Source organism: Harpia harpyja, chromosome 17 (genome assembly GCF_026419915.1).
Source record: "Harpia harpyja isolate bHarHar1 chromosome 17, bHarHar1 primary haplotype, whole genome shotgun sequence".
NCBI classification, from domain to species: Eukaryota; Metazoa; Chordata; class Aves; order Accipitriformes; family Accipitridae; genus Harpia; species Harpia harpyja.
Window position 1 is genome coordinate 11,028,836 of NC_068956.1, and position 277,089 is coordinate 11,305,924.

The 277,089-nt window shown below is 39.8% G+C and overlaps 1 protein-coding gene across 3 annotated transcripts; it reads right to left on the reverse strand.

Annotated features, from left to right (window-relative positions):
- Positions 1–86,934: 86,934 nt before the first annotated feature.
- On the reverse strand, positions 86,935–209,177 carry SLC36A4 (solute carrier family 36 member 4). 3 transcript variants are annotated; one of them, XM_052812786.1, is made up of 11 exons: positions 209,079–209,177; positions 192,769–192,892; positions 191,899–191,989; positions 190,641–190,729; positions 189,247–189,342; positions 187,545–187,629; positions 175,689–175,916; positions 174,341–174,439; positions 154,755–154,924; positions 147,485–147,654; positions 86,935–91,147 (listed from the first exon to the last, which is right to left on the reverse strand). In XM_052812786.1, exons 1-11 carry the CDS (start codon positions 209,104–209,106, stop codon positions 90,840–90,842), a joined length of 1,488 nt encoding a protein of 495 aa, XP_052668746.1. In that variant the 5' UTR covers positions 209,107–209,177; the 3' UTR covers positions 86,935–90,839. The 3 variants fall into 3 exon arrangements, with proteins under 3 accessions (XP_052668746.1, XP_052668747.1, XP_052668748.1); XM_052812787.1 differs by lacking the exon at positions 190,641–190,729 and having other exon boundaries at positions 209,079–209,147; XM_052812788.1 differs by lacking the exons at positions 192,769–192,892; positions 209,079–209,177 and having other exon boundaries at positions 190,670–190,729; positions 191,899–191,945.
- Between the last annotated feature and the right edge of the window lie 67,912 nt (positions 209,178–277,089).

Here is a 277,089-nt window from a genome sequence, read left to right on the forward strand (position 1 = left end):
GATGAGTAACTCTACAGGCCACTGACCAGTTAGTTCTGAGCATGGTCTCTACATCCTTCAAAACTAAGGGTCTGTTTGACATGGTGTTTTCAACTTTCTCCATATTCCTAAATCACCACTTTCCTTGGAGAAAGCAGTTCAGATAATGAGTAGTTTGTCAGCTTCATTTCACACAAACATCTTTAATACAAACACCTAGCAGTACAGCAACTACATTTAATAAGTGAATGACTTCAAGTGATTAAATAAATTAACATTAATTAGCAATAATAGTTATGTCTAATGTAATTTAAAGCATGTCAGTGGGTTTTCTGTCTTTTTCTTATGAAAGAACCTCAAACCACTAAAACTTTTTCCAACAAAATCATGGACCCCTACAAAACCGATTAAGATAACTGAGAACTGGCTTGCTTTTGCGGATCATTTAGAAGTCTGTAGTCTCCAGTGATGCAGTGACCTCAGGCTGAAAATTCACATCCAAAAGAGAAACAATTCCCAAGGTTGAGAAACACAACACAGGATAAAAACTTAATAAATTCAGCTCAAGTATCAGTGGTGGGTAGAGCTGATCTGTGGAGGACTTGACACATAATTCAGTAAAGTGTCAGCTCTCTAAGGAAGAAAAGAGAATGGTTCCCAAAATAACCAAGGGAAATACCTCCACTCTTATCAAGAAGGGAACTATTTTAAAGTTGGGCATGAGGTTTATATCGCTCATGTTCTCCCTTTAAACTACCTGTTAGGCTAGATTAAATCCCAACAACCACTCAGTCCTGACTTTTCAGTAATTTATAGCTCAAGGTTAATTTGAAACATTGCTGTGCATTCAATAGTAGGTTCTTTTCCCCAAAGACATATAACCTATATGCAAAATACCATAAGAATAGTGTCACACATCCTCTCTTTGGCTGACTGATGAAAATTTTTCTGTCCCTGGCCTATGTCCAACAGCTGGTCGTTGCTCTTCACATCCATTGGCATAACTGTCCATGTAATTGCTTTCTACCAGAATTAATTCAATGTAATTAGGACTGCAAGAGATCTACTTTAAACTGTTTAAGAGAAGGTAGATCATGTCTAATTAATTGGATTAGACAGCAGTTCCACAAGCACTTATACTGGTAGATCAAAGGTTCAGAGTCAGCATCAGCAGCTCAGTGAAGAATGGTGCAAGTGAAGCTCTACAAAGCTCCGGACACATCTGACCTCAGATGGCAGACAACATGGGAGAATCTTTCTGTGTATGCAGGTAACTAATGTGGTTTGAAATCACACAGGACAATCTGCTTTTAGTCTCCTTCTTCAGGAGTAAGAACTTGAAAAAGAATTGGAGTTTGGAATCACAGCAGGAAGAACCAACATCCTTCCAGGTGACTTCCAGGCAGACTGGAGTGCTTGGGCTTGGTGGCAACCTGTCCTCCAACCAGGCACCTCTGCCTGAAGGTAGGAAGTGCAGAAGCAGATGAACATAAAATATTATTACATGCTGTTGAAACACCTTCACAGTTTCCAAATGGACTGGCTCAGACTCAGCTTTGTGTAAAAGTATGAGTTCAATTTCCATTTTATTCCAAGGATTTGAGGAAAAGAAAGAAAAAAAAAATGTTAATGCAAGTTTAGAAAGCCTCAGCTTAGGGTTCAGCCCACAGGTCTGATTGCATTTATTCTTCTCAGGAATTTTTCTGCTGTCTACTTAGAAAAGCTAGGAGGGACCAGAATATGTCTTCAGACTATTGTTCTTCTTTACTTTTGAGACATCTAACCAAGAACAAGCTTTGCTAGTAAGCAGTAGGTAGTATGTGTTTTATAACAGAGTAAAGCTAAATCTTTCAACACTAAGTAGGTAGACCTCAGAAGTCTAATAGTAACAGATTCAAGAGACAAGAGTCCAGCCACAAGCTCAGGATTGAAAACGTGATGTTGCTACATCAAAGCCTGAGTACTGAAATGTGCACTCTTGTAGTTCAGTCTGTCTACTCAAAGAGGGAGAGTTCCTGCTATTTATCTGTCTGTCTTTCAAGAAGTTAGTGATTTCTGTATAAGTGCTTAGCTACAATTGTTAAATGCACACAGGGATTCTTGGGGGTGATCTTGCTAAATCACTGTCTCATTGATGTGTCTCAAATCAGAGCAATGCTGAAGAAGTGGTAAAAACCAACAGAAGCTCCCACAACATCATTTGTTAGAAAGAGATGTGAAACTGATAAACTCTGAGGAATGACCGGCCAGATCATCCCTTACACTCTTTGCAGGGAGCTAAGTTCCATCTAGCTGAAGACTTTACACTCAATCCACACAGACAAAAGCCACTTGTAATTTTTATATAGAGTCTGATGGAAATTAAAATCAAAGGAAGGACTGGGGCTGGAAGTAAATTGGATTCAGGCTAAGATGATTAAATGAGCTGATTGCTGGTGCTTGGTTTTTCAGGTCATTAGAGGGGGTAAGCAAACTTGGTCTGCTTCACAGGACAGAGACTTAGCTGAGTTGAAGCTGGAGAAGTGTTAAGTGTTCAAGTTTCAGGCTTTAGGTGACACTTGACACATTGCTTCTGATGCACAGAATAACAACCAAAACCACGTTGCTGTTCCTGGAGAAACAATGATGAGGAACATTCTGGCAAAAACAGGAGGCAATGGGGCAGATTAAAATTACCTCCAGCAACAGAGCTCAGATGTTGGTGTTCACTCAAGCAGCCAATACTGAAGGTAGAACATAGAAGGTGAGTAAGGAAGAAGGAATTCCAGTGGTGGCCCCATGGATTTATCACAATATTAAGAATGACACAGCAAATTCTCAGCTCACTTTGCGTCTTGCCTAGGTGGCTAACTGGAGCAGAAATGTGCTCTACTGGCTGTCACTTCTGTGTCCTCTTCACTGCTGGTCATGTGTTGGTGCAGCTGATTCCAACTGCTCCTGACTGTTAAGGGTTAGGTTCTGCAAGCTGAACTCCATCCCTTCACCGTGTGTGCAGCATTTTGTCAAACAAAATACTTGCCCAAAGCCACTGATGGGCATAATGAATGAAAGGATCTATATCGTGACACAGACAGGTCTGCATTAAGTACAGATTTCCAATCTGCTGTGATCTTCACCAGGCAAAATGATGGTTTATTAAGCTATTTATTTGTTTGAATGAAATTTTACACAGTTTAAATGGATTTTACTAATCATTCTTATTTTTTCTCATCTCTTTTTGAGGGAGATGATTCTCTCCCTCTACTCCACTCTCATGAGACCCCACCTGGAGTACTACATCCAGCTCTGGGGTCTTCAGCACAAGAAAAAACCTGGTCCTGTTAGAGTGGGTACAGAGGAGGGCAACAAAAATGGTCAGAGGGCTGGAACACCTTTCCTATGAAAAAAGGCTGGGAGAGTTGCGGTCGTTCAGTCTGGAGAAGGCTCCGGGAGATCTCATTGTGGCCTTTCAATATATAAAGGGGGCTTATAAGAAAGGCGGAGAGAGACCTTTTTACCAGGCCTGTAGTGATAGGTCAAGGGGTGGCAGTTTTAAACTAAAAGTGGGTAGATTTAGATTAGATATAAGGAAGAAATTATTTACAATGAGGGTGGTGAGACATTGGAACAGGTTGCCCAGAGAAGTTGTGATGCCCCATCCCTGGAAGTGTTCAAGGCCAGGTTGGATGGGGCTTTGAGCAACCTGGTCTAGTGGAAGATATCCCTGCCCATGGCATGGGTGTTGAACTAGGTGATCTTTAAAGGTCCCTTCCAACCCAAACCATTCTATGATTCTATGCTTCTTTTCCCTATTTAGGGATATATTTAGTAGCTGTTGACAACCTAGGAACACTGTATGTTAGACTCCAAAGTGACAATTCTGAGTTTAATTACTCTGGAGCAATTTCTTCTCATTGTCTGTCACCGTCAAACAGCTCTTGTCATCACAGCCAGTGTCTCACTGACTAATAGTGCTCTCACCCTACATAAGAGGACTGCAATAATTTTTTGAGGAATAACACCACAGCTTTGAAACCACATACATTTCCAAACAATGGAGACCTTCACATGGATACTACTTTCATAATCACTCAATTAATAGTTATGGGAGGGAGCTTGCAGACCACTTGTCAAACACCAGAGAATATGAGCACTACTTTTTTGCAGAGATTCAAAATGAAGCATGTCCCGTGAGTAACTTCTGGCGTTGTCATTCCCAGCTCAGAAGCCTTCACAGTACTGGACACTGGGCAAAACACTGTTGGATGGTTATCAGCCCCTTAGCCAAATTTATTATACCTTGCCTCTACTTTTTACTACTTGGCTAAAGCAAAATGAAAATAAAAGCTTGCCTTTATAAATAAACTGTAAGAAGGAATCATTACTCTCTTCAATTCACTTCTCTGTACGTGGAAAACAGCTATACCTATCTAAAACAACACAAAAATGTCACATGCCATCACATCCTAAAGCAGTCCAAATCTCCTTTTCTCTTGTGCTACACATGGGATCCAAATAAAACTTTCTCCAGACCAAGCTGCTTGCTAGGCCTTCCCAAGGGGAAACCCCACCTCTCAACAAAATTATTGTGGTACTTTTTATGTTCTTTAGATTATCAGAGATTTTATACATCAGCTCATCCAAAGGTGCCATTTTAGGTCATGTCTGTGAAAGGATGCAATTAGATATTAGGATGTGCACTAAAAAACCTGCTGTGGGATAAGAGACTGAAAATATAGAGTTGTATGACATCAGCTGCTGATTTAGAAACAGCGAATGGACCATCAGATAGTGGGAGAGGAAGGAAAAAAGGAAAGCTGTTATTTCAAGTGCTCTATACCAGAGCACATACAAGGCTTCTCTACATTTCAGGGACATTGGTCTCTTTAAAGAATCAGGCCCTCTGCCTTTCCCCAAAAAACTCTCCACCATAGTAGTGGATCAAACCATGTTCTTTATATAGCATTTCCCCCCCTTGACCATCTCACAAGTTTTTCATGGGAGGTGGGGGGGGGTTCATGTCTTTTTATAACATGAGCAATATCTTTTCTTGGTTTTCAGTCAGAAAACTTCTGGTATTGCAGTAAAATACAGTCAATTTCAATACACTACAAAAAGCTATTGAAATGCTGTCTAATGCTGCAGTTACTGAACTTTATTAAAGACAAATTTACTCCATGATGTATCTGATGCAATAAAAAGCTTGTTTGATGGAGTTCTGCTTGTGTACTTCTGTCCTGTCTTGTTTAGCTGCTAGATATTAAATATCAGCCAGACTTTCAAACTATCTTCCAGAATACAAAGTCTCATTTTGCCCTGACCATCTAGAGGTGCTCCCAGTAGGGAACTAACAGTTCACCAGCAGTGAAGCAAATGAGACCAAATCAAATTCTTACTTGCTGCTATTCACCGGTGAGAAAGCATGGGCTTAGGTCTTCCAGCTACACTGAATACTTCTCGTTTTCATTCTTCATCTTCATATGGGAGGGATTGGGCTGTAAATCATTATTGTTATAATTTGGTCCAGACCAGACTGTACACAAAGCTTCCAGAACATAGTAAGACAAGTCTTTACTCACAAATGAGCACACTGAATACAAAGGAGGTTTACAGACAAAAGGATGTAATCAAATTATGTACTTTCAGGCTGAAATGTCAGTGGTATAATTGAAAAGAAGAGAGCCACAACTCTTCTTTGCCTCTTTGGCACCAAGCTAAATAGAGAGCTCAGGTCTCAAACCAGGCTTCAAGAGTAAACGTATATTTGGTCTGAAGGTCAGCTCTGGCTGAGACACTAAGCTGCAAAGCTTCAACATGCCATGGCTCTGAACTTTGCAGCCTCTCAAGGACAGCACACGTGAGCTGGATACTCTTACTAAACAGAGGAACAGCAGAGAAGCTGCAGCCCTGTGGGGAACAATGACTGCTCTTCATTCACTGTTTTGACACAGAGGTGATAAGTGGCTGTGAGTTTTTATAGCAAAACAAAGCACAAAAACAAATGACATTTTTAGCCCTGCATTTACATCCTTCTGTTAATACCATCCTGACAAGCTTTGAAACTTGTCTTATTTTCATGACTGCTTGGCCTTTATGAGGTTTTGTTCTTCAGTTGTCATGGCATTCAAGGGGTCTAGTCACATCCAGAGAGAGTGAGGTGCTGTAGTACAAATGCACAGCAAAAATTGGGTCTTGTCCTACAGAGCTACCTGTTAAAATAATTACTGAGAAAAGGAGCTAACAATCACTTACTATAATTATATTTTTTCTTCTTTGGACTTTTACACTATTAAAACAGGGTAGTGGCTTTATTCATTTTAGTAACTTATCAGAAAAATGCATTAACCTGAAAGCCCATGACAATTGGTGGAAAAGCCTTCCACAAAGCAACAAAACCAATGCTGGAAGAGAATGCAGTGATTTGACTGGAACCAAGAGTCATTGAAAGGGCCGGAGATATAGCCAGGGCGCTGCAGCTTTCTATAGGTGGAAACATCAGAAACAGTCACATCATCTTGATAAACAACTCACTGTTTAATAAAGTGCCAGTTCAATTTTAGAAACCTAAGTCTCTCTCTTGTTATCACTCAGCATGAAACAAAAATTTTACTTCACTGTACATGGCATTATAAATTGCTTAGTGTTTTTATATTATGTCTCCAGTACTTGTTTACACCTCTGATTCAGAGCAGTTCCTTTATCTTACTTTTTATGTATGATCACATCCCTAGACTGCCAACAATGAATGCTGTTGCTAGTCACTATAAAAATAGTTGTGATCATCCAAAGAATGCTCTTTTCACTCCTAACTATTAAAAAAATGAAAACCATGATTGAAATTTGGAGAATAATAATTTTTATAAAATTTCCAGCAGCTTTGAGCAGGTTGAGTTGAACAGCTCCCTCTCTTTAAGTACTTCATAAGCACCTATACTGCTAAAACCAGTATTTTCCTACCCAGTCTGAATGATTCTGTTCAGGTGTTGAGAAAACGGGAGATTTTTCAGACTCCACCATTTAGCTGTCAGTACTTAAGGACAAAGGGAGTAAATGTTGTTCGTTATGTCTCATAACTGAGACATTTATTTAAGAGCCTAAATATGAAAGTAAAATTTAAATAACCAGACTAAACTGGTCAGTTGTACATCAGATTCTTAGAGGCTCGATTCTCAGTGACCTCTCAAAGGACTTAGGGAACACATGCCTGAAAGACATATGCCTGGACCACTGAATCCAGCCCCTCGTTATCCCACATGCCTTCTCATATGCCTTTCATAATGACATATGTGCTCTTAAAATAAGCTGGGAGTTTGTCCCTGTGACTCATATTTGAAGGCTTTTGTAGCACTGGTGGCGAGAAGCCCTCCTGTGCAGACCCTATGACACTCACTAGTTTCTAACCGTTTGTTGTGTTTGGTAGCATCGTTCAGTCAGCAGCAGAACTGGAAAAAGAGTCTTCAGATCATTTTGATTTTTGAAAATGCTGGTGGTTTAGTCTATTGTGGATTTGGATTAAGTCAGTGGAAAACTCCTCTTACTCCAGCTGAAGCAAGTTAGGGAAGTCTTTTTGAAAATTCCAGCTTTGAACTTTAGAAATCTGATTGTAAATGCATAGCAGGCTGAAAATCCTGAAGTGGTCAAATCATGTAGCAAACTATTAAGAAAAGTTAATAACCTTCACTCCCTTAGGTACATATATTAAAGATCTTTTCTGGTTGTATAAGCTCAGCTTCACTCTGTGATAGCTCTTTGCCTATTAGCTATGGAGCAAGAGTTGTTCTGCTCTACCTTGCACGCTTATTCCTCAGTAATGGCCTTGTGCTGAAAAGGCAAACTAGAAAAGACTATATCCACATTTAAAAACTAAGGCATTGGGAAGTAAGCAGTTTATGAAAGTCAGGTAGAAAAAAAGACTGGAACAGACAAGTCTTGATTCCTTTGTATAAGAGAAAGCATCCCCAGTGCTTTCAGATTAGCCAAGGCCACACTGCAAGTGTTGTACATTTACAGAACTGCACAGCCTTTCATTTTTAATTAACTCACAACTTGTGTTGCTCAGTGGCTAGTGACTGCAAGGGAGCTTGGAACCCCACTGTGCTCAGATGCTATACACACACAGCACTGTCCGACCTGCGAAACTCACGCCTAAAGGCTGACAGCAAGTGGAAGAAAAATAAGATTATAATCCCCCCTTCATAAACGGGAACCAGGGTTTGGGGAAGAGCAAGCATTTTGCTTGAAGCAGTGCAAAGTTCTTGCAAAACTAGGAAGTGAACATGGACTTCTGAATCTGTAGGCTACCATCTGAGAGCTGGTCGCACCCCCTCTTGTCAAGGGGAATCTAACCTTTGAAAAGCAAATCCCAGTCATTTAGATAGGTCCCTTGTTACTGAGTACTATGAAATAGCTCTGATACTTGATACAATGGTACAAACTGTACCCACCTTGAAATAGCAGATATCACGTACCGCAGCTTGGCATCATCAGAAATATGAAGGTTTTACTATTTTTCTTCAGAGACACATCTATACTTCAGTCAATGTATAGGCCGCATAACTCCTACATGGATAACAGAGACAGATTTGCACTAGGTCCTGCAGGCACTGGCATTTTAAAGCCCACATTTATTCTTAAACAAATCAAGAGTTTGATTAAAATAACAAAACAAACCAACAACAAAAAAACCCACAGCATACACTGAAACTGTGTAAATAGCAGTATGTTTTGAACTTTATGTTGCAAGCATTGTATGGCTACGACCACCTGAGACAGCTATTTCACAGCTAACGCAGGCATATATGTCTCCACAGATATACCTTTAGACTGCTCTGCATGCCAAAGCTATGCTAGTAAGGATATCTTATTCTTTCCTGTTTTTGCTGTTCCAGTTTGTATAAATGACCAAACCCTCAGCACAACAGACAAGGAAGTTCCCTTCATATAGTGGTTAAAGAAATCATCCATGATGTGAAAAACAGGTTCACCTCCTCGGGCCAACAGCTTCCTATTCCTTTTTTCCAAATCTAAAAAGAGCATCTGAAAGATCTGTCACCAGTACCCTGACAAGTGTAGAGGCACCAGGAAATCCCCTGTTGTGTGGATGGAGTTAACATATGGTAAGGTTTGCAGCTTGGTCACAAATTTCTTATATTTCATGTATGAGCTTCAGCTCAGTGACTAGATATTAAATTCACAAGGGAGCACTTAAATTCACAAGAGAGCAATCCAAAACAAAATCACTCATCAGACCACATCTAGTTTTTTTGGCCCCACTGATGCAAGAAGCGTATCAATTAGCTAGAGCAAGTTCAGCAGAGGGCCATGAAGATGATGAGGGCTGGAGCACTTGACCTGCAAGGGGAGGCTGGGGGGGCTGTGCTTGCTCAGCCTAGAGCAGAGACAGCTTCAGGTGGACCTCGCAGCAGCACTCCAGTATCTACAAGCTGTGTACTTGACTTGTCTCTCATCAAGATCAAGAGTGATAATTTTTCAACAAAATTAGGGGGACACTATGGTACTTGAGATGGCTAATTATTCTTCTATATTCTTTCTAGTCTCTGCCTAAAAGTGTGGGAGCAGCTCGGAACACCTGGCATTTGTTTTCAAGAGTGAACATTAGAATTTGTGGTGCTGCATGTTTGCCAAGCCTTTGAAGAACTAGTTTCACAAGGTCAGGTCAGAGGATGGCCTGGTGTACACCTGGGAAGATGTGGCTGAAGACAGTCACGAGTATGTGTATGGAATGTTTTTATCTTTAACTGTTCTGAGGACAGGCAAACATCCCAGCTGAGCCAGATGTGTGCTCCTGTGTTAGTAATATTGGCTGTATGCTGTTAGTTCTTTCCAGATCCTTGCTGAAACATATATAAGTTCGATTCTTTTGTGAAATAAATGGAATCTTGTACAGATAGCTTGAGCGCTTAATTCAGTCGCTGCAAAAAGTGTCCAGCAAGCAGAAATTTACTGCAGGATTATAAATACTAAAGACACAGAACTAAAAGACTGAGACTGAGCTCTGTTTGCTGTTCAGAAGGAAAGGTGGCACCAGACAGCCTCACAGTATAGGAATTACAACTCGAGCCACAAATCTCTATGCTTTGTTGGCTGCAGGTAAAACTGGTGTATGGTTTGGCTGAATACACAGTTACTTGGACTGAACTTATATAAAACCAGGCAAATTATGCAAGATGTGCCCCAGAATATCTAAGTCTTTTTGACCTGGCAGATGATGAGATTGGTTTGATATAAATGGAGACCACATTCAAGACAAAAGCAAATCAAGGAGGAAGGATGGGCACACCTTCCCTTTCCCCACTGCCTCTAGAAAAGATCTCAGCTATATCAGCATCTCCACTTGGCACCAAACATATCACAGAATCACAGCACGGCAGAAGTGGGAAAGGACCTCTCACAGTGCTCAGGACACCAAGTCAGGTTTTGAATATCTCCAAGGATGGACACTACCATAAATTTCAGTGCTTGCCACCACCTAGTCAGTCTATAGGCCTCAGGTGGGCTCACGGTGCTGGGATTCCTGAGGCAGCATTTTGCATGAGTGCCCCACTCATTTATTCTGTGGTGGAACCAAAATCCCCCGGTCCCTGAGGGACCAAGGATGGGACTCTGCCAGCCCAACTCAGCCAGCTGCAGCTTGCAAAGCCAGGGTCTACTCACTGTGAATAAGATTGTGAAGTTTTACAAGGAAAGCAAGCTAAAAAAAAAAAAAAAAATCTTTGCATTCTGCTCAGTTCTCCCTGTGGGCAAGTGTTAAATCAATATCTTCATTAGCTGTAATATGTCACTTGCTCTTACTTCCGTTCAAAACAAATTGCTTAATTTCCTTATCACAGGCAGTGAGGGAGGGGGGCTGGCAGAGCCAGCTCTTTGTGTAAGGGTGGGTAACTTATACTGTGAGTAAAGATAGTTCTTGATTACTTTGACCTTTCAGCATTATAACTTTGCTTAATATTGTAATTAGAATATGTGTTTCATTTAACCAAGAATGTGATAAAAAGTAATTCCTTCAGGGATATTTTTATACACCAGAGATGACTGAGAATTCAGTGAATGAGTGATTTTCCATTTTCTTTCCTGTATCCTCTTTTTTCAGCATATTTTAATTTCAACTCATGAGAACTACAAAGTTAGGCCAAACCTCAAATTATTGCATCCTTTTTCTTGGCAGATTAAAAGATATCACTGGGATCATTTAGCCTAACTTCCTGGGCTCATCATTTGGGACAGATAAGCCACTAACACTTAAAAAAGGTGTGAAGGAAGGGGACGAATCAGGACATGAAAAAAGTGCTCCACTGGTTGAGTAAGGGAGGCAAATCCAGTACAATAACTGAAGGAACCTGAGATATGCCAAGATAAATTTAGGAGTATCTTGGCCACTTGTTTAAAAATTGAAAATCGCTTTCTGGAATAATCATTTAACCAGTGCTGGAGATTTGCTTTTCAGTACATTCATCAGGGTAAAGATTTGGCTGAATATTCAGAAATTCTCTTGATTCCCCATCCAATGTATTACACTACTTCACACATGCAAAAAGCTAAAGTAAGGAACCCACTGTTAGCTGCTTGTCCCAAGACTTCTTTCCTAAACATATACTTCCACAAAATTGTCTAGGGATGTGGAAATGCAAATTGGAGACTTTCCTCTGTTCCTTTCTTGCATCCTTTTTTTCCCCCCAAAAACCATCATTTTTTGGCTTTGCAGGCAGCAAGTTCTACAAAGAAATGACCTTATCTGGTTTTTTTTACAGCAGATAAGCAGGAGCAGTAATCACTGTATGGAAATCATGTGAGTTGAGCATAAGATCAAGCACCTTTATTCTTCATCTAAACAGAGCTATACAATTTTTTTTGAGTTTACTTTAAAGTATCATGTAAGCATGGCCCCATAAAGGAAAACCCTGTTAAAGCAAGAGATTAAGAAATGGTAGTTTTATCTGAAATGACCAGACACAAACAGAAATAATTTATGTACCTATGTAGAGAGACATGAAATGGTAAATTACCCTGCTTGTGCCACCCTGGTCTTTTTATTTAGAATGTGGTGAGTTTAAGTGTCTCAATTTTAAAAGTGTTGTAAAGCAAAGGCACCACACGTAGGAGCTTGTGAAGTTTATCAGCAAAGCACAAAGCATTACCTAATCCCCAGAGAGAGCACATATGTCTTCTCTAATTATATTGCTTTAAATGCACAGAAGTCAAGTGTGTGCTTTGCTTTGCAAGAGGCATTTTCCTTGGCAGCAGACAGGAACCTCCACTCCTTTACACTACGGCCTTCCAACTAACTTTGCACTGCAAAACTCTGCTTGCTATTTCTAGTAAATCACTGCATTTTCATTCTCCTTTTCCAAAGCAGAGCAGTGTGAGTAAACCAGTACTTCTCACTACTAGAAGCACAATGTATTTTAACACTAAATATTAATCAAACATTAAACCCTGTGGAAAGAAGGTCCCTAAAGCAAATTGATTCTTAAAAATGAATCTGTTTATCTTAGTGGGACCAGAGAAAAATAGTTCAACCAGCAACACTCTGCGAGATGTTTGTCAAATATGAAGCCTCCTGATGTGTGGATTGTCCGGCTCATAGTTCACAAACGAGTTCCACCATGTCTAGTGCACACAGGCGACTCATGGGGGGTTACAAAAGTGACCCAGCCTTGGGTTGCCTTGAGGCCCTGTCTCTCTGCAGAGACGACTCACGGGGAGCTGTGTAGACAGCTGAACCTTGGGTTGTCTGATAAACCCTAAACTAAACAGGGCGGTGGCTGTGCCATTCAAAGAACCAAAACCTGAAGTGAGCCTTGAAATCCCTTAACAAATAGTATGCCCTGAGTCTCAATCCAACCACTATTCAGTTGCCTGAGGAAACAAGGTAAAAAAAAAAGAACTGGAGGGTTTCAGCTTCAGTTTCAAATGACAACCTTGTGTATTCAAACAATCACAGACCAGCAAAGGAAAGATAAGGGGAAACTCCACTCAGATATACATAATCCATTTAGGCATATATCATAATCCACTCAGACATAGGCATACACACCATTCCACAAGTCAGGGGATAAAAACTCTAAGATTCAGGTTGGAAATCTTGATCGGGATGCCGGTCAAGGTAACTTCCCTGGGATTGAGAGCCCTTACCTGGAGGGGTAAGTGAATATTGTTTATGCTTTAAGTTTGTAAACACGTGTGTGGTTGTCTGTGAATCGCTTGTGGCTGTAATAGTGTACTACTCTTGCCTTAAAAAATTGCAGTTGTGCATTCCTCCATTGTATCTGTAAAACCTGCAATAGTGGCGTGTTAAGTCTGTAAGTGAAGTTCAGATAAATCATTTGCTTGAACCTTGCAGTTAAGTCTGTGAGTGAAGTTCAAGTCATTTGCTTGAACCTTGAAGTTGTCTTTTTCCGCCACATTACCTGACAATACTCACCCTCATCAGTGTGAAATAAAGTTATTTTTAATGGCAATAAATTAATTTTTAATGGAAGAAAATGTAAAATAATAATTTCTTCAGACAACTTCAGTATAGTGCAAAGGTACTGGCCATGTAAGAGATTGCATGGAGTACAATGCAGACTACTATATTAAATCAGTCTCTTGCCAAGACAGGAAAGGAGTGACTGGTTATTTGTATTAGCCTCACTGCAAGGCTAGCAAGAAATCTCACCTGGACCCAGTTCATAAAGTGGGAAAAAGCATGTTATGCCATGGTCTGAGTTAGTTGTACACATTTTCCAAAATAATGTCAGACAGTCAAGCTAGTGCTTGCTTCAGAAATCCTGTGGAGTTGAATAAACATAAGACTGTCTGTGTCTAAGAGAGGAACTCTTTCCTGCAGAGCCTTGAACTAAGAGTGATGTCCCATAAGTAGCACAGTTTTTCTTGAAGATCAAACCATTTAGTAAGAAATTAGATGCCTGCAATAAAGGCAGACTCCAGACCCTACAGTGACAACTGCATGGTCTCAGGGTGTTCATAGGCTGCCTTGTAGGATGAGCGATACCTGAAGACCATCAGAGGACCATGCTGACCTATGCAGTGGTCCCAGGCCTCTTCTAGCACACAACAGCCACACAGAGGCCAAAGGATGGCCCTGAAGTCGATGGGTCAGTAAGAGTCATGCTCTTACAGAAATGGATATTGCCTATGGCAAGGGAGATGGGAAGTTTCTTCCTCTGGAAGGAACATTATTGTGATCCAAGGAGCATTAGTGGGAGCCAAGCCAATTTCCATATATCTGAAATGAAGGTGATTACTAGTTTACTTTGGAATTAGGAGGACTATCTATAGGTGCGTAACAGTACTGTGCAATGTGATTACGTAAGGGAATGTATCCAAGACCCTAGGATTTTGATCATACCTTGGTTTTCCTCAGTAGCTAAATCCAAAATCCCCTCTGGTTTTCTTGGGTTCTTTATTCAGTTGTTTTATTTATTTGTTCAAATTTATAGAAAAATAATAAAGCTTCCTTGTTGGTGCTGTAGGCATTTTGACTATATATTAAAAATAGAACACATGAATGCAGCAGACACAGCAACCTCCAAAAACATGGACTGATCACCCAAATCCTGATAACTATTCTCTTCCCAAAAGCCAGAAAAAGATACAGGTTTTTCATATGTCCTGTTGCAAATCAGGAGTTGAAGTGATTTGGTAAGTTTTCAGACCTAACTCAGAAAATGCAAGTCTACCAATGCAAGCCCAGAAGAAATCTGTAGAACATCAACTATAGAAAAAGAGCACAAAAGGTAAATTTTGAAGTGGGAAAGTAGGAGACCTTCACATTTTAGGCACTCTTATATTGTCATGTTATTTGAGACTTTCTGACCACCATGATTTCCCACAGAAAATTGTTTAGCAAAATATTTTTTTGTAGGAAAACATCTTTTTTTAATTTTGAAATTTATTACTGGAAAACATTGAAATGGCTTTTTGCATTTTTTTATTTAAATTGTTCTTTTCAAAATTGATAGTTTTATTTTTATTTATTTTTAATTTTTTTTTCTCTCTCATCTCCCCTTCCCCTCTTTTTTTCTTGCCAGTAAATCAAGGAATTTCAGGAAAACAGGGTTTAAGAAGCCACCTGGGTTTTACTCCTCTTCCAAAGAAAGAAATACCTAACCTAAATCCCACAGGATGCATGACTATGTAACCTGTTTTCAAAGGCCTCCACATTGATACGTTATGCCCAGGGTAAGCAGCATGTGCTCTCACTTTCCTGCTGTGAAAACACCAGCCTGGTGAGCTATACCACAGCCCTTGTGTTACTTCAGACACTTAGAATTGCAAAGGAAGATATCATACAAAATCATGACTATACCTTGGGCCACAGGGCATCAGAATTGACTGAGGACCAAGTGTTGTAAAGTGCAGACAGTGTCCATCTGTTCTAAACAAGGTTTGTCCTCAACAGTGAGGAAGCAAACCAGTGTGCATGCTTGTCCTCAGACCCAGAGATTGGTCCTTGTCTCCTCCTGTTTAGCAGAACAGGTATAACCTCTATGTTCCTTTATTCCTTTCCCGGCTAGCAAAGATGCCCCACTATCATAAGATTTATGGTTTGGTTGATTGTGCTTGTTTCTCACAGTCTCATCCACATTCTTCATTTGGTGGGCCACCCTTGGTTTGTATGTCTTTTTTTCAGCACGACTCACCTCCTACTACATTCGAGACCTCAGATCTAGCGTATGTCTTTGATATGCAAGGAACACTTCCTTCCTTTTCTCCATGAAGACGCTACAACCTTTTATATTGATATGCCAATTATGTGAATTTTCTCTCCAAGTCTGTTCTATAAATTAAATCACATTCTGATCATCTGCATGAATAATTTCAGGTTCACAGATGTATTCCCCGTGTTTTTTACCTTATATACAGAAACCTAAAATGTTTGACAGCCTATGCTATGATCCCCTTTGCTCCTCCTAAACGCTATAATGAGTGAATATCTCTTCTAGTTTCTTGGCCTTTGTCCAAGTCAGCAAGTCAGCATTGTTTATACTCATTTGTAGTCCACCGTCCCATACTAGTCTTGGTCCTGGATTAAAACTCTCCTCAATAGATTTGCAAAGCAATCTTTAAAGTTTCTCTTTCCGTTTTATGTGCTTTGGACTCTGTCAGGGAGATGAGTCAAGGCATGACTTATGAAATATTCTTGGATGAAGCAGTGAAAGCCCCCCTGACAACACCATCTGCTCAGCCATACATTTGTTTACCGGATACATTTTTATGTGGATGTGCTTTGTCCCTTCACTGGAGGGACAGACGGGAGTCCTCAGTCCTTCACTTTTCCTTCCAGTATCACACAGTCACTTTAGATCAGTGTAGGATCACTGGCAGGGCTCACATGGCTGAGCAGAAGCATGCCTTGGCCAGCGGTCTGGACGTGCCTCAGCAACTTGCAGTAATATTTCACCTCCCGGGTACTCTCTGGCACATCTCAAGGAGTCTGTGACTCTGAGCAGAGGCCTTCCCCTACCTTCCTCACAATGCTGACTTGCTTACTTGGACAAAAGCTTAGAAACTAGAAGAGATATTTGCTAGAAGAGATATTTACTGATTATAGACATTTACTCATACAGTCATTTAGGTCTCTGTCCCCTTGGCAGCATGGGCTACCCAACTGAGCTCACTTTCAACCTGCCCTGCAAGCTGTCCCTGAGTGTGAGATGGAACAGATGACATATAAACAGATATTTTCTCTTCTTCTTTACTTTACTACCATGTTATTTTTGAAATTTCTCAATTTTGGGGGGGGGGGGGGAGATTCTCACCAAAAAATAAAATTAAGCAGGATTTTGGCATTTTGTAACTTTGCAAAATCTGGGAAGTTTTGAAAGCTGAAAGTGGAACTAAAAACAAAGAAAGAAAATTAAACTTGCTTTATGTGATTTTTCTCCCTTTCTATACTTGTTTCCCCATCCTTTTTCTTTTTTTTTCTTTTTTTTTCCTGCTGCTGCTTTTCTTTTCCAAAATTGTCCACTTAAATGAACAATCTACCTTTTAAGAATAGAATAGAGCCAGACCATCACACTTCAACATCCACAAAATAGACATTAAAAAGAAATATGATCACTTTATGCTATGCCATCTTTTTTTCAGCTCTCATCAACACCTCCCTGACTTCTCAGCAACCAACATCAGCCACTGCAGTTCACAGCAATGTTGTGCGCTCCCAAGAAATTCCCTCAAACAAGGAGGCAATTGCAAAATGCACTGTCTCGCAAATGCTTGCAACATATCCCCCTCTGAGGGATTCAAGAGGTAGCTCTGTGTAAAGCACATTACAGTCACTAATCGAGGCAGAAAGTGCATGGATCTCAGCGACTGTGGTCAGAGACCTCCGTGGCGAGATGGAAATGAGAAAGTACCGTGCCTTTGTGTGAACCCTGGGGGTGCTTAGGGCAGCCAGAGGACTTTCGGCCATCTGCTCCCTGCAGGAAGAATACTTGTTACTGGGGGAAGCTGGGAGGAGCATCGCCCCGAAAGCAGGCATCTGGCAGTGGAAGCCCCACAACTCACGGCCACCGGGGAAGCGGTGCACTCCCAGTTCTCCTCTTTCACCCCAGTTCACCTTGCTTCCCAGCGTCATGGAAGAAAATGAAGACAAGCTTCATTGGCAAGGCATAATGTTTTTTAAATCATACTTACAAAGTCTGGAAACAATCACCTGGGAGAAGAAATCATAAAGCATGATTCTAATGTATATATTTATTGCAAACGTGATGCTTCCCTAATTCCTTCTGTGTCCTACCTTTTTGTTCACTCATGCCACACATCAGCTCAGATTAAGTAGTCTTGTTGTTGGAGCAAATCTGGCAGTAACAATTGGATTAAATAATACTGATTATTTTTCCTAAATTTGTTTCTCACCATTACAGGAACATTTTTACAAAAAGGGTTATAGGCAAATATTGGTGAATAGGTAGAGATAAGGATCTGGCACAATCTGTGGTATCCAAAATCTTTTGGTTTGGATACCACAATTCTCCAATTGGAAAGAACTTGCTTTAAGCATGGCTTTTATATGCTTTTCTGTTGTATTTTCATTTTCTAGGTTTTTCTTAATCTAATGGTTAGGCCTCAATTCTTATTGGTTAAATTAATAATTTTTATTTATATTAGCATTTATTACTGTTTTTCTGCAGCTTTATTATTAGTACCCTTAATCTTGCATTTTATTACTAACCAAAACAAAGTCTAGTAAAGAATGAAACCATGCTAACAAAAATAATCACTCTTATATTGTAACCAACAAATAAGAACTCTATAAACTTTCTAAGCAGTAAAATAATTACTGTGTCTCAGCACATCTGCCATGCAACTCCCTCATACAAAGCAATTTTCTTAGCCCTAATTTTTCCTGGTTTGCATTTCGAAAAAGCTAAAACCGTCAGTAAAAACACATTTTCCTTAAGTGACTGGTTGAAGTTCTCAATGAATTGTAACCTTTTTTCCCCTGAAAATACTAGACTTGGCTTCCTCCTTTTATCTGTTATGACTCTAATATAATTTCATGAAATCCACAGTCTTTACATGTTTTAACGGAGATCTCATATCAAATCTGTTGACATAGAATTTAAAGTGATCTCAGATGAGGAACTGGGCACTGCTGACAGCTTTAGTGGGTTGAGGGTCACCACAGGGCACTGGTTCATTGCTATCATAGGATTACCAGGCAAGAACTGAAAATCACACAGCTCTTGGGTTGTAAAGCCTAGTTAATCAAATGTAAGCACTTCTTTTGTATCTCCTCAATTTTATGAGTCTCTCGTCTCTCTTTATGAGACTGAACAACGGCCAGATAACCCATCATCCCTGGCAGACAATAACATTGAAGAGCTCCAGCTCTTCCCAATGAAGAAAAGCTGTCCTTTTTTTTTATTTTGGGCTTTTTCTATTTCTATTGCTTCCTGCATATGATTTTAATGGACTAGGAAGTATCTGTTAAGTAATAGTTACTTTGCCAACAGTTCCTCTAAATTATTACAGGATCCTGGGTCTACTAAACAGGAGGAGAGATACAAGTTAATATCCTTTTTATTTCCAAAATCAAACCTATTGCCTCCCATGCCAGTAGCAAAGAGTGAGAAAACAAAATGAGCTTCAGCTTGCACCCATGAGTACAGCCTTGCATATCTTCCTAAGGTACAATGTAGTAACACTGATCTGCTTCACCCTAGGGAAACTTCCAAAGGAAATCACTTTTGAAATGCCTTTTATAACTTATTTTATATACGCTATATTTTGACTTCCCAAGCTTTTTCCAAAACATATTTGTTGAACAATATATTTAAAGATTCTGGAGTACTAAATTCTCATAGAACAACCAAATAATTAACTTATACTTCACTGGCCAAATCTTTATCACTATAGTGTGCTAAGACCATGACTTTATTACTGTATTACCTTTGCTTCCTACTTTGTTGCTAGCCAAAAGCAATTCCAATTAACAATTCCAGCTCAATTTTCCTATGCAGTTAACATGCTCTGCCGCAGGAAGCTGCTACACTTCTGCAGGTAACATGCCAATTTCAGTGGGTCATGCCAAGAATTCAGTCATACCAAGAAACTACAGTCTTAATGAAAGGGATTTTTCAAAGTCTGCTTCTTTTCTGTCTGCATTCCTGTTAGTCTAAAAAAATCTTTGTGACTTTAATGCATTAAGCAACACATATCGAGAGCACCAGTCTGTCTGCAGTACAAAATTAAATTATCTCTTTTCCATTATTTGGAAACTTTAATCTCTATGCAATTAATCAGAAGTACAGGCATAATTTAAAGGTACATTCTTGTTGCTGTTAGGAAGCTTCTTATTTGTAACGTAACAGTCTTCATTCTTCACAGTAGATGGTAGAAGCCCACATGCAGCCTCGCCAGCAGGTGAGTCCTGGCTACTCTGAGTTCTTGCCCAAGAAGAGGCAATTTAATTACTGACAATGGACTGGTGAATTAACAGGGGTCACTCAGGACTTGACTACAGTTACACAAGGTGGTTTCTCCAGGATCTTCCCGTTAGCAAGGGAAGAACCAGCAGCCCATAACCTGTGATACAAAACTTGTAGTTTTATTCTTCTGTGTAGCAGAGACCAAATACACTCACTTGCCAATCCCTTGTGGCATTTTGGTGGTACCCACAAGTATCCATGAAAATCAAGGTTTTCATGGCCTCATAATATATATAATACTCTACCTCTCTCTTTCTGTCTGCAAAGTGTTTTCTTTTAAGCATCTGGCAAGCAAATAATTTCTTCAATGGTCTTCCAAACTCACTACTGGTGTAGCATCTTCTGGTTCCTCTTTAGCACCAAGTGTTTTCCACTTATCACTGTGGTGTAATTTTTTTTTTGCAACCCTGCCAAAACTCTGAGGTACCGCATTGTTAGTGACACTTCCAGGCTCACTGCCAGTACACGGTGTTACTTCCATTGCTTTCAGTAATTCCAGTGTTAGTGACACTTCCAGTAATTCCTGCAAAAGATGGAATTTGTCACAGAATGCTAGAAATATTTAAGTTGGAAGGGACGTCTGGAGCTCATCTGGACTCATGCCCAGCTCAGAGAAGGACTAGACTCAAAGTTGTCAGGGCCTTGTCAAGTTGAGTTTTGAATGTTTCCAAGGATGGAGGTCCCTCAGCCTCTCTGAGCACCCATGTCAGTGCTGCACAACCCTCATTGTGAGGATTTTTTTCCTTATACTGAATCAGAGTTTCCCTTGTTGCAACTCTCAACATTACCTCTTGTCCTTTCACTGCGCACCTCTGAGGAAATGCTGGCTGCATCTTCTCCACAATTCTCCTTAAGAGAGTGAACAACTGCAACTAAATCAGCCCTTAGCTTCCTTTTCTCCAGGCTAAACATATCCAGTTCCCATAAGTCATACCCACCTCCATGCTAGTGGTCCTCCACTGTGCTTTCTCCAGTTTGTTGATCTCTGTTGTGCACCAGGGACCCCAGAACTGGACAGTGTTGTCCAGATTCATCTGTCTTCTTCCCCAGCATGAACGTAAAACCTCAGAAGTTCAGTGTCTGGAATTGCAACTTGGTTTGGTATTGCATTTGTAGAGCACCCAACACCATGGGGCTGTGCACCTGTGTGGGTTTTGTCTAAAGAGGGGAGGGGTTCAGGATGAAAAGGTTATAGCTTCAAGCCTGGAAGTGTTTAACATCATGTATGAAAAGCATACAGACAAGTGCCTTCAGGACTAGACCATCGGACAAGCAAAACAGGACTGAGACTATTAGAAGAAGCTTTGATAAAAGAAGAAAATAGAAAGTCACGAGGATATCCAAATTGTGGAAGATTTGTAAAACATGAAAGCCATGTCCACATGCTGACACCTGTCAAGAGTACAGAGGCCATAAATTAAAACCTCTAAAATTAAACAAGCATGTCTTCTCTGTAGGGAGAAGACAGCTGATAAGTGACCCTGGCCTCCCTGCTGAACACCGGGCTCACCGCTGTGCACATTTACCTTCTGCTGAAAGATTCATGAGCCATTGCTCAGCCAGCCAGAGGAGACTCAATGCTCCATCTACAGGCGTGGGGGGACCAGGTGAGTGGTCCAGGCTGCAGCTGAGCCCTGCAGCCAAACTGGAGAATTTGGAAATGAATCAGAGCATCATGGTCAGCTCGGGGGCAGCAGGAGGTACCTAAGGATGGCAGCTCCAGCCCAGGAACCTCCTCACCCGGCTGAGGATCCGAGGAGGAGCTGGACTCCACCAAAGCATCTCCTTCTGCAGGCTGTCAACAGGGGCATATTTATAACTGCTGCCTAAAACTTGCCTTCACAGAATGGGTGTGCATGTAGGAATGACATCCTTTTCTTTTGTTCTGATCCAGTTATTTTACAAGAAGTCACACAAAAAGCAAATTTTAAAACATGTTTCTGTGGTACTATAATTTTCTTTTCTTTAATAATATGGTTCAACATCTCTTACCCTTAAAATCAACCCTTTTTTCTCCATAATACAAGTAGCTCACTACAAAAAAATGAAAATACAATTGCCAATGAAATAAGATGTTAGTCTAAACTGTCTGTGACTGACAGAATGTACTTTGGAAAGGTTCATTTTCTCCTACAGCATGAGGTGAAAAATAGTTGTCATCGCTCTCCTGCACGCCAGACACTATAATTTCTATTTCATAAGGATGCAATTATTATGAGATGTTAAGTCCCCTCTAAAAGATGCTTGAACTCACTGAAGGGCCATTAAAATTTATCAACCTCACATCACAAAGTTCTTGATGATTTTTCTGCCATTTGGTTTCAGCTAATATGACCTCAATGACCTCAAGTTTCATTTAAATGTCAGATTAAGATTAGAACTCCAGCATGGCTAAATTCTGACCACCCACTTTGATGTGAAACTACATGGCTAGGCTGATATGGCCTACACTCACAAGCATATTTTATCTTTTTAAGTACCCAGGGAAGTAGATAGTTTTGTCTAGAAAGACAAAAAGGGACAGTGATGGAAACCAATTTAGGACAGGAATCTTAGATGGCAGTCGTCCAGCTCAGAAAGGAGAGAAGATGCAGAGAACAGCGTCTTTGACAGAGTATTTCTTCTCCTGTGTTAGGGGATAAGACAGCATAATTTGACTTATTTTAACTCAGGATGCTTATATCAGTTTAGTTTGCAAGTCTTCACAGCTGTGCTGGTTTTGGCTGGGGTAGAGTTAATTTTCTTCACAGTATATAGTATAGGGCTATATTTTGGATTTGTGCTGAAAACAGTGCTGATAATGCCGAGGTGTTTTCATTCCTGCTGAGCAGTGCTTACCCAGAGCCAAGGCTTTTCAGCCTCTCACCCCACCCCACCAGCGAGGAGGCTGGGGGGGCACAAGGAGTTGGGAGGGGACACAGCTGGGACAGCTGACCCCAACTGACCCAAGGGATATCGAACACCATATGACTTCATGCTCAGCATATAGAGCTGGGGGAAGAAGAAGAAGGAAGGGGAAACGTTCAGAGTGATGGCGTTTGTCTTCCCAAGTAACAGTTACGCATGATGGAGCCCTGCTTTCCTGGAGATGGCTGAACACCTGCCTGCCCATGGGAAGTGGGGAATGAATTCCTGGTTTTGCTTTGCTTGTGTGCACAGCTTTTGCTTTAATTATTAAACTGTCTTTACCTCAGCCCACAAGTTTTCTCCCTTTTACCCTTCCAATTCTCTCCCCCATCCCACTGTGAGGGAGGTGAGTGAGCGGCTGCGCGGTACTTAGTTGCTGGCTGGGGTTAAACCATGACAACAAGTTGATCAAGCTACTGCCATGAAAATCTCCCAACAGACATCCCACAATCCAAGACAGAGTGTGTCATGTTATGATGACAATTTTTAAAAGTGAATAAAAACTTACATATCTGAGAGAGAAGAATAGATATTGCCTTTGTAGCAAATAGTAGCTTAGCAGCTCAGCGAGCACATGAGAAGTCCTGGCAGGTAGACCTTATGATCAAAGTGCCTTTCTCATCATACATGCTGATACATTCGACTTCCTAAGCTCATTTTAAAATTCAGCTCATCATTTCTAGTCTAGGTTTCAGATACTAGCAGTCAACAGCATGAACTGTCTGGCCAACCCTCATGTAAAAAAATCACAGCTGAGATCTCCCAGATACAGTTTTCAAAATCATGGGATTTAGAAGGTAACACTTGGAAGCCCCACTTATTTCTGCTAAGAGCCTTCTGTCTTTTAACCTTCAGGATCTATGCACTGAAGTTTATCACTGAAACAAAAAGGCTCTTTTCTGCCAGTTAGGATAGGTCTGTGTGCATTCACACAAAACGAGAGAGTTTCTCTTCTGATTTTCTCAAAAAAAAAAAATCCAATAGCCCCCAAATATCATATGAAGAAAAAAAAAGGCAACATAATGATTCCCATGGACCTTCAAAGTACTTTGTGTAACAGGATTATTAAGGAATACCTATGCTTCAGCTGCCAAAACATAGGGTCTCTGGAGCTGATTCAACTCCAGGAGCTGGCAGACTAGAAGTCTGCCACCAGAAATTATATTCAGCATCATCCTATTATTCTTTTTCCCGAGGACATGTAACCTAGATTCTTCAAAACAAAAATGTCATTTCACGTAGTTTTCTCTTATCATGCTTGACTGTATCCATAAGTGAAGTTATTGCCTTGCACATGATGTGTCTTCAAAGTAGACAATAAAATTGTGCCCTCCCTCCTGCAGTATAGCTGAGATGCTCAGATAACCTTGCACCTCATCTCTGTCAGTCCCAAATACTGCCATTAACGTTACTCACAAAAAGAAAAAAAATCAAACTGTCAGAAACTGCTGGTTTCTAGCTCTCTTTTCTTATTGCAGGCTGCTCTCTTTTTTTATACTCAGTGCCAAGGTAAATGTTTGTTATGGGATTTTCCCTCACTCACTGCAAGACCATGCTGATCATGTTCACTTCTAGCCTAGGAGTTTCTCAGCTGCGTGTCACAGCCCACTGCACAACAGCTACTTCTGTGACCAAACATGGGTAGGGAAAACTACTCAGCCTGGATTTTCCACTCATTCCTTACTAGGGGCAAAAGAGAAGGAGCATCCAGCACCATCAGGATCCAGGACTGGTGAGAGCTGCCAACTGTATAACATAAGTCAGTAAGGGCTCCGTGTCTTATGGGTTTGCATTACAAAATGTCACACCGACAGCCTCATCTTTCAGGCATTCAGAGGCATTAATCAGGACACTAAAGTGAGTGGAGCTTAGTGTTCCTAGCATTAAAATCTATTTCTTTTCTCATTTTGCCATATACTGTTCCTAGCTGGCTGGGACATAAGTTCCGCCTATTCTGATTAAACCTCACAATGTACTGAAGCAAATTATTACTGGTGTTCTTAATGGGAAGCTCCTTCCAAAAAACCCCACCTGTACACACAGATCTTACCAAGCACTCGATACCAAAATTAAATGGTCACAGTCACCCAACCCCATAAATTAACCCAAAATACAGTCTCATGCAAGTGTGCCCTCTTGCCCACCCCATCATACCATGCTCTTTTTCTTCCCCTTAACCACATATGCACTTAAATACACACATTTCAGTGACAGCTTCACTTTAAATTTGTTTATGTATGGATTTTTCCCATACCTCACACCATTTGGAATAGATGGGACTGTACTCTCACTTTGAGGAGTAACCCTTTGGACTGCAAGGCTCTAGAGCAGTGACAGTTTGTTATCTTGGGTTGATGTTATGTGTGTTTCCTAGTCCCAGCACCAGAACAATAATAGCAATCTCCAATTTGCCTTCTAAATTCTATTTCCTCATTTATCCCTCTCTTGAAAAAAACCCAAAACCCCCAAAAGCCAAAATGAAGACACAGGGTGACTGCTGGAAAATAGATTAGCCTCTGCCTTGCTGTCTGGGCTGTGGATATTTTTGTCTGCCATTTGCTTATGTGAGTCTTGAAGCTTGTCTTTGTTTACTACATTGAAGTAGAGCTGGAGCACATCACTTCTCATTGCTGTTCCTGTGGCAAATTCTTCTCCAGCTTTCAACTTCCCTTTGGTGCCCTTCATTTGGCGCCTAGCTCTGATTTCATCTTTTTTTCTTGTCAGCAAGTCTCAGACCATGACTACCCTACAACTCACAGACATCCAACTCTCATACTGCCAGGACGATCTCGTGTCATGGAGTCCACTTTGTGTATGGGTTGTCCGGTGCTCCCCAAGAGTCAATTCAATTTAACATCATCCTGCATTAATGGTTCACAATAATATGGATCAGATGCTTTCTCAATGCTGGACCTCAACAGGCTGGAGAAATGGGCTGACAGAAACCTCGTGAAGTTCACGTAGGAGAAGTGCAAAGTCCTGCACCTGGGGAGGAACAGCCCCAGGCACTAATATATGGGACCACTGAGCCAGAAAGCAGCTTGGCAGAAAAGGACCTAGGGGTCCTGGTGGACATCAGGTTGAATAAGAGTCAGCAATGGGCCCTTGCTGCAAAGACGGTGAATAGTATCCTCAGCTGCATTAAACAAAGTATTGCCAGTACGTCATGGGAGGTGATCCTCTTTTATTTAACACTGATGAGGCCACACCTGGAGCACTGTGTCTACTGCTGGGCTCCTCAGTACAGGAGTGACATGGACGTACTGGAGAGAGTCCAACGAAGGGGCAAAAGGATGATGAAGGGACTGGAGCACCTCTCCTATGAGTAAAGGCTGAGAGAGCTGGGGCTGTTTAGGGGGATCTTATCAATGTCCATAAACATCTGAAGGGAGGGTGCAAAGAGGATGGAGCCAGGCTCTTTCCAGTGCCAGGACCAGAGGTAATCAGCATAACCTGAAATGCAGGACGTTCCCTCTGAACATCAGGAAACACTTTTTTTTCCTGTGAGGGTGAACAAGCACTGGCACAGGTTGCCCAGGGAGGTTGTGGAGTCTCCCTCTTTAGAGATATTAAAAAAACATCTAGACAAGGTCCTGGGCAACTGGCTCTAGGTGGCCCTACTTCAGCAGGGCTATTGGACCAGATGACCTCCAGAGGTCGCTTCCAACCTCAACCATTCTGTGATTCTGTGATTCTGTCTGAAAAGGAATAATAGCTTATTCAACCAGCCTGAGTGACAGTGTCAAAATCAGGTCATCTTGTCACATTATTGGAAGGTGTAGGGGGAAGGGTGGGATCATTACATTGGGATATTGTGGGTGTTTTAGTGATTGGAAGTGCGTATCACGTGCAGTTGGGATGAGGAGGATCAGGATTGCCAGGTTTGATTGCTAGTTCCGCTGCTGCTTTGATGGATGAAATAGCTTAACCTCTCTGTGCCTTACTTAATCCACATGAATAATGCAAACACATTTTATTCCCTTACATAATTACCACCGAATGAGGTTTATCAATAAATGTCCTTAACAGGTTTTGAGATCATTATGTGAAAGGTACCATGTGTAGTACTAACATCAATTATTGAAGTGGGTATATTAACAAGAGACAGAGATTAGCAGGAGAGAAATAAAGACCAAAATAACATGTGGCTTTATGGGGCTGTACAACTGGTTGACACAAATATTGCTTATTAGTTAAATATAGCCTATAGAAATGTATGTGTTGCACGTATAGATATTAACAAATGCAGTGCCCATTTGAACAAGGCACAGGCTTGTCTCCAAACCTCAGAATAAGAAACTGAGACAAAGCATAATTAAGGGTGTAAGCTCAAAACTCAGTCATAAGTGTTAGTAGCCTTCATTAAAGCAGCCTTCCTCATGCAGTCACTCCAGCCACATATTCTTCTTTCCTCTGACCAAAAATCAGCAGCGCTGCTTTGAAATAAATATTTGAGCATTAAATCATTACTTAATGACTTTTCTTAACTGAATTATAATTTTTTGCCAGCAAGGCAATTAAAATCAAAATAGCTCAGCCAAGGACAAATTCAGGCTGTGGAAATGGAAAATAACTGTTCATGCTTGAAGAGAATGGGAACAAAGCAGCAACAGGTCTTTTGTCTTTGATGGCTTGTAGACAACCAGGCACCTTGGCTAGGCGGAGCATTTGCCACAAAAAGGACAAAACCAAGAAACAGCATGGAGGTGAAGACACCACATGAGGTAATGTCTGAAAGGGGAACTCAACATGGTTTTGAAGCTGTGTTTGAAATATTGCAGCTAGAACTTTTAGAAATGTTCTGTCATAAAGCCGGTTTCGATCACAGCTCTAAATAATTGACACTGAGTACTAAATTACTATCAGTGTAATTTTTACTTTTTGATATTTCATTCTGTAAGAATTTGGTGGTTGTTTTTACCGTTAGGAGAAATAGTTTGATGAAATTTGGAAGACTAAGCCTCAAAGAGAGGTAATGTGCAGTTAAGCATACTTGAAGGTGGAGCTATTGTCAAATGGGCAGTAAAAAAAGGAAGATATATGCAGATTTGGAAGACACTTCTAGTATCCTACCCTGCTGGTCTCTTTCAGAATAACTATCCCAACGCTGCTCTTTAAAGATGATTTTGGCTTTTCAGTTTAAAAAAAACCCAAATAATGATATCTAAATTGAATTTTTGAGACCCTGTCACAATCTTTCACATGCTTATTCCTCAATTCAGAATTCCTACCAGGATAGCAAATTCCCAAATGTTCAATTTTTCAATTCTTGGCAAAACTATTTGATATGTGACAGGAAATCAAGACTGATGAAGTTCCCTCCCACACAGAGAAGGCAACAGTCAGAGAGCAACTGAACCATAACAACTTCTAGAGTTTCTTGGCAATGCTCTTAGTGAAATGTTACGTAGCAGTTAAGATAGCAATGCTTTTATCTATTCCCCCTGTGATTACCTAAAAGGAGGACACAGCCCTGCAGCCAAAGCAGCATGCATAAGAGAGGAGACGTAAGGTTAGTATTTAAACTTTAGCTGAACACTTCCAAAATTTCACAAACTTCTTGTTCTAATTTCCTGACCTCCATACATTTACGTACTTTCTGTTATTGAGACTTGGGCTTTTCTATATTAATGATCTGTTGCATTAATATAACAGTCTTCCAGAGCAGCTATGACACCTGCCAATCTGGAAGTAGAGAAAAATAATGAAAAAGAAGGTTTTCAGTCTAAGTGGTGTACATCCAAGTAGTATAAGTGTTATTTTTCAAGGTCCATGTATAGGAGAATACTGACTATGCACAAATGTACTTTCTTCCACTTTCAGGTGATTCTCTTATGAAGCACTGAAGATTTAAGTTCTTTTAGTTAGTTATTTTTATTTTGTCTTAAATCTGTGATGAGAGCTTGATTCAAGAAGACTCTTGTATTGGAGACCAATCCCTCTGTGAAGAAAGGCCAACAGAATATATAATTTTTTGAGCAATATGGTGTCTAATGAAGTCATGGCAGTTACAGCTGTTGTAGGTTTAACTGAAGGGCGTAATGATGGGCAGGTATTGCTTAAACTGGACACTATTTATGGAGACACTGACCATGAAATTAATTTTATTTTGGGGGATTTAAGGAGAATCAGAGTTGCGAATCTTCTTAGGACAGTGTGCAGGAACTGCTTACAAGTTGCTAAAACATTATGCATAAAACCCATTAATTTAAATAATTCTATTAGGGTATATATATTTTTAAAATATTTCTTTATCTGAGTTCTGCTATAGAGGTGGAGCCTCATATGATTTAAGACAATTCTCTTTCCTGATCCATCCAGGGAAATCTCTTGGCAATCCCCAGTGTTTTGTCATGAGCTGGCATCGTACTCCATCTCACAACCTGCTGTCAACAGGATGATGCTGAATCATCACTGCTCACTGACCAATATGTGTTGTGGTCCTTCTGGCCTGACCCATGAAGGATAGGACGCATGCAAGCAGCCCTTTAGCTCAGCACATCACTAATTTATACTAGCAGCAGCCAAGGCCAGAGCTATCGTTTAGCTATGGTGCATCCAGAATGATTGCTGTCAGATGCTTTGTGTGCTGCTTTGGGCTGTCTGAGCAAGAAAGACCTATGGCCTTCCCAAGCCGTCCACAAAACATGCTGTCCCTTTTGCTTTTCTTAACCCTTATTGCTCCTACTTAGGCTATATAGGATGGGGAGACCTGGTGCTTCATTTCCTCATATTACAGACAAATTAGTTCTTAGTTGGCAGATATTTCTATCCTCTTCAATCCACTGCTTATTTTATGTTAAAACATTAGCTAATTAATGACTACTTTTGAACATCAGAGTTAGACTCATTAAGTTCATTTTAAATAAATCAATAACAGACAAAATTCCTGTTGGTTCAGGCAGGCTTTAAAAAAGGTAATTTAGAAAATTATTTTTCAAGGGTTCAATTCTAGCAATTGGCAAAAGCACAAAAAAAAAAGCACAGCTTCTGTCAAGGTCATAAATGCTTTTATAGACACACTGAAGTCAGATTTTCAAGGGAGCTCAGTACCCCAAATTCCCAGCCCTTCTGAAAATCTGCCTACTTCCTTGGTACTAAAATACCGGTTGAGCACTTACTTCAGTCACTAGCCTTTAGAGGCAAAAGCTCTGAGCTATCTACCACTAGCAGGAGGGGGTCGTTCACTACATCTGCATTACCAAAGAGAAAACAAACAATTTTCTGAAGCAAAAAGCCATTTTAAGGAATGATTTTGCATTTCCTCTTCTATCTATTAGGAAAAAAGGTGGAAGGCAGGTGGAAGAAAACTGCAAAGAGAGAAATAACTCTTTAGGGAAATGCTAATACCTAACATCTGCATTGATATTTTTTCAGCTGAAAGGGTGTTGTGTATGCTAAAAACTATAAATGAAAGATATAAAATCTTGATTACTTTCACGCCTAACTGCTAAAGTTCATTAGTGGGGAAAAAATATGTTTGACTACTTTTTCTAAGTTTAATCTCCTAACTCTTTTCATGCTTAATTTTCAAATTATATAGTAAAAGTCCATCACGGTCAAATGCAAGGATCCCCACTGATTCTGAGGAAGTGAGTCAGGCCACCGGTTGTCTATAAAAGATTCCCTAATAACTTACCATCAAGGAACAATTAACATTCAAAAATAATCAGGAGCCAGATTTTGACTACCTAGATACAAGCCAAAGCCCTGAAACTGGGAAGTATTCTTCTGTTCCCCCAAACAAGGCATGGGCTTTGGGTGCTAGCTTCCCAAAAGTTTGGAAAAGAGGCGAGACCATAGCCTCATTTCCTTCGATGGATTAATCTTTCACCAGTTACATCAGTAGAAGTTGTTCCAGTGGCTCTGCTAGAGTCATTTGTAGGGATTGTATCAGCAAGCAGAATGGAGAAACACGCATCACTGCAATGGCTGTTACATCTGTGTTCCCTAAAAAGACACCCTGCCTGAGCTGAAGTGTGACTCAAATATAGTCATGTTTCACTGAATGCCATAATCAGTGCTACTATAATTATCCACATAGTAGGCAATTCCGTTCAATCTAGCATTTTGTTCATGCAGTCTAGTCTAAAGCACATCTTTGCAAATGCTGTGTTTGATGCTATCCCACCATGCTGTTCAGCCAGCATTCAGAATTAAGCATGCTAATTGAAATAACAGGTGAAATTCCCAATTACTCTTAATGCCTCCTGATGATTTCTGTGGGGCACATTGTGGTTTCCTGCTGCAATTAATTGGCTGGTTGCAAGGAGATAGACACTTGAAATGACATAGTGCTTTCCACCTAATTGTTAGTACACTGGGTCATTACTATGACCTGAAAGCATTTAGATGTACAAGTAACAGCATATTGCTATCAAAACCCCAGCATAGTCACTGGCTAATGTGTAAGAACATATGAGCTTTCATATTTAGCATGTGGCAAAAATATCTGGTCACAGAATCCTACTATATATAATGTTCCCTGATTCTAACAGTTCATCCTGTCACTGACGTTTGTCAATATTCACTGGCATAGTTCAAAGAAAGCAGTAGGATTTGCTGTGATGAGAGCTCCCAATCATCACCTGAATCTCTTACTGATTATCAATAGATTTTATCCTGCTTGACAAACAGCTTGGTTCTGTAAATTGGAATTACTCTATACTATTAATTAAAGAATGATTTTATTATTCTCAGAGAGTCAGAAGTAACCAATTCCATGAATTTTTGCCCTTTTACCCCATATAGTCCTTCTTCACCTCATTCCAGAAGTATACATTTCCTTCTGAAACTTGCATTAAACCCTTAAAGTTCTACTGGGATCATCCACAAAATACCAAGCTAGTAAAGACAGCACAACCAGGCCTGGTATTTTTCTTCACTGTAGATGAAACCAAGATTACTGTTTAGTTTCTTTGATAACTTGCATACTAATAAAGTATCTGTTCTTGTGTTTCAGTCCCTGAGTGATTTTAACCACTCTCTTTATTCATGTTCCCTCCCATGCTTTTGAATTATCCAACCATAATAACGGTCCATGCTGGAATCCCTCCATTCTGGGGCTCTCTGGGACACACAAGCATTGGGAGATGCTTGCTCACAGGACATAGGCTGTTACCTCTTTCATGACTCCTTAGCCACTAGCTACATTTTGTCTCTTCCAACAACTTCTGTCTGCGAGGGAACTTCATTCATGTGCTTACCTCCATGGCCTGAAGCTTAAAGAACATTAACTCACTAATGTTGTTGGTGGGATACATACTGCTATTGCCTCTCAACCAGAAACAGTCCTAAGAAGAAAAAGCCACAGAGATTTGCAGAGAAGGAGGTAACAGACCTCCTCAGCATCAGGGCACGGTTTCACAGCACTTCCCTTGCACCAGTGTACAAGAGAAAGACGTTTGGGAGGGAAAGTGTCACTTTTCTGTTTGGGGTCTGTTCAGCTTATGGACAATCCTATGTATTTTTCTAAACCCTCTTTAAGAAAACACTCTTGAGTAAAGGTAGGATACAGTTATTTAGGTTAAAATGACAGTACTGAGCCACTGAGTTATTAAACATGAAATACTTCTGGACTTCTTCTTATCTTATATTTGGTCTTGAACTAGAGGTATATACAGGAAAAATGTTTGAATTTCTACAATAAATGTCCATGAAAGCACACAGAGGTGTGGATTTCAACATTTAGCTACTAGAACTGAAAACTCCTGTAGACTGTAGGATATTCATCTCAAAGACTACACCCTTATACCCAAATTTACCTGGAAAACTGAACTCTACAAGCCTAAGTCCTTCCTCTCCCTTGCCCCACAATTCCCCCACCCAAAATCATTGAATAAAAGCTAGGAGAAAAAGAGTGCGTTTGCTCCTTATTGCTCAGCTAAATCCCTTCAACTGTGGCACCCATCACACTGCTTTAATTCAGCAGCATTTTCCAGAAGATTAAGTATGACATTGTCAGCTAAGGTTGACATTTGAATTCTAATCCTACCTTTGCCACTGACTTTTTGTACAGCCGTTGCAACTTGCCTGTGACTGGACTTTTATGCTTTGCTTGACTAATTGGAGCATCTTGAACACGAGGGGCTGTGAGGCTCAGCCTGTGTTGATGGATCAGGAGCCTGCGTGTGAGAGTGGTGGGTGCAAATGAGGACAGGCGAGGCTGGCTTCCATAAGCCTTTTTCCTTCCATTTAAATCCAACTGCAATGTGACAAAAGAACGGGTGTCAGCTTGTTACTTTGGTTTGAGATAATGACTTGGCAGCTGGTCTTGAATGATTTTATCACCCAAAGATGCCCTCTGGAGAGCAGAAGGTGCAATTCTGCTGAAAGGACAGACTTCTTCCCCTTCTATCAGGAGACGAGCAGGCTGAGGGTTGGAAGCTTGCAAATGTAAAAATACGCAACTTCAAAGGCAAGATGACCACTGGAAAAAAAAGTGCTGCAGTGCTCCACTGCAACGCCCATCACCCACCAGTAACACGAGAGCTGTGTGGGTTCCAGACTTGGGGCTTTCTAAAAATTTTCTATGAAACATAATCACTAGAGTGACAACAGCAACAAACCCCAAAGCTCTTCCCCTGCTCCTGATGAATTTATTGGGAGTTTTGAAACCTGTGTAAACAGCTAGGATGGTGCTCTGTGAAATGCTTCTGTTACTTGAACCAAATCCCCTATTTCCAGAAGAGTGCGTTCATTTTCTTTCACACCAGGGATTGCACTGTGAGATCCCACAGCACCTGCATTGCATGAGATGAACCGTACCCTAAAAAAAGCCAACCCTTTCTCTCTCCATTAACGATAAAGAGAGCAATGAATGACTAGCTCAGCTGTAGATGTCTCAATTCAGCATAATTTTACAGTTGGACTCAATGGCCTTAATGGTCTTTTCCAACCTAAATGATTCTATGAAAATGATTCTATGATAATCAAAGTTATATTCACCAGGGGTAATCACAGAAAAACCACCAAATATTCTCAGGCCCTTTGTGAGCTGTGCTCCCCTTCATTGGCATTTTGTCTTCCTTCTTCTTTGGGTGGTTGTTTGTGATGGAGTGACTCACCACTGAACACCCTGGAAAATCTTCAGCAGACAGAAATAAGATTGTTGAAAACTAATTTAATTAAAAATGACAGGAACTGTGGCTTTACCTGTCTAATCTGATTTATTAGTGGTCCCCTGCCAAGTAATTTGGATGAGATTCCAGCCATATGAGCACCTCATGTGCTTGGTCTCTTACAGACATTTAAGAAGAAATGGTCCTTTCTCATGGAGTTTGCAATATGAGAAAAACCTAGTGAATTCAATTTCTTTCTTTCTTTTTGCCCAGTTGGTCCTTTAACCCACCACACAACAGATGGTGCACACAGTTAATTTGGGAGATCTGAAGAACAAAGAGAAAGGCAGGTTTAAGTGAACTTATCCCTGAAAAATTTTAATTTCTTCTTCTCTGGAATTACATCTAATATTAAGGGGGTTTTATATAGAAAATTCACAACAGTCCCATAAGTAGATACTAAAAGGATGGGCAGGATATGCCTTCAAACATCCCTAATTCAATGATTGGATGTTGCACAAGGGGAATGGACTGCAGAAAACAGGCAGGTTATTGCCATGTAAACCTGTAGTATAGTATTGTCATTGCCACGAAGAAGTCACAGGCTTTGTACTGAGCTTTTAAGGCCTCAGGAGAAGGCTGGTCAGGCTTGCTCCTTCTGAGGTTTCCTTGACCTGTACAAGCTGGACAAGCTGGAGCTAGACAAAACTGGCTTTAGGGGTAACAAATAGAACAAAGAACAAGTATTTCTAACACATGTAAAATGCACCTTATATAGTAAATTTGGATGTAATGTGGAGTTGCAGAGCAATGAAGAAAGAGTAAGGTGTAAAAGTGTGTTAGCAAACACATAAACATGACCCCACATGGATCCTGAAATGAGGGAGAGGAAACCACCACCATGAACATCCTACTCCTCCAGCAAATGACTCCAGATGCTGACAACTGGCCAAAATGCCCCCTTTGCCACCACTACCGAAATAAAAACCATCGACCTTAGGACGCAGAGGAGTAGAGGAAGGGTGAGGCAGAAAAGGTCAAGAAACTAAGCAGGGTGAGAATAATAATTTTAACTGTATTCCTATCATTATTAAATTATCATTGAAGCTTTTTCTGCACTGAAATATTCTTTCTTTTTTCTATAAAAATTAGATCTGGACTATTATTGATTCTTGGGTTAGACTGTTAAGATTTCAATCATACTAGCAATAAATTCTTGTTTTATATATGTTTCTTCTGAAATTCCCAATGTCCTATACACTCCCTATCCCTTCCTTATCCTTTGCTCCCCCAACTGCACCCTCCAGAGTGGTGGCCACAATGAAAATGAACCGATGTCAAATACAGTGTTACTTCCAGTGATTTGTTCTGGGTGGGTAGATGATAAACTTTACAAATGCATCAGAGCGAAGGGAAGATTACTACCTTCTTTATTAATGCTGGAACCCTACTCAGTTTTACTATCTGAGCATTATTAGCATTTCAAAACTATCTCATTCCAACAGAATGTAAATTGCAATAATAACTACTTGTGAAATTCCTATAGTTATGTCCTGACAGCAGTACAGCAGCAGCGGTTTTTTTCTACTCTTATTTATTCCTCCCTATTATACATATGCATTTGTTCCAATGCTCTTTTCCTGATTAACTATAAAACTAGCCACATTTCAGGAAACAAGAGTTGTAATGCTGTTTATATCTGGAGCAGGACAGTGATCAAAATAAAAACTGTATTTTCAATATAGCCTCTCTTAAAATTACCATTCTCTCTGTTTTCATACCTCAATGCTTATGGCAGCATGGGGAGTAAATACCACGTGTACAGAAACCTTGAATTAATCCTTTAATACTTTTTTCATTATCTAAAGCATATTTCTACAACATATCATACAAGATAATTCTAGCCCAATTTACTCATATACAACACTACCTTTCTTGATGTATGTGTACAGAAAGGAAGGCTGAAGGATGTAGGAAATCTAACAAGACAAAATAATTTATGAGGTGATTTGCAATAGGTTATTCTTTTAATCAGAAAAATTAAAAGACATGATGTCTGAAATACCTGTGTGGGGTAATTTTTAAAACATCCACCTCAAAATAAGGAAAGAATTTAAGGTGTGCAGGCTAAAGCTGTGTACTCCTTTGGGCAGAGATAAATCTTTTGTTCTTTGCTTATTCAACAATTATATAGAGGACCTAACTGATTAAAGTCTTCTTATAACCACAGTCACCATAGGACAGGCAAGTATTATATACTTCTTTCTCCTTTAGTACGGACTTATCCCGAGCTGTTGGTTTATTCTGGACTGCAGAAGGCTGCAGCCTTGCACATGATGCCAGGGATTATCCTAAAGTATACGGTCATGTTGAAGCTTCATGTCTCTGTAGCGTCCCAGTTCCAGCTGAGGCTACAGCCACCTGGATCCTATCACAGCGCAGACAAGTGCTACACACAGGCCAAGATATTTATGTCCTAGTTTCCAACATCTTAACGCTTGTAATCATTTCTTCCTTCAGTAACATTTCAAAAGGCTTGTCCTCAGTCTGGGATTAGAATTTCTGAAAAAAAACCCAAATGTTTTGGCTGCCCTTCTTAATAACTTATTTATTGTCAAAGCGCAGGGATTGGGCATGTAAAGCATCCCCTAGGGTACATATTGGATTTTCAGGAACAGGGCAAAAAACCCATTATTTGTCCAAGTCATATGTTTTTACAAATATATTTTGTTTCTGGCTATCCATGTTGGTTGTTAGATTTCCTATGGCTCACCAGCACTTGGCTGGTTCTGCGCACCCCAAGCTCCAGAAAGCTAGGGGTCAGGGTTAGTGCAGGGTCTTCATCTCACCCCAATTCAACCTTATAGTGAATTATCCAGGGCCCTGGAGCAAAAACCCAAACTGGTCATATCGTCATACGATTACTCACTTTTGCACCCTGAACTCTGCTCCCCCATATGTATGCTTTAAAAAAGAGCATCCCCCTCCACCCTGGGAACCACCTGAGCCCACCAAGGCAATTCATCTAGCCCCACCACTATGCCTCCTGGTTTTTGTAACCATGGGTCTCCCAAAGGTGAGTTATTCTGACAACAGCAGGCATTCCCTAAGCATCTACCCTGGCAGCAAGTGGGGACGTGGCCACAGGGTGGGCAAGGGGCTAAATGCATCTAGTGGTCAGGAGCAACTGCCTGGGGAACCCAACGCACCCCAGAAACATCAGGGCTGTGGAGCACATCCAGGTCACCTGAAGTGTCCAGGGCACAAGCCTTTCTCTGCCACAAGACAACGTGGTTTGTCACACCACAGCTTTACAACAAAGTTCCCAACCTTGATCTGGTTTTGCCCCTTTATTTTAAGAATAAGCATATTCTTACTTAGGAGCTGCTTCTGATAGTGTGGTAAAGGCCATAATAGAAAAGTCTGTATGAAATCACCTTCTCCAAACAAGAACTGAAATAATTCCTTTAAAGTGTTAAGTCAGGAACTGAATAGGTGTTTGTCATCTAATTTCTGCTCTCCCACACACACTTCCAGTGAAGTCAGTGAAAGTTTAGGCATCTAAAAGCTATTTTGGATTGACTTTAGTCTTCTAATCTGTCAGGAAGGATGAAATGGGAATTCTGTACTTCTCCAACATGAAGCAATCTCATTGTAATCCACTTATTTCTGCAATTACATGTAGTTCATTAGGAGTAAGTTATTTCGCTTAATTCTTATCTCTTACCAAGAAAATCCCATTAGGCAGCCTAAGGCAAAAGTCAGCAAACAAGCAGTCAAAATAAACTCTTGTTATAACAAACTGTTTGTTGTGTGCTGAGTTTTAACAGTTATTCATCTTCAGATTTTTCCAGTCAAGAGCCTTCACCCAAACTTGTATTCTCATCTGCTCAATCTTCTCCCAGCAAAATCTTTTGCAGAGCTGACACTCCAGAACTTGTTAATCTGCTCGTTGTGGCTGACTCTCAGCATAAGGTTATTAAAACTACAGTAACTTCTGTGCTGCTGCACAATTGTTGACGCACAAAGATTTGGGGTTCTGTGCTACCTGTTGATCACGGATCAGGAAAAGAGCAGTATCCTAAAATTAAAAATAGAAGGGAGGAAACAAATGGACAATGAAACAGAAGTGAAGACTGTTGCCACTCCCTGGCAGCAGTTACACCGATGCTGACAATCGCACAATTTCAGCTCCACACAACCTTCTCGCCTCTCGGTGACATGTCTGGGTGCATTGGTCTGTGAGGCACCTCGGCAGCCAGACTCAGACTCTCTGACGGGCATTTCCCATATGCCTCGCACAGCCTTCTGCCCCTTTTCCCCAGGGTCTTGCTTTGCACCCTTACTTTCTTCTCTTGCACAGCTTCACACCAGAGTCATCCTCTCCTCTCATCCTGCGGGAGGATGACAAAGCCTTCCTACTGTCTCAGCTTCAGGCTGTTATTTCACTAGCTAGCCTCTACCAGTCAATCCCTACTCCATTTTTTCCTGTCTAGATTTATATTATGCTTTCAAGAGATATGACAGCTAAATTAATGGCTTAAAAATCATGCCGTAGATCATCCTGAGAAGAGGCTTAATAGGTTTATTACAGCCTATTACCAAAGGCTTTCTTTCTGGATAAGGTCAGAAAAACTGAGCATTCAATAATTTACACTCTGTTCAGGGAGAGAAACATCACTAATTAGCATGTGAAGATCTCCATTAGCAGTTAGTTATTCAGGTCAGACTTCTCTAGCTGAGAACTTCAGGATAAAGCAACCCTTTATCATATTTGCCCTCTTGGCTAAATTCTGGTTACCTAAGGGGAAATTCATCTCCTCTAGCTTCAACCACAAAAGGCTGGAGCTGAGTCATCTTGTCTAAACTAGTTATCCACAGGCCCTCATTAGGCAAAAGAGATACACAAGAGCCCCCAGGTAAAGCAGAGTCATCCTGTCTTCATGTCTTGTCTGTCTTAGGATGGCTTGAGCCATTCTTTGGAGGTGCACAATATTCTTCCAATAACCTGAGCAGGAGTCCATCTTAGTCTGGATGCCTAACACTTGAAGGGCTCAAACTAGGTGAACTTAATTGTCCCTTAGTGTACTTGCATAACCTGATTAATGACATCACAATGACAACAGGATTCCTAAATTCTCCATCTCTCAACAGCATATTACATATATGGGCTTAGTGCCACCAGACAGCCCAGTGGACTTTGCTGGAGACCAGCTATCAAGATATATTCCTCCCCTTATGAATATTCCTGTTTGCAATGGCCCCTGAGAAACACTGCTATCACCATATTATGCCCTCTGCAACCCCAGCGCAACTCCACACTCGGCTGTGGCAGTTCCCTGAGTGATGGGCACAAGTTGATGAGTGGGCTGGTCATGCATGGGAAGGGAAGCAACCATCTTCCTCCCAGGCTTTGCAGGGCTAAGGGAAGAAACTGTAAATTTATTCTTCCCTTTGCTTCCCCACCTACCCCTGTCCCCTGCCCTGCCTCATCATCTGCAAAAAGGACCCTGAGCACATAGTGGGCAGAAATCTGCTACTACTTTTACACAGCCCCTTTTCAGCAAGCCCTGTGTTTTTAAAAGTATGGCCAGACTGTAGCAGCACTGTCATGGCTGTGATGTATGACTGCACAGCATCAAGGGTGGCTAACTAAAAGGTATGCCATTTACACCCAAAAGATGGTGTTGGTGGCAGCCAGTGCCAAAAACACCTTTTTTTTTTTTTTTTTCTCACCAGAGAGATGCATTAAAGAGATTTCATCTGACTGCTCTATGCTTTGTACTAAGAATGAAGCCACTGAAAAGCAGATTTATGGTTTTGTCTTTAAATTTTTTTAGCACACAGGGGATGAGGCTTTGTGCCCACCTGACTTCACACATCCCATCCTATCCTGTCTCCGTATTTTTTTTATGTCATTCAGGTGCAGTTTTAGAGAGGATGTGCATCTGCCTCTGGGGTGCTGGAATTCCTTCTCCTGGCCTTGAGAGCAGTTCAGGAGCATTTTGTTTGAAAAGGCTTTTGCCACAACCTGCCTATCAACAGCTGTTCCATGAATCTGGAAGTGTTTTACAGGATAAATCTTTGCTCCTCTTTTACACATGGGGAGGGGAAGTCATTTAGGTCCTACAGAAGCAGAACTTCGGTCCTCTGAATTCAGTGCTCTTCCCTTTTGTCCACACAAAGTCCTGATGTTAGATCAGCTTGATTTTTCTTAAGACAACAGAAAAAAATCCCTGAGGGACTGATGCAGAGCACAAAATCATATTTGCTAACATTAAGATGTATCTGAACCCAGCAGAATGTAAACCAGTAACATTTTATGGTTACTTAGTAAAAATGGCAATACAGGAATTTAATTTAGTATAACACCATTCAGGTGACTTATTGCCAAACATTATATTTACCACGTGACAGAGGGAACAGTAAGTTGCTAAATTCATTAAACCTGAGTTATCTACTAATCAAACACAAATAAAATTTGATAGGAAATATTAAGCTGTAAGGTATGTTTCCCATGTCACAAGTATTATGTATGTAAGCCTCAGCTAATATTTACTCTTAGAAAACATTTTTTTTTCCTGCTGCAATACAGTGATACATGTTAAGTGGTTCCATTTGAAAAGATTAAATTGTTGTAGTATTATTGACATTTACTGGATAGATGTGATTTCAAAATGACGTCAATTCTGAAGTTACCATTGATCCCGTATTTTGTTGTGGGTTTGGTTTTGTTGTTTTGGGTTTTTTTAATCAGAAAATGTTATAAAACACTAAGCACATGAAAAAAAGAAACTTTATGTTACTGCCACAGGAAATATGGTCCTGGATGAGTGCATCTGCAGGAGCGGTGAGTGGGACTCTGACGTTGACTGGGTCAGTATCTCTACTACAGCAATAAGGAGCTTGATCAGAGATTGGAGTTACAATGGCCAGGGCAGGTTTTCCACATTGGATTACATTGTGTAAACAGCATAGATAAAAGTATGTGCCTCCTTCTGAAAGTTTCCAATCTAAATGAATATTTTGAAAAGTGACAAATGTTCAACCCCTCTGCCTTCTCCTTTGAAAACCCTATGGAAAGTAACTAACTTGAAGAAAAAAACGTCAAAAAAATCTTCATAATACAGATTGAAGAAAAGTTCTTCCTTTCTTCACTGGGCCAGAAACTGAGAAATATCTGGCTTATTTCTTCATGCAGGACTTTCACTACATTTGAAAGCTTTTGCCACATGTACTACACTACAAAAATGGCAGCACAAAGACTGCAGCAAAGTCATTGTTGATGGAAAGCTGATGTTATTTTTACCAAAATGCTAACTAAAAGGTGAATATGAGAACAACCAAATTAGCATCCTACCTTGAATGCAAAAAAATTCTCATCACCACCTGGCACGTGAGGAGACAAAAGTCACAGGAGAGGGGAGAGGCAGTTTTCTGTCACAGTTTTTCCCAAGAATATGATGGTGGGAATTAATGCTGCATTGTCAAACACTGAAACAACACCCAGTCATGACAGACAGCTTCATTATCAAACTATTAGTGAATCAATTAACAACAACCCTTTTTTGCAAGCTATGAAGTCATGGAAAATTGTGCACAGAGGGCTGCAAGAAACAGCCCTCAAATGGATTTTATCATCTTCAAGGGACACTTTTACTATTTATGGCATGAAATAATGTTATTACTCCCTTCCGTAGGAGTAAGAAATATTTAAAATATTAGCAAAATATTTACTATGAACTCACCTAAGGAGAAGGCCACCCATTTCATCCAGGAGGTCATGCATGAGCTGATGCTGTATAATTCCTCAGCTCTCCTTAATCAGGAACAGATCACTATTTTACCCTCTGGTGGCTCAAATCCTTCATGGGTGTTGCTGAAATTTCATCTTAGTCATGCTACCAGAGAGCGAGGCTTGCTGCCTGCAGCCTCCCAAATCCAGCAGCTAAGGCTCTGCCCTCTTTCAGTCTTGCACCTGCGAGATCAAACTCCCGTCGGGACGTTACCTTCACTGCCTGCCCTTTCACTCCGGTGACCTCGGTGCTTTTGCACCCCTACCATCCTTGAAAATCTCTCCGGCACCCATCTGTGGATAATTCATTTTCCTCATGACATACACGTGGAAAAGCCACTATTATCTCAGTTTCATCTCTGCTTATCTTCTTTGTGCTCCAGTTGAATGAGCCACTGATTCATGAAACCCTCTGGCTGCTCAGCACTGCTGCAATCCTGGGGGATGTGGAGTATTCCGAGTAAGAAGAAACACCACTGAATTACTCACTCTTTCCCTCTTGTGCATGGGCTTTGAAGGTCTGGCACTCTGCAGTGATCATATTGCCAACCACCTTGAACAACATGAATCAGCCCCCCTTTCTCCCAAATCACGGACTGCAAAAAAAGCGGAGGGAGGGGGGAGTTAGCATTACAATAAATAAATACTGCTACTTTTGCTTAACATTTCATTTTCATTTTTCCTCTCTGCCCCTGAAATTAAGTTCTTACAATTATTTTGCCTTTGAGAGCAAACAATTGACTCAAATATGATTTTGTGATAAACATAAAGGAGAGTGAGCAGAAACATCACCAGCTTTAGAATCTGGTAACTTTACAAACACAATTATTTCTAACTGTCACAGTGATTTTCTAATTATTATCACAGGGAACTGGACTTTACTGCTTTTATGCACAAGCACAGCATAGTATTAGAATCCCTGAAAAAAGTGGTCACCAGTTTGTTCAGGTGTCCCATGATAGGAGCTCCAAAGGAAGAAAAATCCCTACAGTTTTATTACCAAATGTCCTCTTCCCCAGTCTCCTCAGGAAAGGCAATGATCTCAACCATATTTGATTCCAAGGGAGCTAATTTCAAAATCTGAGCTGGGCGACTGGGACTTTTTCAAATGTTCTGAAGAAAAAAAGAGAAAAGCAAAAACTGACTAAAAGGGAAGGAAACATTTTGTTGCCCCCCGCCCGAAAAATGTCTGCCTCAATAAGCAGTGATGGAAAACAAAGTATAGCCCACTGAATTAACCATTACTGCTCCAAACCTAATATAATGTCAGCAACTCGACATTTTTTAATAGAATCCAACCACTGTTTGTAAACGTGCAGTCATACAGAATCTGTCATCTAGAAGGACCCTCTGTTTTTTATTATATCATGTACTTTGTCCATTTTGAAATACAGTGAGAGAACAAAGGCAGAAAATGGGTCTTTCTTTTCAGAAAAGGATGGGATTTTAAAAAAATATCTGAATGGAAAGAATATTTTGGGTATCACGGACAGATGGCCACAGTAAGTATTCAAAGGTGTTTGTTAGTCCAGGGGTAGATCCCCACGCTTTTAGTGCTGAAAGCCAAGTATCTGCCTCCTGCAATGTGTATGGTCAGCATCTGTTACAGAGAGGAGTAAACCAAAGAAAGATCTGAACAGTTTAGGGAAATTCTGTCATTTCCACATTTGGCTTTATAAAAAACAATACAAAGCTGTCCTCTTTTTTTGTTTTTTTGACTGAATGAATTTTGAAATGTTGACTTTTTATTTTGATGTGCATAATCAAAATAACACATTTTGAAATCCACAATATTGACACATACTGTTTGTTTCATAGGACACATGTAAATCATTGTTAGAAGTCAATTTTAGTAACATTTTTTTTTTCAGCTATTGCGTTGTATAAGCTGTTCATCTGTCTTCATTGCCTCCCCTGACCATATTCCCTGGGCTACTATCAAAATATCCCCAGTGCCCTTGATAAATCTCATAGTTAGTCAGACAAAAATCAACACATTATCTATGAGTCTCCAGAGACCTATACCTAGAAGTAAACAAAACAGATCCCTGGTAACAGAGATCCCCAAAGGAAATATGCTACAGAGAAATGCACTCCATTGTCTGTAACTGACTCAAAAGTCAATGCTTCAGAACCATTGACTTTATTGATGTATTTAGCCATTAGAAGGACATCTTGGCTAAAAGCAATCTGAAAAGAAATGTTTCATTTTTATTTCCTTATGAAAAAATTATATAAAAATTTAAGTTTTCCTATGACAAACTTAAGGCAAAAAAAATCATACTGTGATCTGAATCTCTTGACTATTAATGTCAGAGTCCATGGATAACAAATGGACAATTCTGATTGTATCCTGTGGAGGGCAGGAAGATATGTGTTAGCAAATCCTTTATGAGGACAGTTACCTGAGTGCAAATGACCATAACTAATTAATTACACTTTCTTGCCCATCCTTGTCTTTCTCAGAAGTCAAATAATTTCCAGCAGAAGGACAGAAAAAAACCAAATTCAGGTGAAGACTGTGACACCTGAGACTTTTCTCAGGCTGAGGTTTTCTAAGGAAAAGGAAGGGTTTGGATCCAGCAACGTGTAACATGCAACTTGAAGTCAAGCATCTGAGATGGCATAGAGGTGGCAGCTGTGCTGAGTTCCCTCCTGGCACACACTATTTCAGACTTGACTTGCTGACAAGAACTCAAAGTGGGTGCAGGTCTCACTGTCAGAAAGCTCAGAATTTGAATTCAACATCAGCATAATAAATCAAGTTCCTTTCAATTATAATAATAGAGTTGTGGAAATTGATGGTTCTTCTACCACAATTTTCATCTTCTGTGGATGCGACAGTCATAGATCTATATACCAGAAGGATTTTGTTTGTTTGTTTTAATGACTTAAAGGGAGTGTCTGTATTTTTCTTGGGCAGATCAGTCTGACTCTCTGAGTTATCTTGGACCAGTCATTGTAGCCACTCCGTGCTTCCTAATCCACTATAAACAGCTACATCTCTTCCAAATCCTAAATTAACATAAAGCTTTTACACTCATTTAAACTGAGTTGATGAGACTCATTAAAGGCATAAATAGGCGGATCCCACTGATCTTTATGACTGTTTGTAGAACCTCGACTGAAAAATATAATCTTTAACTGCAAAATATCCCCTCATTGAGACTGAGTTTCCAAAATAAACTTTTCCCCCCCCAGGCAGCACTATCCATGCCAATTTTATGCTTTAAAAAATGCAGCAGCAAAATACTAATTGTATTGCTTTTGGCTGTCTGCTCCTTCTCTCATTCATACATCATTTAGCTTCCTTTTAGGAGGTGAAAACATCAGCTAATCTGTAGAAGGAGACAGCTGGTTTGAACCGATGGTTTCCTATAATACTCCTGTGTGCCATTGTGGTACATCAGTAATTTATATACCATTTAATTATGCAATAAAGCACAAGTGGGCATATTTTCTCTAGCTATTCCATGCACATCAACAAGACCTTGTTTCCTTTAAGGCCTTGAAACATGTATGGTAATGGACCTATAAAACTTTCCCTAGAGCGCCTTAGTGCTCTTGCTTCATTTTCTTTTAATTTATTTGGGGGGCTTTTTTTTTGAAAAGGGAATTTTCAGGCTAAACCTAGAAAATACTCTTATTGCTTTGGCTTCATCCTTTAATATGGTGAGTACATTAATAAATAACACAGTGCTGCCCTGCACTGAGTTGTTTTTCTAAAAATCTTACTCACACTTCACAGGAGTATACAGGAAGCAGAACGTGGGATCTCAGGGCAGAAAAATCAGAAGTCATTAGGTTTGTTCCTTGCTACTTTAGACAACACCTGTAGATGGTCCCATTCTTGGTATTCCCTTTGTTTTCAACAGGATTCTTGGAACGCATGAGGCTATCACACTCATGCTCTACATTACTCCAAATCTCAGGTTTTCCCTCCTGCAATAGGCAGTGTTTGCTGACTGAGAGGATTCATGTAATTCACCAGCAAGCATAACTACTTGCATTCTGTTTGTGTGTCAAGCAATTTTTTCTTCTCACAGCTATTCCTCCACATCTGTGAAAATAGGACAGATTCACAAAAATACCTTGAACTGAACTTACTTTTTTTTATTTACGAATGAATTTTTTTTGCAGAAAACATTTCCTTTGTGTTCACCAGAGGCTTCATTTCATTAAAGAACACGGTAACTGTTATGAAGCCAGTCAAAAATTTCCTATCAGTCTTCCCAACAGAAAATGCCTTCAGAAATGGAATTGCAATTCTGACAAAACATTTCTTCTCTTTAATGAAAAGCTAAAACTTTTCGAAGAAAACTGACAGTAAAGATTAATCTTCTCGGTATTTAAAATTAAAGCTTTCCTGGAAAAAATAAAAAAATCATTTCCCAGTCAAATCCATTTGTCGTCCAACTTCCAAATCCCTTGTCCCTGCCATAGACTAAGCAGTGGCCTCTTTTTGCCCATGGGTTGAGTTGTTTTCTCAAATATCATAGAAATTGCTCCATTTTCACACCAAAATAAACATTCATAGCACTAGAGCAATGCCTTTGCAACACACAAAGCATTACTGTGGCTGTTCAGTGCTGAATTTTCACACTTAGGACCTATTTCTCTGTTAAAAGAACTACAGATACCTTTTGCCCTGACTATTTAGAGCCTGTGCTAAATTCCTTTCAGGCAGAAGTGCTTCGTGGATATCATGAAGCATGGTCTTTTCAGGTCCACATACAACTCTCCATCCAGCGCCACTGACTGAACCCTCTGTGCCAGGACACTGCAATAGAATATGCCTTGGAGTGAAGTGTCCATATGTGGATGGTTGGTCTTCCTCAGTGAGCTGCCTTCAAGCTATTGCTTAGGAACCAAGCAACATCTCTATCAGGCAAGCCACTGGAAGTGTCCTCCAGGATAAGACTGCAGGAGAAATACTCACCTGGAAGGTAGTGACTCCATAGCCAACATCTCCGTCTTCAATAACTGTGGCGATATTGGCTTCCTTGGTTACACTATAGGCTATCTGGCTGGAGAATCTTAAAAACAAACAATGGATGTCTTAAATAAAATTTAAAGTTTTCTACCACAGAAGAAATTTGAAGTAAAAAAAAAAAATCAAGCATAATATAATGCAAGCCTGCACTGCTTTAGCAAATCCATTATTCTCCCATATATTTTAATAATTTCACACCCCATGTGCAAAATTTCTTTTAAAAAAAATTTATTCTAACGGCGTGGTACAATGGAAAGAGAAGAGGAAAAAAATGGGATTTAGGCATCTGGGCACAGGGAGGGCCAGCTGCTGCTGAAGGGAAGGGAAGCCAAGAGCTGAGGGTCACCCCATGCCCCCACTGACCAGGCGCCGTCCTGAGGGACCTGAACACGGCAGACAGCCAGGGACTGGTGACGGGGTCCCTTGACAGCCCCAGACGTGGCAAGCAATAAACCAGGGCTGGAGTCCGTCCAGGGAGCCAAGTCAGGAGCAAAATGGGATGGGGCCAGAGCCAGGGCTGGAGGCGGTGTGAGTCAAAGAGGTCCATCCAGAAGAGCAGCAGAGCTGCAGACCAGCAGACTTACAACGCAGCTCTAGCACCAACCGAGCGCCCCGGGCTGAGCTGCAATGGGGTCCCGCACCTGTGGGCAGGTGTGAGGGGAGCCCCGTGTCAGGCTGGTCAGGACCGGTGAGGCCCAGTGGTGCCCGCACGTTAGGCAAGGGCAAGGGCAATGCAATTTCCATTTCTGCCACTGATTTGAATGGTCTTGGAGTAATAAGTTAACCCTCTGTGTTTTACTCTATTTTGTAAAATAAGCATAATAGAAGCTTGCACTGACTACACAGAAGGGTACTGTGAGACTAATTAACGGTGTTTCTGAAGACCTGTTACATCCTCAGGCCAAACGTATGTTACCGGCAATGTTTATTAATCTTATAAGTGCCAATCTGAGCAATAGGCACCAAATTCTTTCCTTCCCTACAGCCACTGAAGACAGCAGACCAAGTTCTGCTCTCCTACCTGATCACACCACATTTTAACCCAAATCTCTTTGGGATTACTGTTAAAATTCAGACCTGTTTCAAACCTGCAAAATCTTTAAAAAAACCAAAACATTCAGTGACAGAAGTTGAGCTAGATTTACCTAAACATAGCATTATGCTTGGCCCAGTTTCAAGTAAACATCTTCTCCTGCACCTGTGACACATTTTCTATGTATAAAAGGGGCACAACTAGAGATAATAGATGAACACTTGTGATATTCAAGGAATTAAATCAGGAGGAGGCAGCCACAGCCAGTGGAGCAGAGCAGGAACCACAGCTTCTGGCAATTGTTTCCTGTGCTGGTACCATTGCTGCTGTATGACCTGTCACTTCATCTCTTCGCTCCACTTCATTATTTCTTTTTTTGTCCTTCCTATATTCTATTTACATGGTAAGATTTACAGAATTAGTACCACCTACTTATGTGGGTATAGTACTCTACATAGTTGCACCCAAGTGCTCTTGGTAATGCTTAGGATTATCATATAGCTTACTACAAATAAGTAATGAGTGTGGGAAGAAAGCAAGGGGTATGTTTACACTGTACATATAAAATCTGTATTCTGCACAGTGAAAGCTACCCAAACCTGGATTCAGAATGCCATAAATATGTGGAATAAGCACAGAATGACTAAAGAGACAGCAAAATCACCACAGAAAAGAGAAGTGAGTGCATCAGGGCTTTGGAATGCTTGGAAGGGAGGGAAGAAGAATGCAAGAAGTTTTTTTGCTTTATCGGAGATGTAGTTTTGTAAGAATAGGGAGAGTCAGGAATATTTAAGAAGGCTGCTGAGACAAAGTTTGGCCCATCACCCTGTGTACCAAGCTATGAACCCAGCCTTACCTATAAAGAGGAATTAGTGTAGAAGAGTTATCTGGTTTCCAGGTGCATAGCAATATAATGTTATGGAACTTTCATGCAGATTTTCCACAGCTGAGATTTGCACCAAAAATTCCAAACTTTTTGGAAGCAATGACGTACTTCCTAAGCCCTTGCAGAACACTGTGATGGCCTGGTTAGTAAATTGAATCCCTATTCTCCTGCTCACACTGGGGTGTGTGCCAATTTTCTTGTTACTTTTGTGTTCTCTCCAGTATTATTTAATTAGAAAGTTTTTGACATGATAACACATTTTGGGGAGACAGAAAAAAACCCCAAACCAAACCAAATACTTTCTGCAAAGGGAGCTCCACTGACTTTGGATTAACACTTAAGATTTTAGAACTTTCTGCAAGAAGTTTCCCATATTATCACTATATACAGGGCACATCCCAAGCAGATGGCATTTACAGCGCTCGTCAATATTTTAAGACTCTTATTTGTGGAGAGTAAATTAGAAACTACATTTTACTTTCTATTGAAATACACAATAGGAAACATTTCCAAATTACCTTTGGAAGATGCAGGTCCCTGTAAACACAGAGCCCTCTTTGGGACCGGCGTGTTCTAGGATGATTACTTGGCTTGTCCATCTTGTTCCTGTACTTGGCCAAACAATTAGTTTGGCAACATGCCATTGTTAAGCTTTTCTTTGGGAAACTTATTGTTGTCTAAATGAATGTGCAGTGAAGATATGTGATTATTTAAGCCGCAACAAGAAGGTAAGAGGGTTAAAGATTTTGTAAGTAAGTTGCCTTTTAAAAACACATCTCCTTGGCCTTGTTGTACAATGACATCCGCTAATTGACTAAGTTAGTGAGCAAGATTTTAAAGTAAAAAAGCCACAGAAATGTAAATAAAACCCCTGATGTTGATTCCAATGCTGGAGAGAATTTAGAGAGGAAAAGGACATATTAGGTTCATCAACCTCACATGACAAGACATTGTAGGACACACATTTTTGGCAATGTTATTAATGAGTGAAGTAAATATAAGTATCTTTCTAGAGAGAATGCAATTAAAAATGAAATTTATTTGCCTACTCATTTTTCCACTTTTATCACAACACTTGCAGTTGCCCAGTAACTGTAATGGAATGAGGGGATTAATACCCCGTTTTCAACGATGTCCTTTTCACTACGGGTATAGAGTTGACACTCAGCTCTTGCTAGAGCATCCCTGGGGATCCTCAGTACAGAACTATTAAGTCTCATTACAACTCATTTTTCTAATCACTGAATCATCTTCCCAATATCCTCTTTAAATATATACCAGATGTGTTGCATTTCTCACCATGATAAGCAGACAGGAGTGTTTTGTAATGTACATCCTTTGCCATGTCTACGGAGAGGTGGTATTTGAACCCAGATTTCTAGAAAGAAATGGTCAGTGGATTAGCCATTCATATTGCCTCTTCCCTAATGATACATGCATTTTGTATATGTATTATAGACAGTCACACATATACTCAACATGGCTAAAGACAATATTTATAGATGATCATCACTTTTAGTCTCCTGTGGGTCAGCAAGACAATGAGCCTAATTTAAATCTCAGTGATGATATTAGGAGGATTTCTATTCACATGTCACTTGGCTTTGGGTCAGGCACTCACTTATACCAGCAGAAAGCCATTCTTGTGATCTTTGTCCATACATCTGTCCATGGGCTAAGCCATCGTCAGCAGTTCACATGTCCCACTCTTGAGACACAGATGAGAGGAGTCCTCTGACAGGGAGAAGGAGAATTGAAACAGCCTCAAAACCTTCTGTTTGTGACTGAAAAAAAGTCTTTTAAAAAGGCATTGTCTAAGAAATTGGACTAGGCAAGAGAATCAAATGCCAGCCCCATCTTTCCAGCCAGGTCTTTTTTTTGTCAGAAATGCTTACATCTGGCTTGAGAAGTTTAGAGTGGAGGGTCACCTGAAACTGCAGGTGCCTGTATTTAAGCAGATCATCTTGGGATCCCTTTATAGCTGATGAATAGAGCTTTAAAACAGTAAAGAAGAATCTTGATTTAAAAACATCTTTTACTCATCACAGTTAAAAAGAGGGCCCAAGGTGACAGCTTAAGCATAGACATCTGCACTGCCCACAAGATAAACTAAATGAGATGCATTGCACCCTTCTGTGTGCTTGATTTTTTCTCTGTTTGCCCTGAAATCCCCTTTAAAATACTGGGAAGCAAATATGTTTTCCTATGTAATTTGCATTATACTATAGTTCAGGCTTACATGGCAAATCAATTCAATAAGGTGTAATTAAATTCTTACCTATATCATCATGTGTAATTATGTGTATGTTATGTAAGACAATAAAAAATTACTAGAGAGTCTTGAGGTTGCGACAGCTTGAGTGTCTCTTGGTAACTTCTGCAGGGGCAGCTGAATATGAGCCCTGCTGGAAAAAAAGGAGGCAGAGCAAAGAGGAAGCAGCAAAGTGGATAAAATACACAGCAAAAGTAGACTGCCAATGGAAGAATACAGTAGTCAGCATTGTGTGCACTAGCACCAAACTGCACATTGGTGAGTCCCACCTCACTGAAACCAGCGGGTTTCAGCATCTTGGGATGCCAGTGCAAGCTGGATTGGCAGCTACAGCCTTGGTTCTTCCATGGGTAAAACCTGCTATGTCAAATGTCCTACACAAAGGAGGTCTTGGGGGTTCAAAGAGTGAGTAGGAATGCACCTAACCACTTCTTGCAAGTCCTAATTCACAGTACACAACTACATCTTATTCCCACCTGTGTTTGTCCTCTACGAGTGAGCTCGGTCCCTGCCCCAAGGACAGCCTGAGGATGCTGAGGATGGTGCAGATTCTCTGGGACACTATTTCAGCTTATCACAGTGGAAGGACATAGGTGCAGCTCATTTGTACAAACTTCCATAAAGACAGTACTACAAGCTCCTCTCTGACAGTTGTCTCTCCCGTTCACTCCAGATATTTTTCTCAAAAGAGAAAAATCTCTGAGAATGCGTAAGTCAGATCTGAGATGTTTCAAGAGAGAGTGAAGCTCATATCATGACTCATGAACTATAAAACTAGCACAGTTAAATGGATAATTGCTTTTTTTCAATTCCCTTTTTAATGTTTCCTGGTTTTCAATCTTAGGCACAGCTAAATTAGTATTTATTGTGGATTAATTTATTTGAAAAATAAGAATAATTTATCAGAAGAAGATTTATGAGACTCTAACATAAGATGATCATAGCAGCAAGATTTCAGATCCAAAGACCAGTAAAAATATGATAATCACTTTGCCATGAATAGAGTGCCATTTGATCTGAAAGTGTGAATTGTCTAGGAGACATGACTGCAACTTGAAGACATCAATAAACTCTCAGAAATAAAATATAAGATACCAGAGGCCAATGAAATAATGATGTTCAAACTTTTCTTATTACTGACTGGAATGACAATGAAGGCTGTGCTAGACATCACAGAATGCCTTTACCAGAAAGAAAAGTCTGCACAACAAGAGCTAAAATTTTAGGGACAGTGAGTTTAAATTAGCACACTAACTTCACTAAATCACACCAATTCACATCATTTGAAAATCACACTTCAGGTTTATCTGACATCGTTAGATGAAATCAACATTAATTTTTACAGCAATGGTAATTTGAGGAAGAACAAAAAAAGGCTAAAGTCCAAAGATGCAGGGAGGTTTTTCTGGAGCTTGCACAATGCTTCACCTAGGGTGGAAAGGTGTGCAACGCTTTTTTTTTAAGCTAATGGTAGGCTGTGCAACACTAGCAAAGTCTTGACTAAAACCATTGGGTGGTAAGAATATTCTCCCTACCAGAAAAAGACAGTTTAAAAAATCATTACTAACTCTCAAGAAGCTGTTTTGTTCTGCCTGTGCTCAGCACACTGGCTATACAGATGATGCTATTCCTCTGAGTGTCTCATCTCTAGGTTGCAGCCATGCCTCACCTGATATTTTACCTATAAACCTTTTTCAGTCAGGGACAATCATTACATTGCTTGTCCCCACAGCACCAAGGGATGGCCAAAGCTGCCCGCCTTACCATCACTGACAGCCTTGATAGGGATGCTTAAGCAAGGGTGACCCACAGCAGAGCTACCTTCCCTGTCCCTGCGCACAGCTGCTGGCGAAGCACTCCCCAGCCCCTCCAACGAACATATGACCTAATACCAAAAGCCACCAGCTATGACGTGCTACAAAAAAAGCAAGCAAGATTGAAAGCACAGAGAGTGCAATCCATCCAATATCAGGGAGTAATTAGGTGATGTTAGTGAATGCTGGTGGGAAAGGGCAGCACATCCTGCACTACGAATAAAGGCAAAAACCACCCAGTGGTCCCTGTCAGCCTGACCTCAGAAAAGATACCTGCCAGACACCAAATATGGGGACTGGTTTACTCTACAGACGCTCTGAGAGATTTTAATGGCATTTGAACCACCAACATATCCTAACAGCATGGATTTAGCAGCAGCTAGAATCAGGGAGATTTTAACTCCCTCATCCCCATTCTGCCCATACCCACTCCAGGGCTGGAAACACAGACTCACGAGGAGCTAGAGGTGACCGGTGGCTTGGCTCCAGGACACATGCCACGGATGACTCTTATAAATGCATAAACCCTCACCAAACCACTCAGAGGCATTTTTGCCCATGCCCACAACATCTCCAACTGCTGCAAAAGTGACCACATGGGCTGGCCCATAGCAAGTCCCCATCAAACCCCCAGCACAGGCTGCAGCAATTCCCTGCCTCTGTCTCGGGTTGACTTAACCACACAGAAGCAAGAGCTCAGGGCTCCTGGGCTGCTGCTTGCTTTTTTTTTTCCAGAGTGTCTGATGCTTTTGGGGAAAGAAGGTGAAGTTTCTTTTCTTCCTGCTTTTCCTTTAAGACAAACTCTTCTTTTTCTTTCTAATCTTCATGACAAAGATGTCCTATATTTGTTTTCTATTCAGTTTTCCCCTTTCTCATGTTTTTCTTCTCTCAGCAAAATATGACATTTTGAAGTTTTCTGGGCTGGAGAAGTAAAACTGCTTTTTGCCAGTGAATCAATTTTATTCTCCATCAAAAGAAATTTCTCAGCTTTTTGACAGACCACAAAGTTACTGTGTACTACCCAGAATAAACCATATTCCACAATGAAGGTGAGCAAAAGCTATAAGATTAAATACTGTTTGGTATATTGCTTTTCTTGAGAAAGCTACCTATATGCTCACTGTGGCTTCCTGATGGACGCACAGGAGGGAGAAACACAGGCAGGGAGGCAGAGAGCAACTTTAAACTTAATATTCCATTAATATGAATGTGAGTTGTTCACCACCACAGTGCTCTCAGTGCAAGGGATTTTGCACTGTAAGGCACATTCCAAGTATGATTCTTTTTCTTCTCTTATGTACACTATATCTGGGATATTTGTGATGTATTATATGAGAGACATGGAAAAACTGAGAATGAAGACTTTCCCATTGAAGATAATAGGGGTTTTGCCAAAGACTTCAATTCTGCCCAGAGAATTTATAGGTAGGTATTTATCTAGGAGTCAGAAAATCTGAATTCAGCTCCTTAGTTTACTATTGATTTCTGGCTTGATGTTAATATGTCACTTAAAGCTTTATTTTAAAAAGTCAGTCAGTTCTCAACAGTTTTAAATAGCCCTGCCACTTCATTCAGGTCCCAAAGAGAGAATTTACAGCCTTCTGAAAATTCAACCATTAATCTCGGCCCTCTAGTGCTTCATCTTTCATAACTCTTCTGATTCTCACATTTTAAGTGACCCATCTCTTCATATTACAGGACTTTTGTTCCTTGCCTCTATTAGGAAGCAAAAACTATATTAAACATTTTTCCAGTGCCTCATTGTATCAGGCCCAAGCTTTGTGTCATTAGACTTAAGAGCAATACAAATAGAAAATAATGGTACAGGCTGTATTGAATTTTACTGAGGTCAGTGAATACAGCAGGTTTCATTTACTCAGAATAAGTGTAGAACTGAGTGTAACAACTGAAAATGAAGAAACAATACCCAAAATAGGGTCCTACAACAAAATCAAAGGTGAGTACAAAGATACAGTCCAAAGAACTTCCCCAGAGACTAATCAGACATGCACATATCTTTATCTGTGTAGGTGCATTGGGTTTACATGGCAAGGTTTTGCTAGCAGGGAGGCTACAGGAGTGGTTTCTGTGAGAAGATGCTAGAAACTTCCCCAATGTCCGATAGAGCCGATGCCAGCCAGCTCCAAGATGGACCTGCTGCTGGCCAAGCTGAGCAATGGTGGTGATAACATATTGAAGAAAGGTTAATAAACGCTGCACAATGGCCAGAGAAAGGAGCAAGAAGATGTGAGAGCACCAGCCCCGCAGACCCCCAGGTCAGTGCAGAAGGAGGGGAGGAGATGCTCCAGGCGCCGGAGCAGAGATTCCCCTGCAGCCCGTGGGGAAGACCATGGTGAGGCAGGCTGTCCCCCTGCAGCCCAGGGAGCTCCACGGGGGAGCAGATCTCCACCTGCAGCCCAGGGAGGACCCCACGCCGGAGCAGGGGGATGCCCGAAGGAGGCTGTGACCCTGTGGGAAGCCCACACTGGCGCAGGCTCCTGGCAGGACCTGTGGCCCCGTGGAGAGAGGAGCCCACGCTGGAGCAGGTTTGCTGGCAGGGCTTGTGACCCTGCAGGGGACCCACGCTGGAGCAGTCTGTGCCTGAAGGACTGCAGCCCGGGGAAGGGACCCACACTGGAGCAGTTCGTGAAGAACTGCAGCCCGTGGGAAGGACCCAGGTTGGAGAAGTTCATGGAGGGCTGTCTCCTGTGGGAGGCACCCCATGCTGGAGCAGGGGAAGAGTGAGGAGTCCTGCCCCTGAGGAGGAAGGAGCAGCAGAGACAACGTGTGATGAACTGACCCCAACCCCCATTCCCTGTGCCACTGGAGGGGAGGAGGTAGAGAAAATCAGGAGTGGAGTTGAGCCCAGGAAGAAGGGAGGGATGGGGTGAAGGTGTTTTAAGATTAGTTCTTTTTTCTCATTATCCTACTCTCTTACTAATTAGCAATAAATTAATTTCCCCAAGTCGAGTCGGTTTTGGCCATGACGGTAATTGCTGAGTGATCTCCCTGTCCTTATGCTGACCCATGAGCCTTGCATTATATTTTCTCCCCTGTGCAGTTGAGGGGGGGAGTGTTAGGGTGGCTTGATGGGCACCTGGCATCCAGCCAAGGTCAACCCACAACATTAGGGAAAAAACCCAACAAACTATATATGAATAGAAACGAAGAGACAAGACAGAAGAAAAAGACAAGGAGAAAGCAATCAGAACAAGTACAGTGAATGCAGACCTAAGAGAGAGAAAGCTCTTAGGGAAAAATCTAGTTGAAAAGACAGTTGGGACTTTAAGAAAAGAAAATGTTTCCTCTTGTTTGAATCTTGAATATTCTGGGAAACAGAGGTATGAACACTCTTGGCTAATAAATGAGTCTGAACTGATTAAATACTTCTTTTCAGTAACATTTCTACCTCCTGACTCTGAACAATGAGCAAAAAGGAGAAATAATGGCATGAAAAATACATCACTGGGTTTATGCATTTACCCCATGTTGTAACTCCAATGAGAAGGTTGTGGAAGTAAAGGTTTTCACATTTGTTTAAATGGTTTCCTGTCTGTTGCTAAATTTTTGCTTGGAGCTCTAGAAAAAAAATTATCTTTTTTTCATTCACATAGGGGAAAAAATTAATAAGTGTTCATCTCCAAGGAGCAAGGTTTGCAAATGATTTTTTATGAATACATCCATTAGAACAGCGACAAGGAAAGAGGATAGTGTCCAGCTCTGTGATTAAAACCCAGCCACTGTAAACACAAAGGAATGGAAGGACCCCGATAACCTAATCAGAGCAAATGGACCCCCTGACCCAGCTGCTCCCAGGGCTGTCTCAGGAGAGAGATCCTTCAGATTTGGCAACTTCTAACAAACAATATGACAAAAGAAAGTCTTAAAATTACAGAACATCATTACAGAAGACAAAGTCTGATGAATCTACAGGCAGCAAGGGCAGACCAGAGGTACTCAGATTTTCAGATAGCCAGTTATGGATTATTAATGTTGTGCCTGTAACAGTTAGTTGCTAAGGGTGCAAGTACCTGGCTTGCAACTTATAAATACTAGTAGGAATCTGGGTTCATGTCCTACATGAGATCTCATTCCCTTTCCCCTACTGGGATCACAGTCTGGCTCCAATCCTGCTTCTATCAGCTGTCCCTGCATTTCCTTTATGAATGGGGTGTCCTCACAATCCTCTGTTACAGTGTCCTTATGCTCTCTAGTCTATTTTCACTGTAAAGTATGGTCCAATATCTCAACAGCATCCTTACAGGTGGATCCACCATCCTGAGGCTGAACAGTAATTGTTACACTAAGGTCTGGAGCGCCTTCCAGTTTTTGGCTCCTTTATGCCAAAAGACTTTGACATACTGGACTGCGTCCAACTGAGGCCACCACAATGGTTAGGGGACTGGAGCACATGGCATCCAAGGAGACACTGAGAGCTGGGCTTACTCATCCTTAAAAAAAGAAAGCTAACCATGGGGGGAGGGTACTTCTGTCTTAACTACCTAACAGGAGATATAAAGAAGACAGATCCAGACTTTTTAGGAGGTGTGTAGTGATAGAACAAGAGGCAAACAGCAAGTTGGAACATGCAAAATTCCAGCTAGATAACAGGGAAAAAAGTCCTCATGAGGATGGTCAGACATTGGAACAGAGGCCTATACAGGTTGTGGAGTCTTTGTCCTTGGAGATACTTTTGGGTACCTGGCAAGGTAACCTGCCTGAAGACTGGCCCTGCTCTGAGGACTACACAACCTCCAAAGGCACCTTCCAGTTTATGTGACTCTATGAATGGACAGGATTTCAGAGGATGGGATCCAAGCATAGGACAGGGGTTGCAGGAACCCTTCAAGTACCCAACCATCTACTAAAATATTAGCACTGCTTTGGGAGCACTGATATGTTGTTCAACAATTTACACCTACATAACTATCGTGGGAGGGTCAAGGCTGGATGGACTATGACCAGGTAGTTCAGCTAATCATAATCATCCCTCCTACTCCATGTGCACCACTTTGCTTTCTTCTATCAACCTCTCAGCACTTGTCAGCCACTTAGCCATTCACATATTCACAGGGCCTGTCTAAAGGGGCCTTTTCTTTGACTACAGCCATTAAATGCTACTGCAGTATAAATGTCACCATTTTCAATGCTACCCACTACTAAGCCTCATGCTGCTTTTTTACTCTGTGGCTCTTTTCCTTTTTTCTGCTCTGCTTCTGGCTCTGGACCAATTCCTTCTTTAAAACTCCTTTTGAAAGGTTCAGCTTGAGAACACTATTCATTTAACTACCAATAGCAGGTTCATACCTTCAAAAGCACTGCTGCAGTGCACTGAAACTCAGTAACTTTCCTTGATGAAATGCCTCATAGTTTTTAAGATGACTCAAGGAAAAAACTGTCTTGGCTCTTTTTCTCCTCTCTCCCCAGTGATTCAGCCACATGAATATGTAGCTCAATGTGTGACAAGCCATTATGTAAACAAAATCATTTAAGCAAAATGAAACCTGTTGCTTTGGTTTTGTACAAGTCCTGTGTCAATCCTGTGGGACGGGTTGAATTTAACCCTGGCTAAAGCGTGAATGAAGATAACCCTTATTTGCTGTCTGAGATGCTGTCATGAGCTCTATGGAAGAATGGCACCCCTGAATGTACAACATGGGCTGACTGTGGTGGTGAAATTCCTCCCTCACTCCTGGGCTGCTCTGTGATCTCAGGAATTCCCATTAGGTCTTAGCATTTGTGTAATGAGTTGGGTGGTTAAGTGTCCCTTGACAATACCAGGAATTCTTGCCTGGCTAAGGCGGGGAGCAGCACTGACCCTACCAAGGACTGCTGTTGCCTGGTGGAGGCAGGGAACGGGAGCAGGAGTATTAGTCATCCAGTGACAGCCTTGGGGCATCCCTTATCTGGTTTTAATTATTCCCTGACAGCCTTGGAGCCTTCCTTATCTCATGCGAAAACGGTACCAGTGCTACTGGAGTTCCAGTAATTTGCTGATGACTAAATCCAGTCACCTCATGAACCTATAAAGAACGGTCCTAAGTGAGGCCCTTTGAGCTCTCCCAGACTGCAGCAGGCTGTGACCAGCATCTCCCTCTGAGGGGGATGCCTCAGAGCTTGCAAACTCTCTAGTTTGCAAAAATCGGAGGACTGTAGCTGAAAGCTGACAACGGGACCTGGGCTGGTATGCTTCACTCCTTGAGGCTCAACCCTTCGCCTGTTGAGAAAAATGCCAAGACATTTGACGTGAATATTTTCACTGAACTCGAGCGGAATTTTTAACAGATATACCTTTGCTTATATATATAAAACTCTTAGTCTCTGTGTGCATGTGTGTGTGAATTAACCTGGGTATCCTATAGCAAGTATAGTATAAATATTGTCTTTTCTAAATCCTATGATCCACCTCAAACTGTGAATGAACCTCAGACTGCTGTTACACACATAATTCCTTTAGACATAAACCGTTGACTAAGTCTGGGACTAGGAGTGGATCCACCCGCACCTAAGCTCCATCAGGAGTTTAGAAAGCAAGGGGGTCTTCCCTGAACCTCGTGACTCAATGGGAGGGTCTCCCCTAACATTTTACATCCTCAATCTCTGTGCAAATAATGAAAAATTAATTCTAACTCAATTTTCCTTTGTATGTTTCTCTTACCCTTTTGCCTCTTCAGTCTCTGTACAAATAATTCTAGTTTGATTCTAACTTGATTTTTCTTTGTACGTTTCATCCATGTATTAAGTAATAGAGTGAACCTTGCCATTGAACTTTGTGAAGTAGCGCTTTTTATAAATTCCTATTAAATATTTTTTGCTAATACTCTTGATGGTGATTCTTTAAGCAGTCCAAAGCACTCATTTCACGACAGTGGACGTGCAGCATGCATCACCAACAGAAAAGCTTTCAGAGAAAGACATACAGGAGCTGGAAGGACGCAATCATCTGTGCAAACTGTTCAAGGATTAAATTGATTGCCTCTAAATTAATTGGGCCAGAGAAAGGAGATAACAGGCTGGCAACTGAACACTGCTTGGAGGGATACAAATTTCACAGAAAGGTTGGAGTACAGTGCAAGGTAATTTATAACGGTGAGACAACTTATTCCACTGGGCTGCAAATTTGAAAGAGCTGAAGGAAGGTCTGAAAAGTTAAAGCAATGAGTTCTGGTAGCTCAGAAAGACTGATAATAAAACAAAGGATCCAGCATCTGTCTTAGTAAAAAAACCCAGATTCTTGTAACCTTCTTCACACTAAAAAAAAATCCTTATTCACAAATATTGCCACTATGGGGTCTAAGTCAGAGCTGTATGTGGAAGAGTGGGAAGGATTTTGGAAGCCTTTTTTGACATCTCTTTTTGGGGGATTATTGATTCATGTTTGGTGTCATATGCAGTATGACTCGGCTCTAGCTGAAATGAGCAAAAAAAATATTCTGTGATAATTTGCTTTAAGTTTTTCCTTCCCTTATCCCCTTACGAAGCAGCATAAAGTAACACAACCTAATAACAAAGCAAAGATACCACCTCCCTGCTGCAGAGTGTATATGGGCTGATCATTCCTGTTCCCCTCCAACAGAAGGATCTCTCCAGTGAATGGTTTCCCATCCCCATGTATCACCTGCCCAGGAAATAAAGTTTGGAACTGGCCCCAGCATCTGGCTGAGAGACTGCAACGGCATCTCCTCCAGGAGAAGGAGTTCCTCCTGGTGCAAAGGAGACTTAACCTAATGTGAGAAAGCAAATTTGGAATAATTGAAAGCTTCAGGAAAGGAGACAGTGGCTGTTTGTGGAGGCTGCTCCTCTCCTGACAGGTATATGAGTACCAGAATATTTGGCATGAATCAATGGCCTCTACACTGGGTGGCTAGAGAAGCTCATACTGCTGCCTGTTCATTAGCAGTGCAGAAGAGAAGGGCCCTTTCATCAGTGATTGCAGACTTTTTGCTAGAGGGAGAAACAGTTAATGCTCTTCAAAATTGCCTATTCCTGAAGTATTTCTCATTATAAAACACTGCAGAGGAAATTACAATTCCGTTAATTTTTTTTTTCACCATGTGAGTACAAAATGAAATTATTCCCTTAATGCATTAATGCAATACCTGCAAATAAATGTGAGATAAGCTCTGGGACAAAACCAATGCTGCCTAAAAATCTGTGAAACTCTGATGAGGAAATTGGGCAGACTAATACAAAAAAAGTAATTTTGTTCAGATACTAGAGCTAAACCAAAGTGATTTTTATTTCTTTTTCTTTTTCCTTCTTTCTCCCTCCAGGGAATAGTTTATTCATTATAAAATGGGGTTTTGCCAAGACCAGGTGTTATTAAGTAAAAATCCCTCATGTCTGGATAAGTGTTTTACTCACTAAGCTATTACATAAAAAGTTGGTAGTGCAAATACTGCCCTTACTTTCCTGAAAGGAAGGAAATGGTGTATTATCCATATTTAAAGGGATGATAGTTGCCTAGACCCAGAGATGTTACAGGATACATTCAGTCTCCCTGAGATACAATGATACATTCAAGAAACTAATACTTGGGGTATAAGTGGGATTGCAAGCACATTTTTCTCCTTTGCATTGCACCTCCCTCAGCTCTGTGAACTCATCCCAGGACCAGAGATGCTCAGTGGTGTGGGAACACCCCAGATCAGTCTCTGCAGGTCTGGCTTGGACAAGACACTCAAGGTCAGAGAGAAAGCCTGCAAAAAAAGCCAGACTCCTCATCCACAAGAAGCACTTCAGAAGTACCAAACCAGACTTGTTAAAACACTAAGAAGTAGGAGTCACTTGCAGCCTCTTTCAGGCCCACAACTATTTGAAAGGCAGCTCTTACATCTCCTTGTCCTCCTCTCTTTACCAGAGCCACACTAGGGATGTTTGAAGTGCTATACCCACAGGAATTAAAGATCCATTTAGCCTCTGTGCTATGAACCTAGTGCCTAAACTCTTTAACAGTCTAAGCTCTTCAATAGCATACATGCAAGAGAAGTCACCGACTTAGGTAGCAATTCCTTGGAGGGCAGGTTTCAAAGCTACTTTTCTACCAGGGTAGGGAGCAATTCAACATAGTAGAGCATGGGCTAAAATACTCTTCTTTTAGGGTAGTATAGGCCATTTTTGCTTTAAGTCTTGCCTCCTTTCTAGGTAAAAATGATGCTTCCCTTCTCTGCTTGGGCAAAGCCTGGCTCTCAGAATGACCCAGATTCCCCAGCCCCTGTAGAATTTAGCAACGGCTACTGGGGCACAGCTCTGGTTTCTGCCACGTTTCGAATTCAGTGTTAGGAGGTAACTGCAAATAGCAGCAGCATGCCTTCTGCTGGCTATACAAAAATCAATGACCATTAATACTATTGATCGCATAAGAAGGTAGTTTAAAGAAGTTTGCTAATTGCCCCCTTTTCCTAAAACTAATCACTGCTAGTCCCCTCACTGCTGCCACTGTGACAGCAGTCAGCAGCCTGTTAACCCAGACACAAGCTGCAGAAAAGGAGCTGAAAATACCACATACTTTTTAACAGCACAGTACTCCTTACCCAAATAAATACTTTTCATTTATATTTTCAACAGTTTCTGCTACCTGTCTGTAGTTTCTGTATTTGAAGTCAGGCAATAAATTATAAATGCAACTTCAGATACAAAAGGCATTGCCCACCCAATAAGATTTGACAGAGATTCGCTGGACATACTTTGATGGCTGCCTCCAGTTAAGCCTGAGGGTTTTGTCCACCGTCTGAAAAGCAAAGTGATACAGAAATAACTAACCTAGGGAAAACACAACCCAGCAAGTCCACAGACACACAATGCCTGAAAACCCAGAGCAAAGCAAGGCACAGATCAGATGAGAGTTAGCCCTGTACTGAAGTTAGCTAACTCTAGTTCTCAGCCACACAACACCAGCTTATCTGTCCCACGTGAGCTAAGTCAGGCTTTTAACACAGACTTCCCCACAATACCAGCTTCATGGTCAGCATGGACCAAGTGGAGGAGTCTGCTTGCAGCCTCTGCCTCGCTGACATGCTTTGGAAGTGGCCAAGGATCTTTCCAACCTACTGCCATCAGAGGTCCATCTCCCCCCAGAAGATCTATCTCCAGATTTACAAAAGAGAATGGGGAACAGAAGCCAACACCCTGATCTCAGAAAAGGATTGCAGAAAAGCAGAATGTGAGGAAGTCCCTCAACATTTGCTAAAGAAAATGGACTGTTTCTCACCTAAATGTTTCCCAAAGTCTCCTATGAAGTGCCAGCAGTCCTCTGAGCATAAGACAAGTCAGTGAAACTGATCTCTGCACTTAACGGAAAAGTCATTTTGACTGTACAAGTGTATTTCCATTAAAAAAATAAATCTATTACAGAAATTGATTACAGTCCTCATCCTCGGGCATATAAGTAGAAAGGAGATAAAGAATGCAAGCCATTCATCATTTGTTTAAAGATGCAGCCTCCCCAAAGGTCTAATTGTGCTTTAATGATAACAAATAAATATTCAGTAATGGCTCCTTTACACTAGCCCTCGCAGAAGGCAGCAGGGACTAACAACATTTTAACAAAATGTCACACACAGCTTTTCCTTCAAAACATGCCAGAGCCTGCCCGAGACAGGGCAGTGAAGTTTATCTTACCTAAATATAGATTTCCAGCCAGATATGTTAGGTTCTACTTATAATCTATGGAGAGAAACATCCTTTCAGATCATGATTTATCGAGCCTATTTCAGACATCTGCTTTAGTACAAGATGCATCACTCCAACAGGACCCATTCCTCCCTGTGGCATATAGAGGCAGTCTCATATGACCAGCCAGATGTGGATATCTATGCATGGTCAAATGAATTCCACTCTCCCAGTCTTTGCATTGACTTAGCAGGCTCTGGATGAAAGGTCAGCAATATGTTCTAGTAGGGTTAAACAGTTTTGGAGACTTCAGTCCTGAAAATACACATTGCATCGCGATATTTCACACTTGAAATAAGCAGTGTCCTTTAGCCAAGCCACAAGCCATTTTGCTGCAAGGCATTCTTTCCTTATTGCACTCCTTATAATAGTATCAAATTCACTGCTGGTTTTGACATGTTATATTTTTCCTGAACTTTCCATTTTCTTTTGTTTTTCTCATTTCACTTTGCCTGCTCATCCTCTTTCTCTATGTTTCCCTCTACCTTTTCCAGAGCCCTATCTTCATCGTCATCATGTTTTCTGTTTCCCTTTTCTTATTGTTTTTATTACTATCATTATTTATTGATTTTATCAACAATCCATCTTTTTAATACACTTCTTAAACTCACACCTTCCAAAAGCTTTGGAATAGAAAGTTAGATCTATTCTTGCTCTGCAAAAAACCTATTAAATGTGTTAATATATGTTATATTTCTAAACAGTATAATAGATAACACATACAGTTACAGCAGAAAATCCTTTACATTCAGACTATTTCCCATGTAAACATAAAACCTTTCTGAAAACTACACATCCCTAAGGGAAAATAAATTATTATCCCTTAACACTTCTATCACTTAACTTTTATTTCCTGGCTCATGTTCACACTTCCCTCAATTATTTTTGTAATACAGCTCAGCTCAGCCACTCAAAGCTCTTAGAAATTAAACCCACCTTCTGTAGTCTCACTCCTGTTTAAGGAACAGAGATTCAACTGAAGAATCAGCCTCAAAAATAGCTTTGCAATCTTCAGAATCTTGCACATCAGCCCTTACCACAACTAATAAAAGTCCATCTGGCATCCTAATTGTTCCTTACCTCTTATCTAATGCTTGCAAACCAGCTGCAAGACTTTGTAAAACATGGAAATACGTTTCATCTCCAGTGGGGTTAAAAACAATTACTAGTTTTCTGTATGCAGTACAGAATGCAGGACAAGGTTGCTCCTGGCTAATTAAAGCTGGGGACTTGGACACGGGGACTCTGGGGAGCTCTCCACACCATGCACTATAGAAGGCCCCCAAGCTAATTTCGGGAAGGTGCACAAACAAGTCAGCAGAGCTCTACTGCTTCTGGGATAAATGCATACACTGTGTTTTGCCATGAAGATACGGGAACTCACTCAGTGCCAGCTCAGCTCTCTCTAACCAGCAAGCTGCACTGTACGCTGTAAAACATCGCCTTAAGCTGCGGCCTTTGCGCTAATGTGGTGAGAGCAGAGAACCTCATATGTTTCCTGCAGCTGGATGTCTGTCAAATATGGGCTCAAATATTTTCTAAAATGTTAAAGCAATATGTAAAGAGTTCTTTCAGGTCATTGCTAATGAGGATCAAGGGCCTTATTATCATCTGTGCATTTACATACTTGGAGCCTGATATAGAAAAGCACTCAAGTGCCTGCCTCCAGCACTGAGCATCTGACAAAACCCTCTCTCAGCAACTGCCTTCCCCTGGTGCTGGCTACAGCCTCCTTCAGCTATTTTCAGTGTGTGGACATGCAAAACCCAAGATAAATACTGAGAACCCTCAGCTTGTATAAGCCCAAGCCCAGACAGGCCGTTTAGATGTCTTACCCAGGGCATCCTCTTCTTCTGGGCGTTCTCCAAGCACACCAACCCAACCAAGCCAACCTACCCTTATCCAAAACCCTCCAGGAGAATGCCCTTCATTTCATGCAACAGCCCAGAAACAGGGCAGGGAGCTGGCAAGAGGAAGGCTTGTTCATAAATCTCCCATCTGATTTTCAACACACTTCACCCTACTACCCATTTGAGCACCCATGCAATCCGGGCGAGAACACTTTGAGGTCAGACCCTGAGTGCTTGCTGCTCTTGCTAGTCTGCTTCACCTAAAACACCATCAGTTGGCCACGGCACTCAGCCCTGACAAACAGAACACAGCCTGCAAATCAACAGGTACCAGAACAGCAAGCTGTTTGCCACAGGTGTAAGAAATAGTGTGATTAGAGGAGAGAGAAGCAAGAAAAAACACTTTCATTGTGACCAGCATCTGCCTATTGCATTTATTTGTACAACACTGCCCAAGCTTTAACTGGAATCCTAGTGTTTCTGGACACTGGGTGTTTGAATAGTAAAATTCAGTCTCTGACCCAAAGCATTAAGACACTTCCTTTAAAACCCATGGTAAAATGTAGGTAGGCACCTAAACTGAAGGATGCAATCTTAAAAATCTGTATCAAATTTTAACCAGTGAATTTCTTTAGAACCTTTGAGTTCACACTGACAGCCTTGAATCCTGCACAAAGCATGACAGTATTGCAAAATACCTTTAATTCAAAAATATGACCAAGGAGCACCGCTGGAAACAGGACAAGTAGATTTCAGCCCTCTTTGGTGCCTGAAAAGGCTCAGAATGTCCTGTGCTACCTTCCAGTGGGATTCATAAGATTCTAGCCAAGTCTGCAGCTGCAGGCTTTTCTTCTCCTTGTAAAAGTGAGTCACTGCATCCTAGTCCAAGTATACTTAGGTGATTCCTGACATATTATCATCCAATGATTTTTTAAAATCTTTCAATAAAGTTTTTAAATGGTGCCAATTTAATGATTACAACATTTCTCCATATAACTTGTGCTGTTGTTTCAATCCCTTTACAGTTAGAAATCTTTTCCTAATATTTCACCTCAATTTATCCAACTGCATATTGAACCAGTTCTTTCTCACTCTGTCCCACAGTGGGCATGGTAAACAACCAAACATTGCCTTCCTTATAAAAAAACTTAATTGCCTGCGGTTGCCATGTCTTTTCTTTTCTGGAATAAGCAGGGCAAACTGCTCAGCCTTCACTTCTGCTTTCTACATCTGTTGTTATTGGTATCATTGTCCTACTGACATTGGTTATGTATATGTTTCTTTCTAAAAATGCACATCAGTATACATTAAAAACATGATGTCAAATGAGACCACACTGTCTGAGACCAAACCAACCTGCATAAAGATAAGAATAAGAAAAACAAAAGACTGATTAGTTGCAGACCATATATGTGATGTCCAAGGAGAGCACGTGCCTTCTCTGCAAAACTGTCACATCTGCTACTCACACCAACTTGTCTCATGCTGCCCCCAGATCCTTTTCTTCTGGCTTGGGGCTTCACTACTTTCCTAATTCTTTTCCATGCATATTATTTCCTATTTGTCCATGTACTTCCTGAACATTCTCTTGTTTTAATTTAATTTCATATCATCGATTTCAAACCGTTTTTCTAACGAAAAGACGTGGGAATTCTAACCCTGTTCCCAACAGTGCCTAACAGCCATTCCTGGGCAAAGGTCACCTGCAAATTCAAATCATCTCCTTATGCCATTGAAAAAAAGTGATTAAAATTATGAAAATATTTCAGTTTGTTGCTGGACTTCTTAATGCTAACAGCTGTCTAGCCACCCTATAATAACGTAAGTTAGGCCATATTGCCTTCTGCAACAGGAGAGCATCAAAATCCTTTCTGAAGCTAAAATATCTAATAATAATGGCTTCCTTTTTATCGACTAGGCCAATTACACTGAAGGAAAGGAAATTAGCTTGGCTTGACACAAATTGCTATTGACAAAACTGTGCTGGCTCTCTCTTATCTCCCTTCTCTCCTCAGAGATTTACAAATTTATTGTTTAATCATTTGTACCGGTGTCTTTCAGGATTTGAAATAAGGCTGACTGGGTCATTATTCCCCAGATCCTCTTTTTTCTTTCATTTTTTAAAGACAAAAGGTATGTTTGCCTTTCTCCAGTACTCATCTGTCCTCCATAACTTCTCAAAGGTAATCAGTAAATGTTCTAAGATTGTTTCAGCAATCAGCAAACAACAGATTTTACCAGATTAATTTGTCTAACATTTTACAGGTGAATTTAGTATGTTTAACCTGTCTCATTACCATTGGTCCTGCTCTTTTGCTAGTTTGGGCTCTGTTCTGAACTTCACTTTGTTGATGGTGTTAAGGATTTAGTTGCAATTCATTCTTTTCCTGAAAACTGAAGCAAATGAGCTCTTGAACATTTCAACCTCCATTGTGTTTTTTCACATTTTTGTCATCTATTTAAAGCTAGTGAGCCTCTGCAGCTCTCACCCCTGCTTTTGACCCCTCTTGTCAGTCTTATTTCTAATTTGCTTTATTTTCATTAAGGCTCTTAGGGAAAGTGATGACTGAATCAGAACCACAGCAGCATCAGCTATTTACTATAAGATGCCATTTGATATTCAATCTCTCATCGCCCATCAGGCACTCCATTTGTGTTTGGACCTTCACTGGAGCTAATGTCATTTGCCAACACCTCCATCCAGGGCAAGGTCTAAAGGTTAACTGCAGCTGCTTTACAACAGCTCTTTAAAGTATGGAGAGATGGATGGATGGATGGATGGATGCATGGATGCATGGAGAGATGGATTAAAAATCTATCTTTTGGTCTCTGAGTGAGTTCAGTATCCCAAAGGAGAAGACTGATTAATATTAAAATAATAGTTTCATATATTTTAGCATGTCACAATAAAATGTTGCAGTGTCACCAGTGCTAATATATCACTGACATGTTCAGATTCCCAAAAGATACACGTTATAAAAAGCTGAGACAAAAAGTAAAAGTAGTGCATACCTTTTTCAAGGAAAAAAATGGGCTGCTTTCTCTCAAGCAGGGGCAGTGGTTGCTCACAGTGAGAAATCATTGCTCATCAGAAATAAATAATTCAGAAATTCTCTCTATATATTACTTTTGTTAAGTTTATTTCTAAAGATTAGAAACATTGCCAGGAGATCAATAGCCTAGAATTAAGATAATATCAGAGAGAAGATAAAATATGTAGCAGAAGTAGCATTCTGGCACAGTGGTGATTTCAAACATCTCGTATTCAGTCTGCGAGCCACAGCCTGGGTTCTTCTGAAAACTATCCAGAGCAATAAATAAAAGTAATTTTGCTTGCAGCACCTGCTGCTGTACTTTGGAAGGAGAATCTGGATCTTCCAGCAGCAGATGGCCCTTCCACTGCTTCATAGTTTCTTGGTGAACCTTTGACCTTTCTGAAGTTGTTTCAATAACCCAGTTAAGTCTGAAGCAGAAAAAATCTAAGGCTCATGAAGAAGTTTAATCCTTCCTAATAACCCAACCTTAGGACATTTACAATCCTTCTGCTGTTTTTGTTTTCAATAACAAGGTAGTAATCTTTTGCCATCCAACTTCAGTTTTGCTTCCAAGGACTTTATAGGAGCAACATAACCATTACTCATTTGCTGAAAAGGACCTGAATTGCAAGTGTACTCTTCTTTCTCACCCATGCAATGTATGTCCTTGAGTGCTGATCTAACAACTGGTGCAATTCCACAAACCATTGTTGACTTTTCTTGAGGAGTGCCGCTTCCCCTGCTGGATAGTCCTCTTGTCCAGAGAGGAAATGTTGAGCTGTTTTTGAAGATAGTCACCTTCAAGTCAGTGAAAACAGTCTAAAACAGGAATGTAGCACTTCTTTCCCTCCCCTACTTGCCAAATAGAGAAAACAAATGGGGAAAGACTTTTGGAGGGTATCACCTTATATTCTAAGACATGGTGGGTAAGATGAATTCCTCATCTCTCATTCTTTCATTTTCCCTCACCATTGGCTGTAAAATGGGCCTGGGCATCTTGCTCAAACTTGATAGTTATTTTTAGATAGCCAAAGTTAGGTGGGGTGAATGCCAAACCTGCTATGGCAATCACCAGGGTCAATAGCAGTCTTTCTGTTGACTTCTGCTAACACCTGATTGGCCAAACCTTGCAAGAATTTGACACTTTCTGAAGAAAGTTTATGAGCAGTGTTAGGAACTGTGGCAGTAGTTAGGATAACTCATGTACCACAGGAGCTGTTCAGTATCTGGCAGGAATGGCTCAGTACAAGGGTGCAGCAATAACAGGGGATGGCAACTTTGACTTGCTCTTCTGACTTGACTGTTCTCCCACTTTGTTCTCTCAGTACAAAACTCTTGGAATCACAAATTTAGATGTATTTATGTCTTCATTTTTACATCAAGTAATTAAATGTTCTTTTCCAACTCATCATTGAAGGCCTTCAGTCTAAGGCATATACATGTGATCAAAATTATATCACTCTAGGCATTTGGCTATTGTGTAAAAACCTTTGCATTGTGAGCATGTATACTTCCCAGCTTTCCCTCTCTTCCATTGGCATTGGTTAAAAGAGAAAAGTCATGGGGATAGTGCTCCCCTCTGTGCTGCTGAAGCACACAAGTTCATTCAGTTAGTCCAGCAAAAGTATAGCATTTATATAAACTGGCTACCAGATTAGCTCTTCTGTCTGTCAGAACTGAAGGTCTAGAAATTCCCATAGACAGTTCTCAGTTTTGTACAGTGCAAAGTAGAATTGCTCTTGCTTAATTCTGTCCATACACTCACAGTGGTCTGCACTCTTCTTATACTGAATGGAGAGAAACAGGCACCTCCATAGGGTTGTCTTACCCATGGGTTACATGGTTTGCTTTCTGAGGTGCCTGTGTCTCTCCACTGACAACAAAGGGAGACTACTTATTTATTTTTAGATGGCTGCCACTAAACAAGGTGAAAATAACTCCTAAGTGGTTCCCCTGTTTCCTTTACCACAGCTACCACATTGCCAGACTTTTTGCTGAACATATATCAACTAACTTGTCGTTGTGACAATCCCAGGCTGCTGCACCTCCTTGTTCCATGGAACATCCCTTCCATGTCCCAAACTGTGGAGAAAGCTGGCAACGTATATGCTGTGTCAACTGGTGTGCCTTCTCACACTGCTTCTACTACATGGCTAACAATATCGCTGCAGAGCAGGAATGATATTTACCTTGAAAAGGGTATGCACATGGAATCTACTTTTACTAATGAAGGACTAAAGGAAAGGGCATATCTGAGATCTGGCTCAAGTTATGAGAAACTATAAATGTCTGATCTGTATCTTTTCCATTTTTTACAAATTGAACGTTACATTTCACAAGGGATAAATCAGGATGTGTTGATCAGAGAACTGTTAGCACCAGAGTCTTATTAATAGCAACTACAGTACAAAAGCAGCAGTTTCCAGCTTTTATACAGCATTACATTTTCTTGATGCAGATAAAGAGAAATTATTCACGAGACAATGGAAACAAAGATGTAGGAGGATGAATCACATTGGAAGAATAGGAAAAAATGAAAGTGGGGGCAAAGTATCTTGAGCATGCTGTGTCATCACCAATGAAAACTAATTTGCTCTATCAGTGGAATACTGTTAACTCCTGCTTGGTTAGACATAAAGCATGGTGGAGTAGGGAATATTTCAGTCAAACTGAATGACAGCAATTTTTGGAGAAAGAAAATGGCTCTCATTACCTTTTTTCTGAAAGGGAACTCATTGACGTCTTTACGTCTAATTCTGATTTGCAGCCAATTAGCGTGCCGTTGCACAACTAGAGCCAAACTCCTCTTCCTGTTAGCACTGCACAGCCCAATTGCCTAAGGCTGAAAATAAGTGAACACAGAGAGAGTCTAAGTTCTCTGGAGAACAGGATCACAAACTTTTAGTGAAGACATAGTTTATCTGTTAATATTGTAGTTAATTATAGGTATTTTTCTTTCTTCTCCCAAAGTCTTATGATTATATTATCCAGATTACGCTTGCTTTGAAACAGACTAGAGGTGTTTCAGTAAATGAAACCATACTTGCTTTCATGCAAGATACATCTTTTGGGAGCTGCACATTAATCTCAGAACAAAAGCTCTCTTCTTCATCCAATATTTGTGTAAGTAAGTACTTCAAAAGGTGGCTGGAGAGATGACCTGAGCTCAGGAGAAGCCTGGGAGCCTTCCCAGCCCCTTCCGAAGAGGACAGTTGTTTCCAGCCCATCAAGGAAAGGAGATGATAGGCACAGCTATAAGCTAAGTCAACTTTTTAGCTGCTAAAACACAGTTTAAAAAAACCAAAGGTGTAATTTTGTCTCTATAAAAAATGTTAATAATTATGCCACAGGGTTTACATCTATGACTTGATACTTTTTGCCATCAAGTCATTGTGTGGAATAGACCTTATTCCTACGTATCATTTGAAAAATAACCCTAATTCTCAGAAAACCAGTCAATTAACATGAAGACTGTTCCATAATGAGCTAATGATAAGCCTTTGAGACCTGCTGGTCTCTGGCCTTCCCATCAAGGGGAACATTTCAAAGGTGCTCCAGCACTTTGTGCTGCAAACATTACCACTCTTGTAGAAATGCTTTCTGGACTCTATATCAATCAGTAGAAGAAAGACAACCAATGCTCTGTTCTGCCCATGTGAAACTAGTGGCATAAACCAATTATTTTTACTTCACAGCTACAGTCCAGAGAATTCTCTGACAAATTTCTCCACATTTCTCTTCTGATTTTGTGGTAGTAAGATCAAAGCCCCACGTGAAGGGACATTATCAACACAAGTAGTCCTTTTATTTTTAAAACCAAGTTAAAAGTAACGCATTGCCATATACATCTGCCCAATATTCTTTTAGTAGTTTTTTGTTCTCTACAAATACGCTTTTCTATTTTATAGCCTGTCTGTTCCCTCTCTTTCCAGATGAAAGACTACAAGAGCAAACAGATTCTGGAGTGAGGCCCAAGAACAATAAAAACCACCAAGTAAATGAACTTAATCCACCTCATCCTACCAGTTATCACAGTTGGTATTGACTATGTAACCAGGTTCCTCCATGAAGAATAAATCTAATGAAGCTTAATATCACACAGATCTGTGTTTAATGATGCTTACAGCCTCTTGTTTCCTTCCCTCCTTCAGCAAAACTACCCATCCATCTCCTAGAAACTGAAGGGGCAACAGCTGATGCAAGCTGTGGTTGCTTGCAAGGTTTGGGAGCACGGTGGCTGGACCAGCACACTCCATGGGTGAGCGAGATAGTCAGAGCAGATGACAATCACACAGGGTTCATTTGAATGCCTTTCCCAGAGTCACAGGTTTGACAAAACTTTAAAGAGTCTCTCTCACAAAATTTTAAAGGTAGTAGCTATGCCCTCTGCCAGACTGGTGAATTGGCCAGAATGTGGCGAGGTCAGTCAAAGGTGATATAACAGGCAAAGATCCATGTATGCAACTATATAATTCATTGCCACCTGCCATTGGTGACCATTCCCACCCTTCTGGGAGCTGATTTTGTGCGCCAAAAAGGACTGTTGTGGTTAAAACCCAGCTAGCAATTAAACACCTGCTCGCTCACTCCCCCCATTGAGAAAACTCGTGGGTTGAGATAAAGACAGTTTAATAGGTAAAGCAAAAGCTGTGCACACAAGCAAGGCAAAACCAGGAATTCATTCACCGCTTCCCATGGGCAGGCAGGTGTTCAGCCATCTCCAGGAAAGCAGGGCTCCAGCACGCATAACCATTACTTGGGAAGACAAACGCCGTCACTCCAAATGTCCCCCCTTCCTTCTTCTTCCCCCAGCTTTATATGTTGAGCATGACGTCGTATGGTCTGGAATATCCCTTGGGTCAGTTGGGGTCAGCTGTCCCAGCTGTGTCCCCTCCCAAATCCTTGTTCCCCCCCAGCCTACTCACTGGTGGGGCAGTGTGAAAAGCAGAAAAAGCCTTGGCTCTGGGTAAGCACTGCTCAGGAGTAATGAAAACATCCCTGTGTTATCAGCACTGTTTTCAGCATAAATCCAAAACACAGCACTGTACCAGCTACTATGAAGAAAATTAACTCTATCCCAGCCAAAACCAGCACAGCATATCAGGCTACAAATCTCAAATTTTCCAGAAGAAAATGTCACCAGGGAGAAAATAGGGCAATTCATATGTAATCTACTTTGCAGAGAGAGAACAGAAACTTGACATATTTATCTATCAAAAAGAAAATTAAGCAATAATTCAGGTGTGATTATTTCACACCTCCCTGAGAAATGGATGCAAAGGATCCCCCCTGTAATAGATAAATGCCATAGCAAGGCACAAAGGTTATAGACTGAAGCTAGGACTATAAGGCTGGAAATAAAAAGCAGTTTTTAAGAAGTGAGGGACAACTTAAAAACAGCAATTGACGTGGCAATCAGAGTAGATGCAGTGCTGAGGAGGCAAAGTCTCTATCACAGCTTTAAAACAATAAGTACTATTACAAAGATACTTTATATTCCACCCCAAAGCCAGCTGCAGGAATTATTGGATATTTGAGACCTTCTATGTTATGCTAAAAGTTCATTTTGACTATCATAAGGTTATATTTTGGCCTTAGCTAGAAATACACAAACCAGAAAATTGATGTTCTCGCATAATGACCTGATGCCTTTTTGTTTAAGGGCTAAGGTTACTGGATGTCAGGTAACAGTCTGTAATGCACCGGGCTCAGGTTTGGTAATCTCCTGATCCTTTTTTTATATCCAGGCTCTAAGAATATGTCAATATTGTTGTCTTTACACTTTCACACCTGCTCCTTTTCTTGTTTCAGTCTCTAGCCAAATTGAGAAGGAATCCAACACTTTTTGCTGAGCCTTACTAAAAGCAGTCTATGCTTTATTAATACATACCCATTTCTGCTCCAGCAGTTGAATTATCCAGTAATGAGCAAAGGAAGAGGTCTTAGTCCCTTACTCGTACTCCTGGGCTATATACCTTTTCATATTTTTTGCAAATACCAGTTAAACTCTGTGAAGTATGAAGTGAAACCAGCAAAGTAGAAGTGTATTTTTTGTGTATTTATACAGCATTTTGCAAAATATATTCTGCAGGTTTTTTTCTTATATTGCCTGGCAGGCTTTTCAGCAGCATTTCATTATCCCAAACTGCATTATTTCTTGCAGATATTTCTTTCTATACGTATTAGAAGTCCAATAAAAACTGATTTAATAGAAAAGTTTTTAAAAAATGCTCAGATTTGTGAGCTGTAGGTAATACAGTTATTACAGGAAAGTTTGAATGCATTTACCTTTATCAGGCTCCAATTAAAGACACCGTTTAAAAGGCAGATGATAAAAGCAGTGTTCAGTGAGGCTGCAGGAGATTCACAAGAAGGGGCAAAGAAGTTTCAGCTCAAAAGAGAAATGTATTCCCAAAGAACAATTCAACTAGCCTTAATCAGGATCTGCTGACAGAAAGAGGTATTGGACTGGGTAAGAGCTTCCAAACTTCCAACTTCCAGATATTTACAACTAGACAGAGCAGGGATAAATATATTTTCAAGCAACAGTTAAGTGCTGGCAGGGATGAGCTAGATGCCTTATGTATCTTCTGTTTCTGCTTTCAAAATAGATTTGGATACACAACAATAAGCTCATCAAACTAGTCCTGAGCATGGACTTTCCATCCTAACCCTGAGCGATCCCACCAAAGGCAAGTGCTGGTGGAGCTGCTGCTGCAGGAGCAGGGAGGAAAACAGCACACCGTTCCCAGAAGAGCAGGGAGTGGGATGTGTGACAGAGGAGCACATCAATAGTCCAGCTGGTGAAAACCGGGAAAGAGAAGATCAGAGCAGGAGGGATGCCCATCATCTCAGGAGCAGAGCTGTGCAGATCTTGTTGGAGACACCTGATTGCATAGAGTCATAGGCCCATCTCCAGTATTCTCCACAGCTGGGGCAGGAAAAACTCCTCAAAATGCCCTCAAGTTTCTCCAAAGTGATATGCAGAGTCCAGAAAAATGACAAGGTAAACAGAAAAGATGTCTCCATAGCGAAGTAAAGAAAGGTGAGGTTTTGCCAAAAAAAAATTCACTGACATGCCATGCCCCGGAACAGCCTGTGTTCTTACTATGTAAGTATTGAGCCCTAAAAATAAGATTTAATCCATGTTTAGGCTTTGCATCAGACCTGAAACAGGAGGAAATTTTACCTAGATGGAGAAAACAGAAGAACTCAAGGCCTCTGGAAAGCAGATAGCACAGATGGAGGACAGCATACTAGTCACACCATCAGGCATCTGTACCCAAGCCCAATATTCACCTGCATGACCCATGCCCAGTGACTGTACTTCTTCGGTACCCTGTTTCTTCCTCCACCATTTCTTTGTCCTCTATTTGTTTTCTGGGCAGGAATTACTTCTTGCCAGGAACTTAAGGCAAAAGGGGCCTCAGTGTGTGATGGGAGCCACCTATCTGCTAAGGAATTTGTAACAGCCTATCTAGAGACTAAGCTGAAAACACTGCAGTTCTGAAGCAGCCATATCCTAAACAGTTACAGTAAAACATAAAGGTGTTTGTTTCTTGCCAGGAGCAGTCTCATGGAAAGCCAGCCTTTGAAAACCCAGTGAGTGCATTTACACAGCTATTACTCAAAGATAACTGGAATATAAATGAAAATTAAACTCACCCTTAGGTAATAAATTTACCTTTCTCAAAATTAATAGCTTAGGAGACCATAAATATTTATGAGAAAGGAGGAAAAAAAATAGAAAAAAAAGTCAGGTAAAACTCATAATTTGTTCCTTTGGAGTATTGGGTAATAGGCACTACAACTGACTGACTGTGAAATTTAGTCTTTTCTATCTTTAGATATTACCTTTCAGTTCCAGAGTCTTCTCTCCATGTGGCCCCAGAACAGAAAGCCCAAGAAACGAGAAATTAAAAAGTCTAGAAGATTTTTCAGTCTTCCAGCATTTGGCCAGTACTTCAGGATCTGGAATGTCCTGCAATGTGCTACAGGAGCTTAAAATGTTTTGAAACACATGTGATCTTAAGAAAGCACCTACTTACTCATGTACCCATAGCTAGAAAGAAGCAGATACCTTCTTCCATTACCTCCATTCACTGCAACAAAACAAGGATAAACATTCTGAGACGCCTAGCTGGGGTTATAAAAAGAAATAGAGCCAGTGGAAAGGGATGTTTGAGACAAGCAAACATTAGGTGATGGTTCCTCAAAACAATCTGGCAGAAAGATTTATTTCCTAATGCATGTATTTACATCTGCCATGTGTTCTATACAGCAGTGAGAAAGAAAGAGGAAAGGACAGACCAAGATCTGCAGGCGTTTGTCCAATACATGTTAATGGCTCTGCTCGGAGCCCCTTGTGTTGCATTGCACAGTTTTTGCAGCACAAAGTGAAGCATTCCTAGATATTTCAAAACTGTAGGTAAACCAGGAGCTCCTCACATGACTGCAGAGAGCAGTGATTATTCATGAAATAAGCAAATGAAGAGTGAAGCTACACTTGCAGATGAGATAGGCAAAGAAGCATGGAGGCTTTAGGTGTACATTATCCTTTGTTAGTTATAAATCCTCCAGACTGTTAATGGCAGTATGACCCCATATCACTAACAGTTTAGGAAAAATGTAGGAGAGTCTTACCAAAAGTTTCTATGATGTAGTAACTTTCTGTTAAGAAAAAAAAAGGGGGAAGATACAAATAAATGCTAGTGATGTATTTGGTATTTTCTAACACACAGCAATGACATTCGTTCCTTACATGGATGAAGCAAACAGAAAATTATGTTGCCTGACAAAGTTTGATGGAGGTAATTGAACATGAGACAACAATACCCACATAACTGCTCACGTACTATTTTACAGGGGAGGATGCGTTGTATAGGGAAGGCAGAAGCTAATAAATACTTGGAGCTTGCAGCAAACATTGCCTGAAGTGAGCCACCCATATCCACATTTATGTATGCAGAGCACTGAACATCTGCCATAATTATCTAATGGATGGTCCCTTCCTAATTATGACTGTGTTGATATGAGCCAAGATTTCCAAAAGTAACTAGCAGACCTGGGGATCTCCCTTGCATGCCTGACTTGAGGCAAAAAAGAGCCTGTATTTCAGACAGTTCTGGGTAATTGCCCCTCTAGTTTTGATCTTTTGATAGGAATACATTGTATTATTGCTCTTGAAGTGTCTTCCTTCAGTAGCAAGAAGGGAAAGAAGAAAGAAAGGTATCAGTTATTCTCACCTGCTTAATTGCCACAGTGAGCCAAATCCTCGCTGAAGCTGATACAAATCTGAATTATTTCCTCAAAGCATAGCACACTGGAAATCTATTTTTCAGACGTGCTTTCAAGACAATTCACAGCAAACTAGAGCTGTTTATGAGAACACTGAAGACCAGAGGAGGTACACTCTTGAGGGAAATGGATTTATTTGCTGTATTTGCCTATCGAGCCCAGCACCTTGTCTTCAGTGCTAGTAAGAGCTTTGCTTTACTTTGTTTGATTTCAGAATACCGTGATGGCTTAATATCTTTTTATCTTTTCATTCATATTTTTTTATGGAACATTACTACTTCTCTTGCCTTACCACTTCAGCTAACTCTAACATAACATGGAGAGGGACAGGTAAACCATACAGTCCCAACCGAAAAAAGAAATGATTTCTCTTACAAATACAGAGAGATATGACAGTAAAGACTGAAATATGGCAGTCAACAACCACTGCAAAACCAGAAGCTACACAGTTTGAAGGGAAAGTCTCTAGGCAAGCTGGAGTCTTGTTTGCTACCATATGGTAGTTCACCTCACTGCAGGAAAAACTGCACATTTCTTCATCTAAGACCCAAAAGAAATAAACTGCACTGGGAAAATACTGTTATGTCAACAGATTTTGCTGGCATTGCAATGTCTGTAAGGGATCATTTCTCTTTGAGTTGAACAACGTGACTGTGGTACAAAAATTGTGATGCCAGCCTGGCCTTCAGCAGTCCCAGGACCCATAGCCCTGTTCTGTATCAAAAATTAAGAACATTATTATTCAGGACATTGAGAAGGGTCATCCTGCTGTATTTTAATTAAGAAATGTAGCACACACTTACAATTTAATAAAGTTAATTTAACAAAGGAAAAAAGTTCTATACTATGAATTAAATGTGGAGGCCTGTAATTAAAATGTTTGACAAGCTGCTTACAAACTGTAGCATTGGCTCCAAAACAAGAAAATGCCAACATCTACAGGACAAAATCATAGAAGCTGTAAAGAGCAACTGGCACTGCATGTGACAGTGCAAGGTGAGGCATGTTACAGAAATAAAATGTAACATGGCAGAAATGCATTTGTAATGAGGAAAGATAATCAGCTGAGCTGGCTGAAACTGATGGAAACAGAAGCTGTGTGCTCAATAGAAGGGAGGGAAATCTCAGGAAGAACAAAAGCTTGACTGTCTGATGCAGATTTTTACAAATGAAGCAAGTTCCAGCAAACCTATGTAGTCTGAGGCTGCAAAAAATAGGTGGGAAAGATGAGGAGTCCAGAAACAGCCTGTAAAGGCCCTGCGGAAGAGCTGGGGCCACTGCTTGTTGCTGTGGGATTTTTCTCAACAGCAGACGGGTCTTGTGAGGTATGACCTCCATGGGTTGTCCCCATGCACGTGGGCTACATCCAGAAAGGCTTTTCACCTTCCAGCCTGGGTCTTCATCTCAGCTTTTTCAGCCGCGTTTCAGCTGAGACATGGCCTATGCTGTTCCTGCTCTCCTCCGACCTCCCCAGCCCACACGGTGGATTTTCCAGAAGAGCGCCATGGCCCACTCTGGCCAGGTCTTTGACCTGGGTGACTGGAGAATCACACCTCAGGGCACGTATAGATTTCTGAGAAGATACAGCCCAAGTGCCCCAGTGAACAACCTTTGGAGCTTACCTGAGGGAGCACAATGAAGCAAGCCTTTCCTTGAGCTGTCTGTGCTGCAGGCACAAGAGCACTGGTATTTTAAGGAGGTTTTATCAAGGGTGCACCTGAGAGGTTTCTTTCATGGAGTCCTCATCTGAAGAGCTCCAGGCTTTCTAAGCCAAACTTTCTATTAGTGTCTCAGGTTATTTCAGGGCATGCCAGAAGATCACCTTTTCTGTCCAGTGCCTTGGGCAATTTTGTAGGAATTGACAGGACATTTAGTGCCTGTCTTGTAGGCAAAAATAGCTTAAATTGTGAATGCTAAGAGGCAGCAGATAATCAGGTGTCTATGTGTGATGTGGGGTGAATGTCCAAAACTGAGCTTTTGAACTCTGAAGTAGAAGGCTGCTACTTGCTTGCTGCAACTGGTATGGGCTGGTTGTAAATCTTTATAACACCTGGATTAAACAAAACTGGAAAATCCTGAATCCTCCAATTAGTAAAGAAACCTGAGACAGAACCACAGGTCAGGAGGCTGATCATGTGTTTTGCTTCTGCACATAGACTATTCAGATGGGGAAAACTCGGGAGCAGTGGTGGAAAAGAAGGCTTCCTGAAAAGAAGTCATCTTGGAAAGAAGAGGACCAGGGAAGTTGTGGATGGCCCATCACTGGAAGTGTTCAAGGTCAAGTTGGATGGGGCTTTGAGCAACCTGATATAGAGAAAGATGTCTGTGCCCATGGCAGGGGGTTGGACTAGAGGATCTTTAAAGGTCCCTTCCAACTCAATCCGTTCCATGATTCTATGATTCTATGAGGAAGAAGGTGAAGAACCTGGCAGGAGGAAGGATCCTGGAAGTGGGGCAGATCCTGGAGATGGGGGAGATGCATGGACACAAACACTGGGGGTTGCCCAGGGACCTCAGCCAGTAGTGCCCAGGACCAGTAACTGCAGCACCGGCCAACAAAACTTTGTGCCCAACCTCCCTGCTGGGAGGGGAAGTCAGGACCCGGTGAACATAGCACTGGGGGGGGTAGTGAGAGAAGGAAGGTGAGATAACTGAGTAGGGTAAAAGCTCTGATCTTGTTGGTAAATAAAACCCGGTATCCCGATTCACTGCGGGTTGTCGCTTACAACCATTACGCTTGTGGGCAGCAGGCACATGGTCTCGTGGCTGGTTGGGGTCTATCAAGCCAGTAGGGACCTCACCAGGGATTTACTGTGCCTGGGACCATTATGCCTGTGTTCAGAAAGCACACAGGTCCACTGGCTGGCTGGGGGCTTTTGTGCCACTGTGGCACGTGATCTTTGCGACACTGTTGTTAGCGTGATCTTTGGCACCACTGTAACAGAAAGGGCACATGTGGCTCAGGAAGCCTTCCGAGGAATTTTCTTGCTTCACACCTTAAGTAACAACCACAACAACAATTGAACATACCTTGTTTCATTTCTTAGATAACTCAACTGAACACAGGCACGTTTTCTTATTGGCATCACTGCCAACTGAGTCCTTAAACTCCCTCCGATTCTCATCATTTAAAATCAGCTGTGCCAACTGTGTTCAACAAAACAAGCAGAAATTTGAGATTCTGGAATAAATTAGTTCAGATATGCATTTATGATATACAGGTGTTTTGAACGAACAAAGCAGAGCATAAATAACAGCCCGCAGCATGATGATAAGCAGCATGATTTAGTCTAAAATTAAGAGCCAGGGACAGAGCAAGCCTTGCACTCTGAGCCAGGAAAGATCACTGGACACAAGGCATAGCAGTGACTTGCAAGAAAATTGCTTAGACAGGAAAAGAATGGGTAATTTTAATAAAGATATATGAAATATTTATTTATATATAAAAAATAGGAAACTTTCACCCAAGCTGGACATGACTTCAGCAATTATTATAGTAATATAGAACTTTAAATGGCAGAGAATTCAAGCGAAAAATTATCAAAGTAAGGAATCCCTAAGTGACAGATAGGGTGAAGCATTAGGTTGGGAAGTCACAAAAGTATCCATGGACTCATCAGACTCAGGAGGAAGAGCATTCTGATGCAATAACTCTGCAGAGGTAGTGTATGCGCCGCGGGTTCTGACAGAAACTTCAGACAACAAAGAGCTGTCAAATGAGAGAGGAAAGCAAGGAGATGTATCTGATCCAACTCTCCACGCAAAAATTTGGAAAAGTCTGATCAAAGTTATGGAGATTAAAGCAAACTAGTACCTGTGCTGTAAAAGCTAACACATATGCAGGAAAACCAACATACTACTTACTCTTTCAAGGACAGCTTCTAAGACCAACAAGGTGAAAGAGGCCAAGTTCTCACTTGACAGACTTATTCCCTGTGTACAGCTGAGTCGTATTTAGTCACTTCAGTGATAATAAGTTTGCTGAGCCCTAGGCTGACACCCTTCAGAGCCTGCCCAGCTGTGGGAACAAATGGATCCTCTCACTTGTGTGCCAGGAGAATTACTCCAATACTTTACATCAGTATGAACCCATTAACAGCAATAGTGTCTTTGAAGGGCTTTGAAGAAGATGGTGTAGCACAAATGATGCTGAGAGAGTAACTAATCCTCACAACGATTTTATTAACCATGACGAAGTAGGAAAAAAAAGCACTGGGCTTGGTTTCCCAGGACTCTTTGGTTTCTCAGGGCTGGCAGTTGAAAACAACAACGACAAAAAGTTCTGTTCTGCAAAGCAATTGTATTAGATAAGAAAATGGTCAAAAATAATCAGTAAACTCTGAACTTTCCAATGGCATTTTTATGTTAACATTTAGAGGAATGGATATGTTAAAGATATGATTTTATTTGAATTTTGGGGTGTTTACAATACCATTTTGGAAAGCTGCTGAAAACTAAAATACAGAACAATCAATTCTGAAGTATCTGTGTGCAGTTAAAGATGGGAGTGCTCCCAAAATAAAACTTTGTTTCTGAGTGCATATATTAGAACAGAATTGAAAGGACTTCACTGGCTTCAGTAGTTTGAGTTCACTCATTCAAAGTCAAACAAATCCATAAGGCCAGGAGTCAAAGATTGTCTAGCATAATCTATCCACAGAAGTCATGAAAAACACTTCACAAAATTCCACATCCAAAAATTTAAAGAAACGATTCAGCTGTTGTATTGGGTTTGTGTGGAAAGGTTTTGGTAGCGGGGGGGGTTACGGGGGTGGTTTCTGTGAGAAGCTGCTGGAAGCTTCCCCCATGTCCAACAGAGCCAATGCCAGCCGGCTCTGAGACGGACCCGCTGCTGGGCAAGGCCGAGCCCATCAGTGATAGCGGTAGTGCCTCTGGGAGAACAGAGTTAAGAAGGGAAAGAAGTTGCAGTGGGCACAGAAACAGCAGCTGGAGAGAGGAGTGAGAACGTGTGAGAGCACCAGCCCTGCAGACCCCCAGGTCAGTGCAGAAGGAGGGGAGGAGATACTCCAGGCTCCGGAGCAGAGATTCCCCTGCAGCCCGTGGGGAAGACCATGGTGAGGCAGGCTGTCCCCCTGCAGCCCAGGGAGGTCCACGGGGGAGCAGATCTCCACCTGCAGCCCAGGGAGGACCCCACGCCGGAGCAGGGGGATGCCCAAAGGAGGCAGGACCTGTGGCCCCGTGGAGAGAGGAGCCCACGCTGGAGCAGGTTTGCTGGCAGGACTTGTGACCCCATGAGGGACCCACGCTGGAGCAGTCTGTGCCTGAAGGACTGCAGCCCAAGGAAGGGACCCACGCTGGAGCAGCTCATGAAGGACTGCAGCCCCTGGGAAGGGCTCACGTTGGAGAATTTTGTGGAGGACTGTCTCCCGTGGGAGGGACCCCACGCTGGAGCAGGGGAAGAGTGTGATGAGTCCTGCCCCTGAAGAGGATGAAGCGGCAGAGACAACGTGTGATGAACTGACCCCAACCCCCATTCCCCATCCCCCTGTGCCGCTGGGGGGGAGGGGGGGGGGGAGGTAGAGAATTCAGGAGTGAAACTGTTCCCTGGGAAGAAGGGAGGGGTGGGGGGAAGGTGTTTTGAGATTTGGTTTTGTTTCTCATTACCCTACCCTGGTTGATTGGCAATAAATTAAGTTAATTTTCCCCAAGTTGAGTCTGTTTTTCCCGTGATGGTAATTGGTGAGTGATCTCTCCTGTCCTTATCTCAACCCACAAGCTCTTTGTTATATTTTCTCTCCCCTGTCCAGCTGAGGCAAGGGGAGTGATAGAACAGCTTTGGTGGGCACCTGGTATATAGCCAGGGTCAACCTACCACAGCTGTTTAAAAAACACTAAAGAAGCCATTATCTAAAGAAAAGGTGTGCTGGGGGACACATGTACCTTCTACTGCAAAATCAGAGAAAGGCCAAAACTGAGCAGTATCAGGCAATGAGATCGAGCCCCAGGAGAATCTAGTTTTCTCAGGGAATATGAGTGGGGTCTGTTAGGAGCTGCCAAATCTGGTAGCAGAAAGGAGGTGAGGCTGCCATAGTTCCATGTCGCCAAGTCCAGCCCATAATAAGGCTGAGCACATATTCCCAATAAGCACAAGTACGTATGTGTACACACTCACACACACTACATATATATGCACACAGCCAGCAACAAAGATCAACACAGACAGAAAACACAGTGCTCTCACACTCACAAACAGCACCAATGGCCTGATCCTGTTCCCCTCTCTGGCTGATCAGGGTGAAAGGCTGTTGGTGAAAAAAATATAAATATATATGTACATGTACATATATACACATATACATATATAGAGACACAATATGGACCTCTCCAGCTTCTGGTTTCAGACATTCGGTCTCCAGTTGCTGACACTGAAGGAAACAGCTATAAATGGAGTTTAGTGAGAAGACAGGAGAGACTGCACTGGTCAGGCACAGGGCATGGACAGACAGACACCTGTACTGACCATCCTCTGCTCACATGTGACTGACTGGCCTCTTTTATCTGTACGTTCATAGAATCATAGAATTCCTCTATTTTTCCCAGAACACTTTGATCCCTCCCTTTTCCCACCTTTGGTTCCTACCCTAAATGCCCATAACAAGTCCTGTACAATCCCAAAATACACTTCCTACATGTCCCACAGGGTGTCCCCTACCCCTATAAGCAGTAACATCCTCGGTCTGTGGGGTGATCCTGGAGAGCCTCTCCAATTGACTCATTCTGATGGTTTTCACACCTGGACCACGGGCCAATTGCTGTCCTGTGACAGCCCTGGGAGCAGCTGGGTCAGGGGCTCCATCCCTCTGATCAGGTTACTGGGGTTCCCCCATTCCTTTCTGATTACAGAGATTAGTCTTTAGCCACACCACCAGCCCCGTTCCCTTTCCTTGTCATTGTTCCACTAGACGGGCTCCTCAATCATTTGGTGCAACCTGTGAAACTTGCTCTTTTGAGATAAACCCTTAATAAGGTCTTATCCTGTAGGAATGAAAAAAAAGGTAAATTTATCTAAAGTGGGGTTCCATCCACCCACGATCGTGCCTCTGTGCTCCTTCATATCTGTGGAGATGATCCCTTTGCCATATAACCTTGCAGATTCTCCTTCTGTAATTTCAGAGGCATCTCCTTTTGCGTGCCCTGAAATTTTTGCTGAACTCAAACTAAATGTCTATTTATATGCTGCTTTCTACACCCCAGCTATTATCTGCATGGAGTGATTCTACGGAATTGTAAATTGAGGTCAATTCTTATTTGTTAATAAAAACATTTTAGGAAAACCAAATTAAATTAAGAGTAAAAAAATTACCACTACCAGATGGTACTCACCCAAGTGTTCTAGGAGAACTCAAATATGAAACCACTCAGCTACTAACAGTGATTATAAACTAATATTTAAACCAGTCTTAGTACATATGTCCAGTGGTGTAGTCAGCTCACAGACCTATATTATACTAGTCAGTACCATACTGGAATCTAGAGGGTAACTTGGCTAACTCTGGGCAAGATTCAGACTTCTTATGCCATGTAAGATGGTCCAGGGTAACCAAAACATCTGCAGGAGGCCTGTAGATTATACACAAAAGGATGGAGAAGGTTATTCTCCCTTCCTGAAACCCTAACAAAATGTTGCATTGGTTTCTCCTGTAGACAGCATGTGAAAAATAAACTATAACAGATGTTAGCTGCATTGCTTAATTTTCTACCAGAGGATACTTTGACACTTGAGAAACCTACAAGGAGCAGAAATACAGATTATTTCATACAGAACAGAATAAATTAAAGCAGAAGAGTGGGAGGTCTGACAAGGCTCATAATACATTCCAGCAATTATAGAATGGTAGTGATGTACACAGCTTCTCCATATCATCTGGAAACATTTTAATATCAAATTCATAAAATAATCACTTTTCCATTATGTCCCTCTTACCTTTCACTCTACCTAAGATTGAGTGGAGTCCTTCAGGTTTTTCACCAGCTCATCTCATTCCTCAGTTCTAGCTTATAGTTTTCCAAGTGACACCTTCCCATCTCTGTCAACATGTTGAGACAGCACAAATCCTATTTCAATTCATCTTCGTTTAAATATATATTTTGAAAAGAAACAATATGTAAATGGTGGTGCAGTTCTGCAGAAGGCACAATGGAAGATTTTCAGAGAGCAATCCAGGGATGTCTTATGTTGGTTGGAAATGTTTTAAATTTATTACTTTAACATGGAATTAGGAAACATGCAACTACAGTATGTTCTGAGGTAAGCACATGGAAAATATTATAGCAAAATATTTAAAACAAATTATTCCATAGCTCTGCATGTCAAGGTCCTTATTCAGGTGTTCAGAGTTTACTACAGAGCAGGGTCATCCAGAATGTGGACATCATGATCTGGATTTTATTTTATACCTCTATCTTAGAAATCCACCCTCATCACCACCCCATGAAAGAGGGTTCCTGAAAACCAATTACAAAAAGGCAAATCTTTATTGCCATAAGCAATGACTGAAACAACTGGGAATGTATGAGAGCATCAAAACGTCCATGTGTGATTAGCAGATATGCAAAAGATCTGAGTCCTTCCTGATCAGCAGTAGGAGACAGGGCAAGATAGAGTGGTAAACCACCACTAGTATTTCAGAGTTACATACCCTTGTTGCCAATGCAAGCAGCATGACTTTTGGGGGTATTCAGATCTAGGTTAAATTTAGACAGCATAGTGCAGACACAGATGTCCATATGTGACCCGGGTGTCTAAGCTCCTATACTAGTCATTGAAGCCTAGGCTGCAAGTCAGCACACTTGAGATGCATAAAAATGGATCAAGTTCAAGCCTCAAGACAGGCATTTAGTGTCATTTGTAATGCCACCATATTTCTGGGACATTTGCATGGAGCTGCACAGATATCACCAAAGATATGACTTATGGGAAACCTGAGCAACACCTGAAGATGGCACAAGGTACTATGTTCAGACAAATTACACCCCCCCCGCCCCCCGAGTGGCTGGTCAGCTAAATTACTCTACGCTCCATCACTACCTATATGGTCCAAGGGCTCAGTCTAGCTGCCAAGCACAGGCATGCACTGCCCTCTGGGATGCCCTGGTGTATCTTGCCTTGTCTCCTACTGCTGCTAAGGAGAGCTCAGGTCTCTTGTCGTATCTACAAACTGGATGGAAGTCTAGATGCTCTTAGGCATCTCAAATAGCACCAAATGACTTTGAAATGAGATTTATGTTCAATGAAAAGTCAGCTCTTGAGCTTGTCTGACAGTCTCAAGTCACTTGCTTGCCATTCCCATACCATTGCATTGATAACTTCAAAGGTAAATTCTGTATTAAGACAGCTATTTCTTCTAGTGATGCAGTAGTGGTGACAGGCAGGATATCAGTGAGTTAGCAGGGTAATATTATTGTAGTCTTTATTGATACAGAAGATTTAAGTTACAGAACATTAGGCAAACCCACCCTCTTACTTGCCCAATATTTGAGGATGAACAGCTACAGACAAGAAAATGATCCCGTTACTTACAGTGCAGCTAATGATTAAATTACATTACAACCATTAACAATATTATATTGTAAAATATAAGTGCAGGTACAGTATATAAATACAATAGCTTTCTGTTCCTTGTCAGGAACATAAGCCAGTCACATACATTTTTCAGTTTAATTTAGCTTGTGCTAACGTACATTTCCATCTTAAATATATATTAATGTAAACCACACCTATTAAATCTCTCAGTTTCACTCCCTGCATCTTAACTTGCAACTTATATTACAGTACTTTAAAAGCTGAATGAACACTCTTATTATTCAGAAGAGGTTTCTGTCAGAATTTCCTATCTTTTAAATCTTTGGCAATGTTTCATAGGAACACTCTTATTATTCGGACTTAGTAGTTTTTTACTACGTGACATTTTAATCTTATCCAAAGCACAATACTCTGATTCCTGACTCTTTCTATTTGAAAGAGCAAGCCACAGAAATGCATTGTATGAGTGTTAAAATAACAAAAATCCTACACTGTAGGAGAAAATCAACATTGTGCAAAATATATTAATTAACATTTTAAAGATTCCAAAGATACAACATTGTTAGACACGGCAACACTGGCCCACTGCATAAACACATTACTTCATGCCTGGTCAGTCAGTGGCAATACACCAGTCTGAAAACCTGCTCCTTGACAGGCTGCTCCCCCGTCAGACATGGCAGTAAGACATGTAAGGGTTTGTATTTGGGCCAGGTTATCCAAAGTTTGATGGCTAAGATTAGTTTCCTCAAACCTATCAAGCTTCTAAACAAGTCATCTGACTTTCAAAAAGATACGAAGCATTAATCTGGGTCCCAAGGCCACCTACTTAGGTTCTAGGTACCCAGCTCAGCAAATCTTTATTGAAAGTTCCATGTCAGTATTCACTTGCACCGGCCAAAAATCGACACCAAAACCTGAACTGGTCAAGTCCTTCTGCACCATGGCAGAAGCTGGCAGAGCTGCTCACTAGGACGCAATTGATGCAGAACAGATGATATGAATGGACTTGACAGTCCTTTATTCTCCAAACACACATGGGTAGAAAGATGCAAAACTAACACAAAACATAACTTTCATTTAAATCCTAACAGGCCTACTAAAAATGTTCCATGTAGAAGTATTTTATGTCAAGTAAAATATGCTACACAGAAATATATTCTATCGGTGTGTAGCATATGATTTAGGTAAACAACAGATTGATTACAAAACAGATGGAAATACTTAGATTCAATGTCTTTTAAAACAGCCTAAAGACTAAAAAACCTTTAAGACAAAAAGCTGAAGTTATCTTTTGCCTCTCCGCTAACTACCTGTGTTTGCTCCTCTGTGGCACTTTTATATGAAAGGTTAATTCTATAGTATCATACCTGCAGGGACTCATGCCTTTAAAGTGCCTGCCAAGTATTTAACTTTGTCCACACTAAAAGGAAAATAAGAACATTACTTAGAACTGTTGCTTGAACTAATACATGCAGTTTGAACTACATGCTATAACAAATCCCTATCAGAAATGCCCTCATCAACATGGAGATGAAAGTGCTCAAATACAGTCACCATGTGGTAGATGACTAGGGAAATATTCTGAAAAGAAAATACAAATACAGATATATCTAGCAGTATATTACTCTAGCACTGTAATACCAAATGGTAGATTACCAAATGGTACATTTCTGAAGAATATACTGAAGGCAAGCAAAATATTACATATATTTCTATCTTAATTTGTATGAATACAGTAGAGAGGTTTGGCATACCATATTTCTTGAGGGAATATTATCATTAAAGATATTCCTTAGAAAAAGGAGTTTCTTCATAACAGGAATGAGTATGATAAATACAGTTCTATTATTGTACAAAATAGAGAGTGTTTTTAGAAAACAAGAACAAAAATAAAGCTTTATCATTTGGAGTGAAAGTCACCTATGAAGTGTGAGCCAGAAAGTCAAATACCAACCCTGAAAATCAGGATTCCGGCTGGGGACTCAATGCGCAGGCTTGCTGAACAAAACTAATTTCTACCCAATTACCAACTTATCAACTTGTTCTTTTTTTCTTCCAAAATAGACAAAAGCAGCAAAAATCAGTAAAGGGCATGTTAGATTCTACTTAAGGCAGAACATAAGAATGCAAAAGTAATTATTTTATGTTCCAATAGAAATATAGATAGGCAGTCTACAGACTTCTAGCAATAGGTAAAAAAAAATACAGTATTTCATACATTCGTACAGTTGAAATCAAGGATAAAGAAATGATGTAAAAAATGGGTCAGGACAGCAGTTACCAAAATGTACAAAAATAAACTGCTTATCATTTGTGGTGTTGAATGGTTTTGCATCATAAAAGTAATATTGCTCTGATAAACAACATCCTGTAACTTTTCATTCAAAATCCAAAAGGGATATATAATTACTTTCTAAAAAAATACTGTATTTTCACATGTATACCCTATGTCTCTCATAAACTGTACCTCTCTACAAAGTACCAGTAGTTGAAAGCAAGTCCTGAGTCACTTCTTTAGACAACCTGCAGGCAGGTGGTGCGCTGGAGGAAGAAAGGGCTTCAAAACAGACATCCTCAGTGCCCTCCCCAGCTCACAGTGCTGCGGAATCACAAGACCTGTCACAAATAACCCACAGCTTACACATGTGAAAGTATGGCACAAGCTCCATTCTAGAAAGTATTGTCTCATCCTTTCCTTTCTCACACAGAAATTAACGTCATGTGTCTTTAAGCTGCTCTGGACAGTCAGAGTTCTGTGGCTCTATTGAGCATCACAGTTGCCATTTCCCTGGAGCAGGGGTCTGGCCATGCTGAGCAGCTCATGGTACAGGAACATATAGTAACAGATCATGTAAGATGGCAAGAACACTCCTAACTGGTTGACTTTTGGTGTAATAAAAGATCCAGCCTATACCTCTAAAACTTACCTTACAGTCTTGTCCATTCTTCTCCTTAAATGTTAAGATGGTCAGCATGAAAAAATGCCTTTATACTTACTGTTGTAACCCACCACCAGCAGTGGTCTGCTATACTAACCAGGGAGGGCTTGGTCCTTCCAATTGCTTGAAAAACTTCCCTTGGAGCCAATGTGAAAAAACTGAACAAGAGTCACAGTCATTCTGCACAGTGCACTGATTCCAGACATACCAACTCCCAGGAATCAGAGCCAGGCAACTGCAACTACCCAAAAACTTCTCCATGACAAATATCTAAGTCCCCAGAATGGAAATGAAAAACACAGTTGCGATTTTTTAAAACTAAGGTGTCTCTGGTTCACTGGGGTACAATTCACCCTGTCAGAGACAGCCAAGAGAAGGTCTATGCACCACTAAGCTCCCACTCCAACCCTTACAACAGAGCTGGAGTGAAAACAGTAGTGCCTGGACTTGCTGCCTGGATATGATAAATGGAGCGACTTCCACCTTTTCTGAGGAGAAAGGCATCTTGACTTCCTTATAAAAATTATTCTTTTTTTTCTCACAAATAACCTAAAATCATATTTCCTTCCTATATTCATGTATATATTTTAAATCCTGATGTCAATTCAGTTTTTCACTAGATGAGCAGAGGTTGAGAGCAAAGGGGTTAATTCAGGTAGCAGATGGAAAGGAATGAAGAAAAGAACAAACAACAGAGTAATAAAGGGCTGCATGCTATTTTTCAAAAATTCATTTAAAATCCATTGGAATTTGTCCCACACGTTGGTCTGCCACCCATCTAGAATTTCTTGCTAAGGAACAAAATAGTTCATAGTGCCTGGTTATTACTTTAAACCATTCACTAAGTTTGTAGCATTTAAATCTGCAGAGATGCTCTCTGTTGCATTAGCTAGAACTGTGGATGCAGGATAAATAATTTCTTCAACCGTCACATACGTCCCTGTTAAAAATCCAACAACTCCAATCACAGCTATAAAAATGTCTTTAAATACTGTCCATAAACTTAAGTTTTCCTTATAGAAAGTGAGGATTTCAACCAGAGGTGGCAGAATTAGTGCCAGAGTGCTGCTGCTGACAGCTCCAACGAAAGAAATCACCAGGTCTAGGCGAGGGATCAAAACTGCTACAGCACCTAAAACACAAGAAGAATAACAGTGGCTTCAGATTCAACATCCTCATGAAAAACAAAACCATGACAAACACATAATCTAGTGGTTCAGGCTTTTTAAAAACTTCCATCATTCACTATTTTTCCAGCTACAAGTGGTGTGCACTAGATAGATTAATGCATGTATTTGTGAGTAAAATACATCTTCATGCTCATGTGAGATACTCGGTTTCAATTCTGAATTTCTGCACGAGCTCGCAGATCTTAAAGTGTTCTTATACTTACAGAGTAAATAAATTTGGCCTGCAAATCATAAGAGAAATGAGAAATATGAAATTGTATGGAGACATTTTACTTTTTGGGTTCTTGTTTTTTATGATGAAAGAATAAAGTTCTGGAAGAGCAGAGGAAGGGTCCATTGCATGCTGCCCAAGAGACAGTGGGCAAAATATATTACTATTAATTACTATATATTACTAATAATCTAAAAGTGACATAAAATTATTCAAAATGAACCAAACCCACTGGCCACTTGGCAGTCTCAGAATCATTTAAGTCACTTTTACCTACAAACTTGCCTCTTGAAAAATCTTGGTCTATACAATTGCATTCAATCTGTAAAATGCCACTATAATAGCTGCCCAGTCAACTGAACGAGAACTTGGCTCTGCCAAGAGACAAGTCTGAACACAAGGCCCACCAGACTTTTAGCACGGCATGGCTGGTCTCACCTCCTGAAACTATACCATTCATAGAAACAGAATCCATCATGTTGGAGCAGAACCGCTTCTGGTTTTAACCCCTTCAGCTGGCAAGACTAGGCAAGGTACCCTACTATTAAGTCAGATACACCAGTTGTCATGTAACGTTTTCAGTCCTGTATTAGAAAACAGTTTTCAAAGGCCAGCTGAGCACAGGCCTCTATATGATCCTCTGTATTTGGTGGAAATGTCTTTTTTCCCTTCCATTAATATATTGCCTTCTAGCTGTCAGACATTAGTGTAAACATCCACAGGATCTGCCTGCTTGCCATTTTCTATCACTTCTCATCAAGACAAGGAAGCAATCGGGAAGAAAGAGAATGGGGAAAACTGGTGTAAAAACCACTAGCAAATCAAAAATATCACATGATATGCTTTGGTTCTTCCATACCTCCCTTCTTAACTCTTAAGCCATAATAAAGCATGTTTGGCTTTAGAGCAACTCCTCCACCAACCAATATTACGCAGACAATGTTTATGGCAATAAACAAATGGAACAAGCAGGAAGGAATTCCTCACATAACACATGAGGATGAAAACCACAAGGTGCATATCAGCTTTATAATTTCTCAAGACAAGCTTTCTATTTGCAGAGCATCTTTGCTGCGGTAATAGGTAATAAACCAGCTGCCTCCAATTCTGACAACATCTGATGATGAAAGGTAACATACTCAATTATGTTAGAGTTGATGTTCTCCATTGAGAATATCTAACTTGGGGAAAACCGCATTGGCAAATAGACTCAAAATTCACTTACAGAACACAACAGTTATCTGCTGCTACCAGGTAACCATTTGCTACACATTTTACTAAAACCCCTAACTACAGAGATCTCACATAAAAAGGAGGCAAGACTTAAGTTATAAACCCACAGAGGGATAAAGGATTCTCCAGCCCATCCTATTTGAAAGAAGCATTTCATGCACAGATCTGCCAAGAAAAATCAATTAACTTATTCTTGCTTGTCACAACTATAGTTTATTAACACTTTGTGATTCTACAGAGATATGAGAGGCACCATGTGGCCAAACGAAGCTTGGGCAGAGATAGAGGTGTCCTTCAGGAAACCTTAAGAACACCCTGACATTCAAAAATAGATAAGACAAGTTTTTTATCCCACTGTTACCACGGACCTACTCAATGCCAAACTGTTTCTTCCATTGCATGAATGTGACATTTAAAGACTGGAAATGCCACACATTTATGCATTTTCTAGGACAAAGTTGAATGGAACAAGAAAGGAATTATGGCAAAGTCAATAAGTTACAAAGTACCCACCTCTAACTTTTGCAGCCATAACTCCATTCAAGCCATAAGACTAGGCACCATGAATGCCCAAACAATATAGCATGAGTGCTCAGACCAGGCTGTTTGGCAAGCATGCTCGATACTTGCACAGCAATGCACAGTCTGTAAGTGAAAAGCACAGCTGAAGTATATTTGCAATGACTGGTAAAACTCTCAGCTAATGAATAGGTTGAATGTGTTCTTCTGAAGTAAAAGAGAGAGCTGCACATTTATTATCTTGCCAATTTAATAGATGTAGTGGGTGTATTCATTAAACATAGATTTTCAACTTCTGTAATAGACCTCTTTCAATTCTACATGTCCAGAATTTAGAAGGTACTCATTAATTTATAGTTCATAGTTTTGTTTGAAACATTCTGCTTCATTACAAATAATAAGAATATTCTTCATATTTTTTTAATTGGAAAAAATAAAACTACAGTTTATAATTGCTTCAGGTTACAGAAAAGCAAAGTGCTGTGTGTTTGTTTGGATCTCGTCAAATGTTTGTCTGGCTCATACGAACTTGTATGAATTTGGATATTGCTGTGGGAGGAAGTTTGGAAATGTGTTTCAAGGTTTTCATAAGTGTCTTACTCATTCTCTAACAATCCAAGAGAAATACAACTCATGTTTATTACCCACCAAAGAATGTCCTCAAAGTTAAGAAAGGGGTCCATTTTCCAGGAGAAGTAAACAAGGGGCATTCCTACAGGTAGGGAGCCTGATTTTCCCAGCCATGCATAGGTTTTAAAAATACATCATCAAGAAGAAATTCTGAACCTTTATCAACAGTGATAAAACTTTCTGGTTTGGAAGCTCTGGGAATCTCAGGTGAAGAAATAAGTCCTACAGTATTAATACGACACTTAGTTTTCGGCCAACAGTTAAATTGTCTTCAGGCTTGAATAAAAGAGCAAGGGCCAGATCGTGGCAGTGTGCTCGTGCCACCTCCGGCTTAAGCCATAACCACCCATGGGGGTTCTGATGGCTGCATCCAGCTTACTCTGGACTTTGGGGGATGGATGGCAACATCCGTAGTAGCCAAGGGCTATCTGGTATGCTGGCTTGCGGGTATGCAAATATGACTATAAGCCAATCACCTTTATAAACAGTGGAGAGCCCAGGGCCCGTTGAGCTCTCCTGCACAGCAGCGGGCTGCAGGCCAGGATCTCCCCTCGAGTATGGACACCTCTCAAGGTTACTCCTCGAGGCTGAGAGATTCCTTGCCGCAACAGATTCTCAGTACGTGATTAACAGTGTGCTAAACTTTGAAATCTTAACTAGGTGATATAAAGGATTGATTGCGCATATATAATCCTTTAGACATCAACCGTTGACCAAGTCTGGGACTAGGAGTGGATCCAGCTGCACCTAGACTCCTCTCTGAGAAGGAGTTTAGAACACAAGGGCGTCCTTTCTGAACCTTGTCACTCAACAGGAGGGACTCCCCAGCAGTTCTGTCTGACCCTGTCCTCTGTGCAGTAAATAATCAAATGCACCTTGCCATCGAATCTTGTTAAACCACTGTTGCTTTTACCATTGAACTTTGTTGTATCAATGAAGTGTATTGTTGCTTCTCTCTTACGAGTGAAGTGCATGACTCCATCTGCGACACGTATAAACAAAGCATCCCACAGAGATAACGACAGATAGCATCATATTGCTTCTACCCTAATCTCTGCAGTCTAATCTCAAAAACTACTAATGGACTCTTCAGCCTCTCTCAGCTATGTAGTCACCCATTTGTGTCAGTTGGGGCTTTCTTGGGGGAGGAATACGATAGCAGAATGTTCCTATTTTCTTGAGGAACGTATCACCCCAGTGGAAAGATACCTTTGATTTTATTCTGTTTATTTTATAGTGCTGCTGCTTTTACAACTTTCCTTGTTACAGAATCAGCAATTACTAGCCAGACTTGCTTGCCAAGGTAATTTCAATGAGATTGCTGGGAAAAAAAATAGTTCTGCCATCTTTACTACTACCCAACCTAAGTGCTTTATAACTGCAGATGAAGTCAAATATGTGATTACCGTATTCCAATACTTCCTCTAGTAATCAAATATTGAGCTACTTTATTTCTATCAAAAAGTAACACATACGCCATGCTAAATTCTTGAGCAAGATGGGCACTGCTGTAGTTAGGACCTATCGATCTAAGTAAAGATAGAATTATAATTTTAGTCCTGTCCATATACAGATCAAAAGCAAAACATATTATGACTTCATCATGAGATTTTAATGATACAGCTCACTTAAAAAGCCTTTTTTCCATGTTTCTAGTAGGACTTAATTGATTTATAAGCATCTTACAGGAAGCCAGAAAGCAATTTTGAAATTTAAAAGGCTAATACTGATAATTTCTACTAAATTTTATTTTAGCCGAATAATAAAGCTGTTTAATATTTCTTTACTAAAATCATTAAAAGAAATTACTTTCCAGATAGTACCAGGTTTTAGATTTTATCTAAGTATTCAAACATAATTCTGACAAAAAACAGGTCAATGGTATTTAAGCATGTGCATCTGAAGAAAAGAAGTAATACATACGTTACCAGATCAGTAGTATGGCCCAAGCAAATTGTCCTAACAGCAGATTTTATAAATACGCATGGTGAAAAAGACTGAGGCCTTCTTAAGTACAAGAAATGCTGGATATTACTAGGGAGTGGTAAATTCACACAGCTGAAGAGCAAAATAATTGGCTCAAGCAATATACAACCAGTTTTCTTTAAAGGCAGTGATAGTGCTGAAGAGGTCCCTCTTCTGCAGGATGTCAGCACACCCCGAACTTACTCTCTATTTGTCCTGCTTTTCCAGGACCAAATCAGAAGACTGGAGCATAGATGTATTAAAGATGGGTGTCTGACATACATACGACTTTCTAAAAGCACAAAACAAAATTGTATTTTAAACAGACAGATGCCTATGATATGGCAAAGAAAGAGTCCCTTCCAGGAAGAAAAAATGCCTACAATTAAACATTTGCCAAAGGATTCTGCCTGTAGGCGAAATGGCACTTCAAAATATCAGCCTGAATCCTCCTTCCTATTCCAACATCACAGGCTGTGCTCTCTGTCCATCTTTCCTTACTGCAGTAGTGCTCAGCCAGTCAAACTGGCATCCTCTTCTTCCCTTCACCCTACTGCATTGTTTCCTGGATCCCCTTCCCTAATGCAGCACCTTCATATTTTCTTCCAACTCACTCCTCCTTTTCTGCAACACTCTTCTCCACATCGCCCAAGTTATTTTCCTTTCTCTCCTAAGAGAACAGAAAACCATTTCTCTGCTACAGAGTACCCCAGAAGGCTTAGCAGCTTTGGCTGCAAGGAGTTTACACGTGCAGGCTGGACAACTAGAAAGTCAGGATATCTACGTCTTCTCAAGTGGTCATTTGACCAGGGGATCTGTGTTGTGTCTTCTGTGCAAATATATTTCCATGCTCTGTACATGAGTTATATCTTCCACCTTGGCTTTCAGGCAGGCAAAATAGCACGTGCTACCCCTTTGACATCAGCTGGACATTGCAGACTTATTTAGAGAACCACAATAAATCATTTATCTCTCTTTTATAAAACGGTAACATACTACATCACAGTTAAAATAATTCACATTTTAAAAATAAATGACAAAATGTAACAAAGGTTAGTATTTCAATAAAAAGCTGTTCATTTAAATAAATAAAAAAAAATAATGCCTTCCCTGAGAGTTCCACAGTGGAAACTAAACTGTGCTTTGATACGTATGTACAAAGGAATACAAGACCAAGTAGAAACCTCTTACTAACCTGAAGATAAACTAATGCAAATAATCACTTAAGGGCATTTGCGAGTAATTTACAGAGCTGTGCACACAGGTAGAAAGAAATCTACGTATTGATGGATGCAGTTTAAAAAAAGGATTTTAGATAAAGATCCTGATGTTACATAATTGTGAATTAGAAAATTTTTTTTCTGGCTAGAAATGCTAATTAACATACGGTTTGAGGTGGCGTTTGTTTTAGCTGTTCTTTGAGACATCAAAAGACTATAAGATACGTACAGAAGATAATTTCTTCAAAAATTATTTAGATTCAGTCTTCACCAAAAATAATTTTCTTAACCTAATTTCTTAAAAAGCATGCTTTTAAACACCAGCTCAATCTCAAAACCAAAGCTAAACAGAAAAAGGAACAAAGCAGAAGATAAATTGCAGTTATACTACAAGGTGACAAATTCTACTGTCACACTGGAGAGAAAAAGAGATACAGCTTGCACACAGGACAGCCATACACATCATACGGTTTGGCTTTATTCCCTTTGGCATGAAAAACTCTTTCATAATTATCCTCCTGCAACATACAGTAGGCAGAGACAGCAAGTACTTCACATCATTTGCCCTCACACCACTATTCACTGTTTATGATTGCTTTGTCCTATGGTATTAGGAAAGACTAGACTCATACAGGAGAAGATGGTTTAAATATCCTTACCCTTCACAATGAGAGGTAATCCAGGACACTGCCCCGACACACAGCAAAGCCTTAATAACCTGTTCAGTGAATGGGCAGATCCATCCCCTCCCCAGAACCTCCACATCAGTTTCTCAAAGATGTGTAAGTCAATTCATTTTTTACAGCACTTTGCATCAGAGATTACAAAGCTATTTACAGAAGGTTTTATATTTATATTCTTTTTATTCCTTATGCAGAAAGATGCATAAAGAATGACATCATACCAAACAGTGATTTAACGGGGGCATCGAATCCAGTTTTCTTACCAGATTACCTAAAATACCTACAGCCAAGGCTAAGGATTGGCACATACCAGTGGTACGAGAGCCCCCTTCCAGGACAGTGGTCCCCCCTGTGCTCCACAAATAAAATCTCTCCCCCTTAGCCGTCTGTGCTTTATACAACCCCAAAATTCAGGTAGTGTAATTTGTTCAGACTTCAGTTTCCAGGATCCACACCCATTTTAAGCAGAATTCAGTGTCACAGGAGGAGGCCGTGCGAGCATGTACAGATGGACAGGGACAGGGATGGAGTAGCATTGACGCACGCGGCTATAAGGCTATTCTTCGCCCCGCTCACCTCCTCAGGAGCACTCAGAGTGACTTGCTCACTCCCAGTCAAACATCAAAGTGGTAGTTAATAAACTGCTTGGCCTCCTCATCCTGTTCTGTCTTCCCCCCCATCAGATATTCAGAATTAATGTCTTTTTACTAAGCACCCCTCTTGGATGCCAACATACAAAGCAAACCAGGCAGAAAGACATAAGAAGCTCCTCATGCTGCAGGTTGCCCAGAGCTGCAACACCAAGGGACCTTCATAAAACCAGCAAGCACAGGTGCTTGGCGCAGCGCAAGCTGGATTACGGGCAAATGTATTCCACCATTTAATTAACTACAAACCACGGGCTCACAAATGACATCTGGTTAGACTGTTACATTTGAAACACTGTATTTATTAATTTGCCTCTGCAGTAAGTTTATTTGGGCTTTGCTACCGATACTTCATCATACAAATCTTTTTAGACATAATTCAGTGAAATAATGTAAACAACTGCTATATGCAGCCAGATTCAACAAATTAATGTAAAGCATGCAGCGAAAGTCATTAATATTGAGCTCTAAATGGATGATCGTATACCATTACAGTACTGACACTGTTCCCACTGCCAGTCACTCTCCTTCAGACATCTGATTCCATGGACCCACCAGAAATGAGTCTGCAATTAAACTTCTGTCCTCTTTTTCTCAGTCTCTTAAAATAAATTGCGACTCTGAGACAGCTGGAGGGCTCCCAACAGCTCAAACAAAAATTAATGTTTGCTCATCCAAGGACAAGACTGTTTTTGCTATGGGGAGCAGAGGTGAAGAAAAAAGTTGAGAGCAGAGGCTAAGCCTTGAAGAGCCAGCTATGCTGCTTCCGATGCTGCTGGAAAGTCGTGTCTCCCTTCACTCATCGTCATCACTCCGTACTCCCCGTTCTTTCTCTTGGATGCACAACGTATATTGAGTTATGTCACAGGAAAGTAGGCAGTGATCCATGGCTACTTTGTTGTCTTATAACGAAAGCAAGACTCAGGCAATAATAAGTTAAAAGAATTTTATATAAAAGAGTTTGTCTTGCCCTCACCCTTGAAAATAAAAATTTCATTATATACCTTTTGATTACCACATAAAGTGAGCAAAATTTAATGTAATTAAGATTAAATTGAATGTATTTAGCTTTAATCTTAAACTACTATACTTTGCTCCATAAATACTAAACATGTACATATAAAGGAGACACATTGCAGAAGACACCTTTAGGAATAGTTAAAATTACTTATCTTTATCCTTCAGACTTCTTGTTCTATTTCATAGTCAAATTTTACATTTCTTTATTAAAGATTATTAAAGGAACAGCTGATTAAGATGACAAAAAATATCTACGTTAATGCAGAATTCTTTTGTCAGAATAGAATCCATCAGGATGCCATAAATCACAACTATTATGCCAGATAAATTATCTTCTCTAATTACCATCTAAGGACTAAAAAATTTATTAAATAACAGATTAAGTTAGCTCTCCCTTCTCCCCCCAAGTATTAAATAAATTACAGAACAAGAAGATTCTGTTCTGGATAACTGTAATAAAACTTCTGAGCTAAGAGTCTCTAACCTGTGTTTGGGGGTATTAGCAGGAACACATTAATTTGCAAAATTTCCAAACAAGAAGACATATCAGACCAGCTTGCCTAGGGAGGGAACTCATGACAGAGCTCTAACCTAAAAAAACAGCATAAAGGAGATGGAAGCAGGGACATGCTACAAAAAGAGAAATTTAGAAACATCACATGGACATACCTAGATGGGCTCAGGAAAGCCAAAACTCAGCTGAAGCCAAGATGTTCAAGGGATGCCAAGGGCTGTAAGAAGCGCTTTTACAACCACATTGGTAATAAAAGGCTGAAGAAGGAAAGTGTGAGCCTGCTGCTGAATGGGGTGTGGGATTTAGTGACAGTACACACAGGTAAGGCTGAGGGACTCAGTGTTGCCTTTGCCTCAGTCGGTCTCCCAGCCCCTGTGATCAGTGAAAGAGCTTAACAAGAACTATGATCAGTGGATGAGGACTGAATCAGGAATTACTTGAGAGAACTCAAACCATAAAGGTATACAGGACATGACAGGTTGCATCCAAGAGTGCTGAAGAGAACTGGCCAACGTCCTTCTAACACCACTCTATATTGTCTTTGAAAGGTCATGGAAATTGGGGGAGATCCCTGGTGACTGCAGGAAAGTAAATGTTGTCAAGAAAGTCCAAAAGAATAATCCAGGAAAATACAGGCAAGTCAGCTTCACTTTGGTCCCTTCCCCCTTTCGAAAAATCATGGAGCAAGTCATCTAGGAGCACATTTCTGGGCACACAAAGGAGAAAAGTGTATCTGGGAACAGAAAACGGATTTATGTAGGATAAATCATGCTTGACCATCCTGGTTGCCTTCTCTGATACAACGACTGGATTTATGGATGAGGAGAGAGCGGTAGATGTCATTTACTCAGCTTTAGAAAGGTCTTTGACACCATCTGCCACAAGACTCTTATCTGGATGGAGGGAAACCAGATGGGTAAAAAACTCACTGGACGAAAGAATAGTGGTTAATGGGTCATACTCTACCTGCAGGCTGGTAAAAATCCTACAGCTAGTAGGGAAAGTAAAAGTTTCCTGTAACTGATAAAACCATGAAATGATCACTTAAGATGATATGAATGATGTTCTTTAAGCCTAGAAAACGATAATACACTCACTACAATACTAACGTCTCACAAAAAATGTCCCTGTAGCACAAAATAACAGTGCTGAAAGACTGCTGACATCACCTTTAATTCCAAATTAATTTACATCATTGATTTTTAATCATGAGTCAAAAATCGATTAAAATTGGTATGTTAATAGTGATACTTCACAGGTTTTTTTAATTTCTTAAGAAAAATGGCTTAAAAAGATATTTGTTCTTGCTTATTGATAACTTCAGATGATATATTGTATTATTTAAATAATAGTAGTGCTAAGTATCTTACAAACCAGATACTCTAGTTCCCAGAGAAATTTTAGCCACTTTCAAACGGGAAGCCACACTCTGATTTTACACAATGTTAAAAGTTTCTCATAAAAAGCAAATGCTTGGATTCTCATGTACTTTTTAAGTATCTGAATTGGCCTGCTTATTTTGGGCTGTGAAAATGCAGAGGTTTTTGGTATGATCAATACCTATTGCATATGGTAGGTATTATATTATTACCGACATGCTAATAAATAACTTGTGAATACACTGCAACATATCAAAAGCAAATTAAAAAATAATGCCCATAAAAAGATAACAATCACACTGCAGTGGGATGACCAATGCATTTCCAAAATAACACTTTGCAATAGGTGGTGTCACAGGCATGAAGTAAAGCCTGCTGTGTTGACTGATGATACAGAAAAAACAAGCTGCCAAGTGCCTTAGCTTCCCAGAGACAATCATGTGCAGTAGCTAGTTCAGGTTCAGCTCCCTGTGTTGACAGGCTTAGGCAGATGAAGTACTGAATTATGGCCTGCAGTCCAAATCCATCAAAAAATGCAGTCATCTGCAGATGTTTTTAATCTTAATTTGTTGGTATTTCACCTCGCAAAATGAAGTTCAGAGAGAGCAGCTTGCTTCCTCATGTAGCAAAACCCGACTGCCAAATGCAGAGCTGCCTACAGCTCAGCATGGGGAAATTCAGGCGCAGCATGTGTCTGAAGCACTGTCCTCTCCCAGAGTCAAGTCAGCTGTGCTCGCTGCAGGCTGGGGCTTACTGCCCAGGTAACTCTTTGCCAGATGTCTGGAAACACCCGCTCTACGCTATGCATGCCCAAAAGAAGGGGTCACACTCCTTAGCACTCATTCTTAGTTTTTTGTGACGCAAATAAATCAATACCCAACATAAACACATGACTGCATATCATAAGCCTGTACAGCTATATAGTATCCTTCAGCTATAATTTTCAAAGAGCGCACCATCATCTTTTCAACTTGATGGGAGAGGGAAAATAATAACCTAATCTTACAGCGGTTACACAGGAATAGGGGGGCTCAGGTTTGATGCTCTCCTCAGGGGACTGAGGTTTAAATCCCACTTTGAGTGTCCCACACACTGGGTTTATAGTTTTCACCTATAAAATTACCTTTCAATTATTGTTTTCTAAACATAATGGTGTTCATTAAATCACCCAAAGAAGTTTGCCAAAAATTTAATTTTACTGTTGATTCAGAAGATTATTCAAGCTATGTGTTCTGGGTTTTTTTTTTTTAAGAAACCAAATTGCTGATTCACTGAAGTTTTGCCAGCAGAATTTTCAGATTTTGTGCAGGGTTTTTAAAACACAGCTCCATTTCAACATTCTAAAGGAAAAAAAAAATTTAAAACCTGTGCATGTTGTCAACATAGAAATGATACAGCTATATAAGTCTCACTATGGCTTCTGAGGAAGCAGTCTTCTGAAACGAACATGTTTTCTATTGTTCCTGTTTAGCAAACTTAAAGTTACATTTCAAATCAGCCTTTTACTTAAGAATGAAGTAGTTAAATTTCCTGCCCTATAACGGTCAACATAAAACAGCAGGCAGTCTTCACGTCAAGAAATTTTCTGTTAAAAACAGTTCTCGTAAGAGCCAGTGATTTGACAGATCCGCATAGGATGTAGTCATAGGATGCAGGTTGCTCAAAAACAGCAGCACACCAAACAAGCACTTATCTGAGAAGGAAAGACAGCAAAGCAGCAGAAAGCATCTTGATGGACTACTGACTGGAAAATTAACATTTTTGCAGTCTATCAGGAGACAAGCAGTGCAGCTGGTCTAAAGAAATGGTCAATGAAAGTGATTTTCAACACTGTAAACGTACCAGGACAAGATGATCTCTCAAACAGCTTATAAGTCCCCCATGGTTGTAATGTTTGGGATTGTAGGTCCTGTAATTTTGTATCTCCATAAGCAAAGGGAAGGCACCATATACTTAGAAATAAAGATTTTAATCTGTGCATAGGAAACCTGTTTTCAGCATGTGTCACTCACACTGGGTCTTTTAGTAGCTTTGGGCATATCTTTTCTCCTCCCCATGCCCCGGCATCCTTATCTGCAAGATGGCAACAATAATAGTGAGTAGTTCCTTTGTAAGGCACTTTGACAGTAACAGATAAAACCAATATGAAAATAATAAACTTTAGTACCATTGCAGTTACTGCTAGAGCTTTAATACTTATGCTGGAACTCTGATACCAAAGAGCATTACTCTTAATTGACCATGTGCCTACACAATAAATGGTAACTAAAGAACTGAGCTGGTGTTACGTGATCAGACACCTTTTTTTGGCTATCCTCAAATGCTTTGCATTCTGTTTTAGGGATGGTTTTCTTCCTATACCAAATTCTGCCTTACCTTTGGTAATGTTTTTAAGTGGACAGTGAAACAATTATGTGTAAATATACTTTATAAAGCAGTATGGACTCCCACAGAATAAAGGCAATACTAAATATCAAGCTCAAGATATTACTGTACTATAATGGCGTTTTTTAACTAGCAGGCATTACAACCACCGCTGCCAACATCCTCAAAAGTATCAGTTACCCAAAGTAAAAATGGTGCCTGCTGGTAGCGTTCCAAATAAAGATGCAGAAACCTGGCAAGTCAAGTGAGTATGCTTCCAGTTATAGCTCATCTGAGATGAATGTGAAGCATGGTGCTGATGTCTATCCTACAGCTCTTTAGATAATCATTATCTAACTTTCCACAGGAAAAAAACCCAACAACTTTTTTTTCCCTAAAAGTTACTGTTGAGTTAATGTTTAAACTCAATATTCCTTTTGTTCTCAAAAAAGAAGTATCTAAAAAAGGTAAGATTTCAGACAAAAGTCATGAAGTAAACTTTAATTTAAATTAGGTATTATGTTTTTACCTAGCAGCATAATTAAACAATAAAAAATTGAAGATAATAGGATTTTCCTTTTCATGATATAAACTACTCTCTTACCCCAAAGTTCATTGTCAACATAAAAGGACATGTGAAAGGAGACACAGAACATAGGCATTGGCTTCAATTTACCTGTTTCAGCATGGGCTCATATTAGATACAGCTTTCAGAGAACACTGTCACTTGAACTTAGTTAAAAGTACTGTGGTTCAGTACTACAGAAGAAAAGTCTTTATGAGAAAACCTCATGCCTCTGAAGAATGTAAGCCAATGCAGACAGTCCCTCAAAAGCACCATGCTTCTTTTTCAATTAGCACTACCTATGTGATGGTGATACCAAGGGACAGCATCACTCATTGTGAAATCCTGGCCATCTGGGACAAAGGCCCAAATGAGGAGCTGGTTTTCTGCTACACACATCCACAAGTGCTATCACAGTAGCTAACCTGGGCACGTAAATCCCATGACTCACATGAATCTCTTTGGGATGCTGAATTTCATCATCTCCATGTTTATGCCCCTTCCAGACCCTGAAACAAAGATCTATTTTGATGGTGCTTAATATTTTCCTGTAGAGCTGAGTCCAGCCCAATATCCACATCTCAGAGAAGTCAAGCTTGCCAGCTCCCATTTCCCAGGACGGTGCCAAGCATCAAGCCAGAGAAGAGTCTGGTAAATAAGTATCACCTGCCCTCTTTTTAAACCTGTATCAGAGAAAATATGAAATACAAAGGGTATAAGATCAAAATGATTCCCCAGCTGAGTCCCCTGATGTCCTAGGCTATATGTTAGACATTGACATTTCACTGACAGATGCAACACAAATGAAACTACACTACACACCTATTTACATGCAACATTATACATGTATGCATCTACACTTGGTCACCTAAAAACTTAAGAGAGTCCCTTATAGACCGGAATACCATCCCTACTAGGAGGATACACTACCTCCATAGGTGAGCCACCTCTGTGGCCGAGTACCCTCACCACTGGAAGTTTGTGCTTTCTAATAGGAATTTGTGTGGTGTCAACTTCCAGACAAGTAACCTTTGCTATCTGGTTTTGATGATTAAAGCTCTATCCACTATCTGAAGTCACTTAACTATTTCGTGGGTATAGATAATAAGCTGAACAAAACCATTAGTACTATGTCCTTTCCTCAGTCACAATACAGAACTTTGAGCTCCGGTTCAACTAGTTAATTACCTCATTATCTTCCCTTTCTTCTTAGAATGCCATCTTCCCACAGCTGTATTAAGCTCTAATCAAAATGCCTGTGTGCTATGTATTCTTCATTATTTATTAGTGTGTTGCTCTTTGTATTGTCTATACATTCTGTCAGCTTTAATTCTGATTTTCAGGTGATGGGCAAAACCACCAACTAGTGTCACATCTAGTACCAATTCCACCAGATGCAGAATTCAGGCTGTTTTTAAAGGGTATCTAGTCTCAATGACAGCTTCTTTATGAGATATAGACAATCACTACTTAATTCATCTGAAATGCTTACTTCACAATGATAAATTACCATAATTTTGTGTGATGAAAACCTAAATTTACATCTGTGTCTTTATAAATTATTTTTAATCTAGTAATCCCACAGAAAAAAATAATCAGATTTATTTAGCAAGATTAATTTTACATAAAAGTATTTTGATTGCCAGCAACCATATATTCATCTTTTTCTTCTAGCTAACAGACATCTCAAATAATATGTCCTTTTTGCATGACTTTTAACACTTGTCACTTCCCAACAGCAGCAAGCAAATTTCATTGTCGCATCATTGCTAAGATTTATTTTACTTCCGATAAGCCCCAAATTAGCCGTCTTAATCAGATCAACTACTAAAGCCAACAAAAAAATCTTCAGAGTATGTAATACCATCTCCATACTTTGATACAAATACTTGCATTAACTAAAATTTATTGGAATATTCTTGTGGAAATTACTATGTACCTTTAAAACAGTGTAAGCTAACACAAAAAAGTGAATTATGGTATGTTTGAAATTCATCAAACCCCTAACTTTTTACTGTCAAAAAATTGGTGCAATGACTTCATCGTTAGTTCTGGATCACACTGTATTTATAATGTAATATTCAAATTTAGAGTACTTTTGTTAAACAAAATTAACTGTGTGGGGTAAGTATAGGAAAGACCTTATACTGTTTTTTGTTCCCAAAATTTTGATCTGGATGTTTGACCACTGCTTTACTCTCAACCTAAATTGAAAGAGCAGTTTATTCCTTGCCAAGAGCTTTGTAAATATTGATTTAAGGATGTGATTATAATCATAGAATTAGAATATTGATCTACCCATTGTCGGTACTAAGTATCAATTTGGAAAACAAGTGAATTATTAAGAACACAAAATTGCCACAAGTTTTGTCAATTAGAAGAGATGATACTGCTGCTTATAGATCAGACAGTGAAGAATTCCCTTTCATTAGTTTTCCTCTAAAGAAAAAGTCATGAATGAAACAAGAAAAAGGAATTATGAAAATATTCACAAGAGAATGGTAATATCAAACTGTATCAGAATGGATTAAGAGTATTTTCCAACATAAGTAAAAGAAAAAGGACGAAAAATTATAGTAGATGTGGATTTAAGTAAAAGGGGCTTATGGTAAGGTAGATCAGTATTGACTGTTGCTTTTTGGGATAAACAAAAACTGATGGTTGGATCAATCTTGAATATAAACAGCATGTTACAAAAAAAATCATATTTTATAGATTAGGCATGGCTGAACATCACAGAACACCACGGAGGACTGTTAACATGGTCAGAAAACAAAGTGGGTAAAAATTTTGCTCTCAGTCCCACCAGCAAATATTCATACCTCGGTGGTAACATTCCATATTTGTGTGAATAACAGTTTAGCATGTACCCCATGGCCTGAATTACCCAGTATGTTTATTGGGTAATTATATTTAATTATTAAAATATTTTATTTATTTATTTTATAGAATGTATTTTATGTAATTTGCCTAAGTTATATAATATTGATTATAGTTAATTATAAAAATAATACTTAACTTCAGTTACTGTATGAAATGCAAAATGGTATAGCAAAAAAAGTATGTACTTAATTGCACTGAATATGGACAGATTAGGCACACATTCAAGACTGAATTGCTCTTCCAGACTTGATCTCAGTGAGGTCTATGAGATCCTCTCCCAAAGACCTTGAAAGATCTATTACAAATGAAATGAACAGTTTTTATACTAAGGAATGCTCAGATTTATCCCTCCCTTTTGTTATCACAAGATATCTTACACACTCTCAAGATAAGTGATTCTTTTTGGATTAGACAAAGCACTTGAGAATATAGTATAAAAAAGAAAGTCCTTCAAGAGTAAATGACAAGGTCTTATGGATCCCTTCTGCTTATGGCATGAATTTAGCCAGTATATCCACATAAGCAGATCATACACCCATTCATAAGTATCTTCCCCTTCAGAGTGAGTTGCAACATTTCAATAGGGCAGGCAAAGGAAAATCACATAAACAGAAAATAAAACAGTAATATGAGAATGTAACACTGCAAGGATGTAATTCATTTAAATATGCTATACATTTTTTCTTAATTTTGCTCCGACATTTTAAGGCTGTATACCTTTATAATGACAAGTGATCTTCAAAGTCCTAACTCTGCAGCAGGCTGGTGAAGAGGACTTAATTCTCATACATTTCCATCTGTATCTCAAGACTTAAAGTTAACATTGTGCCCATTACACACAGTAAAGGTAGAGGAAACAAAACAAAATAAAAATTTAAAAATTGCTCATTTTGACTGATGGCAGTTCAGAAGAAAAAACAAGCTGCTACCACCCAGCAATTGCTCTCCAATCCTTTATAAAACAAGACAGACATTTGAAAGCCTGTTGTGAGGATCAGTTTATCAAACCACTAATCATGAATAACACTAAAGCATCATTAATATTTTAGCTTTTATGCTTCTTTGAAGTACTAGCAAAGAAAATGCCTGGAGTGACTAATTCCAGCTATGAAGTAGTTTTTTAAGAAACAATTTAAAAGCAAAGCAATGTTTCACTTTTTCTTTTTGATAAAAGAAGCACTAGGATGCTGGTATATAAACTGGCAGAAAAGTTATACTTTGATGGCCCCGACTATTTTCTTTATTGCTAATTGTTTTCAATATATGGTGAAAAAGCTCTCAAATATTTTCAAGGAATGCTTTCACTACCTTTATCCTTTGCAATCTTCAAAAGGCTTACTTGCAATCTGCCTATCATTTCTAGCATCTTGAAAGAAAAACTCTGCACATTTGGCTCTATGCACAACAATCTACCTATGCATGAGGAAAAATGTTTTTCCCCATCCATAAATTAGGAAATTATTTTGAAAATTAAGGGCTTTTCTAATTAGAAGTCTTTATTTAGGACCTCCTGTTAGTTGCAACCCAACCTGAGCAGCAGATGTCCTGCTGGGGCTCATTTCAAAAGACTTCAAATCAATTTCTGAAATTTTTTCATTCAGTATACATTAAATATGGTATTTCGCTGTTGAAATTTTAAATGCTCTGTCATGCTAACCTAGCAATACAGATGGTAAGAACAGTTTTCACTCATTTTTACATGAGCTCACACAAGACTGCAGCCAGTCCGAGATGCTGACCGCACTTCCCCTGCCTTCCCTAGGAAAGCAGAGTTTGCTCTCTACCAAGTAGTGCTGCTAAAGGAATGCAACCACTTTGACTCCCTGTCACCTTAAATTTGGATAAAATCTTACCTAAATGCCCCTTGTCGGTTTAGTGATATCCAGAGTGCCACATACATGTAACTTATAGAAGTGTGCATCAATTCTCCAGTGAACTCGCTGCATGGACAGAGTCCAGAGCAAGGAATTCACTAGACCACAGTTTGTCTCTACTAGAGCCACAGTTGAATATCTGCTGGTCTACTTATAGGTAGGGAAAATAATAACCACTAAAAATTAAAACAATTTTAGGTTTAGAAACAATGTCGACAATTTGTAAACATAAAATGTACCCAGATACATTTAGCTGAGTCATTTCCTTCTTGCTCAGTAGTCAAATCTTTCTCTGTGCTGCATTTGTGGCTAAGACATTAAAACATGTCCACATCATTGCTTGAAACATTTTCCTAATCAGTTAGCTGTACTAGTTAGACCATTTTCTTCTACAAGCTTATTGTTAGGACAGCATACCCAAAGAGAAATGAAATCCCATAGACCTTAGCTGGGTTATGGTACTCCAAAGGAGAAATGGCTTCTGTTTGTAAACTGCAAAGACTGATAACATCTCTCAACATTACGCTCCATATTCTACATACATTCCTGAAGGGAAACAAACACTTTCAATGTTTTTGACAATAATTTTCAGTTTCCTTTCCTCATAGAATTACTTTGCTTCCCAGTCATATTCATTCCCTTACTTAGTAGCATGCTTGATAGGTCTTATTTATAGCACGTATCTGAAAACAACTTGGAATTGTATCTAAATGACTTTCAAAAGTGTATTAAGTAACATTGTGAGTCTCCCCACTAAGTACTTGATAGACTTCATTGTCAATTAGTCAGAGGAATTTATTTGAGTAAATACTGCTTAGATGGTTTTGCTGAATTTTTCTGCACCTACTTTTCCCCAAAGTTGAACTACCCCTTCACTAAAATGTTTATCTTTACTGACCTAGCTCCTCATCAGGAGAGGACAATGTTCGGCATCTTCCAACTTACTAATTAGCCTGCATGTCTCTACTGGCTACGTAAATGTCCTGTCTGCAAAGAGGAAAATTAATTAAGGGATTCATTGGCTATGCTATCCTTCTTTTAAGCCAGAGCTGCAGGGAAGACTGCTTGACCAAACGCTCACGTCACTCCAGGCTGACTGGATGCCATGAAGATACAGATACAACTTTGTAAGAAAGGGAAAACAATTTGTGATAAATCCCAATGGAATGAGGGAGAAGTATGAAAGTTGGGCTTCCCTTTGCTTAAGTCATGTTCATAAGGGGATACTGCAAGAAATACAGATTAACTCAGCAGCACAACAGTCGGACAGGGTAAAGATGTACAAGATAAACCAGCCCTAGGCAGAATTCTTATGTCTAAAATGCCTGGGACTTTACCAAGTAAATTCTTCAGACTTCATTTTCTCCTATGCAGAGAAATATGAATAAATAGAAACACCAGAAATGTATGTTGTCTTTAATGAGACAGCTTAAAAAAAGTAGACTTACTTATTTAGTGCTCTAAAACAGAGAGGTCATCCCCTGGGTAACAGACTCATTTGTTCTTTTGCTGTAAACTGGCTTCCATGAAGAGACAGGCACATTCTGTGAAAATTTGGTTTAAGTCATAAAAGTAAATGATTTTTTAAAAATTTCTGAAATTTAAGCTGTAACCTAACACTGAAAGAACAATGAAACAGCAATACACTGAGAATTAGTAACAATGCAAACCCAAACCAAACCTAAAGGAGAGCTTCGGCCATGATAAAGCAATCACTTCAGCAGGCTGCTCAAACACTAAGAGAAGGAGATTACTAAGAGTAAAAGATTACTATGTAAATTAATACTACAACTATGATATCTTTATCTTCAGAAAACAGTTCTTCTATTCTTTTTTTGGCTCTTCCTTTCCATTATTATGGTGATTTTATCCTTATTCATGCTAGTTTAATTTTCTTCAAATATTATCCCTTAAAAATTTTCTTCAAAACCTCTCCATTAGAAAACTGAAGTCTTTTGTTTTCGTCTTTAACTCCCATACCAAAACCAGTTCAGCACCACTTCCTCCTGAGCTATGTGCTAAACATAGCAAAAGAATTTTTTGCCCCAGAATGGCTTTAACCTTTGTTACAATGTTTAAGATGTTTTCTCAAATTAATCACAACTTTTTGTTGTACAATTACCAACTTATAACTTTAGTAGATTTAAAACAAACAAACCAACCCCCCCAAAACCACAAACCAACAGACTCTGTATGGTATTCTCCACATGGTCTATAGAAAACCCAAAACTTTCTAGAAGAGCACAAGTATTCAACACTAAGACCCAGCGCACCTATAACTAGAACACAAGCCTCAGACTGGAACGCTGGCACTAGTTACAGAATGTTGCATGGTGCAGGAGAGCAACAACCGTGAGAAGTAACCTACAGGTTAGGCTGAGCAAGTAACTTGGGAGCAAGTCCCACTAATACTATGGCAAAAGGGCTACTACACTCATTGGAGATGCACACAAAATTGTAAGTCAGGACAGAAAAAGTATCTTACTTCTGCGCACAACATAACTGAGACTAGAAAAAGGGGAAGGAGGCACAAAAGAGTTCTAAAAGCCGAGGCCAGATATATCTGGTAAATACTTCATAGTACAATATTTTCATCTTGTCTTCAGTTCAAGACAGCATGCTAGCCTAAGAACAAAAAAAACCCCAATCCATCAGCCAGTGATACTCATTAATTCAGACTGATCAACTAACAGTCTCTTCTGGTGTAATGTCTAGGGACAGGAATGCAAAGAAGTCATTGATATCAAGGGATGAAAATAAGTTAGGACCTGAGGTTTTAAGATAAAAAGATCAGTATCTACTAAGAATAAACAAAATCAGATAAAATAAAACAGAAATAAAACTTCACGGTTTTTAAGCCATTAACTTTTGACTTTCCTGAATTATGAGTGTTCATATCTGCAGCCAGATATTCCCTAAAATAAAGTTAATTTTGTGGTAAAAGCAGCATTTTTTATTAGACTGGCTGATGTAGCTGGGGAAAGCAGGAAAGCTTGGAGGATTAGAATCCCTCTGCCAAGGGACAAACGATAACAAAGTCCAATTTGGAACTCGAGCTACATAATTGAAAACAGTAACTGGACGAACTTTGAAGATTTTACTTCCAGAAGCTTCAGTTTATTTTTGTACATAAATAAAAGCATTACAATTTGAGACCCCCCTCATATTATATAGGCAAGTTCAGGCAAACAGATCACGCTAGAACTTCTGTTACTACGGGCCATGTTTATGCTTTTTTTCCTGGCCCAAGCAAGGAGTTCAGCAACTCTTTCTCTAAAGGACAATACGCCAATCATCCTTGAGAAGAGACTTTCCTATTCTTCATCACCAAGATGAAGAGGAGCTTTCATCCACACAGTATTTCAGAAGGGATGAGAGGAGGTTCTTACTCAACTCCTCAAAAAGTTAGTAGATGGTTGAAGAAGTGATTATCGTAGCTTTGCAGAAACTCTGCGGTGCCATCAAATTTGTCCACAAGTTGTGACCTAATGGTCCAGGCTTTAATAAAAGGACTAATGGGGCACACAATTACTCAAAAGCTATGTCATGGGCACACTTTAAAGGTTCTTAAAAAGGGTTGGGGTCCCAAGCAGGAATCTCAACAGAAATCCACATTAGCTACTTATTCAACATGATTTGGCATCTTATTCTTAGTTGCCATACTGCAAGTAAAATTACAACTTTTCAACAGGAAACATAGAAAAAATATACCTATTTTTACAGACTAAGTCACCAGTACCTTCAAGTTTAAATAGGATGTAAAAGTTGCACTAGGCTTCTAACATAGCAGCCTAATTTCCAAAGGGAGATACACCCACTCAAGTTACAGGTAGGCAACAGTATCTTTGTTGGCTGCTATAAGAAACTAAAATTAAGACCAAATGCATTACCGTAAGGTGCAAACTGGTACTGTGGATAAAGTTTTCTGTATAAAGTACAATCTCTGCCTGTAATTTAAAAATACATGGAGCAACATACAATTAATGAATGGACCAAAACTCCCTGTCGAAGACATTTTTGCAAACAGATCTTAAGACTTTTACTTACTTACAGACTGCATTATTCCATCTACAATCCTTTGTCTCTCTCTATGATGTCAAAAGGAAGTAAATAAATTCCAGTTTTTCTTGCAATCTTGTTACTGAATTTACTAAATAAAGTAAAATAAAACAATTTTTATTCTAACTTTCCTCCCAAAGTATATTCATAAATTACATTTTTAAAATGTCTTTGATAAGTCAGCTTAAATTTTCAGAAGAAAATTTAAGGGAATGTGATAAAAAGACATGGTTTAATTTCTTCCCTAGGTAATATGCAATCAAAAGAAGCAGAGAAGAGAAAGCATCTGAGGAGGAGTTGCAGAGGCAGCAAGATGATGCTCCCAGAGAGCCTGTCAAGAGCGCTGTATCATGCAATTCTATTGCAGTTCAAATGGCTTTCTGCTCACATTTTCTCCATGTTGGTAAAGAGAAACGTATTTCACTTTTTGATCTGAACAGACACCACTTTTATTTACTGGCAGATTTGTCACTCTCAGTTCAATGTACTGAGTGTCAAACAGTTACAAAGCCGCATCAGTATGAGTAGTTGAAAACAACAGTGCACTGACTGATTCAGGTTCTTGCCATACTAATGCTTTTCTGGAAGCCCTGAATTAGCTGCAGTGAAAGAAACAAGAAATGGAAAGAGGTGAAACAAAAGAGAAAGTAATGATTCTCAACGAAAGAAAATATCAGAGTGATAATGAATGCAATAAGGTAAGACACTGTGATGATTAATATTTGGACATCTATAATATCACTATGGCAGGAGTTCACTGTGATAAATGCCATATAAAAACACTATCAGTTTTACTTCATGCAGCTCTGTTTCCTTCCATAAAATCTCTCCTGCCTTCAGGTGAACGAGTATCTCACTTTTGACTTCAGCACAATTTTCTTGTAAATAGGTATTGACAGAGAAACATGGAAAGACTGCAAGAAGGAAGTAATTTTATTTTTAATCCTATTATAGAATAAAATTGATGCAGAATCATGCTATTTTTTTAACAAGCTGCTTTATACCTATTACGTAGAAGTCCCTGCCCTGCAGAATTTATATTTGTCGTGGTTTAACCCCAGCCAGCAACTAAACACCACGCAGCCGCTCACTCACTCCCCCCCCCACCCAGTGGGATGGGGGAGAAAATCGGGAAAAGAAGCAAAACCCGTGGGTTGAGATAAGAACGGTTTAATAGAACAGAAAAGAAGAAACTAATAATGATAATGATAACACTAATAAAATGACAACAGCAATAATGAAAGGATTGGAATGTACAAATGATGCGCAGGGCAATTGCTCACCACCCACCGACCGACACCCAGCCAGTCCCCGAGCGGCGAATCCCTGCCCTCACTTCCCCGTTCCTATACTAGATGGGACGTCACACGGTACGGAATACACTGTTAGCCAGTTTGGGTCAGGTGCCCTGGCTGTGTCCTGTGCCAACTTCTTGTGCCCCTCCAGCTTTCTCACTGGCTGGGCATGAGAAGCTGAAAAATCCTTGACATTAGTCTAAACACTACTGAGCAACAACTGAAAACATCAGTGTTATCAACATTCTTCGCTCTGAACTCAAAACATAGCACTGTACCAGCTACTAGGAAGACAGTTAACTCTATCCCAGCTGAAACCAGGACAATATTCAAACGAAAAGCTAAATATAAGATGCAGTAGTTGCACGTGAGGGCAAAAATAGCTGCCTACTTCAATGCTAAGCGTTTTTATATTTTGTTAGACTTGTATTATAGTGTCAGAAATGAAACGGTAGTCTACTCTACATTATTGTTCAACTGCCCATAAAATTGTACACTAAAAATGAAACCTTTCAGAAATGACATTGAAAAGGATCCAAAACAATTTCATTTCTCCATTTGAGAAAACAAAAATCAATTTCAAGAAAATCTTTTCCTGTATAAGACTACAGTTTAAAATGGTATAAAATGGAAACTTCTGAAATTTAGTGGTGGTGCTTGAGACCCATGCTTTTAGAAAATATCTGCTTCACTCAAGTATAGAGGAGCAGCCTGAAATGCTTGACAAGCTGTAATCAACATCATAGCAGTGCTTAGTTATGTCTTAACTATGCAATGGGTGATGTAGCAGCTGCAGAATGCTGACAATCAAACACTATCCAAATAAGCACACTGTTTACATCGGAAGTGTTGGCACAGTAACTTTTTGTAAAAATAGTACAGCAGAACTTGGAACTTCTGGCCATTATTCAAGCTTCTACCATGTTAAAGACAGAAAAAAAATCCCCAACTGCTATCAATGTAAAGCCCAAGAAGTTTGTTTGAGTTTCTTCTACGATTTAATTCAGTATTTAGTTATCAGTTTGAGAATTACCTTAGGGATGAGAGACTTATCCTGCCTCTTCTGCTCCTCCATTGACTACATTGAATTTCAACTCAAGTAACAATCCAGTTTGTACCCTAAAAGAAGTTTGCCTAAGCACAACTGCTGATATACATAACACTGTCATATATGTCCAATAGAGACTCACTTCTGCACATTAAGGAATGAGATACAATCTGTTTGTTTTCTCGACGGGTACATATTCAGATGTTCTAAAAGGTCTGTAACTATTTTTACTAAATACTTTCACCTATGTCAAATTAATAAATAAAAACAATGCCAATAAATTTAAAGGCCACAGCCATTCATAATCACGTAGATATGTTACATTCTATGGATGTTCTGGAATTAACTAAATGCTTTATGGTACTGGATATAAAATACTCTAAATTTTAACAAGTTTCATGTTGCCTCACCACATCTTGTACAGACTAGACTATTTATGGCTGACCTCACTCAGTTCTGCTAACAAAAATAAGCAAAGTATAGGATGAAATCCAAAGCAACATAGTATGACCTTAGAACACATAGCAGTTTGCATTGATAGTTGTTTGAATGGATAATTTAAATGAAAAAATTCAAATACTATGGACTTTTGAAGAAATCGGGACTAAAATTACTATTTCACAGTCGGCCCAGACATATACTGAACTGCAGAAAAACTGAAATCATTGCAACATGATTTCATCCTACAGATTTGCTGTGGCCATATTTTCAAACTCGGGTCCTCAAACATAGTCAATATTACATCTCCCCAGTACTGTATCTCTACATTATGGCATCTAAATAAGCAGACTGCTTTCCTCACAGCCTGATCACCTGCAGTTGCATAAGACAAACTAATGAAATAAATCTTACTGGCACACTGCACAAAAATATCAGCTGTGTAAATCTGAACAGAGTGTTTTCATACAGTCAGAGCTAAATACCACTTAGGCACCCCATCAAATCAGAAATTGCTTCTTATAGATGAACTGAAATTTAAAATTACTTGCTAATACATGCACAAGGATAATTCAAGACAAGTGTCTGAATGACAGCATTTAACCTAAGTGTCAGACACAGAGCAGCGTGACTTGAAGAACAAAAATAAATCCTCAGGAATTTGGAATACCCTAGGATAGCAATAGGAATACATTAGGAAAAAAACCCTGTCTTGTACGTGTCTAAACTTTCTCAAATGTAAGTGCTTTTAATATATGAAATTTTTAGATCTGGACTACTTATGGAGATTTTACGTTATATTATAAGTTATATAATTTTAAGTTGTATTTCTCCAATTCTACAGAGTTGAATCTTTGGCTGCCAAGAAGTGAATAGGTACATGAGGACCTTTAACATCTCACTCAGCATTAATGGAGTCAACACTTGAATGCTAAAATAGAGATAGTGAAAATTGGAACAACAGAGTTTATTAACATGCAGATCAGAAGGAAAAACAGGTGATGGGAACAATTTGAAAACTGATCTGATTAGTCTGTACTAGGAGAAAAGAAAATGTAGATTTTTGTGAAGGATGGAGTTTCAAAAATTCAATGACTAAAAGCCGGACAAAATTGGACAACAAGTGAAAAATAAAGCTTGACAAACCTGTTTATTTTGGTTCATAAGCCTTTGCTTAAAATGAAAGAATATTGCATCTTACTCCGAACAGACTTTCATTTGGGTTAAGGTATCAATTCCATTCAGTGAAAGATATTTAAATAAATACTCTATTAGAAGACTAAAATCCTACCTATGTTAGCTGTACCAGGGACAGACGAAGAGACTCTAAACTGTAGGAGTTCAAAATAAAGCAAGGACTATGTTCTGCATCCTTATTGTACAGATGCAGTTTTAAGGCCCTGGTCTTGAAAGGCATAATATAGAAAAATTAGTGCTGTTGATTTCACTGCCCTAGTGGTCTATTTATGAGAGTGGGAGCTTATACTTAAAATTTTTTAATATAAATGCTTTTCACAAATCTTCAGCAACCAGAAGAGTATGTAGTCATAAATAATGCATATGAGATTACACAAATGTATATATTTGAATATATAGAATGTTATATGCTCTTTAGATAATAGGAAGGATTAAGACTGTACAGGTAACCTTGATTTCATGATTTCTTGACGTCAAAGCTTCATAGCAAAAGTAAGGATTTGTACAGGACAACAGAATTCGAGACCAGACTTGAATACAAAACTGCATGCTGCATATTGAATATGCTTGACTTTTTAAAATAATGGCAACTTTTCCCGCTAGAAATCCATTCAGTTTTGCAGCATTCACATTATCATGGACATACAAAAACCATATCAGCTATGAATGTTTGGTATCATCCACAAAAATGTATTTAATCAACAGAAAAAAAGGCTGGACAACAACACTAACAAGAAAAATCATCATTCCTAAGTTTTATTTGAGAGTATTTTGGTAAATGTTCATTTTCTAGTTGCTGGATTTGATTAAAACATAAAAAACCCCAAATTTAACACATTTTTCATTTTGCCTTCTCATTTTCAACTCTAAGTAAGCATCTATACTGACAGATCCCATCATCACACTCAGGTGTCTTCTGCTCACACTAGCTTTAAATAACTTCCTCATCAACCTTAAAAAGTTTAACAGTATTTATTTCACGGGCACAATTTAAATGCAGAATTTCCATGTAGTCTGTTTTAACGGAATGGTAAAGGCATTCAGTTAAAAAGCAGCACACAGAGTAAACAGCAGGGAGAAACTCAAACTCACTACCTTTAAAAAAACATGTCACAAACTTGTGCTTTACTTGCTCTAAGTTACTACTTCAAATCTTTGTGAGTCTTTTCTCTAAACTGGATTAGGGAAGCAATCTATTTACCATCTTCCACTGTAATTATCTTGCAACCTGTCAATGCGATGCAAATGCTTTTGTTAAAGCTACATATTACACAAACCATCAAGTGCTCCACAAGGCTAGGCATACCATTGAAACTCCTCTAATTTCTCCAGTAGTGGTCAGAGTAAAAGTCAAGGTTTCTGTTTCTACAATAGCCTTAAGCTTTCCCTTAGGCAAGATAATTCTGCAACCGACCCATGGAAATCCTGACAGTTCATCAACCAAAATCAAGACCTGAAGCCTAGAAGGAATGGCCAACTGTGCTTCGAAACAAACTTTCAGATTGAAAAATGCTATCCGTGATGCCACAGTCCTTTTCTCTGCATCACGATTCTCTGCTTTCCTCCAGGAAGAGTCAGAACTACTGCTAACTACGGACAGGGACAGCCCCTTCATGCGGCCAGTTTTCTTGCTCCTTTTTTATTTTCTTAATCCAGCCATCACAAATGGAAGTCAAGGCATTACATAGTGTTTTAAGGTTGATCAAGATAATACCATAGTTGTATTCCATTTCTAAGGGCCACAGGTAAACTCTTTTCTGAACTATAATTAAGTACATTTAAGAACTGCTACCACTAAATCCTACCCCCCAACACGCTTTGTCCCACAGGATTTCCAAGTGATCAGCACCAGCAACACACAAAAATCCCTCACAGGTCCACCAGATATTTGCAATAGGTTTTGCCTTCCATGAGTACCTTGAGAAGCCAGTGCTAAGGACAATCAGGGATCCTCTGCTGATCTGAGTGCAAGAGGAATGAAGTTTCCACCACATTTTCCAATGTAAATGGAAGCCTCCTGAAGAACTTAATTTAAATCAATGCAGTGATAATTAATATGCAAATGATACACATCTGTTCCCTCAGAATGTCACAATTCTGTTTTTCTTTCTCAATAGGAACATGCTGGATATGAAGCATACTGTATCTATTTCTGTTAATCATTTTGTTCTTCTACAAAAGCAAGCCAAGAAGCATCTCTGCTTTCAGAAGCATTTCTGCTTTCAGAAGCATTTCTATTGGCAAGGACTAGCGTAGATACACATCACCTGTTTCTCTTTCATCCCTTTATTTGCTCCTTTCATCTACCAACTCACAGAACTTCACTGAATCAGTTTTCTTCGCTCCTTTGGAGTAGGAGAATGTATGAAAATTATTTCATTTTGATTGTTTTATTTTATTTCATTTGTGAATATTTCTTTTTGTGCAGAGAAGAAGACCTGGCCACGATTTCTTCAATGTCACAGGTGTCCTTCTTTATCAGCTAAAGTAGATATGCTTAAGAATCATGATTGTTTATCAGTAAGAAATTCCTGGGGAAGATTTTCAGCTTCATTTATTGGTTTAAGAAGCCTGAATTCCAAAAATGCAGCAATGATGCCATGGCTCTAATTGTACATAATGTATGTTTCTTGCTACATAGTAATTTCTAAGTTTAGTGCAATGAAACATCTCAGAAATACTCTTTAATAAGAAATGTCTTTTCCAACTTCTGCATGGCATAGGTGATGCCAATGAAGACTTTCATAACATTAAAAAAGAAAAATCGCAATACTACAATCACTTGGAAGATTACAAATCAGTTGGAAGATCAATATTTTCAAAAGCAAAAAAAGTATCAGCTTAGAATACAAATTATTTGGCCATTTGAAGTACATAGAGTTGCATGGACAGATTAGAAGAGCACAAGTAATTTAAATTGTAATATTGAACACAAAGTAAGACAGAATATAGGTTAACTTCATAAAGTCTAAACTGAAGGACACAAGAAGTACTTGCATTAACTCGGTAATAAAAGCATTTACCTTTTTCAGTGTGACATTATAGCTAATGAAGGTTTAACAGACTGCATGTTTTCTCTAACCTGATTTTTGTATACTTATAAAATAAACTGAGTGAAAGGAATTTAACCTACTGGAATCATGGCTTTTACACCACATTAGAAGACTTTAAAAACTTGTATGGTTGTAACATATGTGCAATTCTGAAAGGCAGGCACTGTGAATACCAGCATTATTAACAACATAAAAATCCATATGTTATACTCTCCTAGACACCCCGTGTCTAATTATCTCAACACATAGATTCTTTGCAAATGACCTAAGAGTGTCCCTTTGTCTCCAGAGCCTGAACCATTCAGCTAGCAACAAGGGAAAGGGGGATTAACTGCACTGTAAGAACATCAAGGAAAACCAGAGCATTTGTAATGAGTCACATGTGTGCTAAATGGCACCCATTCTCTAGAACTCCAAAGTACCTAATAATTAGGATATCTCGAGAGCACTTGGACAAATAAGTAGGTGGCAAGAACATAAGATGGTAACAAAGGAACATCTAATTTTCGCAGTATGTATATGCATCATCAGCTCAGTGGCTATCCCCTACAGAGCAGATAAGGCACAACGAAGACAGTATAAGTACTACTTTTTACATCTCCACTAGACAAAAACATACACACTAGCATTGCTACTTCACGGAGGAAAGATGCTATTGATGTAGAACAGGGAAACCAGAAATAGCTGTTTGTCCACATTAAAAAAATGAAAATTAGATTTAACATTGGTGAAGCCTCAAAACTAACATCTGGTTTCCAACAGTGGAATGTAACGTTCAGTTCCTCCATGAATATATCATATCCCAACAGAATATTGTAATACAAGAGCATGGGAGAACATTTTACAAGTTGGGAAATGACAAAGTCAAGGTTTCTCATCCAAGCAAAAAGACGATTCTGTTGCTACAAAAAGATGGTACAGAATTATGTTGTGAATAAACAGAACTATTTAGTCTTTAAAATCTCCGATACATTTAAAGTAACTTTTTTCAACAGTTTTGCATGCAATTAGTTAGCATTCATAATGGTATTAAAATATATAATTTAATTAAACATGTAAGCCATTAAATATGATTTTGTTATTACCAGATAAAGTCTACAGGTTTTGTACACACCTAACAGTGCAGGGTCTCTGGACTTGTCTGGACCTGTATTAGCGTGAGCTGATTTTAGCTTGTTTTAACTGAGAGCAATTCTCTAGCCATCAGTCAAACTGACTTTTGCCTAACTTGTTCTAGCTTAGTTCTGTGAATACAATATATGTTGACAATCTAGCAAACTCGTGTACCTATTGAGTAACCCTACATTGTGTATAGCGATTTCACATTGTGCACAGCTTTTCTGTAATAATTCATTTGGACTATGAGTGTTAGTATCACTATAACTGGACTAATAACTGCACTGTATTTTAATTATATTAATAAAATCTTAATTAGACTTAATTAATAAATCTTTGTATCTGTGTATAATGTGTTCTGTCTTAGCCCAGAGCAAAATTTTGAGTGTAAAAAAGAATGAAATTTAGGTATAAATTCTAACTGAGACTTGAGCCAACTGTATGTATCGTTATGTGCTCTGCTATTGTATCACGGTAAAGAAGATACTACTGATCACAGAACTTCAATCTTAATACACTGTATGTTGGTTTCACAAAGCTAAAACACTGACAGTTTCAGAAGAAACTTCAGATAATTTAATTCAGATCAACAGCATTTTGCCATTTGCAGTAGTCCACCTCCTCACCAGTACTTATAGTAGCTGTTAAATATTTTTCTTTCTGACATACCATCTCACATGCACTATGACTCTTGTCCCTTCATAACAATGAATATCTCTCTCTCCTCTGAAATAAGGATTCATCTTTTCCCATTCCTCCCCAGGAAACTGCTACAGCTCCCAGATTTATTCACCTATCTTACGCCTCAGGCTCTATAAAAAACGCACATGAAGGCTCAGTTCCAACCCCTTCATTCAGTTCATTGGCTTGGGATCAGGCCAATAGCTAGGAAGATTATTTTTGCTAAACAACTAATTAGAATTTTCATTTATTTCTTTTCAGTTTTTTTACTATCTATTGATAAGCATTAGCATTTGTGGAACAGAAAAACCCTACAATTACATTATAGTTTTCAGCTTTCTCGTACACAAAGATCACTGGAATGAGATGGAAACTGAAAGATAATTGCAATTCGATCCATGAGACATAATTACTATCTGATTATACAGCATTTCAGTATAAATACAGGGTAATTAAACAAGATTTGATTCAGATGTTGCAGCAACTCTGCCACTGCCAGCATTGTGCAGCATAGCCTGGTTTTGACTGGTTTTTCTGCCTTCAGTTCTGTACTGTGAAGGCACTGTCTTTAAACTCTGTATTTTATACTGAAATATTTTTTTTTCAAACAATTGATCTTCTTATCATTTTTAAAAAATATTGTCATGTGTCCTGGATTGTATTAGTGCCCAACTACTTACAGACAAACTTCAGGAAAGAGCAAAGCCCTGCACTAAAAAGCCACAGATGCAGACAGTACTGTTGAGGACCATACGGTTGGGAGTCCAGTGAGACTTGTGCCCTGGTCCAGGTGCTCCTCATGTATTTTTTTTACAGGTTGGGAGTCACTCACTAGAAGCATATGGAGTGGTTTTAGTACAACACTACTACAGCACTTGACATTTCAGAATAAAAGTTGAAAACTACCATACATATGTGCCCTATGAACAACCTGGAATAGATGGGACTTACTGGCTCTGATAGCATAAGGCCTGAAAGAAATGTGCAAAATCATAGAAAGCTGGAAGAAAAAAAAAAAAAAAAAAAGGAAAAAAAAAGGTTCCTCAGATTAATCTCTGTATTACACACTTTGAATAGGAATTCTAGTACATGAAATCTAATCACATTCCCAACACGAGCTGTTGAAAAATCATTTCAAATGCCTACTATAAGGAAAACTGTTGCTTAGCTTTGAATCCTCTGCTGCCTCTTAGAAGAATAAGAAGCTATTGCTTGTATCTGTAAAACAAGTTATTTGAAAAGAGCGACTGATCACAGAAGTTCAACCATCATTTACACTACTATAGAATTTGTTTCCCACTTAAGGAAAGCTCAGACCCTGAAGCCTACACTTTTAAATGAGAGATCCAATTGCAAAATGTAAGGTCCAAATTTGTTTGTCCCCAAAAGCATAAGTACAACATTGAAGTAGATTGTGCAGTTTGTCTCCTAATCTCCAAATAAACATAGAAGATAATGCAATTAAATTTTGGAATGTAGAAGCACCAAAAAAAAAAAAAATTTGTTCAGAACAACAAAAAATTGGAACTTGTAAAGAAAGAAGCTAAATCCATCTGAGATAATCCGTTCATGCATTGACCAGTTATATTAAACTGCTTTAGTCTCTCCATCTGTGTGAATACTAGTTGATTACAAGGAATAGAGTTCACTGGGATCAGAAGGAAACATTTCCAGCACCATCAGCACTCCTCCACTCCTGGAGGCAACAGGTCTCCAGGAAAAAGCGAAGGTACCATCTTTCTCCTGCCACTCAACTGTTTGGCCCCACTTCTCTGTGCATAACCTTTCCTTGTAAAACGTTCCTTCCCTGCCTGAGCTCCAGAAATTCCCAAATCCCCACCAGACTGTTTTAAGCTTTGCCATCATTGTTCCTTTTCTCACTGAGTTAGAGGTCAGGCAAATACATCACCTACTCTGCAGCTCTCTGCCATGGTGCTGCAGTCAATACCAGCACCCACTATTAGAGAGCAAATAAAATTGCCAGCATTTTTCAGAATCTTGCTCCCTTGAATTATAGTTTGCTCCATTACAGCTCTATACTGATTACAAAGGTTGTGATCAAAACCAAAGTGTAATCTTCTGAAAAGGCTATGGAATTATGAAATTATGAGAACTACAATTATATACTCAATTACCCAGTTTCATCATTTAAAAAAGCTATCATGTGGTAAGAAACTCAATTCTAAATTATGAGCTGTAGTAAACTACTACATCATATGTTCTAGATCAATTTAAGGTCAAACTAATTTACATTTTAAGTAACTCATTGGTTTTTCACTTTAAACAAGTCCCAAGATTCCAGTGCAACCTTTCAAAAGTAACTAACTAGATAATGAAATTATCAACGTCAAAAAGTTCACGTTTGTCTATAAACAAAAGACTATATGCTCAAATGAAGCCAATTCCTTTGCTCCAAAATTTAAACAGTACCCTCTACACGAAAATACCCCAATTCAAGACTAAATCAACACAGAAGGACCTCTATTAAAATGGAGAAAAGCAGAAGAGAGTTAAGTTTAGCTTTGTAAACTTACAGGTACTAAAGATGGCAGAATTGTTTAGATACAGAAGCTGAAAATTATGTTTGTTTTTATAAATTCTCGTGCTCTCAAAACACGTTCTTATTACCAATGATTCAGTCCCAATATTTCTGCAAGTTAAACACCGATAAATATTAAAACAGTCTCTCTCCTTCAAAATTACTTTTTTCCATGCTTTTTTATTTTAACACTATTTAAGGTGGAATTTTTTTAGAAAACACTGAATTTTTATATTAGGAAACTGAAATTATGTAACCACTTATGTCAAACTCTAATTTTCCATGGTTCCATGCACACGGAAGAAAAGAATGAAGATTTTAAACTGTTGTGCAGCGTAGGAATTTCAACCAAATGAACTTTGTGACCAGAAAAAGGCAGGCAAAGGAAACAAATAAATTGGTAATAAAAGAGATCTTGAAAGGACATACAAGCACAATCTCTCCCAAGCCATCTCAATACATACAAGTAGCCCGTTGAAATATTTAATAGCTTGGGCAACAGCAGAGATCACAGCACAAGTGAGTTCCAAGGAGAGGACAACAAAAGCATAACAGCTTTTTCAAAAGAGCAGGTGTTTTCATGCAGGAAAGAACAGTAAAAGTAAAATTCTTCCTTATCTTTTCATTTCCTGTAGTCCAGTGAATTGCATCAAAACACAGATAATACTTACCTAATGTTAAGTATCCCCAAGCAGGAGTTACTCTTTCTCAGTCAAAGAAGAGTTACGTGATTCTTGAAGCAATTATTGACACCTCATGTGCATTATCCAACTCTCTAAAATAGGCACTATCCTCCTTCGGTTACATTGTCAACCCCCCGTTTCTGTAAAGTCTCTTCAAGGTCCTCTAATTTTAGAGCTACTTGGAGCGCATACACAAGAAACACAGTATTAGGACTTTCAAAGACTCCTGATTCAATCAAGGCATTGCCACCAACAAAGGACATATTTTTCTCATGAGCCTGTCTGTGCATATGGAGAGATTTCTGGTATCAGGATTGTGTTATTTGCAGATTTTTTGCAGTAAATTTGTAAAATTTCACTTCAACCTCATACACCACCTTTGCAGAAGCTGTCACTAGCCACTGGTGTGCAGCTGAACTGCAACTGTGAAGACTAAAGCAGCAGAACATACACTTCTCAACCCATTTTCCTCAAAGTACTTTTTGCATCATCTACATGTGCAACACCTGGGAATTTCTCAATAAACTGACTCTGCTAACGGTACACAGAGAAACACAGAGAAATGCCAACCTTTGATGAAAAACTGTTGGGTAGTTACTTAATCATGTGTTTTCTTGCCTGTTCTTGTTTGTTCTCTGTTGAGATCAAAGGTCTTTACTGACAGGGATACATATGTTCTTCTCTGTATATAAAATGTATAGTCCATTCATAAATAACCATTTATAATGGCGCATGCTTTGCCCTTCATCACACATATTGTTATTGGTATCTCAGCAAGCAGTTTTGTTGAAATTTATTAGTATAAATACTATAGATATTTTAAGCAGGTCAAGGAAAAGTGGTCTGAAGGTAGGAGAAATACATTTACTGGAGAGAAGTGCAGAAACTGCCTTGATATTTTAGTGCATGAAATGCTGCTATGCAAAGTATACCACCAATTAGGGGAAAAGGTTAACTATAATTTTAGCTATTATGTGTGCTTTTGATACCAACCGTTATTTTGGTGATTTATAGTCTTAGTCTATACACTGTAGACTATAGCCTACAGTGCAAGAAATGCTCACCTCCTTTCTACTGCTGTGTGAGAGACTCAATGAACCTGGCTTTATACAAGACCGGTTAGAGCCTGCTTCATAAATTTTCTCTCTTTTTCATGGTTTGTGGTCTGTATGAGAAATATACAGACATATATCTGAATACATATAACAAAACAAACTATTACATAATATATTTTGCAGGTTTTTTTCACTGTGATATTATTAGAGAAATTTATTTTTATTCTCAGCTTGTGGGATAACTTTACAGTTGTACATAAACCAGCAGGCAGCTTTATGAAAATGCTAATTCTTTTAAAAATATCCTGTTTCGGAATAGCAAATATTAATTATATCCTCAATGGAAACTCCTTCTTCAGTTTTCTCTGAACCATCAGAAGAGATTCAGCATGTCTACTGTTTGCTAACACAACACACAGAACTCAGCCTTAGATGAACTATGCTGAACATAACCATACCAGTTTTTCTAGGATCTTTCACTTGCAAAGTATAGCTATGCCAAGCGACAGAGCTGAAGAAATATGCTACAAAAAAGGTAGCCATAACTTCTCTCTGTTCCCTGTTAATTAAGAAAGGACCTTCAATACCAAGTAGAAACATTACCTTGCCTGCCTGCCTAAGGATATAATTTGTTATTATGTTCCCTATCCTGGCAAGTAAGATGGGCAATACTCAGCATTATGAATTAATCTGAACACACTCCATGAATGCTACTTGGTTTATGGCTTTTAGATTCAAGTTGCAGCACCAAGAACCACAGGATCTTTTGAGAAAACCTATCACCCTATTTTTTTTATTATACGCAGTCCTTTGTTACAAAGGACTTGAAGGCTGATCATCTTTAGTGAATTTAAAATGCTACCCTACACTTTGGTAAACAAATCAGTAATCATATATTCTTGCTTTATTTTGCTATCAAGCACTTTGCTCATATTTAATCATAGCAATTATTTCTATTGTGCTTACCCCCTGTAATTTTGTTATATAGAATGACAGTTATTTGAGCTAAGCAATTGCTCACAATAATTTTTGAGTTTATTTTTATTGTGATTATTGTCATTCCAGCACTCTCATTGCAAGAGTAGAGCACTCACAGTTACACATATACAGACCATTCAATATCTAAGCTGTCGCGTTTCCTTGGGGTTCAACCACCTACTAAAGAAAAAACAAACAAAAAACCCACTATGCATAGAACAAAAAGTAAAGGAAAATAGTAAGTTATCTTCTTATCCCTCTGACAATTCCCAATAAAAATTGTAATAGTAACATGAAAAAATAACTACTGTATTATTTATTTTTGCATTTAACTATCAGATTATTTTTTGCCAAGGAATGGCTTTTAAAGAGAGATGTATTTACCAGCATGTATTAATAAGAAACTGAATCCCACAGAGCTGAACCTGGGCTGAAGTCAGAGAACAGTTGCTCTTCTACACATACTCTGTCTCACCCCAGTACATCCTTGTAAAAATACAGAGATTAGAACCGCACTGATATTTAAAGCCATGGGAAGCCAAGTTTTATGTGGCAGCAAAACAATGCCCTGTGTCTTGTTCTCTGACATTTTCATTGGCCTTTTTGCTGCCAGTGGATACTGAGCTGATGGTTTCAGAAACCTCTTGACAATAACTCCGAGATCCCTTTCCAAGTTTTAACAGGTACTTCTAAGCCCATCACTCTTGTAAGCACAGTTTAGATTACTTTCCCCTTGATGCGTTACCTAAGAATTTATCTAAAATAAACTTCATCTGCCAGCTATCTGGAAGCTTCTCATCTTTGCAAGCTCCTTCAATGGTTCCTCACCACTGGCATGACATTCTACTACTCACAAGGTCTGATTATCATCTCCATCCCCACTAGACCCCCCCCCCCCTTTTTTTTTTAAATACACTGAAATTAGATTGACAGCCTGCCAGTCCTATGGTGCAAGGGCTGTTTTTAATATTAGTTCACACAGTATTGCATTTTAGTAGTAAGTTCCTTTAGGACTCTCAGGTGAATAAAGTTAATGGAGAAAAATAACAATATAGAAAGAAGCTAGTTTACCTCTTGCCATGGAGGAAATCCACAGAAATATCAAAAAATAGAATTCAATTCCTCTCACTTAAATCTGGGTGCCTACAGACAAGCTAGTGTGAGGTAGAGATCTAGTCAACATCATAAATTAAATTTTGAGTACAATTTATGTAACTAAATATGAAGCTCTTCTTCAGAAAGCAAGACACTACCCCCTTACACTCCACTGACCACAAGGATTAAAACTTACTTCACGGGAGCAGGAGCCAACACAACTTATTTAGATTGAGAGAAGATGAGTGTCCTATAGAAAAGTGATCCTATGAATGTAACTACATTACAAAGACCACACCTGGAATACCATGTCCAGTTTTAGGCCTCCTCAGCACAAGATAGACATATATATAAACTAGAGCAAGATCTACAGAGGGCCACCAAGGTGGTTGGGGGGCTGGGGTAGCTGCCCTGGGAGAAGAGGCCTGGGGAACCAGGCTTGATCGCATTTGTATTGGGTCTGTGTGGCAGGGGAGAGGTTGCAGGGCCGGCTCCCGTGAGAAGCTGCCGGAAGCTTCCCCGGCTCCGAGTGGGACCCGCCTCTGGCCCAGGCCGAGCCCGTCAGTGAGGGCGGTAGTGCCTCTGGGAGAGCGGAGTGAAGAGGGGAACCTGCCGTGAGTAGGGGATTGGGGTGGGAGAGGAACCCCTCTGCGGGTACCGAGGTCAGGGAGGAAGGAGGGGAGGAGGAGCGGGGCAGGAGGGGATGCCCCCGCAGCCCGTGGTGAGACAAGGCGGCAGGCTGTCCCCCCCCAGCCCAGGGAGGGGAGCGGGGGAGCAGATGCCCACCTGCAGCCTGGGGAGAGAGGAGCCTACGCCGGAGCAGGCTGCGCCTGAAGGACTGCAGCCCATGGGAAGGACCCACGCTGGAGCAGTTCATGAAGAACTGCAGCCCGTGGGAAGGACTCACACTGGAGAAGTTCATGGAGGACTGTCTCCCATGGGAGGGACCCCATGCTGGAGCAGGGTGTAAGGGGGAAGGAGCGGCAGAGACAACATGTGACGAACTGACCTCAACCCCCAGTCCCCATCCCCCCGCACCACTGTGGGGGGAGGAGGTAGAGAAAACCGCAAGTGGAGTTGAGCCTGGAAAGGAGGGAGGGGTGGGGGGGAGGTGTTTTAAGGTTTGGGTTTACTTCTCATTATCCTGTTTTTATTTGATAGGTAACAAATTAAATTGATTTTGCTTTTTTCCACAAGTTGACTCTGGTTTTTGTCAGTGACCATAAGTGATGAGTGATCCCTCCCTGTGCTTGTCTCGACTCGTGAGCTTTTTGTTGTATTTTCTCCTCCTCATCCCTCCGGGGGGCAGAAGTGAGCAAGCAGCCTCATGGTGCTTTGCTGCCGGCTGGGCTTAAACCACAACAGTACTGCAGACGAGAAGACGGAGAGGAGACCTAATAGCAGTCTTCCACTACCAAAGTAGAGGTTACTTAGAAGACGAAGCCCAGCTCCTTACTGAGGTCAAGAGTGAAGACAAGAGAAAATGGTTACAAAACAGGGAATCTTCTGACTTGAGACAAGACCAAAAAACCCCCATCTTTGGGGGCAGTTAAGTACTGGAACAGTTGTCCAGAAGGTTGTGGAATCTCCATCTTTGGAGGCTTCTCAATTCAAACACAATGAACCTGATCTGAGTAGTAGGTTGGACTGGATAAACTCCTGAGGCCACTTGCTTCCTAAACCATGCAGTGGAATTGTACGAGTCCCCTGTCAAATTTGTTCACATGACACTCCACTGGTGGCAATCTCATTTATATCAAAACCACAGGTTGCAACTACAAAATTAACTAGATATTCATTGCTTGTGAAAAAGGATTTTCTGTTCATGCTCTGTGTCTGCATTCATGGCTTTACACAATACTTCACAAACTATAAAAAAGGCTGCAGGAAAAAAATTGTTAAGTAGTCTTACTACAAATTCCTCTTACCTTGTAAGCGCATGGAGATGAAGGGTAGAAAATTGCAGAAGTGGATAACCAAATAAATAAATATTGAGATTTTGCAGAACTGTGGTTCACCTTCCACTGGAAGAAGGATGCTGCCCATTTTAGATAGCCCCCATATTAGAAAAAGGAAAATACATCTGGGAAAATGGTGTAGAAACACTGCACCTAAGAAACTGCACAACTTAACAGGAAGAAGAAATAGTAAATCAGTAGGAAAAGAAAATTCAAGAAAAATTAAGAGAAGGCTGTTTTGATCGGCTACACACCACCTCCTACAAAAAATCTACAAAGTACTGTAAGAATCTGGTCAGGTTGTAATATTAAAAAAAAATAATAATCAGCAGAGGTTAGGAAGAACAAGACTTGCAAAAGACGAAGGAAAAAAAAAAAAAGAAACAGTACTCATGCTATCAGTCACATTACCTGGTTTTGCATCCAACAATATGTAAACAAATCATCATGAATGTTTCTGAAGAAAGTTCTGACAGGTACATGCAAGTATTGCATCAAATATTAATCGATGCAATAAAGACTGATTAGCTTTTCAAAAAACAAATTACTGTAGAGAAGAACTGCTTTAGTATGTGATACCTTAATCCAAACATGATGTCATGGATGTCATCATGCAGTACTAATATACCACAGAATCTCTAGAATTAAATTTAAGACTTTCCTAACTGGAAACTGCTGTATCCAAAAAGAAAGAATTCAGTCTTAGGTCTCATTTTGACCAAAAAAAAAAAAAAAAAAATTGATCCCTGAACTACTCATTAGTCACAGGTTAGTGATCATATCTTCATTGCCAGCTACTGAACAGCTATTTCCAATGAAAGTCAGTTCCTAAATGTCAGTCATCTAACATTTCTGTCCTGAAATGGGGGAAAAAAACCTCTTTACTGTCAGAGCTGACAATCATTGTGGGAAATGGGAAACTGGAGAAAGGAACCCTGACACTTGGGGAAAAGGGCACAGGATCTAGCCCTAGGGCTCCTAGTCTAGAACAAAAGACTTTGCTCTTCCATCTTGGGAACATGGCAGCTACCCAGGTGAACATGAGGCTGATATTACAACCAAAGCGATAACATGGTCATAAAAATGAAAGAATATAAGTAAAAATAGGAAAGGTATTGCTCTGTACTGAAAATTGTTTCTGTTTTGGCAGATGTGAAAGAGACTGTATGAGTATTCTTTTATACTCTGCACAAAAAAAGATTATCTTAAACAAGAAGGATTGGAAAATGCCTCCTACGCTCAGTCTATTTAGTTTACCAAAGAGTACACCAACTATAAATTAATCATAGCCTGCTTGCATTAACATGCGGAACAAAAAATGTGGTAAGAAAGAATCCTTAAACCTAGCAGAAAAAAAGATAAGCAAGCACAATAACTAAAAGTTGAAACTTGATAAATGCAACACAGAAAAAATTTTAAATACACAAATAAAACAGCATGGGTAATAAGCCACTGGATTCATCTTTATAACCGAGACTGATATGCCCAACACTTCAAGCATTTTTCTCCACTTTGAAGTGGACACAGAGTTACACAGGATGGCGTCTCCTTCTAACAATTAAAAAAAGGCTATAAAGAGCCACTTCTAAAACACTGACTCATGGAAATGTGCCTGGCAAGACCCAAAACACAAAGGATTCTGGTCCTTTTTCTTCCACTGAAGAAATGTTAACATTGCCAAGCAATTCACAGTTTCTCACAATACCACATCAGATGGTTGTACCCTCAGGAGGCAGGTTAACTTATCACTATTCCACAGTTTATTTGGCACAAAGCTGAATAAGAATTAGATCTAAGATACCCAGCTCAATAGAGCCACCAATATGAATTATTTTAATTTTCATTCATGATACTTTAACCTTTCCTTAACATCAGCTAGCTGCCTTGCAATTTCTTTCTAGGTCATTAAATATTATTATAAATTCAGATTGAATTTGTTAAAAAATTATAAAAAATTACTTCACTGTACAGACAGGTCTTTAATTTAAGCAATGATATCCAAAATGATTATCCTGTTTTCCCAAGAGTTACAAATCTAGAATATGTACTTCTGCAATCAAAACTCATTCAGGTCTCCAAGCTGCATATTAACTCTACTGGACATTTCCACAAAATATGTAACTTCCAGATGGCAACCTTGAAACAAGATCGAAATTTTAAATCAAACTCCACATACCTTTAGAATGTACCATTTTGCATTTAACTGAATAGTAAATTCCTTTAGCCAAGTCTATATGTCCAAGCATCAGGTCTTAAAATTAAACTGTTACCATATTCTCAGCGGTGCACTTTGCAGCAAGTATTTGCAATTATTTTGCCTCCACGTTCCAACAAGAAATATAGTCTGTAACTAGCAAATAGGGATAATTAAAAGAAACATAAAGCACATAATTGCAGCTCTCTTAGCCAAACCACTTAGACTTCAAATGTAGAATATATTGTCAAGTTGATGACTTGCCACATAATAATAGAGGCTCATTCCATGCATTTATACTAATAGTGCTCTGGCTCCTTGTCTGATATTACAGATTAATTATGTCAGACAATTAAAACAAAGCATAAAATAAAGGGAAAGGCATAAAAATAAAGATGAAAACAATAAAATAAATGCAGGAAAGTTACAAAACAAAAGGGGATAAAAAAACCTGGATAAACAGTGGATAAACACAGAACAAGAGACTCAGTGGCTTTTCCAACAAGTAGTTAAAATGGATGTAGAGATTTGAAAGGTCAAGGAGAATGTAATTAGCAAGATCATGAGCAGGTACCAGTAGAGTGAAAATGCAGTAGTTCACAGAACTTGATCTTAATCCAGCAAAGACAGAGGGATTTAGCAAAGGCTACAAAGACAGAAGTGTGACAAGACAAGAATTCTGCTAACCTAGAGCATGAGAAGCAACACTGGGAGCCAGGGAAGAGGGAATGAGAGCTGCCAGTGTGAGACCATGATACAAGAGAACTGGATTTATTCCTAACAAAGAGGGCAGTGAGACTTTTTGCAATATATCAAAAATCATGTCAATAGTAAACAAGGGACTGAAAGTTGCTAATGGGAGAACAAAAATCTGAATACCTACCACACTGCATATTGTACAGTATATATATGCTAGTTAAGCTATTGCAGAGCGTGACTTTCATTTTGTGTAGTTATATTAAATATTATAATATGTATGTTTATATATATATGTCCCTTCCAATCTTAAATCTTATTATTCTATGATTTTAAAAGCTACTTGGGGGGTGGGGGTGGTACACTGATGGAATGATTGTATACACCTAATTCCTTCAGAAACCTGACTTTGAACCAACTAGTCTTCCGTGGTGGAAATTATGTTTCAAACTAATCAGTCAATGTTTGTAGCCAAATCTTCTTAACTGATTAGACACACTTTCCTTGAAAACCTTTAATTAATTTTTGTTAAATTGTTTCACAGATTGAAGGCAATAAGCTAAAATTTAACTAACTCACTAGAGCCGCGGCAAGTGATTCCACAGGAAAATACTGCTTAGCATTTTTTCTGTCCTGGATTCTTCTTTACAATACAAAACAACCTTGGCATTTGGTACATCCTTCTACTTTTCCCTTATAAGCTACTAATAAACCTGAACATAATACCTTGTACTTTAAGTAGAATGCAACTGGCAAGAAATCTCTTCATTATCTTGGCATATCATTCACATTTACAAGATTACAAAATACTGAGTTTAAGAAAAAAGAAGAAACTAAAATGTTACTTTAAAAACAACTTGAAATACTGACTCTAACACTGCAAGAGCTGTTTAACCTCTAAAAACTGAAACACAAGTATTTACAGACTTAGCTATAAAACTTTCTTTTACATACCACAGATGCAATGTTACTGCAAATATCTTAGCTGCTTGTCAAGTTCTACAAAATTATGACACCAAATAAATAAAACTAAATAACACAAACTAAATAAAAAAATAAAAAATAATAATCCATCAATGAGCTTTTAAGAACACTCCTCCAAGAATGTTTCCTCTCCTATCCCCAGAATAGATGAATGTCCTTCTTTATGGCATGTCAAAGAAAGTACTAAAATGATAGAATATGTATAGTTTCTAAAAGGCCACTACACAATTATACAAAAGAAACCAGTCGGCATCAACAGAATTCTTAAAAGATATTTTGAAATTAAATGTCTCTAATTTTCATTCAAACATTCAGGTAAGTAATACCAACAAATATTTCATGTAATCATGGTAATCATAATATAAATTCTTATATTTTCAGAGCATAGCATTGTCATCATAAATATTTTTTTATGCAGAAAGATAATATTTATGCAAGCACACAAATTAATCTATTAACTGTATTGCAGTGGTGCAACAATGCACATGTGCACCATGCCACTGAAAGGACAGTAAACAGCTGGAATAATTCAAGAAAAAAAAAAATAGGTATAGCACACTAATTCAACTCTCATTTCAAACAGGTATTGGATTATATGCAGTAAGTAACATTTATTTGATACATAACTTTCACCTGCAAGGAATTATTTTTCCTTAAAAACTTATATATCCATACTGAATCATATGGAAGAGGTTCTTCAAATTCAGCTCCCTCATATATCTATACTTTCCTTGTCCTTGAAAGACTGTAATTTATTCATTACCTGGTCAGAGTCTGCTGAGTTTAGAATAGACAAGAGGACAGCAAGACAGAACTACTACACAAATCATAACAAATTTTAAACCATTTCAGATCTGCATAATAAATGTGTGTACTCAACTTTGCTTAGACCAATAATATCATTGTTTCCTTCAAAGGCAATAAAACAGAGTATAAAAATACCAACAAGCAATTAAAAGAACTGAGACATACACAGTGTTCAAGATAATGAAAGGTCTTACTCAACAGTCCTATCAGTGGTCTTGGTAGTCCTGGATAATCGATTTTGAACGTCAAGGGTCTCACAATGCCCAAGAGCTATAGCCAAAATGGTAATTTGAGCAATTCCCTGACCTGCTTCATACCATACAATTACATAACATGCATTATAAAGTCCTAGCACCTGTGAGAAGACAGAGGACACCTCTGTCCTGAAAGCTAACTTGATTTTTTGACTCAAGCTGTAGAAATCTCAGTTTGCCACCTTGTATCAACTATCTTTATGAACCATGCTCTGTAAAATGAACCACACAGCCATGCTACTCACCCTAATTGAAATAATTTTGTTTCTGTAACTTAAGACTCACTACATTTATAGAACTGGTCTGAAATTTCTAAAGCACCAGGATAAAAATAAAAGAGTATCTGCTAAGGGGATTTTAAAATTGACTTGCTCCAGGAGAACAGAAAAATAGAATAAAACAATATGTACTTTTTTAGTCTCATATCCCAAACTGCTGCCTCCTCCCTCTTTTTTCTTTCTGTGGGACACAGTAACAGAACTCATCCCCTATGGTTTGCGATGCCATTATCTGCAATTACAGAACATACTAGATACCAACTTAAGCACGACAAACACCTTATGAGATTCAGCTGGAGGAAAAAGCTTCTGAAGGTAAAAAAAAAAGATCAAAAGAACAATTTTAGTCTTACTGCAACTTCTTATTGGCAACAGTGAAGAACAACCACGAAACCCCATCCATCTGGGAAGGTAAATAAACATACATAGGCTTTTTCCTCGATCAGTCAGGACTGTGGTGAACAGAAGTCATCACACATAAATGCTGCTCTTATCTGAAAATTCGTCTACATATTTCTTTGCTAGAAAACTGTCTTTAATATTAAACAGCGGTTTTTAGCACACCACAGACATACTTCTGATGTCGTTTTCATTTAAGCCCTCTCACTAGAGTATGTCTGAAGCACTGCCCCAAAAATCAGCCAAAATAGTACACAAATTAAGGCAGCTCAACCTTAATGCAGAATCAAAGCATCCAGTGTATCTTCTGTACTCAGTCATCTTGCTAAAACTGCCCTCTGAGAACACGGTGTATCAGTAGGTAGGATGTTCAGCTGACACACCGTGGAATATATAAAACTTCAAAAGTAGCCTGTTGCAATTTTCAAGCTTATAATTAAAAAGGGACTGCCTGATATTGTATGATTATCAGTTACATTACTTTGTTTTACCACAGAAATGCCTTGCTAATGAGTTACCAGTTTACAGGACAGTAATGTGATCCAAGATACTTTTTACTAAAGGAAGAACTATAGTCTGGATAACCTTACCAGAAAAGTCCATATGAAATAAAAACATAATTTAACTTTGAGGAACAAGACAGAATTTTTATTTTGCTATGTTACAGAACAGCTTTGATCAATAAGTCATTACTGCAAGTCAAAACACAACACATTCCATCACTCACTGAATTGAAAAATAACACAAAACAGTTAAACACAGAACATGGGTGTTTGTGCTGATTAGTGAATTCGATCTGCTCTTTTCTGATTGAATGCCAGAGCCAGCATGAGGAAGAATATGGGGCTACATGCCAGGGTAGGATAAAGAAAAACCAGAGAGAAGGGTAAGATATCCTACATTTGTAAGCAGTGAGCTGTTAATTTGATTCACATATCATAAAATCGTACTGTAAAGATATTCCTCGTCTTCCCTCTATCTCCTAAACTCTAGAACACAGCTCTTCTGCTTGTGCCAGGACAAAGGTCTGGGGTCACAGTGCAAGTCAGGTCTAGGAAAAGTTCCAGGTTAAAAAATAAAAAAAAAAAAAAAAAAAGAGGAAAAAAAAGAAGTTTACAGGATGCAACAGGAAAGAACAAACTAATGAATCCTTGAACATGACTTTGAAAACCTAAGGATTAAAAAGTGAATGGGATATCACTTGTGCTACAGCTCCCTCAGACTTTCTGTAACTGTAAATCGGTGTTGCTCATTATCACTACATCTACACTGTGGGACCTTATCAAGTGAAAAAGTACAGATAAATATTCAATAATATTCAACTCAGATCAACCAAGTAAGCATAGCATGGCATCCTATTACTTTTGGTATCCCCATTAACGCAATATACTTTTCAAATCTGTGTTGTTGCATGTCAAAAGGGAGGAAGGAAGACATATGCCAATCTCCTGAAAATAATGGGGAGATTTTTAACAATGTCAAGCACCATTATCTATTTCCTCTTAATTGGGCACTAGGAAAAAGGGGTGGTTTTCCATCTGCCTTTTCCTTTACTTCTCCCTTAGGAATCTTTGGATCTTATAGAAATTTCAAGTCTATGAACCACTGGATAGATGTAAAATGCCGAAGGAGCATGTGCGAAAATAGCTGCTCCACTCAATAAGCATGACAGAAAAATCACTGGCTTGTATATGACATTTAAGAAGGCACCCCATAAATGACCTCTATTCTAAGCCAGTTCATGCATAGAAATATAATGGGCCAAAATAACGGAGAGATACCATCATGAATATATTACAAACAAAGATCACTTTCCATGAGCTAGAGAATGTATGTATTTTTGTTATTTGGACAAAGAATTTTCAGATCACCATTTCGTTATATTTGTAAGCATACAGATGGAAAATATAAAGTGGAACAAAAAATAAAAGCAGGCTTGATTAGTTTTAAAATTATTGTTAGAAAGGGAAGACGGGATTGAATTGCAGGAAACTGAGCATGATATTCAGCATCACTTCTGACTCTTCCTGAGAAGGATCCATCATACCAAAAGCTAGATATATTTCTCACCTATATTCCTTCAAATAGCCCAAAGAAGGAAACAAGCACTTCTTTGGCCCAGTTCAACTCCAGAAGTTGGCCCAGTTCAACTCCAGTTTTAGTCCAGAAGCTAAAAATATAAAATATTTGTAAATAGATCAGACAAAATGTGTCCTTTCAAGCACCTGTTTCCCTTGCTTACAAGGAGTCTGGCTAAGATGGCTTTTGCAGGTGTAGAGGTCCATGGAACAAACTTCTGCATGCTAAACTAGATGACTCTTAACCCATGTAGCGCTTTGCAACTTATGCCATGCGACACCTAAAATCTTCAGAGCATGGACTGCCACATTTAGACTGTAAATGGTATTATGAATCTTCAGCTTGCACTTCACAATAAGTGAATAAATTTTGCCAAGGAGCCTGTAAAAGGAACTATAAATTTAAAAAAAAAAAAAAAAAAAAAAAAAAAAAAGCTCTGCTATAATCCAATTTTCAATTAAAATACCATAATGCTTTTCCACAAGAATTCCTGCAGAGTTGTAAAATACATATTTAATGCAAACACTAAACTGTGGCAAGTAATAAGGTCTGTTTACTAGGAAATAATTACTGTTCCAGGATAGGATCAACTATTTCAGAATACATAAATGCATTGCTAAACTATTTGCTCTTAAACAATTTTTTAAATAATAAAACAAATGTCTCACAAAGAAAAAGCAAGCAAATTTTATGACAAAGACATTGCTGTTATTTTAAATTATTTTTACAATTTTCTTACTACAAATCTTTCAAAATTTTCTATTTTCCACCTCAATCACAAAGCCCATATGTTTCTTCCTGTCCCGTACCCACAAAAAATTTTGGAAAACAGCTGCACTTCAAAATCTTAATTTATTCACAGAATCCTAATGAACACCTGAATGGAAGGAGGTCCAACCTACACAGCAGTAAGTAAAAAAAAAAAAGAAAGCAGGACATGTTTTAACTTTTCAGGAATTTACTTCACAACCTTCACTTTCTGTGTAAGGTTTTAAAAACATAATCATTTGCAAGTAATATCTTGTTTGGGTCCATATCAGAGTCACTGTTAAAGAAGATCTGGCTGAAGCAACAGACCAAAAGGAAGAACTAAACCAGTTGGCTTCATAAGGCTTTGATGAATACTAGCACTAGACCATTCTGCTGGACCCTACGGTTATTTCTGGAGCAGTGCTAGTTTTAGAAAGAAAATCCCTAGTCCGTTATCTCATAGAACTTATATTCACAAGTTAACGTCTCTAGAACAACCAGTAATAAGAAACACTTCTAGCACCACTCAAATAATCTATAACATTTAACCATTAATCATAATCCATAGACATTTGGTATCCATGTTAAAATCGTGTAAAAAAAAGTTTAATATTTGTACTGTGAGAAAGAACATTAGTTATTATACATACATAAGGTGATGCTTACACCAACAGCAACTCATAAGATGTGCCATAATTCATAACGGCATATCAAAAGAAAGAAATTGTAATCAGGATATAACCCTGATATTAAGAGATCCATTCATCTTGCAAAGATATTCAGACAGGTTGGAAGAAACTAGATTTCACATATTTATTTCTCATGCCTAAGCATATGCCCAAAAACCACACAATGATGCTTGTTCTCATCTCCCAGCTAAAAACCACACCACAGGATCTTCTAGCAGGAAATAAGAATTATGGTCATCAGCCACCCATACCCCCCAAAAATATATACAAACCCACAATGAAAAAAAACAATTGTTTTAATTAATTAATCAATTAATTTTACTCCTTTGACAATTCATAAACAACTATTTTGTGTTTAAGCCCACTTTGAGGGGCCTGTTAGCAGTCCACACAAATATTCTATATCCCATCTGGATTTTTTTTAAATCACAAAGTTAACTATTTGATTTATCTGTCATTAATATTACCCTTTAAAATGAACAAACTCTTATTAAAAATTTTGTGTCCAATGGCTGATACACAAACCACTTCTATGTAAGTGATTATCACTTAATCCTAAAAGCATATATTAAAATCTATACAGATCTTAAAATTCCTTCATGTTACTTCTGCTGTAGCTACTCTAAGCCAGTAATTTATTGGTGCAATGTCATTAAACGGTGTAAGATAACTGGTAAACATCATGTTATCTTGTGTCTAATTTTTCAGCATCAAGAACTGTTCTTTCCTAAAACAAGGTACGTTTGAAACAGGGGAATATTTAGACAAGCATAACTGATAAGTTCAACCGAATAATGCATTTATTCTCTTGGTAAAATTACACACTAAGCTCCAGCTGATTTTTTGTTAATGGAAAGCGGTTCACTAACAGCTCAGTTCACGCTCAGCTGGATCAGCCATTCAGTTAAATTTGTTTCATTTCAAGCTAACAATCAAAACAGCTGACAATTCAACCGATATCTCCACATCCACATTCAAATGCAATATTTCTTAATTTTCATTTTAACAGGAGCACTGTGGCTGCAGGAATACAGCCCTAAACTAAGCTATTAAAAAAAAAACCCCTATATTTCTTGTGTGGAAGAAAGATACTATTAACTCTCAACTCCAGTTTTCTCCATTATATTTGCTGATGCTCTTCAGCAGCTTTTACCAATTCACAAAAAAAATTCTTTCATTACTATCTTGAAACTAAGAAATCAAATGCAACTTATTCTTTAAAAACTAAAGTACTGCTTAAATTATTCTTTTCTATTGTATTCCTTTACTTCTTCATGGATTTGCTGCCACCATTCAGATGAAAATTATTTTCTCAATACTTCTTTTTTAATTCTTCCAACAACTCCAGCAAGCACAATTTAATTTTAGTGCCTGTGACAGATGTACACAAGCCCCCCTTAACCAACCGAGCAGCAGTTTGGTACAGGCTCCAAAGGAGGTAAAGGTCTGAGCTGTAGATGGGCCAAGAACTCCTCTAGGAGACCCCCAAAGGAGCAGAGCGACACAGTGAAAGTTATGGGTACAAGGAGTCTGGTGCATACCTCTCCCATCGTATGCAATTTGACTACGAGCCAACCACTTTATCCCATAAATATGACAGCCGAAGCGAGCCTTCTTTGAGCTCTCTCTGCTAGGCAGCGTGGCTGCATGGCGGTGATCTCCCGCAATGAGATCTTTTACCAAGGACAGATCGCTGGATGAGCCCAATTCGAGTTCTCCCGGGACAGCAACTGCTGCACGCCAGGCAACTCTCCCCTTAAGCAGGGACGCCTCTCCATGTTAAGAGATATCAGTCATTTAGCTTAAATAAGTAAGTTTTAAATAGAATTAATCACTTAGAGTTATAACGTTGTGTAATTTAGTAAATAGTATGCTGTTTTCTTAGCTTTACTTACCTAGCAGGAGTAGCTAGGTTTGCTGAAGCCTTAGGTCACAAGCTGTAAACTTTCACTTAGATTTACTGAACATGTACCTACTTAGTCAAAACAGGGGTCTCCAGAGCCAGCGTAAATCATGAGATAAGGAGGCTTCAACCATCAACAGCACCTGCAACTCAACAAGATGACGAACCGCCTGTCTGGAGACAGTGAAGGAATCCAATAAGGAGTCAGAAGGTGTCCAGCCAGAATCACTACTGGACCAAAGGGTGTGTGGAAGGTGCGTGAAGACAGTGTGAAGAGTGCGTGAGGGGCAGGTGAATAGTCTGTAAGGGTATAATTGCCCAGGGATTTTTTTGCTCAGGCTAGTCCCTCCCCAGAGGCACCTTGCTGGAGCTGACCCTGCTGCTGTACCACTCTATTAAATTATTTATTTTTATAAGACTCTATGCCTGAGAGTCTGTTTCAGGAAACCGAGGGTTCAAACTTTGGAGTGAACTAACACTGGATGCCTGGATGGAGCAGTAAGTGATTAATAGCATGCTAAACTTTGAAATCCCAACTAAGTGATATAAAGGATTGATTGTGCACACATAGTTCCCTTAGCCATAAACCATTGACCACGTCTGAGACTAAGATTGGATCTGGCCACACCTAGACTCCTCTCTGAGGAGTTTAGAAAGGAAGGGGGTACTTTCTGAACCTCATGACTCAACGGGAGGTTTTCCTTACCCTTTGAATCTCTTAGCCATAAACCGTTGACCAGGTCTGAGATGAAGTTTGGATCTAGCCACACCTAAGCTCCATCAGGAGTTTAGAATGCAAGGGGGTCCATTCTGAACCTTGTGAGTCAACAGGAGGGTGTCCCTTACCTTTTTGCATCTCCGATCACTGTGCAAATCATCCTAAATTGATTCTAACTCGATCCTCCTTTGTATGTTTCTCCCATGTAGTAAGTAATAGAGCGAACCTTGCCATCGAACTCTTAAGTTGCACTTTTACAGATTCTTTAAGGATGCTAAATCTCATCTGCGACAGTGCTCTTCCGGCAGAAAACATGAGTAAGCCTTTGCTAGACAGTAAGTGAGAAATTTACATTTACATTCTACTAGAAGCTTATATTCTTGCCCCATCCTGAATTTTTTTAACCACAATTTTCACTGAGAGGCATCAATAGAAGTGAATATGTTTGATGCTATTTAGCAGCAATATTGACTAATGCTTGGCAGTTGAAGCTGATGATCTCCAGATGTCCTCTCAATCTCCATGTGCTCAACATATTTTGAAGCTGTTAACACAGGAGAATTAAATGTTTAGGCTCAACAAAACCTCTCCAAACTCTTCCCTACTATGATCTCAGTGCCAGGTAAGCAGGGAAGAGTAAAAAAACTTTCATGATATAATGGCAGCTTATTCCAAGCAATGCACTAAACAGGACTCATTTGGGTAGAAGGTTTTTTCTTGTTCTCCCAGACAAACCGGTCTCTCAAAAGATAAAAGTAAAACTTACACTGTTCTATGTAAAGATATTAACAAAGCTTTTCAAAATTCAGCCAGGATGGTCCAGCTCCTTCAGAAGCAAACTGAAAAGCTTCACACTCAAATGGTTAATCCCAATGTGCAGCAGCCACAACCCCATCATGTAACAGGCTCAGCTAAGGGCTGAACCACGGGCATACTGCCCAACCTTTATCCAAGCAGATGCAGCAACCACAGATCCAAACTATTTTTGTGATGTGTTTTAAAGATATAATGTTTAAAGTATTTACCGTGATTTTATAAAAATTCCACCCTGACAAATATTTCAAAGTACTGAAATTACCTGACATTCAAATACCACAAACACTACATAAAATCTGTGAGAAAAATAAATGAAAAGCATTTACACTTTGAATAAAAATGCATATGCAACAGTAACAGAACGTACTGGAACTAGAAGGATGTGGTTGTACTATCTCAGCAAGACCAGATAGATTTTTCCTGTCCTCTTACGTCTTACAAGGAGCGTCTCTAACTATTACAATGAGCTGAACTGACCCACCAAACATCAAAGCTGGCAAGTCATCAGGCAGAGGCTGCAATGCAGCTAGCTGCCGGAGAACCTTAGGCACGTATGTGTAGTGACGAACTTCCAAGCACGACCTGAGGGCAGCCAGTGAGTATCCACAAAACACTGTACCTCCATATCTGTTCTCACTGCTTTCCAAATCCTGTAAAGGCTCTCCTCCAATTCCTTCTGTTTGTGTGTGTTCCTAACTTCTAACTTTGCCCCCAACAGTGATGCTTAGTCCAGCTTTCAATCATATTTCTGCCTAGCTATCTTCAAGACCAGCTCCCACCTGCTTTCAACAACTACCAAACCCAGTCTCCAGCTCTAGTCTGGACTTTCAACACAAGCCTAGCTCATCCCTCCAGTCAGTGCACAAGGTGCTCATCTAGTTTGTACAACCGCTTAGTGTTATGATTTATGAAGTATGGTGTGATCTTCCAACTTGCTACACCATACACGGTGAAATCCAAGCAAAGATGAAGAGATGTATGTCTCTTGCAAATGAAATGAAGTGTTCAGTATCAAATGAAGTGGGAACTCCTCCTCTGCCTCCTTTTTCTTAAAATTCAGAAGTATCTGACTTGCGGTTTTACCCATGCAATACTAAGATGCTATTGTAACACTATAATAAATTGGAAGAAGGGGTAAAAGCAGTAGGGAACAAGGTCTGTCTAGTCATTTGCACTCACTGTTTCCATGTTCAAAAAGTACAAACAAGGGGCTATAACCAAAGGAAAAGCATGCTTTTGTCAGTCTAGCATTCTTCCAGCAAAAATACTCCTTAGTATTTGCTTTTACCTTGAATAATAGCGTGTCAGAGTCTTGAAAAACCTGCTAAGAACAGATGTGAAATTTCAGACACCCACTGCGAACATTGTTCTTACATCTATTTGTAACTTCCTTTCCAATAGGGTAAAAAACAATCTTTTGAACAGCTTTAACTACCAATCCTGCCCAGAAAAAGAGTCCAGGTGACCTCACTGCTCCTTGGGAATGGCTCAGTGAGCCAAGACTGACCTACTCCCACAGCAACAACCACTCAGCCGACACACACACTTCCCGACGGCTGGGTACGCTCCTCCCCTGCCCCAACCTTGAAGGCTTGGCTCAGACTGGTGACATTAGGGGTCAAGTGTATTTTCCATAGCATGCTTCAGGTAAGGTCTCTTTTGTGAAACAATAACAGAGAAAGCAGAACATGCAAATCTAAAAATACAAAATATACTTGCGATCATCCTCCTGCAATGCTAAGTGCCCAAAAGTGAGCAAGTAAATAATGAATAACCCTAAGCAATGCATATGGTTTTTTGGATGCATGTTACATCTCCAGTCATTTGTCAAGTCCTTACTTAAAAACAAACCTTACCAGACAAAAAAAAAAATCCCAAACACTCCAGGGTATGCTTTTTCCCAGCAAAGTTTCTGATATACTGCAACGATAAAACAATGACCTAATTTTTATTTGAGTAATGCAAAAGCCCCAAAAACTAGTAATAACCAATTTTTCAAGACTTCTCTTAAAAAGCTAATGCGTTATTAGCAACACAGCTGAAGTTTCTCTTTTCAGAGAATTATTTTCAAGCAAGTAGAGCCCCTTTAATCAGTGTATGACCTCTGAATGGTCCAGACATTACAACATATTCTGTCGCTGATAACAAAACCATTTCATTTTTAAAACTCAATTTAAAAGGTTTTGGATTTTTTCTTTCTATCAAAGAAACACTTTCTGAATCATTTTAGGAACAATGTTCTGCCCTTAGTGAAAGCGAAGCATTATTTAAATCAATTCTGTTTATAACCAGTGCTTCAATGAAAAATGACAAAGAGAAGATGAGTGTAAGCATGGGAGCTTACAGACACAATTGTTGGTGAAAACTTATTATAGATACTGCATGCATACAGTTTGTAGAAACCACTTCAAAAAAACCTGAAATGACAACTAGGATAAATACGACATATCACACAACAGCCTGTCAAATATCAAACATTTAAGAGCAAACTTTTAATTTTACTTTTCTGTGCCTCACAGCAAACAATTTAATACTCTCAAATATCCCAGCAACACCTGTAATGCTTCAGCACATCCATTCTAGAGATCTGCATCACAGATAAGTTTCAATGGCACACACCAGGTTCAATTTTACTACACACATTTTTTTCAAAGACATAAAGATACAGCATTCACTTTATACTGCATCATTTTAAAGTATTTATTATCCCTTCAGAAAAGAAAGACCATTAGCTGCTGGTTTATAATGGAAAAAAAAAGAAATCTGAAAAAATCACAATGAAAAATTGCATGAAAACAAAAAGAAGAAGAAAGAATGTGTGTCAACACATCTGTGGGAAAAAGGGACCCACCACAATTCATGCTGGATTAGATTCTTCCTTTCCCAATTCACGCAACTGTAGTTAATTATACCCAATAGGCAACTGCTCCATTTTCAAGTCCTGCTCACAAGGTACCCCACCTCTGATTTGCTTTCATTTCTTTTCAGCTTTCACAGACTCCTCTTTCAGATTTTAAAGCTAATTTTCTTTCTTTTTCTACTTCCTTTTCTTGGAGACTGTTCCCCAGTTTTGCCTTCCCAGAATACTCAGTAATTGCAAGCTCAATAATAAAACTGAGTAAAAAAACCAAAAAACTGTGGCTGAATATCATGGAGTCATTTATAATTTTACCAAGTCAAACAGGGAAATGTGCTTTTAAACCTATTCACCACAGGCTCTCCTCATCAGACACATCTCTGAAAACATCTTTCACCTATAAACTCTCGAAACCTTCAGCAGTAAACAACAGTTTGTATCTACAAGAATTTTAGCTTTTAAAATCTATTGTGGTATCATTACCAGGGCAGGTTATAAGGGGCACATAAAGGGCAATAGAGAATGAGTGGAAGTTAAAGTGCCTCATGACACCAAGATACAGTTAAGACTGGTTTAGTGGGGTCCTGAAGAAACACTAAAAAGCATTTTGAAGCTTGAAGCATTTTGATCTAGATGTCTCTCAGGTATTACAAAAGCTATTCATCTATCTTCAGTCTTAAAACCTTAACAGGCTCATGATGCACTGTGAACACTTGAAGCAGAACACAGACTACATGGTGCTTCAGGAGATTTGCATTTCATTATTCAAGAAAGCTTTTCACTTTTTTTTTTTAATTTCACACAGCAGATGTTTTTTCAGAGCAGCAAGTTATTAGGTCAATGGTACTTCCCTTTGCTTACTGCAGTAATTAGATTGCATCAACATTCAACTGTTTCTCTCAACAGGCTTGACCTTAAGATGGATGTTCAAGTTCTCTTTGACAACAAGCAATTATTAGCTGCCATCCAGCACATTAGCATTAACCAAGAGAACAGAACCAACAAAAACTAAACTCTTCTCTTTCATCCATACTTTCCCTCCTAAAAAACAATGTTTAGCGTTTTTTGCTTGTTTGTCGGTTTTGATTCTTTTTAAGGTAAACAGCTCGTTTCAGTACAAATAGTCAAGTCAAGAATCCAGCTTTGTACTAGAAACAATTTTTTATAACATCTTTAAGAAAAGATGTTATAAAAAAATGTTATTCAGCACTTTAGATGTGAGCTGTAAAGACAAACCTAAACTTCTTAGTTCATTATCTTCAGGAATACTGATTCCTAGATGAGACCATGCTCACCATTCAATGAGTACTGCTGATTCCTACTAGTATCTATGATATCTAGACTAGCTGTGAGAAAAGCAGGGACACAGTAAGAGGGCTGGGAAGAGTAGGGGACAAACAAGAAAAACAATAGGAATAACAAGCAGTGAGGGCAGAGATACAAAACTACTTTGGAGCATTATCACCTAAAGTAAGTGGCCCTCCGTGAACACTGTGACTAGGCATCCATGTTTGCCAGTGCTATTTTATAGCTACAGAGCAGCACACCTTAGGCTTAATCCTCAGATGGACAAAACAGAAAAAGGATTTCTCCAGGAGCAGCATGTACTACAGATCGCATAGAGAAATGCTGATATGAAACTGCAACGTGTGTCTATTAATTAAAAACTTTTATTCTAAGAAAATTATTTTCAAGTTGGGACCTTTAGAGTATTATTGGCAGAAAATATGGTTGTCAAATAATTGGTCACACCTACTAAAAAAAGCATGGTTAAAATACAAATACAACAGTAGATTCACTTGCTTATGAAAGTCAAAACATACTGAATCACTGAAATAAAATTTCAGGTTTGCTAGCCTCTGGAAAAATAAATAACAAAACATGTATTTAAATAAGCAGGCCCCAACAACATGTAACAGGAAGGTTTTTTATGGATGTTCTGCACATACTTACAGGTTGAGCAGACTAACAGTGCTCTCGCCACAAGCTCACTGAGTAACTTCCACTTCTGCTCCACTTTGGAGGTGACAGCTGGAATAAGAATCTCCGCAGGGACGTAGTACTGAATTGAATAGGTCACAAAAATCCCAAAGGAGTACAGAATTTTTACAGATTGATACAACCTGTTGAAAACATTTACACATGTTCGTGTAAGTTGCAAACTCTTCATAAAAAAAATTAGCTTGCTAATGGCACTAAGGCTATATCTATAGATATATATAAAAAATACATTTTTCCCCCCAGCAAACAAGAAGATAACATCATCTGCTTGCAATTTATAACTGCCTATGAAATTGCAGAAGATAAGCTGACTACCAAAATACAAACCAAAACAAAAAAAACCAAACCAGTATCATGCAATCATAAATGAATAAACTTAAAGAAGAACAGGTTAAACAGCCAGCAGTTATCTGGGAAAAGAAAATTCCAAATTCACATCAAATTTCATCTGTACATTGATAAACCTTTCACAGTGGCAGTAAACATTAGACATTTTAAAGACTAATGCCAATATCCTCCAGATTTCTGCATATTCACAAAGTGTTCCTAAAAAGATTTTTCACACTGGGAAGAGGGCATCTCAGGACACTTTATTTATTAAAATTGGAAGGAGTACCTTCTAAGGCTAGAAAATATCCATAACCAAATTTGCTTGTGGTCCACACTCTCCTCTTCAAAACCGCTAGGTACAAAACAACACTAAATTACTGTGCCATGTCATAGTATTTCATAGGGTTCAGAGCAACACAAAGGAGTATTAAGCTCTACAGCTCCAAATTGTGCCAACCTTATGCCAGTGGTGGATTGGCAGGATACATTACTAAGAAAAAGAAACTGGAAAAAGAATGTATGCACATGTAGAATAGAGTTCATTCTGATGCAGGAATGTCTTTCCTAACATACAGGACTAGAGCTGCTGTAACTAGACAAACATTTAAGGGGTCAAGATATTTTTTTTTTTTTTTTAAGAGACTGTATTTTGTTGAAAAGTTACTTTAGGATGGTTTTAAATTCTGTGCCACAGATAAGCTGCTGTCTTGTACCACTCTCAAGAATTCAGTTACATAAAAAGCAAAATTATCTCTACATAGACGGGTAAAAGGCACAAGACACATTTTAAGAAAAGGGAAGAATTTTTATTCTTATTAATCTCTTTCCATTGTAGTGTTATTCCACCTTGCATGTCATCAAAGTATAGATAAAAATGTTCAGAAAATGCAAGATAGTGGACAGTTTCTTTATAACAATATAAAACTCAGCTACATTTAACTTCTTTCTGCCTAAATTGGTTCAAAATACTCTTTATTATTCCAAAAGTATTAACTGATTTCAGATGACCCAGCTTTAATTCTTTTTTCAGAACTGTGCAGAAACAGAAAACCCTATCCTGTGAGTAAAGGAAAAGGTTATTACTATTAATCAGAAAAAAAGTGACATATCGAAAGTGAAGACAAAAAAAAAAAATCAAGGAAAAAAGTTCACATCTACCCTCACATAAACTATATCTCAGTAAGAAACATAATAAAAGCGGCTGTGAGGCTCAGGTATAAAATAAGGAAAATATTTGGGGGGGAAAAAAAAAAAAAAAAAGCCTGAATGGATTGACAGCTTAACTTCAATATAATTTTGCATGGACTTGTGCATCTTGCTTCCTTACATATGTTAGAAAATAATCCATATATTGGCACTGTCTTGCTAAATTTTAGGTAACAAATACCTTTTTTTCCCCAAGTTAGTTAAGGTTTTTTAGATATCATGCTCATGCTCTTATCTCACTTATGTTAACGGAGCAAAACCCATTGCTATATGGCTGTAGCACTATTGTTTTTTCCTTCACGATCTGTCTGTTCTCCTACATCTCCAGCTTTTTGTAAACAAAATGTCTGCAGATCTACTCTAAGAGAAGGTCTCAGAGAAATCAGTTTGAGAATTTCTGTGAAATTCTCAAAAGCTAGAGTAAATCTTCCAAAAAATTTGAAGTGTGGACACTTTTACCACTTTTACTTGTGGCTGAATAAACAAGAAACACAGTATTATCCATGCCACTAACAGTTTTAAGTTTAGATGCATTCTTAATCCATGCTGCATAAACTACAAGCATTTGTCATAGGTCTGCTTACAGCCAACTGACAGAAGTTACGAGTCTCTTGGTATGATTTGGTTTCTAAGAATGCAACTAAGAACATGATCAAAGCTTTGGGGTAAAGTTTTGGTTCATTTGCCATGGGATGTTGTGTATTCACAAATGAGAAAGAAAATATTTCTCATAAACAACCTCTGATAACAGAAGATGATGCTAAGCAGACCAAAGCACTGAATACTTTTTTTGCTTCAGTTCTCAAAAAGAGGTTCAACTGCAACCAGAAAGCAAAGGCAACTTGTAACAGTAAGAAAAGAAAAAACTGCTGCAAGAGTAGGGAAAGAACAAATGGGACCCTTGTCTCTCTATCTTCCAAAGCCTGGTGGAGATCACTCAAAGTCTTCTCTCTTCGAGTATCATAGCCTGTATCTGTATTAGTAAATAAAATCAGGCCAGGACTGCTTTTGGCCCCTTGCCCTAAGGCCGACTGGTTTGGGTTGGAAGGGGCCTTAAAGATCACCCAGTTCCAACCCACACCTTCCACTAGACCAGGTTGCTCAAAGCCCCATCCAACCTGGCCTCAAACACTGCCAGGGATGGAGCATCCACAACTTCTCTGGGCAACCTGTTCCAGTGCCTCACCGCCCTCACAGTGAAGAACTTCTTCCTTGCATCTAATCTAAATCTACCCTCTTTCAGTTTAAAGCCGCTACCCCTCATCCTATCACTACACTCCCTGACAAAGAGTCCCTCCCCATCTTTCCTGTAGGCCCCCTTTAAGTACTGGAAGGCCACTATAAGGTCTCCCTGGAGCCTTCTCTTCTCCAGGCTGAACAACCCCAGCTCTCTCAGCCTTTATTCATAGGGGAGGTGCTCCAGCCCTCTGATCATCTTTGTGGCCCTGTTCTGGACTCGCTCGAGCAGGTCCATGTCTTTCTTTCACTGGGAGCTCCAGAGCTGAACACAGTACTCCAGGTGGGGTCTCACAAGAGCAGAATAAAGGGGAAGAAACACCTCCCTCGACCTGCTGGTCAAGCCTCTTTTGATGCAGCCCAGGGTACAGTTGGCTTTCTGGACTGCAAGCGCACATTGCCGGGTCATGTTGAGCTTCTTGTCAACCAACACCCCCAAGTCCTTCTCCGCAGGGCTGCTCTCAATCCACTCATTGCCCAGCCTGTATTTGCGCTTGGGATTGCCCCGACCCTTGTGCAGGACCTTGCACGTGGCCTTGTTGAACTTCATGAGGTTCACACAGGCCCACCTCTCAAGCCTGTCAAGGTCCCTTCTGGGTGGAATCCCTTCCTTCCAGCTTAGATGGATTTTAGCTGGTTAACAAAAAGCAAACCTGACTAGCTACCCCAACTAGCCTTTAATCCTCAGGCTTCAGATCATCCCAAAACTTTACAAAATTTTTAATCCTGAATTGAGTTTTTTTTTATTTTAAAAAGAGATTCAAAAACAGGATTCAAACCTTTAATTACACAGTAGTTAAAAGCATCTCCATTACACTATTTTTCTAACTCTACAAGGATTCAAATTTTTCAAATTAGGAAACAACTTTTATATTGTTAAAGTGATTTTACTAGTACTTTAGTATTATATTCCAATCAGATAAAGATGGCTCCTTAGGCTACCTTTTAAAAAATTTCTAAATCATTCATACATACTAGAAGAAATTAACAAAAGTCTGCCTCCCTTCAATCTACATTTTAGACTTCGTTGTACCTCTTTTAAGGGGAAAAAATTGGGAACGAGTGTAACAAAATTTGTATATCAATACAGCTAGGGCAAATATGGCATTAGTTATGCTAAGCTTCCACTTGAACTACTACCATGTAACCTCTTGCTGAACTTGGAATATGCTATAATATTATGTATGGTAATTAATCTTTGGGATTCATGGCAAATGAGTTGTTGCACAAAGACTATCACATATAACTTACTGAAGAACAGACAGCAGGAAGAACCCTTGGCCTCAAAAACATGAGGCTCTAACCAAGGACAAAGAAGAATTTTTTTTTTTTTTTGGTTATGAGGGTGGTGAGACACTGGAACAGGTTGCCCAGAGAAGTTGTGGATGCCCCATCCCTGGAAGTGCTCAAGATCAGGTTGGACAGGGCTTTGAGCAACCTGATCTAGTGGAAGATGTCCCTGCCCATGGCAGGGGGATTGGACTACATGATCTTTAAAGGTCTCTTCCAACCAAAACCAGTCTATGATTCTATAAGACCCCAACCAAGGGACACTACTAAAGTACTAAAGCAGAATTTCCCCATATCTATATTTGCAGATGTCACAGGACTTGGTTTGAACTGATGATCAAGCAACAATAATTATGTAATTTTTGACTCTAAATATGTGCTGGTTTAGGCAAAAAGGGTCCCTCCTTGGCTTCAGTCAGGAGGCACCCTCGTGGTCGCAAATAAATCAGGTAAACTATACTCTGTGCCTGTGTGTTCTCAGTCAGCAACAAACTGAGTAAAGATTCGTATCACTAGGTACTCTGCAAACTTCTGACGATATGAAAAACAATTAAGATATTCCAAACAGCTAAACATCACTCCATGTAAAAAAAGAAAAGTTATTTAATGCAGTAAAATAGAACTCTCTGATTCCAGAAAGAAGTTGTTGTTAAAGATCAGACAAAAAAAAAAAAAAGCTGAAAACTACTCTTTTCATAATTTTCAACATATTCTAATTAATGTATTGTGCCGACCAATGGTTTGTGCTGCAAAACACATTTGAAACTAGAACTGCAACAAATCTCTTCTCCAAAAGCTCCAATCTAGCAGAATGTTCTTAGAATATAAGCAGTCCTCTATTTAAATTAAACTTAAGGACTTAACTGGTCTAGGGCCTGTGTATGCCTTCTAGTCAATTCATCTGCAAGAACATCAAATAAAACTCAGAAAGCAACAGAATTTTAATTTTCTTCGTCCAGAAAGGTTTATTTTTAAGACAGGGATTGTCCAGCTGGAATTAAACACATAAGCCAAGTCTCACTGCTCAGCTACATTCCAGGCTCTTTTGCCTGACCACTTGCTTATAAAAGCTTATGTGCTCCTTGCATTTCTCTGGTTCAATCCAGATACTTACTGGCTTTTTATATGAGGACCAAATAACAAAATATTGTCATATGGTTCACTGGAAATTTGTTTTGCTAGCACAGTTAATTGCATACATTTGCTCATCAGTACTGTATCAGGTAGACCCACAGTACTGCACAGCAATAGCATCATCATATGTCACAACAGCACACCACTGAGCTGCTTTTCCTTCTAATTTTGTTTGATGCTCTGGGGTACTATCCAGGGTAAGATGAAAATAGATAACTTTACCTCTACATATGTGCCCTGAGCAGCTTTGAGGTTATTAAACTTATAATGCCAGTTCTCCACCTTATAGAACACCAGTTTCCATCTCTTTTATTGTCTCTTTCTTTGCATTAGGTCTCTAAAGCCATCAGGATAACTATCATCTTATCATCACATCTGCACTGTAGCCAAGAGCTATTTGAAAACTCTTATTTGAACAGCCGTATTAGACAGCAGGGTGGCAGAATAATGCAGAATATTACAGCATAATAAAGTTCATCCTGTTGCTTGCATGAACACAATAAAAAGCAGCAGAGTGAGTGAGCAACCTTACCTTATATTCCACATCCCTCTCCCAGGCAAAAATAAACCCAGATCTACCATTTAAAACAAACTTTTCACTAATCATATCAACAATGAGCAATACCATGCAATATTACCAATATAAGTATTTTCCCTTCCAGATGCATCACATAGACAGAAATAGATACAGAAAGACTTCTACTTCTTTTAATGTATGTTATGTCCAATGAAAGAACACAACTAAATTTGTATCATGAACAACATGCCCCAAAAAACAGAACCACAAGAAAAAATAGAAAAAAATGCCACAAAACGGGCAAAAAATTGGGCCCCAAATCTCTGTTTTTACAATAGTAGTACAAAAACAAAACAAGCAAAAAAGCAACAGACATATGAAAATTCTAGCAACAGAAAAAAAAAATTCATCCTTCAAGACAAATTTTATTATCATTTCATGTATTTATCATCGGGATCAGTCAGGCAATTAAACAAAACTTTTTAAGGATATTAAAAATGCATAGCTCACACTGACTCCAAGGAATGAAAATGGAAAAAGAAAATGAAAAAGTAACACTTGAAAATTAAGAACACTCTTTAAATGTGTTCTTCTCTTTTTCAGAGTAAAAAAGGAGTCAGCATTCAGTTCAGCAAAGCAGTTTTTGTTTCACATAATTTCAGATTTCATGACTTCCATATGCTACCACAACAGACATCGAACAAGTAGATGCAAACATATAACCTGTAGGACGTTACTTGATCAGAATGAAAACATTAAAATACTTTTCAGCTTTTATACTTGTGCACTGCTGATATACCTAATTTTAGGCCCATCAGACGTAAAGGTACTAAAAAAAATTAAGAGTTGTATTTAAATGAATAGTTACAGTATATATCCATCCATAGATAAGATACAGAACTAACAATGCACCAGTTGAAACAGTGCTCAGTGCTTCTTCAGCATGTGACATGTGGAGCTCTCATAGTATTAAAAAAAAAGCTAAATAAAAATTATAATACCCCTGAGACACCGGCAAGCGTAAGTCTCACTTTCCTGATAGGAAGCCATTATTATGCATTATCCATGGACTTGCATCTGAACTACAAACCTATTCCGTTTTGTTGTCTTCTATTCCAGTTGTTTACCTGCTTAAGTCACTGACTCCACTAAAAAAGGGCCACTATATTACCAGGATACCCAAGTTAAAACTAGCTGGCTTCAGAACTGCAACATAGCTGGTTACAAACTGCATATTCCCTCCTTCAATACAGGGAAGTAGCTCCTGCTAGAGATGGAATACTTTACTATAAAGATCATTAATCTGTTTCCATATGCAATTCCTTTTAATGTCCAAGAAATTGCTGGGCAGGATCACAGCTCAACTGCAGAACGCACAGAGATACTATATACAGTCTAATTTTAAAAGGGTTTGAGCACCTATCAACTATGACAGCACTGATCCATGGAACAACCTTTATAATGTTTTTGCCTTCTAGATTACTGCTTTTAAATCACATATGCACTTACCATATATCTTGTGGCAGGTTTAAAGTTATGCTGCCTTTGATTTCATCCCCAAAGCGCAGATACCCTAGAGTGGCTAATGAGATATACAAGGTCATAACTATTCCCATGCCAATGTTCAGCGCCTGTGGGAAACGTGTGGTGTCCTTCATTCTGTTTTCCAATGGGAGTACCTGGAAATAGAGGGAGAATCAATTACATTTTATGTCCTCAGAGTAAAACTACTTTTCTCCCCCCTTTTCAAAGCTGATTTCCAAAATTTAGGTGATTTTGTTGATAAATAAGATTACAATAATGTTTTACAGCCTGGAAGATCACAATGTTTTATGCACCCAATAGAAAAGTTCAATTACTGAAAAACACCTATCTTGGTTGGAAAACAGCATCAGTGTGGAAATATAAAGCAATGTTTATAGGTTAGAAAAACTGACCAGAGAAACTTATGGTGCCCAGATGAAAATACATAGGCAATATAGGTAACACTAATTTTTTTGTTACAGAATTGTTCAGAATCCAACAGTAATTCTCATATTTTTATTAGGTATGTCTGCACTGTCAGTCTCCATCACAGACAAACCTACCATGCACACAGTTGACACACAAGCTCATGCTCAGCAGTCAGCCTCAGCTCTGCCCAGCAGGGAAGCTTACATCCATGACTACCAGAATACAAACCCATGGTCTTTTTCATTTTTCTGACAGAGATAGGGCCAGGCACACTAAGCACTGCTTTTCCTAAACACAGTGTAGGTGCTTTGAGCCTGAACTATAGCCAAGGGACATTGCTGGGCTTGCCATCACTTCAGAGTGAAGATACAGGCATTACAACCATTACTGCATGCAGTTTGCTGGAAAGATTGCCTTTTAAATGTACTATATAGCATATAGAAAAATACACTTAGTAAGTTCCAACTTACATTTTTAGCCACCAAAACAAAATTTCCAGGCAAGGCAGGAAAACCAAGTAACAAGCTCAGATGCTGCTCTTCCCACCTTGAATTTCATCAGTGTAACAGATCCTTTTACATCTTCATTAAAACACAGATTAAAGGTACATGGATGCTCCTAGACAAGCATACTTTCCCTATCTCTTTCAGGAGAACTGTACACTCATCTCAGATACTCGATATGGGATATAGTTCAAGATTAAGACACCTAAAGTTGTACGTCTATGTATAAGTAAAATGTCCAAGCTTCTGTAATTAAGATCTAGTCAATATAGTCAGTGGAATAAAGATCACGGTTCAGCTTATCTTTCAGTAGACATGCAGGTTATATTTGATTAACAGTATGGCACCATAATTAAACAAGCTTGTTGTATCTGGTTAACACTTATGTCAAATCTAATACAGACAAAGCAGTTTCAGTGCAACAGGGCTGCCCTGTAAAAGCTAATGTCCATCATACAAAATTGCTTTTTAAATGACTGAATATTTACTGGTTTCAATTTAACCAAGGTAAGTTATGAAAAAAGCAGATTTCATGCACTAATTAACAAACAAATTGATATATTTGAATTGCTGCCATATTATTTTCTATAGGGCAATCATTCCTTTCCTCCTGGATTTTCACTTCCTGACCTATTGTTGAGTATCACCACTGCCAATCCATCCCATGTTGTTATATTTCTCCTACACTAGAAATCTGGACAAAGTCATTTTATATCTGGGAACAGAGAGATCTCTAAAAAGGTGCACATTTGGAGGCATTTCAAAATTTTCAGTCATCTTCAATTAAAATACATCATACATCTTAACTGAGGATCTTCTTTATATAATTCAGAGCCTCCACTGCTGATGTTTTTCCTCCAGAAAGCAATCTGAGCTTGCACTGTAACTTAATCTGGTTGAGAATGCAAATTTTAAACCAGGACAAGTTTCAAAACTAAAATCAATTTTTACATGACAGTGTTGAGCAGCAGGAAAAATACAAAAGGAAACACATGGCTGAAAGTATTACTTTACTGCCACACAGACAAAATACATTCATTCCTCTAAATGAATTAAGCTTCTGTGTCCATATAGTACCTATCAAGTCATCTCTTTCTATTTCACATCAAGACCTCCCAGGTAGGACAGACGGTACTTCAGGTTCTTTTGTCCTCAGTTGCAATTAGACTGTTTTAATATACTTCCTTATTAAGAGCTTTGAAGGATGAAAATTACAGGCAATTTTTTCCCTTCATCTGGGTTTTCCCATTCTTGACTTCCTACAAACCGACAGCATTTGGGGCTGGATCAGTAATAAAAATGCTCAGTCAGCGCATATCTGTTAATTCTCTGGTGATTATAAACGAAATATATTTTCTGCATAAGTTCTGCCATGTTCTACAGCTTCTGGGAATCTTAACAAGCATAAATTGTTAAAGTAAGATCTTATTCCAAGCTATATTATCTCTTCAGAGCTTTAATGGCAATTGCTTGCCCAGCTTACAGATATCAGGAGTCTCTTAAGTTCACTGGCCCAGAGATTCGATTTCCAGAGTCTCCAGCATTCATTTCGTACGCTCCTGGCAGAAGGAGGGCAGCGAACTCAGATACACATGCCAGCCATGAAAAAAATCTCATGTTTTAGCACCATGACTTCTGGCAGGAAAGGGATCCTGGAGACTGCCTGCCCCTATGAATTGCAAAAGCAATGTATAAGGGACTACTAATGGGGAAAAAAAATTTCCTGTGGTTTCACAGTCAGAGGGAGCTCAAGTCAAAGACTACGGGACCGTTCATTATGATGGATGCGTGCGTTGGAGGAGGTCCAGAGGAGGGCCACAAAAATGATCAGAGGGGTGGAACATGTCTCCTATGGGGACAGGCTGAGACAGTTGGGGTTGTTCAGCCTGGGGAAGAGAAGGCTCTGGGAAGACCTTATTGCGGCCTTCCAGTACTTAAAAGGGATTTATATGGAAGATGGGGACAGACTTTCTAGTAGGGCCTGTTGCAATAACACAAGGGGTAATGGTTTTAAACTAAAAGAGGGTAGACTCAGACTAGATATAAGGAAGACATTTCTTATGACGAGAGTGATGAAACACTGGCACAGGTTGCCCAGAGAGGTGGTAGATGCCCCATCCCTGGAAACATTCAAGTCCAGGTTGGACGGGGCTCTGAGCAACCTGATCTAGTGGAAGATGTCCCTGCCCATGGCAGGGAGGTTGGACTAGATAACCTTTAAAGGTCCCTTCCAACCCAAACTATTCTATGATTCTATGCCTTCTTTCAGACAAAAAAAAGCCCTGCAGGCTATTCATAAAAATGCAGAAGAGAAAGAAACATCCTACTTTTTGGCTACATTTTCAATTGAAATAGCAAAATGTTACATAAGTATGACAAACACTGGCTACAGCCATTCTGAAAGAAAGACATTAAAAGAAAAGATATGTTTATATGTACCAGATTTTAATAAATAACTATTATTAGTAATGATGTATTACACATACACAATGCTTTATATCAAACGCAGGATGGCTTCCACTCCCTGCCCAGAGCGCAGAGCAGGAGGACGTAGCGTGCAGCACCCAGCAGCATTCAGGAGGTAAGTGAGCAGCAGCTGGGAGCCAAAAGACAGCGCAGTCACCCTGCTGAGCAGGAAAGGTTGCGACGCAGTGAAGGGACTCAGGTCTACCCTCCCAAGGACTTGACTCCTCCGGAGCTCCAGTAAGCAGGACCAAGGCAGCTGGCACAGCCATTGCTGTAGGAGGGTTGCACAGGGAGCCCGGAGACGTTGCTCAAGATTGCGCGCCACTGCTGGATCTCCATAACAGAGGTGGTGACTTGCTGCAGGGCAAGGTCCCCTGCACCAGCTTGAGCGGCCACCCCTGGCACGGTTGGGGGATTGGACCAAGACAAACTCCTGAGGGAAGACACCGTCCAGATCTGAGGCTACAGGGACTATGAGGTGCTCCTTCCTCAGGGCAGGGCTGAGGGCAATGGTCACCTCACCTGCACGAAGCATGCTCTGAATTGCCAAGCCAGCATGGACTTATCAAGGATAAACCACACTTAGCCAATCTCATGGCCCTTTCTAATGAAAAGATTGGCTCTATGGAGAAGGGGAAAACAGGGGATGTCATTTACTTTAACTGAGCAAGGCTATCCATGCAGGATCCCACAGCATCCTTTGTAACCATAGTGGAGAGATGGGGACTGGATGGCAGTATTCCAAGTTGGGTGAAAAACAGTCTGGACTAGAGGAGTCAATGGGTACTGAGTTCAACTGAAGACTGGTTACTTATGTTGCTCCTGCAGGGTTGATCGTAGGGATGATCCTGATTAATATCCTTAAGGACCTCGATGATGGGACAGAACATACCCTTAGCATGTTGGGAAACGACATTAAGTTGGGCATAGTAGTTGGTACAAAAGAAAGTAGAGACTCAGTTCTGAGGGTTGTCAACAAGCTGGAGGACTTGGCTGAGAGAAACCTCATGAAGCTCAACAAAGAGAAAAGCACAGTCCTCAACACTGGACAGAGTAATGCCATGCAGAAGTAGAAGCTGAGAACTGTCATGCTAGGGAGCAGTTCTGCAGAAAGGGACCTGGGCATCCTGATAGACAAGAAGTTGAACATGAGTCAGCAGCCCACCTTTATGCAGGCTGTGTGTTCACATGGGCTACACCAGCAAGCAAATAGGCAGCAAGTCAAAGAAAGTGATTGTTCCTCTCTGTGGCACTTGAGAAACTGCACCTGGATACCACATCCAGTTTTGGTCACCCAGTACAAGACAGACATTGATATATGGGGGAAGTCCAGCTGAGGGAGGTCAAGGTGGCTAGCAGGCTGGAGCACATGAGAGGCTGAGAGCTGAGTTAACTCATCCCGAAGAGAAGACTAGGGCAGGGAATCTCCTTGAAGCCTTCAGCTAACCAAAGGAAGAGAAGGCTTGCAGAGAAGACCGAGCCAATTTCCAAGAGGTGCGCTGTCAAACAATGAGAAGAAACAGTCACTAGTTGCAACAAGTGGAATTTTCAGCTGGACATAAGGAAAAATAATTTTATAAATAGGACAGCTAATTGCTGGGACAGGCTACCAAGAGAGATTGTAGAGCCTCCATTCTCAGATAGTTTCATAGCTCAGCTGGATAGGGTCCCGAGGAAACTAATCCGGCTGAAAGTAGACCTTTTTTTGAGCAGCAGTTTGGACTTGACCACCTCCAGAGGTCTTTTCAAACTTAATTCTTCTGTGGTTCTATGGACAAACATTGCTACCTCCAGCAAGATGCTATGATTTCTCATAGGCCGTATGTGAAAAAATTGAAAAAGTGATTATGAGGAGAAATTCAATCTAGACATCAATATGTGAATTGAAGTAATGTGAAATCAATAAAATAAAGAGCAAGTACCATTTACAATTCCTCACAGGCAACCTACAGCTATTGCTCTATTCTATTCTTAGCAGCTGTTTATATTTTATTTTTTAGTTTTTAATCTTTTTACATTTTAACAAACTTCTTTTTACAGGCAGACAAGATTATCATATAATTGTCCATCTGAAACTTAGTTCATAAAGGAAAACAAAGGACCAGTGATACATATTGTTCAATGTTCCTGAGTCCAGACGAAGCATTCAAATATAATTTTTTTAAAATTTCTACCTGTACTGCAGTTTTTTATCTTTTGCACTTAAACCCAGGCAGTCTGAAGACCCACGTTTCTCCAAGAAAACAAAGACTTAATTTAAAAAAATAAAAAAGCAATTTAAAAACATTATAGGACAATTCTCTTAAGCATACTAACTCTTGCTTTTTAACTACCCATTAAATCAAGTTTACTCATTAAACTCAATAATGTCACTTCATGCCCACTAATGAGTAGGTCAAAACAAAACATACTACATCCAAACGTGTGTTCCCACATCATCAACCTCACTTTAACATTACAACCTTCATTTATAGTGAATTTAAGGAAAAGATAGGCAAAAAGAAATATAGGATAATAATACTGTTAGCTGAAAACACATTAACATACTTAGATCTTGAAATTATATTTAAAAATGTTAATTTGAGTTAGTATCAGGACTAGATCCGCCTCCAGACTGAGCAGATGAGGATCCTAATGCAGCCTTTCCTGCATCACTCAGTCCAGGCGAGAGTGTCCCTTCCCAGCCTCAGCGGCAAGCCTACCCAGGTTCAGGCACTCTCTCTGGGCAGCAGTAGGCATTTTGAGACAGTTGCTGTCACTGCAGGAGATGCTTCCCTTGGTAGAACTGATCCCCAACGAAATTATGCAAAGAACTTGAGCCAGGTTTTATACAGTATCCAGTATCACCTATTCCAGACAAGCTGAAAAGTTCTATACCTCACAGGATTAACATGAAGCCAGGTAACAACCAATTACACATACATTACACAAACTCCCTGCTCCCTAAGCTGTTAAATTCCATCAGGATCCAAAAGATCCGTGAAGTGTTCGTAAGCAGACAGGCTGATGGGAGGTATGATGTGAGCCAGTGCTTGTTCTGACACTATGTCACTGTTGGGCAGCTGCTGGATAGATTTTCACTCTAAATTTCTTTCCAGTCCCTGTATAGTCCCTGTTGCAATGACTTCAGAAAACCTAACATTTTAACTGAATGCAAAAGAGATAAGGTTCTTTTCACAAATACTTTTTAGTTTGGGTTTTAGTGCTTCCTTTTTCGAACACTGAAGCTGAACATGCTTTCTTGTCCTTTTTTCTGGTGCCAGAAATTAATTTCACTCTTCTATTCTTTTAAATTATTTTTTTAAAAAGCTAACACCCTACCTGGATGATTGAATAGCTTTGAAAGGAAAAAAAAACAAACACACAAAACCCACACCTCTGATTCTCTCTCTCTGTCCAATACTTGCATCATAACATCTTCTTTCAAAAGGGATGTTGCATCAATCCAGTATCTCTCACTAAAGCTCTGACATTGCTCTACCCGTGTTCAGACAACCATTTCTGCTATAAGAGGCAGTATCATTAATCTAGTCCAACACCTCCCACACTCTTCAGACCTATAACTTATCACCACATATACAGCCACTGCACAACCTAGTGATGGGAAATACTATGATCACGGAAAACGTTAGGGAATAATCTTCTCTCCCAAGCAAGGTCACCGAGGGCAGAATGCTGGAGGTGAGAGAACCGTGAGATCCAGGAGATGAGTTTAGTTTCAGAGTTTCAAAGATCTTTTTTTTTCTTTAAACTTTTTTTTTAATGGGTCTTTTCCCTGCTTCTGATTTCCATGCTCTGCTTCATGCTCTTTCGACCCCAGTTCACACTAGTCCTCTGTCATAGCCCTAAACACCTATGAAATCAGATATTTTAAACAAAACTGATCCTTTTAATAATTTCTCATTCTCCATCATTTTTCTCCCTCCTCAGTAGAATAAGTTCTCCATCTTTTTCTCTGTCACCTGCTTCACAGAGATCTTCCTATCATTTTTGAGACACTGGCACATGTCACTACTATTACCTTCCTTGAAACTTAATACTTTATTCCTTTAGTAACTATCAACCTTTGGGTTCTTAATTTACAAAACAAGCATAATCCATCTTCCTTTCATCCACCAAATAAACTCAAAAGTACCCATAATTTACTGGCAAAGAAGCATAATTGAATCCTTGAAATAACCTAGCTAATCTACCATCATCCATTATGCAAAGTATCTTCCCTTTCATTTCAAGCTGCATGAAGTAGGTATAAACTTCTCCCAGCAATACCACTGTCTCCTCATTCCTTGCCTTGAATATCCTGCTACAGTCAGCCTTTCTACAGCTAAGCTGCAGGGGACTGTCTAATTTTAACTCAACTGTATATTTTATAGGACTGGACCAAAAAAAACTACAAGAGAATTCAGCCTGCAGATAATTAGATAAACTGTGATTTAATTGTCATGGCCACTAAAAACTAATCTTGTAATGAATAACTTAATAGCAGACATGCTTAATGTTTAAATACATATGGTCATCTTTCCCTTTTTCAGGAAATACCACTAAAATGGCAAGAATGAAGCAAAACTCCATCCCTTACACTTTTAAAATAAGTTTTTCAGGTAGAAGAGACAGCTATACAGATGTTTTGATTAGTTTAAGGTACAGACAACTCAAGAATTTTGGAAATTTAGATATATTTATCAACATTTACTCAGAAAAAAACAAAATCCATCTATAATCATGTCCTACTGCAACAAAATAAAGCTCTGTTCATTCAAAGCAAAAAAGCTGAGGAAGCTGATATCGAAGGTATTCAAGGTACGTAAACATAAATTATACTACCTAACCCCCAAAGACAGAAGACTGAATCATAGAATCATAGAATCATTTCGGTTGGAAAAGACCTTCAAGATCATCGAGTCCAACCATTAACCATGCCCCCTAAACCATGCCCTGGAGTACCCTGTCCACTCGCTTTTTGAATACCTCCAGGGATGGTGACTCAACCACTTCCCTGGGCAGCCCATTCCAATGTTTGACAACCCTCTCAGTAAAAAAATTTTTCCTAATATCTAACCTAAACTTTCCTTGCCTCAACTTGAGGCCATTTCCTCTTGTCCTATCTCCAGACACCTGACAGAAGAGACCAACACCCACCTCACTACAACCCCCTTTCAGGTAGTTGTAGAGAGCGATAAGGTCTCCCCTCAGCCGCCTCTTTTCTAGACTGAACAACCCCAGATCCCTCAGCCGCTCCTCAGAAGACTTGTGCTCCAGGCCCCTCACCAACTTGGTTGCCCTCCTCTGGACACGCTCCAGCACCTCCATGTCTTTCCTGCAGTGAGGGGCCCAAAACTGAACACAGGACTCGAGGTGCGGCCTCACCAGTGCCCAGTACAGGGGGACGATCACCTCCCTGTCCTCAGCAAACCAACAGAGCCCAGGCCTGGCCCATTCCTTCTTGTCTGCAGAAGGTACCAGTGAATTCATTTGTTCACTGAAAGATAGATCTACAACCCTACAGCATACTGGGGAACTGCCTGCAGAAAAAGTATGGTTTCTCCAAGTAAAACAATGATCATAACATACGTCATTATTACATTGCTATGTTCTTCTTGCCTGTCCTTGTCCATCTCCTCTTTCACTGTACAGAAAAAGTCTTATGCAATATTTTGAGCAACAAGCTTTTATTCCATAACTTTTAGATAGATTTTTAAAGCTCAGCCTCTTGAGGAAGATACAGAACATCGCTATTTTGGAATAAGTGCAATAAACAATCTAGTTTTCCTTAACAGATCCCTCATGACTGCAAATAAAAGGGTAGGAAAGACACAAGCCAAGTAGTGACTGTACATCAATTTTTAGTGAAAGGTTTATACAAAATAAATAAATCCAGAAGCTGAGTTCTCATTACAGACCACTACCTTCTGAAAAAAAAAAAAAAAAAAAAAAAAAAAAATCTGTTGCCCAATTTTGATGGCCTTGATTTAACAGTGCTTAAAGGATTTATATAAATCCTACTTAGCTTATCACCTGAACCTGGCATTTTCTGCAGAGGGTCTTTTTTCCTTTTTACTTTTTTATGCTTAAGAGCTTATTTACCACTCCATTATGACATTTATTTAATCTTTAGCTTGCTCTGAAATTTAACAGAATCTATGCAAGTTTGTGTACTATCATGTCTTATCCGACTTTATTCATGAATGAAATCTGAAATACTTCCCTACAATGCAAACCAAAAACTAAAAAGCAGCATTAGTTCTGTCACTAATATTTTAAAACATTTGTCCTGTCAAAATTGTTGAAGTGTTATATGCTTTGCTGTCATTTATATTAATATGCAATTTTATCCAACAAAACATATATATCAATAGAAAATTATGTTCCTAATTAATTAATCAGTTCCAGCTACACTCTTTAGTTTTACTCCCTCCCGCCCCACTGCATTTGGAACTGTAGCCTACAGACTATACAATACTGTATTCTAACATGTCCTCTATAATTTACGCTACTCTCAAAATTTCTACAAGATAAGTAATAAACAAAAATATGAGTTAGAAACACAAGTGTTGCTGGAGAGTGTATTTCAACCTACTGCAATAATACATCAAGGTATAGTACATGACCAAGTATTTCTGGACTCTTTCTGGCTCATGAGTTAAAAATTAAGTTTCCCAAAGCTGCAATGGCACTTAAACCTTTATGCCAGCCAAGGATCAAACCCACATCAAATTTTAATCACCTTAAAATAAGTTATAATGATCACAAAGTTCTCACCTATCCATATCTGCTTCTTTGTAGGCAGGAGCCAAACCACCTATGAAATTTAATCCGTTTCAAAGCAAATGGTTTAAAAAAAGAAATTCTTCCCAAAAGGTCTTCTGACTTTTCATCAAAAATGCTCTTTCACCCATATGTTGCTTTAGCTTCTAAAGCGGCATGGGACAAATTATACATATATCGCAAGGTCCTGCATGGGGCTGAGCAAACTCCATGACTGCAGAAGTGAAAAAATAAATTACAGTATTTTCCATCAGGATTAATGAGTATCACAGGAAATAAACAGGATTAAGGATCCTACAAAGCTTTACAACTCCAAATACAGAAATTTCTCTATCCTGGGACAAGGAACATTGAAAACAGCCATGCACACTCCTGGACCAAGACAGTTAAAAACCAACAAGACCCCAACATAGGAAGCCTAGCAATAGAAAGGGGTTTGTATTCACATCTTACATTTTAACATGACCATCACTGAAAGAAATAACCATCCTATTCTGAAAAAAAAAATCAATCCATCCAAAAATAGAGGGGAGGGAAGACATTGATTATTGTATTTGCTTTTCTTAGAGGAACAGAAAGTTTCATACACTTCCATTTGACAAGAGAGCATGGCACCTTGACAGCTAAACCACTCATCGCTTCCATCCGTGAAGCACTCAAAACAGCTCGAGTACAAGACAAGTTGAAGAATACACAACAAAGACAAGCTGAAGAATACAAAACATACCACTTCCTATTACAATCTTCTTATTTTAAATGCCTTCACCGTGACAACAATTTTCCTTTCCGCCTCTCCCATTTCCTTTAGGATTTGTTTTTCTGCTGCTCTTGACAAATTGATATGATTTTTAAGCCACAGTGTTTATTAGGGAGCCACAACTGATGCTTGCAGAAGTGTTCAACATTGGATGATTAGGGCTCTTTCAAATGTGGGGGAACATGTATTCATAAAAATTTTTTAGTTTAGGAACACTATTCTTCAGTGAACATCCAAGAATAACTCTACTGAGTTTAAAAGTCCTTTGACAAAATCATAGGTCTATTAATAGCTAGTATTTTGAGCCATACAATAAAATTGCTTTTTTTTTTAAAAACTTGTCTCCATCATGTTTGATCCAATAAATGTAAATTACTGTACGACTTGCAGTAGATTTAATTTAGAAAATAAATATGTTCACAAAATATTTAGGAGGTAAACTAGAACTTACATTTTATTTATCAATATATATACACACACACATGCACACACACTGCAATGCCACCTTCATCAATGAAAAGGCTGTTCAGAGAGTGGGGAAGAAAACTATTATAGATGGTAAAGTTAAGATGCTGCTAATTAAAGGACAGATATGAAAGTCTAAAACTAAGGATGCAAGCATTCATTCTAGTTACCTGCTCTCCCCAGGAAAAGTTACTAATATTTTTGCATCTTCGCAGCTATATTCAAAAAGTTTGCCATATAATGAAGACTCGTATTTAAATATTACTTAGACAATTCCATACACTGCAGACACGTACTCACTCAGAACATATTGGAAAGCAGGAGGAAATCTTACCTGAGACCATTACAAGTAAGTGCAAAATGGCAACAGCTTAGAAGGATTACAGGATGATGGGCCGGGGGGGAACGAAAAAATCTGACACCAAAAAAGCAAAGTAACTACATAAAATATTTCTACCTGAAATTATTTAACTATGCTGTTTAATTATACATATAGTTAGTATAAGAAGTATGTGTTTCACTCTGGCTCTACTGCACGTATACTTCAGACAAGTTTTCCAAGACAGGGTCACATTTAAACAGAAGAATTAGCTTTTGTGCCTCACTGAAGCCAGGTGTATCAGACCCCAAAAACTACCTGGCTCAAGCTGGCAAAGCAGAACACATGACAGCTTGGCACACTGTCACTCTTGCTATTTTCCCATTTCTCCAAAGTCACTGAATCACATAATGATAAAGAAACGTTTCAGGCAAGCAAGCAGTAAACTTAAATGCCTTAGTTTCCTCTTTGTGTAAAAGCATGTGTATCTTAGGTTTTCTATGGAAAAAGAAACATTTGAATGTTGCAAGCATCAGGTATGGGATACTGCCTGAAAGAAAGTTATACTCATGAGTCTGTGTTAGTAAGATTTGCCATAAATATAAGAAGTATTAAAGTTAGAATATGCACAAACAAATGGTTCTCCAGGGTAAAAGGAAGTTTCTCCATACTCAGGAAGTGCAGGATATCAGTAAGGAATATTTAACTTGATAAAGAGGTAATACCAAGTTGCTTGAGATTTTATCAACATTCAGCTGAATAAGGCAGATGATGAATTTTTTTACAGTTTCTCATACAACATTTTTTTTTAAATCTGCTACATCTAATAACATTCTCTGTTTCTACACATTGGCCCATAATCTTTCTCCTCCTCTCTTACATTAATCATCTTCAGAAGACATCCAAACGATGTGATTTTGCACACTAGCTGTAACACGCCTGTTGCTGATATGACATTTAAAGTCTACGTTTACCATGTACATTTAGCAGTAGGTCATCTCCGTAGTCATCAAATTCAGTCACCTAAATGCAAAAACATCCTCTGACAACTCCCACCTTTTGTATTTTGATGATACAAGCCTTTGCACTATCTCAAAAGAATGCCAATGAAACTGATACACCCCGGCCCAGAGATACCCCAAGCAGATTTAGATGATGTCTTGTTACCTGTTAAATGTCTGTTTCTGACAAATCCAGTCTGGTCTTAAAGACAACAGAAGAGTGCCATTGGGTTTCATTAATTTTTTTAAAGGATAATACGAATCTGGTGAAAGAATTTTTGACAATGAGAGGCTTTTATCTCAAAGCCACAGACCTAGCAAGCTCATCTGCATCACTTTCAAAATCCAAATAACGACATTTTAAAATTATAATCCACTTAGTTCTCTCTTTTTTAAATCTCCTGGAATTGGTTAGCTGCTCCCTAATGTGATTCCAGAGCCTGCCTTTTGGTATACAAATACCACCCTACCTTCTACTGCGAAACTGTGATAGCCAAGTTCAAAAGCAGTTTGAACAGACATCTTCAAGTAATAGGCTAAAATATCGGAAGCCTTATTTTCCAAACCTAAAATTAACATTGGAAAGTAACATTTTCTCATTGCTAGGCTAATCAGTCTGCAGCACTCAACAGGGAAAAAACCCCATACTTAATTGTACAAACCATACTTAACTTAGCATATTTATATGTAATAGAGAAGAAAAATTATCTTTCTTGTTTAAACGTTACACATCTATTTCATCCTCGTTCCCCCTGAAGCTTATACTAAAATATCACTTCCACATTTGGATTTGGCTTTTATACCTCGAACGAGAAAGCCGACAAGAATTTCACCGCAAAATATTAAGTGTAACTGCTATTATATAAACATAACATTATGCAAAGCTATTACCTGCACATGGTAATGCTACAGACATATCCAAGCCTGATGGCTTTGGTTTTACACTATTCTGAAAAGTATGTTCAAGAGGTTTTACTATATTTTGGGCACACTCAGGAGCACAATCTGAAGTTACTTTTTAATTCACTAACAAAAACCTCACATTCACTATAAAAACAGACCTACTCACCTTTGGAATATGAAAGAAGCTCTTGAACATGGTTCTTACAGAATAACATTACATGTTCTGTGAAAGACACATTCACTGCATAATACCACCTCCAGCTCCTGTATTCAAGAATTAGTGTTGGTACTCTCTTCTGTTCAGGCCTGAACACCAACCCCATGACTTGCCAGGTAGCATCATTTGGCACAGGGAACCCACAGACAGAGAGAAGCTAAAGCACAAAGGGAAAGAAGCAGCTGCAGATTCTCCCATCCCCAGCAGAGCCTTGTACTCAAAAAGGTCCACTGAGGGCTGAATATACATTTTCTTCATAGAATCATAGAATCGTTTAGGTTGGAAAAGACCTTCAGGATCACCGAGTCCAACCGTCAACCATGCCCACTAAACCATGTCCTGAAGTGCCTTGTCTACGTGCTTTCTGAATACCTCCAGGGACGGTGACACCACCACTTCCCTCAGCAGCCTGTTCCAGTGCCTGACAACCCTTTCAGTAAAGAAATTTTTCCTAATAACCGATTTAAACCTCCCCTGGTGCAACTTGAGGCCTAATCAATCATCTCCTAATCAACATATTATTGTCTAGTGTTGAAATCCCAAATCAACTCTAAACACTATGAATGATAGCCACCAGACTGGCAGTACTGAGCTCTCAGTTGCTGTTTGCTAACTCAGTATTAAGGGATCACTGGGTACCCCTGTGTCATGGTTTAACCCCAGCCAGCAACTAAGCACCACGCAGCTGCTCACTCACTCCCGCCCCAGCCAGTGGGATGGGGGAGAGAATTGAAAAAAAAAAAAAAAAAAAAAAAAAAAAGGTAAAACTCATGGGTTGAGATAAGAACAATTTAATAGAACAGATAGGAAGAAACTAATAATGATAACAGTAACAATAATAAAATGACAATAATAATAAAAGGATTGGAATATGCAAAACAAGCGATGCACAATGCAATTGCTCACCACTTGCTGAACAATGCCCAGTTAGGTCCCAAGCAGCGATCCCCCCCAGGCCAACTCCCCCCAGTTTATACACTGGGCATGATGTCACACGGTATGGAATACCCCTTTGGCCAGTTTGGGTCAGCTGCCCTGGCTGTGTCCCCTCCCAACTTCTTGTGCCCCTCCAGCCTTCTCACTGGCTGGGCATGAGAAGCTGAAAAATCCTTCACTTAGTCTAAACACTACTTAGCAACAAAGGAGAACATCAGTGTGTTATCAACATTCTTCTTGTACTGAACCAAAACATAACACTAGCTACCAGAAAGAAAATTAACTCTATCCCAGCTGAAAGCAGGACACCCTGCTGCCAACTCCTGCTGTTAGCACACAGCAATGATTACCACCTGGCTGCCAAGACATTCACAATTTGCAGCAGGTACCTTATACCAGTCAGCAGTGACCCCATTTCTACAGACAGCTCAAAACAGGGAGCAAAGAAATGAACAGCACAAGCAACAGACTGCAGCACTTTTTAATCCTGTTACAACTATCACTCAGAGTTTAGCATGCATTAACATTAATCAGCCCTTTGATAGCACTAACCTTATTTCTGCTGTAGTAGTTGTAGCAACAAACGAACAACTTGCCTGGACTTTACCAAAATGACAAAATTGTTCAAGTCTGCCATCAAATAAGAGTTTAGATTGATCTCGCAGGCAGAAATGAACAGCTCAAATCATCTTACTAATATAATCATTTCATCACATTAATTATTTTTATTTTAATGAAAATATCTCAAAATAGTTTTATAACACTGGCTGATGAAATGTTTAACTAGCTCTTAGTATTACACAAGTACTAGTTTCTAGGCACTGTCTTGGTTTATTTGAGATTCTGTATTTCAATTATAAATAAGCTACCCTTCCTCCTTTGAGTTACTACAGACACAAGTTAGTAAAATTAAAGTTCTTAAAGTCTATTTATCTACAGATCGACTATAGCCAAAGCAACAATACTCCAAATTACTTCCATACTGCTGATTTTCTTTTTACACAGGGACAGCTAATCAGTCTTAAACTAAATGACAGATTTTAACCAAAACCCACGTTTGTACACACACCATCTAAAAGAGAAATACGCTCTCTCAAGATCAAGAAGAAAATCCTACTAGGAATCTGCTGAATCACTGCACCTTCCAGAATCACTTTTCCCAAAGTGAACAGGACTTTAGACTCCTCTGTTTAATTAGTCTCACTAATTTTAATAGAGTTACTGAAGAACTATGGTCATACTTCAAGTGATGACAAGTGCTGAACTAAAAGAACACAGAAAAATAAATCAATATATAAAAATCAATACATAAAAACCTTTTTATAACAACAGGATGAAAAAAATCAGTGCTATTTTCCCTGCAGCCAATTATTTGATTCAAAGAAACCAGAAAAACAGATGTTTCCATACTGAGCATGGCATTATGAACTGCCAATTATTTTCTGTCTACATTAGCCACTCCCCTGTTAATAAAAACAGAATCAATTAAGTATCTTTGAAAATAAATCCTCCTGACTGCTATGGCTAAGGTGTACTGTTTTATACAGTGCCTGATAGGTCATTTATTCCTCCACTCAAATTGTTGATCATTAAATATTCCTAGCAGGAAAGACCATTTTAAACAGAACAATGGTGGTAGAGAAACCACACCAAGGGCATTTTTCCTTTCATGTCAGGTTCTGCTTAAGATGACTTAACCAGCCCAAAAACCTCAGAATTTCATTTGCGGTCCCTGTTCATAACATTCAGTAATCTGGCAGCTCTCAGATGAGTACGGTGTGAATTAGCGTAAAGAATGTTTGGAATCAAGGAAAAGGAAAAATGAGGCCTCATAACTGTTTAAGGCTAACTTATTGCATAAAATGAATCAACCATAATCAAATTTTCTGATAAAATTAAGACCTTAAGCCTTCTGTTTTTAATGTAATATTCAGATAGCTTCACAGAAGTAAGTGTTATTTGTAAGACTTTCCAGAATAAAATCTAAAATCAAGTCTCTAACATCAAGACCAAGATTAGGGAAATCCATTTTGAGTGCCGGCACTCAGAAAGAGCAGACTAAGGAGTCATCTAATTCAATAGTGTGGTTTCTTTTCCTTACCGGAACTATTCAACCACATGGATATAAAAACAGTGATTAAGACACGAGGTAACAGGTTATCACAAATGAGCAACTGACTATGTGAATATTCTTAATGCATCGTAATGTGAATTGGAACGCATTAGCTCACATCTCAGTGAAAGAATTTTAAATTTGTTTCACTTCATATTTGCAAGAGGTCACAAACACACATACAGATATATCACAGTTCAGTCTATGATGGTAACTTATGGAGCTGTAATAACTAGTTACCAATTAAATCAATCACCAAGAATTGTATGAAATATTAACTATTTAGAGTGGAAATGTGTGTCTCTGCTTCACTCATCTTTTTTATTTCATGCTTAAACAACTTTATTTAGTACTGATTATTCAAATCCATAAAATAATTTTTTTCTTCAAATCTTCTCTATGGTGCATGCAACTACAGCAAAGAATGCACAGCAAACATTATGAATGTTCAAAATATCCCCAAGAGGCAAAGACATATTAATATCATTTTACATATAAAGAGGAAACTTTTAAGCTCTAGATTTTCACTTTTACTATAATTTTAATTTGTAAAGGTACCTGCATTATTTTAATGGTCTTGTGTAATGTACACACACACACAAAGTATATCAAACCATAATGAATATAAACATCTAATTAGTTTGTAAATATCAGTAACAAAGTGAAAAAACTAAAATGCACTCATTTCCTTTGAAGAGTAAATTACGATCAAGTAAGAAATTGAGACCGCCTATACAGAAATATATGCAACTGTGTAATGCTATTATCTAAAAATATCAAGCAATATTTTTATGTTTTAAAGGTACAATTCAAATGAACCCTACATTATATGCTCTTGAATAAAAGAAGGAAAAAAGTTTGGAGTTCTTAAAGATGTCATTAGTAACAGCCAGGGATTCAATCAAGCACAATGCTCTGGGCAGTTCTTTAAAGGTTCACATCAGAAGTCAGTGTTCCTACTGCTGATGGAAATTTAAGGAGCTGTCTAATGTGGCATCTAATGTGGCAGAAAATAATTACCATACATCAATTCCCTACCTATAATTCAATAAACTACTACTACCAAATGGGAACCCTTCCACACTTTCCTGAGGCTCACAGGACTCTCATTTGGGATTTTCTGGCTACAAATACACACCCACGTGCTGGGCAGTACATGAGCAAATCTAATACAACTGGGATACATATCAGACCCACTGTACGTGACTTGCATTTCCCCACACGCAGTAAATGCAGTCTGTCCCAGATGGAATATACAATTTAAGAGCAACAAGCTTAGTATAGTGCAATCTGATTCACTAAGCATGGGTTTTTTGCCCAAGACTTGTAGGCATCAAACAATCCCAGACAAATGGCTGATCTTCTATGACGGAACTTCCAGATCACAAAAGGGAAGATGTCCAGATACACTCAGAAATATGGCAGCTAAACCTCTGCATCAGTCAGTTCACAGTTTGAGAAACAGTCAAGAACAGTTTGAGAAATGGAGACTCACAGTCACTAGATCCACATATCCCATGCGTGAAGACACATTTTTGCAACATAATAGGAGTTAAAGGTTTTCCTATTCAGCTCTTCTGGCAGTGGTAACACAGAAGCAGGGTGTATTCTGGTTTAATGCAGTGCTGACAGTTCCAGAAAAGGAAAAAGATTTGAAAACTTTCCTGTGTTACATTGATGACAATCATTTCAGATTAATGGCATGCTGGTTTGGGGTTGGTTTGGTTGGGGTTTTTTTGGACATTGGAGGTGTTGTTTGTTTGGGTTTTAGGGTTGCGTTTTTTTAGTTTTAAGCATACAGTAACACTTGCTAAAGTACGTAATTATATTAGTAACAAATAAAGCGTATATAGTAATTTCCCAACAGTTTAAAGACATTATGACCTACCATTCCCAGAAGCCTCCTTGGCTACATTATTAAAATATGCCATGTGGAACAAAAGTGCTATCTTGCAAACTTTGTTAGTGTGAGATGCAATCAGAAACCCCTTAGAAACAGGAAAAAGTGAGTAAGAGATTTTAAAAGATCCACTTTTAAAACCCAAATTTTCAGTGATAAATCTATTTAATTGACACCTTTCAGGAAACAATGAGGAACTGAGGTTCATTGTCAGAAGGCCATGAATTAAAAAAATATTCTTAAATTTCTATCCTTTTTCTTACCATTTCCATCTCTGTCAAGTCACATCTATAGACAAGTTTGAAGCAGGAAGAATAATACATTTCTAATAAATGACTGTCCTCTGTGATGCCAAAGGAAAAGAAGGATGCTGAATAGGTTTCTATTTTTACACACTCATCACCTAAAACTGAGCTGCTGAATCATTATAATTATAGTATCATCATATTATTAGCTGAATATTAAATTATTATATAGCATATTATGATACTAGTTATTATTACAGTATTGTCTCACTCTATTTAGAACTGAAGACATTCTTTTAATTTGGGAAGGTGCTAAGTGTCCCAAGTAGCAATCATTATTCACCAAACTCCCCTTTGAAGGGGTTGTTGCGTCCTCAACTTTTGCCTCATTTGACAAGAAAAATTAACCCTTTTCATATCAACATGGGAGATTACTGTTTCAACAAAAACAACTAAATAACAACAGGAGTAATAACAGCAGGAGTAAAACTGCCGGGTGTCCCATCGTCTAGCACAGACTCAGATTTTTTGAAGTCAGTAAAAAGCACTTACCACACCAATTCCTTCAAAAGCAAATATTGCAGTCCCAAAAAACAGTGGGTATTTCTTCCAGCCAACCACAGGAGGCAGTTTTCGAGGATCTACTATATCCTGAAGAAACAAAGCAAAACAGTGCTACGTAAAGCACATTAGCTGCTCCTACAATTTTGATTGTTGTGTTATGCTATAGGAGAGAAAACTCAGTACGTGTTGACAGTGGTGTATACATTGCTATTTGCAATCCCTGGTTTTCCTCCCAAACTTAGTCTTATATACACATTTATAGCCGTCTTCACACACACACACAGACAGTTGCAGATATATTTATTCCAGGTTCATATTACTGACACTAGAAATACTCACATTCAAAGTATCACACTGGTGTATATGAGTGAGCATCAATTAAAACAAAAGGGAAAGCTCACACCTCAAGCTTAATCTTCTGCAAACGTATGCTATTCTCAGAGTATTGCATTTTTTAATCTGCTTTCATACTGGACAAATATTCTTCGTAACCATAAGGGACAGTAAAAGAAAATCTTTTTAATACAAGCTGAGTTCCTGCAGAACAATTAATGACTATGTCCCCCAATCTCTTCTGTGTAACTTCTCCTGCCTCCTCGCCCAGCCAATACCTCTTGCTGGCTTTTCTGCCTTCATCCCCATCCTCCACTTCCCCCTTGTCTCACAACACTCATGTGAAAGCTTTTTCAAACAATAGTGGCACTCACCACTTATCTACACCGTGTGCAACAGTGTCTATCACTTATCACTTTTCAAAAATCATAAGAAAGAAAAATGTAGAGGTTTCTAGATGTGATTTTTTTCCATTATGGAATGCCTCCAAATATGAAAAACAGCAGCAACCCAGAAAATGCAGCAACTATTCAACTTCTCAGGAGATGGAAGTCTGTAATATGTATTCTTAACGGGTAAGTCTTAAATTTTTCCTGACTGTACTGGAGAAACACTAGAAATAAATGTTGCTGTTGAAATTGTTCTTGTGTTGCAACAAAAAGATTGACCCAGATTAAAACCTTGCAAGTTCTATGTGCAACCCATAAAAATTCACATATTCTTCCACTCAAGGACTCCAAGACGTTACAATACATATTTTTATTAAGTGCAGCAATATTACCCTTTCTTTCAAAAGTACTGTAAAAGTCTGGTTTAAAGCATGTCTCAAGTATTAAGGCACCTCCTTAAATTAAGATGCCTCCATTAAATACAAGATAATTCTGCCTTTCAGAAATTGTCAGTCAGTATACATCCATCAGAGACCAACTGCCACATGCAACAAATACAACTTGCCACACTAAAAAAAAAAAAAAAAAAATAATAAACTTTTTTTTATACTCACTCTAACAATATACTGGTAAATGATCACCAGGCTGACAGCCATGGACAGATTGGCAAGCAACGAAAGAAAGGACAGGTTCTTAAGGTCACGAATAAAGACCAGGAGGATCATGAATGGCAGGAAACACAGCATATATATGCGTAAATCAGTACTCCTTTTCTCAGAAGAACTGCTGGTGGTACTGACATTTATGGGAGTAGTCTTGTTTTCCAAGAATCCTTCATGGACCTGTAGAAAAAAAAAAAAACAAAACGTGTTGAACAGTGGTAGCACTGAGTATACGGTCACATCGGTGTTTTTCTATAGGAAAATTTTTCCCTCTGCTTTACCTGCTGAGTGTCAGGCATTTGGGGATCCCTGTACTCTTGGTGCAGAGGGGAAGACAAGGCACTTTTAGCAAGTGTTTCATCCTTAAGACAGATGATGAAGTCAGGACCTGAAAGACCTGAAAGTGTCTTTACCCCACCAATGACTAAAGAGGAAATCCACATGAGCAGTTGAGATCAGATTCCTTTCAGAAACAGAGAGTTTGGTAAAATTAATGTAAGCCAGATAGATCTAGGCCTAAATATTAGTTTTAATTTTCCTGAGGAGAATAAAGGGGTTAGATGACCAACTGCTATTGTACCTGAGTTCAGTGCCTAACAATCTTATGCCTTTGCCATGTGCATCATAGCAGCACACATACAAAATAATATTAGAATATGAACTCTTTCTTTTAATTCAAATTATTTTATTTTTCACTCTTTACTCTTTTATTAATCAATGTTAACTCAACTTTAAAAACCATGAGCTCTGAGAAAGTTGAGAGTCCTGTATCCATTAAATTGATATAAATTAATGCCTATAGATAAACAATAGTACACAATGTAAAAGTGTTATTACGTAACATTACAATAGCTGTCTACGGTGCAGTTCAGAAAACTGAGTTTGGCACTATTCACAACTCTCATTGCTTCTTTTGGAAAAATGTTAATGTGGCCATAACTGCCAAAATTTGTTTTGTGGAAATATATTCTGTGCTATGCGCACACCACAATCAAAACATCAAGAGCTGGTGGTTATTCTGCTTGCTGCAAAATGGTAATAGTTCAAATCCATTTGTTTTAAATCCGATCATGCCTTTTCCCTAGGAGCTTATCCTTTCCTTTTCCCTTACATTGCATTCACCATCTTACAAATCAGCACATGACTGTGCTTAATCCGTCATGCTGCAGAAAGCCTTTAGCTTGATGACTATGAAAAGATACCTAGACAATGAAGAAAAAAAAAAAAAAAAAAAAGTTCCTTATAGCACAAAGAGGCTTAAACAAAAATGGGAAATCAATATCCTGGACTTATAGCGGCCTTCCAGTACCTAAAGGGGGCCTACAAGAAGGTCTGAGAAGGACTTTTGACAAGGGCATGTAGTGATAGGACAAGGGGTAATGGCTTTAAACTGAAAGAGGGTAGATTTAGATTAGATGCAAGGAAGAAGTTCTTCACTGTGAGGGTGGTGAGGCACTGGAACAGGTTGCCCAGAGAGGCTGTGGATGCCCCATCCCTGGCAGTGTTCAAGGCCAGGTTGGATGGGGCTTTGAGCAACCGGGTCTAGTGGAAGGTGTCCCTGCCCATGGCAGGGGGGTTGGAACCGGATGATCTTTAAGGTCCCTTCCAACCTAAATCATCCTATGGTTCTATGAATATATAACAAAACAACTGAAGACAATACTCTGACTCCTAAGTACTGTTGGGCAACCAAGTCCTATAGCACTTTCTTAAAACTTAATATAGAACTGAACTCACAGAAAGACTGTATAACCCTACACTCCCAGGAAGTGTACAATGTAGCAATTCTTAAATATTATTAATCCTTGTCACAGTTCACAGGCATGGTCCCAAGACTGATTAATTTATGGGCAATTCTTTCAATGTGGTTTGTTCTTTAGGATGCCAGTTATCATCTGTGCAAGTGAAATAAGATCATAGATCCTGCCTCAAAAATCCAAACACGTTAAGCTGTTACAATGAAAGGAGGAAGTATTACCATTACACTCTAAGTTTTTACGTAGCCATGGCAGTCCTAACCGAACACCACAATTACCAGTACTTAATGGCATCTATTTTATTTTATAGGTCACAGTAACTCAGGGCTATTAATTTTTTACTTTGAGGAAGAGGACGAAGTGGAGAAAAGAGGACAGGCTGGAGATACGGTAGGCAATCAAGGCATCCTTTGCACTATGAGACTTTCATGAGGCAGAGGGAGTTAGTTGATAATGTAAGACCAACTGTATGTAAACCAAGTCATTCAAATTGGCAAGTTTGCCAAAACTCAGCCTTCACAAGTCTAGGAGAAAAAAAAATTGCACAATTCACTTTATGTGCATTGTTTCAAATAATCCACAAACTCAGGAAGACAGAATTAACTTAAAATTCTTTTCTCTGTAACAAAAAGCACTAGACAGATTTTTTCGTTATGAAAAAGGGAAAGATACAAGATACAATTCTGCAACCACATGTTTTCCAGAAATCTCACTTTAAATGACAAGAGAGGACACCAGTCATTATGGAAACACTGATCATTTCCACCTTGCAAGAATCTTAAGTGTCACTTACAAGATGTTTAACATCTGTTAGTTTTCATCAAGATAATGTTTTTAGAAAGCTATGAAGAAGACCTAAATACATTTAGAACTGAATTCCAGTGAATTCATGCAGCTACAGTAACTCCACTTTGCCAAGCAATATGTCAAACACTTAACCAAATTACTTCCCTAATGCCACATGAAGTAAAGCTCTCTGTAGAAGTTTCTATTTTAAGTGTGGTGGGAAAGCAGGAAATACAGAACAAGCACTTAACAGCCTTTTGCTTTTGCAACAGTCTTGTGTGTTTACTTGCTTGCACGCATTCACAGGTAGCCAGAGCTGCTCTGCCCACAAGGACACATAAGAGGTTTTCTAAGAATGACAGTGTGATTTGAGCATGGAAGTCCTGCTGAAAACCTCTGCTACAATAAATATTTAACCTAATGTGCCTTCTATTTACATAAATGTCTGTAAGCCTGATGAGCTATTTTAAAAAAAATACATTATTCCTAAAAAAATAACTGCAGGCAGGATACAGTTCACGTTCTAAAATACATTTTTACAAAACCGCAGTATAAAACAGCTTCTACTCAAATCATTTCAAGAATTCAACCACTTCAGTTTCTCTTAAGACAAAGACATTCTATTTTTGTACACAAACCCCAATAAAAAGTTCCTAAAATTAGAATTTTCTTTTTTTTCTCTATTAACACCACCAAATTCCAACTAGATAGTCAACCAGAGTTTACTGGCTAATATGGCTGGAAAATGTCGTATACAATATTCTATATAATTCTATTCAAGACTAGGTCTACTGTGATCACATACCCTGACAATGGGCTTAAGATCAGATCATACCTCCACGTTATGTTAGGTAAGAGCGGTCACACGAAATAGCCTTTATAACTATCTGCCTTTTATTTTCACAAAAACATGAGGAAAGCACAGAACATACTACAGCTGCACACAACCTCTCCACAACCATTATCAGATGAATGAATATCGATGCAGAATTAGCAAAACACAGCCAGTTAAAATTATCAGACTGTGACACCCTGACCCTAGCTTCCCACCTCCCACTTGCATGTTTCAGATATGAGTTATATTCCTACAATAAACCACAACACTGTAGTCTGCTTTACAATACTGTAAGCATGGTACCTCTTCTCCCCACACTCTTCCCTGCCCCAGCATCACCAGAGGAAGGAAATGGAGGCCAAGTGGATTCTCAAAAATGTCATGACATGCAGGAGCCTGCATCAGATCGTGTTCCTTGAAATACAGTTTAAAGAAAGAAGCCAGGGCATCAAAGACTTTCTAGCTGGGAGGAAAGAAAGAAAAAAGATTAAATTCTGAACCCGCTCAGCACAGATTAATATTTTGAGTAAAGCAGATTTGCAATCACAGCTGTCCTACTCTCAGCTATCAAAAGCACCTACTTCTTGTACGTTTTTAACCCAAAAGCTGCAATTCTAGGTCTGGAATAAATGTCAGTTCCACAAAATTCACAAAGTCTTCCTGCTGCCCCTTCTCTCTCCCACACCATCTCTCATTTGAGTCACTTTGCCTTGTCAAGCCTCCTATCTACTACCCAAAACATTGTATTCTCAACAGTCTTCTCCATCACCTCATCCAAAAATGGAGGTTTGAATTCACTGAATCATAGAATAATTCAGGTTAGATGGGACCTCAGGAGGTCTATAGTCCAATCGCTTGCTCACAGCTCCATCAGCTATGGGTTCAAACCAGATTGTTCCTCGCCCCTTTGTCCAGCTGGGTCTTGAAAACTTCTAAGGATAGAGACTGCACAACCTCTCTGGGCAACTGGTTCCAGGTCAGAAACTCCCGTGTTATTTTATGACCACTTTCTCTCGTCCTCCCACTTGACCTCAGTAAAGAGCTTGGTTCAATTTTCTAGACGACATCTTTGCAGTCCTGGGGGGGCTGCTTTTAGGTCCTCCAAAAGCCAGCTCTTCTCCAAGCTGAACAAACCCACTTTCCCCAGCCCTCACAGGGCAAGTGCTCCAGCCCCAAGCATTTCAACAGACCTCCCCTGAACTCACTCCAGTTTGTCAATGTCTTTCCAGTATTGGGGATATCCAAAACTTGACAGAGTACTCTAGATGTGGTCTAACAGATGTGAAGTAAAGGATGATAATCACTTCCCTCAATCTACCAGCAATTCACCTGTTCATACAACCCAGGATGCTGTTGGTTTCCTTTGCTGTCGGGGCACACTGCTGGCTCATGATCATGACCTCTGAGCCTGACCATACAACCAGCTTTTTTTTCCACAGCTAGTTGTCTGTCTGTCCATCTGTCCATCCACCTGCCCATCCATCCAACCCATAACAGCCTGACTTGGATACAAGGATATTGTCAGAGACAGCATGAAAAACCTTGCTAACGTCAAGGTGACATCTAGTACTTTGTCATTATGTACAAATGCAGTCTTTTTTCTTATAGAAGACTATCAAGTTGGTCAGTCCCTTGGTAAATCCATGCTGACTGTTTCCAGTCACCTTATTCTCCCTCAAGTGCCCAGAATATGCTCCAAGAAGACTCAAACCCTGATTTTCAAAGGGATTGAAAGGAGGCTGACTGGCTTGTAATTCTCCTAATTATTCTTTTGGCCTTTTATGAAGGTAAGTACAACATTTGCCTCTCCTTGGTTCTCAGGGAAATCCCCCACTCTGTATTGTCTTTCAAAGACTTCAGGTTTCTTCCAGCACTCTCAGATACAGCCCATCTGGTCCCAGACTCCCTCTTTTCTCTTCGTTTTCAGAGCACAACAGTGACGCTGCTTTCACCAGGCTTCAACAATATAAAGCAGGGTAGTTCCTTACTCTTCCCATCTTTGTTCTGTGTGGTCACAGCTGTCATTGTATGACGGTATTTTGTAACTCTACTCAGAAAATGGAACAAACCCCCTAGTGAGATGTGACCAACCCTAGAGGATTATTCTGCTATAAGTCTTTAGATAAATAAAAAAAGAAAATCAGAGCCCTACCTGAAACAGCCCTGTTTCCTGAAGCCTATCCTATGGAGCATTGCGGCTTTGTATAGAGAAAAAACACATGAAATGGTTAGTTAAGTTCTGCTTATCCCCTAATAACTGCTGAAACTGCACACACTTACCCCAGGCAGAGTATTTTAGAAATCAGCTTGCCATCAGATGAAGAGGTTACTGTGAACTGTAACACTGCTAAAGACAGCAGTATTGCCTGGGCAAGGAGGAGGTTCCTGAAGTTTACTCTTCACTAGCTATTACTTGCATGCAGCAAAATGTGAAGCCCATGATTTCAAAATTAATAGTTCAATTTATTAAAAAAAAGAAACTTTTGGAAGTTTCAGTTCAACTGTTGACTGTCAAGCTGTTTTCATTATGTCCATTATACACAGGTTTTTGCATTAATAAAATACTTTGGGGGTGAATTTTATTTACACATACACACACGTATATACCATGTAACCCATATTATGGACACGGTTATACTGATATAAAGCGCAGGAAGACAGTTTATTCCCTTTTGTGGCTATTTATACCTTTAAATCAACTTCACATCAATAAAGTAGCTTTAACAACATCAGTCAGGTCAGTACTACCTACAGGTTTAGGCATGCCACAGGAAATATCCATACCACAGAGGTGGATTTTGAGACATGACAGGATAGTGATTTTGTACATTGACTCAGAAGAGGCACACCAGATAAGATCCAGCAAAGGTTAATCTTGTGAAAGAGCTAAACAAACAGGCAAGAGTGACTGACGAGTGGAAGAAAGCTGAGTCAGAAAGTAAAATGTAAAAATTATAAAAAGTAAGGATCACTATTCTCCCTCAGAGTAGAGCAATTGGCTGTGGGAGATTTGACAGTAAAAGCAAGAGGAAAACTCTAATGAAGATGAGATTATACTGATTTGTTCAGGTGCAGGCTAACATTACCATCACTTTGAAAGTGTTTTACTAGATTTTTTTAAGAAAATAATTAATCAGACAACACTTAAAGCTGTTCTAACAAGTAACAAAATACAAAGCAGCAGGAGGACTTCTGTTTTTTTTAAACACTTTCTCATATGCTGTTTAGCTTACTGTAAGCTTTACTGCTGATTGTGTTAGGACGAGCTATGACTCACTGTCTGTCTAACCTAGACTGCTAAATATTAGGATTAATATAATCTCAGATTCCTATTCTGGACAACAAGCACTTTCAATCTCCTGCTGCTCTCTGCTAGTGCATCACTGGCCCAGCATGACTGCCATATGCAAGAACAGCAAACATTATATCTGTCTTTTCCTAAAGAAAGCAACATAATCTGAAATTTCATCAGAATATCAGCCAACTTAGACAAATCTTTTCACTTATCCATCCAATGGATCTGTTCTTGAAAAAGGCGTGCATACATACATATTCTTTTGTACATGTCACAGAGCCCAGTGAATAGTGTTCAACTTCCAATCTGAACACACATTATCTGCATATTGTTCTATGCTTATCATGACCGTACCTTCCACAAACATTTCCCTAAACCACATGAGAAAATATCATTATGGTTTTAGAAAGGAAATACACAACCACTGAAGTCACTAGCCATAGTGACTACAAAGGCTAGTGAAGTCCCTGGTCACAAAGTGACTTCCATCAGAAGTCACTTCGGTTATTCAAGCATTAACTTACTCGATGGTGTGATGTCTGAAACAGCTTTCTTTACAGGAGTGCTTCTCCTAATGTCTCATTTACATACCTCAAGCGCAGCATCCACCAACTTCAGCTGTATCCAGGAAGATCAAACACTTGTGCAAATCTGGTTATCAGACTCCTTATGTCAGGCACTCAGAAAATGACAAATGCACAAGCAGTGACTGCAGAAAATTCAGTTCAACTGATAAACACACAAGAACTCTCTCAGAAGCAGGAAATAATTGTTTCCTTAGTCTTTTCAACCAAGACCACTGTTTTCTTGTCTGTATCCCAAAACTCGCTCTTTCTGTCACACAGTCTATGGACTTTTTAGCACCTAGTGGGATCAAAACAATAGTCATTGAGCTCATTGGTTCCTTCTAACTCCTTCCTTACTCAGCTTGGAGTAACAGCCAGTACAACAGACAAGGCCAGATCTGGCACAAAACCAATATTTTATCAGGCAGAAAAATACTATATTGTAATCCTGTAATTTGGCATGAAAAGGCCAGAGAAATGTTTCACAGTTCATTTCCTTCTGGTATTTCGTTGTTACTCAGCATTCAACTTTCCAAACTACACATTTTTCACACTTCTAATTTTATGTCCAAATACAATTTCCTGAGGGTGTTGGTTTTTTTTCTTTCCATTTTACAAAAACTGGGGGGGTGGGTAAATCAATATTCCATTATGTAGCACCCCACTCATGGGTCATCTTCAAAATTCTAGAGATCTAATAAAGTGCTCCCACATAGCAAGGACTTGTGTGGCATTTTTTAGCTTTGCCAGCAAACAATGAGAAAAGAACACTTTTCCAAAGAACTCAGCAAATACTCACAAGCAAGTTAATAAATGCCAAGACGCTTGACTTAAGGTCTTACTTTGCTTTCCCTGCTTGAGCAACAGAACCATGGCATGAAAGGGGACCATGCTCTTTTGAGCACAGATCCTTTTTCCTATCCCAGTGTGTTCCTGCTCCAGTCTTGCTTGCAGTCAACCCTCAAGCTCTTTGTTCCAGTTTCACCATTCTTCTCCAATTCTAGACACCTTCACCCATAAGCCCCTTATTGCATCCTGCCAGAGTTAACCAGAACTCTCTCCACCAACCTAAGTTTCTTTGGTGCCCCAGGAAAATATTCCTTAGGAAAAGCTTCATTTGAAATGTGATATAACAAAATAGGGTCTTGTATCACAAAGTGATTGGAAAACACTAATGTAATGCAGCCAACATTGTTATAATCCCACAGACACTAATCAGAAAAGATTTAGCACCAGAAGCTATACTGCATATCCATTAGTGAGAAGCGTACATCAAACATTTCACAGAATTCAAAAGATGAAATAAATATTTAGACTCACACGCACCACTGTGTGTCTAACTAAATATTCACCTCAAAGTAATCTGGACTGTCCATTCATGTGCCAGAACCATTTTAAAATGCTTTGTCACATCTTAGTTCTCTGAAACAGTAAATAAAGTGAAGGAAGAGACTATTAGTTTGGGTTGGTACTAGTTTTAACTAAGAATAACAAAGAAAAGATCTCAGTGGAAGTTCCCACTGGTGCCAGTGGGTTTAATCTGCACATACCAACATGCAAACATGATCAGAAGAGTATGAAGCATAATGCAGAGGTATTGGTCAAGGAGTGGTATTAGTAACATTTTTGCTGTTTTCCCTTTACCCTAGTTCTCCACTCCCCCAATCCCTCTGTTCACCTTCCTCATCCTTCCACTACCCCAATTAAAGATTTAAAGCAGTACCAATTTGTGTTCTTTGGTGCCCTCTTCGGGACAGATTTCTGCAACAGAAAGTTGCCAGGAGGAAACCACAGACTTCTCCCTACCAGAAAAGAGAGCACAGAGCAATCTAAATCAAATACACTTGGAAGTGGAACTTCTGAATTGCTGACGACTTCAATTCATTCACGGGCTACATATCATGGGTCTCTGCAGCTACTGCTTTTGCAGCAGTTGCTTTCCTGTAAGATCTTTCAACTCTTCTTCAAGAAAGCAGCAACAAGTTTCTTGAAAAGGTTTTGGGTTTGTTTTTTTTTTAAAAATCTACAAATGCCAAGGTCAATAAGTGTTCAGTCTCATCTTTTGCTTAAGGTCAAAACACATATATAGCAACTGGTTGATCAGATACATATTTGATAGGAAAGGTTTTAATTAGAACTTACGTTACAAAGGATGCAATAAAAATCCCCACTTGAGAAGGCCAGCAAAAGGAGGACATCAGATGTAAAATAGGATTTTTAGATATTGAGATAGACTGTGACAGTAGGACTGTAGTTTTTAAGGTTGGGGGGTTTTTTCTCTCCCAAGACGCAAATTACAGTGTATCCAGCTTCCAAACACACAAATTCGCCTCATCTTGACAGGATCTTCATCCGTAGAACTTGGAATACTTTTTAAACACAATATAAATACTCATCTACAAGGGAAGGAAAAAAACATACTATCTTCTGTGTACTAGCTTCTCAAGGGGACACTCTTCTTCCTAATTAAAGTAAGTTAAGCTATGCCAAGACACCTTTATTATACCTTTTGGGTAGAATAAGAGTCCATATGGATGTTTAATGCTCAGTAACCTGCCATACCTTATTCCTCACCCACTTCACTAATTACAGAAGCACAGATGTTTAGACAGAGGCCCAGAATCATCTTCATTAGCTTTAAGTCAAGTGACTAACCATAATCTTATGAGCAGAAAACAAAGCAGAGTACACTGGTAGAGTCCTGGCATCTCAAAAAGCCCATGGAGGAGAGAGCACCACAAGCTCAAAGTGCCTGTGGCTCCTGTTTGAGCATCCAACCTGTGCTGGCTGACCTCCTGTGGACCACCTGCTCAGACACACAAACTGCTGGCTGCAACTGCTGAGTGTGCAAAGAGGAAGGACCAACAGACACCAGGGAGCCCGTCAGCAGAAAAATCTCCACTGATGAGAAAAAGAAGAGCTTAGAAGGACTGGAGAATGAAAGACAAAAAACATGAATGAAAGTAGGAGCAGCTGTCATGAAAGTGATAGGCATGGTTTTGTTTGCTTTTGTCAGTGATGGATGGTTGTGGGGGAGAAAAGGCATAGTTGGGTTTTATGGAAAGGTTTGGGGGTTGCTTGGGAGGTGTATACGCATTTGTGGTTGTGGGGATTCATTTGCAATTTTTAATTGACTTTTTCATAAATATGGCATGGTGAAATATTTGATTTTTAGACATCCTTAAATAAATCAACTTGCACAAATGAATCACAGTATTTTTCTAACAATTAATATCCAATCTATTTAAAAATCTATAACATATTGAAATGTGTCTGTATATGTTTAATACTACATATTATACATGTAATAGTATTTACAGTAAAACACATGAAATGCTCCATGAGCAGCGCTATTTAATATTTTCATTAGTAACACACATGATGTAGTAAACAGGGTTTAAACATCTATTCCAGATGGAAAGTGAAAGAATATTGAAAAACAGCATTAAAATTAAACCATGAGAACTGTTAAAAATCAGTCCGGTAAGGAAAAATAAAGTATTCTATAGGTAAGCAGAAACCATCTGTACAGAAAGGAGAACCAGAAGAATTGCCTAGAATGCAGCTCTGCAGTGAAGGATCAGGAGATCACAGTGGATCACAAGTCAATCATGAGTTAGCAATGACATGCTCCTGCAAAATGACCATTACACTGAAATGTCAAGTCTGGAATATGATCTGTAAGACCTTTGAAATAACCTTTCAGCTCTACTGGTCACAAGCAGAACTTCAGCTAGAGTAGCATAACCAACTTCAGGGATAAAACTTCGAAAAAAGACAGAGATGTGACCAACTGCAGAGCATTCACAGAAAAGCAAGTATAATTATCAGATTTTATCATGCCTCCCCTCTAATAGGGGAACATATTCAAAAATATAAAAGGTATCCACAAATAGAAAAGAATAAATTACCTATAGCTAGAACATGAAATAAAGGACTTACAACACCAATAAGAAATTTTAAGCTTCTACAAAGAAGAAGCTGTCTAACAGATAAGAAAGCATTGGAACTGACTACTGGAGGAGGCTGCAGAAATTTCAATGTCAGGCATTTTTAAAAACAAAAATCAGAATTGGTTTAGGTACAATGGATTCTGTGGCAGATGAGACCATTCTAGAAAATGGAAGGGACTAAACAAGAACCTAAGAAAGATTCCAGTGACATGAAAAGGGTAAAATATGCCCAGGAGGTTGGAGGGGAAAAAAAGGAAGTCACCAGAAAGCCTAAGGCGGGGGGCGGGGGGGGGGGAATCAGGGACGACTGGCTCCTAGAACAGTTTCAACCTTAATTTTCTATCATTTCCACAATTAATTTTTAAATTCAACAAACAAATCAGTAGTCAATGAAGCCACAAACACTTGCACAAGATCTGAATTTAGTTCACCTTGCACATTGCTCCTTTTTACCAAAGGTTCTTTTGTGGAAACCATGGTAGAACCAATCCATTCTGTGCATCTCTCAACTTCACATTTTACAAGTAGTTCTGTTGGACTTTATAAGGATAGGAAATAAAAGTGAGGAAAAATGAATGTAAAACCATAACTGTTTCCATACAGTAACATTACTTACTTGTTTCACATTTTCTGCCAAGAACACAACATAAACACTACAAAATCCCAGCTGTGTTATCACTAGGAAGAAGTCGACAATATACCTGAGGAAGAAAAAACAAACATACATTATACTTACCATCCAAACAATTAACCCATTTCTACCAAATATACAATTACTGCTCCTTTTTACAGTAGTCAAAATGGTAGATTCAAATGCCACATTAATCTCATGAGCACTGCAGTGCAGGTTCCTCTTATGGCAAAACACAGTGGGTTTGTATGTTTGGTTTTTATAGTAGGCATTGAGTAGGCATCAAATTTCTCAAAAAAAAAAAAAACAATGAAGGTGATCATATTTTAAAGTGGCATAAAATGAAATTCAAAGACTTAACAATGTGGTACAAATATAAACAACAGACACACATTCAACGCAGATATAAATTCTGCTGGGGTCCGTTAGTCCCCAACACAGCAGTTTTCCACCAGGACCAGAGATGAAATGTCTCATACAGTCTAAGTTATACAAGATTCAGCAATTCAAAATAACAAACATTTTCACATCTTACTAAGTGGATCTATATCAATGTATCCAAATACACATTCAGACACTGTACCTCATTGAAAAAACACTCTAAACTATGGTTCAGATTGTTTTTGAAAAATGTTATACACAATAGTGGACTGAATACATGCTGTAACGAAACTCTGCTAGAGTCAGGTATACAGCAGAGATCTGCCTCAGAGAATGGATTTGCTGCAGCACAGTGTCTCTGGAAATCAAACTGCCATTTGTGGCTTGTAACTCTTTGGGGCATTACAGAATTGCCATTATATTTCACTACAAACCAATTTTCCTCTAATTGAGCTCTACTCCATTCCTATGCAGTTATCACAAAAGATCTTGAAAGACTAGCTGACCTTTTTCTTATTCGAAACAAATAGCCAAAACACAGGATGCAAGATGCTGCATCCTTGAAAATAGCAGAACCAAAAAAAATTCTTCCTCAAGTGAGGAAAAAAACCACTTTAAATTAACATTGAACAATATGTCTGAGTTTTTGAGTTTCACTACTCTTTATTCATACCATAAACCCCATGAACAGCTATACAGCAACAAATGGCAAAGAAAAAATAATGGTCTTTTTTAAAAGAGGGATAAAGTATTTAAAAGAGACAACAAGCTATTTATTTTGCAATAATGACATGCAGATATTTAGTAAATATTTCTCCATTATTTGTATGTTATATTTAAACAGGAATCAAAGAATTGCTTTGCTTCTTTTCAGAATAAATATACTGAAGTAATTAACATCTGCAGTGTCAACCTGCTTGAAGAGTGAACTCTGATGCAGAGAAACTGTGTTTATGGTAAAAGAGAATGAAAATTTAAATTACTTCACTACATTAGAAATACAGAATGAATTTCTGGTTGTACCACATCTCTTCTTATATTACTACGCAGAGTTCTTTTCTTCGCAGCTCTTGTAGACCTGAAAATTGAAATGCCTAACAGAGAGAGACACTCCCCAATCCTCCCATGTCACCACTACTAGCTGGCTGCAGGAAATAACAACACTGCATAAAAACATTTCAAACATGGAGAACACATTCTTAAAGCAAGTAACATCTTAGTAAAAAGGAAATCTCCTAACCAATCCAAGTGTAGCCATTAATTTTTAATAATGAATTTATTATATTAAATTCTAATGCAAACTTACCGTCCCCAAGAAGCTCGTTTCTGAAGAGCAGTCAGGGGCCCAACTTCCATGGCATAACTAACTGTATCGCTATACCCCAGTGAGGATTTTTTCATCCTGAAATCAAAGAGTGAAGAAAGAACGGAGTTACTAGAAACCATGAGGGCCTAGATCCCTACCTTGAAAATGCTGGTGGCCTCCCAGGATTATAATAAGTAATAACCTGTGGCACCATTCTGCAGCTGCTGAGTTTTAGAGGTATGGTTTGGGCTTCTTTCCCCCAGGAAGGGCTATTCAGCACTCTACAAGCATGTGAGCTACAATGCTGCTTCTCCCTAATTCAACAGTACTAAATCAGTTGTTCTTACAGAACAACTTTCTTGATAAATTAATCCAAAATTAGATTCTTAGAATATCAGCTTAAGAAATTAATCTCAAACCTAAAAGTCACAAAAAACTTCAACAGGATTCAACAGATTTTCCTGGACAAGCAGTCAATCACAATTGTTTCAGTGATCTTAGTTTTATGTACATCTTCAAGGGCCATTCAAAACTACAGAAGAAAAAGTGAAGAATTCAGGAATGACAGGATCCCTTCACAGTACAATACCACATTAAACTGATAAGATAGTGTTTCCAGCTACAGGGACACAAACAGTTTTTGTTTCTATTCAGTTCAAAAACTTCACTGCACTTCTTAAATTCGAGACCTTCCCACTGCTTCTCTTTAACACCTGACAGTAAGATAAAAATGTTTAATAAAAGTCACTATTAATCAAAATACTCTATCAGTCAAATTTGCTGCTTCCCCCCCAGTATTGCACACCTCACTTGGAGGAATATCTAGTGTTTATCTGCTCACTAGCATCATTTTAACACATTCCTTCAGCACTACAATTTCGAAGAATCAAGTTGTCACAATCCAAAGAAACAGAACTCACATATAATCATGAAAGACATCAACAGCAATTTTTAGTTTATCTTCTATTCCTATAAAGTACTTATAAACTGGCTATTTATAAATTGGACAGTTTTCAAAGCTATGAAGATTCAGAAGCTATGAAGATAAAGAAGGACTAATGGACTGAAGCTAAGCAATTAGAACTGCAAAGAAAAAGACCTATTTGCCAGCAAAGAACAGGATACTAGGCAACACAAGTTAAACCGACTTCATTTTGTGTACGAGTAGAGAACAAATATTTTTTCAATGTATTAAAGCAGTGTTGCACAAAGCATAGCTATCATTTATAGTTGCACCGTAAGAATTTGAGTGTTGCTTCTTTCAAGTACAGGATTCTGAACTGAAAAGAAGAAACTGCTACAGCAGCAGGACATTCTGTAGGCCAAAAATCAGGAATAGAAAAGAAGAAAGAAAAAAATATTCAAACTCAGCAACAGAGTAGTTCCACATTTACCTCTGACATAGACAGTGGCTGCAACGTACCAAGATGTGCATACAATGAACAGATATAACTCCTATGAACACAAGGCTGATTGGTCCAATCTGGTATGGAAAAAAAAAGGGAGGACAAAGGAGATAAACAGAATTTTCCATGAAAATATGTTGGGGGAAAATCTTTACATGCAAAAATTTCACATTGTAGCAAATAAATTAAGAATTAAAAATTTTATGCAACTGAATATTTTTTTCCCCCTCGCAGGGGGAGATTTGCTGCTGATGCTTTATGGCATTCCTCACTTTTAGTTCACTACCTGACAGAAGGCTACTCAGGGGAGATCAAGCCATAAATACCAAATGGGTGTGAACAACTTCACTCCTCTAACAGCTTCATTAAGACATTTGCCAAAAAAATCTGTCAAGGGAGCAGCCTGCATATATGCACAATTCAAAACAGTAATTTGAACCACTTTAAAGTGGCAATGACAATAAAAGTTTCTTTCCCTTACATTAGTAGACTTGACAATGTACAGTATAAAAAAAAAGACAAGAACACAACCACAACCCTGATAACTTCTACTATTAGAAGCTACAGATAATTTCCAAATTAAATAATTTGTTTTGGAGTAGAAATCTGACCAAAAGTTTTCACAGAAGGTACTTGGTTTTCACATGTAACTTCCATTCTTAAACCGAATGTCCTATAATAAAGAATTACAGGATTATTTAGCACAAGGTGAAAATTTCACTTGATTAAATTTGCCCTGCCTTAGGAAATGCATTGGTTGTTACCTAGTATAAACAAGCTGTGTGAAACCCTGTTTCTGCAGAAACACAAGATTGATTTAACAAGCTGATGCTGCATCCTAGGACATACAGTCTGGCTCTAGAGAAGTCTGGACAAAGATAAGACAACCCCATAATAACAATTCCCATGAGACATCATAGGAGTCTGAGTGAATCAAAATCTTTCCTTTTTCTGAAAAAGTTTTTGGTTTTGCCAGAAAAACACTTTGGCTGAGCAAAAATACAAATCGTGCTATAAAGCCTTCAGTGTGAAGCAGTAACTTTAAAAAAAAAAAAAAAAAAAAAAAAAAACCAACCACCTCAATCTTCAGTACCAACTTCACCAGACTAAAGAGGAAAAATAGAACACAACTCTGTTGAAATGACAAACAAAAAGTATCATGATTTTAGTTTTTCAGACTCAGACACATATCTGTAGATCTTTCTAGATAATTTTTCTAATCTATGAAAAATAATTGAATTCTTACCACAATGCCAGCATTTTTTATTGCAAGTGGAAGACCAAGAAGTCCAGTTCCAATGTTTCCCTTGAGGAGGTGCGTAAGTGTTTGTATAAACCTGAGGATAAAAATATAAAAAGTCACATTAGAAGTATGCTGAGATTGGGGGGGAAACAAAAAAAAAAAAGCAAAACCAAAACCACACCCTCTGTCATTTATTAATAAAGGGATAAATTGTGAACTTCAACTACTTTAAGTGGTCCAGCTACTTTAAAGAATGTCCAGCACATTCAAATAACGTTCTTACTCATCTTTACATGTGAGCTCCCTCAAATACAACATACAAGTCTGATCTTCAATTCCTTCCTCCAGCTTGTGAAAGGTTTTCTGTGTAATTTTACTGTCCTTTTGCCTCAGAGTCAAAATTACCAAGTTTCATCCATGCTATTTTAGAATCAATAACATTCAAAACAACTACCAGCTGCAAATCACAAGTCTGACAGCCAAAGATTTATCAAAAGAAAAAAAACACTTTACAAGTTCTTCTAATTAAACTTTAACAAACAGATTATTTCCAAAGTTTTCTGAAGTTTCTTTATGAAAAAATAAAATCAATCAAAACCTTCCTTAAACAGTGCTTGGATTTTGAGTGACCCAATCACTTTACAAATGGGCACCTTGGAATATTTTACAGTGAGTACATTGTTAGCTTCCAAAAAACAGAGAACCTACTCAAAATGGGCTGCTTTTTGGCAGAACTATGCAAAGTCCTGATGTATAACCACTAAACTGTACCGCAGGTGCAAGAAAACCCCTTAAGAGTTCAGTAAACTACTCGTGAGAAACAAGTCAGAAGCAAGAAATTTTAACAAGCTCATACTTAAGAGTAATACATACGTAATGCCTTCTTCATTATCAAGCTGGTAGTGCTTCTCAACTGGCAGGAAATTATTTTCATGCTCTTCATCTGAGATGGCATCTGAATTTTGTTCATCAATTAAAGGCTTCATTACTTCCATGTCTGTACAACAGAGTTAACACTACATTAGCATTAGAAACTAACTTACAGTTTAGAAGTGAAACATGACTCAAACTTCCCATGCTATGAGGTTTACCTGTGTTCCTAACTATAAAGCTGATTTAGGCAGATAGATACACACAGCACAAGTTTGCACAGGAACTTATCTCTGGCACATCATCTCATTAGCATTATTATAATTATCATTATGGCCACACACTACAGTTTTTCATTAAAAAAACCAACCTTTTATCATCAAAACGTCAATGGTTTAGATCATTTTGAAAGCTAATAAACATAAAGCAAAACAGAAAAGTCATCTATTGTTACAAAAGGATGAGATTCATCTTACCCCCCATTAGCTACTGCAAAACTAAGCATTTAGTCTACTCTTATCAGTGGTGAGCAAGGGCACTCCCCAGAGTCATCCCATCCTAAAATGGATAGGTAAGACAGGTACTGCAGAAGACGTCTCCAGTCAATGTCAAGAGAACCAAGATAAAGGAATTAGGCTGCATGCTTTGAAAGCTGCAATTTCACGAACCTTTTAAAGTAGCATAAACTGCCACTGCAGTCAACAAATGCCATTCCACCATCCAGCTAAACAACAGCACCAAGCAAGAGCAAGCAGCCAGTAGTGAACAAAATTGCCTTTCAGGCAAAACTTACAGCTTACGGCAGTTTAATGTTGATTAGATTATAAACATTTTTAAATTACTACAGTTAAGCAAAACAAACCCTGCCAGGAGCAAAAAGCTTATTTACCTTACACTTGCCTACCACAGTATCCATTCATAAAATATACTGAATAAGTCTCAACTTCCATCATTTTCACAAAAAAAAGAAATCCCTGTGATTTTAACATCATCTATTTAAAAGAAAAATACTGTGTATTTCTCAATGTGCAAGAGCACATCTTACTGAATTATCACATTATTTTTCTAAGTGTGCAAGAGCACACCTTACTGAATTATCACATTATTTACGGAACTTGGAAAGCATGAAGAATATAACAAAAGACATTAGCTACATTAAAACATACTTCACTCTTCAGCAAGCAAAGAAATTTCATAAACTGAGTGAACACTAAATACCTTAACCATACAGTAACTTATTTATTTTGTGAGAAAAATATAGATATTAACTAAATACCTCTGAAATCTTTAACACTGGTGAGACTGTAGATACATTTAAAAGAAGGCATGGACAACTGACATCTTTATAGTACATAGCGGTATATGAACATGCCAAATACAAGTTTTATTTTGAGGAGTTATGGTCAGTCTGATAAAAATTACTGCTTAATTTGAAAACAAGAGACATGCACAGAAACAGACAGGAAATACAGAACATACTGAAAATTAGCCATTGTATTGGGTTTGCATGGCAAAGTTTTGGTAGCAGGGTGGCTACAGGGGTGGCTTCTATGAGAAGCTGCTAAAAGCTTCCCCCATGTCCAACAGAGCCAATGCCAGCCGGCTCCAAGACAGACCTGCCTCTGGCCAAGGCCGAGCCCATCAGCAACGGTGGTAGTGCCTCTGGGGTAATGTATTTAAGAAGGGGAAAAAAGTTGCTGTGGGACAGAAACTGCAGCCGGAGAGAGGAGTGAGAACATGTGAGAGCAACAGCCCTGCAGACCCCCAGGTCAGTGCAGAAGGAGGGGAGGAGATGCTCCAGGCGCTGGAGCAGAGATTCCCCTGCAGCCCGTGGGGAAGACCATGGTGAGGCAGGCTGTCCCCCTGCAGTCCATGGAGGTCCACGGGGGAGCAGATCTCCACCTGCAGCCCAGGGAGGACCCCACGCCAGAGCAGGGGGATGCCCGAAGGAGGCTGTGACCCCGTGGGAAGCCCACGCTGGAGCAGGCTCCTGGCAGGACCTGTGGCCCCGTGGAGAGAGGAGCCCACGCTGGAGCAGGTTTGCTGGCAGGACTTGTGACCCACAGGGGACCCACGCTGGAGCAGTCTGTGCCTGAAGGACTGCAGCCCGGGGAAGGGACCCACGCTGGAGCAGCTCGTGAAGAACTGCAGCCCCTGGGAAGGACTCACGTTGGAGAAGTTCGTGGAGAACTATCTCCTGTGGGAGGGACCCCAGGCTGGAGCAAGGGAAGACTGTGAGAAGGAAGGAGCAGCAGAGACGTGGGATGAACTGACCCCAACCCCATTCCCCATCCTCCCGCACCACTCAGTGGGAGGAAGTAGAGAAAAACGGGATTGAAGTTGAGCCCAAGAAGAAGGGAGGGGTGGGGGTAAGGTGCTTTTAAGATTGGGTTTTATTTCTAATTACCCTACTGTGATTTGATTGGCAATAAATTAAATTAATTTCCTCAAGTCAAGTCTCTTTGCGCGTGACGGTAATTGCCGAGTGATCTCCCTGTCCTTATCCTGACCCACAAGCCTTTTGCTATATTTTTTTCTCTCCCCTGACCAGTTGAGGGGAGTGATCGAGCGGCTTTGGTGGGCACCTGGTGTCCAGCCAAGGTCAACCCACCACAGCCATTCAACAAATTATGAAGGTTTACATGAAACCTTAAAGATGTTTAACCCATCAGCAAGGCACTGAAGCCAATCCTAAGCAAGAGGCACTTACAAAGGAAAACTGTAGAAGAAGTGTAATATATGCTATAAAGCAGAAAGCAGCTTATCCAGGCAGTTAAAATTAAATGCATACAGCTCAAACTCTCCTGAAAACAGCAAAGTGTCATCTGAATTTGGTGTCAATAAAGTTTAAAGTCAGTAATGAAAGCACTTGACAGAAGCAAAGATGCCCACTGGAGAGCAAAATCAGAGGTCAGAGACTCAACCAGAAAGTACACTGTAAAGCAAATTTATACTCAAGTGATACTCTAATTATACAAGTCAAGACGGACTTAATCATCTTCACTACATAGCATATAGTCTACGAGTTGATCAAAAGAAGGGTCAGCAAAGAATTTTCTTCCCTCTACTCCCACAGCATTGTGTTGACTAGTTCTTGAGAATGCCATGACCATCCTCTCTCAGCTCTGAGTCACTGCTGGGCTCATTTGACACTCAACAAGACCTGCGTACTCTAGTTCTGGAGTAAAAGCCTGTCCCCTCAGGGGTCAGAGGAGGCAAAGTGCCAATGCTGGAAGTTCCACCCAGTGGGCAAGTGATTAGGCTCATTTTCATTTTTAAAATATTGAGTCTAAACTAACAATCTGAAGTGTTTTCACTAGGAACAAGCCAAACTACAAGTGTGCATGCAAAGTCTGTGATCACATGAGATTCAACAACATATAAAAGAAATCATCGTTAAATTACTTTTCCAGTTTTGACTCCATCACATTTTGTAGGATGCTATTTGTAATGCTAAACGATGACAACACGCAGCAAATAAGGTTCCTATTTAGCAGTATGAGGGGATCAGCATGACTCTTAGGACCAACAGCACCAGTGAGTATCACCAACTGCTCAGTGAAGGGAGAAAAGTTCCTCTTCTTCCATTCCAGCCTGATACTGAAATGTTGGATATATACATACATCCACACTGTTTACCATGCAACCAGATCACGCTCAGAAGACTGAATTTTATAGACATCCCATTTTACTCTTCTCCTAACTTTCTGACCCTTCTTCTGATCACAGAGGTAGTCCTTTAAGAATGGATTTAGACATACTCAAGCATTCCTCTCATTTTTTAAGTAATAAGAATTTTTCTAAGACAGGCTATTTTTTTCCCCTCAAAAACTCATCTGCCCATGCCTAAAGCCACCTAGCCATCTAAGGGTTATTGTTATCACTATCCCAGCTCTGATAATTACTAACTTATTGTCATGTCTAGAAGTGCTAAACAACTCACTGCTCTGCACAAACGCAAATTAAGAAAACAGCCCCTGCCCTAAAGAGTTTACAGTCTAATCATCCTCAGTTCACCTACTGGGTTATTTTTTGAAGTTGGTTTTTTTTTAAACCATTTGTCATTTTTAACTTTTCCTGTGAAGTAGTTTTGTAGCTCACTGAAGGACTGCTTCAGAGTAGGCTGTCCTTAAACAAGATTGCCTTTGAGGGTTTTTTATGGTTTATTCTGTCATCTATGTAAATACCAGTCCCGATTATTTCAGCAGATTTCACAAATGCATTGTACCAAATAAGCCCAAAGCAAAATAGATATTTGCAATAACTGGTAAATTTAATTCACACTAGAAACATATTAAAACAAACAAACAAAAATTTAAAGCACTACAGAACAAGATTTCAGTATTAAAATCTTTAACACCAAGAAATTTTAAAGATATTTAGAGAACTTTCAAAGAAGTTCAAGTACCAGTCTATTTTTCCTAGTTATCGGTATTCCATCAGACACTGTCAGTTACCTACTTCTTTGCCACCAAAGAACAGCACAATCAGACTGGCAAAATGCACTTAATTTTTCCGAGTTCAACTCTGGCAGGAAAATAACATAGCAGCTATTTAGAAACTAATGCATAGCATCTATGTAAATTCTAGGTTACATCATTTAAAAAAAAAAAAAAAAGAAGGTTTCTTCCCTGTGTGCACTAGAGAGATACACAATTCAGTTCTTATTTATCACTCTACCATTAGTAAATAAAGAGAACAAAAATGTTTACTATACTCTTGCTACACTCTTGACCAAGATGACCTGAACATGCATACATTCACCATCACGGAGCGTACTTTAATCTGGAACTCGCCTTCCTTGATTTCAGGATCTTCAATTTCATCATCCACTGTCACTGCAGCCAAGGCTGCCATCCATCTTCTTCCATATTCATGAGTAGCAGAACCAGCAACATGTTTTCCCTAGTTGGGGGCACTTGCATGAAAGAAACCATCCTACAAGCTCTCCAGAAAAATCCTCAATTCCTTGGGCCCTGCCACATTGCCTCCCTAGGAGGTATTAGGTGGTAAAATTCCCCCATGAGAACCAGGACGTGTGAACACAACCAGGATGTGTGAACAGAAGGCTTCTTCCAGTTGTTTAAAGAAGGCTTCATCCACCTCTTCTTCCTGCCTTGGTGGTCTGTAGCATAGAGTCGCCTTTCCATTCTTGCTGGTTGGCCTTACTTCTGATCTTGAGCCATAAGCTCATTTGTCCCACACAGCAGTTGACCGATTATGACAACAAGCAAAGCATTTTTAGATGTAAGAATTAATGGAACAGAAGGAAATATATGCAGGTGTATTGGGTCTCGCTGAGACGGAGTTAATACTCCCCATAGCAGCCCTCATAGCGCTGTGCTCTGCATCAGTAGCTAGAAAGGTGTTGATAACACACCAGTGTTTTGGCTACTGCTGAGCAGTGCTGGCACAGCATCAAGGCTGTCTCTCCAACATTTTTGCCCCCCCCTCAATGGCAGGCTGGGGCAGGGCAAGATCTTGGGAGGGGACATAACCAGGACAGCTGACCTAAACTAACCAAACAGATATTCCATACCATATGACGTCAGCTCAGATATAAAAGCTAAGTAAAGGGAGACGGAAGGGGGGCATTTTTGTCTTCCAGAGCAACCACTACGCGTACTGAAGCCCTGCTTCCCAGGAAGTGGCTAGACATCGCCTGCTGATGGGAAGTAGAGAATAACATCATTTGGTTTTCTTTGCTTTCGTGCGCGACCTTTGCTTTCACTTTATTAAACTGTCCTTATCTTGACCCACGAGGCTTTTGTTATATTTTCTCCCCCCTGTCCAGCTGAGAAGGGGGAGTGATAGAGCGGCTTTGGTGGGCACCTGGCATCCAGCCAGGGTCAACCCACCACAGCAGGTCAGACAATACATACTGTCCTGATTTATTTAAATTCGCTGTATTTGTCATAGAAGACCAAGAACAGGATGACAGATAACACATGAAATGGAGGAGATGCTGTCTTTCCAGACTGAATCATAATCCAGACAGAAGCCAGCCTCTTCACCTATGAGACTGAATGCCTGACTGTGGGATACTTGGAAAGTAATGGGCACATAGTGAACAATCCAGACACGATGGAACTGATCAATTTGTGAGCCAAGGATGTTTTGTAGGCAGCAGGCTTCAAGGACACTTTGCTTGTGTATACATATTTAGCCAATGATCGCAAGAGCATTCCAGATGCCTTTAGAAGGCCTTGAACAGAATAAACAAGACAACAAAAAAAGAAAGATACCAATTAGAAGAACACAGGTGCACATTCCACGATAAAGGGAACTTGGCACAAAGAACCTCAATTCGGCAGCTTATCTTGACCAATTAGACTGAGACAAGTTTCACTTGTTTTAGTTAATACAACCAATTATGCCTTATGTTTATGCACGTGTACAGTGTTGATATAACCAATCATTAGGTGTAACTAGGCGCGTGGACAGCACATGCTAACCAATCTCTAATTTGCTTATGCGCGAACAGTAACTAGAATGAACATATAAACTGAGCTATCTTGGCAATAAAGTGGCATCTGCTTGATCATATTGATTGTGTGCAGTGTCCGTGACTTCTGCGTCAACACCTGACCATTACCCCTTTTCTTCATCTTTTCCTTGTTTGACATCCTGATCTTTGTTCAGGAGCGAGATGACAGCAGTAACGAAAACATAAGCATTCTCAACGAGGCAGGAAGAAAGCTCACACTAAAAGATTTACACCAGCTATCCACTCCAAAAAGCCAGCTTCTCCCCCAGTTGATGAGCCTGTTCCCACCTCTCCATCCTTCACACCATATATACTTTCCTTGTATATTTAAATTCTTACGTCCCTTCATGCATCACCACTTCCAATACATTAATTCTTATGCTGAAAAAATCCTTTGCTATCTGAAATATCAGTAACCACTGTGCTTTTCAGGGATGCCTCCTGGAGAAACAGCAGGACACTTGGATAGTAGACTACTACTCTGCCTGCTACTGGTAATGGTAAACTTGAGTTTTAAGGAGATGTCTACATGATGCAGTTTTTAAGAAGTATCTTTCCCATAGAATTTTCACCAATTTACTCCTTGAGATCACAACCAATCATGTGACCCACTACACTGACCCAAAAGAAAGATAACCTACTTCCCCACCAAAAGAGGTTATATGCAAAGTTTTTAGTCCATACATATAGTCAACATAAACCTTTAAAGGTTTCTGACCTTTAAAGATCATCTTGCTCCACTCCCCCCTGCCATAGGCAGGGACAGCTTCCACTTGATCAGGTTGCTCAAAGCCCCATCCAACTTGGACTTGAACACTTCCAGGGATGGGGCATCCACAACTTCTCTGGGCAACCTGTGCCAGTGTCTCACCACCCTCAGCCTAAAAAATTTTCTCATGACCAATCTAAATCTACTGTCTTTCAGTTTAAAATCATTGCCCCTTCTCCTGTCACTACAGGCCCTGGTTATAAAGTCTCTCTCTCCATCTTTCTTATAAGCCCCCTTTAGGTACTGGAAGGCCACTATAAGGTCTCCCCGGAGCCTTCTCTTCTGAAGAACCCCAACTCCCTCAGCCTGCCTTCACAGGAGAGGTGCTCCAGCCCTCTGACTATTTTCAGGGCCCTCCTCTGGACCCATTCTAACAGGTCCATGTCCTTCTTGTGCTGGGGGCCCCAGAGCTGGATGCAGTACTCCAGGAGGCGTCCCATGAACACTGAGCAGGGGAAGACCACATATGGTGGCAATTTTATACCATTTCCTAAGCTAAAAGCAGTATCATAATAGTCCTTCTTTAAAATTTGCATGGGGAGAGATTTTCCAATCATATACTGCTGGAACACAGTGAGTAGAAGTTCCCCTCCACAAGCAAAAATTATTGCTATGCATGAGTTGCATACACTAACCTTTACTGGCCTTGAATTTTTGCAATGAAATGCTTTGCCCTCATGCTATTTCTTGAGCTTTCATTTAAATGATTTCCCATATAAAAGACCTTCAAGCACACACAACTTCTACAACATGTTATTCTTTTTCATCTCTTCATTCTCTGCTGGATCCACTAAATTATCTCCATATCAAAATAACACATAAATACTTCGGGTTTGATTGTTTTCACCTTTGTGCATTTGCCTCCATGACATCACATTTCTTCTCAGCCTCATAGCTATTCATTTTTTCTGCATACAGTACAGAAGTCTATAAAATCTTCTTTGCAACTTCTCCTTATGCCTCTTGGTATATGCTGTTCTGTACTTGAACCTTTCTCCAGGCATTCTGCCATCTCAAGATTCATTGACAAGATTCAGGGAGACCCATAAAACTGACAAAAATCACAATGAAGTTCTCTGAACTACAGCACAGCACACAGCCTCACAATTGAGAAAACAACTCTAAGCATGTGGTCTTCCCGTATTTTCTTACTACAACGTTAGACCACTTCAAGCACAGTTGTGCTCCTTCTTCACTGCAAGGTCTTCCACACTACGCAATCATCTTAGCCCAAAAGGAAGGCAACAGTCAATTTAATATAGCACCCACTTTTTAACTTAAGCCACTTGGGTAAAGTACCTGACCATCCTTTCAGGGAAAAAAATGGTGTCTAAATATATTTATCATGGTGGTTTGAATATTTATTTACAAGTCCTGGGGAAGTATAAGCTACATATTTTTTAGTATCTATTTTCCCACACCATTCTGTTATTTTATTAGTGTCACTTACACAACAGAACACCCCAATTTCATACTCAATTGCTTTCCCAGCTGAAAGCCATGAGCTATCACTGATAACAACAGAAAAGCAATGCATCATAAAGAATATTTACTTTGAAAACCACATTAAAGTTTTATTTACGAAGTGGCTCGATGTACAAGGCAACACATTTCATACAAAACTTGAGTCCCAATAGCACGGAACCTCCTATTTGAAAGAAGCAGCTGCTATTCTGTTGTCAGTACATGCAAGAACCGAAAGTTTTCTGCACACATACCACTTTCTGCTACATGTTAACAGTTACCTACATTCTGCTTTCAGTACATGTCATGCTAACCTGCCCATCATCATTGGTCTACATGTTGAAATGAAGACTTGAATGTCACTAAAAGTTAATAGGATGGCAGGATCTTAGGCGTTTCTTTAAAAGTACTTCTTTCAAACACAGCTAAGCAGTGTGCCAGACTTCTCAAGCCAGGCAACATTCATGTGCCAAGGCACTAAGTGTCAAAACAATGTTTTTAAAGGGAATTTCCTTATGTGAAGGATGTAGCATCAGCTGTTCCAGAGAGAAGGGAAGATTTCACCTTACTTAAACATTGAGAATTGGTCTATCTGGCCACAGCAAAAGGTGATTTTCCCCAAACGTCCCACTAAAAAACTTTTTAAAGCTGCATTCAATTAAAACATCTGTATATGTGTCTTTTTACAGATAAAATCTTTGCCAACATTCATTGAACAGTATTTGCATTACGTAACTGATTTTATTGCTATTGGTTTACCACACTGCTGTACTTTTAATACTTCTAAAATGCTGATCAAATTGATAATCCTTAAAAGAAAAAAAGTTCATCTAATGCATCTCAAAAATACAACCAGGCCTTCCAAAGCTCCAAGACCATTGCCATCAGCTTTTCTCTGAGGTGGTAGTTGGTCACAACAGCAGCAAAATTGCACACAGCTAGAGCACAGTAGGAGGCTTAATTAATTATCTTCTATGATTGGCCTTTTTTACCAGATGAGAGGCATTTATTTTAACCCTGTTATTATGCAGACATTCATTTGTCTGAGCATATGCCTGGAAACAAAGAAATTCTTTTTTTAAAAACAAGATTCAAAGAAACAAATTTGAACTTAATACAGACAATAAAGAAAATCATTACTATTGTTAAATATACTACCCCATACAACACAAATTAAAGTTATATGTCCTTTATATGTACAGGTCATAGCAAGTCTTGAGAAATTTTGTGTACTACTACAGACTAAATCTCCTGCTTCTAAAATATATTTGCAGGTCAGAAGAAAAAACAGTAGAAATCTAAGACTTCTTCTGAAGAAATTAAATCCAGAGTGAAAGAATCTGATTTTCAACCAAGCACCCAGTAGAAAGCTGTGTGTGTAAAACTCCACAGAACAATAACACTTTAAAAATCTACATCCATTTATGTACATTTTTTGTCTTGTGGGACCAGTACATAACCATGACAACAGTACCTTGAAATCTCTTCAGCCATCCTTTGGCATACCAGTTCTGGGCAACAGATATGGAGGGAACAGGAGTAAATTAGGTTGACTATTTACCCATGTTCTCAGAAACTGCTTAAATTAGACCCCAGAATATCCACTTCCTATCTGTACACTCAGGCTGGCAGTTCGTTGATCCTATTCTAACATAATAGCTCATTTGAAAATAAATTCCACTACAAGTTTTAAAACACAGGTAACAGCAACCAGCACCAACTTATATTGTGACAACTACACTTACTACAGGTTCACCTGAAATACTGCATTATATAAAATACTCCAGCAATGCTATTTGGTCTCTATTCTAGCCATATAAATGTTCTTGAATTGCCTCTTTTCCCCATCATTCCTCATTTATCCCATGACTGGTGTATAGCTTTAGCCTAAAACATGTGAATCTGTTAACAGTAATGGTACTGGGACATAATACAAGGTTTGGATCATGCAATTTTCTAAGCATGGGGTTTTGTTTGATAATAGATGTCTGCTGTTGGAATACTGTGGCTATGTCCCTACTGCGCAGTCCATACTCACACTGACATCCAGATTTGTGTAACATCCAAATTTAGTAGATCCAAACTTGTGGTCTAGAGCACACCAGGCAAGAAAGCTTGAGATTTCTCTGCCCCATAAAGCAGATACGTACTCACAAAGTAGAAAAGCAAGTGCTTTGCATACTTGGACCTAGCCTGAAATTAACTATTCTGGAAAGTCCACAGTCACTGACAGAAAATCAGCATGGAATATGCACAGTGACTTTGATTTCTTCCTAGAAAGGTCCAATACATGCAGTTTAAATACATATCTCAAATTCCAGCTGCAAGAACAGCATATGCGTGCCATACCTGAATCAGAGGTGAAGTTGGCTGCCTGCTGTCTCACAAAGCACATGGTGCAGAGTGCACCTCAGACTGCCTTAGGTCCACACTCTACCAAGCTATCCAGACTGCGTCCAAACACTGTACACTATTAGGGATCCAATCCACTGCTTAGTCACAGGACTTGCTGAAAACTTTGCATCATCTTTATTCAACACAACTAAGAATAAGGAAATTCACTTCTACACACCCTTTTGTTTTTACTTAGCCAAAGTACCAGCCAATTTTCAGCCCTGTCTTTCCTTCAGCTAATATGAATTTCTTTTCTCCTCATGCCACCACAAAAATCTTTTCAGATCAAATGCGGTCTTCAGATTGTCTTAACAGTTATTTAAATATTTGTCATGGTTTCTGCTTTCTTCTGTGAACACCCATGCAAGAAGGATGCCAAAAAACTCTGCAAGTACTGTTACTATCAAGCAAGGTGTATTTGGTTTGTGTGGCAAGGTTTTGGTATTGGGGGGGGCTACAGGGATGATTTCTGTGAGAAGCTGCTGGAAGGTTCCCCTATGTCAAATAAAGCCAATGCCAGCTGGCTCCAAGTCGGACCCGCCGCTGGCCAAGGCTGAGCCCATCAGCAACGGTGGTAGTGCCTCTGGGACAACAGAGTTAAGGGGAAAAGTTGCTGCCGGAGAGAGTGAGAAGATGTGAGAGCACCAGCCCTGCAGACCCCCAGGTCAGTGCAGAAGGAGGGGAGGAGATGCTCCAGGCGCCGGAGCAGAGATTCCCCTGCAGCCCGTGGGGAAGACCATGGTGAGGCAGGCTGTCCCCCTGCAGCCCAGGGAGGTCCACGGGGGAGCAGATCTCCACCTGCAGCCCAGGGAGGACCCCACGCCAGAGCAGGTGGGTTCCCAAAGGAGGCTGTGACCCCGTGGGAACCCCGCGCTGGAGCAGGCTCCTGGCAGGACCTGCGGATCTGTGGAGAGAGGAGCCCACGCTGGAGCAGGTTTGCTGGCAGGACTTGTGACCCACAGGGGACCCACGCTGGAGCAGTCTGTGCCTGAAAGACTGCAGCCCAGGGAAGGGACCCATGCTGGTGCAGTTCATGGAGGACTGTCTCCCGTGGGAGGGACACTGAAACAAGGGGAGTCAAAAGAATCTCAGTAGACATAATAAGGGGGGATGAATAAACATACCTACTTTACAATCTCACTGATTGTGGAGTCTGTTTTCCGCACGTCAGACCCCACGCTGGAGCTGGGGAAGAGTGAGGAGTCCTGCCCCTGAGGAGGAAGGAGAAGCAGAGACAAGGTGGGATGAACTCACCCCAACCCCCATTCCCCGTCCCCCTACGCCGCTCAGTGGGAGGAGGTAGAGAAAACCAGGATTGAAGTTGAGCCCAAGAAGAAGGGAGGGGTGGGGGGAAGTTGTTTTAAGATTTGGTTTTATTTCTCATTATCCTACTCTGATTTGATTGGTAATAAATTAAGCTAATTACCCCAAATTGAGTCTCTTTTGCCCGTGATGGTAATTGCTGAGTGATCATTCCCTACCCTTATCTCGACCCATGAGCCTTTCGTTATATTTTCTCTCCCCTGTCCAATTGAGGAAGGGAGTGCTCGAGCGGCTTTGGTGGGCACCTGGTGTCCAGCCAGGGTCAACCCACCACACAAGGCAACATAAAGTGCATTTCAACTTCTCCCAGAATTACCACTGCAACGTTAAACTGATTCCTTAACCCACTGGAGAGATAAATCACCGATTCATTATAGCTACACATCACACTGTAATCATGCATAAATGTCAACACTATATCCTCAAAGACCTCTGAAGAATTCCAATCACTACTCAACCACTAGTTACGCAGTGAGATTAAAGCTATATTGTTTAAATTGTTATAACCAGTATTTCCAGCTATGTATCTTCAAGTGTATTTTTCTACCTCCTAGAATTTGCCAGCATCTTGCCAACATTTATGGACGCACTGCCAAAGAAACCTTTGAACTGTTACTAAATGTACTTAATTCTACAACTTTTATAGCACACTGAATTAATCCTTCGGTTCAAAAGCTCTGCAAAGAAATTAATTTTCACTGAGAACTTTAGTTAATTTTTCTATACTGCTCAAGCAATTAACACTTCCAAAATTAACTGAACCCCTTAGCACCACAAGGGACAAAACTAATCTCCATCATTTTCATTTTGTGGGTGAAACAGAGACAAAAGGATGAAGCAGTCTGCCAGGCCTGCACAGCAAGTTAAAGGCAAAGGACGTATTAAAAACAAAGCCAAATACAATCTCCCATTGTTCCTTCGCAGAAGGTCACCTCCAAGAAAAACTCCTATCTAAAACCCCTTTTCCAAATCCAATTTAGCAATATGATCTGGTTTTTTTCCCTGATGGTTTTGAAGTCAGTGTCATCACGTAGAAAAAAAACTGGATTTGACATACAAGCATTAAAAGATTTGGGGGATAGGATATAGCTTATCATTGTTTACATCAGCTGTTTTTACTCATTTGTGGGAGCACGAACACACAGGTCTTGCTGGAACACCACTTCACGTGTACATTAAATGCTTGGCAAAAAGCAGTAGGCAAAGGGGGTCTTGTAGGTACTTCACTGCTCAGTCGGCTTCTACACAAGAACATGCTAACGTGGCCAGAAACATAGCACAAGATTCACAGTCCTGTGAAATGCGTTTATGAAATAGAGGGTGACCCAGTGCCTCTGTAATAGGGATAAAGATTCAATTTAATAAGAAACTGTTTTGACTGCTGTATAAAAGAGAAAATCAGAACCACATAATCTTTACACTAGCCTAAAATGTGGTTTTATGCTAATATTTTCTCACAAGCTATAGAATGCCATATTCATGATCCAGAGGGCATGCCCAGAGCTTCTGTCACCTAACCAAGCCAGTGGCTGCTCTTATGGGACAAGATTAGTGATCAAGTCTCTGAATAGCAGAGCTTTTCAATTCAGCATTCCGAACCAGTGCTCTGAAGAAAAAAAATAGTTACAAAGAAAACATTGCCACTATTTTCAGAATCTGCAACTGGCTCAGTAAGCAGCTCAGTTACTCCCTCAACCATAGAAAGAATTACCTGTTTCTCCACCCTCCAAACGTCAGCCTATAAATAACCTTGCCAGCACTTCTCCAGAAGGCATCGAACTGTAAAGTACAGCGCTGTCCACCAAACACACATAAATCTGGCAAGATCTGCCACATTACTCAGTCATGTGCTTCCACAACCGCTGAAGAAATTACAGATCAATAAAAAGTGACTATGAATGGTAGTGCTAGGGGCATGCTTGTCAAGATTGAAAAACTTTCGTAGTTTCTTCTAGTTCAAGGGGGAGCTAACAGATAACCCCATTCAACCATACACCAGCCAGCTCTCTTTATTTTCCAATACCACAACTCCTACTGAATACAAGAGACCTAAGAACAAAGAAACAAAAAATCCCCCCTAAAATGAAAATGTATTTTCCAGAATGAAAATTAAAAAGGAAAAATAATCTGATTTAAAAATTGCTATTAAATGCTAATAATTATATTTTCCATAATAGTAAAAGTTAGCATTAGCTTTTGTTGTTTGTTTTTCCAAGAACTTTAAAGCTCTACTTTGTGCAATTATTTGAATCACTCCTTATTTTTCTTTGGAAAACATGTCTTTGTGTCATTTATTTCTCTTCTTTACAGACTGTAACTTTAATAAAGTAGATTTATTCTGCTTTATGGCAGAATTGATTAATCTTGAGAAGAGTTATTTCTGAACACATGCTGAAAGTCAATAATGCCACTCAGTAAGCAGGAAGAATGGTTTGCTTTTGCATCATAACTGTCATATCCAGAAGGCTAATAAAACAAGACACCTGAATTATTAAACCAAAGCCTACACAGGTCTCCATGGTTTAGAAGAACTTTCAGCGGAGCGCTTTTACTGCAACCCACAACGTATCATTTCTTTGGGAAGACGTTAGTCTTAAATAATCCACTGTCCTGTCTAGACCAAGCTACACATTTCTACATGATTAACACACTTTCAAGTGATGACACATTGGTAACATTTAAATTTTATTAAGTATTGAACAGGACCAAACCATGAAAAAAACTTCTGAAATCTTACCAGGTGTTGATCTGCATTTTTAAACAGTTAATCTCATAAAAAATTTTGGTTTTAAGGTTTCTAACAGAAAAACTGTCAGAGCTGTGAACCTTAGCAAAAAAAAAAAAAAAAAAGCTAAAATTTCTTTCCGCCACCTTTGCTCCAGAGATGGCAATCTCTCATTGCAAGGTGGATCAGCCTCTGGGACAATAAAATCTGAAGCGTGTCTCCTGCTTCCCACCATTACCACCAGACAGGAAGAATTCTTGACATTACAGTGGAACACAGCTTTCAGACGAGACTTTCAGCCTGCCAAGTCCAGCCCAGAATCAGCTATACTTTAAACCTGCTACGAGTTATCTCTTGCCCATCAATGGAGAGACAAATTAAGCTGTGAACATATCTGTGCCCTCCAACACTCAGACTTAAAGGACCGAAGAGCAATCTGCAATAAATACAGCTAATATATCAAAACACACACACATACCCCAAATAAAACCAAACCCCCAACCCCCCCGCCTTTCATCACAGATAACAGCATCACCTAGCGATGCAAAGAGAAAGTATTTCCTAAACTCCTGTGCAAGACCGCGACTTCCCAATGAAACCCAGAGCCAGCCAGGTGCGTTGCCCAACGCCTTCAGGGAACCGCCCGCGCCTCCCTCGGCGCCGGCCTTCCGCCAGGCGGGGCCGCCGCCCGCCCCTCCGCCCGCCGACCCGCTGCGGAGAGACCCCGGCCGGCTCTCCCCCGCCGAGGAGGCCGCGGCGGTGGGAGAGGCTCCGCTTCCCTCAGCCCCGCCCGACCCCGGGTGCCGCCGGGCCGGCTCCGGGGCGCTCAGCCCTCGCCTCCCGCCTCCCCGGCCCCGGCCCGCGGTGCGCTGGGGAGGCCCGGGCCGCCGCCGCCGCCGCCGCCCGATGCAGAGGAGCGGCAGGACCGGGCCCACCCCTCCCCCAGGTGGGATGGTTCATCCCGCCCGCCTCGATGCGCCGAACGCTGCAGCGCATCCCCCGTGGGCCGAACCATTCCGCCTGGAGGGGAGGGGGGTGGGACTCGGCCGGCCGCTCTTCACGCTCACGCCCCCTCCTCTCCGCCCCGCGGCGAGCCGCCATCGCGCTGCCCCTCGGCTGCTACCGCCGCCGGCCCGCACGGCACTCCTCACCCAGCTCCTCCCCGCCGGCGCCGTCCATCTCCCCACCGGCGGGCTCTCCGCTCGCCCTTCCGCCAATGTGGAGCCGGCCGGCGCGGCGCTGCGCATGCGCCCCGCCCGACGGGTCGCGTCCCGCGGGAGCGAACCATAGATAGCGGCCGGAAAGACAAGACCTGCGTGGGGCAGGGCGGGCGTTGGTCCTCCAGGCAGGGTGTGCCGCCCCGCCGAGCTCCTTGACGCCTGCTGCCTTACGTCCTGCGCTTTCCTGTATGCCCTCACACAGCAGCAGCCCCGCTGCCGGGTGCTCTGTTAAGCATCTGCCCTTTGAAATGCGTGAGCCTCTTCGCGTGGGTGAGCAGGGCCTGCCTCTGCCTCGCAGTGGGTCTCCGTTGCAGGAGCTTCCCCCTTGACGCCCTCGGGCCTCGCTCTCCACAGAGCTTCCCTCTGCCTCCTGGGCACCCCGGCCCGGCCGTGCTGCAGGGGCCGTGCACAGCGTCCCTGCGACGGGACACGGGAGCTCCGGCCTCCCCTCAGGGTCGACCCTCGGCAAGAGGGGCCGGGGCTGAGACGAAGCGCGCAGCTAGTTGCTCGCCACGTGCAACAGCTCGTACAGTTACGAAAGGCTGGGTAATTGTGTTTGCCTTCCAGTGCTAGCAAATTAACTTGTACCCTTTTTTTTTTCCTTCAGAGCCTTTCAGGTGCAGCCGCTCTTAGATCAGCACAGGCTGCCTCACGGGAATTGGCACTGCTTTATGGGTATGCTGCAGCCCCAGGTCTAATGGCCCCATAAAGCCCTTCCGACATCTGCAAGGCTGGGGAGCCCGGCTTCAGAAAGGGCGCTGCAAGCATAGAGCCATAATTAATAACCAAAGACTGAAAACAAGGGTGGGAGTCAAGAGTTCAGCAGCACTTGACAGCTCAGCTTGTCAGTGATTTGCAGTTTGGCCTCCTGATTTGCAGTTTGGCCTCACCTTCAACAAGTCCAAATTATTTTCCCTATGTGAAACAAGGAATGATTCAAAAAGGACGTTTGTGAGAATCATAGTTAATGATGGATCAACCACTGGAACAAGAAAAGAGTTAGTGATGTGAAGACTTATCTGTAACTAATTGTTTCATATCTAGTTACTTCCTGAAACTGATGTTCCACTTTTTGCAGATTCCACAGTAACAGTGCATCTTCTCTGTGCACTCTTGTAGATAAGAATAAAATTTCTAACAAACAGCTTCACCCATAAGCAAAATAAACGTCAGGGAAATGCAGGTAGTGAAACAATGCAAAGGAGCATGGATTTGGAAATCTGCTGCTTATAAGTAATTGTTTTTATTCATATTAAAAGAAAGCAGTATTTCCTGTAATTCCTTGTATTTTTTTTTTAATCTTTGGAAATCAAGTGTATCAAGGTACTAAAATAGATTTCAACTACACCCTGTAATCAAAGCTATAATCACTCTGAAGGTCACTCTGAAGTGATATTCAGTATCCTTACTCTCTAAACCTTTCCTCTGAAATTAAGCATTTTAGACTTGTATGATAAGAGCTTCTATAATTCCATGAACTTTTATTTTCATGGTTTGAAGTCCCTAATATAGGGCTGGTTAGGGGCAGGTGGGGCAGAAGGGAAGAAAGAAAGAAAGAAAGACATAATGCTCCAAAGGATTCTCAACTGAAGTTATACTGTCTAGCCTAAAAGGATCACCCTTTGACAGAACCTTCTCCCAGCAAGTTTAGTCTATTGTGAATTTTGAACACTTGGAGACTGATCTTCCACTAACCTGATACACACTCTTTAACCTATCTTTTGTGCTACTTGCTCCCAGAATAACCCATCGGTATTTTTTCATCAAAACTTTCAAAGTTCTGCCTATATCTATGGCTGAGTGACTTAAGTAATAAAGTTTCCAGCTGTTGGTTTCCTAAAACAGAACATGGTTGGTTTTTTTGCAATGAGAATGTATGATAAAATAATTTGTCTTTTTTCTACACAGGAGAAATGCAAGAATCATCTGAAGCCTCTCAGAAGCTTCAGTCATCTTCAGGCAGGCATCATTAATTCACTTATCTACAATAAATAAATTCTAATGGGGAAGACATTCCTTTTCAATTGTCAAATTTATGTTTCTTTCCAGGTACCGTGCTTCTCCAAACCTTAATTTAAAAAAAAGAGCTGTGTAAGTGAGTGATCTATTACTTGGCTTCCTCAAATTTATTTTCTAAAAGGGTTCGCAGTAGGCAATCTGTGATTGTAGGTTATTGATTTAAGGAACTGACTCACTAATTACAATGTTTGTGTCAAGCCTTTATACAGTGTATATCTCTTTTCTTTATAATCATGGATATTCTGTATTCTCCATTGTTTCTAACAATGCCAAAGTTTGTTCAGAAAAGTGTATCAGATCATTAATGTATATTCAAAATTGGTATTCAGATAAGAGTGTTCATTTGTTCTACCTTGCCATTTCATTTCAGGACTTGGCTCACAGTAAATGCCGCGTAGATGTTGAAAAGACTTTAAGGATGTAATACATCTTTATTTCACGTCCTTCCCAATGGAAAACAATTTCTTTCTACTACTTGCCACTATTTGCATCAAAGTTCCTTCTTCAGGGAAGAGGTTTCTTATGTGTTTGCAGAGTTTTTTCTAATATGCTCCAAAAATTATATCAAGTATCTGAGTAACAAGTGGTAATCAATGAATAATCAGAAAACGCAGGAGATACTATAATGGGATGGATATTCATGATTTAGTAATATGCATTTTGTTCCTTATTGGTAAGAATAGAAGTATTTGCTTTAATGCAAGCATCTGGTTGAATTCTAGTCATCCATCCATCAATGCAAAATTACTTCATGATGTGAATATTGCAGCTTATTTACTCTAGGCTTCATATTCTGAATAGCATATACAGCTTGCCTCTTAGAAATCATGGGTTCAGCTCATAATGGTTTTTTGGTTCAGAACAAGGCCAGATGAAGTGCAATACCCAGCTTCTTACATTTTTATTTTTTTTATTAAAAACTAACCCTGAAATCTTTAAGGGCCATTTTCAGGAAATTTTTTTGTCTACTTAAATGCTCCTTATTAGAATAGCTGCTCTGCTAGGTCTGTCTAAATTTCCACACTTTTTTAGGGAAAAAAAATACAATAACAGAGTAAATACACAGAAATACTGTTTTGATATACAATCCCTCCACACAGATGTCAGCTAGCTTTAGTTTTTGGACTGCTCAACTCTTGAGGGACTTTTCTTCATTTCTTCACACAATCTTTTTTTGCAATCCTTTATATTTGGCTTCCAGACCATCCAGTGGGAGTGAGTCCCATACTTTAATTATGCATTGTGCAAAAAAGTGTGCCTTTTGAGCCTGCTACCTGACATTCATCTGATAACCCCTAGTTTTGTAATGTAAAAATAATTATTGCGTTTACCTTCTCCAAGTCATTCTTGGTTTTACAGATTTGTCCTGGTTTCAGCTGGGATAGAGTTAACTGTCTTCCTAGTAGCTGGTACAGTGCTATGTTTTGAGTTCAGTATGAGAAGAATGTTGATAACACACTGATGTTTTCAGTTGTTGCTCAGTAGTGTTTAGTCTAAAGTCAAGGATTTTTCAGCTTCTCAAGCCCAGCGAGAAAGCTGGAGGGGCACAAGAAATTGGCACAGGACACAGCCAGGGCAGCTGACCCAAAGTGGCCAACAGGGTATTCCATACGTCATGTCCAGTATATAAACTGGGGTGAGTGGGGGTGGGGGGAATCGCCGCTCAGGGACTAACTGGGTGTCAATCAGCGGGTGGTGAGCAATTGTACTGCGCATCATTTGTACATTCCAATCCTTTTATCGTTACTGTTGTCATTTTATTAGTGTTATCATTATCATTAGTAGTTTCTTCTTTTCTGTTCTATTAAACCGTTCTTATCTCAACCCACGAGTTTTACTTCCTTTCCCGATTCTCTCCCCCATCCCACTGGGTGGGGGGGGGAGTGAGTGAGTGGCTGCGTGGTGCTTAGTTGCTGGCTGGGGTCAAACCACGACAAGATTACTGTCATACTCTGTCTCCTATCTCTTTTCCAGGTTGGAGAGTCCTAGTCTATTTAATCTCCCCTCATAGAGAAGGAAGCATTCCATGCTTTTCATCATTTCTCTCCCCTTCCTCTGTTTTCTAGATTTCCTGTGTTCATTTGCATATGAGGAGACCAGAATTGCAGACATACAAGGACACTAAAAACCCTTCTGCGTACATCTGACTGGTTTTTACTTCTGCTTTTTATAACAGTTTGTATTTTAACTTTTACTCAGGTGCTAAGTTGCAAGGTGATTACTTTGCATAATGTTTTAAGGGGCCATTGGTAGGCCTCAATTATATTGCCATCTGCCTGTCTGTAGACTATAATCCTGTCTGTTTGGCAAATGATTGACATTCCCCCAAGATTTATATCACTGGTTTATATCTAAGAGCATATTTTGAAATCACCTTGAATATCCACATTTCATTAGATCGTGCATAGCATATTGCTCATCTGTGTATCAAAAAGCAATACCTCCTGTCATTTCATCACTGACATGAAAACATGCATATATCTCTTTACCTCTTTCCAATTCCTTGGTCACAAGTGTGAGCTTCCTTTCACACAAATTCCTTATGATCAGTGTTCTGGTCTGTAATGACCCATTTCCAAGGATTCTTATTTTTGCTTTTTCTTGGTACAAATATCAAGCACTGAACATCCTAAACTGTTGTTAAAAAGTCAGCATCTTAATTGTCAGCATCTTGGAAAAAAATGCAGTTGATTGATAGACTAAGAGACTCTTAAGTTTTTAGAAGGCCTTAGTTTGATTTTTATTGAATTGGGGACTGTTTTCTAGCATCTTTTTGCTATGAAGTTTCATACTATGTATGGAACAGCCTGCCTTTCTTTGCCATAACAAGCCTTTTGGAAGGAGGTCCAGAGGTTGATTTTCCCTTGCATTTCATAGAATCACAGAATACTAGAGGTTGGAAGGGACCTCTGGAGGTCATCTGGTCCAATCCCCCTGTTCAAGCAGGGACACATGGACCTGTCCAGACAGCTTTTTAATATCTCCACAAAGGGAGACTCCACAGTGTTTCTGGATAGCCTGTGCCAGTGCTCAGTCACTCTCACAGGAGAAAAATGTTTCCTGATGTTCAGAGGGAACCTCCTGTGTTTCAGGTTGTGCCCGTCACCTCTGGTCCTGGCACTGGGCTCCACTGAAGAGAGCCTGGCTCCATCCTCTTAGCACCCTCCCTTCAGGTATTTATAGACATTGATGAGATCCCCCTGAGCCTTCTCTTCTCCAGGCTGAACAGTCCCAGCTCCTTCAGCCTTTACTCATAGTAGAGGTGCTCCAGTCCCTTCATCATCCATTTGGCCCTTCATTGGACTCTCTCCAGTATGCCCATGTCTCTCTTGTACTGAGGAGCCCAGAACTAAACACAGTACTCCAGGTGTGGCCGCACCAGTGCTGAGCAGAGGGGAAGGACTGATCACCTCCCTTGACATGGTGCCAATACACTGCCTAATGGCCTACTGCTGGCTCACATTCAACTTGGTGTCCACCAGGAGCCCCAGGTCCTTTTTTGCCAAGCAGCTTTCCAGCTGGCTGGCCGCCAGCATATACTGGTGCCTGGAGTTGTTCATGAGGTGTGTGGCTGAGGATGGCAGTCATGTTGTCAATGTCACCAATTAAGAACAGATCATAAAAGGACCATTGTGTTCAACAGCTGTGCTTCAGACTCCAAAACTGCTGTTTGCAAGTTTGATTGCTACAGCTGTGATGAACACAGAAATGTTAGATGGTCCCCACTGGAATCCGTAAAACATAGCTGTTGAGTAACAAAATGTTAAAAGTCTGGTGTGTGTTGACTCTCTCTAAGCTTTGATGAAGAATAAATATGATTACGGAAGATGTTGCAGCTGTCAAAAGTGCTGCTGGTGGTTCATACTTCAAATAGAAATTATCAGCACAGCTCAAATATCAGAACCATTTCAGAAAGCCGCCAGGATTTTTCCCAGCATGAATCATTATCATGTGGCTAAAGTAAAATGTGATAACTTCCTTCTCCAACTGATAGAGGAGCCAACAAGGAGAGGAGCTATGCTGGACCTTGTTTTCACCAACAAGGAGGGACTGGTGGGGAATGTGAAGCTCACGGGCAGCCTTGGCTGCAGTGACCATGAAATGGTGAAGTTCAGGATCCTTCGGGCAGTGAGGAGGGCACACAGCAAGCTTGCCACCCTGGACTTGAGGAGAGCAGAAAGGACAAGGGGCAATGGCTTCAAACTGAAAGAGGGTAGATTTAGATAAGATGTAAGGAAGAAATTCATCATTGTGAGGGCGGTGAGGCACTGGAACAGGTTGCCCAGAGAGGCTGTGGCTGCCCCATCCCTGGCAGTGTTCAAGGCCAGGTTGGATGGGGCTTTGAGCAACCTGGTCTAGTGGAAGGTGTCCCTGCCCATGGCGGGGGGGTTGGAACTAGATGATCTTTAAGGTCCCTTCCAACCCAAACCATTCTATAATTCTATGATTTTTTCTGTCACTTAATGAAAATAAAAGATCTGTGTTTGCATATGGATCTGTATATATTGGGACTTATCAGTCAAGATCTGTGTTTGCGTATGGATCTGTGTATACTGGGACTTATCAGTCAAGCATTGCCAGCGTCAAGGTTCACTTTTGTTGTTTAATTTGGTGGGCTGCCAGTGTCAACTTCCTTTCAGCACAGTTCAAAGTCGAAATACAGCATCCCTTCAGTAAGTAGGTCACTTGGGAAAATATCGCAGATGTTCAGATGCTTGTGAATCTTTGTCGGTTCTTATATAATTTATCTTAAATATTTACATAAAAACAGATGCTGTGCACAACAAACTTACCAAGTTGCACTAAAGGAGATCATAGGATAATTTGGGGCATTGTTTCAGATTTACACCACTTTTCCCTATTATCCTGCTAACCTCACCAGTGCTATAATCAGAAAAACAGTGCTTGAATTCTGAGAGTGTCCTAGAATACAACGCTCTATTTACTCTAAGCATCTGCATGGACCTACCCTTATGCTTGTGAAATTAGCTAGATATCTGAAGTTCCACACATGACCAGAGACACTTCAGGTCTTGACATCTGCCTCCAACTTACGGTCAGTTATGTCTTGTACTAGAGTATTCAGTAATAAAAGTAATAAAATATAAATAAAATAAATAATATAAATATTAAATATTATATATTAATATATTTTATATTAATATATTATGATAATATAAAGTTAATAAAAATAAAAGTATCCAGTAATAAAATAGGACCAGGGACATCTTACTTTGTGGCCCTGTTCTGGACCTCTAACCAGATTTCTCCAAGACTATGTCCAGGGGACAGTTCTTTTCAAGTCAGCTCCCAAAAAGCACTGTGGACAAGAACGCACAAAGTCTGGCTCCCTCCATTTCCACAGTCCCCCAACACTATTCCAGTAGGCTTGGCACCTTCAAACGGCCCCCATATCCTCACACAATGTTTCCAGGGCATTCAGTATACACACAAGAACTGAAAATAGATGACAGAAGAAGGGAAAAGAATTGTGGTGGTGTAAGACAAATCCCTCCCCTTTTAAAGGGGAATTCTATCATTCTTAGTTTTCACAGCTAGATATAATCCGTCAGCCCAGGTCTCTTTTGATGCCTATGGCTGTGATATCACAGAAGTACGTGGCCCACCAGCAGAGCCCTAAGGTGGCTGTCAGCCACCCTCCCACTCCTATGATTCACGTCAGCTTTGGAAACTAGTACAGCCTATGGCATAAAGCATTACTCCCAGAGTCTGCTCTAATTTAAGAAAACCTCCAGAGAACTACAGCTCAGAGCAGCTGAAAATCCACATCACAGCATGCACTGCAGGGACTCCTTTCATTCATCTTGGGGGGATTGTCCCTCCACCAGCTGCAAGGCTTTCACAGCCCTTGTATTCCTGTGAAGTAGTGTTCAAAGAGTGTGAAGGGGAGAAGGATTATCTGCCTTATTGAACTTCCTGAAGTAAAAGTAGTTGTAAGACACCGTAAAACCATAGCCAGTTAGTGATTAAAAGATGACACTGAAAATATTTTCTAAAGCTGCAGGAAATGTTAATTATAGGAATTAAAAAATAGCTGCATAGATCATTTCCATTTAATTTTGAGGAAGAACTGAATCCAATCAAACAACCAAAAAAATAGCACATCCTAGAAAGAGCAGAAAGTACTAGATGTTAGGAAATCTGTGATCATCAGACAACTGAGCACTGGAGTAAGTACATCTGTAGGATTTTCCCAGGATCAGTTTATTATTCTGAAATTTGCAATTGCTCTATATGTACAAGTACCTGCAGCAGTACTGATTTGTTCAGTGAACACGGTAATCCAGCTCTTTTTCATCTGCTCTTAGCTTTATTTAATATTCTATGAAAGCTAAAAAGGGTACAACTTGGCATTTATCTTAGAAATTCAGGTCAGCCACTCGGGAAGTATTTAGAAGCTGTCCTTCCATCCACGGAAGCCATCTTATTAAACAGGGTAAAAATCAATCACATGCACTGTCTTTCTAGCCAGACCCATTGTAATTCAGAAAATAATTGATGGCCTGTTTCTGCCTGCATAATATATTCAAACTGCGAGCAAGCAATAGTCCATTTGGACTGCTGCACTATAGCTGTTGTACTCAAGAATAGCCACCATTTCTGCTCCCTGCATGCAGACTCCTGCCCATCAGATCTCCATAAGTACGGATTCAGGTTCTGCTCCTTTTTTGAGCAGCTCTGCTTTACAGGTTGGAAGTAGTGCTGAGCCCACTGCGGTGGGTCATCCTTGACTGGATGCCAGGTGCCCACCAAAGCTGGTCTATCATTCCCCCTCCTTAACTGGAGAGGGGAAAGAAAATATGATGAAAGGTTCGTGGGTCAAGAAAAGGACAGGGAGAGATCACTCACTAATTACCGTCACAGGCAAAACAGACTCGACTTGGGGAAATTAATTTAATTTATTGCCAATTAAACAGCAGGATAATGAGAAATAAAACCAAATCTAAAAAAGCCTTCCCCCCACCCCTCCCTTCTTCCCAGGCTCAACTTCACTCCCAACTCCTCTACCTCCTCCCCTTGTGTCCTCCCCCTCCATCAGGGAATGGGGGTTGCGGTGAATCCATAATACTTTATCTCTGTTGCTCCTTCCTCCTCACACTCTTTCTTTGCTCCAGCGTGGGATCCCACCTGTGGGAGACAGTCCTCCACAAGCTTCTCCAATGTGGGTCGTTCCCACGGGCTGCAGTCCTTCAGGAGCAGAGTGCTCCAGCATGGGTGAGAAAACTAACTCTATCCCAGGCAAAACCAGTGCAGCATCCCAGGTATGTAAGAAATGGTATCCAGAATAGGATGAATGAAAGTGGATGTATTGGGTTTGCGTGGCAATGTTTTGGTAGTGGGGCAGCTACAGGGGTGGCTTCTGTGAGAAGATGCTGGAAGCTTCCCCCATGTCCAACAGAGCCAATGCCAGCCGGCTCCAAGACAGACCCGCCGCTGGCCAAGGCTGAGCCCATCAGCGATGGTAGTAGTGCCTCTGGGATAATGTATTTAAGAAGGGGAAAAAAGTTGCTGTGGGACAGAAACTGCAGCCGGAGAGAGGAGTGAGAAGATGTGAGAGCACCAGCCCTGCAGACCCCCAGGTCAGTGCAGAAGGAGGGGAGGAGATGCTCCAGGCGCCGGAGCAGAGATTCCCCTGCAGCCCGTGGGGAAGACCATGGTGAGGCAGGCTGTCCCCCTGCAGCCCAGGGAGGTCCACGGGGGAGCAGATCTCCACCTGCAGCCCAGGGAGGACCCCACGCCGGAGCAGGGGGATGCCCGAAGGAGGCTGTGACCCCGTGGGAAGCCCATGCTGGAGCAGGCTCCTGGCAGGAGCTGTGGCCCCGTGGAGAGAGGAGCCCACGCTGGAGCAGGTTTGCTGGCAGGACTTGTGACCCCGTGGGGGACCCACGCTGGAGCAGTCTGTGCCTGAAGGACTGCAGCCCAGGGAAGGGACCAACGCTGGAGCAGTGTGTGCCAGAAGGAGTGGGTGTGATAGAGCGGCTTGGTGGGCACCTGGTGGACAGCCAAGGTCAACCCACCACAGTGGAGGAGGGGTGAGGGGAAGTGAGAACAGTGGAAAATTCTCATGCTTTTCGTTTTATAGGCAGCCCATTTGATTTGTGAAATGTCAGTGTCACAAATGAGCAGCCATCATTTCAGCTTTCAGTGTAAATACAATGAAATGGTGTCTTCCATTCACAGAGAAGTACTGCTACACTGTAATTAGAAACAAATCTTACGACGTTCTGTCAAAAACATTTTTATCCCCAAAGATCTCGTTCTTTGTGGACTGCAATGTTTGCTTTTGAATTGTCAGTTGTATAAAACTGTGTATCCCAAAGCCCATAAACAGAGCATTTATCGGAACAAAAGGATGCACTAACAACTGTTGTCTTCTTCTGGAGTACTTACCTTGACTGGCATTTACCTTATCAATACAGTGAACACCTCCTCTTCTACACAGAAGTTCATTCTGTTCTGTACTTCACAAAGAAATTTTCAAAATAAGGAGCATATCCATCTTTTACAAGTGCTGTATATTTAGACTGAGGTGAATAATAATAATTCATATTCATTTAATGCTGAGTATTATACTTAGCTCTAGACTTCTGACAATAGGATGGAAACCTGATTCATGGAGTGCTGGTAATGATTTACAGTTACAGTCCTGTATGTAACATAAAAAGAAATGACACTGCTATCTTCATCCCTTTTTTCTTTTTAGTAAGCCTTTTCATCATTCCTTCCTCTTCTTTTCTCAGCTTAGGGCCTGAAGTAAGCTTGATGTCAGAAACATAACAACAAAGTATTTAACAGTTATACAAAGGTGAGACTACAAAGAGGGACTGAAGCAAGAAAGTGCTGCTTTCAGTGAGGTCTCTGCCTCTGGTGGTTTGCATTAAAGGATTACATACAGTCTGGAAATAAAAAATACATATCTTTGGAAATCCACTGATTTACATCACCAATTTATATTCTGAATAGGAAGATTTTCATGGGGAGTTTTAAATCTGCTATTGATTAGCAAGGGGCAATCATGACTTTAAAATCTGAAAGGTGTTAGCCTGGTGCACATGTGCCAATCCTGGTTTGTGGGTGGGCTACATGCCCCATTATATAGCCACTTGGTCTCTGTCTATACCAGTAAGCTTATTGGATGGTGGGTACAACCACTGTTCTGTGATTATCTATATTAAATTCTAATCAAAAACGTGGCATGGTTCTGAGCTGAGCTTGCACTTTCCCAGGCACAGCTTGCATGTGGACCATTTCCAGCAAGGAGATTGGATGTGGCTTTCCCATTTTGGAGGGTGATGGACTTCAGCTATATGGGCTGTGTTCTATTAGTTCTGTTAGTTTTTCTTACCTCATGCTCGGAAAAAAAGACCCTGCCCTGTCTTGGCTACTAGTATAGATTTTTCACTGGTATAGATGCCTTGAAGAGGGGGTCAGCAAGCAGGTGGTTCCTGAAGAAGCCAAGAAGTTGCAGAGTCTCCTTTGTCTGTAGCTGGAACAAGAGCAGAGCATGGGCGAGGTAGAGAGAGGAAGGAGATACTTGCTGTGCAAGAGACTTCTGTCCTGTGTAAAGAAATGTTGTGAATCATACCAGGAGTTACAGGTTAACCATCTCTGGTGTAGGCAATGGACACAGAAACGGAGGTCAGAATCTCCTGAGTCCAGGTCTCCCTGCCACTCCCACTAAAAGTGTCTGTAAGGTCTTTTTTTCAGCCATAGCTTGCTCCATAGCACCAGACTCAGTGATAATCACTAGTGAAAATAGGACATAGTTATTTTTACCGTGGCTGGTTCAGACAAATCAAGATGGTATGAAAATAAAAATATTAGCTGCTGACATTTACCAGCTGCTGGTTCCGGTAGCACAGCAGTGGGAGGCTTTAAGGTAAGTATGGATGTGATTTCTGCTCAGTTCATCCAATCTGGGTCAACTTCCCCTATGTACACTACAGCACTATAATTAGTAGCAGTTCAATAGCATTTCACAAATGGAAGTGTTGTGTAAATTGTTCCCCTATTCAGCACAACACTTCTGTTCCAAAGGGACAATCCAGGCCAAGTGAGCATCCTGTGGCTCCATGAAGAAAGGCTATCACTTCTTGGGGAACAGAGGGGAGAGAAACAAATGAGCCAGGTCTGTTTATATATTTGTGTTCTAGATATGCAGTAGTTTCTCACATTTTATCCAGAAGTAAGCTTTTGCTAATGAAAGGCTGTTAATGTAGGAGAGGAGAGGCAGAAGCGGAGGAGGAGACCAAACATTGCTGGGCTAAGAAATGATCCTGTACTAATCCTTCCTGAACAAATCCTCCCTTCACTGCATAATAAAGCTGGTTTAAGAACCTAGAGGGAGAGAGGAAGGGCTATCTTCATACCTAGTCAAAGAGTACATGGGCTTTAAATGCTATTTAGTCCTCCGTGAAGATTTTAAAACTCTGTACTGAGGACTCAAAAGGCTTTTCAGCGTGGCTTAATGCTCCTGTGTTAGCAGCGCAGTGGGTCATCTAACAAAAGTGGCTGCCTCACCCTTCCTAGGTATCACAGGTACTGCAGAGGACAGCAGCTCCTTTGGGGCATCTCCATATACCATTAATCAAGCTCTAACTTCTACAACATTATTAGAGGTTGGAGCTCCAGGGTCAGAACAGGCAATAATTCCTTTTGGGGATGCAGTCTGAATTTGGGCAGCAGCAGATAAGGAACAGCAATGAACAGCGGGGTTGCAGTGGTTAGCCCAGGAATGCTAACCCTTACTGTTCGCAAAGGACTGCACCTGGGCAATCATTAAACTATCTGGAGTGGAGGTGGGACTAGACTGTACATGTCAGGGGACTGAACTTTGGAAGCCCAGGTTTGTATCTGGTCTGCCAGAATATGCTCCTGCTTCTCCAAAGTACAATCCACCTTCTCCATGTATTATATTTAAAGCATAATTTCAGCAACAGGTATCCAAGATCTATTAATTACTAATCTTTTCAGTGTGACTAGATTAAGTACCTTCTCAGACAGGGAAAAGTGCTTTGAAAACCCTTGGGTTTTTGATAAATAATCAGTTTTATGGTAGTTTTGGACTGAGAGCAGCCCTGCAAAGGACTTGGAGGTATTAGTGGATGAATAAACAAATATGAGCCAGTGATGTGCGCTCGCCGTCCAGAAAGCCAACTGTATCCTGGGCTGCATCAAAAGAAGCGTGACCAGCAGGTCGAGGGAGGTGATTCTGCCCCTCTACTCCGCTCTAGTGAGACCCCACCTGGAGTACTGCGTCCAGCTCTGGGGCCAACAACATAAGGACATGGACCTGCTCAAGCAGGTCCAGAGGAGGGCCACAAAGATGATCAGAGGGCTGGAGCATGTCTCCTATGAAGACAGGCTGAGAGAGTTGGGGTTGTTCAGCCTGGAGAAGAGAAGGCTCCAGGGAGACCTTATAGCAGCCTTCCAGTACTTAAAGGGGGCCTACAGGAAAGATTGGGAGGGACTCTTTATCAGGGAGTGTAGTAATAGAATGAGGGGTAACGGTTTTACACTGAAAGATGATAGATTTAGATTAGATATTAGGAAGAAGTTCTTTACTGTGAGGGCGGTGAGGCACTGGAACAGGTTGCCCAGAGAGGTTGTGGCTGCCCCATCCCTGGCAGTGTTCAAGGCCAGGTTGGATGGGGCTTTGAGCAACCTGGTCTAGTGGAAGGTGTCCCTGCCCATGGCAGGGGGGTTGGAACTGGATGATCTTTAAAGGTCCCTTCCAACCCAAACCGTTCTATGATTCTGTGATATGATTTGGTGGACCAAATGGGTACAGAAGTTCTTAAAGGAAAAATAATGAAGATATTGATGACATTTTAACATGATCTAATGCCTTTTTCTTTTGTAAAAGAGAGGGATTTTTCTGGAAACTTTCCACATTTGACTGTCATTTAGATAGTCCTTTGTAGGGAGAAGATGAAAGACAATTTTATTGAGATGGTCTGAAGTTGTTAATGTTGTGTCCTGTTTCCTTGAGGACAAAGCAAGACAAAATTTCAAAAGAAGAAAGAAGGAAGCAGCAAGGATAGAAAATACAGTCTCAGGGAGAAGCAGGAGCAGATGCTGGGTGAGGGCAGGCGAGGCAGAAGCCACGGGTGACAGCAAGGGACAGGGCAGTGCTCCCCCAACACAGCACCATCCCACAGCACCCAGCCAGAAGAGCAGAGCAGGGCCAGCAAGTCAGCAAAGCAAGTCAGCAGGTCAGGACCAGCGAAAACGAAGGGCAAGGACCCAAGCTCGAGCCGAGGGGCAGAGGTCCCCAATGAGGCCACGTCAAAGCTGGCCTTGAGCACAGGCAGCCAAACTCCAACAAGGACCTTGATGTAGAGGTTCTGGTTTTGGTGTTCTTATTTGTACCTTTTTTACTGAAGAATACATATGTTAATATGATTCAGTTAGCTGCTCTGTGTCCAGGCAAACTCTGCCAGCAGAGTTACTGAGCACACTTTCTTGGCTGAAGAAGAAAAAAGATAGAAAAACGTAAGATAAGAATAAAAGACAGAAAAAAGGTAAGTGGGGTAAAAAAAGGCAAAAGAAACTCCAGGTCAAATATCAAGACATTGCTAAAGCTGGCAAAGGTGGGGATGAGGGATCCTTTGGGGCCTTCTGTCTGTCTCAGTGAAGTTACCGTAACTCCCAGGATGAGGATGTGAAAGCACTCTCATATTGCAGTGCACTGCGAGGTCCCACCAGGGTGTTACAGAAGTCATTTGTCAGAGGTGTCAAATTATACTTCTTTCTGTCTGTGTTCTTATATTAGAAACGTCAGCAAAGGTTTTTGAGTTAAACCATCCTTTTCCTTATTTTATTCATCTTATTTATCATATTACTCTTAATTTCTTACATAACCAGCTTAGTCCACTAGTTGCTCAATCCACACCCCTTTTGGCCGAGATCAGTATGTCTTTTTGTTTCAGATTATTACATTTCTTTATCTTTTTACTTCGGTCAGTTTTTACAAATAGTTTTAGGCAACAGGCTGGACCAAATTTCTGTTATCCTGGCTAAAGTTAGATATAAGGAGCCACACAAAACTGTGAAAATTTCAGACTTTTTCCTGTTAAAAAATGTATTCACAAATTGCTCAAAGACATTGCTATGTTGTACAGTATTATGATAGCGCACCCTATAGGATTAATCTCCACTGGGGAAGAAAGGATGTTCCATTATATGCCACTTAAACAGGAGAAAAAAGAGAAGCCGAAGAAGAACTGAAATACAGAGGAAAAAAACAGCTTGCCTAAAGCTACACAGGAAGTCTTTGACATTGTAAGGACTTGAATTCCACCCTCTTATCTCATAGGCTAATATCACTTCTGCCCCATAAAAACCTTTGGCAGCTGTATTTTTAATAGACCTCATGTAGATGAGATACTGTGAAAGATGTTCCTTTCCATCAGCACTGCAGATGAAAGTGGAGAATTTCCTATGGCAAAGCCATTTAGAGGTAAAGAATTAACACAGTTATTTTTAAAATACCTCGCTCCGTCAACAATTCATCACCGCCACTACCAATTCATAAAAAAAAGTTTCCAGTTCAGTGAATAACCTGCTTGTGTACACTTACAAAAGTGGCCCCAGATGTATTAGCGTGCAGCTCCAGTGTGGCATGTCACAGCTGGCAGTGGCAGCTGAGAGCTCCCTAAGTGCATCAGCACTGATGCTCCCAGTTCCTAACCAGCTCTTGCCTCCCATCTAGTGGCTATATCCATGCACCAAGTATTTTATTCTGATTTTTTAACATTAATGTACTGAACAAGAACCTTTTCTGTAGTAGAATAATGTAAAGCGATAGCCCGTGTTCTCAGAATTTTTGAAATAACTTTGCCATGTATTGCTAAACCCAGTTACTCAAATATCGTTGGTTCCTTCCAAAGTCTCCACAGGAGCTTCAGAGTTAGGAGATTAAAAAAATAAACCTGAATGTGGAGTTCTTCTATTACTTCCATGATTTTGAGCCCTGTAAGGAAGCCGTGTTCACAAACCTTTCACTGCCACTGTTAAAACAGAAAGCTTCCTTTTCGCCTCAAAATGCAAGGTCTTCTGTAGAAAACTTCCTCCAGAACAGCGGCCTGTAAGGAAAAACCTAAAGATTGAAAGAGCAACAATAAAATCCCAAGAGCGAGCACAGACTCTTGACTTTGCATCCTGCAGCAACCCCAGAAGAGCCCAGGCTGGCAGGGACCTCCAAAGATCATCTGGTCCAACCTGTTGTGGGAAGGGGAGCCTACATGAGATTTTCTAGCGCCCTGTCCAGTCGCGTCTTGAAAACCTCCGGTGAACAAGGAATTCCCTCTCTCTGATACGAGCCGACCTCACTCTGTTTCACACAAGCCGTCCCCCGAGGAGGCAGAGGCTGCGGCTCCAGCATCTGAACGAAGAACCGCGCCGGCCGAAGTCAGACTTGAGTGTGGATCACACCGCTACAGCTGTGGCCAGGAGGCAGCGGGAAGGATGCCGAGCAGCCGAGCCGAGCAGCTCCTCACTGCTCCCCAAAAGCAACTGCGTGTTCACGGGGAGGGCTGCAGCTAGAAATAGCACCCGGCATCTGGGAGAAAGTGCTGGATGTGGGAAAGGGAGGGCAAAGCAGAGATGCTGCTAGGGGATAACAGGGTACGGGGCGGGGGGGTCTGGGTAACCAGGGGGGTTGTTCTGGCTGCCTTGGTTTGGCTGGGTTCTCATCTGTTTGGGATAACTACCCAAACAAATATAACTTTTATTAGACATCTATAAATATTAATCATTCACCCTGTTGAGAAGTATAGCAGGTAGAATACAAAGCAAGGAGTTATCCCATGTGAGAATACGCTGACGTGTACAGCCAATCAATAGGTATTTCTAGTTCTTAAATAGGAAATATCTCCTTTTAGGTTTATTCCAATATAGGACCTATCTATTTCTGAGTTATATTCAGCATCTAAGCATGGCTCAGAATTGGTATAATCTGAGACACTTTGTATTACCAGCATGTATTCCAGCAATAACAGTAAATTAAACAACGCCAGGGCACAGTCTTAGACACAAGCAAGTGATTGTTTATACTGTTTAGTTGTTAGCGTAGAGCCTGGGGTATTTTTGTGCTCAAAGTTTCCTAAACAACTCCCAGGCATAATTTAGGACTTGGCACAGACCGTGCACCATTCTTAATTAAACAGTCACTCGATTTTGGAGGGAAAAAGAGTTTGAAAGCTGGCCCCCATGCCAGAGAAGGCATTTAACAAGGTACTACAGGCATTAATTACCTTTGGCTACATCCATGCTGCTAGGAAATAAGAGGCAGACTGAAAGTTTAAATAATGTCCTCCTACATACATAAACTCTAGATTTTGGTGAGCTTCTGTAAACAACTTCTGTTCATCATGGGTTGCAGAAATCAGATTTTTTTTTTTTGCTGAAGCAAGCAGCTTCCAGAGTCTAAAAGTGCTACCAGTGTTTGGAGCAGTTGTGCGTAAAAATCCTCCTCTCTCCTGAGAATGCAAGGAAATAGTAAAATTTAAATGTAGATTTAATTTCTTATTTGTCCTGCTATTCTTTAAATAAAGGACAAGAAATCCCCTAGCAGTGTGTATTCTTCAGTAAGGAATAGTGTTCTGGATCTTTATGGCGCAGTGGTATAGGGAAGCATTTCCTTTATAAAAAGCCAACAGTTCAGTTCAATTTAGTTAATTTAGTACCAAAGAGATCTAAGTAATAACTCTGAGAATGTGTCCAACATTTTTAACCAGTCCTGGTTAGGCTGTATCCCTACTAAGGATCATGCATAAAAAACCCCATGCTTTTTGGCTAGAGAATTACAGGAGTGACTAGTATATCATAGGTGTGTAAAGAATTAATATTGGATGATTATAAGTGAACACACAAACAGTTGAAAGTTTGTAGAGTCATCTAACTACTTGTCCTTAAATGCACCAAGTATCCTGAATTAAAAAGTACTATCTGAAGTACAATCGGCCTGAAAAGAAACAAAAGTACTGAAAAGAAAGTACTGAAAATGGTATGCTAAAATTCTAAAACTCCCTAAGAAGTTACCTAGTTAAATTTTATTCCAAAATCAGTCATGGGTTTTTTTCACTTTGCAAATCTCATTTGATCTATTTCTGCTTTGAAAGTTAAGTGGCAGCTTTGCAAATGGATAAAACTGACTCTTAGTCCTTTTAAAACCCTTATTCTCTTTTACATCTAACATGATCTAAAGGAGCTTCACCATAAGCAGTCTGATCCAAAGTCTGCCAAAGATAATGGGAACCTTCCTACAACTTCAGTAAGTTTAGTGTCAGGCCCTAAATAGTGGCAGATCCAAAAGACTAAAGTACTAATATGAACATATCACTTCGTTAATGAAGAATCTTATACTTTCTAGCGCGCAACAATTTTTATAAATGGCTCTATGCAGAACTAATATTTTGAGCCAGTTAATTTAGCAATAATTTCCTGCATTGCAACTAATGAGATCCCATTGGAATAAATATTATCGTAGCTGATCCAAGGCAGAAGCATAATCAAGCAAGTTTGGGAAAATAACATACTATCATCATAAATGCCAACCAGATTTGTTTAATAAATGATACTCCAGGCAGAGTCCCCAAACAAAATATCCTTAGAGCCCAAAGATCCTTGAATCCAGTTTCCGCTAATGAACGATGTCTGTGTAAATCTGTAACCTTTGTAGTAGTCAAAGGCCAGATGTAGGTCTCAGGAGAAGATGTTTGGGAAAAAATTTAAAAGCATGTTAAAAATCACCACGGTATACTTTTCTTTTTCCACTGAAATTGGCTGTTCTTCTAGAAACTGAGTTCCTCTAGACACCGTGCTACAGTGGTGGCCATGGTGAATGGTGCTGTGATTGAGATAGAGTTTGAAGCATTACTGGCAGCAAAGCCCCAGCTGTCTCTTTATCTCTGGTAGTAGTTTTGTGTTTAGATTGATTGGAAAATAAAAAAGATCCTTGCAGATTTCAGCAAATGAGGGTCATTAGTGTGATGTCCACACAAAGATAGCATACAGCTATCAAGTTCATTTGCACGTCAAGCGCATTGAGTTTATATCCAAACCATACAACTTGTTACGTGTTGAAGCCTGCCTAAATGGTACACCATTTTCTAGTGATGATAATGGTTTTGTGCTGATGTGTACTGTAGTGTAAATACAGATAAGCGATGCTATTTCCACTAGAAGGAGGAAATATATCGCTGTGTTATACTCTATTAACCTTTCTAACTACCTCTAAGCAATTAGCTCCAAAGACTTTTTAACTCCTTTTATCTCTATAAAGGTATTCTGTCCTTTGTCTTTGTCTTGGTTGCATATTTGATTAATTCACATTACACTCTTGGAAATCACTGGTGGTGTCGACACAGGACACTATTTTTCTGGCATAAATAGTGAGATTCTCATAGGTCCATTGAGGGCAGTTTGGGAAGCAGATACACTTTCATGGTTTTAGGTTCCACTTTGAATAAGTAAGGGAAAAAAGACCAAAACCACACAATTAGATGTTAAAGCTAGAGGTTAGCAGACTGAGAAGAAAGCAGAAATCTTGGAAACCTCTTGAAGCTGAGACTTGGCATTTCAAGTGATCCAGAGTTTGGGTAATATAGTGAAATATTTTCCTTATAGAAGCATGGTTTCCAGAACTGATTTTTATGTGGACTCAGCATCATTAACTGCTGTTTCTGCTCAGAACGTGAGCATCAGCTATTTTTTATATTTGTGTTGCATTATGCAGGAAAGCGGAACTCTGTTCCTGAATGCTGGCCCAACATCTTCACAGCCTGAAGTCGAGCTCTGGAAATTAACTTTAAGTGAATTCAAGATTTCTACATAGACACCAGATGTGTTAAAGCACAAGCCTGTGTAAGCAGGCCCTTGAGAAGGAAAAGCCATAAAACACCATTCTGATTTCTGCTGCAGGATAATTATTGAATCCTCTGTAGAGCTGAACCAGCTACCTTTGGTGCATTAGAGAGATTCAGGCTTCATCCATAAAAGATAGGACTTTGTATCAAAACACAGCTCTCATCTGTGCTGCTTGCAATGACGTTGTGGCAAATATAGGGTTGAAAAGCAGTGTGTGAAGAACTATGTACATGCCCTTCTTGGCACCTTTCTTCTGCTTGAAAAAGCCTACTTCAGATATACACATATTCTGCAAAGAACGTCTAAGTATAGGAACTGTACACCTCTACGTCTTGAGCTGCTCCATCTTAAACTTAGGACAGTCAGACCAGTATATATGGGTAGGCAAGTAACAGCACTAATTAGCTGTATCCCTTCTAAAATATTCTCTCCCATCATACAGAAGGATCCCGTTGCAACAGCCATTCATATCCATCCAGGTCATTTTAAGCAATCCTGAAAAAAACCCAAAATTTTCAGGCCTTGCCTGATCTTGGAGTTAGTTTCCATTCAGCAATGAGTTGTCAGTAGTAGATATTAATACGCCAGCAGTTATAGCCAGTCTTGGGCTTGTAAGACTTGGTTGTTTACCATTTAATAATCAATAAAAGTGTCTTTATCTATTCCAGTTGTTGCTGGCCACAAAATATGGGGGCACTTCTAAGCAGGGAGAAAAAAACCTAAATATTTCTCTAGATAGAGAGCACATACCTAAATACTGTTTAGATACAGCAGGACAGGATAGTAACAGCGCATGTTTCAATATAAGCCAATAATGCTTCCAAAGCATGTGTTTGGATACTTTTCTGGAAGAAAATTAGTTGGAGGTTCCAATGGCATTTGTGTGAGTGACATTTGCTTAAACAAACATGTTTGCATTTATTTAAATATAAAGGTTTATTTTGTGGTTACTAATTGCTTGTGTTACTATTTAATCATGGCTAGGCCAATTTCTTCAATGATATCCTAATGGGTTTAATCCCTACAGGATGAAGACATAACCAAACAATAAATAGGACTGCTTGGTCTTAGCTGCTACGGCTGCTTGGTAATGTTCTGCTCCTTGAGGAGTTCATGGTTAAGGATAGTCCTAATGAAATACTGTAATGGCTCCCATTATAGGAGTTAAACTGTACAAATTAGAGCAAAATGGTAAATGTCTCATGTGGAGGAAAACAGCTGCTAACAGTATTGCTCTGTGGTACCATTTGGTGACAGCAGTAAGGGGATTGCTAAGAGCCCTATTCTGTCATCAGTCGGCCAGTGTGATTGCAGTGGTACCGTAAGCGTCAAGGGAAGCTTATCCTGAAGTGCTAATGTGATGCAGGTGATGAACCCTAGCAAAACTGCTCCCAAGTCAATAAAAGATGTTCTTTTTTTTTCCCTGATTTTTTTTTTTTTTTTTTAACAGACTAGAGGACAGGGGACTCAGCGGGACATTTGGGCTGCCTGCAATCATGGGATGGACTTATCATTTAATGCCATTTGCAAACTCATGGACCTCGGTCATAAACTAGTAAGATTTCTTCTCCTGCCGATTCCTCCTGGAGGATTGCCCCACTCTGCTAAGTGGCTAGAGTCAAAGAAATTGAAAATCTAATCTGAGACTGTATTTCTTTGATTAGCATTTTAGTGAATGCAGAGTACAGGTCAAACAGCGTTGCCACTCCCGAAACACAAAACTCATGAAACAGCAGGCGTAGGTAACACTCAGCAACAGCGCCCAGGCAATTCACAGGCGCTTGGAAGCCCGAGTCCTACAACCCTCTGTTGAGATATTTTGGTAGGTTTTTTTGCAGATAAAGGATGTCAGACCTTGGCAGGTTTTGTGGCTTGCTCCAGCTCATACAGCAGTGTTTCGTTAAACTGTTGGGAAAGGAGAGAGAAAAAAACTGAGTTGTGACTATTAGACAACACTTTCTAGGGTAATGCATTCTCTTCTTATCAGTTAAAAGAATCTAAGAGGATCCTCAACTTTTCTGAGGATCTGACCCCATAAATCAAATAAGTCATTGAAAGGAGCTGATCCCTTAAATCAATGAAATCAGCAGAAATAGTTAAAGCAACATTATCCACAGTAATATAACAACACCTTTTCAATTCCAAACTTAGTGTGCTGAAAAAAATGCCTTTTTTCCATTAAGAAAAATTGTTTTTTTAAAAACAAACAAACAAAAAAGGTTAAAGCATCTACTTTCAATTCAAAATGCCTCTTCCACAAATGTGAAGACAGTGCATTTAGTATGCAGTGTGAAAAGAATTTTTCCCGACTGGTTTCCAGGGATGTTTTATTCTGTTTTAATTCCAGTAACTTTACATATTTTTTTCTCACATACTCATAATAATGTTCGTATCTCTATGTGTGCCTTTCACATGCACAGGTGCACTGGGCAAGAATTTATACAGACTATTCCCTCTCTGCAAATTCTGCCTGCAAAGTGCTTCTGATTGGCTTATATTTGGAATACCAAACAGAGTTTTAGTTTATCCTAACTTTGTTCTTTTTGCATTGTCACTGGAACAGATCATTAAAAAAAAAAAAAAAATGGTTAAAGAGTAATTTTCAATAGAAAGCCTCGACTTCTCAAATATACATCATCTAAACACATATAATCCCTCCTCAGTTTGCTTAGCTCATCCAGAGTCATGTTTACTCCTTATGGTCAGCTTCTGTTCCCAGCCAGTGCTCCGGCCAGCCTAGCCCTGAGGGGGTCCCTGGCTGATCCCTATGCTGCAGCACAGGGAGGGAAGGGAGAGGGATGCCAGGAATGTCTTGCGGATGGTTGGAGCTTGCTGCAGCAAGCATAGCACTCCCTGTGACAAAGGCTTCTTTCCACTGAATGCTTTCCCAGCGTGCACACCCTTTCAACTGGGACAATATCTTTAGTCGTTTAATTATTAGGGTCAGTTATTTCTGTGATTTCAGTTAATTTATAATTTTCACATCCTCAAATCCAAAGACAGCTTCACTAAAAATAATTGTCCTCAGTTAACTGGGAAAAGCAACTGAGGGATGGGGCTTTGAGCAATCTGATCTAGTGAAAGATGTCCTTGCCCATGGCAGGGGGGTTGGAACTAGACAATCTTTAAAGGTCCCTTCCAACCCAAACCATTCTATGAGCCTATGATTTAAGTCATGTTATACCTTCTGTCTATTTCAGGACGGTTTTTTCCATCAGTTATGTTTAAAATTTGAGTTTGCAGACAGTATGTCCTGTGAGAGATTTTGTACGGTACATAAGATGTGTGTATGTGAGTATTTGCATATGTGTGTGCACCTGGTTCCATCCTGATCTCTCCAGCCTAAGGCCATCACAGATGTTTCCAGTCTCCCTCCACTGTGAGGGAGGAGGTAGCTCCCATGCTGCCTTTCTCCGCAAAGCTCATCCCACTCATCCCAGAAGGAAGCCTCTTCTGTCTTTCCAACCTGCTATGAAGAAAAGAACTTCTTCAGGAACTGTAAGTGTGGTAAATCTGGAGAAATATTTCCCTGGTGGGTCTCTCACACAATTCCTAGAGATGGAAGATAAAATATTCAGTTCTACTCTCAACAGTGGGAACCATCATTCCAAATTAAATAGGCCAAATAAATGCTGGATTTATGACAGATTACGTTATTTAATGCTCAGTGAACTGGTCTTCCACCAACAGATCTGCAGTAGATAGGTCACAATAACCTAGTCTCTTGCCTCTGTACTCTGACTTAGCCTGGAGCTAAAGGGGGGCAGGAGACAAGTCAGAGAGTACTGATGACGAAGGAGTCAAGCTGTGGCATGCTGTGCTATTCTGTCCTCAGTATTATGTTTGAAAATTCCTTATAAGTTACAAGCGGTCCAAATACTCCTTAAAAGTTAGGTGCGAAGCTATTTGGACAGAAATTATTTTTAAAATACAATCTTCTAAACTCACATGGAATCAAAAGCAAGTTCTCTTATAGCTTTTGCATTTTAGTTCTGTTTGGTTCTTGCCTCCTTTCTGGAAATCAATGCATTTATTACAACAGTGGCCACATAATCTTTTTTTTCTCTGTGTCCGGGAAGAGTGCAGTTTTTACTGATTATATTTTGATTTCTGTTTATTTGCACAAAATGTTTTCCCTCATGTGATAAGCCATATTATTTTGCTGCACAGGCCTAAACCTGAAACAATTTCCATGAAGTTCCCCTGGGGACAGAGGAATGGAGTGTTAGGATCACTAAGTGTGGTTCTAAATATATCTCATGGTAGCCTAACAGGCTGTAAAGAATTCCGATATCTATAGGGAAAAACTGGACAAAAATAAAATCTTATTGACAAAAGCCAACACACGGCTAATACAGATGAATGGTGGAAACCTGCCAATAATGGCAACGTCATTTTCTTCCCAGCTATTCTTGGGGGCAATGCTCAAATTATTTCTCTAATTGACCCCCTTCAGAAAAAAAATCTTTTCCTGCCAACTATTTATTGACCATATTTAGAATGGGATATAAAGAAATTATATTGGCATCGGGTAGCCTGTAGGGTTTAATTAACACAGCTGAGAAGTCTGATGCCCAGAAGGCATAGCTGCCTTCATAGGGCGTGAGCTGGTAAAGCCGAAGCCGAGGGGAGAGCCCAAGTGCCGACGATGAATTCTGTGTATGTCAGAGAAAGGCTGCTGGAGACCTCCTGGAGTTAATCTGTAGGGTTCGCACATGCTCCTTGCCAGAACATACCACATGGCCCACAGCCTTGTGGAGTAAAGCATCATGTTAGGATCAAAGTGAAAATAACCAGGCAGGGAATATTTGTGAGTCAGTCTTTTGTCTTCTACAGAGGACAAGGGAAGGGCTTCGGCCTGCTTCCTTGTACATCTTATATGTACAGGCACACGAGAATCATCCGTCTTCATCCTTCCCACGGCTTTGTTGTCCAACCCCTGACTACAGTCCAAGTAACCCACCCAAGCCAATGGCTTGATCACCAGCCAAGGACATGTGAACTGATGACCCTGTGAGGTAGAGAAGTGTGTGGTGGGTTGTACTGCTCCTTTCTGAGGAAACAAAGAATCCTGGTGGCCAGATCTTCATTTCAAGGGTTTTTCAGGAGAAGTTCAATGAAGTCTGAGAAGTGGTTTTGGGTAGCAAAAAGAATAGCTGTTCCCTCCCTTCCAGAGATGCTTTCTTACCCTTACATACTCTTTTTTCACTTTCTTTGCCCTCATTTTTGGAGAGTACAAGCCAGATGTAACAGGGTAACCTTTCCCCAGAGGTGACTTACAGTAACTGAAGTAATACTGACAGCCAGGTGAAATTGCTTAAGCCCTTCCTTTGGAGTCCACTTGTTCAGTCTCAAAAACATAATTCAGTACCATGAGAGGTACCTGAGCCAGTTCTGAACAAGGCAGCTGAGGTACCAAAGGACGCTTAACAGCCCTGTTTGGGCCTGCAGCAGTCAAAGAAAGCAGAGCAGGCAGACAAGGGACAGCAACATGCAAGGGAAAAGGGAAAAAGGCTGGAGAAGGCTGGCCAGCAACCAGCACCTCTCATAAGCTGTCCATACAGTGTCTCTATGCATGAGTTAAATTGACTGTTGAGGGTTTCATTTGTGCATGTGTATACTATTGTGCTACTGTGTAGGATGCTTTGGGGGTATAAATCCCCTTTCTGAAGGAGTAATTTGCCACTAAAAGGCAAACTGCTGGTCTGAACAGAGCTAAGTCGCAACCTGGGTTGTAAACCAGGATGCTTAGAGCTTATGCAAGGTGGCAAGAAAAAGCTTTAAAAGAAAAAAGGTGATGGTGGCAGAGGTGAGTGTGCAATGGCAGGCAGACTTTGTGGATGTGCAAGTTTTCCAAACACAATGATGTTGTTAATGATGCTAGATATACTATCCAATTGTGTCTCAGCTGTTGATCTAAAAGGCGAAACAGGTTCTGAAATACCTGGGGGGTTTAAAACAACGTTTAAGAAGAGGCGAATGCCTCCGAAATTACAAACTGATCATAGAAAAGAATTGTTAAAACAGCCTTTAAGTGAACTGTAAAAGCTGTATAACGTTCACAGAGCCAGCTGACCTGTGCTGCTTCATGACCACCCCAGTGCATACAAGATCCATCACTCCTGATACTACATAAGAAACATTCTCTGTCATAACTGTCAACAGAAGATGGTCCTATGTGACCGTTTCTCCTTCTGTAGGAAGAGTTTACACTATTTGCAGGTATTTTATATATGTAGAGTTTGGTCAATTTTGCAGCAGGGACCACCTGAAGGAGTTTCTGGGATGGCCCAATCCTCCACCCAGGATATTAGTCAACTCACTGAAACACACAAATTGTGCCTATGGATTGATCTAGACAAAGCAGGAGATACCACGGGGAATCTCCACGGCTGTTTGAAATTCCCCTCTGGAGAGCTCTTGTAGCAGTTAGTGAAGTGCTTGGTTGTGCCAGTTGGTTCAGCCAAGAATTCCGCCTCCAGTGGGTCCATTGTCCACAGTCGGTCCATTGTCTCATCAATGCAGAGACCAGCTGGGATGCTCCTGGGCTCCTGAGGGAGCAAAGGACTTCTGTGTACCCAGTGTGTACCCAGCTACACTGCAATTTTTATCTCTAGGACAAAGTCAACTTTCATCTTTATATTTCCCTTATAATTTAAATTCTTAAGCTCTCACCACAGTAGTGGAACACAATTTTCTGTATTGACAGTGAGACAGAGCATGGTTCCCCGTGGTGGGGAGGCAGCATCCATCTCCAGTGCGGCAGTCCCCGTGGGGCTCCTCTTGCAGGGGCTGGGTACTGGTCCCATCTCTGGGGCTGCCACAAGCCCCATCCTGCCTGCCTGAGCTGGGGCAGCACTGGCTTTTCATTTCTTGGTAGCTGTGAGCAGCCTGGACTTCAAACTAGCCCAACTGGCTGCTGCTCCCAGGAGCCGGGAGCTGAAGGATGAGGCATGTGGTGCTGGACGTGGTCATCTCTGACTGTGTGCTGGAGGCTGTAAGGAGAGGCAGGATGGTCAGCAGCACAGGCAGGAGAGGGCAGCGTGGTGCCCCCAACCCTTCCAGGGTAGGAATGCTGCCAACCCTCCCGTGCATCCACTGGCCATGTCCAGCCCCTGACTCTAGCCTGGAGGACCTGGGACCTCCCGTAACATCAGAGAGACACCCAAGGACAAGAGAGTGACCAAGGGACATTGGTGACTTACCTTGCTTCTGCTGCCTGCTCCCTGCATCATGCATAATGGCGTCAGCTGGTGTTGCATTGGCCATGCCTGGGATGGAGGTCTGCGAGGGCACTGCCTTCCTCCCACGCTGCTCCTCTGCAGGTGAAGGAAAGGAAGATCAGGAGCCATAACATGGATCCTGGATATCCATGCCGTTCTGGCCTCCCCAAGTTTGTAACACCTGTGGCCTGGGAAGATGGGTGAGGAAACCAGGAGGGATCACAGTCAAGACTGCGATCAGTTCCCAGCCTCTCCATTAAGGCAGTTCAGTTTCTCATGGCAGAACTAAAGTCCTATCAGCAGAAGTCCCTTCGCTTGTGTCCTGTTTTCGGCTGGGATAGAGTTAATTGTCTTTCTAGTAGCTGGTATAGTGTTATGTTTTGGATTCAGTATGAGAAGAATGTTGATAACACACTGATGTTTTCAGTTGTTGCTAAGTAGTGTTTAGACTAAGTCAAGGACTTTTCAGCTTCTCATGCCCAGCCAGCAAGAAGGCTGGAGGGGCACAAGAAGTTGGGAGGGGACACAGCCAGGACAGCTGACCCAAACTGGCCAAAGGGCTATACCATACCGTGTGACATCATGCCCAGTATATAAACTGGGGGGAGTTGGCCTGGGGGGAGGATCACTGCTTGGGACCTAACTGGGCATCGGTCAGCAAGTGGTGAGCAATTGCATTGTGCATCACTTGTTTTGTATATTCCAATCCTTTATTATTATTATTGTCATTTTATTATTGTTATTATTATCACTATTATTTTCTTCCTTTCTGTTCTATTAAACTTTTCTTATCTCAACCCACGAGTTTTACTTTTTTTCCTGATTCTCTCCCCTATCCCACTGGGTGGGGGGGAAGTGAGTCAGCGGCTTAGTTGCTGGCTGGGGTTAAACCACGACAGCTTGTCAACATTGAAATCAGTTCTTTTGTTCAGATCCTTTGAACGTCACAGCTTCTTTTACCGTGTAGCCTCCTACGCCGTAGATGATTGCCAGCAGTCACATTAGCCTGCTTACCTGTAGCTGTGAAATGCCAGGTAGTTGTTCAACCACCCCGAACACAGTGGTATTGCTTCCCACAGCTCCTTTCACTCACTGCTGGCTCACAGTACTCTCTTCATCATCAACACAGTGCCGGAGACCTCAAAATAGCACTGCAAACATTTCTGCAAGCAGATAAATAGTCCCCGAATTTATGTAACGAGCTAGAAAGAGGTGCAAGAGATCATCATGAGCAAAGAATGGATTACACTGAGGAAAAGCACCAATACAGCTATCCTGGTCAGCTTTAGACTTGTTAGAAAGACAAAAATTGAATTTGTTTGAAAAAATTTAAGAATAGTCATGCCTTACCTAAGCATAACCATGCCACAGGTATGCCAAAAATAAACAAAAATACCTAATATTCTTAAAATAGTTAATATTTGTGTAATTATTCACCATATTATGTTGAAAGCCCACCTATAACAATGAAGGGCATAAATAACATTCCCTCAGTAATAAACACTAATAGATTATTCTTATCAGGTATTCAAAAATTCTCAGAGCACAGCAAATTTGATTTTGAATCAGAGACTGCTGGGTTATTTCAGATGTTGTTTTTGCTTATCTGAATATTTTTTGCAGATTTTCTATTTCAATACACTTGTCATTTAGAAGTATATTTTCCAGTAAATTGATTGAAAATTATTTGTATGTAATTTAGCATCATAAAAGCAAAAGCATCTATTTATAGTAACACAGAATCATCCACTTGGAAGATGGTCCTGGGGTTCTAACTTGTTCTTATGGACTTTGAGGAAGGCAGTTTGCCAGCCCAGTATATTCCAGTGCTTCACCATCCTGACCACTAGAATGTTTCTTTTTATCTTCAGTCTGAATCTTCCATGCTCAAATGCAAGTTTATTGCTTCTTGTCCTAGCAACCATTCCCTTATTTTTAATACAAATACATATATAGTATGTATTTGTAGGTATATAGTACATACTCTATATGTCCTATATATTATATGCTATTATATATACACTATAGTACATAAGATATCTTATATACTACATATATGTAGTATATACGTGCTATATACTGTATACTACATATATGTAGTATATATGTGCTATATACTTTATGCTATATTATATGCTATATATACTATATAGCATATAATAGATACTATGTACTTTGTATCTGTATCTATATATCTTATCTTGCTATTTGCAATTATCATGGCAATAAATAGGTATGAGGCATCTTAGAGCAGCTGAAAATCCAAATAATTATTTGTGCTTTCAGGCACGTAAGAATCCTTTAAAATACGTTTTTAGATATAGGTTTCTCAACAAGTTAAGCCTGTTTGAGCCTGGAATTGTTATAGGTTATGCAGCAGTGAAACTCTGCATAGCACAAAAAGTGAAGGAAATTTTGCTGTAGTTTATTTTTTTTACTTGGGCTAGGCTAGATGAGTCTGCTGCTGCTGCTTCAGCAGGATGTCGTCCAGGAGTGGACAGCCATAAGCAGATATCAATAATTTGACAGTGCCTAACGAGGGGACATTTCTCACTCTGAGACTGGATTTTGGCAGGTTATTTGAAGTCTTGAAGTATTTGGGCCAGGCAGACAACACAGAGCATTCCTAAGTTAAGGTGACACTATCCATTGGAGTTTTAAAAATTGAAGTACCTCAGTACAGTGGCAAGATTTTATTCTTTAAATCTTTTTTCTTTAAAATTGTTAGCCTGTTTATTCTCCTAATTACCCTGGCAAATAGTCTGGTTTTTATGTTTCTTTTCTGTTAAAAATCTTCTGATATTAGTCCTGAAACAGGGTTATCTTGCACATTTGCAGGGAAAGGCATTGCCCATCTGATTAACTGTGGAATTGGCAATGTGAAAGGGAATAGATGAAGTAATATTTTTCTGTGCAAGTTTGCCTGGACCAAGCAAAACTTACTGGACTAAGTAATTAGTAGAAGATAAATGCAACAAAGATAGATGCAATATTTCCAGATGAAAATGTGTTGTCAAGTTAGTACTAAGAATAATAATAATGAGACTCATCTGATATACAGTGACTGTGTCTTTTTAATTATCACAGTTCTCTTTCCCTTGTTTATTGTCCTAACAAAACTGTTGAAGAAACAAATATCAATTTCAATCTTAACTGAAGTCACCCAATTAGTATAATTAACAGCAATTTTAAAATCAGTTCCCATTAGAATATGGTGGGACCTGACTCTCACAGGATCAATAACCATTTTGTGGTTTTCAGTAACCAGTGTCTGGAATAACAAATGGTAGAGGAATTAAATAGATACCAATGTGATTTGAGGACTGGTGGTTTGGAATTCCCATAAAACATGTATTTGGATGTCAGAGCGGTCATGGTGGGTACATACACCCAACTGGTGTTTTCAAAGCTTTGTACCTGTATGTCATCTTACACAAGACCAGACTTTCAAAATAACTTAGCTTCCATTTAGGCCTAAAATACATAGTCAGATATTTTTGGGTGCATTTGAAGTGCTGAGGGTTTTTTGAAACATTATTTTCATGACTTTCCTGGAGCTTGAAGCTTTCAACGGTGTGGTTCTGATTATGGAGCTAATTCTGGTCTGCCAAAAACATTTGGAAAAATCCCAGCTAGCTCTCTGCAAGGCAATACCCAGATGTGACCTAGGGAAGAGCTCACTCCCAGGACAGCTGCCAGAACACTGTACAGGTGAGGCTACGCCAGTTTTTGCCTGGTTCCTCCCGTGCTGTTGCAGAAAGACCAAACACCTCCCGGGTGCCCTCAGGCCATGGGTTAGGCCTGGCAACATGTAGCTGCGGTTTCATGCCATGAAGGCAACAACCCAGTGGGCTCAGAATCACCTCTTACAACATTACAGGCACCTCAAAATGTGAATACACAGAGGAGTAACCTTGTTGCGGGGCTACAGGGGCACCAAACGGCATCCAGGGGAGACCCGTACCCCAGTGCAAGGCAGTGTGGGTGCGGATGGGCAACTTGCCTTCAGCTATGTGGACTCGGCCCGGGGGTCAAGGATCACACTCAATTAATCATATAAACGTGACCTCGCCATACGGTCTGGATGGTAATGAGATACAGGTCCCGGGACTTCAGCCCCCTTCACAGCCTGAGAGTACATTTGAGGCGTACTCTTGATTTAGTACCAAAACTTGGAGATCTGCAGGAGCAAGATCTACAACAACTGAATCATAAAGCATGATAAAACTGCTAACTTACAGTTGCATCTTCAGTTTTGGAGTTTTGTACAGTTTAACTGCTTTTATTTTCAAACTTACTCCTTGTTTACGTGGTGAAGCTCTCTAGAGCAAAGAGAATGGTTTTAGTTATGTTTGGAGAGCAACAGCCTTACCAAGCTGTAAGCCCAGAAGTAGTGCTACATAATATAAATAAAACATTTATAGTGGCACCCTTTATTTTTACTGATTTAATGTATCATTCATGAATAAAAGTTTCAGTAGAAAGCTAGGTAGCAATCACCTCTCAGCTTGCTTTTGGTGGAGTTTAAAGGATCAGATTCTGTGCCAATGCTACATTTGTTCTACTGAAGTAACTGGACCTGTACTAATTTGCACCAGCTGCTGCTTTTGTCCATTTGTAAAAGTACAGCAATTTGTTAGACGTATCCATAGTCAGTGGTACAGGTCTTTTATGAGCTAGCCCAGCTGGTACTATTTCTTCCTTGTGATTTCTTATTTTTGGATCAATACTTTAAGTACCATTAAGTAGTCTTTAATTTTAGGTGTTTATGCCCCATTATATTACTTTTAAATTGTTAGCCAGATGATATAAGAGGTAACATGATGGACACATCTGGCACCAGTTAAGACTTAAAAGCTAATAATGGTCTAAAAATATAGATGATTGCAATTACCTGAGAATGATTTTATCAGAGTATCTTTAGACATGTGTACGTCTTTTATTCTAGTGGTAAATGATCTTATCCTATGGCTCTCTTGCTCTCCACAAGTGCAGCTGGAGGTCAGAAGGATATTCCAGCTTTGAAAGTGGCAGAGATCAGCAGAGGGATTCTTGTTCTCAGACTAAAAGTAGGACAAAGATTCCTTCTCATCCATGTTTGCTGCACATTGATTGGAGACACCTTATATCACTCCTGCATGAAAAAAATCTAGAACTTGGAGCAGGTAGAAAGGAGACTGAGAGATGCACACTGAGACTTTCAGCTTTTACATCTATTGGACTAATAAAGTTTAATTCCTAACAGAAACTCCAGACAGTGAGGATAGGACAAATATCTACAAAGGAAGCCAAGTTTAACTGTGCTACAGAAACTTCGTGCCAGTGTTAAATGCCTTCAGTTAAACAACTTCTGACTTACAATGATATGACTGAGATCTAGATATTCTTGGAAATACATTATTTATATTTGATGTTTGGTTTTCAAACATGTATTTGTTGCATTCATCAGCATTTTGATTTTTTTCCCCATACTCTCTTCTCCAGTTTTTTTAACTCATGGGAAGGTGGGGAAAGAGAAGATTTTTGGTTTGTTGGCTGAAAGATTCAGTGGAATAAAGCTGCCCAGGAAGTTTTCATCATTTTTTCTGCTTTTTTCTTTCTCTTTTCTGTAACTTTATCGTCTCTGTACTTAGAAGAGTTTCATTTCCCTCTTGCCAAGCTGCTTTGGTTTTTTTCCAGCTTAAAAAGTGCAAAAAATAAAACTGAAAACTGTTAAGATCGTTCATTCTGTTACATCTAATGCCAGAAGAGAAGAGGAGAAAGAAAATAGTATCCAAACTACGAAAACTTCTAACATATTCTGTTTCTAAAAGTTGAAAGAACAAAAGTATGTTTGTTTCATTTTGGAGATCAATGGAAGTGTGAATGAGGAGAGATAAACCATCCTTAGCTGAAGGAATCCAGCTGAGAAATTAATTTCCATAAGAAATTAGGCTGATATAGAGATTTTTTGCAGTATTTTTTTTTCTCTGACCAGAATAATTTCTATAATTTCTCTTGCTCGTGTTACTCTATACAGGACTTTGCATGAGCAGAAGCTAGTCTCTATTTTGTTTAATTGGAGCTTTGTTATTTAATCTACCCAGAAATGATTCAAAGTGTTGGGAATAAAAGCTTTATAATAGCTGAATAACAGAAATTTAGTCTCTAAAACTTCCTAGCTGTAACTTGGGTGTTTCTCATATCTCTGTCACTATAAAGCAGCTTCAGAACTTTTCACTCCTATAAACTGGAATTGGTAGATAATTAATACCTCCCACACAGCAATAAGTAAGTGATAAAATAAGTGTTTAGGCTACTTAGGCTATTCCAAAAAAAGAAAAGAAAAGTAATTCTTTCCAGAAAAAAGAGTCTACAGCAGGAGGTTTCTACGTGTGTGTGTGTGTGTATGTGTATGAAGAAGACTCTAGTCTGACAAGAAAATTACATACTTGGCAAAGACAGACTTAAAAATATAGGGCTTGCCTTGCTGGGTGGGTCTGAATGGCTGATTGTCACGTGTAATATTTTGAAAGGTTTGAAATATGTAATTTTGTAAGACAGTGGGGCCTAGATCCTGCCCACCTCTGAGAAAACAGCCTAACAAAGCCCTGGGATAAGAACTAGCAGTTGCAATTATTCAGAATAACCCTCAATTTGCCTTGTTCTATTGCAGCGGTTGCTCCCTGAGATACTAGAAGTAGAGTCTGGATTTTGCTATGCATTAGGCAGTGGTGTTTCTATTGGCGTATTTACCACCCATTTATAGGTCACACTGAGCAACCGAGGAGGTAGAAAGTCTATTGGCATTTTACTCTAGAGCTGTTCTAGCAGCAAAGCTCAGAGACCGCATCTGACTGATAGTTGAAGATTGCATCTTTTCATATATCATTTAATACTTCTAACTCCCCAAGAGCAGTTCCTTCAAACCCTTTCTAATTAAGTAACTAAACCACACAAAATACTAGAGGTAGATTAAGAATTTTTATGCTATGTTATACAGATGTTAGGTAGGGTGTGGAGCAGTAAGCATCAGGGTATATCACCATTTGTGGGACTGGTTGCAAGGAGTTGTAAGAGCAGCTCTGCTTACTCACCAAGTACCTGGAGAGTCTTTATTTCGCATGTGGCACAAGGAGATGAGAGAAGGTGCTGAGAAATTGTGCCGAAATGCTATCATTCCCCACTCCCATTCGGCTTTATGCTTCTCCGTGGGCAAGGCTGTGTCATCCCACGGGGAATACCTGAGATACCTCCTGCCAAAGAAGAGTCAGAGAGAAGGTGAAATGCAGGTGACCCAGTCCCCATCACAGGTCTCAAAATAAGCTGCGCTTTAGTATCTGAAACTCATTTCCCAGGTAAAATGTCCCAAATGGGGCACTCGGCATTATTTGCTTCAGAAAACAAGGTGGAAAAATGTATCTCCAAAAGATGACTTATCATTAGGAAGGGGTCTCTGTGAGCAGAATTAGTCGTCTCTTCACTGCAGGAACCCACATCCATCTCATGTGGATTCATGATAAAGCTTCTGTCAAGTCCTTGCCTTTGACTGGTCAGAGGCAAACTCAGCTTGGCAGGTTTTGCTCTCCCAGTGTCATTCAGACACAGCTGGCTTAGAAGATAAACAGCCAGCAGAAGAAATATTTAAGGTAAAGAAAGAACATGTAGCTCTAACTGGTTATGAGTAAGTTTTAGTCTTCAGATTGGAAGAATGTTTTTAAACTCTGAGGTTGGAAAAAGCTTCAAAGAGGATTAATAAGGGAAGGAAAACTAGTTTTAAGTTTTGCCAGTAACAAAAAGAATGATGTATGATGGCTTTCTGTACCATGAGAACCTGGACCCACTGATCCAGAAAAGCCTTTCGCAGTTCCTGAACATCTTTATTTCTCTGCTGAATTTAAAAAAAACCTCTCCAAATGCCTTGATATATTTTCACAAATATCAAAAACATAAAGAACCATATGGGGTTCAAAAGACCTGAGCATTTAATGTGGAAATAAGCTGTTTGTTTGTTTGTTTTTTAATATTAGCTTTCGTTATCTATTAGAAAAGTAGCACCTAACCTAAATGCCTTTGCAGATCACTTTGCAATTCATGCCACAATTTCAAACCTTTGTGAGGAAGAGTAATTGAAATCTGTCCGCGCCACTGGCTGTTACCCTATAAATAATATCAACTATCAAATAGATGCCTAAATGAAGATATGGAAGGGTCTAATTAAGGATTACAATGTTACATAAGGAAAAATAATTATGTTTAAAGCAGACTATACTCAGTGTCAAAGGAAAGTTTTATTATATCAGTCTTTTGATTTGAATAACAATCAAACAATACCTATGAAAATGCTAAATGCCTTAATACATAATTAAACATGCAGCAATAGATTTATATTCACCAAGAAGTAATAAATATTCAAGTGAGAGCAACACTTTAGTATAGCCAGTAGCATTAAATAGTTATTTATACATAAAAAACTAATCTGGCAATAGAGCAAAGGAGAAAAAAATGCCTTTTCCAGTTGTTACCCTTTGGAACATGCCTCCAGCTTTCCTTTAGATCTGGTCTTGTCTCACTGGCAATAGTGTTGTGTGTTTGCTAGAAAACTCCCATGCTGTACAGCCAACTCAGCTGCCTGATGAACACCACGTTCTGGGATCTAGTACTAACACTGAATGTTGCCTCATGAGAAGTTTCACAGAAATTGTTACCAAGAAAGTTCAGGCTTTAAAAACTAAATCTGGATCAAAGTTGCCTGCAAAGGAGGGCTGTTAATGTTACTGCATGTGTAATAAATGTCCTAATCAATGGTTATTTCAGCCAACATCATAGATTTTTTTTTGTGACTCCAGTAGGCGAGCAGCTTGTCCATGACCACAGATTATAAGCACTTCTGATGTGCCTGTGCTTGATTTACAACTGTAATCTATCTGTAATGATTAATAATGTATTAACCCCTTAGTAAACCCTCCATGAACAGAATCTAAAGACCTAGGCAAGTTTAAAACTTTGACATTCCCGGCTGTGGTAGCTGTGTCAGAGGCTTGTAACTTATTTCCCACATTCCCCAAAGACAAAAATAAATCATGATTCATGGAATTTTACAAATGTGTCATGCACTGCAGTTACAGAATTATTTTAGGACAAAAACCAGTGCATGTCAATGTAGGTGATGGACAGATTTTCTCACACAGACACCACTATTCATAACCCTGTCTCAAAGCAGTGAATAAGCAATTCAGAGTTAACGTTGACTAGTGGAACAGATACCTGTAGAGTGCAGATGTTACTAAACTACAAATATATGCTTCAGTAAATTAACAACAACAAAAAAAAAAGTAGGGAAACATCTTTGGAAGTGGTCATTTTAAAAAGGCCCAGAGAAAAAGCGAGCATTGTTGTCTGTGCCTCAGTCCAGCGTCTCTGGCAGCTCCCTTCACCACCACCCCACCCCACATCCCGTATGCTCTCCAAGTCTCCGTGAAGTTAGACCTGTGGAGAACTGGAAGGAGGAAGAAACCCAAACAAAAGGAGAAGACGGAGTGAGATGTCCATGCTGTAGGGTCTTACTTCATTTCCCTGAGCCTTTCTTATGAAAAACAGATGAACCTGAACATAAGTAACTCACAGTCTTGAATATCACTGCTATTCCTGCTAACTCCTCCTATGGCCCCTGCAGTACATGAAACACCAGATTTCCAGTCCAAAGACCTGCAATAAATAGAGGTAAGACTGGACAAGGGATTATATGCCCATCTGTTTACCTCTTCAATTTTTGTAAGAAAGTTCTTTTTATTATGGCTTTGTTTTTCTAAGGTCTATGTGCTTTTGAAGGCACACAAGATGGTGGAGTGGCATATTGTATCTAGCTTCACAAAGAGCAAATATTTTCAAAAATTGACTTGTCAGGGGAAGAGGTAGATGGACTTACTGGGAACTTCTGATTTTCTCCATCAGAACTTTTCTGTCCTGCTTTCCAAGCACCAGCCCGAACATGCCAGCTGCGATTCCACCAGAATCCATGAAACAGATATGTCCAATGCAGCTGACATTTGGCTCTTTCCTTCAGTTTACAGAGTGCATATCTTTACAATGAGGAATAAGTCAGGCTTTAAAAAAAATATTATTCATCCTGGCAGGAAAATGGAGAGCAATTAATTAGCAATGGCAAACATTTCCAAGAAGATGAGAATAATGTTTAAGTCTCATTTTTATACTGGTGTCTGATGTGACTTAAAATAGATATATACTAGTTCTGTTAACATAACCTTGGAACGAAAACAAGAACGAGAAGAGCAGCCTCCATTCCAGACCTTGCAATACGCCAGAAGAGTTTAACCAACACCACAGTAAATGGTGCAGCTGACAGGTGACATGTGGGTCCTGAGCTGGAGATAGAGCTGAGAAAAGTTCAAGGTCCTCTAGTTTACACCAAGTAATTCTTTCCCCCAAAAGCTGATCAGGCTCTTAGGAAACACCTGCAAATATAGACCTAATTAAAACACTGACTTGCATATAGAGCAGATGATTATCTTGCAGAAAATATTCTTTCTGTAACTATATGTTCTTTCTGTAACTATATGTCCTTTCTGTGCTTCTCTGTTTATTCTCTGAAATTCTTCTCATTTAGTTTCTTCTGTGGACACTTGCCTGAAAACAACTGTAAAGCCAACACCAAAAACTGGCTCAGTCTCCAAAATTATGAACTTCTGGCTGCTTTCTATTTACCACAACACACAGAAATTCAGAACTATTTGTACTGAAAACAGGCGAAACAAACCTGAAATCTGAAATATTTCCCCAAACTACTGAATTTTTTAAGAACACGGACTTCAGTTAGAATAAATCTGGTCCCATACATAGTTTGTGTGGAGGAGGCTTCATCTCTTGCAAAAGACACTGTATTTGTGCCGCTCAGTTTGGGAAACAGGCAGGAGAACTCCACTGCTTGTCAGAGCCAATCTCATCGTCATTACATTCACAATCCAAAATATACTGAATATTCTTCTTAAGAGCCTGCTTTTTGCTGTGAGCGCTCGTTGCCTTCCATTCCCCATCAACGATAAACAGAAAACTGCTCACAGACTTGCCCGCGCCCCGTTGCTCTGGGCTCTGCTGCCATCAAGTGGAAACCAGCACAAACACTAAGGACCCCATCTCAGAAACCATGGGGTGCTGGTGTAGTAACGCCTCAGGTGTCACCCGGAGGCCACGGAGATGGACAACCCGCAGCAGAGTATGGCTGGCAGCTGCCCTTAGTCGCTGATGGCAAAGCTGGCTCCTCCAAAACGTTGCACTGAGGACCATGCCTTGGAGGAACCAGTGAGTGGTCACGCAAGTCCGTTCTTTGTGAGAAATGGGCATCACTCATCCTCGTCGAAGCGTTCGAGTCAGCGGGGTCATTTCTTAATACACGTACATATGTCTAAAACCATGTCTAGATTGAGATGCCCCTCCGGAGTGTCAGGCAGCGGTGGGGCGAGGGCAGGCGAGATGGGGGCCAAGGGTGACGGTGAGGGCAAGGGCAGTGCCCTTCCCCACACGGTGATGTCCCACAGCGCCCAGCCAGAAAAGCAGAGCCGGGATAGGGACAGGGACCGGGGTCAGCCACAGCCCAGGGATGGCCAGACCACCCGTGGCAATGGGCAGGTCTCAGTCTGGCAGAAATTAAGTTCACGTTTCCCACCGACCTGAGCAAACAGCACAAGTACAGGCTGGTCACAGTGATGCCTTGCCATCACCGCGGTTGAAGCTGAGCTGCTTTGCAGCAAAGCGTGCACAAGCACTCGGACCAGCGGAATGATGTGCTCCCCTTTGCTTCCTCTCCCATTGGGCACACACGTTTATTGTACATCATCTTTCTGATGCAGAGAGCAACTTCTCTGTTTGCACCATCCACAGCACATGGAGACTTACCTGGCCGGCTTCTGTGTGCTACAACTTTTAGAGTTACATTCACCCCACAGATATGAATAAGAAAATATGCTAAAAAACAAAATAGTAAAATAATTTCTGCCTCATAGACTTTTGGTACTAGTGAGTATTGCATATAGCCACTACTGAGGATGGAACATGTTTTCAAAGACTGAAAATGGTGTAGAAAGCTTCTCTAGATATCATCTGATGAATGCAAGGAGAGCAGCAAACAGCAGGCGTTTAACTGCTTCTCATGCAGGAGTGATCCCATTTCCCTTTTGGCCACCCACAAGGGCAGCCAACACTCCAGCACAAATCACACCACCACCGACAGTGACCATCCAAGCACCCTAAAATGTAAAATCACTGTCCAGCTGTTCTCTCTCACAATGATAATTCTGGGGGACAGCCCATCTCTCTGACAGCAGGTTCTCCCTGGGAGGCAAAGGCAGCTTCTAAGATTTTTTCCTAAGCCAATTTATGGAAACCACATTTGCAAACCAAATTATAATTCCAGAAGTATAGGATTAATGTTGGCCACTGAGAGATAGTTTGTTTTCAGTTTAGTGTAGACAATTTATATTGCAAAGCTCAACTTTTTTAGGAATGAGACTACATATCAGCTTTTCTGGTTCATGTTTACCAAGGATTCAGTCATCAAGGATTCAGTCCAGCATACAGATACATTTCAGCAAAATATTCATGCATGCCAGTATTGATATGATGCGTGGCAGTAGTGCTGCGATCCTTTGACACATTTAATGCTGGATTTGTAGCAAATGAGAGAACTGGATCCCTATACATCTGTAAAGTGTGTATAAGGCATAGAACAGTCACAAAGTTCTGCTTTTTGTCCCCGGCTACTATATCATATAAGTCTTTCATAAACTGATCAGGTTTCATCCTAAATATGCTCTTTTCTACTCTCTTTAGTCTCCATAAATTTGCTTATCAGATAGTTAAAAATTTTATTATTTCCTAACTAAATTCTTTCACATGAGGTGGTTTGGGATTTTTTGTTGATTTTTTCTTTCAGTTGAAATCATCTTCACTCAGTGAATATTTTCTCCTTTCCCTGGCATGTCTGTCCTGATGTATTTATATGGAGCAGCTATATTTCTTTCTAACCTTTGGTTTGGAAGGTTAAACAAGCCAAAGTCTTGCCAGATCTTTCCGCATTAGTAGTATCGAATCAGCATGTACTTGCCTTCCATTGCAAAAATGTGTATGACCAAGTAAAAGAATGGCAATTGAAAATAAGGACCAAAAATATTGGGAAAAAGGGGAAGCCACTCAGAGCCCTGTACATAGAGATGGGAACATGACAGATGTCTCTGTTCCACAGCCATAGTGAAAAATCACAGCAGTAATTTGGTCTGAATCAAAATATAACAACATTTCTATTCAAATGTTTCTACAAAGTAAACTGGGACAAAAAGTTTTGGTTTAAGTGGAAATCTCTTATTCAGTCCTAAATGAAGTGTTTAATTTGGTTGTCTTTTTGATTTTTGGTCTTTTTGTAGGCCTTGCACTCTACATTATTGTTTAGAAAAGAGGTCTTTTTCAGATGCTGTCTAAGAATTCAGAACTTTGTAGGTTTCAGATAGATAATGTCAAAACAAATATTTCAGCAATACAGAATACTTCATTCTGAAAATGTCAGAATGAAATGTTTTGTCATTTTCACAATTTATCCTCCTCTTTTGCAGTCTTAACTATTTATCAGCTTCGAAGTGACTTCACAGTTTGCTTAACTGAAACATCCAGTTAAGTTACTAATTCTCAGAAAAGCAAATGGTCCATATCTACCTGCTAGACCTGCCTCATCTTACTCTTCATCCTGGGAAAAAAGGTGGTTGATAGCGGTATCAGCAAAATGACAAGTAAAATGGAGATGGTGAACAGGATTCAGTTGTTATCTGCTTCTCCCAATACAAAAGCTAAGAAATATCAAATGTAGGTAGCAGATGGCAGGTTAAAAAAAAAAAAAATTAGTTTCACTGTAGAATTCCATTGTACAGAATGTTACGGAAACTAAATGGGCTAGAGAGATACATTTGTGGAAAAGAAGCCTTGGAGGATGACTAAAAACATAGACATCACCTCTGGCTCAGGAAGTGCCCAAGCTGCAAACTGTTGAAGGCTAGAAGAATATTTTGGCAAACAGTTGTTGTGTGCTTTCTGTCCTCCCTGCGGATGTACTTCTGGAAATTTTCTGAGGAAGGATACTGAGCTAGACAGACCTTTGATCTGACCCCCTTGTCTGTTCTGAAGCGCATTAGTGCAAATAACGCAAAGAAACCGAAATAATGAAAGAACCAAGCTGGCTGCTCTGCCTGTTGAGCACAGCTGTGTTTCAATGGTACGAACCCTATTAAAAATGTCACATTTGATGTCTGCGATGCTCTTCTGAGTTCCTACTGAAAAGTGAGCAACTGCCCTTCTGAGAGGCTTTAACAACCCAGACATTATCTGGCTTATTTCCCTATTGGTAAGCTCGTGATAGCTTGTCCTATCAAACTGTTTACTGTACCATACTAGTCTACTTTATTCCTTCTTGTCTTATGTAGGGATTCAGACCTGTTGCAAACAGCAATGTCAATAAATAAGCAGAAGGCAACCTGCTAAGATCTTAAAGCAAAAGAAGAGAAGTGGAGAGGGGAAAAACCAACATAACTTTATTTAGACATTAACTCAATAGCTTTAAGCCCATCAAACACCAATACTTTATATGTCCCTTCACTCTGCATAAACATTTAGCACAGCATGGGGGTGAAGCTGCTTCTCAAACCCAGCTCTCCCCACTTAATGCTGATCTCATTGCATCCTTTACAGAATGGGCTGGCAGCATTATTCTGCTTTCTCTTCTAAAATGAGCAGAGAGAAAATTAAACTGATTAGACTTTTTTGAAGCCTCAGTCCTTTAGCTGGGTTCTTAAGCAGCGTGGTGACAGCTGTTGGTCTCACTTGAATATGTAGCCTTGAAAAAGTACTTGAAAATCTGCTCTGTGATACATAAGCACCATATAGAAATCACTGTCAGTGGAGTCGAAGAGCCAGTGCATGGAGCACTGCAAGAAGAGTCAGACTAAGGAGGGGACATCCCTGGTTTTGTAACACCTGTAACAGCTGTTTCATTAATTATTACTCAAAAGAGCGACTATTTTTGCCACTAAGCATACTAAGTGTCTTCCCAAAGAAAAAGATGATAATCCTATGATAAGTATAAAAGTGAAAGAGGTTCTCTAGCCTTGCTTCATGGATCACTTGCTAGAATTTTGTAGAGGTAAAAAAATACAGTTGGTACCTTCTTCTGATTCCCAGCTGCATTAAAAACTGCAGATATTCAATATTGTCAAAATATTTCCTCTGTCAACAGCTGCTGATTTTGTTACTGGAATGGTGCAGTGCTGTAATTGGGAGTTTATTGCCCATGATGGTAAAGGGGGTGACAGAGTTCACAAAAGATTACGTGAATCACACACCAAAAAGCAAGGTAAGGCTGCAAAAGAAACATTATGCAATGACTCATTGCTTAAGGACTATGTTAATTAAATATTAATCAGGCCCTGAAGTGTCATATTATGAGCTACTGAGCTCACTTAAATTTGTGGCCCCAATTACAGCTGCAAAACACTTGGAAATGTGCCCAATGAGACACAAAACACACTGCTGAAGTGCTTCGGCATAGTTCTTCAACTCAGTGCATGCTACTGCATGAAGGGAGGGAAAATGAGGAAGAAAAATCAGGGTGGAGAAAAACAGTGGAGAATAACATGCAGCCATAAGCATTTATGCCACAGAAAGGTGCTACTGTTAGAGGAATAGCGAGAGGCAGGTAGATGTGGAGAAAGAAGAGAGGAGGCCACTGTTAGTAGGGAAGGTGCCAGGGAAGGAGCAGCCAAGAGAAAGGGTGGGCTCAAGATGAAGGAAGCCCACCAGTGCCCTGCACTGCAGTAGTCTACTCTTGCCTCGACCCTACTGCTCCCATGCAGTGCCAGCCACTTAGACTGGAAATCCCCCAGTAAGGCTTTCATCCTAAAGAAGAGGTCTAAAAGAAGTCGGGTGTTGGAGCAGCAAGTGGGAAGCCCATCCTGGTGGTCTGCTCTGAAGTGGAGGGTCATACTGATGCAGAAGTGGCTTCTAGGTGGGTGTTCAGAAAGTCCCACCTGGGTCCCTTGTTTCATCTCTGTTCCTCAATTCTCATTCTGTAAAATGAGAATAGCTCCCCTCCATCCTAAAGAATTTTGTGACAGGAAATAGATGCCTGGATATTCTGAAATGACTGGATGAAATGAAGCGTTATAAAAAGCCACATGGAAATTCTCAGAAGGAAATTAATAATTTTTGTTTTCAGAGCAGGTTTTTAAATTTTTACAGCAATAAGGAATGGGAGTCATTCACTGAATGAGGGAAAAGCTGATGATGAAAGAGGTCCTGCAGAGAAAGAAAAAGTATTTGATAATGCATGGGATAATTAAAAACTATGTCATAATGTAGCTGGACAAGAAGTCTGACATAGGATTGTGCAGTGTTTCATTTTTTAGTGCTAGTCTTGCAATTTTAATAACGTTCATTTACTTCTGACTGGGTAACAGACATCAGAGAGATCTCATATCACTAAATGATAGAGCATTCACTCCTTAATTGATCTAAAATATGCAGTAGGTCTTTGCAGACAGTGAGATGCACCTTTTTTAAAGTACCTTTTTTAAGGTACCATCAAATACTTTGGAGATTTGAATTTCAGTAGGCATATCTGGCATTGAAATTACTGGTTGCTTCATTGTAGTTTTGTGCACCAGGTAGCTCACAAGTACAGTGGTAGGGTTGGTGAATCCATCTGAGTTTTTATGATACATATACATACATTTACAGACACACACACACGCACTTGTATACACACGCACACATCATTACGTCTTGCATTATAACTTTCCCTTTGTCTGACTCTCTCTCATTGAGGGTATTTTAGAGTTTCAAAAGAACTTCAATTATGTTCTCCTGCACTGTATTTCTCTTTAAAAATGTTTGCCTTTGCCATTTCTGCTCAGTTTGGTGGCCTCTGCAAATTTGACAAGAGGGCACACTCTGTCCCCTCCTCCAGATTGTCGGTAAAGATGCTAAACGGGACAGGTCCCAGAACAGACCCATGCAGCATCCCACTTGTTAATGGCCTCCAAGGTAGAGTGTGACCCATTAAACGTAACCCTTCAAGCCTAATCGTGCAACCAGTTTTCACCCATTTAGTTTTACCCCCACAGAGATCATAGTGCCCTAACTTGAATCATGCTTGTTTTATTCGTTTTCCTGTACACAGTCCTATGTAAGACCTATCAAAAGTCTTATGTAACAAAGCTGCATACAGGTGTATATATGAATTTGTGTTCTCCTAGGAGACAAAGTAATTTGCATCCTAAAAAATGTCCTTACAATAACAGTAAGTAGTCTTATTAATGCGATGACTGTGAGAACACTGCAAGACAGAAAAAAATCCAGGTTCACATGGCACAGGAACAAAAGAGGACAACAGTCATTAGCAGAGATGTTGAAAGAAAAAAAGATGACTTAGAAAAAAGACAGTGAATGCTAATTCTCTGCTGCCCATCATTATTTCAGGGAAACTGGACTCTTTCCAAAGCCAGGCACTTTGTGCATTGCTATGCAGCAATGAAAGAGCCATTTGGGGTCAGCAGTAACTGTAAAATAAATGGACAGCAAAGGAGTCCCTCATTACTCAGCTTGACTGGAGACAGAAGAATATTTGATGATCACTTTTATATTCTGTCCCTGAAGCTGACCACAATTAAGCCAAGCCAAAATGATGATGGTTAATAGGATGCCACTGAGATTCAAACATTATGTAGAATCCCATGGTATGTGAAGTCAGAGCCAGTAACACATTTCTGTGGTCTAATTAAAAACAATAATGGAAATTTAATGAACACAGTGTTAGTGCAATGGGAGAAATTTGGATTAAAAATATTGTCCTATCGAGAGAAGATGGAACATTTATGAGAGCTGAAAAAAAGCCCAGCTGGCCAAAGGATCAAAAGGTCAAACGTATTTCACCATTGCTTTTAGTTTCCTGTAGGAATTATAAACAGAAGGATCTCCGAGAAACTTGGTGCAAGAAAAATAGCTTTAGCAGCACCTGAAACTATAGTGGGCAAAGGTATTTCAATGGCATTCATTGTAGCCTGAAAGAAGAAATTGCTCACTTCTCTGGGTGAAACGTATTAACCTCTAACAGGCAGTGAGTCAATAAAAATGACTTAAGACTTCTTTCTGGCCTTAAACTCTGTGAATCTATGAATACCAGACGACACTCGTGCAAAGCCAACTGCTTGTCATTCATACCATGATCTTCTTTATGTTTCCTGAAGTATTAAAAGGACAATGTTCTTCTTCTCTATCTGCCCACTTGCACATCTTAAAAAGAGTTTGTAATCATATGCCAGAGACTTTGTGAGTTGTTGCTACCCTCTGGATGACCTACTTGGACGCTGTGAACTTGGGATACGTGCGCAGAATTGCAGCTATGCTGCTATCAGCACATGATAAAAGCGGGAATACGACTAGGCCCTGGTTCTTTTATTTTTACCAAATCCTTCTTTCCAAACTATGGATTTCACATAAATCCTGTAGGTCTCGCAGCTCTGTTAGGACATAAAGAGCAACAGTGACTGCAGAACATGAGCCCTGGTTTTACTCCCATCACAAGACACAGAAGAAGGCAAGGGCATCTTCAAGTGAAACAATTCCTTAGTCACAAAGTTTTGAGCACATACTACCATGAAAAGGTCTCCCACAAGGTAGGGAGCAAAATATAAGTGTCTCTTAGGGAGAATGTAGGAGCAGGAATGGTTTTCCAAAAGCCAAGAGGGATAGGAAGGGTGGCAGGCAGAGAGAGGGGAGGTTGTTGGGAAGTCCTCTCAGTGCTCAGGCATCAGGGTTAGGGAAAGGACCCCAGGTCTCTCCCTGACTGCAGAAATCAGCTGCTTCCCCAGAGGGTCAGAGGGGGTTTATTGCCCTGCTGCAGCCCCGATCAGAGGAGTCTGCAACTTGTGCGATGCCAAGGGCTCTCCATTTGCACCTCTGCTGCTTTTCCCTCCCAACACTGCGGTCTGTCGGTCACTTTTCTGTGCAGCTTTGCACCTTCATACCCCAAGGGTGCTGGGGCAGAGTTTTGCACCCCTCTATCCAAAATGCCATCATCCTCCCAGCTTTGCACTCCCAGTTCTGGACCACAGCCATGGCTGTTGCATTGGATTTCTCATGAGAAGCAATTGCTACCACTGTGTGAACCACCCTTTTTCGCTTTCTCTCCCTCTTCACCCTTTGTTTTCATAATGTATCACATTATGTTAGGGAACATGTAGTGCCTAGTAGCTGCCAATAGGAGATGGCAGTGTTTTAGGTAGCCAACAAGCATTGCCGGGTAATACATTTGCAAAAAGCTGAGGAGCCAGTTAGCATGGGCAATGCATGTGCAATCAAAATGTGCTCTGAGGATTATGATTAGCTTAATGAGTAAGGGTGACTAATAAAGAGGTGGCGTGCAACAGGGTGAAACCATATAGTTACTGTAGGAAGAATATCTGGGAGGGAGCACCAGCTGCACTGCAGAGGAAGACTATCTGGGAATGCCCACCACCACCACTGCCACCACTGCTTCACCTCCCAGCTAGCTGCCATGGTAAATGCCCTTTTCTCTTTCCCTTTCCATTTTTCCTTTCTCATATCCCTTTTCTCCTTCCTTTTTTCCTTTCCCATTTCCTTTTCCCTATTCTCTTGTCCCCTTTCTTAAATTTGTGGTTTTTTTAGTCTTTCCTTGAAAATGGTCATTCCCACCAGAGCTGATGTCCCTTGGTTCTTTACATCATCAGCCATATCCAGACACTCTCTGTAAAACATCCATGTGGATGTTGTTGAATAAAACAGCTGGGTAATCAGACACTTTAGTGATTTATTGCTGGTGCCTAGGGTGCCTAAGGTTTCCACTTTTAGGTTTGTAATGATTTCCTCTGAATTAATGCCTAACGAGCCTAAAAGGTCTTGCTGCTTCTTGTCTGTTCTTTTTTCACTTAAAAAATCTTGTCCACGAAATGCTGTATCTTTCTCTCTGAGCCAAATATTTCTTCTTTCAAAAAACTGTCATCTCTGCCTCCCTTGCTTTCATCTAACAGCCTGGAATACCTACTGGATAGTTACTGTGTCAGAAGAGCTACCAGTCACCTCTGCAAACCGTTTTATTACCCATTTGTGGGAGGCAGCATGCACCAGTAGACGAGGCAGTGTGCTAAGACTCAAGACTGCCGGGGTCTGTTCCTGTCTGTGTGACTCCCTTTTCTGTGCTTTTTTGGCAAACCTCTGTGCCTTAGTTCCTTTATCTGTGGTAAAGAGAGCATTGATACCAGGTTCTTACTGTTGCCTGCAAAGCATTTTGATTCTAGAGATGAGAAGGGATTTAGATAAGTATGGGCATTTTTTGTTAGATCCAGCTTGTTGACAATTAAATCTTTATGAACAAATAGGTCCTAAAATTAGACCATTATGAGGTCAGCTTATTTCATTTCACCAAATCTAGGAACTTGGTGACAGCGGAGGAGGGAAACTGCTGGAACATGCATGGAGAGGTGCCCGGTCAGATTCTGCTACTGTTACTTTATACAATCAGTGCAAATGAAGCATTCCTGATTCCCAGCTAATTATTAGAAGTGTGACTTATTTTGCCTGTTTTACCCATCTAGAAAGTAGGAGTCTAATTCAGATATCTAATTTCCTGCTGCAGTTGAGAGGAAGAGAGACAGATTCCTCGAAGAGCAGTCCATCCAACTGTTAGGATACTACCCTGCACAATGGGGTCTTTATCTGGTATCTGCTTATCTACTAAGCATTCTGTAAGTGCAATGTCCTAGCATTATATGTACAGTTTTGTAGTTGCATTTCTTTGGTTGCTCATAATCTTTTTGTGAAGAAGTAGTCTGCTGAAATCCTTCTTCTCCGTTGTTTTTAAGAGAAGTCCTCTTGGGTGACTGCAGAAATTCTTTCTACTATGCCTTAAATTCATGATTTGACATTTTATGCTGGTTTTTTTTCCCGTTTCCAGTACTTTGAATCTAAAGATCATCCATTTATTTCTTGTGGATAGCCTGAACCTCTTCTGTATTAATCACTTCCCATAACACAATGCCATAAGCAAGTTTTGTCAGCATGTTTCCAAATTTAATCCTAAAATGATGTGAAAATATTTAAGAAATCAGTCACTAGACTACTCCTTGAGGAACTCCACTCCTGACTTTCCTCTGCACAGTACATTCCCCTTCAAAAGTACCTACTGCTGTCTCTCCTCTAACTAATTCCTTATTCACCTGAAATTTCTTCCGCTAATTTGCATCTTCTCCAATTTCCCATATGGCGTGGTAGGCCAGACAGATGACATCGATGGCATTTCTTTTGTCTAGAAAATGAGTTAGCAAAGAAGGATGTCAGGCTATTCAAATGCGATTCACATTCAGTAAACCTAAGCTGCAATTTATCTCATTCTCCATTTTTTCATTGTCTCCAGTTTCTTTTTCCATCAAAATATGTGTCAGGGCCCTGAGGGCACTAATAGGCCATAATTGCCCTGACCAGCCTTGCCTGAGGCCTCCACCCACCCCTTCCAGCACCTCTGGGAACGGCCAGCCCTGGCTGTTCCCTGACAATATGTTCTTAAACTTCTCATACCTTTGAGATCAGAATAATGGGCCTGCAGTTACATAAATAACACTTCTAACCATCCTTAAATAACATCACTGCATTTTCTTGCTTTCCCTGACTTGAGATCTGTGTTGGAAGTACTGCTATTACACCAATAGCTTTGTGTATTCTCAGGTCTCTTTACAGAGAAATCTGTAATGGAGATGACACTCTCTCCCTCACCTGAACTCATCAATCTCTCTGACGTTTTTGTGCACACCACAGTTCTGGTAATTTTTATATCTATATTCTTAATCACAGAGCTGTCCTTCCTTTGCCCATATGTTCAGCATCATCGTCTCTTTACTGACAACTGAGAAGTACAACAACAATTAATGCTTCATCGGAAAACTTTTTTCTGTAGATCCTCATTCAGTTAGGTTGTTAGGTACATGCCTAACTTAGAGGCCAGTGGGAATATTTGCATGTTTAAACACTTCACTCTATTGGACACTTGCACCCAGTTGCCAAGCTTGCTGTCACAAGATTGGTGACATCCTGCACTTCAGCTCACATAATGTAGTCTTCAGGCATCTCAAGGAGCTGACACAGGTGTCAAGAGACACTTTCCAAGGCTAAATATTGGAGCTTGCATTTTAATACAGTACATTATTACAGGCAAATATTCTCGTCTAGCAGCCATGCACCATATGGTTATCTAGTTTCAAGCAGATTGCTAACCCCAGACCTCCTTAATGCAAATAAATCATGGCATTCTCTTAATATATTGGAGACTGCATCTGTTATCCTGCACCTGTCACTACTGTGGCAAGAGAATGATTTATGGTTCTAAACTTCAGCTCATTACAAAATGGCACACGGATAGACACAAGTGCCGCCATCAGTTCTGGGGACAGATGGAAATGTAGCAGTGTCATAAACTTCAGACGGTATTTCCTGATAATATCAAAGCTCTCTGATGGACAGTTCTTTTGAGAAACGCACCCAGAAACTGGTTACTCACCAACACCTACATGTTTCTTTGATAACTTGAGCTATGCTTAACATCTGCTGGTTTAACTAACTTGTCATATATGACATGAGGTTCATGTAAAACATTTGACCACAGTGGAGAAATAAAGATCAGTACATAGCTTTCGAGTACAAACAAGAAAAGAACCTCCCTAATTATTTGTTGTTTGCAACTCAATTCAAAGGTGATTTTGAAGGAATTGATTGTGTGTATATATATATATATACACAGCTTAGAGAAAACAGACCTACCACTTGTTCAAGAACCAGTAACGAAATATATTCATAACTTGGTGAACAAAAACCAACTGCAGTCTTGGTTTTAAGTTGCTCTTTCTTAAAGATAGGATGAATTTCACCTAACCTTACCAATCTAATATAAACATGTATGTCTCTTGTGGCCCTATGGAAAATGAGAGGCAATTCCTCCCATGTTAAAAATAGATGTCAAAGATAACTACCTCTTAAGTAAGTGCAGAAGACCTTTCTTGTAGTATGTGCCAATATTTAATCACATAAAAGAAGATCAACTCCAAGAGCTTTCTAAACATTAAGGTTAGGAATTAGCATAGCTTGCTCAGAATAAATTATTAATTCATCTGTTTACCCTAATTTTTTTCACAAGCTCTTTGCCCTAGCTTCCATCTATCAGTTGATTGTACTATCATGTATTACCAAGAAACAGGATGGATCCAAAGCCTGTGGAAATCTGACACTGTCGTGGTTTAACCCCAGCTGGCAGCTAAGCCCCACGCAGCTGCTCGCTCACTCCCCTCCAGTGCGATGGGGGAGAGCATTGGAAGAGTAAAAGTGAGAAAACTTGTGGGTTGAGATAAAGACAGTTTAATAGGTAAAGCAAAAGCTGCACACAGAAGCAAAGCAAAATAAGGAATTAATTCACCACTTCCCATGGGCAGGCAGGTGTTCAGCCATCTCCAGGAAAGCAGAAATGCATAACAGTTGCTTGGGAAGACAAACATAGCTCTGAACATTCCCCCCTTCCTTCTTCTTCCCCCAGCTTTATATGCCGAGCATGACGTCGTATGGTCTGAGATATCCCTTGGGTCAGTTGGGGTCAGCTGTCCCAGCTGTGTCCCCTCCCAACTCCTTGTGCCCCCCCAGCCTGCTCGCTGGTGGGGTGGGGTGAGAAGCAGAAAAGGTCTTGACTCTGTGTGAGCAATGCTCAACAATAATGAAAACAACTCTGTATGATCAACACTGTTTTCAGCACAAATCCAAACATAGCCCCATACTAGCTACTATGAAGAAAACTAACTCTATCCCAGCCAAAACCAGCCACACTTATTTGAATAGATTTTGAAACAAGTCTTTCGGAATCATAAACAGTTTAATAGTAAATAGAAAATACTACAAAAAGCAATCTCAATCATCCTTCATTGGTTTAGATCTACAGTGGGAAAACTACCCTACAGAAGTTATAAACATATTTCTGATGTGTAAAACTACATACGCAGGGAAATCTGCATACAGAAATAAACATTCTTCCTATTTTATCTTTTTTTTTCTGTATTTTAACTATAGGCTGTTTCAACTTGAAACACAGCAGTCTGAAAGCAAGTGGGAAAGTTGGTAAAAATTCTCAATGAAATAGAAAAGACAAAGATATCATTGCTGTCTGAAACTATGCAAGAAAAAGCTATTTTTAGTTGAGTTTAAAATGTTTCTGTAGATTACCACTAATTATATACAGACTTATTTAACAAATTGTCATGGTTTAACCCCAGCCAGCAACTAAGCACCATGCAGCCACTTGCTCACTTCCCCCTCACCCAGTGGGAATGGGGAGAGAATTGGGAAAAATGTAAAACTCATGGGTTGAGATAAAGACAGTTTAATAGGACAGAAAGGAAGAAAATAATAAAACTAATAATGATAACAACAATAACAAAATGACAATAATAATAATAAAAGAATTGGAATATACAAAACAAGTGATGCACAATGCAATTGCTCACCACTCGCTGACCGATGCCCAGTTAGTTCCCAAGCAGTGATCCCCCCAGGCCAACTCCCCCCAGTTTATATACTGGGCATGACGTCACATGGCATGGAATACCCCTTTGGCCAGTTTGGGTCAGCTGTCCTGGCTGTGTCCCCTCCCAACTTCTTGTGCCCCTCCAGCCTTCTTGCTGGCTGGGCATGAGAAGCTGGAAAATGCTTGACTTGGTCTAAACACTACTTAGCAACAACTGAAAACATCAGTGTGTTATCAACATTCTTCTCATACTGGACCCAAAACATAACACTATACCAGCTACTACAAAGAAAATTAACTCTATCCCAGCTGAAACCAGGACACAAATCAATGGCTGTCAGATTGATATTCTTTAGGAAAATGACTAATGTTACCAATTTTCTAAATTTAATCATAAATTTTGTGATATTTAGTGCTTTTCTTGTAGTTCCAGATTCTTTGAATACAGGAATAATGTGGTAATTCCAGGCTTCACTGGAAGCCAAATTAAGTTTCTAATCCCTAGAGCTAAAGAGAAAGCATCACGCCAAGGGAGAAAAACCAAAGAGCTAACAGAAGGATCAATTAAATCTGTAGGGTTTTTTATCCCAAATCATAGTTATTGGAACTACTAGGATTTAGCAGTGCTGAACTACTGTTAAGGATACAAAAAGGCTATGCTTGCGTCACTTGGCATCTAATTATATTCTCATTATATCATTATATGATTATATTCTCATATGCTATGTTAATCAGTGTAATCTGAGGGTTGAAAGTAGAATTTGGTTTGTGAGACAATTTTTCTTATGTTATTGGCAGTCCCTTTATCCCCCTCCTGAGATACATACTGGTCTCAGAAAAGACTGGAACACCAGGCAGCACCCCCAAAGGAGTCAGTTTAGCAGAATCACTCAAAAAGAGAGCAGCAGCAATGGTAAGAGATTCAGAAAATATGGCCTGCCATAAGAAGTTGAAAGAATCAGGATTTTTTAACCTAAGTCAAAGAAAAGAGAGCATGTTTGTATGCTTTTGTATAAAATATTGCCTAAAAGTGGAAAGGACTAACTCGTTCTGCATTCCTGTGATGGACAAGATGAGAAGTCACAGGATTAAGCTGCAGCAAGGATCATTTAGATTAGATACTAGTAAAGATAATTTGATATAGTTTTATAATAATAACCCTTTGACCTGTCCGTCACGATTCCTACCACTGAGTGTGTGTTAGGGAAAAGGGGGATTTGTATAGAGGATATTTATATTATTGGCAACCAAAAAAAAATGGCATTCAACTGTAAACCTGAATAACTACCTAGATTCTTGGATTCATGGAAAGTGAAAAGTGGAAATTAATTGGTGACTTACAGCTGCTTTTTCCATACCCTTCCAGTGTACATTTTATCATAATGAATCCATAATGCATCCTAGAGGAATTATCCCATCATTCCCATTCAATTAAAAAAAAATAATCAGTCTCTTTTTGAACCACACTAATCCAGTCCCTTTTAAGACATTAAGATCTAATTTATACACTCAATCATAAGTTTCACATAACCAGCTGCATTACAAGACTTTGATGTAAAGGGCTCATTATGCCAACCACCAAAATTATAAATAAACTTCTGCCAGTTGCAACTCTCTTTTCAATCCAACCTAGAAAAATTAAGTAGTTACATTTATTTACTCCTTTTACCTGGAGGTATCAAAGTGCTTGTGAAACTTTAATTATCCTCACAATAATCCAAAAAAGTAGCAAAGTGTTAGTGTGACCTATTTAAACCACAAGCAAATAGAATGACAAAGACTGTCACTTTCTTGAGATCATGTGAAAAAAGTAGCTATCATTACAGCAGATTAAATAAGTCTTTTCTATTCACTAGATAGCGCTTCCTCTCTAACCATTATAACGTCATGATTGTTTATTTATGGCACAATTGCGCTGAACTAATTCCACTACATTGCAATAACTGATGGAAATAAAATTAGAATCTGGTCCATCAAGTGTGGCATTTCTACTTCTGGTGGCATTTGCCCTTCGTCTCAATTTTAACACACAAATTTGGTGTTTCATAATAGTGTCTGATCAGATCAAGCTTCCAGAGCATCCAATTCACTGAAGCTGAAATTAGAATTCCTCACTAGGGAGAACCAGATTCAATGGAAGCAGTAAAAGGTCAGCTACAAGATATTTTGCTTTCTAAACTGCATGTGGAAATGATATTATTTGTGCAGTACCACAATAGGATGGATGTCCATTTGACAAGGTACCAGTACAGAAGCCTCATTGCGCTAATACCGCCTTTCAATAATGTAATTACTTCATTAAATGAGGTACCTGATACTTTAATTAAAATCAAGGAATAGAAAGGATTTTTAAATTATTTAATTGCTGTCCACCTGCATATATTTGGAAAAATAACAATGGATTATCTACAGGTTGAGTAGAAACTCATTGCGGCAAAGAGTCTTTTCAGAGACGGTGATTTGCAAGTTTGCCGTCTTTGGCTGTCTCATTAGATTCCATACCAAAGATAAAACACCATGTTGAATGTTTTTATTAATGTGCTCAGTTACTACCTGGGAGTTACACTGTCAGTCTAGACATACAAAGCTTTCTGAATGACAGAGTAGAAAACAGTTTTCTCAAAACAGTTTTCAGGGTTGCTCTCAAATAGGTTTATAAAAATGAAACCGTATCAGCCACAATTTCATTTTGGTGAATTCTAGTGAATCAGTCTTTGCTAAGTTTACATTTAGCTGACTTCAGTATCTTTTTCTCTCTTGAAGAGATGTAAAACTATATTAGGTTCCTGAATTACTGTTGCTAGACTTCATCCATACCTATTACAGCATAGAAATTAAAGATTTAAAAAAAGCCTAACACTTCTATTTGTCATTCAATAAGCCTAATCTTTCCTTGTCATTCCGGAGTGATTCTTAGGGGATGTTTCTGAATGCTTTGACAACTCCAGTTCCAAATTACCCTAACAATGAGTGTACACCAACTCTTTGACCAACATTTCACTATAGGAGATATCATTGTTAACATTTTTACTGATAGTTTAAGATATCTCTTGCAAACTGTTTCTGAAGTTCTTCAGATTCAGCCAATCATGTCCTGTCCCCTGCCTTATCATAGAATCATAGAATGATTTGGGTTGGAAGGGACCGTTAAAGGTCATCTAGTCCAACCCCCCTGCAATGAGCAGGGACATCATCAACCAGATCAGGTTGCTCAGAGCCCCATCCAACCTGACCTTTAACATTTCCAGGGATGTGGCGTCTACCACCTCTCTGGGCAACCTGTGCCAGTGTTTCACCACCCTCCTCATAAAAAATTTCTTCCTTATAACTAGTCTAAATATACCCTCTTTTTGTTTAAAACCATTACCCCTTGTCCTATCGCTACATGCCGTATTAAAAAGTTTGTCCCCATCTTTCTTATAAGCCCCCTTTAAGTACTGAAAGGCTGCAATGAGGTCTTCCCAGAGTCTTCTCCAGGTTGAACACCACCAACATTCTCAGCCTGTCTTCACAGGAGAGGTGCTCCAGCCCTCTGATCGTCCTCATGGCCCTCCTCTGGACTTGCTCCAACAGGTCCATGTCCTTCTTATGTTGGGGGCTGCAGAGCTGGATGCAGCACTCGAGGTGGGGTGTCAGCAGAGCAGAGTAGAGGGGCAGAATTGCCTCCCTTGACCTGCTGGCCATGTTTCTTTTGATTCAGCCCAGGATACAGTTGGCATTCTGGGCTGCAAGCGCACATTGCTGGCTCATGTTGAGTTTCTCATCCACCAACACCCCCAAGTCCTTCTCCTCAAGGCTGCTCTCAATCTATTCATCACCCAGCCTGCATTTGTGCTTGGGATTGCCCTGACCCAGGTGCAGGACCTTGCACTTGGCCTTGTTGAACCTCATGAGGTTCACATGGACCCACCTCTCAAGCTTGTCCAGGTCCCTCTGGATGGCATCCCATCCCTCAGGCATGTCGACCACACTACATAGCTTGGTGTCATCTGCAAACTTGCTGAGGGTGCACTTGATCTCACTGTCTGTGTCATGTCTGTGTCATTGATGAAGATATTAAACACTACTGGTCCGATACGGACCCCTGAGGGACAGCACTCATCACCGAACTCCATCCGGACATTGAGCCGTTCACCACGACCCTCCGGATGCAACCATCCAACCAATTCCTCATTCACCGAACAGTCCATCCATCAAATCCATATCTCTCCAGTTTAGAGAGAAGTATGTTGTGGGGACCGTGTCAAAGGCCTTGCAGAAGTCCAGATAGATGACATCCGTAGCTCTTCCCTTGTCTGCTGATGCAGTCACTCCATCATAGAAGGCCACTAGGTTGGTCAGGCAAGACTTGCCCTTGGGGAAGCCATGCTGGCTGTCTCGAATCACCTCCCTGTCCTCCATGTGTCTGGCTGACACTGAACCATTATGCCTCATGCTTTGTGCACTCTGGACTCCTGTACCTTTTCACGCTAGGAACTATATATTCTCCCTGCCCCAAGGGCACTAACTAGTCTGTAGTTCTTTTTTTCTCTTATTCTGCTTACTTTTTCTAGGAAAATAATATGATTAACATCTTCCTGGAAAATGTCAGGCAGCATTCACTCCGCTCTAAGTCAGCTATACCAGTTCCCTTCTCAATTTATTATACAACCAGTACTTCTATTACTAGCAACACTATTATTACTCATTAGTTGTACTGCAGGAACACTGCAGTGCCTCAGCTTCATCTTGTTAGGCACTCCAGCAACACATAGCAAATAATTGAACCTGTTCTCAAGAAAAAAAAGGGGAAACAATGGATATGACAGATAAATGAGAGGAAACACAAACTAATCATAGGAAATATTTTATGCCAAATTTATTACAGAGGGGAAAACAAAGACAACTAATGTAATTCTGGTGACAGGTAGGTGAACTACTCTGTATATGTAATTACAAACAAGATGCTTTCTTCTCCAAAATATGAATAGGCCAGTCTGGAAAAGGCCGTGCATCCTGGAGCAAAGGAAGAGTGTGAATCCTCTTTCTCTTCTGCAGGCAGGAGAGGAAGAGTGTGAAACCTCTTTCTCTTCTGCAAGCAGGAGGGCTTATAGCAAAGCAGATCCAGAGCTTTCAACACATTTGTAGACTCCTTCTACCCTATATTGTGATTTTAATTATCAGATGTCCATGCACTCCCAGTTCTACATAACCAGCTTGGTATTTATATACTGTGATCTCCTTCAGGGCATGAACAGACCCTTGAATCCCTAAAAGTCCCTGTTGAAATAGAACTTCACTGGCTTTCCTTCTTTTCAGGAATTCACATTTCTTTTCAAATCCAATATCATCTGCCCTCTGGTGCATTCACAGTTCATCTCTGAGTTGTGAGTATGGTGATAATGTTTGAAGGGCAGTCATATTCTGAAAAATAATATTCTGAAAACTAATATTCTGAAAAGAAACCTCAAATGGCACTGTATGGATGCACCTTTTATTGTCTCCTTGATGCCTCTAATGCAAGCTGTTTACTTTGGCGTATTTGAAATGTTAGTTGACCTAAAACTTGCTGCAGACTGATTTGATAATCATGCCAAGTTCTTTCTATTTCTGATGTCTTCAGTCCTAATAATTCAACTTATTTATCAGTGGCAGTAAAGGAATGGAATGCCTCTTGCTGTGCAGCGCTCACAGAAGTATGAGTGAAAGAACTTTATCAATGTTACGTGTCCCGAAAGTGCTATGAAACACTCAGCATGGTTCCTATATGTTGTACTTTTGAATTCACACAACTGTAACCATTCTATTTTGTCCACTTTTCTGATTTTCACTGTATTTTCAGAGTAGTCCTTGACACTGATGCGTTCTGCCCAATGAGGACACAATGCTCTAATGGTCACACTGAAAAGCAGATCATCAGAAACAGAAAGATTAGTTTCAATCCTTTGTTAATTATAAACTTATATTCTGCTTTTGAGAAATTAAACTCAAGGAAGACTCAAAATTATGTGATCTAGGAATCTACCTGCACATATTTCCCACAACATTTAAGTGATTTTTTCAGGTGAAATTGTCACAAATGTAAATAAAAAGAGTCAATGTTCCTCTGGAAAAGCTCAGCTTATGGTTACCATTTGCATCCACTTTCAGACTTCACAGCTCCTTGATGAATTACTCTTTATATTGCATTGGACACATTCTGAACCAGTGTGACTCATTTTCCTGTGCTGGAGATCCTGCCCTATCACAACACAAGAGCTACTAATCTCAGAGCCAATATACAGTTAATTTGGAAAAGGAAATCAGCCTGCCATACAACAATTTAACATGAGGTGTGGATAAATTCTGAAGAGAGCTTGAAAGAAGAAACAGAAAAAAGCACTTGACTGAAGAGTGCAGGTCATCTGAAAGAAGCTGTGCAAAAATGAGCCACTAATACTGGAGTTTGTTTTCATGGAATTTGATATCACAAGGACTTCATTATTTTTTAAGTTTATCATGAGAGAAGATAGTTGGTTCAACACATGACAAAATAATGCAGCTAGCAAGGTCACAAATACACTTCTGCAATTTGGCTACCTTTTTATAGGTACTACATCTTCCATACCTGTGTGGCAAGACAGTTTCTACTCTGCACTGTGGTAAAATCTACAGCAAATTCTTTTTTTTTTCTTTGTAGCTTCAACAAAACTAAAAAACTAAAAGAAAAAAATGTAAGTAAAACATGGATGCATAATTGTCTTTATTTTGTATTCAGTACTTTATCTACTCATCAAGTATGGGTAATGATTTTTTTCTTTATACTCTCTAAGCCTGTATGTTCATAAACCTGGAAACTGGATGCAAGTTTTACAATATTTGTATTTGTATAGTGATTAGTATGCATTTCATAATATACATATGTTCATTTTTTCCTTCTAGTCATACTTCAGTGCTATACACAGAATCAGATGTACTGATACAGTTTGGTCCACTATAAAGCACAGTGAACAAAGCACTTGGGCATTTTGATGCTTTTAGGACTTAGTGAAACTAAAATGTAAATGCATACTGAAGTTATGGGCTTGAGCTTAGATGTTTCAAAGGAAGGGGGAGAAAAAAGGAGCTATCATAGGCAGCAAAAGACAGCTGTCATGTTCAAGTACAATGTCCTACAGGATAAGGATCCCCACAGCCCCCGAGTCCTTTGAGGGAATTCTCTTTCTTTACAAATTCAGACTGCGACTACTAATGCTACAAATAGCCTGTTTCCATCCTTCATGTTGTAGTCTGTTCATACTCTCTCTGACTGCAAATAAAGAATACCCTGTAATCTGTTTCTTGAACAGAAGCAAAAGCAAAATATTCAAGCCCTGTAATATCTTAGTTTCTTTGATCACAGCTGGGTGGCAATATAGACTAGATAGACTAATGACTTGTAATGAAGAAATATTCCCCACATATTCAAACACATTTACCTATCATTTTTCCACCTTCCCCAAGTATCATGAAGAAATCCAGACAGCCTTTTTAGAAAAAAAGTTTATACAAAAGTGGATGAAACAGGAGCTAAAACCAGCAGGCACCAGGTAACTATGATACTAATTAGCTGTGATTTTCTTTCAAGCCTTTGTCTAACCCACCTATTTAGATTGCACTGTACCATTAGACTGGCTCTTCTTTCTATGGGTATACTTATATTCTGGGCTCTGTAATCCAATGATAAGAAGGTTTTTGGAAGTCATTTAGTCTTTAAGTCATATCAAATATATAAAGGCAGGCAACAAGAAGCAGGATGCAAGACTCCTTTCCTCTCACCAGAGCATGTCCTCTTCTCACCAGTCTGCAGAATCCACCTCTCTATTTTTTAACTCTGGTCTTATTAACCTTGAATTCTTCTACACACAGTAGCTTGATCAAGCCCCAATAAAAGTGATAGAAAGTACACTCTTGTTGTGGAAGAGTGTTTTAGATCACTTAAAGAATCATCGTCAAAAGTATTAGCAAAAGTAGTTTTAACATGAATTTGTAAAAGTGTGACTTAACAGAGTTTGATGGCAAGGTTCACTCTATTACTTACTACATGGAAGAAACATACAAAGGAAAATTGAGTTATAATAGATTTAGAATTATTTACACAGAGACCGGAGATGCAAAAAGGTAAGGGAGACCCTCCCGCTGAGTCATGACGTTCAGAATGGACCCCCTTGCATTTTAAACTCCTTCTCAGAGAGGAGTCTAGGTGCAGCTGGATCCAGACTTAGTCCCAGACTTGGTCAACTGTTTATGGTTAATGGAATTAGCTACATGTATTTCATTAGACATTCATTAAGCATGCTATCAGCCACTTACCAAGGATCTGTTGCAAATAAGGGGTCTCTTAGTCTCAGGTAAGGAATCTCAAACCTTGATGTTAAAGAAGCACCTTCCATCTGTGCGTCCAGTCTTAGTTTGCTCCATAGTTTGAACCCTAGGTTTCCCAAAGCAGAGACTCCGGCATCGAATCTTATAAAAATAAATAATTTAATAGAGGAGTGGTACAGCAGCAGGATCAGCTTGAGCTGGGTGCCTCTGGAGGAGGGAAGGAGGGGGAAGGGAGGACCCGAACAAAGAAACCCCTGGGCAATTATACCCTTACAGATTATTCACCTGCCCCTCACGTACTCTTCACACTCCACTAGTGATTCTGGTCTGAGATCTTCTGCCCCTTATTGGATTCTTTCACTGTTGCCAGACAGGCCGTTATCTTGTCTAGTTGCAGCTGCTGTTGATGGCTGTAGCCTCCTTATCTCCTGGTTTGCACTGGCTCTGCAAGCCTTGTTTTGCTTGAGTAGGTACAAGTTCAGTACACGTTCAGTAAATCTAAGTGAAAGTTTACAGCTTGCGGCCTAAGGCTTCAGCAAATCTAGCTACTCATGCTAAGTAAGTAAAGCTAAGCAAGTGGCATACTAAATCACACAACATTATAACTAAGTGATTCATTCTATTTAAAACTTACTTATTTAAGCTAAATGACTAATATCTCTTAACATGGAGAGGCGTCCCTGCTCAAGGGGAGAGTTGCCTGGCATGCAGTCCAGTTGCGGTCCAGGGAGAACTCAAATTGGGCTCATCCAGTAATCTGTCCTTGGTAAAAGATCTCATTGCTTCGAGGAGCAACCTTGAAAGGCGTCCCAGCTCAAGGAGAGATCACCGCCATGCAGCCATGCTGCCTAGCAGGGAGAGCTCAAAGAAGGCTCACTTAGGCCATCATATTTATGGGATAAACTGGTTGGTTCGTAGTCAAATTGCATACAATGGGAGAGGTATGCATGAGATTCCTTGTACCCACAACTTTCTTTGTTCCTTTATAAATAAGTAAGTCTTGTAAAAAACACCCACTATTGATGTGTTAATCTCATGATCAGTGTTCCTAGCTCATACGCATCGGTGCTTGCTGTGCTCTGCTCTTTTGGGGGTCTCCTAGAGGAGTTCTTGGCCCTTTGGAGCCTGTACCAAACTGCTGCTGGTTTGGGGGAGTCGAGTGCATCCATCACAACCCTACCAGAGATCCTCTAGACTTCGGAAGGGCAAATATCTCACACCACTGCTGTCAAAGTCCAACATTTGGCTCTCTGATTCCTGAAAGACATAGGAATCGGACATAATACAGACACATGCTCCGGTAAAGCCAGGTTCCAGCTCAAATACAGCTTTGCATCTTGTGTTTCCTATTGCTTTCTCCAGTAGGGCCCTTCAATGTGATATGCAAACTTAGAAGACTGTCAGTGTAATGTAAAGGAGCAGTGTTGGAGAATTTTCATGTTAGTACTTCTGGGAGCGAAGACAGGAAAATAATAGCAACATTAAATAAACTGTGATAATTTTAAAATACTTCTAAAATCCTCTAATCATTGTATCAGTCAGTCTTTTTGTACATAGAATTTCTTGATCAGAAATAGGAAACAATAAACTATAACCAAAAGGTTCAAAATGTAGTAAAAATGTGGCAGCCATTGAACACAAAGATATGGCAATGGGCCATATCCCATGGGGTATGGCCTGGATTGAATAGAGGCCAGCAGAGATGGTTGATATTCAAGGATCACCACCTCCAAGCTCAAGAAAGATCCATCCCAACAAGTTGAAAATCAAGCAAAGGCAGCAGGAGGCCTGCACAAGTGAGGAAGGAGCTCCTAACTGAACTCAGACTTAAAAAGAAGTGTACAAGAGGTGGAAGCAGGGGTGGGTTAGGAAAGCCAAGGCCAGCCTGGAGCTGAATCTGGTGAGGGATGTGAAGGGCAACAAGAAAGGTTTCTACAAGTACCTTAGCAGCAAAAGGAAAACTAGGGAAAACATGGGCTCATGGCTGAATGGGGCAGGGGGAATTGTTGACAAATGACATGAGAAAGCATGAAGTTATCAATACTTTCTTTGCCTCAGTCTTTACTGGTAAGCCTGGTCTTTAGGAATCCCAGGCCTCTGAGACCAGAGGGAACATCTGAGACCAGAGGGAAGACATACCTTCAGAGGAGGACCAGGTGAGGGAGCACTTAAACAAACAGAAGTCCATGGGGCCTGATGGGTTGCACCCACAAGTGCTGAGGGAGCTGGCTGCTGTCACTGCAAGGCCATTTTTTATTATCTCTGAAAGGTTATGGCAGCTGGGAGAGGTTCCTGAAGACTGTAAGAGAGCAAATGCCACTCCTATCTTCAAGTAGGGCAAGGAGAAAGATCCAGGAAACTATAGGCCAGTCAGGCTCACCTCAGTCCCTGGGATGGTGATGGAGCAAATAATCCTGGAAAACATTTCCAAACTTATGAAGGACAAGAAAGTGACTGGGACTAGTCAGTATGGATTTACAAAGGGGAAATCGTGCTTAGGCAACCTGATGGCCAACTACAACAAGGTGACTAGCTTGGTGGATGAGGTGAGAGGAGTGGACGTTGCTTAGCTCAACTTTAGTAAGGCTTTTGACACTGACTGTCTCCCATAACATCCTCATCAACAAGCTGACAAAGTACAGGTTAGATAAGTGGACAGCAAGGTGGATTGAAAACTGGCTGAACAGCCAGGTCCAGAGGGTTGTGATCAGCTGCAAAAAGTCCAGTTCGAAGCTAGTCACTAGTGGTGTGCTCCAGAAGTCGATACTGGGGCCTACACCTTTTAGCACCTTCATTAATGACCTGGATGATGGGACAGAGTGCACCTTCGACAAGTTCACAAATAACACAAAACTGGGAGGAATGGCTGATAGACCAGATGGGTGTGCTGTCATTGAGATGAACCAGGACAGGTTGGAGACATCGGATGAGAGTAACATCATGAAGTTCAAAAGAAGGAAAGGCAAAGTCCTGCCCCTGGGGAGGAATAACACCAGGCACCAGTACACACTGGGGGCTGAGTGACTGAAAACCATCTTGGCAGACAAAGACCTGGGGGTCCTGGTGGACAGCAATGCTGATCATGAGCCAGGAAATGTGCTGTCATGGCAAAAAAGGTCAGCAGCTTCTTGGGCTGCCTTAGAAAGAGTGCTGCTAGCAGGCTGAGGGTCTACTCAGGACTGGTGAGGCCACATCTGGAGTACTGAGTCCAGTGCTCCCCAGTACAAGACAGACACACACTTACTGGAGTAAGTCCAGAGCAGGGCTACAAAGACCATTAGCAGACTGGAACTTGTTTCATACCAGGAGAGGCTGAGAAAGATGGGACTGTTCAGCCTGGAGAAGAGATGGTTCAGGGAGATCTCATCGATGTGTATAAATACCTGGTGGGAGGGAATGAAAAAGAGGCAGCCAGACTCTTCACAGTAGTGTTCACAGAGAGGACAAGATGTAATGGGCACAAATTAAAAAACGTGAAATTCCATCTGCTACCGCTCAACCTGCTTGAGCAGGGGGATTGGACTTGATGATCTAAAGAGGTCCTTTCCAACCTAAATGATTCTGTGATTCTATGACAAAACAGCAATGAAAAATCAACTAATTTCTCCAAAAGTGACTGCGTTCATGAATTAAGACATAGTAAAACATGCTGAATGCCTCATTCTCAGGAAATAAAATAGCAGTTTGGTCTTACAGAAAACCTAGTATCACAAAGCACTGAAATAAAAGCACAATGTTTCTACAGAAACACTATGTAGCTCTGGAAATTAAAATTCTCTGTAGAATTATGAGTATCAGTCATCTTGAATCACGGAACATATTGTTGTGAGGAAAGATAACAGACTGTGAAATCATAGGAAATACAAATACCTTTTAAAAGCCTTGCTTCCTCATTTAAGAAAGCCTTAAGAAAATTCAAAGCTTACAGAAAGTATTATTATTGAAGCAAAAGTTATCTAATGGTAACTGTCAAATGAACATGGTCAGGTTGAACAGTCTGCTAAAAAAGTATGTATTTTTAATATATCATACCTCCTATGATATTTTTTATAGATAAGCAAAGTAAAAAATATTCTGAATTTAGAAGTAGGAATAAAGCCCATGCCTTCTGATTCTGTTTTCTCTGTTTCTTGATTTAAAGTTTTAGAGCAGGGATCTCTGTGTAGTGTCTGATGAGGCTTCAGATCCTATGTGCATCCTGTAGGAGTCACTACAATGCAAATAAATAAGTATAGCATGGAGGGGACAAGTTGAAAAAGAGACAGAAAAAATAAATAACAGAAATAAAATCGATGTAAGTTACTCACAGACTTTCTAAGTGAAAACAAATTTCAGGAAAATTCTCTAAAAAATATTACATATCTAAGACAATTCATAACTTACTGTACAGAAGATTCACAGCTTTCTCTTCTCTTTATAACACCCTTGCCTCAAGGAAAGGGTGTTATAAAGCATAGTCAGTCTTTCTGGATGGCAAAGGAAAAGGAATGGAAGGCTGGTGCATTCTGAAATATATACATATTTGAGATATTTAAGGCTACACAGAGCAATGAACTGTAGAACTCTCTGATGGGATTGTTTCAATATTCCCCTTCATTAAAAGTATTCCAAAATTATAAAATAAGAAGAAAACCTTCAGCTTCCAAAGTGAAGTATAATGAATAAAAAAGCTGAAAGTTATTTTTACTTAAAGAGAATGCATGCCTCAGACTGAACAAAAAATTTCACAGATAGAGCTCACTGTCCCATTCACAAACCACTGTTCTCTGAGGATGAATGGTATACTAGAAACACTGATATCTGAATATGACCTATACCATCCAAAACAATGAATACCAAGTTTGCCAAACACTCCGCATCTAACTAGCAACAATTTCCGAAAGTGTCAGAAAAGAGTGTGAAAATTACAGAGTGTAAAAAATACTGGAAAAAGTCACACAACCCTAACTGCAGTACTATCTTCTTAATCAGAGTTAGTTATGTGTAATGCATCTAAAAAAACCCTTCTAAGTGGGGAAACCTTCTCCTTCATTATCTGCTGTTTAGGAACACCCCAGTATAAAGTCTTAGATCTCAAAATGAAACGTGTAGAAATAAAATGTCAATAATCATCTGGCTTTGGGGTCCTCTGAGAGGTTACAGTCTTCTACAGTTAAACCAAATAAACAATACTTGAATACCTTACTCTTAGAAATGTCACAAGGTTACTTTTCAAGATGGGATTAAGTACTTATCACTTGCTGTTCCCTTGCATTCAAAACTGTATTCAAAAAGAAGTCTTTAAAAAAAAAACAAACAGCAAGTCAAGGAATCAAAATTCTATTAAATGACATTTTTCACATTCTGAGACGTTTTGACAAGCTTCCCTATATCATTTCATTAGCAGCAGCATTTTTCAAGGAAGGAATATCACATTAAGTAATATGACTATATATTCAAACTGCCTGTGCAGTATTTGCTGCCATTCTAATTACTTTAGATGGTGGAAAGTATCACATTGATGTGAGAAGTGTTTCCTGAGTTTCCTAGCTTTAGACATATAATATACAGTTTTATATGTGAACTAGGCATCCTAACTTCCATTTATAATTATTGGACAGAAATAGGGACTCTGAAGAAAAGTTTCACCAATGTCGTTTTAGATATATACATTAGGAAGAGCTGAATTGGGCCTAGAAATGCTTGTCTCTTCTCATGGACTGTCATGGACAGAAAGTCAGAAATTTCAGCTGTAGACAACTACTATGTAAACTTTTATGGTCTTGAGACTTTGATTAACTTTATTTGACCCAGAATAATAGAAAAGAAGCATTATTTTTAACCAGATTTTGAGGAATCTGTTGCATACCTAAATGACAGCTGGGTATTTATGTGAATTGTAGCTTTAAAGGTATAGGTACCTTAAACACACATATGCACCAAATATATTTTTATGCAATACATATATTATAAAATTGACATAATGTAAGTGAAAAAATTGCACATCATTTGCCTGTATTCTTCTTTACTTCCTACATATCATTTATCCTGGGTTCAAAAAGACAGTGGAAAAATCATGGAATATACAGCAAGCCTATTCTCACTGCAATCTCTTTTTTTTCCTCCTTTGTCTGTTCTTCTTCTTCTTCTTCATCTTCATCTTCATTTTCATCTAGTTGAAGATGTCCCTGCTCATTGCAGGGGGGTTGGACTAGATGACCTTTAAAGGTCCCTTCCAACCCAAACTATTCTATGATTCCATGATTTGTCTTCTTAAATTATAAAATTTCTATGGGAGGAATCTCTCACCAGAAGCTTCCTCAATTGAGGGCTAAACCAGCTTAAATTAATTCCCATTTGTTGCATATCAAAACCACAAAAATGTGAAATTACTATGAAACAGCTGCAATACTATGAAACAGCTGCTAGACAGTAACTTGTTAAAATGTCCAGAACACAACTTGGCACGCAGAACCTACTGCTTTGGAAAAGATATTTAATGAAATAAAAATAATGCAATTGAACCTGACTTGACTGAAATAAAAAATGCTCACAATTTGCTCCAGAGAACTATAAAACAGTTTTAAAATCTATGCTTGGCCTTGTGTAAATTAAACAGCTACAAAATTATTTTTTCATGTATCTCATTGCAAGGGATTATTGAGGTACAAAGGATGATAAGGCCTGGGGAAAATCCTTAGTAGCAACAGGCAATCTGTCTTTACTGAAGCTAATAGTACAGAGGTTTTACGTGCAAAATGAAAGATAACAAAGTTGTAACAGGGAACCGCTTAATAAGGAAGTAATGTATTATCAATTGACCAGTGATTCCTTTAGGCATTTTTTCAAATACGGTTGAGTGAAATCCTCTTCTTGATTCAAAGATTTCACCTTAGCCCGCTTCACTCTGTGTTACACCAGCTACGCACGCTATACCTTACACAAACTATGCACATACCAAACATATACCAACAATAACTGGCTTTCCAGACAGTGAAGAGGATGCAGAATTATAAGCCTGAGTACACACTAAAAGTGATAGAAAATATCACCAAATCCACCATTTGCACAACAACACATGTCAAGTTTTATAACATGAAAAATAACCTACTAGACCCTGAAAAGATGCAGAAGGCAGAAACAGAAATGTTCACAGATTTGGCTCCATGTGGCAGTCACAGATGACTAGCCATGTGGCTTGGGAGTGCTCTTAAAAAAAAGAGTAACATTCACTTCCCAAACTTAAAGAAAGGAGAGCAATGTTGTGAATCTTTTTGGAAAGCACTCGGTAAATTTGCAAATATGGTTACTCTCTATGCACTGATAAAGAATTCAACCTCAAAAGAACACAAGCTTTTTTTCCCAAGGTTTAAAAAAATGCAAGAAGAACACAAAAAAATCTTTTTCAGCATGTCAGTTGATGCTTTGATCTGTGGAACTTTTCCAGCAGAAAACTCTGTGGGAAAAACCCTTTACAGTCTATGACAAGAACCATCAAAGCAGCTTAATCTTAAATGGTTGAAACTGGCTGCTTTTTAGCACAAAGATGCTAAACTTCAACAAAGACATTTGCAATGTTTCTACACAAATAAACTATTATTTAAATAAATAAATTGACAAGCATATTAAAAACCCAATTTCCAGATGTGGTAATGCTTAAAGGCCATATAAAAATTTCCAATATCCCACTGATTCTGATAATCTGAATGCAATCTCTCTGATTTCAATACACCTCTAACAGTCATTTTGTAAAATGATCGATGAAATGTGTTGATTCACACTGGAAAACAGAATGAGAATGCAGAACACCGTTTCATTACAGCATATTAACAGAAATTTGTCTTAGATTTATCTTTCTTCATCAGGCAAGATGAAATTTCATTAAGCTACTTTTGCTGAAGTG

Coding starts and splice junctions, on each gene's coding strand:
- SLC36A4 (XM_052812786.1), bottom strand. CDS start 209,106: ATGGACGGCGCCGGCGGGGAGGAGCTGG. Junction 189,343..190,640: donor AGCCACTGTCTATGTCAGAG/GTAAATGTGGAA, acceptor CTTTGATTTCAG/GATGAAAAAATCCTCACTGG. Junction 175,917..187,544: donor TGGCAGAAAATGTGAAACAA/GTAAGTAATGTT, acceptor TTTTTTCTACAG/GTCCATGAAGGATTCTTGGA.